Below are 288358 nucleotides of genomic sequence, written 5' to 3'. Positions count from 1 at the left end.
GACCTGCAGATTAAAGAGACAGCCTCAGAATCTGGAGGGACATTTTTAAGTGGCTCTGCAAAGGTACAGCTTTATCATCAGGTTAATGAGGAAATCCTGCTGATGGCAGCTTTTCACTAGGAATGAGACAGCAGGAAAATAAGTATTTTGTCATTTAAAAGACATGTTTGACAGCAGCAAAGCACACAAATGTCTCCCCTGACTTCTTACAGGTCCATGACTGGTAGGAAATAGTTATTGCAAATACTTCAAAAAATAATCACCATCTTTATTTTCTTTTTCCATTTTCAAAGACAGCCTCAAAAAATGGAGGGTTGAGTTCCTTCAGTAATTTATTCTGAATGTCAGTTCCTTTTCTAGAAACAGCCACTGATCCAATTAGCGGTATAACATTTGGCCTTTCTGTCCCATTTCTGCTCCTTCTTTATGAGCTGTTGATGTGTTTTGGTTGAATAATAATAATAATACTTTGCATTTACAGTTCTGACCACTTAAACAGCTATTGTTTTGCAGAGGGAGGCTTTCTGTTTCCCAAATCTAAAAAGTAATTCCACTTTTATGGCTGTAATCAGCAGCTCTGTAGGCTGCCCATGAATACTGACCTGGATTGCAGTGTCTTCATGGTGTGTTGATAATAAGTGATTTCTGCAGTGGAAATTGGTATATTAGACAACTTACCCAGATCACTTATAAGGCCGAGAGTGTCCTGTCACTTGTCCAGGGAGGTATACTTTTGGGCAAAGTACATAGCAATGACTCCACTGTGTGGCATGTCTTAGTCATTAACCCACCCATGTAGCCCTTCCTAATTGGAAAGCAACTCTTTTGCTGGAAGAAGGCAGCAGGTGCAGGTCAGCATGTATGTAGCTGAAGGAAGACAGGGAGGAGAAAATCATTCCCCACACTGCCACATAAACGAAAGGTCAGACCAAATTTCATTATTCCTCAGGATCACCTATGTGCAGAACTTTACATTTGTACTAGATCACCCCTCATCACTGAACTTCCCCCCTGAAACCTGAAATGGCTGTCTAGTGAATGTAACAACACTACTAAATATGGGTAAGGTTAAGCCCTCCTATTTCCCCCGACTCCCACGGATTGCTGCAGTCCCAACCTGGCGGTTGTTTGCCAAGGAAAAGTAAAGCACATTTAACTCCCGAAATAGGTTGACCCTAAAAACAGAAATAAAAGGGAATTCAGTGGCTGAAGAAAAGAACAACTCCATTGCTGTGTGTGTGATTTGTATCCCCTCCTGCTTTCTTTGCCTGTTGTGGCTGGAGAAACCTTCTGAATTTTCAGCAGGCCAAGATCAGATGTGATGGGGCTATTTTAATGTCATCAATAAAATGTGTAGACAGGCTCTTAAAGTATCAATGAAAATAGAAGCATTATTCAAAACTCACAAAATACAACATTACTTCTTGAAAGGTGGGAAATAGTGCTAGATGTTGTAAAAGGCCGCTGAGATTGATTTCTGTTTTCACATATTAATAATAAATTTACAAATGATTATAGAGCCAGTGGCTGACTTCCTGATGGTGTGTGCATGCTTCTAAGGAAAGCACACACACAGCGCTAGCTGCCCCACTTCCAAAGCATGGGCACTCTTGTACAGGAGCAGGGCAATTTTTGCTGTTCTCCCCTTACTCCAAAAGTGCTCTTTAACAGCAAAAACTCATCCCTGAGGGTCGTGTTTGGTTTGTTCTTTGTTCCATTGCGTTTTGACCCACAGAAACAAGAACATGCTTCTGTGGGTCAAAGAGCATTTTTGGAGCAAGGGGAGAGAGCAGCAAAAATGGTTAGGCTCTTTTGCAAGAACACCCACATTTTGGAATGGAGAGGCTCATGCCATGCACATACTTTTGATAGATATGCACAATTAGGATCTGGGCCAGGGTTATTTTCTTGACATCTGTTCCACACTTATGCTTTTGTCATGATCAGTTTCTTATTTTGATACTGACATTGCAAAGTGCAGTTTCTTTCTGCACCTCTCCAGTTCTACATTTCGTTGTTCCTTCTCTTATTTGTTCTGAGTTCACTTAAGAAACAATTGTTTTGTTATTATAAAAAGTCCCCCCCAAATTCAAAGTGTTTAATACACCAGCGCCAATAATAATAATTCTACAAAGAAGAACACAATGGCCAACATCCAGGCTAACACTGCGCTGGGACAACAGTGTTTTCTGCTGCATGAGGGGTGTGATCTTTGGCGACCCCACCCCTCTTCTTCTTGCAGATGCTTGTATCTCCCAACAAGTCATTCTAGTAAGAACTAATCTGTCTACTTTTTCCCCACTATCCCTACAACTGGACTAAATTTGATCCAGATCGGTTAGGCAGTTCAAACGTTAGCCCACTTGCATCTCAAACGTTCATGTGTCTGCCATCCTGAATTGGGGTGGATGACATCATCACAAACTATGCATTTGAGGTGTCCCTACAACTGTACCAAATTTGGTCCAAATCAATTCCCATTTGCACCTCAAACAGTCACATGTCTGCCATATTGATTTGGGTGGATGATATCACTGCAAACTATGCCCTTGAGCCATCCCTATGTGTCCCTATACCTGCCACAAAGTTGGTTCCAATTGGTTAGGCATTAGCCTAACAAGTTAGTCCAATTGCGGTCTACGTGTATCTGCCATCTTGAACTGAAGTGGATGACATCACCATAAAACATACCATTGAGATGGCCCTGTGTGGCATTCACTACAACTGTAGACTAGACTTGACTTGACTTGACACTACAACTGTACCAAATTTGGTTCAAATCGATTAGGCAGTCCACTAGTTAGACCTCTTGCGCCTCAAACATTCATGCATCTGCCATCTTGGATCAGGGTGAATGACATTATTATAAACTCTGCCACTGAGGCATTCCTATTTGTCCCTCACCACCACACTGCCTCAACCTTGATGGGCAAATAGTTGATAGAGGATAGGTAAGCTAAGAGAAAATAAATGATGGAAGAGACAGAGAGTGTATGTGTTTGCCTAAGAACTTCTTCAACCTACTCTGTATCTGAGGGAAGCAGATGATCAGATGGTGGCTTACACATTATTACTTTTGACATGACGAATGGAACATGAAACCATGTTCTTATATACAAGAATGGCATTTCAACTGTGAAGCTGACCCCAAGCCATGATGATATTTTTAATACAGGAAAAGGCCGTTAACTGTATAGATCCTAATGAACACGATGAGCACAAATATTATGTTCATCAGCATCCTTTCGGTAACATGGTTAATTTGTTACACCCAAATGGGCACAGACAGTGAACTCCTTTGTCTTCATTAGAAGAGGGGGCGGGGAATACAGAACTGCAGCATTAGTAATCTGCATTTCTCTGTTTGGCATGCAACCCTGCTATAAATACAGGGACATGAGTTGACTTGGTTTGCGTTCCTTCTGCCTTAATTACAAATGGATACAACCCTCACCTCAGCATACAGCTGCCAACATCATAAACACAGTTTACGTTGTCCACTCCCAAGAGTGACATCATTGTGTCCTACTTTATTTTATTTATTTATTTATTTATATTTATTGTAAACTGCCCAGAGATGAAAGTTTGGGGCGGTATACAAATCTGATAAACAAACAAACAAACAAATAATATAGATAGATAGATAGATAGATAGATAGATAGATAGATAGATAGATAGATAGAGCCCCAAACACATTTCTCTGGGCAGTTTACAATATATATAACTTCTGCACATTCTTTGTAATTGACACAGGGCCAAAGCACATTTGATATGGGAGAATCTATTATTGGATCTCCAAACATTTTCATTGTGACATAAAAGCAGCTGTAGGGGAGCTGCCTCCAAACTGGAGTGAAGTAGTGGTGGAAGAAAGGTTAAGTCTCCCCCTCCCCCACCCCACAGACCATCCTCCCAATCTACAGTTCATCCTCTGAAGCTGCTGCTTGCACCTCGGTGGAAAACATACAGGTACCTCAGCTATGGGTGTATCAGTTACAAATCCTACCTGCCTCCTTCCAAACTAAACAACCAACCCAGGTGTCTGAGTGAACCTTTAAATGCTAAATGTTTCTTCTTTATTAGGGCATGGTAAGAACTGCAGAGCATACTCTCAAGGTAGTTGGTTGCAAATTCTAGGGACTTATAAACAACTGTAGCACCAGAGCAGTCTATCAGCTGGTCTTAAAATGTCCCAGGGTGGTCACTTGTTGTTTTCTTAATAGGAGCTAATGTTTAGGAGATCTCTGGAAGACTAGCCATGTGTGTCTGAATCACCTTGGGAGAATGCAGGTCTCCTCTCTGAAAATCTGATGTGGGTGTAGTGGACCTGATGGGAACACCTGCCATTTGCCTCCACTATCCTTTATTTCTATATTTGTAAATCAAACAGATATTACAAACACACCATAATTATCCAGTGCTCTCTCTTCCAAAGGAAACAAAATGTAAGTAGTGAAACCCCTGGAATTTCTTGCTGCTTGGAGGAGTGTACAATAGTATTATTTCAAGTGTCCTTGAAATCAATGCATCCTACATAAGCTACAGAATAAATATTAAACATATTTTTAAAAAGTCTTCTTGAAGAGTGTTAAGGGGAATTCAGTTCTTGGTTTCTACAACAGATGTCAAAAAACAATGAAGCTCTGATGTATTTGAAGACTGAAAAGGTTGTTTACTAACAATATAAATAGGCATGCAGAGAGCATAATGGTTGTGACCTGGCTAAGAGAATGAATCAGGAAGTTCTCAGTTCAAATTACTTGAAATTATTTCAGTCATTGACCTCGGGGAAATGAGTTTGTGCGCATATGCTGGAAAGGGGCACAGTCAGAATTAGGACCATGGCATGTTGGATGGGGCTATTAATCCTTTCCCCGTGCACTGCAGTCCCAAAGAAAATGCCCTTTTGAAGCTGCTATTAGCCCAGGGCAGAAAGCTCCCACCCTGGGGCACTTTTGTTAAGACAGTCATACAAAGGGCAACTGTTAAATATTCCCTCTCCACACAGCATGGTCCTGACCTAACTAGCTACTATTTATCTTACACACACACATGCATGGCCAAACTCTGCATTCAATATAAAGTACTGTTTGATCCTGAAGGAAGCTTATTTCTCAGACTCTCACCCCATCTGCAATATCTGGAAAACAATGCTAGTCACAATGCTTGGGGTTCTTGTAAAGATTACTGAGATAATGTATGCGAAATACTTTTACCATTCTAGAGTCTCTGTCGTAAAACAGCCACTGAAACTATCTGCTGCAAGAAAAAGGTATGGCCGTTGTGAACATTTTTTTGAACACACCAGCATTTTTTTTTATTTTTTATTTTGCATAACAGTTTTACATAGGTCCCACTCAGACGTACGAGTTAACTGGAATTAAGCATGGCTGAGGTTTCAGTTTGTAACTCCAGATCATGCTGCAGATAACCTACAAACTCTGGCCCACGAAACTCCAGTTCCATGAAGTCCCAGCAAGCTCCGTGGCTCAAAATGTTACCACATCAGCAAAGTGACCGCAATTGGCCACAATCTCAAAGGGGATGTGCTCTTCACAGCAGTCCTGTCCCCCATCCCCTTTGTGTTCTCCCCCTTTGTTTACTGCAAGGCAGTAAATTCTTTTTCCTCTGCTTTTTCCTCATTTTCTCTTACTACTTTTCTCGATGCCTCTGTGCCTCCACGCTTGCTCACTCAGCCCTTCCCTTGGAGCTCAGACTGGGTGTGGGGAGAAGGGGGGTGACAGCACCAACAGGGGTGTAACTATAATAGGGCAAGGGGAGACAGTTGTCTGGGGACCCACTGCCTCAGGGGCCTCCCCAGAGGCAAGTCACATGACCGACTCCCCCAGCTCAGTTGTATTCATCCTCCAAAATTGATGTGAGTGTTAAGACCTGGAGCTACCAGAACAGCATGTCTTTCTCTAGTACCAATTGTGGACTTGCATCGTCCACAATTTACAAAAAATAAATTAAAAAAAAATAATTTAGGATGATGTGTGTGTGTGTGTGCGTGTGTGTATGCTTTTTGTTACCACTTAAGATTTCTTTACTTCATGAGCTGAGCTTCAGTGATGGGGGGCATTTTAAAATCTTGTCTCTGGGCCCACTCCAACCTTGCTACGCCCCTGAGCACCAACACTGCATGAAGTGCAGGAAGCACAAAGAGTGCTTCCTCTCATCCTCTGAGTGGTAGCAGCAGCAAGAGAGAGCGAGCACGCAACGGAACAGTCCAGGGCAGGGAGAGAGACTCCCCATCCATGCCTCCTTCCCTCCCCCTGCCCAGGTGAGAGAGCGGGAGCCCCACACTTCTAATTGAAAGAAACACAACGGATATAGAAAAATATGGTTTTACTTTACTAGGAAACAAAACACTTTAAAGCACCTTGCAGCAGGAATTCGTAGGTTTGTGTGTCTTTAAAATTTCATGGCACACATCATTGTTGCTAGGCAGAACAGGGAAGAGAGGGAAGGATGGGGGTGGGGTGAGACTGAATCTCTAAGAGGCAGCCAGTGAAAGCCTCTCTATGATTGCCATATGGAATAGGCACAAAACCACAGTTATGGCAAGTCAGCAGTCGGGCATAACGCTTTGGCGGCAAAACCTCAGTCATCAGTGGCAAACCTTAGGTGTAACCAAAAGTTACAACTGGACTTTGGTGAGGCAAACCGGAGGTAGCTTTGTATGCTTAACTGCAGTTTCATGCGGTTGGTCGTACATAATGAAGTTCCAACCTCTGCCCCAATTAACTGCAGTTATCCTGTACATCTGAACTGGCTCCCAGTTAAGTGCCTGTTGCAATACAGACACATTGTTGTGGAGGGGTGTGTGTGTGATTCTGCAAATTTTAAAATGTTTATGTAGTCTGGGTTTTTACAAAAACTTTGCAATGAAGTCATTAACAATCATCCTAACACTGGTTTGGATTAGATTTTTGCACTCATAAAGGAGAATATGACCTCCACAATTCATTTTGAGAGAGCCAGCATGGTGTAGTGGTTAGAGTTCTGGACTAGAACCAGGGAGACTCGGGTTCAAATCCCCATTCAGCCATGATACTAGCTGGGTGACTTTGGGCCAGTCACTTCTCTCTCAGCCTAACCTACTTCACAAGGTTGTTGTGAGGAGAAACTGAAGTATGTAGTATACCGCTCTGGATTCCTTGGAGGAAGAGTGGGATATAAAATGTAAAATAATAATAATAATAATTTTGGTTTGATTCAGTTTACTGACTTTTATGCCTAGTTTTCCACAGAATGCTGTACTTCCTGCCAAGACATGCAAACTTTCTGAATGATCTACTTTTGGAGAGAGGTTTCATCCCTGGCTTGCCTACTTACAAAGCAGGCTTAAATGCCTGCTCCTTTTTCTGGGGAATTACCACCTCATAACACAACATCTCTGACTCATATTGATCTATTCATGGAGGATTATGCATAGCTGTTGAAAGATAAGAGAAAATACGAAACAGGCAGCCCTAAGTGCTCATACCATCCAAAGCAGTTATTGAATAGCAATCTAAACATTCAGCCTGCTCCACTCAATAATCTAATATTTTCCTGTGTTAGCACCTACCCATAGAATAAAAATCATTAAGCCTATAATGATTGGGCACTGCTTTTTTGAACTTTTATTCTTGTTCCCTCATTGTCAGCGGATCAATAAGCCTTTTTTAAAAAACACGACGTGCATTTTATGGCTAACCAGTGCAATAACATCATACATGTTTGACAATTTTGTTAACCAATCCTGGATTTCATTATGAATTAATGACCAAAATTAGTCTTCAGTGACAGAAGTCCAATCTGTGCCCATTGCAAATGGCACTGAGGCTCACATCCCCCGATCCTTTTTTATTTTTTACTGCTAATAAGAAATCTAGCAGTAATAGAAGGCACACATCAATATTTCATGTTTTCATTTTTCTGTATTAATTGTTGCTATGAATTTATTAATAAGCTGAACAAGAATTTCCATAGCAACTGTAGCATCAGTTGGTAGAATTTACAAGCTACCGCAGCTACATGATAAAATACGATGTTCAGTGCAGCACCCGGGTGTTAAGTTTTTCCTCTCCCTTTCCAAAACATTTAATTTAAAAAACCTATCCTGTGCCCTAACAGCATCAGAGTGTTATGCATTTTCTTGCCCCTGCAAGCATCATAGTGGATCACAGAGTGAGTCGTAGTATGCTGACATCAAGACATGGGGAAAGTTAGTACACACTATGGAGAGAAAGAGAGAAAAGAACCCAACATAGGGTTGCCCTTTTTGGAAGCAGCTTCATGTTTATCAGAACACATAGCTTTGCTATATCTTATCATATATCATAACTGCTATATCTTAGCGCACAGAACTACAGAGTATTATTGTTAGTTACATTTCAATCCCACGATATAGGAAGGAGCTGAAAGGCATCATCTCACACTGTGTGGGAAGAAGCATTGGTAAACCCCTCCTGTATTTTACCAAAGAAAACCACAGGGCTCTGTGGTCGCCAGAAGTCGACACCGACTCGAGGGCACAACTTTACTTACAGAAGCTCAGTTGGAATGCATACAAGAAGGAGGAAAGGTACCACCAAGTTCAGGAGGACGCCAGCGTGGCTAACAAGGAGAGTCAGAGAAGCTATAAAAGGGAAGAAGACTTCCTTCAGAAAATGGAAGTCCTGCCCAAATGAAGAGAACAGAAAGGAACAAACTCTGGCACAAGAAATACAAGGAGATATTGAGGGATGCAAAAAGAGTTTGAGGAGCATATAGCTAGAAATGTTAAGGGGAGTAACAAAAACTTTAAAAATATCAGAAGCAGAAAACCTGCCAGGGAGGCGGTCAGACCATTAGATTATAAGGGTATGAAAGGGATTTTTAAGGAGGATAAGGAGATTCCAGAGAAGCTGAATGAGTTATTTCCATCTGTCTGGTGGCGGAGGATACTGACCATATACCCACTCCAGAACTGCACTGCTCAGGATTGGAGGCTGAAGAACTGGGCCAATTTGAGGTGACAAGAAAGGATGTTCTAAACTGTCTCGAAGAACTTAAAATTAACAAATCACCAGGGCCAGATGGCATCCACCCAAGGGTTCTGAAAGAAGTCAAATGTGAAATTGCTGATCTTGTGGCAAAAATATGTAACTTGTCCCTATAATCAAGCTCCGTACCAAAGGACTGGAAAGTAGCCAATGTAATTCCAATTTTGAAAAAGCATCCAGGATAAGGTTGCCATGTCACCTGGAATTCCAGGCAGTCCCCAAATTCTGGCTCCTCCCTCCAGCTGCTGAAATCACCCATATTTTGCCCTGATTTCAAATGTGCCGTCAGGTTTGCCCAGATTTTACTGGCTGAATGGAAAGCAGCCTGAGAAATCTCTGCCCAGGTGCTTCTGTGTGGCTTTCAGTACAGTAATCCCCTGAGGAATGCTGCCTTTGTTTTTTTTTATCATCAGGAGATCGTTTATCAGGCAGTTGAGAGGATGGATCACTGCCTACTTTCTAGGATGTGTATTGTCATATTTAAGGACTGGCTTCTTTAAGGATTCTGTGCATGCCTACTTAGAAGCAAGCACTGTTTTCAATCAGATCTTCTCTCAAATAAGTGTGTACGGAATTGCAGTCTTACTCTTAACTAAAAACCTGTGCATTTTTGTTTGTTTGTTCTATTGCTGCTGTTAATATGTCAAAGAGAATGGTCAGGAAAAATATTTTTCCCCAACTATTGTTGGTAGATATCCAGAGCAAATACAAGTCAACTGGAAAAAGCATCTGTTAATTTGCATGATATGTAAATTATTTGCAAGCCAATTTGAAAATGCAAATTGGGGTACCCAGATTTGGAGATCTAGAATATGGCAACCCTAGTCCAGGGGGGATCCGGCAAACTACAGGCTGGTTAGCTTAACTTCTGTGTCAGGTAAATTGATGGAGAGCATACTTAAGGACAAAATGGTTAAACATATAGTAGAAAAAGTCTTGATGAAGGAGAACCAGCAGGGCTTCTGCAAGGATAAATCTTCCCTCATTAACCTTTTGGAGTTCTTTGAGAGTGTACTTTGGATTTCCAAAAAGCTTTTGACAAAGTTCCCCATTAAAGGCTTTTGAGTAAACTTAGCTGTCATGGGATAAGAGGACAGGTTCATGTGTGGATTGGTAACTGGTTCAAGGACAGGAAAAAGAGGGTAGGAATAAATGGGCAGTTTTCACAATGGAGGGAAGTTAGAAGCAGGCCCCTGGATGTTCCTATCTAAGCTTCCCTATGTGGCTGCCTCCTGGGTGAGAACCCATGTTGCCCTCCCCTAGTTGTAAGTACTCTTCCTCAGACTTTTGAGAGTGAACATGAGAGGCAATGCTGCTTGTTAACTGTTTTGTTATTGTTACACACCAATAAATAGCATGTCGAGGACCCCACTTTCTGGTTCATTCAGGAGATTCCAAAGTTAGATGCCCAGCTTCACTTTCATCTACATAGTAAATATTGACTGACTGCTTGATTAAGTGCCATCAAGTTGATGTTGACTCTTAGCGACCACATAGATAGATTCTCTCCAGGATGATCCATCTTCAACTTAGCCTTTAAGGACTCTCAGTGGTGCATTCATTGCTGTCGTAATTGAGTCCATCCAACTTGCTGTTGGTCGTCCTCTTCTGCTCTTTCCTTCAACTTTCCCCAGCATTAAAGACTTCTCAAGAAAGCTGAATCTTCACATAATGTGTCCAAAGTATGATAGTTTGAGCCTGGTCATTTGTGCCTCAAGTGAAAATTCTGGATTGATCTGTTCTATGATCAATTTTTTTTTTGTCCTGGCTCTCCATGGTATCCTCAAAAGTCTTCTCCAGCACCAAAGTTCAAAAGCGTCAATGCTTTTTCTATCCTGCTTCTTCAAAGTCCAGATTTCGCATCCATAGAGTGCCACAGGTAAAACCATGGTCCGAACTATTCTAATCTTTGTAGTTGTAGACACGTCACGGCATCTACATATCCTTTCCAAGGCCTTCATTGCAACCCTACCAATGCTAGTCTGCAGTGTATTTCTTGACTGCTGCATCCATTACTGTTGATGGCTGATCCTAAAAGGAAGAAGCTATCCACCACTTCAGTGTCTTCATTGTCAATTCTGAGGCTGGTTGCTGTGCTCGTCATTAGTTTAGTCTTCTTTACATTTAGTTGTAGTCCCATTTTTTCACTGTGCTCCTTGACTTTCATTACTAGAGCTTGCAGATCATCTGCATTCTCAGCTATCAGAGCAGTGTCATCAGCATAAAGTCTTCCAGCAACAACGTTCTGGAAACTAAATCAAGGAATAGACTGGGATTCTTGTTTCAATCCCATTTTAACAAACTTTCTTCAAATCCAACCTCCCAGCACTGCTATGGAACTAATTGCTCTTGTAATTTGAACTTATAGACCTCTTCTTCTCCTGAATAGTAGAGGCAGAGTGACCCAGAGAAGTGCAACAAAAATGGATAACACTTCTGCTCATATCCTACAACCTAAATAAAGTCTTACCTTACGATGTTAGATTCCACCAACCATTATAATTTCTTTTGTAAATTGCAGGGTATACTCCAACAGTATTGGGGTTGTTTTGTATATTACCAGTTGCACAGAATCGAAAACTGAAACTGACTCACATCTGCTGTTCATCACCATTACCAACCCCGCCCCCCGCTGTGTACAGCTTAAGGGCAATACTTAATAAAGGGTTGCTCTTTTTTCTCTTTGCTGTGGTGTCACAATCAAGGCGAGGTCCCAGATGTGTTACCTGTATGACTTAGTTTGGAGTACATTTGACTCCTCCTGACCCACATCAGATTAGAAAAGAACAGCTTTTATTCAAAAAAGGGTGATATCACAGTTCAGGCTCTTGCACAATGTGCCCCACTTATCTAACTACTAATGATACTGAAATGAGCACATAACAACTCTGAATATAAAAATGATCAATAAATTCCAGTGACCATAAGGAGATGACGTGGCTGTTATAATTGTAGTCTACCACACAAAGCAAAATAAATTGCAAAGACAGAAGTTATAAAAGACTAAGCACTAAATGCTCACTTTACTAATAGTCTTTTAGTCATTTCCCATTCCTTTGCCTTTTCAAATTTTCTTTCTTTTCACCCTTCTGTTTAGTGTCCTAGGAACCGTAGTTCTGACAGCCAAACTACAGGCACATCTAGACAAAGCAAAACATGTGGTGGTGGGGGGAGGGAAGTGGGATCTGCCGTCAGGCTCTTTTCATATTCTTTTTCAATATTTCTGATAGGATGTTGTGAATGCACCATCATTGGTTGAAGGCTCGTGTTCATATGTCAATCACTTTAAATACTGTACATTAAGACACTATCACTGAGGGTGAGTTTAAAATATAGAAGTTAAATGATCTCTATATTTGTGCTGAACCAGTTAGATGTAATTAAATAGCTAAAATTAGATAAAATTAAGGGCACTGAAAGAATATGAAAACTGTGAGTTCAGGGCATCAAAAAAGGATTCCTTCATAGTTTGTTTTCTGTATAGTGTTTCGGATACTACATGGTTTCTACACAAATGGAAAAGATGTGCTGGAAACTGGATGGTATTAGCTCATCAACCAATGAATTGGGGCAAGATCCTCAAATCTCAGTGCTCAGAACAGTTTGTTTTTCTTCTATGCATTCTCCTTTTTTCAGCACTCTCCTCTCTGGCGTGAGATTGGGAAACAGATGTAGAATATGGGAAGTTTTCCAGGCTCGTCTCCACATGTGTGAGATGCTTTTAGCATTGGCAGTCAGCATCGTGATGTCCATAACAAGGATGTCAAGAGCATCAATGATGCACTTTGGATATGTCTGGTGTGTGGTCAAGTGAAGTCAGTTCTAAGTGGTGAATAATATCTACTTTCATCAATAAGAACAACAGGGCTGGCCATTTTTGCTCAACCCTTCCCGACTTGTCATTACCTGGAGGCAATTCTGAAAAAAGATCCTTGCGGAGAAATAGTGAGAATTTCAACTTCAGTCTTGGAAAGCAAAAAGTTGAAGATACAAGTGTTCTGAGATTTAAATGTTCTCATCCATCCCAAATTCCGGGATGGTTAGCAGCAGCTAGTGTCTCCAAGAAATAGGGGTGGTACAAATCAATCCAGCCTCCCAAGCAGTAGCAGCCAGTGTGTGGAGGCAAACTGAGCAGTGGGGGCAGGGCAGTCTCCACACAGGATATTGGGACTGGCAACATCATCACGTAAAGCATACTGGGTAGCAGCAGGAGGTAAGTTAGCCACCATTTAAAGATGTACTCCCTTACCCTCACTGTCCCCCTGGAGCAGTGCTCATAGACTCCTACAAGCCACTCCCATCAGTGGGGTTGGGAGTGTCAGTGGGCAGAGCCCACGGAACACATACAGTTTATACTGGTATACAGCTATTGCTTGCCGGAGCTTCAGTTCCCCTACAATCAAGCCATACCATCCATACATGATATCAAGTCACTGCAGACACCACAATACCAACCACAACTGTGCCACAATCAGAAAGCAAGAAATAACCCACATGCACACCAGACAAATGTATTGCCACAAACTGGATTCAAGGAATCTGAAACACCAAACCATTTCTTTCCACCGATTCTTGCTGTTCCAACACAACACTCTTTTTAAAGAAGACAAAGTAATCGTTCTCCCACTGATGTTCCAGTTAGCTCTCCCCTTTACTTAACAGGAAAGCAGGTTAGAGACTCACCGGTTGTCGAGTGATGATGGCCTGGTTCTTCAGAAGTGAATCAGGAACCAGTTCCTCTTGAGAGCAGGAGACAGGGAAGGGGATTTGGGGCTCAGACAATGGCTTGCTTCAAACCACTCAATGAGGCTATTCACATGATTGTAGAAAATCGGGCTAGCCTCTGCTAGCCCAATTTTCTACAATCATGAGAACCACCAGGCTCGGCTGCCAGCCCAGTGGTTCTTGAGAGAGTAACCCACTCAAGCAGGCCGCCCCTTAAACCGGGTTTGCAGAGCAAGCGCTCCACAAACCCATTTTTTTAAATTGTGAGTAGCTGTGGCGCACCTCCACACCATGGTTACTCATGAGTAGACCCCCAGCAGGAGGCTGAAAAGGAGCCTCCCGGCTCGGGGGTCTCCCCAGTATGCCCTACGTGCTCGCGCAGGGCATACTGGTGCTTCCGGGGGCCAGGTGGCCTCCGAACTCCCCAGCCCCCGCCGGCTTCATCACAGAGCCGGCAATCGTGTGGGCAGCCAATCTGGCCACCCAGGTCTCCCGCCCTGATCGTCTGCGAGGAGAGCGGGCTTAGCCCACTCTCCCCGCTGAGCTTCCCAAACTGGGTCTCAGTGAACATGAGACCCGGCTCAACATGTTCACAACACTGTTGAAAATTCCAGTAGCAATTCAGAGCTCTTAAAGAGATATTTATCCAATGAACTACACCAGCTTCTCATGATTTTGAAATTATCCCTTACTACAGAGTCCACAACTAGACAAGCTCAAACAGATAGCCTCTGAAGATCTGCAGAGTGCCAGTCTGATGGGAGTATGGGCAAAATATAAAAAATGGCTGGAGCATAAAACTCCACTATGGGTATCCCCGATTGAGGCTTTGGCACGTAAAGAGACAAATATGCAATCTGAATGGGGTACTTACAGGGATTTGTTATGTTTTCAAGAGAAGGGCTGTAAATTAAAAAATTTAAATGAAGTACAAACTTTGGTTAGTAATTGGTTTCAGTATCATCAGCTAAATGAAATTTATAAAAAGGATCTTAAGGTTGGGTTTGTGGATCAAATATCGAGATTTGAGAAGGAGCTGTGTGAAAATGATGAAAGATTAGTCTCTAAGATGTATAAGTTGTTGCTTTTGGAGGAGACAAGAGATGAAGTGGTTAAAACGACTATGATAAAATGGGCTCAAGATGTGGGTCATAATATAGATATGGCAGCTTGGGGAAAATTATGGATAACTGATTTAAAGTTTACTGCATGTTACACTTTAAAAGAAAATTATTATAAAATGATGTATAGGTGGTATCTGACACCGAAAAAATTAGCATTAATGTATAAAAATGTTTCAAACAAATGTTGGAAATGTGGACAATGTGAAGGAACTTTTTTCCATATGTGGTGGTCATGTGGGAAGGCAAAGGCTTTTGGGGATATGATATATAATGAGTTGAAGAAAATTTTTAAAATGACATTTCTTAAGAGGCCAGAATCATTCCTGCTGGGAATAACTGAAAGAGAGTTCTCCAGAATAAATTGAACATTTTTTATGTATGCAACCACGGCAGCTAGGATAGTATATGTGCAGAAATGGAAAGACACTAAAATGCCCTCAAAAGAAGACTGGTTGATAAAAATTTTGGAATATGCTGAGATGGCAAAGCTTACAGCACTTATAAGAGATGAAAATTTGGAATGTTTTAAAGAAGATTGGGAACCATTTTTGCTTTACTTAAAGAACTATTTTTCTAATATGGACTTTTCAGTAGGGTTTGAAATATAGTAATAACAGCAGGTTGGGTTGGGTAAAATCGAGTAGTAGTGTGGAGTATGTATGTTTGAATTATTATAGCAATGGTTTATATGTACAGTTACCGCAGATAGGTAAGCGGGAAGTCAATATTTACTTATGTGTAGAATTAAATAAACAAATGTAATTTGAATAAAAAGCCAATAAAAATTTAAAATGCAAAAAAAAAAAAAAAAAAAAAAGGGAAGAAGATCTGCAGAGTCCCATCCTGAAAACAACAAAAACTAATTGGGTTTGGAGCTCAGAGTCTGCCTTGCCACATAACAACCCAAACCAGTGCAACTTAACTTGGGTGGAATCCATCACCACATAGTCAGGTTATGTTCGGCACTCGTACAAAGAGTGCAGAGTGCACACAGGTACAGCTTTTCACACATTATGTTGAATACATAATGTACAGCAGTACACTTCTTTTCTGTACCATACATCTGAGGGGGCCTGTACACGTTAAAATGAACACAGATACAGTCATTCACACAAAGACACAAGGGTACAGGCATCTATATACACATGCAACATAATGTCTGAATAATGCTATTGTAAGCATAACTAGTAACACACAACTTAAAGCATAAGTGTTTGCAAGCAAGCAATGCAGGGACAGGAGATGCATGGTGAAGGCAATTTGAAATTGCAATCTCTTTTTGAGCAACTCTACCTTGCCTTCAACTCTCAGAGTATTCAAGTACAGCCTCCCCTTGTCTCCCTAAGAGCAAACGTACAATCTCAAACTTTGAAGCTTCATAGTTGTATAGTAATGTGCACTGATTTAGGAGCGGGTCTGATTGAACTGATTGGGATTCACTTCTGAATAAACAGGCATGCTGCAGCATACAAGCTTTTATCTGATCATATCTCATCATATCCCTACTGCCTGCCCTTCAGCACTAGCCCCACCCATTTCATTTTCAGTTCATTTCTCCCCAACCCCCTTCTGTTTGAATTCATTTAATTTATTTCCTTCCATTCATTTCTCTCAACCCTAGCCAAATGCATTTCATTTCTCGTCCTCCATTTTATCTCCCAATTTATTTCCTTTATTCCCCACTCCTTCCCATTCACTTTCCCCTTCCCCAGATGTATTTCTCTTGGTACCCATCATTTCCACATCTTTGCAATATTTGTTAGACATTATCACATTGTTTAAGTTAAATACCTCCTAAAATGCTTCTCCTGTGTTAAAATCAGTTCAAAGTTAATGAAGCCTAGCAGATGTCAGTGTACTCACTACTCTCTAACACACCTCGTTCCCCCACCAGGAACTTATTTAAAGAAAGAAAGAAAGAAAGAAAGGTAACTACTCCTGCCTATCATGTTCTAGTCCTATAGCCTCAGTTTCAACCAACCAATCACTGAAAGCCTCTCAAGTGACTCAACACTTGAATGCGCATAACCTTCCTATTTGGAGCACACACACACACCTCCCTCCCCCCCCCTCAACTAAGGACTGATGCCCTAAGCAACCATTCTGGTAAGGAAGCTCACCAGGGAATTGTTTGCTGCTGGGACCTCCCTGTCCAGCCAGCAGGAGGAAGAGAAGAGAAGACAAACACTCAGGTTCTTCAGTTGAAGGCATTTGCAGGAATGCTCATAAGCAGCTACATGCAAAAGGGTTTTTTTTGCCTTTTCCAGGTAGATAAGTGCAGGACTATATTTAAAGGCTGACTTAGGTAAAGACAGTAGGAATCCTTTTGAAAATTATTCTGAGACTTATGTGAAATGAGCCACTCAAGATTAATGAGCAGTCACCACTGGATAGTTTCAGGGCTGCTGTTAAACCTCTCATATGATTAGAGCACTTAACTGGATATGCAAACAGCATGTGCCAGAGATTGCAGAGAGTCCAGCACAGGTTTCTGAACCTAGGCCAGTAACTGAATTACAGAGGTGGTGCTGGTAGTAGCAGGTAAAGGTAAAATGTGCTGTCAAGTCGATTTTGGCTCCTGGCACCCACAGAGCCCTGTGGTTGCTTTTGGTAGAATACTGGAGGAGTTTACCATTGCTGCCTCCTGCTCAGTATGAGATGATGCCTTTCAGCATCTTCCTATATCGCTGCTGCCCGATATAGTCCCAGCGGGGATTCAAACCGGCAACCTTCTGCTTGTTATTTATTTATTTATTTATTTATTTGATTTATATACCGCCCTTCCAAAAAGGCTCAGGATGGTTTACAATTAAAACAAGCCACTAAAACAATGAAAAGCTAAAACAAATTAAAAACAATATAACAACAATTAACAACTTAAAAACATTTTAAAACAGCAATTAAACAGTTACAGTAATTAAAAGCCCCAAAATCGGGTTAGTCAAGCATTTCCCCAGTGCACCACTTAAGGTGACCAGTAGTAGTAGTAGGGAAACCCTTAATGAAATCTGCAAGCCCCGACTCTTCCCAGTATGCCCTCCAATGTACCCTTCTAAAAACTGTAGCGGTGGGGGGAGGTGCACAAAAGGAAGGGGGCAGGCCTCTTGCCCCCCATCATTCAAACACTGACTAGTGTTTCAAATTCTTTGTCTTGCTTCATCAGCAAACCATCTCTCTGCTTTTCTAACAACTTTATATATATACAAAGCAAATTGGTTTAGCTCTCTCAATTTGTGGCCTCTCCTCTCCAAAGCCAGGCAGGAAGTGGGTGTTGCCCTTAACTTGTTCCTGGTTGTTCCCAGAAAATATAACTAGCGTGACTCCTTTGGTTCTTTTAAGATTGTTACATCCCTTCTCTTAAAAAACACAAGGTGTTCTAGTAAGAACTACTGTATACAAAACAATCCAAAAGAGGGGAGCAGTATGGTGAAGTACAATCAGAAAGGACAGAATATCCCAATACTTCTGTATGAACATATAATATTTAAAATTATAATATGAACATATAGAATATGAGTATAAAATTACAATATGAACAAATTACAATATGAACATATGAACAATATGAGTCATCTCATGAAATTGAGTACCAGGAAATTTAGGACCAGCAAACGGAAGTACTTTTTCACACAATGCATAAGCAACTTGTGGAATTCTCTGCCACGATATGTGGTGACAGCCAACAACCTGGATGGCTTTAAGAGGGGTTTGGATAACTTCATGGAGGAGAGATCTATCATTGGCTACTAGTTGGTGGGCTAAAGGCCACCTCCAGCCTCAAAGGTGTTGGAAGTGAAGGACTTTGCGCTGTCTCTTGTCTCAGTGACAGTGGAGGACAGACTAGTGAGTCAGAGGGCTAGAGGGTCAAGACATTGGTCATCCCTTCTCTACTGCTCTGACACTATCCCTTTGGAATGTAGATTGCTACTCTTAGGGACTAACTTCCTTCCTTCCTGCTTTGCACTTCCTCTCTCCTTCTTCTCTTCCCTTCCTTCTGCCTTGCAACATGCAAGCTCCTCTCCCCTGCACCATGTGTGCAGAGAGGCAGGCTGCAACCAGCTAGACAGATAGTTTAGAGATCATAACTTTCCTATCCAGAATGGAGTTCTCTAATAAATACAATTTATATTGATTTGAAACTATGAACTGGCTCCAAGTCACTTTACTCTCAGCATACACGCATGCCTAACTAAATTCTGCTGTGTTGTGCCTCTGTGCACTTTGCTATAATGAAAAAGGGTTTCTCCTACCAAAGAGAATTCCCAACAAAAGGCAGGATGCCTGTGAGTACCAGTTGCAGGGGAGTAACAGCAGGAGAGAGGGCACGCCCTCAACTCCTGCCTGTGGCTTCCAGCGGCATCTGGTGGGCCACTGTGTGAAACAGGATGCTGGACTAGATGGGCCTGATCCAGCAGGGCTGTTCTTATGTTAGTATATAAAGTTACTTGAAACTGTATATTATACTTCAATATTTATATATCAAACAATCTTACAGAAAGGAACTTGATGCACACAAAATAGTAATCAGTCTAAATACCATAGTTAGATAGCATGGTTGAGGAGTATTTATCAAGCCCAACATGACTAGATATATCCTAATGGCTGAAGTCAAGACAGAACAGCTGTGTATACTGATGACTGGAAGACAGAAAGTGCTATTGTTCTGTTTTGTAATCTTCAATTCTAGTCTAATTTCTTTTCTTTAATAATAAATGGACTTTTCTTCTCTCCTTGTAACACACTCGGGTCTAAATAAAAAAAGTTATTTGTCAAAAACAATCATGATCACCTACATGAAACTGAACGTTGTAATGAATATTAAGTTCAATATAATCTGTTGTCAGTAGTCTTCTTTAATTTCCAAGGTAAAACAACTATTCTGCCTACTCATTCTCCTTATGATACCGATTTATCAAGCTTAGGTGTGTTGGGTTTGACATGCATAGAGGCCTAAACCAGGCCGCGGCCAGCCCGGGCTGTCTTTTGGGAGGCTGATAGAGGGCTTGGAGGAGCCACCACACCCTGCTGCAGCTTCTCCAACACCTCCCCTAAAGGTACGGAGGCTGCTTTCTTTAGCCACTCCCCAATCTGTGCCACCTTTATCATTAGGATTAGGGATGCCCTTTACTCAAGGATTTCCCTTTACAAGTTGACCCGAGCCGACCCGTGAGCTGGTTCAGACTCGGCCCGGCACACATACACACCCTTTGAAGGGGCCAGTCTGGTTCAAACTTGGACCTTCCGAACCAGGCCAGCTCAGTGTTGAGCCCGCTCTCACACCCTGCTGTGAACCCTGGCTCTAACAGCCTCACGCTTGTGAGTAGAAGTGTTTCGTTCTCCAGCTCATAACTTGTATAGTCTTAAATTTAAGCCTTGGGGTGGAGCGTTGCAGCCATCTAGTAATGCGAGATATGGGTCTGCTCCTGCCTAATGATGATACTGTAGTCTTATCATCTATAACCACAATCACTAGCCTGTATTTTTTATTTGGCTTCGGATTCTGAATTTAAAGCTTGCATTTTCCAACTGGCTTTAAAGTAGTGTGGTTATACATTGTTAACAGCTGGCTAGTCTCCTCCTATAACATGCTGGGGTTCACAAGATGTATGGGGATAAAGTTGCATGTGGCACCATAATCTAACTAGAATCATATAGTTTTATCTCCTACAAGAATGGAATAAAAAGCAAGGTGTTGTGTGGCAACCTACATTATTATGTAAAACTTTGTTATTTGGGGGGAAATTGTTAAAATAGCTTTAAAGGGGGATTAGGGAAATTAATGGAGGATACCTATCAACAGCTATTGGCCATGATAGCTAAATGGAACCTCCAGATTCAGTGGCAGTATACCTCTGAATACCAGTTGCTGGGGAGCAATGGCAGAAGAGGACTATTGCCTTCATGCCCTGGTTCCCAGACTGGCCAGTACTTGAAACAAGATGCTGGATTAGACAGACTCTGTGTCTGATCCAGCTGTTCTTATGAATGATTGCCATTCATCTGGAATTAGTCCTCCTGAGTATTTATAGTCCTCCTCTCTTCTAGCCTCTCATGCTTCCAGAACCTCCATCATGCTATGGTGTATGATAGGGATGTGCACAAACTGGTTCGGAGGCCCTGTTATGGACCTCTGAACCGGTTCGAAGGACCGGCAGTTCAGCTGGTTCAACGGCAGGGGGTTACCTTTAAGGAGCAGAGAGGGTGCTCTCCCCCAGTGTTGCGGTCCCCTCTACTCCCGCGCTATGTTTAAAAACAGTCCCGCGGAACGGCAAGGAGGTATGCTGCCCTCACCCCATGGAACCATTTTTAAACACAGCGCTGGTGGGGGAAACGCAGCAGGGGAGTAAGAGAGCACCCTCCCTGTTCCTTAAAGGTCACCACCACCACCCCACTGTTGAACTGGCCACCACCAGTTCTGTGCACATCCCAAATGTATGACTCTACAAGCATTATTCTTACATTTCTGCTGGAAACCTTCATGGAGTTTTTACAGCACCTCAGTGACTGGCTAAGTGGTAGAGATTTTAATGGTAGCAGAATAAACTTGTCAAACAGAAAAGAGGAAACCAAATCATTCTAGAAGTCAACAAGCTGAAAATTTAGCCTTTCCCTGGTGTCTTTGGCTACTGGGGTGGTGGTGATGGAATGAGCTACTAAATCAAATGCATCATAAACTAATTAGCAAAGTGTATTACAACCCAAATGACGACTAATGACCTGCAGTGGATTGCCAAGGTCTTTAAATCAATTCATTTCAATCAGTGTCTTGATATGATTAAAACTGAAAAAGGACCAGAGCAATACAGGCTTAAAGCATGAAAGGGAAGTTTCACAGTATAGTTAGCATCCCAGAACAAACATTTTAGTATCAGTGTTCTTGACATGTTGGAAATCAATCTTTATTTGAGGTTGCAATATGATTTAAATTAAATGTTCAGAGAATAATAGCAGAAACATAATATTAACTTCTTGTGAGCTAAAACTGAACAAGAGGGGACCCTCTTAGCAGGGCCTTTCAGAGGTTTCCAACCTCAGCTAGAAAGGATATATTTTGAGTGTTGGGGGGGGGGATTTGAATGAATGGAGATGATTATTTCACAGTCAAGAGCATCAGCTGCGCCTATAAGCTTTTACATTTCTTAATTTCTATGAAACTTCTAAAAGGCTTCATAAAATGGCAAAATCAGTTTTTAAACTCTTTTTTGTCAGAGACAGTAAATGTCATAGAGATAATGAATGAATGCCACAAAACTGTGGAATGTCCTTGAAAAATTGTGTCTCATTTGATGGATGGCCCAATGAGAAAATGGATGTGTGTAGGTTGCACACAAGTTGTCAGTGTGGCTCGTATATGTCTGCATGACTTGATAGAGCTGCTGCTGCTGCTTCTTCTTCTTCTTAGTGGTTGCTGGTGCCTTTGTGGGTGGAAATGAAACAGAGGATGGGAACTAATGCAATGCAGTCTCCATTCCTTGCTCACCCAACAGTCAGCATTGCTGTCTTGCACATTGTTGGGATGTGCACGAACCGGTCTGGAGGCCACTGTAGAGACCTCCGAACCGGTTCGAATGTGGCGCTGGCTCGAAAGTTCGATACGGGGGGGGGGTGGAAGGGTGGGGGATGGTGCACTCCCTTCCCCCCGCTGCACTTCCTCTGCCAACACTCTTTTTTTGCAAAGTTTTTGGGGCGGCAGCATACCTCCCTGCCGCCCCTGCCCCCGTTCCTGGCTGGAAGCGGCCATAAGTACCGTCTGCGTGTGTGCCTGGCACACATTATGTGCAATGTGAATGCACCAGGTGTGAGATGCACATGTGTGAGTGCGCCGGCCTCATGCGCAGACAATACTTCCGGCCAGGAATGGGGGCAGGGGCAGCACGGAGGTATGCTGCCTCCCCAAAAACTTTACCAAAAAATGAGGGCTGGTGGGGGGAGTGTGGTGTTGGAGGGGGGTAAGTGCACCCTCCACCACCCTTAAAGAATCACCACCCCCAGCATCAAACCACACCTCTGCAGTTCCGTGCACACCACTATTGCACATCTGTTACCATGAGAAGCTCATTGTTGACACTTCAGAGATGGGGCAGCATCCAGATTAAGTTAGTCAGGACTATATCCCATTGAAATTAATAGGACTTGAATCAGTCATGATCAGCTAGTCTGAATGCTGCCCAGAGACTGTTGGGTAGTTGGCAAAGGGCAGTGGAATAAGTATCAAATAGCAAGAGTGTGAGATGGGAGCACCCAGTGCAAATCTCAGTTCAGCCATGAACTGAAAGTCATTCATACGACTTGTGAGTGGGAGGGGGGAAGAGAGCAGGATTGCACCTACCTTCCCCCCAGATGATCCTTGTTGTCTTCTTAGCAGCACCACTCGCAAGCCCACATCAGCTACACTTCCGGGAGAAGTGTGGAGATCTGGAGGCCAGGGAAATGCAGCCTCCCCCCCCCGAAATCCCACAATGCACTGTGAAAGGAGTGTGGTGCATTGGGGGATTGCCCCCCCCAATCTGGGCGCTCTAGGCGCCCAGCTCTGTGGCTGCTCCAGCTGCAAGAAGCCTGAGCAGACACATAATTGGGTACCAGGGTAGAAGGGCGCGCTTGTGCCCATCTGCCTCAGCAATAGCCTGAGTAAAAAAAAACCCAGGCTACCCAGCACAGCAGCACCGTGATTGGGCCCAGTCCTGGCACTCCATATGAGTAGCCCTACCCGGGTAGGGCTGTGCAAGCCAAGAAGGGCTGCTCATGTGAGCAGCCTAATTATTTGGCTTAGAAAAACTGCTATTATCTCAGACTCAGCCCTATATCTGCAATATGGAGACAATATGAACATATGATGTCGCCTTATACTGAGTCAGATGATGGGTCCATCTAACCCAGAACTGTCCACTGACTGGCAGCAGGTCTCTAAGTTCCCAGGGAGAGAATTCTTGCCTGTTCTGTTTGCATGCAGCCTTTTAACTAGGGATCATAAGACTGGCCTACCTTTACAGGCCTGTGGCAAGGATAACTGCGCTAATATAGATGTAATGGCTCTAGATGTAGACTGCCTAGAGCCATTTGGGGATGGGCAGTATAAAAATGTAATAAATGCATGATATAGGTGAAATACTTTGAATTCTTGAAATGCAGATAGGAAGTTCAGGGGCACAGTCTGGATTGAGACTGCAGCAGGGAATAGCAGCCCCTTTAGAAAAGTTTAGTTTGGTGGACGTAAAGATGAGACACGGGAGTCCTAAGCACAGTGAATGTCTAGTAGTTTGACCCTTGTATAAGGCCTTTTTCAGCTCTACGACCTGTGATCCTTTAACTGGAGTTGCCAGGGATTGAACCTGACATCTCCTACATGCATAGCAGTCATTATGTTTAATCCAGACAAATTTCAGTTTAAGCTGGATACAAGGGGCCACAGAGTAAATTTCATTATTAGAGCCATTGTGGTGTAGTGGTCAGAGTGTTGAACTAGGATACGGGAGACCTCAGTTCAAATCCCCTTTCAGCCATTAAAGTCACTGAGTGTCTCTGGGCCAGTCACTTATCTCTCAACCTAACCTACCTCACAGGGTTGTAGTGGGGATAAACATAACCATGTACACCGCTCTGGGCTCCTTGGAAGAAGAGTGGGATATAAATGTAATAAATAAACATATCATGTGTTTCAATGTATCCCATCATGTTTCTATGAGCCATGAAACAGCTGGACCATTTACTAGAGGGGAACAACCCAGCTGTGCTCCATTGGTTGAACTTCCAGTGGCTGAAGGTAATTTGTGGGAAACACCTGCTGAATTAAAAACAGTATACAATCTTAAGAACAAGTTCTCAGTAAAATATCAATTAAAATGGCATCACTCCCTCCCTCTGTCTCATGCAACTTGGCTCATATCTGTTGAGAATTCTCTCTGGTAGGAGAAACCCTTTTTCATTATAGCAGAGTGCACAGAGGCACAACACAGTGGAATTTATTTAGGCATGCATGTATGCTGAGAGTAAAGTAACTTGGAGCCAGTTCATAGTTTCAAATCAATATAAGTAGAATTTATTAGAGAACTCCATTCTAGATAGGAAAGTGAAGAGATAGGCTCTCTAATCTATCTGTCTAGCTGGATGCAGATGGATTCCGCATCTCTGCACACATGGTGCAGGGAGAGAGGAGCTTGCATGTTGCAAGGCAAAAGGAAGGGAAGAAGAAGAAAAAGGAAGTATGAAGTGGCTGGAAGGAAGGAAGGAAGGAAGTCCCTGAGAGTAGCAATCTACATATCAAAGGGATAGTGTCAGAGCAGTAGAGAAGGGATGACCAGTATCTTGACCTCTCTAGCCCTCTGACTCACTAGTCTGCCCTCCTCTGTCATTGAGACATGAGACAGCGCAAAGTCCTTCACTTCCAACAATATCCTGAAAGCAAGAGGCAGCGTGAAGATGAGTTCTCCAGAATCTGCCCTTGCCAGCATGCAGTCCAAGGGAAGCAGCAGTTCTCCGGGGGTTCTATATGATCTCCAAGCTGGATGTCCATGTAAACAGTTGGGGCATCCACACATGTGGACAAAATCCCTATGCAGATGGCCTGAAGGGAAAGGGGCCACCGACTCAGCCTGAATGTGTGCACTTTGCTAGATAACCTCTCCTTGTTCAAGGAAAAAGGATGGATTTTTGGTAGATGTCAGGCAAGAGAAGGAAGGCTACTTTAAAGCCTTGTTTGGGTACATAATTAAATTCCTGATGCCACTTTAAACAGTAGTTGGGCATATTTATTAGGGACAGTTTTAAAAAAATGGGAACAAACTCGCTGCTGTGAATGCAAAATTAGTGCAAAGGAAAGCTGTAATCACAGAGGGATGGATGCTGTAGGTGTTTATCACTGTAGCTCTTGTTATGGCAGTTAATTAATAATGACTTGGAATCTTTCACTGGCTCTTATCCAGCACTATATGCAAAGAAAGCATACTACGTGCCGTTAATACGATAAGAGTGGGGTGCCTTTGCAACTTTAAGATTGTTTTTTAAGCCTGCAGTTAAAATAAAACCTGCAGTCTTCGTAAAATAATCTTTATTTTAACTTTAGAAAGTTGGCATCTCATTCTGGAGAGAGAGAGAGAGAGAGAGAGAGAGAGAGAGAGAGAGAGAGAGAGAGAGTTCACAATCTATTCACAGTGTGAGTTAATGTTTTTTAAAGGTGATTAGACAGAGAGAATAGGTCTGTCAGGGGCTATTAGCCAGGAGAGCCAAATGGAACATCCATGATTAGAGGCAGTATACCTCTGAATGCCAGACCCTAGGGACATACAATGGGGAAAGCTTGTTGTTGCCTTCATCCACTGCTTTTAGGCTTCCTGGATGCATGTTCTAGACCACGGTTTCTTAAACTTAGGTCTCCAGATTTGTTGGACTATGACTCCCATCACCTCCATCCACAAAGGCCATGGCTGGGGATGTTAGGAGTTGTAGTCCAACATCTGGGGACCCAAAGTTAAGAAAACCTGGTCTAGATGAACTTTTGGTGTATTCAAATCAGGCCCTGTCTAGACCATTGGCACGTGAGGAGATATGGCAAGGTGCCATCCCCTCGCCTTGTGCTGTACAAGGACTGTGCAGCAATCTCCCCTTTCAATTTGTGGCCATTTCCCTTTCCCCATCAATCCTGCAATGTGGACCCAATTTTCCACCACCTGCAGTGATTACTTGTCCCTGATTCCATCTGCATGCACAGTGATCTCTCCTTACCTGGCAGTACGCTGGCACGCTGGTGGTGCCACTGTGCCATCACTGCTCCTCTTCCTTCTCACCTTTCACTCCCTGACTTCTCAAAAGGACTGGAGATCGGAGGGGAAGGAAGTGTGCAGCAGTAGAATCTTGAGCCTACCACACTCTGCTCCTCCACACCCCCTTCCATGACATTCTCCACTTTTCAAATGGCAAGGAGCAGGATACCGGCAGGAAGTGGAGTGGTGGGATCATGGACAGGCAAACAATGGCGGGGGGACATTCACCACCTCCCATCTGCTAGCTGAGTCAGTCACCTCCCCAGATGTCATTCGTGGGCTGGTCCTGGTCCCTGTAGGGCTCTTTTTATTAAGTAGGCTTACGAGATCACCCGGCATTGTGTGTGTGTCCCCGTCCATGTGTGTGTCCACCCCCTATAAACTTCACAACCCCTGGACCAATGTGAACCAAATCATGTACAGTTGTAGGGACACATAGGGACACCTCAACAGCGAAGTTTGTGATGATGTCATCCATCCCAATCAAAGATGGCGGATGCATAAACTTTGAAGATGCGAGTGGGCTAACTTGTGAACCGCATAATCAATCTGAACCAAATTTGCTACAGCTCTAGGGACACATAGGGATGCCCTAGTGGCATGGAGTGTGATGATCTCAGCCACTCCAATTCAAGATGGTGGCCGTGTGAACGTCTGAGGCCCAAGTGGGCTAATTTGTGGATTCCCTAATCCATTTGAACCCAATTAGTACAACTGCAGTGAGTGACACACAGGGACACCTCAACAGCGAAGTTTATGATGATGCCATCCACCTCAATCCCAAATGGCAGATGCTTGAACATTTGAGGTGCAAAAGGTCAAACTTGTGGACCTTGATTTGAACCAAATTTAGTCCAATTGTAGAGAAAGTGAAAGGAAAATAGGCTGATTAGTTCTTACTAAACCAACTTGTATTCTTTTATCATTTGGCTCAGGCCAAGGGAAACATTTCTACTTAAAAAAATTTCTACTACTACTTAAGAACTTTCTACTTAAGAAATTTCAAGACAATCTTACATGAGCTTAGTGATGATGAGAAGTGATGCACTATCACCATGACTTATGAACCCACACTGGTAGAAATAGTTATTTTGTAAAAGACTGCACACAAGGTGTATCCTGACATTCTAAGAAGAAATATTGGAAATTCTCAACTTTATTTCTCACATTTATTCCCAGCTCCAGAGAGTTCAGAGCAACTCGCACGGGATTCATTTTATCCTCACAATAACCCTATGGGATCATTTGGAACCAGGTAAATTGACATGCCCAAGGCTACACTCAGTGAACTTCATAGCTGAGCAGGATCTGAACTTAGCTAGGCTCTCCCACTTCAAAACCCAACAGGCTAGCCATTGCATCACACTGGTTCTCAATGTGCAGTGCTTCCTCTGGCACAATTCTAGCATAGCTGGTTTAAAGTTGCAGTCTGGCCCACCGTGATGCTGACATGTTCAGAGAAAAGCTTGCCCTTGTTTAACATGCCCTGTCTTGTGTGCAACTTGTTCTGCTGCTTAGGCCGAGAAAGGCAAGCTCCTGTGTTCTGTGTTGGGGGCTGTCGACTGCTGGTTTGCAAAAAAGTTACCTCCTGCTGACTGAGTCGCTTTGCTCAGTCTGGCAGATCTGTGATTGTAGATGTGACCATAGCTGTCATTAGAAGATGGCTTCAACAAGAAGAAAATGGCAGCATTTCAAAGTGAAGAATGGGAGGATGGCAGGCCTCAGTATAGCTCTCTTCAGTGAGACCTTGTACTATAAATTCATGGAGTGAAGAAAGTTGATAACAGGGGCGTAGCTAGAGGAGAGGGGGCCCGTGTTTGCCCCTCTCCCTGGAGGCCCCTCAGAGTGAGGGAGATAATGAAGAAAATAGGCAGGGGTGGAGCGGGGGGGGGGCTTCAGGAGGTGGGGGGCTGGGTTCTTTGAACCCATCTCCTCAATCATAGCTGCAACCCTGGTTGAAGACATATGTTCTACCTTAATGCAAATAGAACAGGCTTGAGAAAGAGTATATACAAACAACAAGCTTTGAGAGAGGCTATAAATGATGAGTGGATATTTGGCCTGTCTCTGGTCTTATTATGCCAGGAGGCTTAATGAGATACTAATAGTTTGTACAGGAATCAATAATATAGGATCAAATGAATTTCCTTTTGGATATAGACCTTGACCTCAAATAATAATATAGATAAATTTGACACACACACCACACACTTTTGGTCTACATCTAGTGGGGTCCACAGAGTTGTGTGCTTTGAAGGAGTCCAGAATATCACTTGGGTTTGTCCACCACGTTTTCAGGAAATCGGCATTTGGATGAGGACACAAAAGTACATCATAAAATAAGCTATTTTAAACACTAGGAAGCATAGAAATTAAAAACTGAAGGCAGGTGGCTCTCTTTAGTGGAAAACTCTGCACTGTGAGTTAAGATAGTACAAGGAATAAACCAGGGGTTTACAACCTTGGGTCCCCATGTGCTGTTGGACTACAACTCCCATTGTGCCTGGGGATGATGGCTATTATAGTCCCAACAGCATCTGGAGTATTTCCAGAAAGCAGGCTTTACTGCGAGGCTTTACTGCAAATCTGAATTTCACACACACACACACACACACACACACACCACAAAAAGTGTGGTGTAGTGGTTAGAGTGCTGGACAAGGACCGGGGAGACCCGAGTTCAAATCCCCATTCAGCCATGATACTAGCTGGGTGACTCTGGGCCAGTCACTTCTCTGTCAGCCTAACCTACTTCACAGGGTTGTTGTGAGGAGAAACTCAAGTATGTAGTACACCACTCTGGGCTCCTTGGAGGAAGAGCAGGATATAAATGTAATAATAATAATAATAATAATAATAATAATAATAATAATAATTTAACCCTGGACATAAATTGGGCTATGCTCTAACGCACAATGAAAACCCTGAATTGTGTCTAGAGTGCTCCCCATAGCTCTGAGGGACTTTGGGATAAATCTGGCCAATATTTGAATGCACACCCTCCATTCCAGTGGAGATGTGAGCTAAAAGCCCCATCTGGAAATGCTCCTGGAGACCCAAGAATAGGAACTCCAGCTTCTCTGCAGCCTTCTTCCACCTGTGTACTACTGCACAGCATGTGGAACAATATCTCGGCTGCATACAGGGGCGTATCTAGGGGTAGGGCTGGCAGGGCACGTGCCCCGGGCGCCACTTGAAGGGGGGCACCATTTTGTAAAATTAATTTTTTTAAAAAATGGCTGCCAAAAACAAAATGGCCACTGTGCATGCTCAAATGGCCTCTGTGAGGCTCTAGGTCATGCCAGGCTTTGCAGAGGCCATTTGAGCATGCACGGTGACCATTTTGTTTTCAGTGGGCTTCTTAAAAAAAAAAAGATTTTAAAAAACGGCCACTGCACATGCTCAAATGGTCCCTGTGAGGCCCTAGAGGCCAGCGGGGTGAGGGGGAATCTTTGCAAAAAAAAAACCCAGCCTTTAGGAAGCCCCCCAAAGGGGCTATGGGTAAAAATAATAATAATAAAAATATAATATAAGACACTGTACACATATTCAGATTGGCACTATGTACAGAGAATCAGGGCTTGTGAATACTGAGCTGACGCTTAAGAGCTAGGATTGTATTCATTTGCTCTTACTTTGCTTCTTGTGATAAGTGAGTTAAATGTGATGTCTTGCTAATATGGCTATTAATGGTGAGTTTGTCTTTGAATCAGTGTGAAACCCTTAATATTAAGGCCCACTGGGAGTTTCTTGCTCTCTTTCTCTCATTTTAACTGTCTTTCTGAAAGACTAGAATATATTCCAAGCAGTGACACAGTTTACTCTGCATATTCTTTAATTATTTACAGAGTATCTGGGAAAAGTCAAATTCTCCATTGATTTTTAAAACTTATGTAATGGTGATGCTACAATGCATAGTAGAGAATTAGACAGGCACTTCTGTTTAGTTTTCCAAGTACATCTCCACATAGTATTTGGGTATTTCATGAACTCCCAGCATACTGAAATGTGTAGTTTCCCAGCATTTTTTGGTCTGGCTAAGTCCACTGCTAAATAGTTTTTGAAATATTAAAAGATTAACGAGCCTGACTTGTATTTTTCAGCTGATATTATGGTAAAGTTATCTGAAAGATGGGTGTCAGATGCTTGGACAGGGGGCGCAATTTCATTGTTTGCCCTAGGCGCTATTTTCCCTTGATACGCCTCTGGCTGCATATGTTTGTATTTCCCATACAAAACACACACTCTCTCTTAATTCTGTGGAGATTTCCACTCCCCTTATTACCTCATGTATACGACACGGGAAGAACAATCTTTGATTTGACTGATTGATCGATTAAATGCCGTCAAGTCGGTGTCAATTCTTAGCAACCACATAGATACAGTGTAGATTCTCTCCAGGATCAGCTGTCTTCAGCTTGGCCTGTAAGGTCTCTCAATGTTGCATTCATTGTTGTCGTAATTGGATCCATCCACCTTGCTGCTGGTCATTCTCTTCTTCTTTCCATTTCCACTTCCACTAGCATTATAGACTTCTCAAGGGAGCTGGATTTTCGCATAATCTGTCCAAGGTATGATAGTTTGGGCCTAGTCATTTGTTCCTCCAGTGAAAATTCTGGATTGATTTGTTCTATGGTCCATATGTTTATTTTCCTGGCTATCCATGGTATTCTCAAAAGTCTTCTCGAGCACCAAAGTTGAAATGCATCAATATCTTTTCTATCTTGCTTCTTCAAAGTCCAGCTTTTGCATCTATAGAGTGTCACAGGAAAAACCATTGACTGAACGATTCTAATCTTTGTAGGTACAGACACGTCACGGCATCTACATATCCTTTCCAAGGCCTTCATTGCAACCCTACCAAGTGCTAGTCTGCAGCATATTTCTTGACTGCTGGATCCTTTACGGTTGATGGTCGATCCTAAAAGGCAGAAGACCACTTCTTCTTGAAGTCTTCTTATTGAAGACCACTTCAATGTCTTCATTATCAATTCTGAGGCTGGTTCCTGTACCTGTTGTCATTAGTTTAGTCTTCTTTACATTTAGTTGTAGTCCAATTTTTTCACTGTACTCCTTGACTTTCATTACTAGAGCTTGCAAATCATCTGCATTCTCAGCTATCAGAGTGGTGTCATCAGCATAGTGCAAGGTATTGATGTTTCTTCCTCCAACTTTAAAAGCACTCTTATCATCTTCCAATCCAGCTTCTCTCAGTATATGTTCAGCATATTAAGTTGAATAAAGAAGGAGAAAGTATACAGCTTTGCCTTACTGCTTTGATGATCTGAAACCAGTCTGTTTCACCATGTTCTGTCTGGACTGTGGCTTCCTGCCCTGTGTATAGGTTTCTCATGAGAACAATGAGATGTTCTGGGATGCCCATTTCCTAAGGACATTCCACAACTTGACATGGTTGACACAATCAAAGGCTTTTCTGTAGTCAATAAGGTGCATATTGACTTCTTTCTGGTATTCTTTGGCTTTCTCAGTTATCCAGCATACATCAGCAATGACATCTCTTCTTCCTCGGCCTTTTCTGAAACCAGCTTGAACATCCGGCATTTCCCTTTCCACATAGGGCTTTAATCCGTGTTGGATTATTCTGAGCATTCTTTTGCTAGCACATGAAATTAAGGATATTGTGCGATGGTTTGCGCAATCTGTTAGGTCTCCTTTCTTTCGTATGGGTATGTAGACTGACCTCTTCCAATCTGTTGGCCACTGTGTTGTTCTCCACATTTGCTGGCATAGTTTGGTTAGAGCCTTGACTGACTGTTCTTCTGTTGCCTGCCATATTTCTGTAGCTATTCCATCAATTCCTGTAGCCTTCCGACTTGATAATGACTGGAGTGCTGATCTAACTTCATTTTCCTGTACTAGGGGTTCATGCAAGTAGGGGATATCTTCTAAAGTATCTTGGCTGTTGACATCCCTACTGTACAGATTTTCAGTATACTCCTTCCATCTCTGTTTGATCTTCTCTGAATCAGTTACTATCTGTCCTTTGGCATCCCTTAACATACCAATTCAAGGTTGGAACCTCCATCTGAGTTCAGAGATCTTTTGGAAAACTTGCCTTGTTTTTCCATGTCTGTTTCCATCCTCAAGGTCTTTACAGATGTCATTGTAATACTGCTCCTTGCCTCTTCTAACAGCTTTCTGAAATTCTCTATTAAGTTCCTTCCTTAGGTCTTTATCTTTCTTGATTTTGGCTTATCTCCTCTTCTGGGCAATTTCCACCATTTGTTCTGACATCCATTTGCTTTCTTCTTTTTCTTGGTCTATGGCAATCTCTTTTCACATTCGTCCTTAACAACTTATTTGATTTCATTCCACAGTTCCTCTGGTTCCCTATCAATGAGGTTCAGAACTTCAAAGCGGTTCCTGATGTTTTCCTTTAAAATGGTGGATATATTCTCAAGATCATATTGTAGGGATGTGTGTTTTGTTTCAGATACAAAACGTTTTGTGCACAAAACAGTCCATTTCAGCTGTTTTGTAGCCAAAACAAAACACCCAATTCTCAAAACAGAAAATTTTGTGGCCAAAATGTCCCTGTTTTGGATACAAAACGTTTTGTTGTTTTGGCTGTTTTGGAACTCCATTTTGCAATCGCAAAAAGTCTTTCTCCTTCAGTCTCCATTTTGAATTTTGACATCTGTTTGAATTTCCAGCCCTTCCAGCCTGCAGATTGGCAAGCAAAAGCATGGGCTGATCTGCTGGCAATTGCCTCCTTATTCCTTTTAAGCAAATTTAAGGGTAAATTTTACCCTCATTGGCCAGTGTGCGTTTCATTGTTGTTGTTTCACACTGTTGTGTGTAGATCAATTGCAATTCAGGCGGGGAGGATATGGATGTGCATGACCTTTGGAAATCTGCCTGATTTTTTCCAAAGCTCTGCTGTTGTTGATGTGTGATGTTGATGTTATTTGGGGTGGATTGGGGGCAGAAAAGGGGCTTTAGGGGCAGAAGAGTGGTTCAGGTGGTAGTGCCCCAATGGGTGCCTGCTGCCACCCAGATGCCAAAGAAATTGAGGAAAGGGCTGATTTTTAAAGAATTTCTGAAGTTGACATGACTTTGGGGCAGATTCGGGGCAGAAAGGGGGCCTGAGGGGCAAAACAGTGGGTGGGGTGGCAGTGCCCCAAGGGGTGCCTGCCACAACCCAAATTCCAAAGGAATAGGGCAAAGGGCTGATTTCTTAGGAATTGTTGAGGTTTACGGTTCTTTAAGGTTCCCCCCCCCAGGGAATAGTGGAGGTTTCAGCAGACCCATAACTCCACCTGGGGGGCACTGGAGTGGTCAGGAGTGAGTGGTGGTGTAGTGCACATATGGTACCAACCACCTCCATGGGTTGCTAACCCATGGGGTGCTGGGTTCTGTTGTTTCTGAGGTGTTCTGAGTGTAGATTCTCTGGCAGCATATGCGATTTTCAACGGCAAACCATGAATCCACTCTCATGTGCAGAGAATCTGAATTTACACGCAAAACATCTCAGAAACAATAGAACCCAGTACCCCATGGGTGCACTTATGGGGCAGGAATTATGGAGGTCCATCGTTCCCTATGGGGAAGAACTTTACAGATGCGCAAACTCCATTACATCTTTAAAAATCAGCCCTCTGCCCAATTCCTTTGAAATAATTCTGGCAGCTTCCTTGCCCCCACTGGGCACTACCACCCACCCTACTCTGCTCTGGGCCACCCCTTTCCCCCCAACATGAAGCTATACTTTTGCTGAAACCTCCATTCTTCCCTATGGGAAAAATCCTATACTTCAAAAATTCACCAAAAACCAGCCCTTTGCCCAATTCCTCTGAAATTCGGGTGGTAGTTTCCACCCATTGGGCACTACCACCCCCACCCACTAGTTTTCCCCTGGGGCCATTTTTTAAATTCCAAAACATTTCGGATTCGGATTTTGCAATTTCGAACAAAGAACAAAATTGGGGTGTTTCGGATTGGCTGATTTCGAACAAAGAACAAAATGGGGGTGTTTCGGATTCGTGCCAAAATCAAAACAGAAAACAAAACAAAACACACAACCCTATCATATTGTGGAAGCTGGATAGCTTTGTTTTTCCGCTTTAGCTTGACTTTGAGTTTGCACATGAGCATTTTGTGATCTGTTCCACAATCGGCCCCCAGCCACGTCTTTGCTGTTATAACTGAGCTCTTCCACCTCCTTACACCAATAATGTAATCCATTTGATTTCTCTGTACTCTATCTGGTGATGTCCATGTGTACAGGCACCACTTTGGTTGTATGAAGAATGTGTTATCAATGAAGAGATCATTGGCTTGGCAGAAACTAATGAGTCGTTCTCCTGCTTCATTTCTGTTTCCTAGGCCATACAGTCTGACTGTGTTTTCCTCTTTACCATTTCCAACTTTGGCATTCCAGTCTCCAACCACCAGCAGCACTTCTTGCTTGCAGACTGAACTTGGGCATAAAACTAATCAATATCCTCTTCTTCTGCATCAGTCGTTGGGGCATAGACTTGAAGAACAGTCATCTCAAAGGGTTGTTCACAAAATCTAATTGATATTAGTTGGTCACTGATTGCATTGTACCCAAGTACTGTCATTGCTGTATCCTTCCTGACTATGAAAGCAACACCATTCCTTCTTTATTTCTCGTGTTCTGAGTAGTAAACAGTATGATTTTTTGACTGAAAGTATCCTATTCCAATCCACTTTAATTCACTGATGCCCAAGATGTCAATCTATAGTCAATTCATTTCATCTTTCTCTGTGTCGAGCTTTCCCATATTCATGCTTCTTACGTTCCATGTTCCCATTATAATTCTGTCTTTGTGGCTTTGGATTTTCTTTTCCCACATAGCAAGATCAGCCACTAGACGTTGGAAAGGCTTTAATCTAACCATGTCATTAAACACCATTGGTACTCAGCTCTTCTCAGAGATCCTTAGCTCTTCCTCAGTAGCATGTTGAGTACCATCTGACCTGAGGGGCCCATCATCCAGCACTACATCAACAATCGTTCTATTTTGTCTATCCATGTGATTTTTTTTTGTAAAATACAGGAGTGGTTTACCATTGCCTTCTCCTGCACAGTATGAAATGATGCCTTTGTTGTCACTGATGTGATCGTTCTCATCCAGCACCTTCCTGTTTCGCTGCTGCCCAATGTATGTGCCTGCATGCTATAGCTGGGCATCTGGGATGACCTTCGCACTTTGGGTGACCCTGCTGGGATTATACCTCCCAGCATACTTTGCTCATCCCTCCCAGGATCACCCCCCAACCACCACCACAATGAGGCAGCATAGCAGGACTTGGGGAGGGGCTTTGATTTGAACTGCCCTCTTAATGGTCAAATCAAAGGCATTCCCAAGTTCAGTAAACAGTGGGAGAGGGAAATGTCTGTATCACTGCTTCTGTTTTGCTCTGTTCCTTTTAACGTGATGGAGTTAATGCAAGCTAGCCCATACTGTATGGCTTACCAGGCTACAACAGGCTGCATCACTCCATACTTGAACTTCTAGGAGAGTGAAAGCTTTGTGTGCTATTGCCACCAAAAGCAGTGAGGAGCAGTGATGGTATGGAACAGAGTGGGGAAAAAATAGATGAAGAAAAGTGGGAACTGAGAAGTCAGGTTACAGAGGGAACTGTGGGGTGGAGAAAGAAAAAGAGGGCTAAGAGGCAACGTGAAGGAAGGGAGGGGTAGCTGATCGAGAGGGCTGTAGAGTGACCTGTGGTGGGAAACAGAAAAAGAGGGTTAACAGATTCAGACCTGGAGATGCAGACCTATGACAGCACAGAGAGTTAAAAGAAGAGAGTGCATGCACTATACGTGCATGCAGAGAGAGAAAACAGAGAGAGAAAAGGAAAACAGTGAATTCAACTTCTAACAAAAATACTTCTTTGTAGTTAGGATAGGGATGCAGTCTCCTTGAGTTATTAAAAATGTAGAAGTAATGCAAATGTAAGTCCCTTTTTGCCTGTGAAACTTGAGAGATGATACATCTCATGATGAAAGAATTGGAAAATGGGATTGTAAAGTGGAGCCAGTGACATTTTTTGGGATTTCCTTCTGCACACCATATGCATTTCTTCAATTACTACTTTATGGTAGATGTTTGTGGAGCTCTATGTGAAGAGGGTCACAGTTGGTCCCTGAGCTCAGATGAAAATTGAAACCTCTATTTTTCTGGCTATACTTCTGTGTGTCTGTCACACCAATGCTGGGCTGTGCCAGCAAAATGATGGCTGTGTCAAAATTTCTATTATAAACCTTTATTGTTAGAGGTTTATAACTTGGCAGCAGAAACTACCTGAGTTCTCACACAGTAAATTTTACTTGTGTGCTAAAAAAAAAAAAAAAAAAGCTATGCTTCTGGGTATAGAGAATGACATTGTGGTTTCTTAATTTAACAGTGGAGGGCAGATGAAATTTTTTGAGAGAAGGAGAGTGTGGGGGAGAGAATGTGACCATATCCAACTTGCGGGAGGATACTTTTAATTAGTTGAAGAAATCACAATCCTCCTTGTTTTAAAAAATATATATTTTTTTAAAAAGTCAATTTTTCAAAATGCAGTCACTGAGTCAAAATAGTTGCAGTGTTTTTGCTATTGACTCATGGCAGTAATTCTCCAAAACTGTATTCTGAGATACTTCTACCACTGTTGAAAGGGCCAATTATACATTCAGCGGTGCTTGTTCTGCAGAGGAACACTATCCACACATTTCTGGATGCAACATCCTACCTGCATTGGTATATGTGAGTGGAGATGGATGTGAGAAAGAACATAAGAAGAAAAGCCCTGCTGAATTAGATCGTAAGCAGGGGCATGCAGTTTCTAACCATAGATAGCCAGATGTCTTTGGGAAGTCTATACCTGGGCATCCTTGTTACAATCCTCCTCTGTTCTGGGGCATAGAGAAGTTGGTGGAGGCCCTGGGACAACTGCCTACTATCTTTGGGGCACCCCCTACCATGTACCTGCACAGGCCTCTTGTGCCCGTATCAGAAGCATTCCAGGCCACAGCAGCTGGTGAACAAAGTGCTAGTTTCTTGGGTGCTTCTTTCTTCTCGCTTGCTCAAAGCGAGGGAGAGAAAGGAAACACACAGCTGGCCAGTGCTTGGTTTGCCAGCTGGGAGAGGGCAAAGGGGCTGCACGTCCGTCTCTCCCAGCCTGTGAGCGCTCTGTTCGCTGGCTGTCTGCAGTGGAGGGTAAGGGGGTGCCCTAGCGGCCCAGGGCCATTTCTCCTTCCTTGTCCATTGATGGCTGTGCCACTGCCCCTGTTGCTAGTTACGCCCCTGGGATATTCTGAGATGTGGTGCTCCTAAGCATAGTAGTTCTGTTTAGCTCTTATGGCCAAATTAATTGCAGCTGATAGTCCTAGCCTCCCTGAATGTGTCTCATCTCCTTTTATAGCCATCTAAACCAGTGGCTGGAGATGTGTGCATCGGAAAACCTCTTACTTTGTGCAGCTCATCCTTCCTGAAATACATCATCTATCTTGTGGGTTGCCTCTTGGCTTTTAAATATATATATATATATTTAAAAAATATTTTTAAATCCCCTGTTTTAAGGATTGTTCTATTTTTCAAGTTGGCAGCCTCATATGTGTTCAGTATGGTTTTTACAGTCAAGGCAAAAATGGTTTTTACAGTCAAGGCAAAACACATATTGGTTATATATTTGATTTCTGCAGCATATTGTCAGTCAGTTTATTATGGTCATAAGACCCAAAAAACAGCATAAAAAATAAAAAAACAACATAAGAAACAATGTGATGTACCATTAAATACCAACAAAACCACCATTTAATTTTGATTTCTGCAGCATATATGTCAGTCAGTCAGGTTTTTAAATATCTCAACTGCCTTAACTCTATATGATCAGTTACGTAACGTTGGACTGCTGACGGCCCATGATTTTACCAGCACTTAACTCTGCTGAGATATATTCCTGAATATCTTACTTCAACACATAGTCATGATCCATTCCTGCAAGGTAGATGAAGCTTTGCTATCCATATTTGCATGTTAAAGCTTTGCCATAGATAGAAGCTGAATGTTTTCACAAACAGCTGAGAATTAAGCCATTTCATGCACCAGTACACCCACGAAGTACACAAATGCAAAGTTTGTATTGGCACTTCTCAGTTAAGCGCACATAATGGTGACTTGCTAGAATTTAAATATAGGGTCCAATATTTGATATGATCACTACTACAGGGACAAATTTATGTATTCACATCCCTTGTAGTTCTCCCAAATGATTGCAGAACTCTTAGCTTTTGAACATCTCTAAAGCACTCAAAATGTCTAACTCTGCTTTGGGAACAAGTGCAGACTGGTGGAAAAATTGCGATGGCACCAGTGGGTGATGTAGAAGGTGTCTGATTACTGCCGGGCGGCGGGGAGGGGGGAGAGTGACTTGCAGCATATTCAGACTGCCTATCTATTCTAAACCAATTTGAGTCTGGCATTTATGCCCCTAATTAAACTGGCAAGCTCCTCTCTCAACTGGCATAATGCCATGTTAGCAGATGGGTAGGTTGGAAGCTGGGCCAGGACCATGCCTTGGTTAAGGACAGAATTTCCAACCCCGACAGCTGGAATTTAGCAAGGCTGAGACTTAAGGAAATGCTGCATTCTGTTCCAGTCTTGATGGATTCTGAATGTGAAAAACATAGAAAGAAGGAAGGATATCTAAAATTGTTGGGCAGACAGACTGCCCCACTCTTCTGATAAGTGGGGCAAAATCTGATTTCTCCAATCATTTTAGATTTCTGCAAATTCCAGATTTCACGATAGATTAGACAGATCGTGATGCAATTTGTTTATTTATTTGCTGGATCCAGCCAGTACTACCATTGGGTAGCAAGCACCATCCCTTCATGTCATGTTATGCTTTTTTAATATAGTTTTGTTAATTGTCTTCAGTGGCTGTATCTCACCTCCAGCTATACTACTTCAGTGGTGGGGCACTAACCCAGGAGCCGGCACCAAATTAAACCATGCACCAGACTTTCTCACCTACTCCTCTTTTCTACCAGTTTCTGAAATAGCTTCATCTGCAGCCATACACATCTCTGGATTGGAGCCTGTATCTTCAAGTGACTTTGAAACACATATTGCTTTCACTGTTTCCTGGGCCCTGATCCATCTGTATGCATACATAGCAGCTCTGGTCAGATTACATGATATCCCACTTCATGGGCTTTTCCAGCAGTTCTTGTCTCCTTTCAATAAGGACAACTTGGGAGAGAGAATTGATAGGAAATGGGTCTTCAGAGCTAGCAAGGTGATTTTAAAAATCACTTAGTGCTTGCAAACTGCAAGCATCTTTAGCTGAGCAGCTGTTTGAAATGCTCCTTATACTCATGAAACCTGGCACAGGTATAATGACTGCTAATGACCATGTCAGTTCTAGTCTTCCCATATTGCAAGTTACATCTTCTATATATTTAATTCTCTAAGGCATACCTGTGACATGTGTGTGCATACATGTGTGGCAGCTCTCGTGAGAGTTCGGAGAACTGCCGGATAGCCACAGGTATGGGCGGGAGGGAAGAATATGGCGGCTGTGGTAGTGGCCAGCTGGTGAAGAAAATGGCAGCCGGCCAGCCAGCCAGAAAGCAACGGGGCAGGGAAGAAGAAGCAGGGCGTCCAGCCAGAAAGCGGGGGGAGGCAGTCGGCTGACGGGGGAGGGGGAGAAGAAGCTGGCCGGCCACACACCAGCCAGAAAGCGGTGCGGGGGTATGTGGAGAAGCGGGCAGGGTTGAGAAGAAGCCGGCCGGCCTGTCAGCCAGAAAAATGGGGGGACAGTTGGCTGGGTGGGGAGAGAAGAAGCAGGCCGGCCAGCCCACCAGCCAGAAAGTGGCAGGGGGAGAAGCAGGTGGGGGGAGAAGAAGTGGGCTGGCCAGAATGTGGCTGGGGAGAGAAGAAGTGGGCCAGCCGGCCAGAAAGCTGCGGGAGGGGGGAGCTGGTGGTGGGCAGGTGGGTGGACTGGCTGGAGGTGCAGATGTTCTGTGCCTGGCCCAGCTAGTGTGTGTGTGTGTGTGTGTGTGTGTGTGTGTGTGTGTGTGTGTGTGTATAGAGAGAGAGAGAGCGCTAGTAGCCCCCATTTAATTTGTAGTATGAAACATATTGTTCCCTCACTCATGTGGTCAAAATCAAGTTATCTATAATCATGCTTATTTTTGATTCTTCAAGTTAGACTTCATGATTGCCATGATCAAAATGTAGATTCTTTAATGACCGCTTCATTGCTGAACTAATTTAGACATTTTTAAAAGACTAGCTATTTTCAGAAGAAAGCCTCTTCTCTTGAAAGTGGGTGGTTTCCAGTTCTTTTATAGGTGAGACAAAGGATGTGCGTAACATACCCATTACCAGCCATCCTGGTGAGAACTAAATGAAATTACTACTCTGAGGCGCACATATCAGATTGCACAAATTGCCTTAGGTCTGGTGAATCTTAAACAGATGGGCAGCTGTGTGTTATCCTTTGCCTACACTTAGCCTTTAAAGCAAATCCTCGGGGTAGAAACTGAACAGACGGCAAAGAGTGACATTTTAGTGTCAAGAAGAACACCCTCTTTGGAGACAAACATTGGCAAATATTAAAGAGCCATTGCTGGATTCCAAATTGAATTCATTAACAAGCGTGAACTCAAAACAGTTCATCGGAAGGTGAAGGGTGTAGCTCTAATAGAAATGTAGGATAAAATAATGATTGTCATAACCACTCTTGATTATAACAATACATTTGAATGGAAGGCGACTCATATGAAGTCAGTACAAAAAGTGGTATTACTAATTTGGCCTGTTGGCAATAGGCCAAACTAGTAATGTCACTTTGCATACTAGTTTCACATATATTGGTGTGTCAGGTGGAGGTAGGAGCAAGAATACAATTCATCATTATTTTGTTAAGCTTTAAGAATAGAGCTGTAATGAACAGGTCATACCAGAAATGTCTGAACACAGGTTTTAAATATATTGACCAAAGAATAATTATAATGATAATTTAATCTGAGGATCTGCTCTGAGTAGGGCCATAGTTTAGCAGAACGCATGGCTGATATTCTGCATGGGAAGTAAATACAGTGCATGTATATTAATATGTTTATGATTGATTTCATGTTAGCCACCTTCTCTTGTCCTCTGGTCATACCTTTTCAATGGCCAAAACAATATTTGTGGTCTCTTCAAAGAGTTCCTGGTTCCTCCTCTGGTGCAAACGCTATTTTCACAACCCTTAGCAAGTTAGGTCCCTTTTCTTGCACAATTTTTTTTGCCCACATCCTATTTCCATGCACCCATTGTTATTAGGGATGTGCAAAACGTTTTGGGCACAGAATGATCTGTGCCCGAAACAACGAATTTCGGGTGATTCGGGGCTGAACCGAATCACCCACGAAAAGATCCGAGAAATTTCGGGCACAAAAATGAGATTTTCAATGACACACCATGAATCCACTCTAATTTGCTATCATAGAATCTAAACCTTAAAGGCATGAACTTCAACAATTAACCAAAAATCAGCCCTCTGCCCAAATCCTTTGAAAAAATTCAAGTAGCTTCCTTGCCCCTACCCAGCACTACCATGAACCCCACACTGCTCTAGGCCACCCCTTTCCCCCGACATGAAGCGATACACCCCCCATTCTACCTAATGGGGGGAAACCTTAAAAACGCGTAAACTTCAGAAATTCACCAAAAATCAGCCCTCTGCCCAATCACTCTGCAATTGGGGTAGTAGCCTCCACCCATTAGGCACTACCACCCCACCCCACTCTTTTGGCCCAGATCCCACGTTATGTCCCCTATCTGCCCCAAAGACACGAAAACTTCAAAAAATCACCAAAAATCAGCCCTTTGCCCAATCCCCCTGAAATTTGGGTGGTAGCCTCCACACACCCCATTCTTTTGGCCCCAGGACCCATTTTTCTTACCCGAATCGATTTGGATTCAGATTTAATCCAAATCTGAACAGATTCGGGGGTGATTCGGGTAAGCCAAATTCGGGCACAGAACAGAACAGGGGTGTTTCGGTTCGGGTCTGAACCGAAACACCGAAAATACTGAATTGCACACCCCTAATTGTTATGCACTCATTTCCATCCTAATCTAGGTTAGATTAAATTAGACTATTTGCAAATAGAATGTAACTTCCCTCTTTGAACAAGCAGTTCTCATTTGTAGAATGCATGAGCCTCTAGCACTTTAAGGTTCACTCAATTTATGTATTACAATATGGTGTTCAAGAATTACCAGTGCTATGTGAAAACTGAACATAACAGAGCTTTTTGTCCAGGCAGTTCACAATCCCCTAGAGATGGTCCAGGGATGAGAAAGCGGCTGGTGGAGAGTATCAGGGGTCCCCGGAGAGGGGCAGACACAAGGAACAAGCAGCCTGGGACAGAGGAGGCACAAGGTGATGCTCAATCCCCACCCTGTCCCTGCTCTGAGGCCGGTCCCGATAAGCCTAGCCAGGCTGGGTAAAGTGGGCAGGGACGTGTCGCTGGACAAAAATATACCAAGGGAAGGAAATAAAGGGCAATGTTGCAGATTTTTTAAAAAAAACTTGTGTTATTATGTATAATATTGTGGTAGCTCAGAAGGCACATTGCTGCAAACTATGGATGTCCCATTATCCAATTTTGGAGTATAATACAATATTATCTATCCTTGAAAGGCTCTGTAAAACAGAACCCTTAAGCGGGGGGGAAGCCAAAGCGGGGGGATAGTATGTTTTTAAGGAGCTTTGAAATGAAAACAGTGAAGAATCACGGTCAAGATAAGTGGGAAAAGCATATGGAGAAGCTACAGGAAAAGGATGGAGATGAGAAACAGAGCAAAAAAGCTGAGGTCTAACATGACGACAATAGGGGGAAGAGCGAAGAGCACAAGATGGAATGTAACTAGAGATCAAAGATGACAAGTACTAAGGGGCCAAGACTTTAAAAGTAAGAAACAATAGTTTGAACTGGATATGAAAGATAATACGGAACCAGTGGAGTGGGGTGTAAAGAGGCGTGATATGATCAAAGCACCATGCTAGATGGATAACGTGGGCAGCTGAAGTCTGAACAGTAATGAAAGGTTTAACATGGGAGAGTGGAAGACCAGAAAACACATTACAGTAATTCAAAAGAGAAACAATTTAATTCTAAGCCCGTATCTTAGCAGTGGGAACAAAAATGGGATGGATTTCTGCAGTGGTAAAAACATTTTATAAGGAAGAGAAAAGTAAATAAATGATACTGGTGCCATGAATCTGACCAGAGAAACTGAGAACTAACTCTCAATATCAGCATTAAGACAAATATACAAAGAGAGGTTTAGGAGTAAAGCAATACTTTTGGATTTGTCTGTATAAGTTTAGGATGTCACTGTTGGTCATACAAGTAAAAAAGGCCAAGTTACAAATCAGGAGTAATAAGGAGCAAAAATATAGCTGGGTGTTGCCAGTCTTGAAATCATAATGGAGACCAGAAGAACAGCCAGGTTTGCCAAGAAATAAACAGTAAAACCAGGGCCAAGAATAGAATTCTAAGGAATGTCCAGCGAGGGCTGGAGTGGGGGTGGGAGGAATTAACAGAAAGACTTGGCATCCATGGCAGCTTTCAAACCTCTCTACAAAGCTATGGGCTGCTGCTATGGCAACCCATGTCAAAACATGCATGCAAAAGAATGTGTGAAAGGTAGCACAAGTATCTGTTTTCCACGAAAGATGGATACAAAGATGGGCACAAAAAGAATGGTAAACAAATCTTAAGTAGAAATAGATGTGCATCTAACCAATCCTACATTTGTGCATATTTGAAGTCCTTGTCAAATCACTAGTCTATTGGGAAGGCAGCAAAAGGCTAACAAGCCAACACCTTCATCCCAGGGTGATTGGTAGCAAACCCCTTTGTCATGGCTGTTCTTTCAACATTTCTCTTTTGCTTCTGTGTTGGCAGATGGGGAGGGGAATGAAGAAGCCCCAAGAGGCCAAATTTGTCTCAGGACAGCTGCTGACCTCCACATAAGTTGGCCAAGTTGCATCTTCAAATAATGTCTGAAATAATCTAATATTACAGCTGGAAAATCCATCTTATTTCCTAAAACATATGAGAAATGACAATATTAGAAAGAGCCACCATGCAACAGCTTTAGAGAAAGGTGGAAGTGGGTAACTTCTCTTATACCCCTTGATGAAGAACTGACTAATTCAAAACATGTTGGATTTATTTCTGTAGGAGAAGAATGACAGTTCAACTCCCATTAGCAGAGCAAAGACAGTTTGGGGGAAATTCAGCCAAGCAAGAGGTCCGGAGACTTTTCTTTAAGTTTGAAGAATAACAAGGATTTATTTAGAAGTTACAAGAAGATATGTGAAAAAGCCTGCAGCTTAAGGCTGAGAGGGGAGAGAGACTAAACAAACAGCCATCTCTGGAGAGACCAAATGGAGACTAACACTGGAAGAACAAAGAGGGGAAGAGTCCAGCACTTTTATCCATGACCCTAAAAAAAACACCCCGTGGTCACTCTGACATTGCTGCTGAGAGTGGATGCTGCCAAGGTCCTAGCTCCAACAGTTTCCTAGGGATTTGCTTCCTTGGGAGGAATGAAGCAGCAGTGGCAGATGAGCATAAAGGAGCCCTGCAAATCACACACACACACATGACAAATGTTTTGTTAGCCAGTTTATCTTAAGGGTTATCTTATTCATATGAGAGAGAGAGAGAGAGAGAGAGAGAGAGAGAGAGAGAGAGAGAGAGAGAGAGAGAGAGAGAGATCATTATCTGCCAAAATACATGTAAGACTGGGTAAGAAGATAAGAACATAAGAACAGCCCTGCTGGATCAGGTCCAAGGCCCATCTAGTCCAGCATCCTGTTTCACACAGTGGCCCACCAGATGCCTCTGGGGAGCCCATAGGCAAGAGGTATGTGCATGCTCTCTAACTTGTTGTTGTTCCCATGCAACTGATATTGAGAGGCATCATGCTTCTGAGGCTGGAGGGGCCTATAGCCACCAGACTAGTAGCTATTGATAGACCTGGCCTCCATAAATTTGTTTAATCCCCTTTTAAAGTCATACAAGCTAGTGGCCATCACCACATCCCTTGACAGAGAATTCCATTGATTAATTATACACTGTGTGAAAACGTAATTCCTCTTGTTGGCCCTAAATTTTCCTACCTTCATTTTCATGCGATACCCTTGGTTCTAGTGTTGTGGGTGGGGTGGGGGGATTGCTCTCTGCCCACTCTCTCTACTCCATGCATAATTTTATACAACTTTATCATGTATTCCCATAGTTGCCTCTTTTCAAAACTAAAGAGCCCCAGATGCTATAGCCCAGCCACATAAGGAAGGTTCTCCAGGCCCCTGATCATCTTGGTTGCCCTCTTCTGCACCTTTTACAGTTCTACAATGTCCTCCTTAAGATATGGTGACCAGTACTGAACACAGTACTCCAAGTGTGGCTGCACCAAAGCTTTATATAAGGGCATATAATATTAGCATTTCTATTTTCAATCCCCTTTCTAATGATCCCTAGCATGGAATTGGTTTTTTTGTTTTTTTACCACTGGCATGCACTGAGTTGACAGTTTCAATGAACAGTCCACCATGATCCCAAGATCTCTCTCCTGGTCAGTCACCGACAGCTCAGATCCCATCAGCATATATGTGAAGTTGGGTTTTTTTGCCCCAGTATGCATCACTTTACACTTGCTTATATTCAGCCACATTTGCCATTTTGTCACCCACTCACCCACTTTGGAGAGATCCTTTTGGAGCTCCTCACATTCCAAATCTGTTGTAGATTTCACTACCCTAAATAGTTTAGTGTCATCTGCAAATTTGGCCACTTTACTGGTTACCCTGACTTCTAGATCATTTCTGAACAAGTTAAAGAGCACTGGTCTCAGTAAAGATCCTTGGGGTACCCCACTTCTTACTTCCCTCCATTGTTAAACTCTCTATTTATTCCTTTGGTGATGAACTTTGTCAAAAGCTTTTTGTAAGTCCAAGTATACTATGTCAACCAGATCAGGTATATCCACATGCCTGTTGACACTCTCAAAGAACTCCAAAAGGTTAGTTAAGTAAGACTTGCCCTTCCAGAAGCCATGCTGGTTCTCCTTCAGCAAGGCCTGTTCTTCTACATGTTTAACAATTTTGTCCTTAAGTATGTTTTCCATCAATCTACCCGGCACCAAAGTTAAACTAACCAGCCTGTAATTTCTTGGATCTCCCCCTATCCATTTATGAAAATCGGAGTTACATTGGCTACTTTCCATTCCTCTGGTTCAGAGCCTGGTTGTAGGGACAAGTTACACATTTTTGCTAGGAGACCAACAATTTCACATTTGAGTTCCTTCAGAACTCTTGGGTGGATTTTTAGGTTTTTAGGACAGTTTAGAGCATCCTCCCTCATCACCTCAAATTGGCCAAGTTCTTCAGTCTCTAAACCTAAGAAGTTCAGTTCCAGAGGGGGTATATTGTCAGTATCCTCTACTGTGAAGACAGATGCAAAGAATTCATTCAGCTTCTTTGGAATCTCCTTATCTACCTTAATAATCCCTTTCACGCCCTTATCATCCAAAGGTACAACCACCTCCTTGGAAGGTTTTTTTTGCTTCTGATATATTTAAATAAGTTTTTGCTATCCCCCTTGACACTTCTAGCTTTATGCTCCTCAAACTTTCTTTTTGCATCCTTTATTGTCTCCCTGAATTTATTTTGCCAGAATTATGTTCATTCCTGTTCTCTTCATTTGGGCAGGACTTCCATTTTCTGAAGGAAGTATTCTTCCCTTTTTTAGCTTCCCTGGCTCTACTTGTTAGCCACGCTGGCATCTTCCTAAACTTGGTGGTATATTTCCTCCTTCTTGGTATACATTCCAACTGAGCTTCTAGTATTGTGGTTTTGAATAGGTCCCATGCTTTCTGGAGTGATTTGACCCTCCTGACTTTCCCTTTCAGCTTCCTTTGTGCCAGTCCCCTCATTTTTGAGAAGTTTCCAATGCATCTGTGTTGGATTTCCATAACAATTCTCCACTCACATATAAGCTGGATTGGATCACACTATGGTCACTGTTCCCCAATGGTTCTACAACTTTGACATCTCGCACCAACTCCTGGGTACCACTCAGGATTAAGACCAAGGTTGTCTTCTCTCTGGCTGGTTTCATGACTAACTGTTCTAAGGCACAATCATTTAGCATGTCTAGAAATTTGGCCTTTCTTTCATTACCTGAATGTCAATTTACTCTGTCTATGTGTGGGTAGTCACCCATTATTCTCTCTCTCTCTCTCTCTCTCTCTCTCTCTCTCTCTCTCTCTCTCTCTCTCTCTCTCTCTGATTTGCTTCTCCAACTCCAGGTCACTCTCAGCATTTTGATCCGGCGAGAAATAGCATGTCCCTAATAACACTTTTCCTTTCAGTAACACAATCAAAAATTAATTTTAATCTCTCCAAACAGTCCAAGTTAGTAATCTAGATCAGCATAGGTTGGGCTACAAATAAGGATAATTTCTTCATAAGGTATACATTTATCCTTCTCCCATCAGCAACAGTGGAAAACATAGCTAGACAAATTACCTGTGTGCAGATGCTTAATTCTGACAATCATTGCTTCCTTAATCCTCTAGACAAATCTAGTTAACTGCAACACTGAGGATAAGAAGCAACACCTGAGTTGGGTTTTGATTCTGATTTACTGCCAGGAACAGAGGTGTCAGCTGTTCACAAAGTTTTCCATCTGTTGCCTTTGATCAAAGAAAGATGACTGTAAGGGAAATCTAAATTGAATGAAGATGCTGTGTAGCTCAAGGCTTCATTCTGACATCAAGGAACTTAGTGAGCATACTCTAATTAGTAGGGATGTTACCTTTTTCTCCTGGCAGCACTCTTGTATCTTTAAGGATAGCACAATAGCTGATGTCTCCCCCATCAGTGCGTATTCATATTAGGAAAAGCTGCACCAGTTGAATTATTTAGTCACACAGCCATTAAAGGACTGTCTTCTCCCATATGAACCTGCCTGATCTTTAAGATCTGTTTTGAAGGCCCTCATCTAGCTGCCCCTGCCTCCAGAGGTTAAGTGTGGCGCAACCAAAGAGAAGATCTTTTTCAGTGGTGGCTGGTAACTTGTTTATGGTACAAATCTCCAAGCCACGTTCACAAGGCAACACTATCAGTGTTCTGCAGGAGTTTGGGTGACCTTTAATTTTTAACACTTTTAATTGAGTACTGTTTATCCCAGCTACTTTTATCAGGTTTTATTGTTTCAATCATTCTGTTCTCTCTTTTTTTTAATTGTTTCTGTTGATTGTGAATTGCTTTAAAGGTTTTTTTAAAACAGAAAAGTAGAATTATAAACATTCTAGTGTATAGGTAAGTGCATAGATAACAAAGGCATAGGAACCCTGTGAGAAAAAATTATGGTGGCCGTCCCTCAGATTTGGATTTGCTAGCTGGATATGATCTACAAAGCGATAGGTGTATAGGGGAGATAACTGTGCATGCAGCTGGAGGCTTGTTTGAGGTTTGTCACACTGTAATTCCCTCTACTAAAATGAACGAATCTGCTTTTTAAACTGGAATAGTGGCTTGGCTCTTTGGCAGTGGGGATTTCTGCAGCAGAAATAGTAGGGAATTGTTGGCCGCATGCCTGGTTCTTGACTGCTTGCAGTGCTTTGGATTGTAGCTTGCAGTGACTCTATAAACTCATTAATCATGTTGCCCTAGAAAGCCATTGTTTGCCATTTAGCACCCCAATACTAAACAATGTTTACTTGGAAACCAGTCCTTTTGATTGATTTCAATGGAACTTACTTCCAAACAAGTGCACTTTGGATTGCAGCTTAAGGGTGTGCAATGTGGAAGGTGAAGGGGGTGTCGTTCACTTAACAAAAGCTGAATTGACCACAGCATTGTGCAAATGTCAGGAGGGTCTGGCTAGTCCATTTTCCTTTACGTTTTACTAAAAGAGGCCCAAGGTGTTACGAACAAAAAGAGCTTAAGAAAGACTCAAGAGAAAACATCCTTCCCACTAGTCAAGTGAGCAACCCACTTTTATTTGCGTTAACATGACCCAGTTTACAAAAGAGTGCCTCATGTTCTTTTCTTATTTCTGTTCAGAGTGATTGCATGTAGAAAGCCTGTTTGGGCATGTTCTATCAAGTGTGAGGTTGCATAGCTACCAGAAACGGATCAGTAGTACATTATCAAACAGTATTAGCCCAAGACAACAGTCCATGTGTAGGATTGGAACATCCCATTATGCACTCAGGTATCAAGATGATGTGCACCATTTCTAGTTAGCAGAGGCGGCCGTTGAAAAGAGAATGAGGACTGGAGAAATCTGGACTGTCTGATTAAGTGACTTCAGGCCCATAAGAAAAAGGAACTGTTGTCAACATATGGAGAACTGCAATTGCAAATAACCATTTATACCATTTCCAGTTATTTTCTGCTGCTCAGTATATATACTCTTTTAAAACCTTTTATTCTTTCCTTACAGATGAAAAATAGAAAGGAAAAGGACACAGGACTATCCTCAATAATATCATTGGTGCTATCTCTGGCTTAACATTGCCACTCCCATGAATATCCCCGGGAATATATTATCTGGACCCTTTGCTTTAATTTCCCTGGAGACTCACCCTTCTGAAATGTCTCTGTGGCTGGTTGCATTGTTTTCAGTGCCCCATTTGCTAACTGTTTCTAGCTAGCTACCGACCCATCAGGTTAGAAGGCTGTCAATCGATTAAAAGTGTCATACAACTAATGGTTTTGTTTTTAACTAACAAACCAACCGAAGTTAAACATAAGTTGATATACACAACCATTTCCAGGGTTTTAAGTGAGGATCATTGCTTATTTCTGAAAATGGGAAGTGAGAGTAAGGACACAATTAGCGCCACTAGGACAACAAACAGCTTCAGAAGTGGTGTCAAGGGAAAGTTTAGCCAGATGGATGAGCAGATGCTGAATGCAAAAGTCAGAACAAGAGGATCTAACTAAAATCCTTGGGAAACAGGAAATGAAGGCAAATTAGAAGGCCTGCAACACCAGGCTGCAGAAAAGCACTTCAGAAATAAGTGAAGATATTGGCCGATATCCTCACTAACACAGCATGTGCACTACATGAGATATGTCCATGCTGCCAATGGGTTCAGCTAATTCAGCAGCAGTGATCGCATCAGAGAGGTAGATTTCACTTATCTCCCCTTCCCCCAGAAGTACTCTGTGCCACCCAAACATGCAGCCATCAGGGACAAATTTTTCTGGTGACATTCTCCTGCAAGCAGCTCTGGCAGAGCTGTCCCGGGTTGTGAGGAGTTTGGTTTCTGCTCCTTCTCCTTCCAATCAGTCCCCAGAGTTGCTCTGCTGTGATGCCTTTAATGGGTTCTTTGCGAATAAGATCTCCTGTATTCGGGCCAACTTGGACTCCACTATTTCTGCAAGGTCTATGGAGGAGGTGTCCAGCAATCCTTCTTGCAGTATTAGATTGGATCAGTTTCAATCTGTGACTCCTGAGGATGTGGACAAGCTGCTTGGGGCGGTGCGGCCTACCACCTGCTCTCTGGATCCTTGCCCGACTTGGCTGCTTCTGTCTAGCAGGGAGATTGTTGGAGGTGGCCTAGTTAATATCATAAATGCATCGCTGAGGGAGGGTAGAGTGCCCCCCTGCCTGAAGGAGGCAATTGTTAGACCACCTGAAGAGACCTTCTCTGGATCCCTTAGCGATGGATAGTTACAGGCCAATCTCCAATCTCTCTTGGTTGGGCAAGGTGATTGAGAGGGTGGTGGCTAACCAGCTCCAGGCAGTCTTGGAGGAAACTGATTATCTAGACCGATTTCAAACTGGCTTTAGGGCTGGCTATGGGATTGAGACAGCTTGGTCGGCCTGATGGATGACCTTTACCGGGGAATTGACAGAGGGAGTGTGACTCTGCTGGTTCTTCTGGATCTCTCGGTGGCATGCGATACCATCGACCATGGTATCCTTCTGAATTGCCTGGGGGAGTTGGGGATGGGGTCACTGCCTTGCAGTGGTTCCATTCCTATCTCTCGGGTAGATTCCAGATGGTGGAGCTTGGTGACAGTTGCTCCTCAAAACAGGAGCTGTTATATGGAATCCTTCAGGGTTCCATTCTGTCACCAATGCTTTTTAACATCTACATGAAACCGCTGGGTGAGGTCATCAGGAGGTTTGGTGCTGGATGTTATCAGTATGCTGATGACACCCAAATCTACTTCTCCTTTTCATCTTCAGGAAATGGCACTCATTCTCTAAATGCCTGCCTACAGGCAGTAATGGGCTGGATGAAGGAGAACAAATTGAAGCTGAATCCAAGCAAGATGGAGGTGCTCCTTGTGGGGGCTCGGAATCTGAGGGGTGTGTTAGATCTTCCTGTGCTGGATGAGGTTACACTCCCCCAGAAGGAGCAGGTGTGCAGCTTGGGAGTACTCCTGGACCCAGGCCTCACCCTGGTATCTCAGGTGGAGGCCATGGCCAGGAGTGCTTTCCATCAGCTTCGGCTGATTCGACAGCTGCGCCCATTCCTTGAAGAGGATGACCTCAAAACAGTGGTGCATTAGCTGGTAACCTCCTGGCTTGACTATTGCAATGCGTTCTACATGGGGCTGCCTTTGTACGTAGTCCGTAAACTTCAGTTAGTTCAGAATGCGGCTGCCAGACTGGTCTCTGGCAACCCGGAGAGATCATATTTTTCCTGTTTCGAAACAGTTACACTGGCTGCCGATATGTTTCCAGACAAAATATAAAGTGCTAGTTATTACCTTTAAAGCCCTGAACAGCTTGGGTCCGAGATATCTTAGAAAGCGCCTTCTTCTACGTGATCCCCACTTCATGTTATGGTCATCTGAGGCGGTCCGTCTCCAGTTACCACTGGTTCGTTTGGTGGTGACTCAGAGGTGGGCCTTCTCTGTAGCTGCTCCTGGGCTGTGGAATGCACTCCCAGCAGAAATTCGCAATCTTAGGAACATAGAAGCATAGGAAACTGCCATATACGACCATTGGTCTATCTAGCTCAGTATCATCTTCACAGACTGGCAGCGGCTTCGCCAAGGTTGCAGACAGGAATCTCTCTCATCCCTATCTTGGAGAAGCCAGGGAGGGAACTTGAAACCTTCTGCTCTTCCCAGAGCGGCTTCATCCCCTGACGGGAATATCTTGCAGTGCTCACACATCAAGTCTCCCATTCATATGCAACTGGGTCAGACCCTGCTTAGCTATGGGGACAAGTCATGCTTGCTACCGCAAGACCAGCTCAGCTCGCCTCTCCTCTCCTCTTAATTGCTTACTGACCTTCAAGATAGCCCTTAAAACCCATCTGTTTGGCCTGGTGTTTCAGGGTTTTTAATTAGTTTTAATTGTTTTAATGCTAACCTGGTTTTCAGGGTTTTAATTGTTCTGATAGTTTAGTTGTTTTTTTAAGATGTTTTAATTGTTAATTGGTGTTCATATTTATATTTCTGTTTTAATTGTTGTTGGTTTTAAAGGTTTCTGTTTTAATTGTAAACTGCCCTGAGCCATTTCGGAAGGGCACTATAAAAATCAAATAAATAAAAATAATAATAAATAAATAAGCACCAGTGCTGCACAAGTTGGGAACTCTTGAGCTGTACCAGTACTTCTTCCTGCAGCATGAGTGCTTTGTATGTCAGGATGTTGGCCATTCAATTCTTGCATGTTTCCAGAACTGTGTTTTTATACTTTTCAGAATCTTCTCCCAGGATGCTTATTCACGCCCCTCTGTTTTACCTAAAACTGCTATCCTGTATTGTTCTGAGCCGGTATATGACCACTATATTCTACAAGGTATAAAACAACTGTTTTCTTTCTTGAGTCATTTCAAAGGATTGTTTTTCCCATTTCAGTGCCAGAATATACTGCATACTGCCCCCCTTCCCTTGAATCAGAATTTTGAGCCATCAGTTACCTGTTTCAGTTTGTGACTTCTGAGGACGTGGACGAGCTGCTCGAAGCAGTGAGGCCTACCACTTGTTCTCTTGACCCTTGTCCAACATGGCTTGTTCTGTCTAGCAGGGAGGCTGTTGTAGGAGGCCTGGTAGAAATCATAAATGCTTCTCTGAGGGAGGGCAGGATGCCTCCTTTGTCTTAAGGAGGAAATTATTAGACCCCTTCTTAAGAAGCCTGCATTAGATCCCTCAGAGTTGAGCGACTATAGGCCTGTTTCCAACCTCCCATGGCTGGGCAAGGTAGCTGAGAAGGTGGTGGCCTCTCAGCTCCAGGCGGTCTTGGAGGAAACTGATTATCTAGACCCATTTCAAACTGGTTTTCGGGCAGGCTATGGGGTGGAGACTGCCTTGGTCGGCCTGATGGATGATCTCCAATTGGCAATTGATAGAGGAATTGTGACTCTGTTGGTCCTCTTGGATCTCTCAGCAGCTTTCGATACTATCGACCATAGTATCCTTCTGGAATGTCTGAGGGTGTTGGGGTGGGGGGCACTATTTTACAGTGGCTCCACTCCTACCTCTCGGACAGATTCCAGATGGTGTCGATTGGAGACTGTTGCTCTTTGAAATCTGAGCTTAAGTATGGTGTCCCTCAAGGCTCCATACTTTCTCCATGCTTTTTAACGTCTCCATGAAACCGCTGGGAGAGATCATCAGGAGATTTGGAGCTCGGTGTTATCAGTATGCTGATGACATCCAAATCTACTTCTCCATGTCAACTTCAACTTCTTCAGGAGATGGCATAACTTCCCTAAATGGTTGCCTGGAAGCAGTAATGGGCTGGATGAGGGAGAATAAACTGAAACTGAATCCAGATAAGACGGAGGTACTTATTGTGAAAGGTCAGAACTCTAGAGAAGATTTTGATCTGCCTGTTCTAGATGGGGTCACACTTCCTCAAAAGGAACAGGTTTGCAGTCTGGGAGTACTTCTGGATCCACACTTCTCCCTGGTTTCTCAGGTTGAAGCGGTGGCCAGGGGTGCTTTTTCAGCTTCGGCTGATACGCCAGCTGCATCCATTTGTTGAGATGAATGACCTCAAAACAGTGGTACATATGTTGGTAACCTCCAGACTTGACTTCTGCAATGCTCTCTATGTGGGGCTGCCTTTGTACATAGTCCGGAAGCTTCAGTTGGTACAGAATGTGGCAGCCAGGTTGGTCTCTGGGTCATCTCGGAGAGACCACATCACTCCTTTATTGATGGAGTTACACTGGCTGCCAATAGGTTTCCGGGCAAAATACAAAGTGCTTGTCATAACTTATAAAGCCCTAAATGGCTTAGGCCCTGGGTATCTAAGAGAACATCTTCTTCATTATGATCCCCACCACCCATTGAGGTCGTCCAGAGAGGTCCGTCTCCAGCTGCCGCCAGCTCGGCTGGTGGCCACACGGGGACAGGCTTTCTCGGTTGCTGCCCCGAGACTGTGGAATGTGCTCCCTACTGAGATACGATCCTCCCCATCTCTGACAATTTTTAGAAAGCATTTGAAAACCCAGCTCTTCATCTGAGCTTTTTCTGTTCTTTAAAAATTTAAGGTTTTAATTCGTGGTTGATTTTAAATTGTTTTGTTTTAAGTTTTTGTATATATTTTAACTTGTTTTATACTATCGTTAACCGCCCAGAGATGAAAGTTTGGGGCGGTGTACAAATGGAATGGAATGGAATGGAATGGAATGAATGAATGAATGAATGAATGAATGAATGAATAAATAAATAAATAAAGCAACTTTTGCATACTTATGATACATGTGAACATTAATTTCTACTGTTAAATAACTCTAAATTTTGTGATGCTGGCTTTAAAAAATAATTTAGTGCACTTATGCACCATCTAGGATATAATGACAAGGCAGTACACAGAGAGCACTGGAGTAAGTACAATGCTTTGTGTTGAATCCAGTGAAATCTATGTGAATGAATCAATTGAATGAAGAAATCTATGTAAATATAGCGCCTGAATCAAGAGAAATATGCATTTTGATTGTTTAAAGGCTGATAAATACAAACAGCCATTCTCAAGGCCCGATCTGCCAATAAAACCTAATTCAGATGCACATTTTAAATTATTTGACTAATATTTTAGAACGGCTGTACAGCTTGTCATATCTCTACTTATTGTAATGTAATGTGCGCCATAAAGTCGATTCCGACTCCTGGCTCCCACAGAGCCCTGTGGTTGTCTTTGATAGAATACAGGAGGTGTTTACCATTGGCTCCTCCCACGCAGTTTGAGATAATGCATTTCAGTATCTTCCTATATCGCTGCTGCCCAATATAGGTGTTTCCCATGGTCTGGGAAACATACCCATGGGGAAACATACCCATGGGGATTCGAACCAGCAATCTTCTCCTTGTTAGTCAAGCATTTCCCTTTTGTGCCACTTAAGGTGACCTACTTATTGTACCTACGGCATATAGTTGCACAACATAGATATTTGGGGGATAGATGGGTCATGGTTGGTTCAACTGTTTTTAGCATTGGTTCCCAACATTGTTCCCAACTTTTCCAGGGTGAGGAAATACAGAGGGAAGCGGCAGCAATATGCCATGCTCTCTCTATTACTGTTTCATTGCTTATTTCTCACAGGCTGTGGCTAATGGGAAATTGGTTGCACAACTGCTAAGAGAATCAAGCTGCTTCTTGATTACTCACTGAGCTTCCCGTTTCTGAGGTGAGGCGAGAACTGAGCTAAAAAAGCTGCGTCTCTATAGTTCACCCAGCTGAGACTTCAGCCAGAATCTTCTCTGTGACCTGCCATATGAGGTCAGGAAGCAATGAATATCAGCCCCTCTCTAGAAGAACATTACATTCTGAATGGTATAACATTCCACTTTCTGCATTTGTGGTATTAGATGTACATGTTTCTAATAAAGACCTATATATCCAGCAATAGATGTGACTGAGGTCATGGCAAGTGAGAGATTTGAGGTTAATGAAGCATAGGTTTCTGCTTATCACAGTTAAATAAATATACAGGAGGCTGTCAATTATCATGGGTTCTGCAGTCACAGTTTCAGTTGTTCATAGTTCAGCTATATATACCTGGTTTCAATTATGGTGGAAGTGAATTTTGGCCATTCATGGTTCCTGAGCACGTGTTTCACACTTCCGAGGCATTTCCAGTGGTATTTCCAGATTGGGGGCACTTTGGGAGCCACTTTGGGACATGTGTTTGTAGAATTTGGAGGATTTTGCGTGGTGATGCAAATGTCCTCTTTCCATGGTCACTCTGATGGGGGGGTGTTAGAGGAGCCTGCTGCCGCCTCTGATGTCTCTGCCACTGCCACTGCCACAACCACCACTACCCCCCAGCACCTTAATTTTAAAAGTAAATACGTCCCCCCACCACATACACACCCCATTTACTGTACAGAATGCCCTTTACTTGTAAAGTAGAATCCTCACTGGATTCCCCTTTACAAATATACCCGCTGAGACTGCCAGTGTGTGTGTGTGTGTGTGTGTGTGTGTGTGTGTGTGTGTGTGTGTGTGTTGGGGAGAGATTGTCTAACACTAGATGACTTAGGACACAAGGAGTCAAAGCAGAAATAAATTGAAATAAAGGTTTTCGTGCATAACTTGGAGAAAAGCCAGGGCTGTTCATCTTCCTAAATCTTATGAAGTTTTCTATCTATGGTTCCTTACATTCTTCTCAAACAGGGATTGTTCATACTGCATACTCACCCTGCCATTATACTGGTCCATTTTTGGTTATGGGGTTGCAGAGGATGTGGGCATCCCACTTTCTCCTTTCTATTCAAGTGCACAGGTAGAGAAGGAGCAGGTATGTGTGCATGTGTGCTGGAGACCCTATTTAAATAAATAAATAAGTGTGTGTGTGTGTATATACTCTTGTATATTGTGTGTGACTTAAAAAAAAATTGTCATAGGTCTTGCGCAAGGCTGCCATGTGTCGCTATAGCCACCTACAAGGGGTTTTTAAAAACAGAGATCAATGGAACATTGCGGTAGGGGGGTCATAATTTCGAAATGACAAACCATGGAGCTCTGAAACCAGACACAGTTGTAGTACAGGGTAGTGGGACTCTGTGTAGTAAATTTGAAACAGATTTTTTAGACAGGGAAGGTGCTTCCCTTTTTGTTTGTTTCCCCATTGATATTGCACAAGACTGCAGCCAGCTGTCAGATGGCTTGTGCAAGATCGATGGGGAAATTAAAAAACAACAAAAAAGTGAAGCAAAGCATCCTCCCTGTCTAAATTTTTTTTAAAGTTAAAATTCATCTGATTGACCCGTTGGCTTCAAATTTAATACAGAGTCCCACTATCCTATTATACAACTGTGCCTAGTTTCAGAGCTCCATGTCTTGCCCATCACAACTTATGATTTGTTTCTAATTTTCTAAATAGCTGGCTATAGAGACATGTGGCAGCCTTGCACAAAATGCATGGCAATTTTTAAAAAAATGAGCCAGGCATTTCAGGAAAGAAGCATTTTAAACATTAAAAGGAAAATAAAATTAGAAATTAATGCACAGAAGGTGACTCCAGGGAACAGAAAATAAGTCTGCCCAGAGTGCTATCATGACACTTGGCAAACCCACACCTCCATCTCATCTTGATCCACTTTATCCACATCAGAATCATACTCTGCAGAATGATGTAGCATCCCAGGAAGACATTTTAGAACGTGCAACTATTTTTGGACGCAGGTACTCATAGTTATGCTCCATTTGTAAAGATAAAACCTGAATAATTCTGCTTGCTATATGGACAACAGTACCACTCATTACTGAATTCAGGTTAAATCATATGAACACACCCCAAGCCTCAGTGTGCAAAAGCAGTGTAAAAGCCTTGTTAAATAAGAAAAAGCTCCAGGTGTTGTAGCCTTGCCTCATAAGGAAGGTGCTCCAGGCCCCTGATCATTGTGGTTGCCCCCTTCTCTTTTGAGATATGGTGATCAGAACTGTACACAGTACTCCAAATGTAACCACACCATAGATTTGTATCAGGGCAGTTTTATTTCCAATCCCTTTCCTGGTTATTCCAAGCATGGGATTTGCCTTTTTCACAGCTGCTGCATATTGAGTTGACACTTTCAATGAACTGTCTACCACAACCTCAGGATCCCTCTCCTGGTCAGTCACTGATAGCTCAGACCAGCGGCGTAATGATGGGGGGGCAGGCAGGGCATGTGCCCTGGGCGCCACTTGGTAGGGGGCACCAAAAAGTGCCCCCGCCGATCCCCTTCCTTTCCCGAAGCGACCGAGCAGCCAACTTTAACTTTAGGCAAGCACTAGCAGCTGCGACCACGTGGCGCCTCTCTCCCCCCCAGCGAGTGCTAGCCTGGGCACCTGGCCTGCCTAGAGATGAGTCTATGCCCCCGCTCACACCACCAAATAAAATTATCTTCTTATCTGATCTGAGGCAGGAGCGGAGCCGGCGCCCCCCCAGCGAGGGCTCCAGCTGCCCGGCGCCCTCACTGACCTCCTTGTGGCACTCCTCCCCAGTTCCTACCAACCCCCCACTTGCGCATGCACGAGGTTACCTGCTCTCGTCGCCTTGCACACTCGTGCATTTGTCTGAGGCGACGAGAGAGCAAGAGCGTCTGTGTTGCTGCTTGCTGCTTGGCTGCTGGGGCTCCCGCAAGGACCTCAAGGAAGGAAGAAGGGCCCAAGAAACCAGCAAGCAACAACAACATCAACATCATCTCCAAGGACAAGGTGTGTGTGTGGGTTTTTTTTAAAAATTTTTATTATAATAATAGTTTTATTTTTATTAAAAATCTCCAGGCCAAGCGGTGTGGCGGGCTTTGAACTGGCTAGGTGGGTGGTGGCGTGGCCGGGGAGTGGGGGACGGCAGTGGGTGGCCTCCGACTCCTACTACAGAAGAGGTGGCAGCAGTGGCATGGCCCATGCTGGGCAGGTTGTTGGGCTGGGCGGCAGGCTGCGGTGGCGGCTCATCTCAATCCGCGCCATCCTGCAGGAGGCAGAGAGAGTGGCCGGATTCCCTCCTCCTGACCCCCTCCCCTCTGGTTGCCCTTTCCCTGCGCCGTGCGGCAGTGCCGCACGCCCAAGCTCGCCACCACTACCTGCTGGCCAGGCCAGCGGCCTGGGTGGGAGTCGTGTCTGTGCCCTGGGATGGCTGGTGGGAGTGAGCACCAAGGTCGACAATCGACCACTGGGCTGCGGCAGGCAGCACCGGCGGCGGATGGCCGAGAAGTTACAGAGCGACGCCGAGGCCTGCCATCCGGCCGGTGTCGCTTCCCAACTGCGAGGCGTGCCTGCGCTGTTCAATCTATTAACTGCGCGTGCGCAGGCACGCCTCGCAGTTGGGAAGCGACGCTGGGCTGGACGGCAGGCCTCGGCATCGCTCTGTAACTTCTTGGCCATCTGCCGCCAGTGCCGCCTGCCGCAGCCCAGTGTGGCTAAAGGATAGGGGGGCTATGATTGACGCGACCTTGGTGCTCACTCCCACCAGCCATCCCAGGGCACAGACACGACTCCGTATGCATTGTTTTGCTCAAACATCGGCATTAGCTGAACAGAATTCTCTAAAAAGCAACATCCATGGCCTCAAGGGACTATAATTGGAGCTGTTTTGTTGAAGGTTGAGCCCAATCTTTTTCAGATATAGATATTTCAGCTAATAGCCCAATATGACCAAAAAAGCTAGTTTTTAAGGAGCTATTCTGAATAAACATGTCTGCAGTTGTGGCTTTTCCAGTGATTCAGCTATAATTGAATACATGCCCAATAACTATTTTCTTAGCACTATTATCCCACATAGAGACCAGTCCATGTTTTATAAATTGTGATTGGAGGCCTGTGGGGGAGGGAACAGTCTTGTTGCAAAATGTGGTGAGGGGAAGCCTGCTGCTTTTGCTTGTGTGTGCAGTTGCACGTGTACATGTGGGGGGGGCGCAATTTCAATGCTTGCCCTGGGCGCCGTTTTCCCTAGTTATGCCTCTGGCTCAGACCTCATAATCATATATGGGAAGTTGGGTACTGGCCAATATACAGTGCTGTACTCCTCTCTTATTTCTAGTGGGGGGGTTGGTGTGTGTGTGTGTGTGTGTGTGTGTGTGTGTGTGTGTGTGTGCGCATAATTTTTAGTACTAGTTGTATGTACCAAGGAACCTAACCCCATCATTCCTGTAGGCATGAGTTTTCATTTATTGCGGCTTCTGCATTCATAGTGGTATTGTGGAGCCCAACCCCCACAATAATCGTAAAACTCATGTAATAAGTGCTTTTGCACCAATGTTTGGTTGTTGTTGTTGGTGTTTTTCCCCCTCCCTTTCATACTGCCTAGTTATTTGAGTCTGAAATTGTGTTACATGGTGAAAGACAACAAATTTGTTTCAGTAGCCAAAACAACAACAACAAAACAACCACCAAAAAACCCTCACCTATTTTTTTTTTGCAAAGATTACAGCAAGCAATTGCCAGTTTTGCCATATCTCCACTTACAGTAGCTGTTGTAACTAATTAGATGAAGGTTTTAAAATTGACAGAAAGCTAATGCCAAAAATTGCATTAATTATTTCAAACATATGCAAGGCACAAAAGAATTCCTCTTCTCCCCTTCAATCAACAGCCAAGCCCATAGGGGAGGGGAAAAAATTCCACCAAAGAACAGGTTAAGGAATTTGAGAGGAAGAAAACTTAACATTAACATTGCTCATTAGAACTACTGAAGGGAAGTAACTTTTTATTAAGCTACAATAAATCATCTAACACACTGGCCGAGAGCCAGTGATTGGCTATAAATGTATCATACATGAGTGCAAGTAATAAGTGACAGATTGCAAAGATTTATGCTCTGCAAATATTCTTGAAGCATTTTCAAACAATTATATACTGAAAGTAGAAAATGGGTGTGCCTGGACAAGATTTAAAACAAAGTAAGAAAATATTGCTAGACATATTACTCTCTGAGGTAACTCTCCAGACAGAGTACATGGGAAGAGGCCATAGTTCAATGCAGAGCATATGCTTTACACACAGAATGTCCCAGGTTCAATCCCTGGTATCTAAGGATAAGGCTGGGAGAGATTCCTATCTGGAACCCTGGAGAAACTACTGTCAGTCTCTGTGCAGACAATACTGGACCAATGGTCTGACTCATAAGGTGGCCTCATTATGTTCTACACTTCATCTCCTAGAATATATAATCACCTCCTTTGTATTATTTGTTCTTCTTTGAGCCTTCTCCATAGTGATTTCAGAATCATGCAATTATGTGGCATGAAAGGAAATATGGAGAGTCCATCTTTAAGGAGACTTTACCACACACACACACAGAGGTGCAGCTAGGTAATTCTGGAGCCTGGACCTATTGGGTTACTGGGTACCCACTTGCAAAATAAGCATCCTCTCCCTGCCGCCTCCCCTACTAGTCCCATGGTTTCACCCAGTTTGCCATTGGTGTCCAAGTTCCAGAGGTTTTTGTAATTTTCTGCCATGTAACAAGCCACTTATAGGACTTCTTTGAGTTAAAAATATTTTTTTTAAAAAATAGTAAAACACAACAGATTGACTAATCCACTTCAAATAGGAGTGGCCTCCAACCCTGCCCTACATCTGTGCCTGATATAAAAGCCCTGGGACAAGCCATTCCATAAATATAAAAGCGGGGCGGGAGGGGGGGAGAACAAACAAACAAAAAGGCAATCACATACTTTCCATTACGAAGCCAGAGGAGGAGGAAGTAGGCATTCATCAGTAAACAGGGCAGGAGGTGTGCACAGTGCTGGCCACTCTGCCTCCAGACTGCCTTATTGTTTGTCCCCTTCAGTGCTGCATGGCTCGGGTAGGCTGCTTGAACATGCCCGCAGCCTGACGCCATGTGTATGTGTGCAACACGGAGAGCTGCTTGCCTGGCCCGCCCCACCCAGCTCTGCCAGGCCTGGGGGAGATTGGGCATGTGGTAAACAGCCACAGAGGCAGGCAGGCACAGCCCATACTATGTCGGCTGTACCCCCCCCACACACCATGTGGGAGAGAGACTGGTGCGGGCTGGCGGGGGACCCGGACACAGGTCTTGCGGACTCAGCCACCAGGCAGTGGAGGGGCCACCATGGCACCACACGAGGGCTCTGGGGGGACATTTTGGAGCCTGCCCACCCCCCTGGCAGAGGACCAGACCTCAGACTGGATCTCCAGTCCAAAGAGCACCACTACATACGTACATGGAAGTAAATCCTATCAAACAGGGCTTTTCAAGTAAATATGGTTAGGACCAGGTGCCAAGCAAGTAAATATTCAGGATGGGGTGCAACAATGCTATGTACATGCTGCAGGTGTGATGAATCAACCTAGGACCTTGTGCTAGTACAGTGTGTGTTGATGCTGTGACAGACACCATCTCCAAGTGTGGCACAGAAGCATCATACGAAGTCATTGTAGGCAGGTGGGATTACTTCTGAGGAAGGTGAACTGGAGAGGAGAAATTCGTCTTCGCAAGTTCTTCCCACACAGAAAAAAATGCCAGGAGGGCATTGTAAAGAATGCTGCAAGTTACACGTGTTATAGAAGAGTAAATAAAATCACTCTATATATGACTTTATGCAGAACACCATGCATAAACGGGAACCTTTTCCTTCTCCTCCTTGCAATGGCTTGCTGTACTGAGGGCTCTGTGTACAAGAGGACAATGTACATGGCATGCTTTGCTAGATTTATACTATGTCACCCATGCTATATATTCCTGCACCCTGATCACTACTTAGCAGGGTGCAGACATATATAGCATGGGTGGACATAGTGTCAATCTAGCAAAGCATGCCATGCATATTGTTGTCTTGTATATTCCTTCATTCTTTGGGAAAGGAGGCCTCTGGCACCATATAGCTAAGAGAACAACTGTTCGAGATGATCTATTTTTAAATCCAACATTGCTATTAAAAGATTGTTTTCCTCTCAACAAACCAATCACTCAACAACCTTTTGAATGGATTGGAGACTATATTTTAGGGCTAGGAAAGGAGGAAACAGTCCTTTGTCTCAAGACTAGAGGTTAAATAGCTCTGTGTTGTGACCTACGGATGAACATGACAGTAGTACTGGATTTCTCTATCCAAACTTATCACAATAGTGGAGGTTTAAATATGAATGCAAAACAGGCTCACAAAGCTCTCCTTGAGCCACCTGAGCAGTTGCTGGCCTGTTGAAAATATGTTCTTGAATACTGAATGCATTCCTTGTGAAATACAGAAGCAAGAATGGTGTTGCATAGTGGCCAAGAGGGTGAACCTGGAGCCAGAAAGTCCCCCATTAAAATCTCATCACAGCCACAAGTTCACTGGGAGACTTTAGGAAACCTTCAATCCTTGGACTGGATGGGGGTGCGGGTGGGGGCTATACTGCATACACAGCATGCATGGTTCTTCATTGCAAGGCCCACGACCCAGCGGCAGCTCCCATTGGCCCTAAGCGCATGTTCGGGATGAACATTCCTGCTGCACTCACCTCCACACAGTGCTGCATTTTTATCAGCAACAGGGGGGCCCTTAAGAGAAATGGTGTCTTCTTAAGCCCCAGCAGCTTCTTGGAAGGTACTTGCTGAGTGCTGAGAATTCTAGTCTTTCCCTGCGCTTTCCCCATAGAGATCTGTGGGGAAAACCAGTGCTACATGCATGCCTTCCAAGATGGTCTCCTCCCAAGATATGGGAGGACAGCTGATCTTGTGGTAGTAAGCATGAATTGTCCCCTTTGCTAAGCAGAGTCTGCCCTGGTTAGCATTTGAATGGAAAACTACATGTGTCAGCACTATTCCCTTAGGGGATAGGGATATTCCCTTAGGGGATGGAGCTGCTCTGAGAAGAGCACCTGCATGCTTGCATGAGGAAGGTTCCAAGTTCCCTCCCTGAAATCTCCAAGATAGTGCCAAGAGAGATTCCTGCCTGTAACCTTGGAGAAGCCACTGCCAGTCTGTGTAGACAATACTGAGCTAGATGGACCGCTGGTCTGACTCAGTATATGGCAGCTTCCTATGTTCCTATAGTCCTGGGGCTTAATTGGGCTCTATTTCTCTTAAAGCCCCCAGCCCCACCCAGGAAAGAAGAACACTGTTCAGAGGTGTGTGTGATGGGAACAGTCACAAAAGTAGAACCCACTTGAAAAACAGAGGCCAATATCCAGGGCAGCCCTCCGCATGACCCTTAGGTACATATGTATACAAGTGGCCTTTGGGAAGGAGGGGAGAGACATCACTCTCCCTCCTCACCCAATCAGCTGCACAAAGAAGCCTTCAGCACAGGAATGCTGAAGGCGTCTTGTAGATCTAAAGCCCACCTTTCATCACTGGAGGGCTGTGTTGGATGTCAGGCAGAAAAGATCAATGATACAGAGCATAAAATGGAGCCCACATTCATCTACCCACATAGGGACCCACCCGTGCAATATTTGCCTGTTGAAAAATGGGTGGATGTGTATGGGAGTAGGGCAAAGATAACCACACTACTACTATCTATATACCACTTTTCAACAACAGTGCTCAAAGGAGTTGACATAGAAAAAATAAACAACTAAGATGGTTCCTTGTCATTAAAAGGCTCACAGTCTAAAGGGGAAATGTAAGGTAGACACCAGCAAAAACCACTGAAGAGGTGCTGTACTGGGGCTGGGTTGGGACAGTTGCTCACCACCTGCTAAATATAAGAGAATCCACCACGTTAACACAATCCAGAGACTTGCTTCTTCATCTTGCCATGATGACTAAGTCCTTCTCCAAGTGTTTTGCCAGGCTAGTGTTGCTAGATATAAGGAAAAGAGCAAACAGGATCACTGGTCCTCCTGGTGCTAAGCACCAGCCTAGATTCCTTAGCTTCCCTAAGAGAGCAAAAGGGGCTGGAACACAGATGTTCTTTTATCTTCACTAAGGAAGACATTGATGTGTACCAGAATGTGGATCCTGCCTTCTTCCCTTTTTTCCTTAAACAAACTGGATGTTGATGATAGCTTCCCAACTGTTTAGCAGAGAGCTGTAATTCAAAGGCCAAATCATTGTGATAGCAGTGGGGGGGAAATCCATCCCAATCTGCCAAGTGATCACTGCTGCCTGTGGGGATGAACAAAAATGTTTATCCACCTAATAAATCTTTCTATAAACTGGGGCATTCCCAGAGCACAGCAACAGAGTGATGGCAATTTGACCTGCCAAGAGGCTCACAGCAGCAACAGGCTGTAAAATATGAAGTGCTGGTATGTTACAGACCCCCTTGGCTTTCCTACTCATAAGAAGAAATGCAGCGGCTTCTTGATCTCCTCAGCTAAGTTGGAAGATGCCTGCTTGGATTAATAAAAGATGAAACATTCAGACTAAGCCCACCACAAATATTCTGCGACTAACCTGTCAGACAACTTTGTTGTGACTATATTCTGCCTCCTGCCGACTTTTTAATATGTATGCTTGAGAGTCTTCTCCCTGAATGTGTTAGAAGTGTTGAGCCATCCAAACAAACAATAACATGAACCAAAGAAATATCCTGCCTTCAAGTCAGCTAGGAAGAGCAGAAGAAACAAGGCTGCGACTGTGGATAGGGACGAGGAAGGGCCGTTTTTACAGGGCTTAAGTGCATTAGTAGAAAATAACATGCGACTTGAAACATCTGGGAAGCTGAATGTTGTGTTCTTCTGGAGGACAAAGACAAGTTCTTGCAAATTAGAGCTACTGTGAACAAAACAGAGCTAGAGGTCAAGAGAACTGGGGAAATCTGAGAGGTAGCAATAACACAAGGATTTGCGATATAATACTGTGAAGTCAGTCCTTAGTTGAAGTAAACACTAAAATACAACCCAAACCAAGATCTGCTCCAAGGATCCTTACCTCTCAAGTAGCAGAGAATATAATATTAATTTCAGCCTGGATTTAGGTTGATTAATGCATTGCGAATATCTGTCCTCACCTTCTGACTATGTCCTTGACTCCATGTTACAGAATCCTTTGCAAAAGGATTGTATACAGTGCAAAAACGTATACAATTATTAATTCATAATGTTGTCCTTTAAACCTTGACAACACATTCATTGTAAGACAAAGGTGTTACTAATATTCTCTTAAAAATGGAGTTGCTTTCTTATCTAAATTCTTTTTAAGTAAGTAAAATAACAAAAAATAATACAGCATAATCTAGATGCAATCAAAATGTCAGACTTTTACATGTCAAACAGATGCATAACCTGTGTTGTTGCTGCTTTAAACTGTTGGCCAGTGAAATTTCTATGAATGTGAGAAAATAAGCATTTTACAGCATTCTTGCTTATAATCTTCCCAATAAAGTAAAATAAAAATAAAAATAGTGAGAGAAATATTCCAGTCAGAGATTAACAGCATTTGAATTGTCAAGGACAACGCTACTGTCCAGGAAGTGGCCCAGGCAATGGAAGAGCATTTTACCATGCAAAAGGTGCCCCTCATATATGGTCAGGCTCTGTGGCTGTTATCATGGAAAAGTAAAGACTTCACAGTTATGGTAGATATACATAGCTAGGGAGAATATGTAAGCAAAGTACAACATACAAATACTCATATTTATCTATTATATATGTGTTGCATAGAAAATGAAACAAAGTGTTGTCACATCCAAGGGTAGACTCTGTTTTGTACACCAAAAAAGCATCCGTTCTCTCCTTGCAAATGGAAGTGTGATCACACTTTTCACAATGCCTTGATTTTGAAATTTCATAGCCCAGCCATGTGCCATCCATGGGTAAAATAAATGTCCTTGGTTAGCACTCTCTGGTTACCCCTGCTAACTGGGCAAAGAGGCACCTTTTACCGTGGTGATTCTCTTTATTTAGCAGGGGGAGAGTAACTGGCCCTATCCACCCCCAGCACAGTACTTCCAGTGACTGTTGCTGGTGTGTGTCTTATGTTTCTTTTTAGAATGTGAGCCCTTTGGGGACAGGGAGCCATCTTATTTGTTATTTCTCTTTGTAAACCGCCCTAAGCCATTTTTGGAAGGGCGGTATAGAAATCGAATAATAATAATAATAATAATAATAATTATTATTATTATTATTATTATTATTACTTTATTTTACATTTTTAAAAAATGCTACAACTTGAGGGGAAAGAACAGGCAAGGAGTAATATTTCCTTCCAGCAACAGCCCCTCACAAGGTCCTGCCCCAGGGAGACCCGTAACCAAGGTGGCTTCTCAGGAAACATGGGTGCATGTTTCCATGTGCATAGCTCCTGTGCATGTGCAGAAAGACCCCGTCATATATGATGCTACTGCCTTCTCATTTAGACTATTGGTCCATCAGCTCAGTGTTATGCAAACTGACTGGTAACAGCACTTCAGGGTTTCCCAGCCCTGCCTGGAGATTTCAGGAATTAAACCTGGGACCTTCTGCATGCAAAGCACATGCTCTACTACCCACAGAAATTTGTATCCCACCCTTGAACAATACAAATAGAAGAAATAGCGCCAAACCAGCTTTTGGGTTTTCTGCAACATTATTTTTCACCCTTTGCTTTCAGTCAATTATATAAGAAATAAATAAAACAGGTCCTAGAGGACTTCATCAATTCACTATAAACTGTTGATAGAGATATGCTTGACTAACAAGCTGAAGGTTGCCATTTCAAATCCCCGCTGGTACTATATCGGGCAGCAGTGATATAGGAAGATGCTGAAAGGCCATCATCTCATACTGCACAGGAGGAGGCAATGGTAAACCCCTCTACCAAAGAAAAACACAGGGCTCAGTGGGCGCCAGGAGTCAAAATCGACTCGATGGCACACTTTACCTTTAGATACTAGCAAGTTAACTAGCAAGAGTTCATAAACTGTTACAGTTACCCACGAGCTGTTAAACAAACACCACAAAATTCGTTGAACACACAAAGTACTTTCAACGAATTACAGTGCTCCGATACAGAGTTTCATAGAAAAGTAATAATCATTGTTTGCAATCATTTTTACATGGAATATTGACACACATTAGCAAGCAACAAGAGCAACCATGGTGTAATGCTTGTTTGTGGGGAACTTTTATTGCTGATTTAAATCTTTTCCAGAGTCCCTGGATAGCTACACTTAGTACTCACTGGAAATGATTGTTTCTCTCACTGGAAATTTCTGTGGCAACACAGTGGCCCAATACTTAGATGTGGTCATAGTTCTAAGAGGAAGCACTGCCAAGCCAAAGATACCTTGGCAGCTGTTTGTAGAGACCATAATTTTGCTTCATCTGTGTCCTGTTTATTGTAGGACTTCAAGGCTCGAAGAATAAAGAGGAAATTCCATGCATGCTTTTATGTTACCAGAAACATCTGCTCATTTACCTAATGATATACAAAATTATTTCAAGTGTACTGTGACTGAGTTTATACAAGCAAATTGAGAATTCCAGCATAAACCTATCACTCACATATGCAGGTGTGAGAGATGATTCTCTGCACTTTTATTTATCTTTGGCCAAGCTTTTCTTTCAGAGTTTCCATTCTCTGGAGTCTCCTTGGCAACAAAGTTGTGTCCTAACTCTTCAGGGTTCTCATTTGTCCAATTAAATCCTGCTCACTTCTCTTTTTCTTCTTCACGTGCACTGTGAAGTACACCAGGGCTGCAAGGAGGCAAGCTGCACCAATGCTTTTGGGGAGAGCACCAGTGGGGGGGGGAGAGGGGGGCAGGTTAGGGCACCCTCCCTGCCCCTTAAAGGACCCCCACCTCCAAACCAGCTCAAATGCCGGCCTTTTGAACTGGTTCAGCACTCCAGAAAACTTCATGCACATCCCTAATAGGAACATAGGAAACTGCCTTACACTGTGTCAGACCATTGGTCCATCTAGCTAGTGTCTACACCAGACCTGCTCAACTTCAGCCCTCCTGTTGATATTGGCCTACAACTCCCATGATCCCTGGCAATTGGCCATGGAGGCTGGGGATTATGGAAGTTGTAGCCCAGAAACAACTGGAGGGCAAAAGTTGAGCAACTCTGGTCTACACTGACTGGCAGCAGCTTTCCAAGGTTCCAGGCAGGAATCTTTCCCAGCCCTATCTGGAGATGCCAGAGATCAAATCGGACCTTCTGTATGCAAAACAGATGCTCTACCATTGAGCTCCAGCCCCAGCTCCTCGCTGATTTGCATGTACCTTCTGATTTGAATGTGAAACTGTTCCAAGAGCAGACCATCATTGCAAAGGTCATAGAACAACATTGTTTCAGACTGCAGTTGGAGGCTGGTGGAGTTTTCAGACTGAATATTAAATTAAAACAAAATCTCCCTGCTTATGGGGAAATAGACAATGGGACAGGGTTCTAGCCTACGTTTCTCCCTGCTGTATTCCACATGCAGGGGAGGAAATTTTGTTTCCTCCCTGTTTTCCTCCCTGAAATCCCTGTTTTCCACATGCAGGGGAGGAACTTTTGTACATAGGGGAACTAGACATTATATACCATGTGATTTATCCATATGTGTAGATCAGCTCTCAGTCACACGTGCATGCGTGTGCACAAGCACACACACACACATGCAAACAGTGTCATAGGAATAGGTGACCAGTACATGGATTTCTAGGCAGAAATTCCACTTCTGAAGAATGCTTAGGGTAAAAACTATAACCCGGCTTGCAGCTTTGGTGTTCTGCTGTGAACTGGGAAAGGGCATACCAGATAGGGAGACTGGGAGGGAAGGCTGCTTGGATGGTGGATGGGTGGGTTCCACTGAGAATGCTTAACTGAAATTGAGGTATTCAGCAAAATGTTAATATTAGTAACTGCTACTTACAGGAAAGTGGGACTGCATATAGATTTGGGTTTTGTTGCGATTGTCCTTGTAATCTGGTCTGAGTCTTTGAGAAAGGAAGGGATTAAAACAAAACAAAACAAAACAGTGCAGTCATGTGCATGATGATGCCTGTTCATAACTAGCTCATGATAGCAGGGAAGCAGCATGCACTGCAGTTTCCAGAGGCCACTGAGCGCCCAGATGGCCATGCATAGAGATTCTCATTCAGTTCCCCCATTCAGCCAAAAGGGGCACCCAAAATGTTCTAAAAAGAGAGATTCTTCACCCTTGCATCCCAGGTAGGAAATGTAGGAGCAAATGGTACTGCAATAGATTTCTGCCACTTTATGTAATGCTTCATGAGAAAAGAAACAAAAATTAAAACAGATCAGAAATCTAAAGAAGCCTAATCTTAAGCAGTTCATTCAATTTTCTGCTTAAACCCACTGGTGCATGTACATTATTTGAGCTAATCCAAAACTAGTAATAACTATCAAAGCATCATGAGACCCAAATCCCTGCATGGAACTTCAAAAAAGAACCCATGTGATTGTTTTCAAAAGGATGTTTTACATATTTTGTTGTAAACCGCCCAGAGATGTAAGTTCTGTGTGGTATAAAAATACGTTAAATAAATAAATAAATAAATAAATATCATTTTGATTTTTTTAGCTAAATCTACATCCTGATTGCTCTAATTTTCTTATAATTGCTCTTTTCCTTTTCCTTTTCCTTTTTTTTTTTTTTTGTGCCCAGGGCACAAGCTTGTGGGGAGAAGGAAGGACAGGTACACTGGTCCGAGGCCTGAGAGTCCATCAGGAAAGGCCTGACCCAGACTGCAAGCCCATTATCATGAGAAATAATGGAGACAAGATTGTAGTAGATTATGTCTGAGGATGTTTTTGCAAGCTTATTTCCCTGTATCTACATGGCATACCTAGAGCAGATCTGTTCCTTGTTCACACTGGCTGACATGCTACACAGCCTTATTAGGTCAGGGTTCAATGTGTGAGGCTTGCTTCATGACTGCAGCGCAGATGGAAGGTGAGGGGCATGTGATTTTTGCTTCTCTCCCCTCCCTGGAAAATCCCTTTTTGCAACCACCAATATATCCATGAAGTCAGCACTCACAGATATGTGAGTGGAATGTGCTGGATGTGGAAAGGGCTTTTGCAGAGAGAGAAGAGAAGTGAAAATTGCTTTCTCCCCTCTGCTTGGGCTGCAACTGTGATGCAGATCTTATGTGCTGTTAGCTAAGTCATTCCTTGCAAGGACAGAGTTCTTGTTCTGCCCTCATAAGGCTGTGCAGCATGTCAGCCATTGCCCTAAATGGAATTACTTTGCTTAGCCTACTGCAAAAACAAACTACAAAAGACACCTACAAGGCGTACTGTGCAGCAGACTGGCCATGCAGAAAGAGCAGACAATCAACCAAACATAGTGTCACTTCCCATATGATGATTTCCTAAACTCGGGAACAGTGGGAAAGTTCAGAGAAGTATGTGCCCATAATGAAAGAAGAATGCCTGGAGCCCAAAGGATGAAATGCTGGTTTTACTGCAAGCTCAAAACTTCTGCACTTTTTATGGTCAAACCTTCAGATTTAATGGAGATGGGTCAATATGTGGCAACCTGGCCTCTCAGATTTTTGTTCTTTTAATATTACAGAAAACAAACAAAGGTTTAATTAGCATTAAAATGGGAAGGTCAAACTTAAATTGAGAGTTATATTAATTACAGTATCAACAGTCCAGGAATTATTTTCGCTATGCCACTAGGCTGCCAGGGTTAAAACTAGATACAGCCCCTAGGCACACAGCGGATGTGCAAGACGCACTCTCAGGTCATTGTGAGAGAGGTCTGGGCTACTTGATTTTGCAGAGCCAATAAAACCAGACACATTTTGGCCACTATCAAGTTCACCTAAACATCTGAGATGGGCAGTGGGCTGCATGACCCTTAGGGACATAGTTTCAGACGGCACAGAGCACTTCCGAAGGAAAGAGCGTCCCAAAGCAGTCTCTGCATATGCAGGCGCAGCAGCAGCGAGGAAGCCTTTGCTGTGTGGACACAGCTCCCATTGCATCCTCCTAGCATTGCTCTGGATGCCAACCAGTGTGGTTAACTATTGTTAAATCTGGAAAGGGACCAGAAAGCAATTACTCTTCCTACCGGACTAACAAGAAAGATCACCACAAATGTTATTTTCCTTCCAACTGGGAGGAAATCTAGCCCTGTCTTTGGGCCCACCTACTCAAGTACTAGTGCAATTAGCTTGAGGTATATTATTTCTCACTGGTACCAGCTACAGTATGTGTAGCAATGAGGTGGATTAAAAGCTGCCCTCTCTGTTGTCAGAGAAACAATCTACTGTTAAATTTTTAATTCTTTAATTTAAAGTGGTGTATTCTGAGCAGGGAAATCTATTAAAATTGTATGAGGGGGGGAAATTCCAACAAAGTGGGGCCTCTACTTATGGCAAAATTGATGGATGCTGTAATTACTTTAGGTTACAAAGGGGGAAAAATGCAGCTTTCATGTTAGACTGTTGTTATTAATGTTTCTGCACATAAGCCATGATTAGACTTGCTTAAGTCATTTATTCCTCCCCAAGTATATCTGTAATAAAAAGTGCTGGTTGGAATAATAATTTACCTTGTGTATTGCAATTTTTATGTAAAAAGCTAGAATTATTGCCATGAAAATGGCTGCTGCATGAAGACAAATTCACAGTTATATAAATGGTAATTTGTGTCATATAATTTAGTAAGTTGAACCCTGATTTAGCATGTTCAGACTGATGCGGAGGTTGAAAGGAGAGGTGTCAAATGGATTTTACAGAGTGACTTGCTTTGAAACCTGCTGGAAAAAGAGACGCTTAAGGCAGATCTTTGGATATCTCCTGTTACGTCTTCTAAGAATTTTGTAGTAAAAATAAAAACTAGTCACAACTATTTTGTAAAAAAAAGTCTGTTCTTGATCTCACCATAAAAATAGAATAGTGACTTATATGGAAACAATGCAGGCAGCACAAAGGTAGGCATGTCTGCTCAGAACTAAGTCCCTACTGAGTTCGGTGGGAGTTACTCCCAGGTAAGTGTGAATAGAATTGCACCCTAAAGGTTTATGTTCATTTGGAACATAATTTGTAGGTGGTTTTTTAAAAGAAAAAAGAAAGAAAAACCCTATTTTGGGATTTGATGTGATGACAGGCTAAAGAAACTGAAAAAAGGTAAAGGAAGTCACAATTTCACAAGAGAGCCTCTGGGTTCACTACTGCACCCCATCTGTTATTACCCCAGGGCTGCTGAAGTATTATCTTGCCCTGAGAGAAGGAGAGAGAGCAGCTGGCACCCTGCCCACTGCCCAGTACCCCATGCAGTTGATCCAACGGAAGTTGCCCCTCCCTCCCCAAGCCAGCACTGGCTCAGGGGCTTATGCCTCTTGAGGCAATGCCGGGAAGCTGCTGGCTCTGTCCCTTGATGCTGGCCCAGTTCTCTGACATGGGCACCAGCCACAGGAGGCAGGGCCACCCCCAGCTCCCTCACCCACGCTGCCCTTACATTCTGGGCATGCCAGAGTTTAAAACTATAGACCAGCAACAGTGATGAAGATGAAGGCCTCTCCGCTGGTTCACGAGCTGGATTGCTTCTCTCTTACTCTCTTCTCCTTCCACCAACAGGCTTGTGAGCCGTGCTTTGCTCCTGAAAGGGAGCAGACAAAAGTGCACAAGTCTGTTGGTGGAAGGTATGGGGAGAAGAGAGCAAGAAAGAAAGCTAGCTAGCTAGTGAATGACAGCAATTGGCTGAGATTGCTACTCCATGCTAGAAGCTCTGGTCTCGCCCCCAATCCAGCCTTGCCAGAACCTGAGGGGTATACTCGTGGGTCAAATGGGCCGTAACCCAGAATTTGGCTTTTTAAAAAGCCAAACTGGCCCAGTCACGTGAACTGCTGAGCTGCAGTTTAAAACCCTGGCAGACCCAGAAGGCAAAGCACCTGGGAGGGGAGAGGGGAGGGGAGGGGAGGGTGGCTCCAAAGAGGCAAGCAAGGCTCAGATCTGCACCAAGGCTAGGTCAGTGCCCGAGGTGGTGGGAGGGCGGGGCAGAAAAGGGAGGAGTTTGAGTGGTGAGAAGCTGGGGGCACCAACAGGCAGCAAGGGTAGGCAAGCCGATGAGGCAACACCCACATAGATGGATTCTCTCCAGATTATCTGTCTTCAACTTGGCCTTTAAGGTCTCTCAGTGGTGCATTCATTGCTACAAGCCCCTAGTGGGTAACATGCTAATCAGATGCCCATATCCCAGCATCACATGATATTTGTTATAGATGAATGTTATTCACATAAGGATGTAGACGCTCAGTTGATCTAATTGCATTATAGCTCCCTAAGAGGGAGTTGCTCATGTTTAAGCCTGGCACAGAATTTAAACCTAACATTAGACATATTGCATCACATAATATGGTCACTCTGCTAGGCCAGAGTGTTACATTCTGTTACAAATTATATGAGTGGTAAATAACAGTAAAGAAAGGACTAGGAGGGAGATCATCTTAACGAACCCAATATATATGCATAGGCAACTTAGGTAAAGCTAATTGTTCCCTGAACAATGTCAGTTTTCTTACAGGATGAAGATAAATACACTTCTCTCTTTCCTACCATCATTTTGGTCCAACCCAGATCACCAGATTCCATCAGAATAATTTTATAGCCCATTGGACAAGGACGAATCCACAAGGCACTCAAAATGCAGCCATCTGAAACAGGTCTTCCTCATTCTTTCTACATCTTCTTCTGCCACTTAGTGGGAACATACCTTGGGTGTCAGAAGTTGATTGCTCTCAATATCCAGACATAAATCCATGGCTGTGCATCTGTTAAAAACAAAAATGGTATTTTTAGCACTTTCCACCAATTAACAAATTAATTCCACCAATTAACCTGTTATTTTTGAGCAGCACTGAATAGTATGAGACACAATACTTATATGCAAGGCTCACTTTTCCTTATGAGATAAGGGGAGTTGGGGACAAAACCTTTGGCCTAGTTCTCATGATGTGGTAAGCCATTTGACTGGATTCTACTGCTTAAGAGGGGCTGACATGGCTTAATCTTCTTCAATGCAAAAACATTCCTTGCATATAGAAAACTAGATATCAAAGAGCTTTGGGTTGTTTTGGTGTGTGTGTGTGTGTGTGTGTGTGTGTGTGTGTGTGTGTGTGTGAATGATACAGATTAACTACCTCCTTGGCATCACGTCAGCAGGTTAGGCATTCCAGCAGCAACATTCATTTGAAGGAGGAAGGAAAACCTTGACTTTTTGCTCCAAGAGTTGTGTGTCAGGAATTAAAGCCTTTGGTGTGTCAGGAATTAAAGCCTTTGTCCCTGAGCTAGCTCACATGAGGGAAAAGAAATGCTGAGTCATCCATGGTGAGCTGCCTGGCTGGGCTTCTTATAAAACAAACTGTGTGTTTCCGGGAAAATTTAAAATGCTGCCACCAAGCACCCTAAAACTTGCAGAGAACTGGACCAGTGGATTGGGTGCTGTAATCCAAGGTCCCTCTGTAACTGGGTATTGAGCAAATTTGAAGGAGACAATTATTAGACCACTTCTTAAGAAGCCTTCTCTAGATCCCTCAGTGATGGACAGTTATAGGCCGGTCTCCAATCTCCCATGGTTGGGTAAGGTGATTGAGAGAGGGGTGGCTAACCAGCTCCAGGCAGTTATGGAGGAAACCGATTATCTATACTCATTTCAAACTGGCTTTAGAGCGGGCTATGGGGTTGAGTCTGCCTTGGTCAGCCTGATGGATGACCTTTACCGGGGAATCGACAGAGGAAGTGTGACTCTGCTGGTTCTTTTGGATCTCTTGGTGGCATTCGATACCATCGACCATGGTATCGTTCTGGATCGCCTGGGGGAATTGGGGATAGGGGGCACTGCTTTGCAGTGGTTCCGCTCCTATCTCTCAGACAGATTCCAGATGGCGGAGCTTGGTGACAGTTCCTCTTTCAATCAGGAGCTATTATATGGAGTCCCTCAGGACTCCATTTTGTCACCAATGCTTTATAATATTTACATGAAAGCGCTGGGTGAGGTCATCATGAGATTTGGTGCAGGGTGTTATCAGTATGCTGATGACACCCAAATCTATTTTTCCTTATCATCATCATCTTCTTCATCATCAGGAAATGGCATTCACTCCCTAAATGCCTGCCTATGGGCAGTAATGGGCTAGATGAGGGATAACAAATTGAAGCTGAATCCAAGCAATATGGAGGTGCTCATTGTGGGGGATAGGAATTTAAGGGATGAGTTAGATCTTCCTGTGCTGGATGGGGTTACACTCCCTCAGAAGGAACAGGTACGCAGCTTGGGAGTGCTCTTGGATCCAGGCCTCACCATGGTATCTCAGGTGGAGGCTATGGCCAGGAGCGCTTTCTATCAGCTTCGGCTGATTCAACAGCTGCGTCCATTCCTTGAAGAGAACAATCTCAAAACAGTGGTGCATCAGCTGGTAACCCCCAGGCTTGACTACTGCAATGTGCTCTACGTGGGGCTGCCTTGGTACATAGTTAGGAAACTTCAGTTAGTCCAAAATGCGGCAGCCAGATTGGACTCTGGGGTAACCCGGAGAGACCATATTATGCCTGTCTTAAAACAGCTGCACTGGCTGCCAATATGTTTCCGGGCGAAATACAAAGTGCTGGTTATTACCTTTAAAGCCCTGAACGGCTTGGGTCCAGGTTACCTTAGAGAGCGCCTTCTTTGGTATGATCCCCATCGCTTGTTGAGGTCATCTGGAGAGGTCCGTCTCCAGTACGTCTGGTGGCAACTCGGAACCGGGCCTTTTCTGCAGCTGCTCCTGGTCTATGGAATGCACTCCCGGCAGATATCCGCAGTTTAGGCTCGCTGTCGGCCTTTAAGAGAGCCCTAAAGACCTATTTATTTGGCCTGGCCTTCCAAGGCTTGTAAAGTGTTGTTGTTTTTAAAAGTATTTTAATTGGTTTTAAATTGTTTTAGTCATTTTTGAATTGTTTTTATATTGTTTTAGCATTGTTTTAATTGTGGGTTTTATGTCTTTTTAAAAGTTATTGTACACCACCCAGAGCCTCTGTATGGGGCAGTTTATAAATGTTTTATATATATATATATATATATATATATATATATATATATATATACACACACACACACACACACACACACACACACACACACACACACTGTACACACACACACACACACATACATACACAAACATCTGCTGTGCCTTGCTTACAGGGAAGAATAAAACCAATTGTTCTCCCAGGCCTGCTGCCTGTACATGAAGTTAAATTGTTAATTTGGCCATGCTCTCATTGACATGTGTTTGCACCAGAGAAAAGCCCCTACTTCCTCCTGTTTGGTCAATAACTACCCTTGGAGCCTTGAAAAAGGTAAAGAACAAAGAAAAAAAAACTTTTATTCAAAAGGCCAAAATAGGTTGTCTTAAGCTTCAGTTTTAGGTTGCATTTAGGCCTCCGTAACTGTTTACAGAGTCTTTTGCAGTGCCCTAGGTGGGTTGAGCATAGGCTAATGTTTCTTATTTTAATTATGTTGAGGGTAAACAATAATTGAACAGTATCAGGAATATGCAAAGTACATACACAAAGAAATATACATCCTTAATGCACAGTGATGGTGCCAGACTCCAGCCTGAATGCTGAGGGGCACAGTGAGGGAGAGACCCAGCTACATCCAGGACCAGAGGATGATGTCCCCATCCCAGAGCATATGTGGCATTGCTGTACTGTGAGTATATCCCTAAAACTCACAGTGAGGGGTGCAAAACACAGACACAACTTATAGTGCCTAAGAGTGAGAGCCAGCGTGGTGTAATGGTTAGAGTGCTGGACTAGGACCGGGGAGACCCGAGTTCAAATCCCCATTCAGCCATGATACTTACTGGGTGACTCTAGGCCAGACACTTCTCTCTCAGCGCAACCTACTTCACAAGGTTGTTGTAAGGAGAAACTTAAGTATGTAGTACACCGCTCTGGGCTCCTTGGAGAAAGAGCGGGATATAAATGTAATTAATCATCATCATCATCATCATCATCCCCCAGTGAGGTACTACCTTGGGTCCCAGTGAGGCACTACCTTGGCCCCCAGTGAGGCACTACCTTGGCGTTGTTGTGGGGCTTGTGTGCTCTGAGGAAGGTGAGAGCTATGCCAGAGGCCCAGTCATACTGGACAGGTCTCACCAGAGGAGCCAGACAAAGAGTGCCTCTCCCATCAACAATATGGTGAGACGTAAATTTAATAAATCTATAACGGATCGGTCGTCGCCTGGGTCAACAAGGACCGCGCCAGGTGCTGGAGTCCTTGGACATCTGGTGGCAAGTGGGCAACAGGACTCAGGATCTTCAGTTGAGCAACCAGGGCTGGAGACTGCAAGGTTACTGGAAGAAACGTCGCTTAACCGGAAAAAATATACAAAAAATGCCAACAAGGAAATAATGACCTGCTATTACAAGTCTAGTCCAACTAGAAGAGGTTATTTTAAAAGAATGTACCAAATTTGGAAAGAGAAGCATCCAGATACAGAAATAACAGAACAAAGGCTAGCAGACCAGAGAAGATTCATAATAAGAAATAAAGTATTCACAGGAGTTGAGCTGGAAGAACTGCAAAGAGCAACACCGGCTCAAGATATGGAAGAAGAATTACCACCAACTGAAGAAGTTTCTCAGGCGCAGGTGTAGCTGGTGTTGGAAATAGAGGATGCCACTGTTGCTGAACTGTTTCAAAATCAAAACCAGGCAATGCCTTCATCTCAAAAACTCGAATGCCATTTAACAGAAAAGCAACAAGAACTAAAGCAAAAAATAACTGAGCACATGAACCAAACAACCACCAGTGTTTGACTTCTAGCTCTAAAAATAGTTGCCAAAAACCAACTTGCTCAGTCATTAAAAGATGTCAATGCTGCACTTGCAGAAATAACAACCAATCATTTGCAAGAAACAAACCAACTAATGTACAGTGCAGCAACAATAACAACACAAGAGCTCGGATATAAGATCAGTGGACCTGTCAAAAAAGAAAGTAGTACATCACCTAAATGGAAGATTAGATTAGAAAATAAAATCACCAGGCTTAGATCAGATGCTAGTAAATTGAAAGCTATGGAAGACAAGAAGCTGAAGAATGAAAACACCAAACAGTATCTGATCCAAAAATACCACCTAGATTCAAGGAAAATTAGAGAAGTCCTGGAAATAATAAAGCAGCAAATAACAGCAGTGTCAAAGAAGATTAGCAGATACGAAGCCAGAATCATACAACACAGGCAGAATCTCCAATTCCAGTCGAATCAGAGACGTTTCTACCAAATCATAGAAGGAGAAATTGCAAGAAACCTAGAAACACCAAATAAAGAAGAAACAGTGCAATTCTGGGGGAAATTATGGGACAACCCAATAGATTATAATAAAAAAGCAGGCTGGATGAAAGAGGTCGAAAAATGTAACCAACAAATGCAAGATCTAATAATAACACCAGAATTAATAAGTGAAAGAGCAAAGAAAATTAAAAATTGGACTGCACCAGGTGACGATGAACTGCATGGTTTTTGGCTTAAACACATAACAAGCCTTCATAAACAACTATCAAAACAGTTCAATCACATTTTGCAAGGAGGTGATATTGAACAATGACTAACAACTGGGAAAACGCATCTCATAATGAAAGATCCAGCAAAAGGTGCACTTCCAAGTAATTATAGACCGATTAACAGCAGATGAAGTAATGCAACAGATTAACTAACAAACAGCTTCCAGTTGAACAGAAAGGAAATTGCCTGAACACCAGAGGCACAAAAGACCAGCTGCTGATTGACAAAATGATTTTAGAAAACTGCAAGAGAAGAAAACAAATCTAAGTGTTGCATGGATTGACTACAAGAAAGTCTTCGACTCATTGCCTCACACATGGATACTAAAATGTTTAGAAACAACTGGTGTCAGCAAAAACATTCAGATATTTATTTAAAAAGCAATGAGCATGTGGAGTAGACAGTTAACAATCAATGGCAAGACACTTGGATGGGTTAGCATTAGAAGAGGTATTTTCCAAGGGGACTCACTATCCCCTCTGTTGTTTGTAATCGCCATGACTCCACTTTCACAAATACTAAACAAAACAGGCCTCAGATACCAAACATCAAGTAAAATCAACCATCTGCTGTACATGGACGATCTGAAGTTGTATGGAAAGCCCCAGTCAGAAATCGAATCACTGCTAAACACTGTCCGTATATTCAGTAGCGATATAGCAATGGCGTTTGGACTAGACAAGTGTGCTGCATTAATAATGAAGAGAGGGAAAATAAGAAAAACAGAAGGAATAGAACTGCCCAATGGAAGCAAGATCAAGAACCTGGAAGAGAAAGAACCTTACAAATACTTGGGCATACTCCAGGCTGATAACATTGCACACACTGAAGTTAAAAGAAAAATTGGAAGTGAATACATCAGGAGAGTTCAAAAAATCCTCAAGTCCAAACTCAATGACGGGAACACCATACAAGCCATAAACACCTGGGCTATGCCTGTTATCAGATACAGTGCAGGTATAATAGACTGGACCCAGCCAGAGCTAGAGACACTAGATCGTAAGACCAGGAAAATAATGACCATCAATCATGCTCTGCACCCCCGCAGTGATGTCGATAGGCTATACCTCCCTCGCAGCTCAGGTGGAAGAGGAATGCTGCAAGTCCATCAAACAGTCGAGGAGGAGAAAAGAGGCCTTGAAGAATATATCAAGGACAGTGAAGAAGATGCACTTCAAATGGTCAATAACGAGAAACTATTCAACACTAATGAAACAAAGCAGGCCTATAAGAAAGAACAATTCAAGAACCGAGCAGAACAATGGAAAAATAAGCCCCTGCATGGTCAGTATTTGCACAATATAAGTGGAAAATCAGACATCACCAAGACCTGGCAATGGCTTAAGAAAGGCAACTTGAAGAAGAAACAGAGGGTTTAATACTGGCTGCACAAGAACAGGCACTAAGAACAAATGCAATAAGAGCAAAAGTCGAAAAATCCACAACAAACAGCAAGTGCCACCTTTGTAAAGAAGCAGATGAAACCGTGGACTACCTAATCAGCTGTTGTAAAAAGATCGCACAGACTGACTACAAACCAAGGGATGACATGGTAGCAGGGATGATACACTGGAACATCTGCAAAAAATACAAGCCACCTGAAGCCAGAAAATGCTGGGACCATAAAACTGAAAAAGTTGTAGAAAACGAAGTTGCAAAAATATTATGGGACTTCTGACTACAAACAGACAAACATCTGCCACACAATGCACCAGATATAACAGTAGCCGAGAAGAAAGAAAAACAAGTTAAAATAATCGACATAGCAATACCAGGGGATAGCAGAATAGAAGAAAAAGAAATAGAGAAAATCACAAAATACAAAGATCTACAAATTGAAATTGAAAGGCTGTGGCAGAAGAAGACTAAAATAATCCCAGTGGTAATTGGCACCCTAGGTGCAATTCCAAAACAACTTGAAGAGCACCTCAACACCATAGAGGCCACAGAAATCACCATCAGCCAATTACAAAAAGCAACTTTACTGGGAACAGCCTATATTCTGCAATGATATCTATCATAACAGCAACAACGTTGATAAGAAAATTCAGCCATCCCAGGTCCTTGGGAAGAACTAGATGTCTGAATAAAACAAACCAGTCAATAACACCTGTCTGACTGTGTAAATTATTATTATTATTAATAATAATAATAATAATAATAATAATAATAGTAATAATTGCACATCTTAAATGTGGTGCATGCCCACACAAATGGACACATGATAGAGAAAACCAAGAAGAGTTAGGAAAAACTTTTACTAGACTGGATTTGGCCAGGATGTGACTGAGTATGTGAAGTTATGTGATGTTTGCCAGTGGGTGGGGAAGAGCTGGGAAAAGGGGCAGACACCTGTACAATCCTTGTCTGGCCTAGGCACACCATTTCACAGAGTGGCAAGAGATATCCTGGGGCCTATCCAACCCAAGACCCCTCAGGGAAAACAATACATACTGACTCTAGTGGACTGTGCCACTAGGTGGCCAGAGACAGTTGCCCTTTGCTAGAGAGATGCAAAGACTGTAAGTCAGGCTCTACTGGGCATTTTTGCCAGAATTGGTTGGCTGGGGGAAGTCCTGACTGATGCTGGTGCCAAGTTCATACATGGGGTGAGGAAGAAGCATTGGCGCACCCATGGGGTGGAGCATCTCATCCCGGGGACTGGCCATGATCCAGAAGTTCATTAAGGGACATTCCAAGGACTGAGACTTGGGGCTGCCACAGCTGTTGGATGCCTACAGAGCTGGCTGCACCCGAGACTAGGATATTCTCCCTTTCAGCTAGTCCATGGAAGAGATGTCAGAGGGACTTTGGGACTGATGCGATATCAGTGGGAGGGGAAGAAAGCTCCCCAGGAAGAAAATGTATTGGACTTTGGGGGCAAGCTCTAAGACACACTGACAGAGAACCTATCCCTTGCACAGCACAATCTGTTGCAGGCCCAAACGGAGCAAAAGGCCTGGCATGACCTACATGCCAGGGAGCGGATCTTTGATCCAGGGGAACAGGTGCCGGTCCTCAGACCAATTGGGACCAACAAACCCAATGAGGAGATGTGGGGGAGGGAGTGTCAAACTGCTTTAGAGGCAGCCCTCAGTTAAAAAAACAAAAAACAAAAAAACACAACCATCCTCCAAACCCCAGACTTTAAAATAACTGTCTCTCTGACCACTGATGCTTCTGAGAGGGGCACTGAGGCAGGGATGATGCTATTGGGTCCAGACCAGGCCCCTCAAAAGGGTGTGATCCTTAACAAGAAGTGGTCAGAGGGGGAGAACCTCTGGCTACAGGGGGCTCAACACAAGAAGAAGAAGAGGAACATCATGACAGGTGCCTTGTTACAGGCACACTTTGAAGTCTCCACTGGAACCTAAGGAACGCTTGGGGAAGGTGGAGGCAACAGGACAAGAGACTCCAATTGTTATTTTGAAAATGTTGTGGCTGATTACTGTTTTGTATTTAGATAGTAAGTTAGGAAATTAAGCTTTGTGTTTCTATCCCTTTTGCGACAGGAGCTGTCAATTCCACTTTCCAGCTGCCTGTCTCAATTTAAGGAGGTAGGAGTAGTGACCATCCTCCCCTCCCTCTAAAGAGTTAACAGGGAGTGGCTGGTGAACTCTGGTGAACTCCAGGGCAGCCAATCAGTACACCAGGTGGTTGGGGCCTGGAGATCTGTAGCTGAGAATTCTGGGAACAAGAAGGGTGGTCTGGACTGATGAAGCATGTGCGGAAAGGCTTAGTGAGGGGCATGGAGCTTTTGCTCCCGGCAGGAGCCAGCATGGAGGCTTCTCTCATGGAATAACTCTGTAGATCCTTGAAAGACAGGATTGCAAGAAGCTCGACTCTCATCAGGTATTGGGTGAATTCAAGGAAAAGGAAATTCAGCATAGGGAACAGTTTGTTTAGTCAGACTGTACATTAGGGGTGCATATTTCTTTGTATGCGTGCCTTGCATTTGCCTGTTCCTTGCAACTAAGTAACTAAGATTTTACTGTATGCCACCCCAGCATCATTTGGGGTGCTACTGAAGTATTTTTGTAATGAACTAAGTATTATTAAGTTTATCTAGCCAAGCAAAGGTATCAGATGGAACCAGTCTGTAGTAATTAAAAAGGACGCTGTATCCATTTAAACATTTTTAAATGCCTACTAAGTATTTTTGAGTGTATAACTAAAGCTAAAAGCCTCAGACGGAAGCAATTACTATTGTCTATAGTAATTGAATACAACTGTGGGTTTTTTTTGTTCTTTTTTTTTACAAGCCTGTCAGAGTTGGTTTTTAACTCAGGGAAAAGTGGGACATAAAAGGGGATTTCTCTGGTGCAAGCGCATCCTCAGCAGCTATCAGTTTTTCAGCACACTGTGTAGGCATACACGTGAAAGGTTTCGTATTTGTCCAATAGCAAAATTAAGAGAGTTCTCCCTGTGATATTCCACCCCATATCTCAGGGGAGTTCAGGCTCTGCCAATAAGGGGGTGGTGGCGGCAGCATTTTAAATCTACTGGAAATAGAGATTAGTTCTATTCCCAGCCAGGCAGCTCACCAGGAATGACTCGTCATTTCTTTTCCTTCACGTGACCTAGCTCTGAGACAAAGGCTGTTACACGGTGCAAGATGTAGATACACACATATTTTTTAATGGCAAGGGGGGAAAGAATCTAGGTTATTTGGAAAATGGCCATTTTTTTAAAAAAGGCTTTCCAGGTGCACCATTATTCCAAAGTGAAAAAAATTGTTAGTATAAATTATAGGGGGGGGGGGGGATTGCAAGGGTCAGAGAACATGAACCCTATTTTAAACCAATTTATGTTGCTTTTTGTATATGAATATAGTCAGCGAGAGATCTATAGTGATTGAATGATTGATTAAGTGCCGTAAAGTCAGTGTCGACTCTTAGCAACCACATAGACAGATTCTCTCCAAGATTATCTGTCTGTCTTCAACTTGGGCTTTAAGTTCTCTCAGCGGTGCATCTACAGTATTAGGAATAAAAGTAAGCTTGTCAGGGTTTAAGGGACTGTAATTAACATGTAAGGTGTGACTCAGGAGATTGTCCTCATGGAATGGCACTAGTTTCTGTGATCTTGGAAGCAGGTCCTGAGCTTCCATAATCATGGGAAGTGGTTGCCAATTGCAAGAAATAATGTATTATTATGATTTATTCATAGATCTCACTTGTTTGTTACAAAATACCCAATGCAGCTTACCAAAAGTTTAAAAAATGCAATTAAGATCATGCAAATTAGAATTAAAAATACCTAAGACACTAACATTGCAGCACAAAAGGAAGAAAAACTGCAATCCAAAAAATTCACAGAATAGCATATCACTCAAGATTTCAAAACATCATTTAAAAAGAAAGGTTTTTAATATATACCTAAAAAAAACAGGAAGCATATAACCCTCCACATCCACATTACTCTTGAATCTTTGAGCACATGCTGATGAATCACTGGGACAACTTGCCTGAAAGAGAAATATAACAGTTTTAACCAATTGTCTTGGTGCATTTGTGCGTAAGCCATGCTTAGCTGTATGTCGCTACAAAATAACATCTGTCTACAAAGTATTACTTGCAGATTTGATAGAAGCTGGTGGAGGTGGCAATGTGCACAGATGGAATCTAACAGACAGATTGGAGAAGGAATTTAGAAAGAGGGGACTAATGGAAACATGCAGACCCAGATAATGGTGTAGTACAAGGATTCCTAATTTTAACCTACAGATGCCCCCCCCCAATCCCTGATTCTCAAGTATTACTTAAGGACCCCTATCCCATTTATATAATATATTTTCATACGGCTCGAGTAAGAATTAAAGGGGGAAAGTACTCAAGATCAATATTTTCAATAAATTTATTCTGATTCACCAGGAAACAAATTAAATTCAGTGCAGTGAAGATTTTCCACAGACCATTTGGAACTACATACCCCATGGACCACCCCAGAACCCCAAGTTCAGAAACCCTGCTCTAGCAGATTCCTGCACTGAGAAGGGGGTTGGACTAGAAGACCCCCAAGACCCCCTTCAACTTTAAAGTGTTATGATTCTAATACACTGATGGGAATGTAATAATCCAACTGTATGTGATGATTTCATCTGAGCACTTAAAGGATAGATCGTGCAGACATGAAAGGAATGTTAAGACACGGAAGTGGTAACATGTTAATGGTTAGATTAATTATTCCTAACTGATTTTTCAAGGTTAAATGAAACCATACAGGACTTAGACATAATCCTTTCCAAATACTTAAAGCCATGTTAATCTCTTTACAAGTAATTCTTGATCTGCTTTCCCTAACTATGACTTTCATTAGGACACTTTTAAAATCAAACATTTATTTCCTAGATGACACCCAGACCAATTAAGTTATCAATCATTTTATGCATACAAATTATGTATTCTTGTCCCTTCTCCAATAATCCCGTTATTTCTGCCCTAATTTCCTCGTAAATCCTTCACTCTGTATTTCACCAGCAAGTTCAAACACATCTCACAATTTCATTTGCTTCTTATTCCATCATAACATTCCGCCCCTCCACCCAAACCTCCGTTTTCTAGTTTTAAATTGCAGCTACTAACTGCTGTGCCAACTTTAATTAATTCCAAAGTCACATTTTGCAAGACAGAAATTGATTGATTCCAAACTCGCATTTTGCAAGACAGAAAGGTTTTACCTGTTTTAACCTCAGATTTTCTGTGGTAGATTTTTTAAACACAGTAGCCTGGATCCAAATAACAGTTAGAAAGGTAAACAGCCACTAGCACCGTTCTTAAAAAATATTGCACAAGAGATAATGTACAAGCTATTGCACATATGAAAAAAAACCACCCAACATTGTTGCATTTAGTTTTACTTTTTCTTGTGCAGTATTTTCTAGTGTAAGCCATAAAACAGCTTTTCTTTCTGGAAGACACTTTTGAATCCAATCCCACATACATTCAGACAAAAGCACACTGAGTTTTTCTTCTTGTTTTTGGTAGGGAGGTCATAACAAGTGGTTGCTTGCCAGAAACTCTTCAAGTGTTCTGCTTTAGCACCATTCTGTTTCAAAGTGCATAGGAAACGTCTTAATTGGAATTATTAGGAAGTTAATTATTTGTTTGGAGCACCACATTGTCGTATTGATGACACCATACTCTTCTCCTAAATCCCATCATGGTTTTATCTGATTCAGACTCCGCAGTGTTTATTAGGTGTCTTCTTAACCTTTTATTTGCAGGCCTCAAGGGTGAGTAGAAAACCAGTGACAGCTGATTAAGCTCCAGTCCTGCTATGTTTGTCTATGCCATATTTCCCTTGAACTCCTGGTTGTGAGGGTTGCAAAGCCTCAAAAGCTCTGCCTTCTGCAACCGTCATCTGCTGCCAAGTTCTTTCTGAGGGCCATTTTCTTCAGGGCTACTTGCATCAGCCTGGTGCAGCATTTACAACCACCACCAGCAGCAACCAGAAACTGGATTATTCTGTCGATAGGTTAAAAAACAACAATAATAGATATCGAGGTCTTTCACTTTGCGAGACCTTGACCTGAAATGTGGCATAAGAAGAAATAAATAAGAGCGTCACATCCGTGACACTTTTTTCAGATTAGGATCTTGAAAACATAAGATATAAATTTCCTTGCCAAATCAAAGACAGATTTGGTCAGCCTTTTAGAGTTCATGTGCTGGGTCAGGCAGAGCTGCATGGATAAGCTGGTTGTATAGGGAATGGAGTTAGATTTGTTAGGCTTTAGGGGACATGTAGGCACAGGCTGAACCTTTAGAAAAAGAGGTTTATTTTAAACTACTATCGGGGCGTAGCAAGGTTGTAGTGGGCCGAGAGACAAGATGCTTCCCCCCCCCATTAAGTTCAGCTCATGAAGTAAATAAATCTTAAATGAGGCTGAATAGTGGTAACAAAAAGCATAGTTTTAGATAGATAGATAGATAGATAGATAGATAGATAGATAGATAGATAGATATCCTATGTGCCACAATAGAACATCATCCTAAATTATTTTGTAAAAGGTTTTGTAAATTGTGGACGATGCAAGTCATTTAATGGTACTAGAGAAAGACATGCTGTTCTGGTAGCTCCAGGTCTTAACGCTCACAGCAGTTTTGGAGGATGAATACAACTGAAGGAAGCCCGGCTGGGTGCGTGGCTGGGGGAGTCAGTCATGTGGCTTGCCTCTGGGGGGGGGGCCCAAGGCAGTGGGCTTCCAGACAACTGTCTCCCCTTGCCCTATTATAGTTACACCCCTGACTACTATGGAACCGGATTGCTTTCACGGAACATCAATAATGTTGAAGAGCAGATTGACTTTTTGGGAAAGCTGATAAAGGCTGGGTAGCCCCAAGTTTGGAACAACTCATTCCTTAGGGCTGGTGTTGCATAATTCATGCCCACAAACCAGGGATACCCTATGAGCACCCAGAAACAAGATAGTGGCTTTGTAAGATCACACAATGGCTGCATTCGCACGTAATACAGAACTGCGGGTCCAATGGACCTGTAGTTCTGCACCCCTCCCCCCACTCTCCTGTCTGAATTCAGACATTCAGGAGAGCTCCCTCTCTGCAGTCCCACAGTATCAAATGGCTCTCAAATCAAATTGAATTTAAAAATTTGATTTGAATATGAATTGAATTGCCCTTTTAGGGTGTGATTCAATTCAAATTGGAATCACTTGAATCACCGAGATTCTAGTTGAATTGATTTGAATTTGAAGCAATTTGCACTTCCCCTCAAGTTGGTCCAAAAGCATGTGCACACATCTGTATTATGAACCTAAAGCAATCTATAGTCTAAATTGCAAGTGGCAGAAAGTCAGTTCGCAGTGCATGGTACTAATGTGAAATCTATCTATCTATCTATCTATCTATCTGATTGATTTAAATAAAATTTAATTAAAAATTTAATTTGCTTTTAAAAAAAAGTCTATATAGCCCCTTGCTTCCAAATATTATATATTTCTTCTGAAGCCAATACTCTTATGAAAAGGGAAGGACTGCAAAAAAAGCCAAAGTTATATTTAAACAGGGGGAAACTTGGAAAAGACCCGGTGTTCTGTTTAAATACTGGAGGGGATCTATACCATCTTTCGTATGGTGTCCCTCAGGGGTCCATATTGTCTCCGATGTTGTTCAACATCTATGTGAAACCGCTAGGAGAGATCATCAGGAGATTTGGTGCAGGGTGTGATCAATATGCGGATGACACCCAAATCTATTTCTCCATTTCAACATCATCGGGAGAAGGTATAACCTCCCTAAATGCTTGCTTGGAGACAGTAATGGGCTAGATAAGGGATAACAAACTGAGGCTGAATCCAGATTAGATGGAGGTACTTATTGTGCAGGGTCGGAACTCAGGAGAGATTTTTGATCTGCTGGTTCTGGGTGGGATCATGCTCCCCCGGAATGAACAGGTACGGTCTGGGGGTGCTTCTGGATCCAAACCTCTCCCTGGTGTCCCAGGTTGAAGCAGTGGCCAGAGGCACTTATCAGCTTCGGCTGATATGCCAGTTGCATCAATTTCTTGAAATGAATGACCTCAAAATGGTGGTACATACGCTGGTAACCTTTAGGTTGGATTACTGCAATGTGCTCTAGATGGGGCTGCCTTTGTACGTAGTCTGGAAACTGCAGTTGGTCCAGAATGCAGCGGCCAAGTTGGTCTCTGGGTCATCTAAGAGAGACCCTATTACTCCTGTGTTGAAAGAACTACACTGGCTGCCTGTTTCCAGGCAAAATATAAGGTGCTGGTTATTACCTTTAAAGCCCTAAACAGCTTAGGCCCTGGGTATTTAAGAGAGCATCTTCTTCAACATGAGCCCCACTGCCTGTTAAGATCATCTGGAGAGGGTTGGCTGCGGTTGCCACCAACTTGTTTGGTGGCTACTAGGGAACGGGCCTTCTCCGTTGCTGCCCCTGGACTTTAGAATGCACTGCCTGTTGAAATAAGAGCCTCCCCATCTCTGGCAACTTTTAAAAAGGCACAGAAGACACATTTATTCACCCATAAATTAGATTTATGGTTTTAATTTTTAATGTTGGTTTTAAATGATTTTAATGTTAATGATTTTAATTGTTTAATTGATTTAATGTTTTAAATTATTTAATTGTAAACTGCCCAGGGATGCAAGTTTTGGGCGGTATAAAAATATGCTAAATAAAGTAAATCAATAAATCTATGGGCACTGTGAAATGTACAGGGAAAGTATTGTGAGGAGTGTCTTCAAGTGCATGATGAGAATGACAGCCACAGAGGAGGATATGGAAAGTAAGGATGTGTGAAATGTTTTGGGTACAGAATGATCTGTACCCAAATCTGCCTGTTTCTGGCAATTTGTGCACACAACAAATCGCCCATCTGCAAGTCCCAAAAGATTCGGCTCCAAAACAAATCACCTGAATTTCGGAGCTGAAGGTTTTGTTGTTTCGGACCTCCATTTTGTGGTGATCTCTGTATAGTCTCCATTTTGTGTTTGATGTCTATTTGAATTTCCCGCCCTTCCAAGCTTCAGATCAGTGAATGAAAGGATGGGCTGATCTGCTGACAATTCCCTCCTGGTTCCAGATTGGCTCTTTTGGATCTTGCCACTCCTGACTGACCCTACATTGGCCAGGGGAAGGGTCGAAGAAGGGGCAAGGGTGGGGGGAGTTCAAGGAGGGATTTTCAATTAGATTGAAAGAGGCAGCAGCCACCATTCTGCCTTTCTCCAGGGAGGAAGAGAAAGGGAGAATAGATGCTTTCAGGCAGCAAGCCAGCCTGAAATGAGACCGAAGAGCTCGCTCGGGCTCTAAGGAGCTCGGGGCCACGCCCCCTTTGCATGTGGCCATGCCCCTTTGTGATGACACACGCTAGGGGGCATGGCTTCAAGCACCTTAGAGCCCGAGCGAGTGCTTCGGTCTCATTTCACGCAGGCTTACTGCCTGAAAGCATCTATTTTCCCTTTCTCTCCCTCTCTGGAGGAAGAGAAAGGGGAATAGAGGCTTTCAGGCAGCAAATGCTGCTTGAAAATAATCGGCAAGTGCTACTGGGGGGCTCCTAGTAGCCCATGCATGGCAGGGGGGTCGTTCTGGCCAGAACTGGCTGGAAGTAACGCCCAAGGGGTGCACGCGCAGCTTAGGTTCAGAGGCATCAAGATTCCTCGCTTCTCCCACCTTCAGCATGGAAAGTGAGCTGTTTTCTTTTACTGTAAAGCAGACCATTTGGGGGAAGCAGAGAGAGGTAAACATAATATAGATTATTTCCTTCTTCCCACTGCTCTGCTTTCTAGCCATGGCGATGGATGTTTGATGTGAGAAGGATGGGGGTGGCAACGGGGTGGGGGGGGGAGGAAGAAAGGGGATTGTAATAAAGAAAAACTTAAATGAAGTTGTGAGATGAGGGGCAGGGATGGATCTGGGTGGGAGATCCGCTTCTTTTTCTTGCTTTTGAAGCTGCAGCATATTTACTCTGAAGTAGGTCCCAGTCACTTCAAGGGGACTTGAACTTGATTCCTGTGTGCGTGTGTTTACTCAGAAGAAAACCCAACTATGGTCTGTGGGGCTAACTCCCAGGTAAGTGTGTGTGAAGTTGGAACCTCCTCAGCTCCAGTAAAAATGCATCTGATTGCAAGCAAAAGAGGCAGGAATTCTTCTGCTGCCTCCCTGCTGAACTGGTATCTTTAAGCACCCTGACCCTATTCTTGAATGCTAGACAAGAGGAAGTAAAATTGATTCTGAATATGAGTTCTTCTCTCAAGTGTGGGGGAAAAATAGAGCCAGACACGCTCCATGGTTTCTTGTTTTCTTTGGGATCTTACTCTGCTGAAACCCGATCCATGTGTGATACCTTGAGGAAAGAAGTCCTCATGTTCTAGTTGAAAGAACATCATTTCCCTCTCCTTTAACATTCAGGAATGGGGTGTTGGCAGTACTGGAATGAGTTGGAGGGGGCTGGGGGTGAGTGGTCACTCTAGTTTTTTTTTTCATTTCTGTGCGGAATGAGTTTTGTTCTGGGAGGCAGTATCAAGGCACTGTGTGCGCAGGATGCATTCAGAATCAGCGCCTTCCCCCTCACGTCCCCTGCCTTCATTATGCTGTCGCATGCTAGAGACGGGAGTGGGATGGCAGAGAGAAGCCAAACCAGGCATTCAGGTGTGCAATTCTTTCATGTCTTTATGCCTTTGAAGGGTTGCAGATAGAACTGCTAGGCTTTTGGGTGGGAACTAGATCATGTCTATGCTCTGCATAGCATTAGCATAGCACTTATCTGAAAGATGTGTGTCAGATGTTTGGACAGGGGCGCAATTTCAGTGCTTGCCCTAGGCGTTTTCCCCCCTAGATACGCCCCTGATGAAAGGGATTATTAAGGAGGATAAGGAGATTTCAGAGAAGCTTCACGGCAGAGGATACTGAGCATATACCTGTGCCTGAACTGAGCTTTTCAGGGTTGGAGGCTGAAGAACTGGGTCATTTGATGAGATATGATATTCTAAACTTCCTTGAGAAATTAAAAATTAAATCACCATGGCCAGATGGCACTCACCCAAGAGTCCTTTAAAAATGCAAATGAGAAATTGCTGATCTCCTAACAAAAATATGTAACTTGTCCCTACAATCAGGTTCTGTACCAGAGGTCTGGAAAGTAGCTAATATAATTCTGATTTTCAAAAAGGGCTCCAGAGGGGATCTTGGAAATTACAGGCTGGTTAAGCTTAAATTCTGTGCCTGGTAAACTGATGGAAAACATTATCAAGGACAAAATTGTTAAACATATAGAAAAACTGGCTTTGCTGAAGGAGAACCAGCATGGCTTGCCTCACTAACTTTTGGAGTTCTTTGAGAGTGTCAGTGGGCACGTGGATAAAGGTGATCTGGTAATAAGGGTGTGCAAAGGCAACGGTTTGGGCCGTGGTCCACATTTGACCAGTCTGCTGACTGGCAAACTGGTTCAGTCCAGTTTGGCTGAATTGCAAACCAGTCCGGTAGTTCAAGGCAGCACCAGGGAGTGGGGCAGCAAGCGACACCTTTAAAAGTAAAGCCACAGGTCCTTACCCGCATGACTGCTGCTCTAGGCTCCCCGCAGCAGTGGCATGGCTCCATCACTCACCTGGCCTCCGCAGCCCGTACACATCCCGATCCAGTTGATATAGTATACTTGGACTTCCACAAAGCTTTTGACAAAGTTCCCCATAGACTCTTGAGTAAACTAAGTAGTCATGGGATAGGGGAACAGGTTCAGTTGTGGATTGGTAACTGGTTGAAGGAAAGGAAACAGAGGGTAGGAACAAATGGACAGTTTTTACAATTGAGGTATGTAGGAAGAGGGGTCCCCCAGGGATCTGTACTGGGACCAGTGCTCTTTAACTTATTCATAAATTATCTAGAAGTTGGGGTAAGTAGTGAAGTGGCCAAATTTGCAGATGACACTAAACTAATTGTGGTAGTGAAATCCAAAATAGATTGTGAGGAGCTCCAAAAAGATCTCTCCAGATTGGGCAACACAATGGGAAATGCGGTTCAACGTTGGCAAGTGTAAAGTGATACATATTGGGGCAAAAAACCAAAACAAAACACTTCAACTTCACATATACAATGATGGGGTCTGCACTCAGTGACTGGCCAAGAGAGAGATCTTGGGTTCATGGTGGACAGCTCCTTGAAAGTGTGTGCAGCAGCTGTGGAAAAGGCAAATTCCATGCTAGGGATAATTAGGAAGCGGATTGAAAATAGAAGTGCTAATATTAAGAACATAAGAACAGCTCTGCTAGATCAGGCCCAAGGCCCATCTAGTCCAGCATCCTGTTTCTCACAGTGGCCCACCAGATGCTGCTGGAAGCCACAAGCAGGATTTGAGGGCGTGCCCTCTCTCCTGCCATTTCTCCCCTGCAACTGGTTCTCAGAGCCATCCTGCCTTTTGAGACTGGAGGTGGCCCACAGCCCTCCGACTAGTAGCCATTGATGGACCTCTCCTCCATGAAGTTATCCAAACCCCTCTTAAAGCCATCCAGGTTGTTGGCTGTCACTACGTCCTGTGGCAGAGAGTTCCACAAGTGGATCACGCGTTGTGTGAAAAAGTACTTCCGTTTGTTGGTCCTAGACCTCCTGGCAATCAATTTCATGGAGTAACCCCTGGTTCTAGTGTTATGTGAGAGGGAAAAGAATTTCTCTCTCTCCAAATTCTCCAAACCATGCATGATTTTGTAGTCCTTTATCAGGTCTCCCTGCAGTCATCTTTTTTCTAAGCTAAAGAGCCCCAGGTGTTGTAGTCTTGGCTCATAAGAAAGGTGCTCTAGGCCTTATATTATATAATATTATAATGCCATAATATAATATAATATAATATAATATAATATAATATAATATAATATAATATAATAATACCCTTATGCAAATCTCTCATTTGGCCACATTTAGAGTACAGCATTCATAAGAAGGACATTGTAGAACTGGAAAAGGTACAGAAGAGGGCAAACAAAATGACCAGGGGCCTGGAGCACCTTTGTTATGAGGCAAGGCTATAGTATCTGGGGCTTTTTAGTATGGAATAGAGACCACTATGGGGAGACGTGATATAAAATTATGCATGGAGTAGAGAAAGTGGACAGAGAGCAAATTTTCTCCCTCTCTCACAACACGAGAACCAGGGATCATCCCATGAAACTGATGGCCAGGAAATTTAGGACCAAAAAACGGAAGTATTTTTCCACACAGTGCATAATGTATCTATGGAATTATCTGCCACGGGATGTGGTGATTGCCACTAGCTTGGACAGGTCTATCCGTGCTACTAGTTTGGTGGCTATAGGCCACCTCCAGCCTCATAGGCAAGATTCTGCTGAATACCAGTTGCAGGGGAGCAACAGCAGGAAAGAGGGCGTGTCCTCACCTCTTTCCTGTGGGGTTCCCAGGAACATCTGGTGGGTCACTGTGGGAAACGGGATGCTGGAATAGGTAGGACTACAGCTCCAACCTATAGTTATCATGGTGAGTTAAGAACCCCAGGGAGAAGGGATTATACATATTTATTTGAGAGAGGAAGGGTACTAGTTTCGTTGAAGAAGGCAGTATTTAAAAATGTTTACAGAATTCATCCCAAGATTGTGAGGTTCTGCATTACTGGAGCAACACTGATAGTGTGGGAATCTGTACTTCTAATGTTTTATTTCTGAAATTCCCCTGATATATACACATGCGCACACTATCTGGCTTCAGAAAGAATCCATTGGGAACAGATCTAAATGTCCAAAGAGTAGCTCCACCTCAAACCCTCTGAACAGATTTCCTGTCATTAGCATTAATATAACCATGGAATAAAGGTCTGTGACTCCTACATAAAGAACAGAATTCCATTCCTTTGCAACAATAAAATCAAGATTAATTTCTTCTGAAATACTTACACAGTATAGACATTGTCTAATCCCAGCAGATCCTTAAAAGCTGTTTTCATGAAATGGAGAATCCTATTTGTACTCTATTAAAGAAAGCTCTCAAATGAGTTTTGTGGCATCATGAAGTTAGTTACAAATAATGGTTTTTGCTCTTTTATTTTTATTATGTATAGATGTACATGCCTCCATTGTAGGTCACAATAATTAGGTTTTTCCTCCCATTTGTTCTTTACAAAATGGACAATGCTGCCTCTATACATGTGCAACTCTAAATAAGCCCTGAGTAAGTTTTAAAGCACATTAAAATATCTGTAATTATTTTTGCAGCCAAGGATCAGTTAATAGGATAGCATTACACTTTTATGGAAAACACAAAGTTTAAAAAAGTAAGATTCCTTTTGCTTTTATAACTAGGCATAAGCACTGTATGTTACATTATATACAGTTACAATCCATGTAATTAGAAAATGTGAAAAGAAGCAGATTTCTTTTTTCAATAGCTATAGCTTTCTTTTCTTTTAAATTAATTGCAAGTGATTCACTCTACATCAGTATAATCAGGTGCAGAAGACCTGAGAGACTTCAGGTTGTCTGCGGTATATATCTTGTAAACATTCAAATTTAAGGTAATATGTGGAAGATGAACATGATATGATCAAATATATAAAGTGCAGTTTGTGGGATGAAAAAAGGAATGGATCCAATGTCACAAAACTGGAATAGAAAACTAAAAAACAACTAAACTAAAACCCCAAACACACACCCAGACAAGAAACTTGCTTAAGAATAAGCTTGTCTGCCTGCTGACAGTACAATCAAACTAACTTGGAAATAGTCATGGGAGGCTGTAACAAATTGCCTGAGAACATGCGCAAGGAAGAACTTCGCTTGAAGAGTGGATCCAAACAGGATGAGAAATTTGTATCTTTACAGTAGCAAACTGTTTCTATATTCCATGCCAGAAAATGGAGCCGGGATTAGACAGAAGAGCTGTTAAAAGGCTGCAGTCAGCAGTACCGTATCTCTTTTCAACAGCCAGTGTTTCTGATGGACATTTTCCAGGGATGCAAAACAATCCGTTATATTTTTTGCGGACAGCGTGGAAGACAAGGCTATGAGTTCGTTCTTCAACAAATAGGAACTCGAGTCCAAGCAATTAACCAGTGCCATGGCTGCTGTAGTCAAATACACCTTTCTTGAAGAACGATGAGAACTCACAGATCACGTGTTTCGACAGACTCATGTCCTCTTTATTTATGTGCAGTGGGGATGATGGAGAGTTGAGCATTGCACCAAAGAAACTTCTGAGGTATTTCTGTGGAGGAAAATAAAGCCAGGATCACAATCACTATGAACAAACTACTTTGCTTTCAGAAGCACTTAAAGAGAGGAAGCATTTAGGTAGGCACCTGAGGGCAAGTGGATAGTATTTTTGAATTAGTTTCCAGTAGGGTTGTGCTTTTTTTTTCTGTTTTGTTTTTGACCCGAATCCAAAATACCCCCATTTTGTTCTTTGTTCGAAACCAGCCAATCCGAAACACCCCAATTTTGTTCTTTGTTTGAAATTGCAAAATCCGAATCCGAAACGTTTTGGATTTTACAAAATGGCCCCAGGGAAAAACTAGTGGGTGCAGGTGGTAGTGCCCAATGGGTGGAAACTACCATCCAAATTTCAGAGGAATTGGACAAAGGGCTCGGTTTTGGTGAATTTTTGAAGTACAGGATTTTTCACTTAGGGAATAATTGAGGTTTTAGCAAAAGTATAGCTTCATGTTGGGGGGAAAGGGGTGGCCCAGAGCAGAGTAGGGTAGGTGGTAGTGCCTAGTGGGGGCAAGGAAGCTGCCAGAATTATTTCAAAGGAATTGGGCAGAAGGCTGATTTTTAAAGATGTAATGGAGTTTGCGTGTCTGTAAAGTTCTTCCCCATAGGGAATGATGGACCTCCATAATTCCTGCCCCATAACTGCACTTGGGGGGCACCAGGGTGGCCCAGAGCGAGTGGTGGTGTAGACCACATAGGGTGCCAACTACCCCCATGGGTTGCTAACCCATGGGGTACTGGGTTCTGTTGTTTCTGAGATGTTTTGAGTGTAGATTCAGATTCTCTGGTAGCATATGAGAGTGGATTCATGGTTTGTCATTGAAAATCTCATATGCTACCAGAGAATACACTCAGAACACCTCAGAAACAACAAAACCCAGCACCTCATGGGTTAGCAACCCATGGGGGCGGTTGGCACCCTATGTGCACTATACCACCACTCACTTCCGGCCACCCCAGTGCCCCCCAGGTGGAGTTATGGGTCTGCTGAAACCTCCATTATTCCTGGGGGGGGGAACCTTAAAGAAGCGTAAACTTCAACAATTCCTAAGAAATCAGCCCTTTGCCCTATTCCTTTGGAATCTGGGTTGTGGCAGACACCCCTTGGGGCACTGCCACCCAACCCACTGTTTTGCCCCTCAGGCCCCCTTTCTGCCCCAAATCTGCTCCAAAGACATTTCAACTTCAGAAATTCTTTAAAAATCAGCCCTTTTCCCTATTCCTTTGGAAACTGGGTGGCAGCAGGCACCCATTGGGGCACTACCACCTGAACCATTCTTCTGCCCCTAAAGCCCCCTTTCTGACCCCAATCCACCCCAAATAACATCAACATCACACATCAACAACAGCAGAGCTTTGGAAAAAAACAGGCAGATTTCCAAAGGTCATGCACATCCATATCCCCCCCATCCGAAATGCAACTGATCTACACACAACAGTGTGAAACAACAACAATGAAATGCACACTGTCCCACTGGCCAGTGAGGGTAAGTGCACACTGCTCCACTAGCCAATGAGGGTAACATTTACCCCTAAATTTGCTTAAAAGGAATAAGGAGGCAATTGCCAGAAGATCAGCCCATGCTTTCGCTTGCCAATCTGCGGGCTGGAAGGGCTGGAAATTCAAACAGATGTCAAAACTCAAAATGGAGACTGAAGGAGAAAGACTTTTTGTGATTGCAAAATGGAGTTCCAAAACAGCCAAAACAACAAAACATTTTGTATCCGAAACAGGGACGTTTTGTTTTGGCTACAAAATTTTCTGTTTTGAGCATTGGGTGTTTTGTTTTGGCTACAAAACAGCTGAAATGGCCTGTTTTGTTCATAAAACGTTTTGTATCCGAAACGAAACGCACAATCCTAGTTTCCAGTAACGTTATATATGTAAACAGTATTTACATACTGTTATCTAATTTTTTTTAAAAAAAATCTGTGTTACATTATGCTTTCACATGTACAGGAGACCCTTGTTTCCTGCAGATTCTCCCTTTGTGGATTCACAGGAGATAGGGGTAAATTTATGCAAAGCATACTTAAGGACATAATGGTTAAATATATAGAACAGGCCTTGCTGAAGGAGAACCAGCATGGCTTCTGCAACGGCAAGTCTTGCCACACTAAACTTTTGGAGTTCTTTGAGAGTGTTGACAGGCATGTGGATAAAGGTGACCCTGTTGTACAGGCGAGCACGAACTGCAGCCGGAATTCAGACTGGGTCACAGTTCGGTGAACTGGTTCCGTTCCGTTTGGCTGAACCATGATTTTTCACCTATTCATGGGCCCCCTGCCTGCATACCAATTCAGTTATCGCAGGGGTAGTTCTACTTATTTGTGGTTTTCTATCTCATGATAACTGATTTTCCAGCCAATCATACCAGCTGGGAAGCAGGGAGGATAATCATTAAATAGCCACTCTTCCTGCCACCTGGCCGGTGAGCGGGGAGGTTTAAATAGGGTTGTAATTGACTGGGTGTCTTCCTTACTGCATCTTTAAGCCCTCTCTCTGCCACCCATGCCACTACTTAAGTCTCACCACTTGCACAAGGGTACTTTAAGTGGCGCGAGTGCCTGGGTGCCTTCCTCGCTGCCTCTCTCAGCCATTTACTGCCTCTTTAAGCAATTAAGTGGACAACCTCTCTGCTACCCATCTGGCATTCGGGGAGTCTTAAAGAGGTGGCACGAATGGCTAGGACACTCTTTGAGTGTCCCAGCCACTTCCACTACCTGAGTGTTGAACCTAATCCCATTTTCTGGATTAGGTTAAGGAGCATAGGAAGCTGCCATATACCAAGTGAGACCATTGGTCCATCTAGCTCAGTATTGTCTACCCAGACTGTCAGTGGCTTCTCCATGGTTGAAGGCAGGAAACTCTCTCAGCCCTATCTTGGAGATGCTAGGGAAGGAACTTGGAACCAAGATGCTCTTCCCAGAGTGGCTCCACCCCCTGAAGAGAATACCTTACAGTGCTCACACTTCTAGTCTCCCTTTTGTATGCAACCAGGGAGGACCCTGCTTAGCTAAGGGGACAAGTCATGCTTTCTACCACAAGACCAGCTCTCCTCCATGAGGTGGTTAGGCACTTAAATATTGCTGATTCACCATTCGCGGGGGTTACCCAGAACAGAACCCCTATGAAAAAGAAGGCCTTCTGCACTTCATGTTAGAAGATGATTCAATGTGCTTGTGTTATATTATTGTTTTGTCTAGCACTAGTTGTGTTATTTTATTGCTTTGTCCTGTATTCTACATTGTAAGGCCCTGGGGCCACTGGTGGCCCCCATTAACCCTAAGTGCACCCACCTGACCAATTGTTTATTGGGCCTGTGTGAAGCTTTGGCTGAAGTTGAATACTTTGCACAACCCCCCTGCACAATGTGGGATTGTAGAGTGGCATGGAGCTCCTTTGACGGAAAATGAGTTCTCACAATTAAGGGTGTTTTCTTTTTTTGGACGAAGTGTCCCCCTTTGGAAAATAGTGAAGATCACCGTTCTAAGTCAAGGTTTCTTTTGTAGTTGTACATGTAAACATAACTTTAATCTAAACGTAACTTTAAACTTCAAATAGTAAAACATTAAAACAAATCATTGGAAATGTAGGAACCATAAAAACTGAACTATCAACTGTCTCATAGGGTTGCAAACTAGAGAAGCCAGGAGAAGCTGTGCGATTTAGCTCCATGAGGCGAAGGACCTGTTTTTCTTAAACTATAGTTTCCATACCACATTCTTTTGAAATGGAAGGGAATTTCAGATGAAGTTTGTGATATAGGTCAGTGGTTCAAAAGGGGGGAAGGGAGTCATACATTCTATATACAATAATTTTGTATGAGCCTAAGTTGCTCTCTCAATATCACTATTAGCTAGCTCCTTTACCAGACAAATCAGGGCTAAACTAGAAGTGACATGAAGGATCTGTTATTAGGATCTGCCACATTTTTATATATAAAAAACTCAGCTACCGGAGAACTAAATCAGATCAAGACTCATAGGATAGCTGTGCATTCCCCCTGCCCCTTCACAAACAGCAGCTTTGCAGTTATAATTTTAAACAAGAAAACGATGGAGTGGGAAAGGATGGATTCCCCCTCTCCCACCAGAAACAATTCACCTACCTCCCAGTGACTTCTATTATTATTTTTAACACAACACCATGTCTAGTTTGGTCCTAAGACAATTTCCTCTGTCACCCCATTTAGTGCTTCAAACATTATCAAGTTTATCAGCACTTTGGAAACTTCAGTGAAAACTCATTAACAGATGTTTCATGACTACAGCAAGTACACAATCTAGACCTGCTCTACCTGAATTTGGCTAACTATATTTGCAAAAATGTCAGAAATCTCTTTCTCTTTTGCAATGGATTTTAATTTTGCATTAAAATGTAAGGAAATTTGGTTTGCCAAAGCCATCAGAGTAAGTATTATACATCTGCCTCATTATCATCACTATATTATAGGCTATTTTGGGTGCTGCAGGAGGCCATACAATTTTCATGCATCCATTTTAGGTTAATGGGGAACTTCCACATCTCCCCTGGACAGATGCACCCCAGATATTGGGTTAGCTCACATATCTTACCTTGCACAAACCAGAACTATAGATAAGCAATAACTTCAGAGATAACCTGAACTGTAGATAAGCAATTCCCTTGTGCATCCTCTTTGTGTTGCTTCTTGTAGTGTCTGAAATTGTCTCTGAAAATTTACTGTAAACTATATGCCAAGCTAGACAAAAGGTTAACACACATCACCATCGTGTGTGACCCCCCATTAAAATAGCAGTTGTTGCAGTGGCACATTCAGGGACAAATAGATGGGGCATACATCATGCTGCGCATACATTATGCTGCGCGTGCTCGCCAGCGGCGGAGACAAGCGCACGCCGCGAAGGGTGCATGTGCGCCGCCAGCTCTTTGTAGTTTAAGGCTTACAGAGAAAAACGATGGGGGCAGGGGCAGCAGGGAGGAACTCTGCTGCCCCAAGAAAGTTTTTAGAAGCACCAGTGCCAGAGGGGAAAAAGTACTACTGCCCCCCCTTAAAGAGACACTCCCCCCAGTTCCGGACCACGCTTCTGTGGTTCCGTGCACATCCCTAATGGGAGTAAAGGGGTTAAAGCCCCCCCCAACGTTCTCTCTAATTTTTTTTCAGATGTGTGCAGAATGAGTTTTGTTCTGGGCAGCAGTATCAAGGCAGTGTGTGCGCATGTGCATTCAGAGTGGGGCCTTCCTTATTCAATCTGAGTAGCATCTAAAATTAACTGAGCAGACATAAAAAAAACTTGTGAGCGTGCGCATGTGCACTTGCCTTAGAGGGAACATGGCTCCCACTGAGGTCCTGATCCAGATTCCTCCCCTATGGCTATTTTAAATGGGGGGAAACATGCAAACATGAGGCAATGGTATGTTTAAATTTTTGCCTAATGAAGAGTAGTAACATGCAATGGAATCCTTAGCTCTATATAAGTAACACTAACCAAATCTTTGGGAAATTATATTAATCTACAGAAGTCAATCTTAGAAGACATCTCTATCTATCTATCTATCTATCTAATTTGTACACCGCCCCAAACCTACGTCTCTGGGCAGTTAACAACAGCATAAAATGAGTTAAAAACATATACAAAAAAACTTAACAATTTAAAAATAAACCAGAGATTAAAACCTAAATTTTTTTTTTTAGGAAGCTAAGAAAGCTTGGGCAAAAAGATGGGTTTTCAGGTGTTTTTTGAAAATTGCCAGAGATGGGGAGGATCATATCTCAGCAGGGAGTGCATTCCACAATCTCGGGGCAGCGACCGAGAAGGCCCGTCTCTGTGCAGCCATCAAACGAGTTGATGGTAACTGGAGACGGACCTCCTCAGATGACCTCAATGGGCAGTGGGGCTCGTAGTGAAGAAGACACTCTCTTAAATACCCAGGGCCTAAGCTGTTTAGGGCTTTGTAAGTTATAACTAGCAGTTTGTGTAAAGGAGTAACGTGGTCTCTCCGAGATGACCCAGAGACCAACCTGGCTGCCGCATTCTGAACCAACTGAAGTTTCCGGACTACATACAAAGGCAGCCCCACGTAGAGTGCATTACAGAAGTCAAGTCTGGAGGTTACCAACATATGTACCACTGTTTTGAGGTCATTGATCTCGAGAAACAGGCACAGCTGGCATATCAGCCGGAACTGATAGAAAGCACCCCTGGCCACCGCCTCAACCTGAGAAACCAGGGAGAGGTGTGAATCCAGAAGTACTCCCAGTATGCGAACCTGTTCCTTTTGAGCAAGTGTGACCCCATCTAGAACAGGTAGATCAAAATCAAAATCATCTCTAGAGTTCTGACCACGCACAATAAGTACCTCCGTCTTATCTGGATTCAGCTTCAGTTTATTCTCCCTCGTCCAGCCCATTACTGCTTCCAGGCAGGCATTTAGGGAGGATATGCCAGCTCCTGAAGAAGTTGACATGGAGAAGTAGATCTGGGTGTCATCAGCGTACTGGTAACACCCAGCTCCAAATCCCCTGATGATCTCTCCCAGCGGTTTCATGTAGATGTTAAAAAGCATTGGAGAAAGTACAGAGCCTTGAGGGACAGCATACTAAAGCTCAGATTTCAAAGAGCAACGATCTCCAATTGACACCATCTGGAATCTATCTGAGAGATAGGAGTGGAACCACTGTAAAATAGTGCCTCCCACCCCTAACCCCCTCAGACGTTCCAGAAGGATAATATGGTCGATAGTATCAAAAGCCGCCGAGAGATCCAAAAGGACCAACAGAGTCACACTTCCTCTGTCGATTTCCAATTGGAGATCATCCATCAGGCCGACCAAGGCAGTCTCCACCCCATAGCCCACCCAAAAACCAGTTTGAAATGGGTCTCGGTTACAAACTGCCATGGCATGAGGGTATGTGACACAAAACCATACAGGCTCCCTGTGTAAAGATTTGGTAAAAACATTACGATGCTCGAGTAGGATTAATGAGAGCACATGAAATGTCCAAATGCAACACTGCAATAAGATATGAGGGATGACATCTGATGGAGAATGAATCAAAAGAAAAGATGAAATGTAAGCAGCTACAAGGGGAATCTTATCTACAGTAAAGGGATCAAGGCCTGCTCCATTACAGACTGGTTTATGATAACAGCCTTGCTGTATCCCCATGACATTGCACACTGTAATCATGGACTCAGGGGGAAAATAATCTATTTAGTACAATATCCTTTGAAAAATGTACAAGTTCAAAGAGCTACATGTGGCATCAAATTTATTTTGAGAAGCATTGCTCCAATAGGATACATCAATTTTAGAGTATGGAATTTCTCCACATAGAGATAACTGGTTTGTCTAGTTAATGCTCAAATTTCAAACATTAATTATGCTAACGCAGTAGAATGGTCGATTACAACCAAAAAGAAGCTAGCACATTACATGTCTTGGTAAAACTGGTTTATTTTTTGCTGAGGTCTCCCACAGGTTGCACTGACACTCAAACCACCTTTAAAAAACAAACAAAAAACTGCATGTGGTAATTCCTTTAAGATGAATGTCAACAGACAAGAAGGTAATTTAAATCAGGGAATATATGTTTGATCAGCATTAAGCATAATGAGTTCCCAAAACAACAGTTCCCTTGCATGAATACACACAAAAAACAAGAGGGCACTGGTAAAGTCACCGCTATAGGCAAAGGCGGGATTTGCAGTCCAGAGCACTTGCAGACCATGCAATAAGCACAGAGGGCAAAGGACTCTTCACTGAAGACTATTTTTGCAGTATCATAAAAGCTATTTTGGATAGGCTTGTGCTTACACCAACCCTGCCCCCTCCCACATGAAGGGTTGGTGCAGACAACAAAGCTGGATTTGATCTCACTTTATTTGAGTGGGTCATGCTGCATTCATTCATGAACATACAAGTTAGTCATGACTAATTTGTGTCCCATTAATTTCAGTGGGATTTAGGCTGGATGCTCCCCACTGATTTCACAATGGGAGAGAGTATGTGCATCTTTCCCATTGAAACAATTGCTTAAAAACTGATCAGCTTTGGGTGCCACTTGCATTCTCTCCAGCAGGCACAATTTTCTTCACAACATGGATGCGATCCATCCATAGTGGCACTAGTGCTAGTGAGTTAACACACACCATTTTCTCAGCTCTGTCCTCAGTTCTAGCTCCCTGCACCCACCAAAAACTGTTTCCAAGGGTCAAGAGACCCTCAGCAGTGGGCTGGGATGTGTAATCCTTTGCATAGGATTACCAAATGCTAAGGAAGACGGAACCCCTATAATGAACTAATCACATTGAAGAAAGAACGTGGAAGAAGCAGCTTGTAATGCAGGAGTACAGTTAACCCCCACCTCCATCTTTCTCTCATTCTACGGAAAACATGGATTAAAGAAAGAAAGCTGTGGTGCAACCCCCTTACAGTCACGTCACAACCTATTTGTGGGTCATGACCCATAAATTGGACCAATGTCTACGAAAATCAAGTCAGTGCGCAGGCTGTGAAAAAGGCAAATTCCATGATAGGGATCATTAGGAAGGGGATTGAAAATAAAGCTGCTAATATTATAATGCCCTTATACAAATCTGTGGTGCAGCCACATCTGGAGTACTGCGTACCACTTTGGTCACCGTAAGGACATTGCAGAACTGGGAAAGGTGCAGAAGAGGGCAACCAAGATGATCTGGGGCCTAGAACACTTTCCTTATGAGACAAGGCTATAGCCTCTGGAACTTTTTAGTTTGGAAAAGAGGTGACGAAGGGAGACGTGATCGGGGTGTATAAAGTTATGCTCAGAGTGGAGAGGATGGACAGAGAGAAATTTTTCTCCCTCTCTCACAACACTAGAACCAGAGGTAATCCCATGAAACTGAAGATCGGAAAATTTAGGACTGACAAAAGGAAGTACTTTATTACACAGCGCATAATTAACTTATGGAATTCTGTGCCACTGGAAGTGGTGATGGTCACCAGCTTGGATGGCTTTAATAGGGGCTTAGACAAATTCATGGAGGACAGGTCTATCAATGGCTACTAGTCTGGTGGCTATAAGCCACCTCCAACCTCAGAGGCAAGATGCTGCTAAATACCAGTTGCAGGGAAGCAATGGCAGGAGAAAGGGCAAGCCCTCACCACCTGCCTGTGAGCTTCTTAAAGGCATTTGGTGGGCCACTGTATGAAACAGGATGCTGGTCTAGATGCACTTCAAGCCTGATCCAGCAGGGCTGTTGTTATGTTCTTATGTAAGATAAGTTTATAACATTGGCATTCTAAATGTTTACATATTGACTTGTAAGGCTGGTCTTTAGCTATATGCCACTTTTATTTATTTTTAATATATCAGTGGGTTGGATGCTAGCAGAAGGAAAATAGGGTCTAGCATCATTTTGCAAATACTTCTGCAAGAGTTCACACAGTTCTACGATGGATAGATTCGAGATCCATTTTCATTATACTTGTGCAAGAGGCTTCACAAGTTTTTGTGCAAAGTGAAAGACATCATTGGATTTAGTTTCACCTTTCTCATGCAATGTTCTAGTACAAGGTGTAAACTAACCCTTCCAGGTGTGGAAGGCACTTTTGGATCCAAACCAATGGAATGTATAGAGATTTTATGAGTTTTGTGAATAATGAAGTTAGGCATATCTAGAACTGGACTTTCTTCAATACATTGGACATGCACCTTCAGCTTTGCTGTTTTTCCTTAATGGTGCAACACTGTCTTTTTGTTTTGCTGCATTTTTTTTTAAAAAAAGCATCCTACAGACACACAACTATGAGAATTTTTTTATAGTCTTGCAAAGACATTTTATTACTCAGTGTCACATAATACATTTTAAAAAGAGGATTCCCTTCAAACTTCATTCAAGGCTCAAGTTGCTCCACAATTGCAGAGCTTTGACTCAAAATAGGAAAAGGTGATGGTACTGCCCTTTTAGTTAGTCCTACATTGTTATGCCCTTTAGACAGGCCAACTGGTTCAATACAGCAACAGTTATGCCTGGTTTAATGTCAAAGCATTATCCTTCCATTTCAAATAACCCTGAGAGAAAGAAAGGAAGTGTGTGGAAGCCTGCTAAAACTTGGATCTGCTTCTTTATTGACTGGGCTGAGCAATTTTGGTCAAGATTTAGTCTGATCAAGAGCGAATTGCTAGTCATTTTAAAAATGTATCCAAAACTATCATTTTAATAGGGTTCTCCTCTATAACACTGGCCTAGTAAGACTGCACTATATCAAAAGGGAGATGCCATTTTAATGTTTTTTGCACTATCCCACATTGAGGGTTTCATAGGATTTTATGCTTCGTAACATAAATCTTAGTTTAATTTAAAGTTATTAAAATTATTAGACCGAGAATTGCTTTTTGAAGATTTAGAAAGGAGCCCTAATTGCTCTTCCAGTTGTGACATATTAGCAAGGAACACAGCTCACTGACACTGTTCTCATAACCTATTCTGAATGGTGACAGTCTTCAAACCCAATGGTGGAGCTTAACTAATACACTTTCTTTTCTAATGACATTGCAGCCATTCAGAGCCAAAGAGATTGCTCAGTGCAGTGACTCCAAAAGCCATTATCGGTGGCCTTGTTCTACCCATTGCACCATTAATGCAATGCACCAGTCCAACATAGAACTTACTGTTTCAAGTAGACAAACGGCCAATAGACAGGTCCCAGGCCAGCTCTTAAAGTATTCAGGGGGCTTGCTTTGGTTAGCTTCCCTCTTTGCATTCTGAAGGCAATAAGGGGAAGCAGGCAAAACAAAAAACAAAACCTCCAAAAACACTTTGTCTTTACATCAGCTTTCCTCTCTTCACATCTCAGTCCTGCTTCTCTTTGAGCAGAACCTCATATCTTAGACTTCTGCTAACTAACAAAATGATACTTTTCCAATTCATATCTGTGATCACATTGTTGCATCTTTAAAACCTTTGGGAGCTGTAGAAAGTTATATGAAAACACACAATCTAAGTAGTCTGGAAAACAAGATGGACAGATAAATGATCAACACTTTGCTTAGATGTAACAGTTACATGAAATACAAGTCCAGTAAAATTTCAAACCTATTACATTACATTTGAGACATGCACGGTTGGGAATGGCAGTGGTTAGGAAAAGCTCCCCCCATCCGCAACATAAAGAAGCTCTGTAGCTTTAGCTTCACTGAAATCAGTTTCAAAGTCAAAAGAATTTCTCTATCTTCAAAAAAATGACAATTTTCAGACCTTTAAAGGTAGTTAATATATCACCACTGAGCAGATTTCAACAGTCTCAAAGTAAAGTTTTAACTACAGATGCAGGAACGAGCTCATCCAGAAGCTGGCTTGCCATTGAACCGGCCCAGTTCGAAGGCTTGCCCTCAAGGTAGATCAGACCCGGTTTGGCTCGAGGTTGAGCCAAACTGGCCCACGGCCGGTTTGGGTTTCTGCCTCAGAGGCAGACTTTCCGCCTCTGAGGCTTTGGGAGGGTGCGGCTGTGGATGCAGAGGGGTCTCCAGTGGTTCCCACTCCTGCTGCAATCCTCCCCACGGTCTCCCATGGGCTGTTCTGGCCCATTTTGGGGTCGTTCTGGCTCTCTCTGAGCTCGACGCAGCCATTTTGGAGACCACTATGCTTGTATGTAGGCCATTTTTGTGGCCGGACCTGGCCACGCAAATGGCCCATGTGCACACATGGTGGCCACCAAAATGGCCACCGTAAACTCAGAAAGAGTCAGAACAGCCCGTGGGAGACCAGGGGGAGGGGAAACAGCCAGCCCCCCCCCGCCCTGCGGCCACAGCAGCACCCCCCAAGGCCTCAGAGGTGTTAAGTCCACCAAACAAAACAAAAAGTCTCTGGCACCCCCGAACAGGGCCCAAATTTGAGCTGAGCTAGGCCCCTTGTTTGGGGTGCCAGAACCGAACATGCCTGCTTCAGTTCGAGCCCAGTTCAGATTCGAACTGAATGAGGCAAACTGGTTTTGTGCACACCTCTAGTTATAACCTTCTATCTTTTGACTGATTGCTAAGCGATATGAGATCATCTGACCACATACAATGTAATTCTTATAATTCCGTATTATGGGAAACATGGGGCTGCTACTAAAAACAGCAGCCCTGTGTTGACTTCTCCCATGCCGTAGCATGGACTACATACAGCTCCTGTCCTGATGCCATTATACTGCATTTTCCTCCCCTACATAAGAGCATCTAAAACCTGGGAATACAGAGCTGACCAGAGGGACAGGAGATAACTGAAGATGATGGAAACTGAGAAGCCAAATACAGGACCTGACAGGGCAAGGCAAAAGACAAAATGAGAGCTGAGGTCTTGAAGGAGGAAGCAGCAGAAAGTGTGGGGGAAAGAAAAAATGTTTTGGCGTGAGCCCTTCGAGTGAGCTTTCAGGACCACAGACATAGTCACCTTGTACAACCTGTGTCTTCAGCAGAAGGTCCTAACCATAAAGATGACTGAGCAGCAGACAGGACGGCTTCACACACCTAAAGCTCCGTGACTTCTAAGGGAATTGACTAACTATATTAAATAGGGATATGTCCCTAATCTAAAGTTATTACCACCATCCTTACTGGCAATATTCCTTTTTGCATCTATTCCATTTTTAGGTTTTTTTTAACCTATAAATAGTATATGAAATTGTTATTGGCTTAAAAGACATTCCTTTTAAATACATTTTAATTATAATTTTGGTTTACCTTACATGTTGATCTACTGGTTGGCTCTACCCCTCACCAAAAGCTTAATCCAGCAACAAAAAGGGGAGGGGGAGGCAAAAAAAGAAAGCTATTAGGTAAAGGATCACTGGTAGCAGTGCGGGGTGGTGGAGGTGGAAAACAGAGTAAAAATGATAAAAGCCCAACCTGCCAAAGTAGAGGAGAGCTGGTCTTGTGGTAGCAAGCATGACTTGTCCCCTTAGCTAAGCAGGGTCCGCCCTGGTTGCATGAGAGGGAGACTACATGTGTGAGCACTGTAAGATATTCCCCGCAGGGGATGGAGCCACTGCTCTGGGAAGAGCACCTAGGTTCCAAGTTCCCTCCTTGGCATCTCCAAGATAGGGCTGAGGGAGATTCCTGCCTGCAACCTTGGAGAAGCCGCTGCCAGTCTGTGAAGACAGTACTGAGCTAGATAGACCAATGGTCTGACTCAGTATATGGCAGCTTCCTATGTTCCTACATTTTAAGTGTGTCAAGCTAACCAAATATCATCATGTTCTAAAGCCCCAACCTCTTCCCCAGGGTATCTACATGTCACTACTGTGCATGTAATACCGGGCAGCCAGTGTCGTACAGCTTGAGTGTTGGGACTAGCCAGGGAGACCAGAGTTCAAACCCTCTTTCAGCCAAGAAATTCACTGGGTAATTCTTGGCCAGTCACTTATCTCTCAGCCAAATCTACCTCACAGGGCTGTTTTAAGGAGAAACATAACCATGTACAGGTGAAACTCGAAAAAATTAGAATATCGTGCAAAAGTCCATTAATTTCAGTAATGCAAATTAAAAGGTGAAACTGATATATGAGACAGACGCATTACATGCAAAGCAAGATAAGTCAAGCCTTAATTTGTTATAATTGTGATGATCATGGCGTACAGCTCATGAAAACCCCAAATCCACAATCTCAGAAAATTAGAATATTACATGGAACCAAGAAGACAAGGATTGAAGAATAGAACAATATCGGACCTCTGAAAAGTATAAGCATGCATATGTATTCAGTACTTGGTTTGGGCCCCTTTTGCAGCAATTACTGCCTCAATGCGGCGTGGCATGGATGCTATCAGCCTGTGGCACTGATGAGGTATTATGGAAGACCAGGATGCTTCATTAGCGGCCTTCAGCTCTTCTGCATTGTTTGGTCTCATGTCTCTCATCCTTCTCTTGGCAGTGCCCCATAGATTCTCTATGGGGTCAGGTCAGGCGAGTTTGCTGGCCAGTCAAGCACAGTATACTGTATACTTTTCAGAGGTCCGATATTGGTTCCATGTAATATTCTAATTTTCTGGGATTGTGGATTTGGGGTTTTCATGAGCTGTACGCCATGATCATCACAATTATAACAAATTAAGGCTTGACTTATCTCGCTTTGCATGTAATGTGTCTGTCTCATATATCAGTTTCACCTTTTAATTTGCATTACTGAAATTAATGGACTTTTGCACGATATTCTAATTTTCCGAGTTTCACCAGTATTTCACTCTAGGCTCCTCAGAGGAACAATGGGATATAAAAGGGGGAGGGGGGGAAATGGGTGTGCTCTCACTTCAATTGCCTGTGTTGGAAGATCTCAACAATCAAAGAGTATATATAGCCTGTCACCAGATGAGATCATGAACTGGTATGGTTTAACTCCTATATCCGCACACTCCTCTAAGATTGCAGAGTTTGTCTTTTTAACTGGTTAGTCCTTCAGCTCTTGCCTGAATGGGTTAAAAAACCTTTTCTGCCAACCAATGGCTGGAGTTTTTCAGTCCTAAATGAAGCCTTAAATGGGTGGTGATTTTTGCCCATGGCCAAATTGATCAAGCTGGTGTGTGGATTCCACCACCAGCTTCCTGCTTCTTTTTTTTTGTGTGTGTCTCCCTCCCTCCCTCTCCAAGACACTTTGTGTCTTGCAATTTAAAAGTGGCTCAACATAAATACTTTCTTGGGGAGGGGGCATGTTTTGTGGGACCCTATTTGGAAATCGCCTAGCCAGAGAATAAACGCTAATACTTAAGATACCTTGTACTTTTTTACTTTTTAAATTGCTTTTGTCATGCTTAGAGGTTTCTTCTTCTTTACTTCTAATGCTATGTAAACTCTGATTTTCTTTACATAAATTCAGTGTTTTTTAAAAATATATATATTTTAAATTACAATCCTGTGCCTTAGGTCCATTCTCACTCTGCCTAGCCATGCTTGCTTTGGCTATTTGCTGCTTCGGTATTCAGCTTCCAAAAATATAGAAGTTATTTTCTAACAGCCATATTTGGGGTCTGGAAAGACACAGAGCTGTATGTAGCACACAAGAGGTTAATATAGGTTTGGGGCTCAGTGAGACCTCAGCAAGGAACTGGAAGGTTATAACAGGAGCTTAAGAAATAACTCAGCAATCCCAAATTTTAATGGTTAAATCTATTTATAAGTCTGCAAAGAGAGAATTCATGGGCTTCAATCAATGTATTAAAAATCCATACACTGATCTTAGAACATAAGAATTTGAGGTTGGTGTTAAGAGGCACTGTCTTAACAGTGATTCTTCACTTTCCTGCAGAGTTGGTTCCATAAGGTGGTGCTGAGGGATTCTTGCTTGACACCTTGGCCATCAGCATATAATATCCCCCAGGATTCCATTCCATCCCCCAAGCTTTTTAACATCTACATGAAGCTGGTAATAATTCCAGGGGCTTGAAATCCATCCAGCTACAATATCTGTCCCTTCCTCAGCTGGAGATGTGATAGACATCCTAAACTGGCGTTTAAAGGCTGTAGGGGATGGATGAGGGTGAACAAACTGAATTAAATCCGGGAAAGATGGAGATGTTCCTGGTCAAGAAAGCTGCTGATTCCATTTTTGTTTATTCAACCAGTTTTAGATGAGATTGCACTCTCCTGCACTCTCATTGCAATTAGACGCCCAGGTGCTGCCGTAACTTGAGGGATCTTTTTCCAGCTTTGGCTGGTGTGCCAGCTGTGCCCATTTCCGTCTCAGTGAGATCTGGCCTGGCCAAGGTTGTCCATACCCTCGTCACATGCCAACTGGATTAGTGTGATGCAATACTTATAATTTAAACTAGAGGCGACAACTCTACATGGGGTTGTTCTTGAAGAAATTTCAATTGGCCCAGAATGTAGAGGTGAGGTCTTGACAAACACAAGGCCCTCAGGACATACTACACCAGTTCTTTTACAGCTGCACTGGTTACCTGTTTGTTTTCTAGCTCAATTCAAGATACCACTGTTGAATGTTAAATCTCTAAATGGTTTGGGACCAAGGTCTCTGAAGCACCACTTCCTCTCAGGAATCTGCCTGAGAACATCTCAAGATCCATCTTGTCCAATACACTACATACAACGTTGTGGAGGAACAGCAATCTATTCCTCCTAACCTTTTTACCGCTGCCACCAAGTGGACTTTAGGTATGGCTGGGTCCACTACAACAGCTCCTCACCTTTATCAAGAATCACAAAACAAACAAACAAAAACCTCAGTAGTGTGGAAAGGCTTACAGGTGTAGGGTTAAGACAAATCAACAAGCTTCTATTTTTTTTTTTAATAGCAAGAAAGTTTACTTTTAGAAAAAAACTGGTTCAATTACAACATTATTTTGCAGCAAAAAATACAAATTAAAAACAGTTATTAACAGAGCAGGTGAGGGAAAAATAAAAAATGGGAAAAACGCAATCAATACGTGACTCTATACTGGTCCCTACTCAGAGTCCTCTGTGCTTTCTTTTCAGCGTCTGGCTTGCTGAGTAGTGTCTTGTTCTAACTACAGCACAAGTCTGGGGCTCAATCCAGCCTGCCTCTTCCTTTTCTTCTAGTGATTTCAGCTAGGCTTCTCTTCTTGCTGGCTGCTTACTCTCTGCTTTCATGGACTCACTCTAACAGACTTCCAGACTCTCTTCCTTCTGCAACCTCCAGCTCTTGCGCTCTCTCCAGCAGACTTGACTGACTTCCAGGATTTTGCCTTTTCTAAACCCTCTCAATATATACAGTTTCTCTGGCCCAACAGGCTTTTTTAGCCATACAAACAAAAATTTCCTCCATTTAAAACAAAAATACACAACCTCTTTCCCTCCAAAAAATCAACTGTCAAACTATGGAAAAACAAGTTTGAACTTGATCCTGCCAGCCTTCTCCATGCACAGGGATTTGCAACTACAAAATCCTATATACAATAATGCAGTTTTGCATTACGTATTTGCAAAACACACAATTAAGCCAGGCCCAGAAATCACGAGCTAGAAACATACAAAGTCCTCAAAAGGTCGAGCAGGTCTTCCCAGCATGCTTTGCACTGCCAGTAGATTAGAAAGCCTCATTATATTAGCAGCTGCCCTCTGACTGGCCACAGAGAAGCAGGAGGTGGAACCAGTCCTGCTGAAGCAGATCATAGAGTGTGTTTTGCAAGTGGCACATCCATGGCCGTCAACCCCTGTACCCACAGCTCTCTATTGTTTCCAGGCCTGCTGGTCCTGGTAGCTGTATAGAAAAGATAAGGCATCCAGAACAGCAAGATAGGAAAACTCAATTCTCCTATCTTCGTTAGGAGTAGGTATAAATCCTGAGCTACCCTACTTTGAGCAACCTGAGTTGTAGAGATTTACATGACAATGCAAACCAAGGTCCCTGATGTTGATGGTTGTGTGAAAAGGCCTACTGGCTCTGAATATGGCCATTTTCACTTGACTTCCCTCCCTTGTGAAAGCTGTTTGACTGAGCTTGATCTCTGTTTCCCACTTTCAAACATTTACTGCTGCAGAAACCTGATCCTCTCATTCCATAACTGCTATACTGTCTTAGGAAAAGAGACTTGTCAGAAAGGTTTGGAATTTTGGTTTATATAATGTAATGCCTACCTGCTGTAGCAGGTTAAGAGCTAGTATTTAGTTTGTGTTGAATTTGACAATATGACCTATATGTAGGGAGCCTGTGATCTGAAAACAAACTCATCATGAACTAATTTGGAAAGCTTTGGTAATTCAGTCTCTTAACGGCACATAGAAAAACAATGAACTCTTTGCTTGGTTTGTATTCCTGCCAATAAAACTAGGTTCACAAATGTTTCAGTGTTTCAGCAGGAGCTTTCCCAGACAGCCGGCTTTACCGCAGATTTTCTACGAGGCTTTACTGCGAGTTCAAAGTTGTCCCCCAAAACCGCAAGAAGTGGATTTTTAAAATTGGGAAATCAATCAAGCTACACTCTAATATGGGATGAAACATCCAAATTGTGTGTGAAGTGCTCCCTGATAGCTTGCAGGACAGGTGTAAATTTGGCTGATATGTGAATGCACACCTCCATTTTGGAGGAGATGTAAACTAAAAGCCGGGTGTGAAAAACTTCAAGGTGTTATAGGAAATTGCCCTGAATTAGGCTGAAACCATCTTTTGTAGCTGCACAGCTATGGGTTCACTGCTCTAAAACCAAGACAATCAAAATGTAACAATATTACCTGCTTTGTCTATTGTATTGGTTGTGAAATCATCTAACCTATTATAGAGAATTTTCCAGTGTACCTCTGTTGGCATAAGCACGTTACAGTGAACTGCTATTGAGCAGCATCAATCAGATTAACTATCTGAGCCAGTCAAGTTCAACCTGCAATAATTAACTGCAATGATGCTTCCTACTGCACCTTAATAAATGAAATTCATTAAGAATCCATAGGACTTAATATTCCTTGTAACAGCTACACATTAAAGCTTATGTTCTTTGCTGTCAATGAAGAAACACTGTTTAGACTGTCGGTGGGGGGGACCCTGTGATTTACCATTTCTGTAGCTCTGTGAATCTGCTTTTTTGGACGTATAAGGCCATATTAAAACAGATCAAAACAGGCCTGGCTAGTGAAGGAAATCCATCTTTTCTCCTGAGCACTAGTTAAAACAAGTCCTGTCAAAATCTATTCACAGACAACAAAGGAATTGAATTTACTCCGCATCTCTGAGTCAACAGTGACAGGATGTCATTTGCCAGAGCGGCCTTGGCAAACAGCTACCCCAAGTGCTTGACATGCATCGCCCTCAACTTCCTTTGGTGAAATAAAAAATTGAGGGATGATTGATAAGCATGCTTCGGAAAAGGACAAGACCAAAGTACATCTCGCGGCCTTGCTTGAATGCTCCCTTTATTGATACACTTGGGCTCTGCATATTGTTAAGAATCACGGTTTGAAAACTGCACAGGTATACACCCAGCCAATGAAATGATTTGAGTGCAGAAGACAATGAAGATTCTCTCCTGATCTAGCAGGAGTGGAGATTGAATTAGGCTAAACAGGCAAACAATTAAAGAAACAAACCAAGAATCCTACATTAGGTATTTCTTACTCCTTTCCTGTTAAAATGAAAAGCAATCTGTGACCACGTGGAAATTCCAGGCACACGATTAATATGCCTCCTTTAAAAGTTAACAAATACACAATTAGTAAATTGCAGTAGTATTTTATCTTGCATCTTAATCTCCTAGAAATCCTACTAGAAGAGAAAAACTTAAAGAAGAGATCCTAACATAGGTCACCATTTAAACTGGAGGCACCGTTAATAAGAAGCTGCCTTAAAGCAATTCTTGTGAAGCTCCAGTACAGCATCTCAAAACAATTTTCTTAATAATTCTTTTTGAACTGACATCCAACTAGTAGCTTTGACAGCTCTTCCTAATTGAGCAAAAAAGCATAAACTCCCACCAGAAAAGTCTAAATGTTTCCCTTGCTAGTGTTTGATAGAGGGTTTCTGTGTCCCTCCCCCTATTGAACTAGCTCTGTTTTTGTTCATTTGGGGACAAAACAAAGCAGGAGTGCAAGTGAAGCAGATGAGCAATTACAAAACAACATCTTTCCCATTGATTGTATTTGCATAAGAAACCGTTTGTTCCTACAAATGCCATACGTTCTCAATTTTAAAAAATAAAATAAAATTTTTTTGTAACCCAACCTTCAAGAGCTATAGGGAAAGCATATGCAAAACAGCTAAATAATTAAATAATTAAATAATTCAAATGTAGACACTTTATTTTTCAGTAAAATGTTTGGTTCTCCAATTTGCTTTAGTAAACTTTAGTTATTTCAATGGCATGCCAGAGGATTGGATTTTGGACACTAGTTGGCATTCGTAATAACAAAGCATGGGTGCAAGTGCTGCTACGGTAGCACTGATACTCCCTGGGGATGGGGGGATTTTGATGACCTCCTCTTCCCCCAGAAGTGTATGTGCCACCCGGAATATGTCAAGTACTGTGTGACCCTCAGGGACACATTCTGATATGACACAGAGCACCACTGAGGGAAGGGGAGGCAATAGAACCCCCATCACCCCCTCACCACCCCCCACCCCACATGCGATCCCCAATGCTGCGTTAGACAAAACCATCAGCAACACCTGTGCTTTTCACATAGTTCTAACACTTTTGTTAGTCTGGATGCCAGACAGTAATTTTACTCATTTGTGTAAGCAAACGACATTATATCATATTTAATACCACCAACTGTAAGTTATCAATACGTTACTATTTATATTTATAACTACACTCTTTAATCTGATAAAATTAGTAGCATATGCCCCTTCAGAGGCTTAAACAATTTTGCTTGACATACTGTAACATTTCTGCACTTGTTTATTCCTTTATCATGATGTGCAGATAACAAATGGAAGCCAGTATAAATATTTAGTAACCCAAGAGTGTCAAGAGTCAGGATTTTGCTAACTTTATTTTTACACTCAAAGTTACATACAGAACGAAGAACTAATGCCATGAGCTGACTTTTTAGCAGTCACCTCATAATCCGCACGTAAGAATCAACCCATTTTGGGTTTGTCAAGTGAGTGGTAGCAGAGCAAATGCTAACATGTTGAATATACCTTATGGCAAGAAAATAGTTGTGTGAATCAGCCTCATGTGTAACAGGACAAAAGGAACAGGAAAGGGGGGGAATCAATAAAGCAAAAAAAGAAAGAAAGAAAGAAAGAAAGAAAGAAAGAAAGAAAGAAAGAAAGAAAGAAAGAAAGAAAGAAAGAAAAGAAAAGAAAAGAAAAGAAAAGAGAAAGAAAGAAAGAAAGAAAAATGGGGGGGGGAGCAAATCGCAAGACACTAACAATATCTGATGATATTTCTGTTAATGAATAACCCAGGAAATTATATGCGGTACACCACTGCATTGGAAATTCACATGCAACAAAGAACAAAACCAAAAACAACTTGTGGTGTCATAAGGGACATGTTCAAAGACTCCAATTCACTGAAAGCAAATAGACATAATTGTCACAAATAATTTAAGTCACATTGATTTTGGTGGGACAAGCCAGACATTTTATGGGCTGGGGCCAAAATCTCTAACTGTCTTTGTATATAGAACATTTAGCTAGAAGGAAACAGATGCATTTAAATTTTAATTTAGTGCCTACTAAACAAACATTTAAACATTAATATCAACTACTTTCTACATCGATACTTTTTTATTCAAAACTAAAATAAACTTTCCAAATGTAATATCCATAAGAAAAAGATTGATATCAAAGTATCCCCATTTCCATACATTTCTGGTATTTAAATACAAATATATAATCACTATAAAAACAAGAAAAAGCAAAAAGAGAAAGTAAATAAAGCACAGAAAAAGAGATAATCAGGCTGAGTTAAATATTCTATTAAGATCAATGTACTGTTTCCCATTGACCGTTAATATCCTGGTCAGATACTTAATTCCTTTGAGAAAGTGTTTTACAATGTCTAGCTAGAACATTAAGTTTTTCATCTTATGTACATGTGATGTCTCACACATTTGTCCATTAACTTCAATAGCACTTTCATTTCTCAAATCTGTGCTGATCTAGTGCCTGATGATGGGCTCCTCGGGTCAGATGGCACTCAATATGCTACTGAGGAAGAGCTGAGGATCTCTCAAAGTACCAATGGTGTTTATGATGCGGTTAGATTAAAGCCTTTTGGACATCTAGCAGCTGATGTTGCCATGTGGTGGGGGCGGGATCTGAAGTTGCAAAGACAGAATTACAGTGGGGACATGGAACCTAAGAAGCATGACTATGGGAAAGCTCAACACAGTGAAAGATGAAATGAATCGACTACAGATTGACATCTTGGGCATCAGCAAATTAAAATGGACTGGAATAAGACACTTTCAGTCAGAAAATCATACCATTTACTATTCAGAACATGAAAAACAAAGAAGGAACTGTGTTGCTTTCATAGTCAGGAAGGATATAGCAATGACAGTACTTGGGTACAATGTGGTCAGTGACCAACTAACATCAAATAGATTTTGTGTACAACCTTTTAACATGGCAGTATTTAAAGTCTATGCCCCGACAACTGATGCAGAAGAAGAGGAAGTTGATGAGTTTTATGCTCCAGTCTGAAATTGAGAGAACATGCAGTCTGCAAACACAGTTGCAAGTTCAGTCTGCAAGCAAGATGTGCTGCTGATGGTTGGAGACTGGAATGCCAAAGTTGGAAATGGTAAGGAGGAAAACACAGTCAGACTGTATGGTCTAGGAAACAGAAATGAAGCAGGACAACAACTTATTAGTTTCTGCCAAGCCAATGATCTCTTCATTATTAACACATTCTTTAAACAACCAAAGCGACACCTATACACGTGGACATCACCAGATGGAGTACAGAGAAATCAAATTGAATACATTATTGGTGCAAGGAGGTGGACGAGCTCAGTTATAACAGCAAAGACGTGGCTGGGGGCCGATTGTGGTACAGATCACGAACTGCTCATGCGCAAGTTCCAAGTCAAGCTAAAGTGGAAAAACAAAACTACCCAGCTTCCATGATATGATCTTGAGAATATACCCACCATTTTCAAGGAGAACATCAGGAACTGCTTTGAAGTTCTGAACCTCACTGATAGGGAAGCAGAGGAACTATGGGATGAAATCAAAGAAGTTGTTAAGGAAGAATGTGAAAAGAGACTGCCAAAAACCAAGAAACAAAAGAAAGCAAAATGGATGTCAGAATAGATGGTGGAAATTGCCAAGAAGAGCAGAGAAGTCAAAGTCAAGAAAGATAAAGACCTCAGGAAGACTAGGGAATTTCAGAAAGCTGTTAGAAGAGATAAGGAGCAGTACTACGATGACATCTGTGAAGACTTTGAGGATGGAAATAGACACAGAAAAACATTAAAGGATCCAGCAGTCAAGAAATATGCTGCAGACTAGCACTTGGTAGGGTTGCAATGAAGGCCTTGGAAAGGATATTTAGATGCCGTGGCGTGTGTAGACCTACAAAGTATAGACATAAGTATACCTACAGAGATGTTAGTTTTCGGCGGTATAAAAATATGTTAAATAAAAAAAAAAATAAGGATTAGAATCGTTTGGACAATGGTTTTTCCTGGGACACTCAATGGATGCAAAAGCTGGACTTGGAAGCAGCAAAGTATTGATGCTTTTGAACTTTGGTGCTGGAGAAGACTTTTGAGGATACCATGGACAGCCAGGAAAACAAACAAATGGATCATACAACAAATCAATCCAGAATTTTCACTTGAGGCACAAATGACTAGGTTCAAACTATCATACTTTGGACAGATTATAAGAAGACCCATCTCCCTTGAGAAGTCCATCATACTGGGAAATATTGAAGGAAAGAGAAGAAGAGGACGACCAGCAGCAAAGTGGATGGACTCGATTACAACAGCAACGAATGCACCACTGAGAGCCCTTAAAGACCAAGTTGAAGACAGGTCATCCTGGAGAGAACCTATCTATGTGGTCGTTAAGAGCTGACACCGACTTGATGGCACTGAATCAATCAATCCAGCAAGGCACCCTCAGTTAGCCCCTTTAGCCTGGAATATGCAGGGTGTGCAGATGAAAAATTACTGTTTGGTGCCACTGTCTTCTTTGTGTTCTACATGTCAGATGAGAATGGAAGCCAGCCCTTTGTTGGTCTTGGGGTCCCAGCAGATATCTGACCTTGTTGCCCTCTGGAGCAGCCATGGGGAGGAGGAGGGCAAAACTTTATTCATCTGTCTCCTTTAAAGTTGGCAAAGTTGCCTAGTAAACTGATCAACTGGCTCACAAGCGTTTAAGCATGCTTGAAACATTTCCTCCAGGAAATACAAAATATACAGAAGAACAAACTGATGAGCAGCTATGTTTGGAATACTTCTATGGTTAAGGTTGGACACAGGGAGTGCTGCACCAGTGAAACATCACACTTCCTGGTGTTATGCTGGCAATACAGAGAGATCCAGGATAGGCAGTGGGTGCCAACAGCAAAATCATCAGCCACCACTGCCAAGTGTTACATAGTTCAGAATCTTCTATTGACACAGCTCTTCTTATGCAGTTCTACCACGGTGCAGACTGTCAGCCAATCACTCCAGAAATGTTTGCGGTGCCTGCCTAATGATGGTTGAGGTTCCACTGTTGATTTGTGAAAGGAAGGTGCATTCAGGTGTCATAAAACTCCATGTAAATGTTAAAACATCTTCATACTTAGCAGGTAATTTTCTACTCTGCAAAAGTAATTTTAATATTTGGCATCCTTTCCTTTTTTTCTTTTAAATATATACACTCTGCCAAGGTTTTTAAAACAGACAAATAATGACAGCATTTCCCTATTTATAGTTATCAAAAGGCATGAATGGATAAACAACATTAACTGCTATTCATTAACTTTAATCAACAAAATTCTTGGCTGTGTCAGTCAAGACAGATTTAATCAAGCAAGGCTGGCTCTAAAGTTAAATTACAGTACTTAAGCTGCTGAACAATTAATTTAGAGTTTTACCATGCAACAGGGCCCTCATCGGCCACTAAATTAACAGATGACAACCTGAGCCTGAGATTCAGGCCTAGCCCCCAATGAGGTGGTAAATCCATGGCTGAGCTGAACTACTACTTCAGACAGCAGATGGGGCTCATGTCAGCATCAAAGCTAGGCTGGACCCCCCACTCCCCTGCCCATAAGTATGTACAGAGAATAGTTCTGAATGGTAGAATCACACAGAGAATAGCAGCAGGAGAACCTGTTCCATTTTTTGACAGGAAATGTCTTTACTCATTGCAGAGTCTTAATGTTTTTTGGTTTTTTTAATTATTTGATTTGGATTTCCAAATGGAAATCTTCAGCCCACATCGTATGGCTGAGATGATAGTTTTCAAAAGGCACATTGAGTGTGGTGGTCCTTCCCAGAATGAAAATGGAAGAGAAGGTGCCCTTTGGTATGTGCACAGTGGGAAAATTCTGACAACCCATGAGGCAAGATGGAGAGTAATCCCTATATCTGTAGGAATTCTAGACGCTTCTAAGCTGGGGATGGTGAATGTAGGACTGTATACAAGACTGCAGAATGCCTCCAACAGAACTGTCTAGGAAAAAATCTTGTTTTAATGATTTCTGAATACACATGCGTCCTTCAACTCAGACAATAAGCCACAATTAAGACTGGTTCATAAGGATTCTCTTTGTGTGGTGATAGTGATTAGTGCCCAGGTTTCTGAGGAGACTGTTGCATGGAAATGCTTATCAGTAACATATGCATTACCTGGATGCAGTGATTGTTCCCAGTGTAGCAGAAATGCATCAGAAAGTAGCCCCATGCACAGAAACCTGTTTCCTCGCATTAATTTTGTTTGCCAGACAGAATTTGCCCCTTTGCAAACTACCAGGAGAATCTGAATGACACTGCTCTGCAGTGTTGCCTTCACAGGACATGTGGAAAGTTTATTTGAGCAAAGCAATAAACATTTAATGACAGTGATGTCATTTTCCTGCTTCCCAGCTGAATATGGATATCAAGTCCAAGTTAAAAGTTCAACAGTAGATCTTTTTCATCCCCCAGAAGCTTTGTTCCTTGATCACAGAACAGTGATCAAAACTCATAGCCAGCCACCTGGTGCTAATGTCCTTTTTGCACTATCCCTCTAGGTGACAACTAGCGACAGTGCCTCAGCTGCTGCCTGCTGGTTCAACAAAGAAATTTTGTACTGGCCTGTTGACCTCAGAATGGTGTGATAGTCTGCTTATGGAATAAAATGACTTAATGCATGAACTGAAGGCTCTGAATGAACTGCTAGAAACAAATTCTGTCCATTTGGTTGGTTTCAAGATATGGGAAAGGATGTTTCAAATCCAGCTGGACACCCTCTGTCTAAGATGAATGCCTTTGTCACAATATGCTGTCTCTTGCTCAGAAACAAAGCCTTAATAATATCAAAACAAGCAACCACCTATCAGTATTGAGGACAGAAGAATCAGAAACTCATCTGGATTCCAAAAAACAATACAGGAAGCCCTCCAATAATACAGGGATTATGTTCTGGGAAAGCTCTGTAAACAGTGAATTTGTGATATTGGAGTGCTTATCCTAATCCCCAAAATGGGGTAAGGCTCCACACTCAGGCAGCACGAGTGACTGGGACACTTATAGAGTGTCCCAGACACTTATAGAGTGTCCCAGACACTTATAGAGTGTCCCTCTTAAAGCTTCCCTATGTACCAGCTGGGAAGCAGGGAGAGTGGTCATTTAAACTTGAAACCTCCCTGACCATCAGCTGACGGGCAGGGAGGTTTAAAGTTCAAATGGCCACTCTCCCCACTTCCAAGTGGGGATACTTAAAGAGGCAGTACAAGTGGCTGGGTGCCTCTCCCACTGCCTCTACAAACACCCCTTGCTTTCCGGCTGGGAAGTGGGGAGGCTTTAAGAGGCAGTGCAAGTAGTCAGGTGCCTTTACTGCTACCGCTTTAAGCACTGCCATGCGCCAGCTGGAAAGCAGGGGGAGTGGTGATTTAATGGCCACTCTTCCCGCTTCCTAGCTGGCATGCAGGGAGGCTTAAAGAGGCAGCACAAGAGGCACCCAGCCACTTCAACCACCTCTTTAAGCCCCTCTCTTCACTAGCTGGAAAGTGGGAGCGTGACCACTTACATTTTAAACCTCTATGCCCATCAGTTTAAATGGCCACTCTCCCTGCTTACCAGCAGGTGTGTGGGAAGGCTTGAAGAGGCAGTGGGAGTGGCTGGGACAATTTAGTTATGCAAGGGGGTAGGCCCGCAAATAACAGAAACTACCCCACGCGATAACTAAATTGGTATACAGGCAGGTGGCCCACGAATAAGTGAAACCATGGGAAATGAATCCACAAATAGAGGGCTACCTGTACATCTAATATTCATTAAATGCTAATTAAGCATTTCTTTCTAACACACAAATGTTGATATGTATGTAACATTAAATTGTCTACATTTAGTTTCATATCTACAATATGATCTTGCAAATAGGTTTTCAGAGGATGGCATGCTCATCTGAATGCTTCTTCCTTCTGTACTGAAGCACAACTGTGGAGAGTACATGTACGAGAGAAGAGGGAGCTTGACAACAGGCATGCGCCAGGAAAGAGAAAAAAGACACCATGTCCCCGTAACAGAGAACGTAGCTAAGGGGGATCACTAACCTTATTAGACTCTCAGATGGTCAACCAGCATGCCAAGTTCTCGTGCTGTCTCCCTTATTGCTGGTCCCACTTTCTCAGCACCCTAAGCTAGTGTTACATAACCACTGCAACACCAATGAATACCAAGCTGGTGCAGCCAATTCAGTAGTGGCTGCAAGGAACAACAAAGGCACATCTTCCTCCTAGGAAGGGAGTGGCTGACAGAGATCAAGTTTCTCTGTCACAGGAATAGCTTGTCTTTGGTGTGCTCTCCTCCATAATTAACAAAAGGGAGATAGACTGCAACGCAGTTGATTGAACGCAGAGAGAGAGAGGGAAAGCGAGAGAGAGCCTGAGCCTGCATTTGCAATGCAGCCAGAGTGGGCTGCTGCATGTCTTTACCTGGGGAAGGACACCAGTGTTCTCTGACTGCTGTCTCTGCAATCAATGAAAGTGTACCAAAGCAGCACTGTGCATTCTGACTTTTCCCTTTCATGAGATGTTGAGCCAGAGGTTCTCCCCCCGCACGCACACACACACACACACACACACACACATCCCTTTTCTGTTTGTGCAATCTTAAACTATTAGGGAGGTGCAATATTACTTCAACCATATGAACCATGTGAGACTTTTCCATACAAATGGCACCCTCATCAGAGTGCCAATCAGATTTGAAGGAAAGACAGATGTGATTGATACTGTCTATATGGTTGCAATATTTACACATATTCCCCAGTGCATCAAGCTATGGGGAAGTAGCTCCCACACCACTGGATGCATGTTTGAAGGGAGCCCACACTGGGAGCAGCCACTGCATGTCACTGTGTTTCCTTTCATCACCATCTCTTTATGAGGAAACATTTGGGGCTACTATACGAGCCCCTGGTGGCGCAGTGGTAAAACTGTCGCCCTGTAACCAGAACGTTACAAGTTCGATCCTGACCAGGGGCTCAAGGTTGACTCAGCCTTCCATCCTTCCGAGGTCGGTAAAATGAGTACCCAGAATGTTGGGGGCAATATGCTAAAAATCATTGTAAACCGCTTAGAGAGCTTCGGCTATAGAGCGGTATATAAATGTAAGTGCTACTGCTATTGCTATATCTGTATTCACAGTTCACATATATGTACTGGGATTTTGCCACACTGTCTGAAAGGAGGTGAGCTGGTCTTGTGGTAACAGGCATGACTTATCCCCTTAGCTAAGCAGGGTCTGCCCTGGTTGCATTTGAATGGGAGACCACATGCGTGGGCCCTGCAAGATATTCCCCTCAGGGGATGGAGCCGCTCTGGGAAGAGCATCTAGGTTCCAAGTTCCCTCCTTGGCAAGATAGGGCTGAGAGAGATTCCTGCTACAACCTTGGAGAAGCCGCTGCCAATCTGTGTAGACAATACTGAGCTAGATAGACCAATGGTCTGACTCAGTATAGCCAGCGTGGTGTCATGGCTAGAGTACCAGACTAGGACCGGAGAGACCCGAGTTCAAATCCCCATTCAGCCATGTTACTTGCTGGGTGACTCTGGGCCAGTCACTTCTCTCTCAGCCTAACCTACTTCACAGAGTTGTTGTGAGGAGAAACCTAAGTATGTAGTACACTGCTCTGGGCTCCTTGGAGGAAGAGCGGGATATAAGATGTAAAAAATTAAATAATTAAATAAATAAATAAAATATATGGCAGCTTCCTATGTTCCTGTGTAAGGCAACTTTTGGTCACCACTACAGTAAATGTGTAATTGTATGATATACTGTAATACTTGAAACAATTTATTCACTCTTCTGATTAAACCTCAGAAGTGGTTGAAGTGGCCTCTGTAAGGCAAAGCTTACCTTTAGGGAAGGAAGCCATAGCTCAGTGAAAGAGCACACGATTTTGCATGAAGAAGGTTTGAGGTTCTGGCATCTTCAGTTAAAATTATTTCAGATAACAGGACATTTACCAGAGCTCTTGGAGACCCACTGCCAGTCTGAATATACAGTAGTGGGCTAGATGGATCAATTGGTCTGATTCAGTATAGGGCACCTTCATATGAATTTACAGGAACCAACTTCTTTAAAATCTTGCCAATCCATCTGTTCCACAGGCTTATTTCAAGTACAACCCCCTTTGTCCCCCCTAAGGAACATATTTCCTTTCCATTCCAGAGAAGCTTCCTTAGACGTCTGGAAAAATATTTTTTTTATCTATATGCCTCATTAGTTTATGATCCGCTGCCATCTTCTGTGTTAAATAAAGCCTCAGCAATTGCACATTTACCAATAGGCTATTTAATTTCTACCACATGGAAATCATTCCCATTGGTCAAGCAGACAGAACTGTGTAAATACAGTCATGTTTTAAAATTCTGTTACCTCTAAACGAGTCCGACGCTCTGCAATGACTCGTTCATCCTTGTTTCCAAAGAGCTTCTTTGGAGGGAATTCTAAAGTAGCCAGCTGCAAGACAAAAAAAAATAAAAAAAATGAGTCCAACAAAAAATGATTTGTGAAAGCCATGAAACAGAGGAGAGACATGTACAAGCTGTTCTTATAGCATTAATGACAACATTAGCCTTCTTTTATTTTAATATAATCCCTGTGGACAAGATACTAAGCATACACTAGCCACAGTATATGGCTATGGCTTTACAACAGTGTTGCAAAGAAGCACTGGTGCAGCTAGCACTGGGGGGCCTCCCTCCAGCATGCAGCCCTCCCTCCAGGGGCATGTAGCCCCCCCCGCCTGGTGAGGCATGCTCACATATGCGTGCCACCCTCACCCCCTACTGACCCACTCTCGTGCACACCTTCTGCCTGCTTCCTGCCCCGCGGTTTGCCAGCTCTTCCTGCTTCGGCAAGCAGTGATAGTGGTGGGTGGGTGGAAGCAGAGGAAACAGGAGGCAGACGCACAAGGAAGCAGTCAAGCAGGAGGCACACGCAAGTGGCAACGACATCCAGAGTGAGGCACCAGTGGCAGGGATAGTCAGACTGCATGGCTGGAGAGTTGGAGAGAAGTGGGGGATGAGAGGAGAGAGGGGGCTCCCAGGGGCAGAAGGGCCTGTTTTCTTCGGACACCCTCAAACACCAGTAGCTCCACCTCTGCAAAGCAGGTACAGCCATGACATAAGCAAAAGCAACTATTTAATTTCTTTGCCCTGCTAACGGAGCCATCTTATTTATTTATTATTTCTCTACGTTAACCACTTTGGAAACTTTTGTTGAAAAGTGGTATATAAATATTTGTTGTTGTTCTTATTCCTTAGCTAATAGTCACTGAAGAAATGTAATTGGGAAGGGAGGGGGCAAACACAGGATGACGATGAGCTTCCTTAGGGCCAAACTAGAGGCTATATGAGAGTGCCATGATGAGCGTTCCTTCAAAAAACCAAACTGCAGGCCCTGCCAGCTGATCAGGGCTGTGCCATGGGGAGGTGGCTAGTCCTTTCCCTCCAGACCAATTCCCCAATCCTCATACGCTGCTGTTGGCATGAATAAGACAAGTTGTTCTGGTAAGAATTAATCAGCCTACTTTCCTTTCACTGTCTCTACAACTGGACTAAATTGGTTCAAACTGAGGTTCACAAGTTAGATCTCTTGCACCTCAAATGTTCACGCATCCACCATCTTGGATCAGGGTGGTTGGCATTATTACAAACTAGACCATTAAGGTGTCCCTGTGTGTCACTCACTACAACTACATCAAATTTGGTTCGAATGGATTAGACAGTCCTCAAGTTAGTGCACTTGCACCTCAAAAGTTCACACATCCACCATCTTGGATCAAGGTGGATGACATCATCACAAACTACACCATTGGGACATCTCTATGTGTCCATAGAACTGTAGCACATTTGGTTCATATCAGTTAAAACTGTCCACAAGTTAGTGCACTTGAGCCTCAAAAGTTTACATGTCCGCCATCTTGCATTGCGTTGGATGACATCATCACAAACTTCGCCATTGACGTGTCCCTACAACTGTACCTGATTTGGTTCATATATTGGTCCAGGCATTGCAAAGTTGATGGGGAGTTGATGGACAGACACACACACACACACAAACACACACACACACACAATGCCAGGTGATCTCATAAGCCAGTAGGTAAGTAGGCTAAAAATGCACAGGCACCTGCAAGAGTCGCTGTCTGTTGTCCCCTCTGAGGTGAACAGCAGTTTCACTAAGCCATTGACACTGGGGAACTGGTGCAGAGGCAAAGGTTTAGCTATCCACTCCACCACTGTTCTGTGGCCACAATCCAAAGGGTGGGTGTAGGGGACTGAAAAAGGGACTTGAAAAGATATGGAGAGCTCCAGTCACAGAACTCCTACATAACATCTAGAATGGCCCCAAGATAGGTAGTCCCAGCTGATGAAGGGTGCTAAGGATTAAAACTGGCATCTTGAGTTGAGCTTTGAAGCACACTGGCAGCTAGTGCAGATGATGCAAGGCAAGTGGAATATGTTCATGCCTCCCAATAATTCACTAGTGCGAAATAATAATTTTTGATTGTCCCTGTTCTATTTCCTTGTAGTGCTGGTCATAGACTGTAATAAACCTTGAACTGAACTGATTGTCCCAAATTTAAGAAGGGTCAGGTCATTCATTTTCAATTTAGAGCCAAGTATATTTTAGTCTTCACAATTCATACTTCCCAATAATTCATTCATGCCTCCCAATAATTGGCTAGTGCAAAATAATAATTTTGCACCAGCTGAAACTTCTGGGTCATGGATCAGTGCAGCAACATCCCCTCTGTCCAAGGGGAAAAGCCTACACAATAAGTGCAATTTGTAAAAAGCTTTCCATCAGCTGCAGCCACCTAATTGTCCCAAATTTAAGTGTCAGGTCATTCATTTTCAATTTAGAGCCATGTTTTAGTGTCTAAGATATAGCTTTGAAAAACCTCAAAGTATAAGGATGAGTAATGTCTGATCTTTCATTAGATTTCTGTACATTAGCCCTTCAAATAGGGCTAATATACAGAATAGAGAAAAATATTAGTCACTTTACATTCACAGACCCAGATTTCCTCAATTTTTTAAGGGGCGTGACTGACTTTTGAACCACTGTCCTGGTTTTCTGTGTCTGAGCTGAGAAAAATCAGAAGTGGTCTGATTCTGAAGATAGTGAGAAGCCACGACTTACTTTTGAGCTCATAATGAAAGAAAAATATGTCCTAGTTTAAGTTTTTGAAGTTTAAACAAAGTAACTCAAGCCTCACCTTCTAGAGAAGTACTGAAACTCCTAGAGTAAAGGAACTAGACAAAAAACTGTTCTTAAGTAGGAAGTAGCACTATATATTTGGAAATTTGACAACTCTCTTATCTTTCTTGCCTTGGAAGGTTTCGCCAGTAACTTATTTGAGGATAAAATAGCCTTTGCCTATATTTTTATACAGCTTTCAAGAGGCATGGCAAGAAAGACAAAACTTGGCGAATGATAGCAAACATTTAATATACAAAAAGCCAGCTGAAACAAGGTAAAACTGCTTTCAAACTCTATATACTGGCTGTAAAAAACCTGAAAGTCGACTCGAGTCATACTTCTGACAGATGCAAGTAAGTTAATTAAGGGTATTTCCCCCGAATTGCCCCCCTCCCTAAATAAACTATGCTTTCATAAGAACAGCCTTGTTGGATCAGGCCCAAGGTGTTACAGACCAGGCCCGATTGGTATACCAAATATGCTCATTAGCTAGTATACAAAATCAGGTCTGGCTTCAAGTTCTTTTATATGGTGACCCATGTTGGATCTGGGCGCAAGGAAGAAAGGAGATGCAAACCACTCCTGAAAGAGTTCAGTGGGCTTTATTGAGTATATAAGACTAGCAACATAATCTAGCAAAGCAGAAAGCAGAACACTCTATTAATATTAGCAACAGTATTTAAATGGAACATTCTAGCCATCACCAATATTCCACCCAGTGTTCCTAACTAAATATGTGTTTGCACTTAAATCTTCCTAGAGCCTAGTACAGTTCAGATACAGGCGGAAAAGGGGGGGGGAGGAAGGAAGGCTCAGGGCTGGCATAGTTTTGGGGTGATTAGTGGAGGGAAAAGGGGGAGGAGAGGGGAGCAGGGAAAGAGGAAGGGATGAGTGGATCCCAAGCAGCATATTTACCAGGAACCGAGGCTGGAGAGAGAAGAATCACTTCAGCTGAAGCAGTGAGGCGCTGGCGGAGACAGGAGTTGTGCAGTTGCTTCAGGTCATAGCTGAGAGCTCCATGGCTGGGGAGCCTTGACTTCTCACTGTGCAGTGAGAGTCATAGCCTCTGAGCACGGGCAGAGTTCCTGCTTAGCCCCACAGCTGGGCAGCAAACTCTGGGATCTTGTGAGCAGCTTTGCTGTAGGCAAGGATTGCTGAACTCTCTGTCTCAAAAAAGCCCCATTCTTTATAGTGTATTTTCTCTTTGATCTATACAAATCTCATCTTTTCCTGGATTCCCCAGAAGGGGTGACAAAGCTGTTACTTTCAGGACAATGTCTTTTAATTACTCAGGATATTGGTCAGTTCAGAGAATTCTGGATCTCATCTTCTGAAATCTGTGCACTCAGGAAGGTGGGGGGGGGGAAGCAAGTGTTAGTGGAAAGACTAAATCTACAGGTGTTCTCCCAGGATGGAATTTCTATAGACAGCAACTGAGTAATCCCCCTTGGGGCATGGCAGAGCCAATCATTGATAATGATTAGCATAGATTTCTTCCACAGACATTATCTGATAGTGAGTTACATTTTAGCATATTGATTAGCTCAAGCCCAGCCTTTGTGTTATCTTAAGTATCCAGTTCACAATGCAATGCTGTTCCTCCTGCTCCCAGAGCAGTTGACCTGGGTGCCAGAGTTCAGGCATCCTTTCATTTCTTGATATAAAATGAGGTCAGACACAGGCCTCCATTTCTGAGTTGGTACCTCTGGTTCTGATATGTTATAGACCGTTCATAACAAAGGTTCATCCAGGCCAGCATCCTGTTTCACACAGTGGTCCACCAGATGCCTCTGGGAAGCCCACTGGCAATTGCTGAAGGCATGCCCTTTCTCCTACTGGTACTCCCATGCTGCTAGGGGGAGTGCAGACACAGCAGGAAGATGTCTGGAGCAGCGGTAACGTGGGTAAGGACCTGCAGCTTTACTTTTAAAAGTGCTACTCACTGCCCACCCTGGCGCCACCTCAGATTGCCGGACTGGTCCAGTTCATCCAAATGGAACCGAACAAGTTCGCTGGACCGAACTTGTCCAAATTTGGACCATGACCCAAACTACCCTCCGTGCACACCCCTACAACAGGATCACCTTTTGTCCACATGCCTGTTGACACTCTCAAACAACTCCAAAAGGTTAGTGAGGCAAGACTTGCTGTCGCACAAGCCATGCTGGTTCTCCTTCAGCAAGGCCTGTTCTTCTACATGTTTAAACATTTTGACCTTAAGTATGCTTTCCATCAAATTACCAGGCAGAGAAGTTAAGCTAACCTGCCTGTAGTTTCCCAGATATCCCCTGGATCCCTTTTTGAAAATCAGAGTTGGAATGGAATGGAATATTTATTATCGTCATCAACCAGACAGAAATATCACACAATAAGTAATAACCTACAGCAATTGTGATTTTAGCTGTACTTTCTTACAGAACACAGTTCAGAATAGAACAATATGTAATAGGGATGTGCATGAACCAAACTCCCTTTTACGGGCCTTCGAATTGGTTCAACCTTGGCTGGCTCGAAGGTTCAGCAGTGGGGGAGGGGAATGTCCTCCTTAAAGGGTGGGGAAGGATGCTCTCACCCAGCCCCCGCTGCTAGGGATGTGCATGGAACCATGGGGTGGCGGTTCGAAGGCAGCAGGGATGCCACTTTAAGAACGGGGGAGGGTACACTTACCCCTTCCACCGCTTCCCCCCCGCTGGCGTCCTTTGTTGAGAAAGCTGATTGGGGCAGCAGCATACCTCCCTGCGGCCCTGTTTGCCAAATATGGCCGGAAGTCCCCAACACACCTGCGTATGTTGCCGGCACATACAGGTACATTGCAGACTTCCAGCCATATCCAGCCAACAGAGCGGCAGGGAAGTATGCTGCCGCCCCAATCAGCTCTCTTAACAAAGGATGCCGGTAGGGGGAAAGTGGTGGGAGGGATAAGTGCACCCTCCCCCGCCTTTAAGTGGGGCCCCTGCAGCCTTTGACCTGGCTGAACCACCAGTTCTTCAAACCAGTTCGGAGGCCCATAAAGGGCCTCTGAACCAATTCCGTGCACATCCCTACCCAGTTTCCCCCACTGGTGCATGATTTCTGAAAAGCCCTTTGGGGCAGCAGCATACCCCCCCGGCTGTCCCATTGCTATGTTGACCGGATATACCCGGAAGTACTGAATGCACCTGTGTGCATTGCGCACAAATAATGTTCGTGCATGTCGGGTGCATGCACGTGGTGTGTACGTACACAGTATATGCAAGCACACTCAGTACTTCCGGGTATATCTGGTAAACGTAGCAATGTGGCGGCAGGGGGGTACACTGCTGCCCCGACGGGCTTTTTGGAAATCAAACGGGGGGGGTGCATCCTCTCCTGCCCTTAAAGGAATCCCCCCCCACAGCTGAACCGGCCCCCGCGGGTTCCATGCACATCCCTAATATGCAATACAATTGACACTCATGATTTTAACAATTCCTTCTTATACAACTTGCAATATAACAATATTTTGCCACCCGACAGAAACATTTTACTGTCAGACAAAAGAAGAGCCACATAAAAGGCCAATGGCCTACCTCAGAATTTAAAGAAGATAGATAACAAAAGTGCCCACCAAATATCCCTAAAAAACAAACAGTGGAGCAGCATATTTGAGTTCCTTCAGAACTCTTGAGTGGACGCCATCTGGCCCCGGAGATTTTATTAATTTTTATGTTTTCCAGACAATTTAGAACATCCTTTCTTGTCGCCTAAAACTAGCCCAGTTCATCAGCCTCCAAGCCTGAGAAGCTCAGTTCCAGAGTGGGTATATGGTCAGTATCCTCTGCCATTAAGACAGATGCAAAGGACTCATTCAGCTTCTCTGCAATCTCCTTATCCTCTTTAAAAACCCCATTCATGCCATCATCATCTAAGGGTCCAACTGCCTCCCTGGCAGGATTTCTGCTTCTGATATATTTAAAGAAATTTTTGTTATTCCCCTTGACACTTCTAGCTATATGCTCCTCAAGCTCTCTTTTTGGATCCCTTATTGTCTCCTTGCATTTCTTTTGCCAGAGTTTATGTTCCTTCCTCTTCTCTTCATTTGGGCAGGACTTCCATTATCCAAATGAAGTCTTCTTCCCCTTTCTGGCTTCCCTGACTCTACAGAAGGCCTGCACAATCAGTGCCGGCGCGTCCATTAAGGCGAACTAGGCAGTTGCCTAGGGCGCCAAAATGGAGGGGGCGCCGCGCTGGCCAGCCTGCCGCCCCCCCACCCCCCACCGCCGCGAGCAGATTTGGGTAAAAACTACCGCTACCACTGCCGCCGCCCACCAGCCCTCCCTCCCTCCCTCCCAGCCGCACGCCCGCCCGAGTCCTCACCCGATGATCTTGTAAACAAAGAGAGGAGCTACCCAACAGAGCTCCTCTCTCTTTGAAGTCCTGCAAGTTACTGAGGCTTTGCGCGCGTGCATGTGCGCTCCACAAAGGACGGCGATCGCCGGAGGCCCGGTCTACCTCTTCCTAAATAGAAGTTATGGAGAAAGGCTCTAGCCAAGCATTCTTCCTGATGCCCTAGTTTTCTACATGCAAGGATTAAAAAAAACCGTGGCTCCTTCAGAAGAACACCAGATTTTATGGCCTGATCCTCTGAACTGTTGTAGTGACATGGAAGCTGGGTGCTATAATTCCCATTGATCCATCAATCAGTTTATTGCATTATTTTTATAGCCAAACCTGCTCTCATAATGGATATAGATACGGTGCAGTAGGTCAAATGAATGCTTGTGCACTGCCTTATAGAAAGTGTTCAGGAGTGTGGGTTCAACTGGCAGGGGACAGAGCTGGCCTGCTGTGCTTTGAGCAGGCTCAGAATACTGCTTTCATTTTCAGTGGTGTAAATATCTTGTATTTATGAAGTGCTGCACTAAGTCAACCCTATCTTTCCCCCAAAACAAACTAAAGATAAAAAATGCTAAGAATCCTCACTGAGGCTCTCTGAGCTTTAATACTGCGAACTACCAATGAGGGTTCATATGACTGAATGCTTTCCCATAATCAAATAAAAATCTCTGCACTGAGAAAACTAGAATTTAGGGAGAAGAGTTCCAGCCTGACATTCTTCTTGATGTCACAGTTTTTTAAAAAATATTGAACAGGAAAGCCTTAAATCAGGCGTGCCCCCAGCTTCAGTCCAAAATGGTACAGGTTTCCCATCTTAAAAAGTGAAAACTAGGCCTGAGCTGCTCCCGGCTGTTTCCTCCATTTTTTCTTTCTGAGTTATGCAGACCCATTAATTCAGCTTTTTATTGTTCTAAAACAGCAAATGTTCACTAACACTAGTGAGTGGACACTGGCATTGTTAAAATCGTTGCTATTCATAACCTATCTCCATTCATGTGTGGCAGTCTAGGTCCGAACTCTCTCAGAATCTTGCACTTACTCTTCCTTCTCAGCCCAGTCAATTTTGTCAGGTCAAAGAGGGTGAAATGTGCTTTCAGTTGCCTAAAAGGCTAAAATTGCCTAGCAACTACATTATTCCCTTTTCATTGACCTGACAGAACGGCTAGGCTGAAAATAAAGCAGACAGATGTGCATCCAGAAAAAGAGGTAGCTGGATCCTGCCTGCAGGTAGCTTCTTAGGGTATCTGTGCCACAAAAAAGGCTGACTCTCTCTTCCAGCCCCATTATAGGATACGGAGTATTTTCCCTCTTTCCTTTTCCAGACAACAGACTTACCAATTCTTTTATTAATAATGTGCAATTATTAATCACCTTATGGACAATAGGACCATTTCTTAAACAAAATAAGACAGTATGGCTCATTTCAGCCATTAGACTACACATTGACTAGAATCCTACCCAGTTTCACTCAGACATTTATTTAAGAGAAGTCCAGACAGTAGGGTTTATTACATTATTCTAACATCATTCAGTCTGCCCATTGCTATTAAGGAAACAAATTAAATTCATCAGGAAAAAAAAAAGTTTATCTGAGTTAGGGGGCATCTTTCATTCCCAAAAGCAATTTTGGGACCTAGCTGGATATAGTAGTAAACAGTGGTAGTATCAGCTATGATGGGTAACATAATATGATAAATTACTTCACCTTTTTACTCATTGTAAGTAGTATGGTAGCATTTATATGCAGAATGCTAATAAAATGTGAATGCAGTGCAATTTAGAAGTTCATGCAAACCTTTTATAGTGCTATAAACACTATGTAGCCTTAACTGGATTTTAAATTGCTTACAAAAAAGGCAGGACTAGTAAAGCCACAAGCTACTTACAAATATAAATTTACCACAGAACTAAGTTTATTCCCTAAAGCCATAAGTTCATGTCCTAAAGCCATACCAGTTCCATCCAGAACCCAGCTAAGGGAAAAGTACAGTTATTGTACAAATAATCACTGCCAAAGCACCAAGCAAGTGTGCTCATTGCCCCTACTCCATTTTTACTTCTGTTCAGGACACATTCAGTTACATCCACTGGATCTGAAGATGTCCTGTGGCCCAATCACTGCTGCACATTATCTGCATTCAAGTCTTTGTAACAACCAAACTTAGGTAAGGAATGCCCTAGAATCCAAATTTTGTTAACTAAGAATTAACAAATTGTCAAGGCCAGATGGCATTAACTCAAGAGTTCTGAAAGAATGCCAATGTGAAATTGCAGATCTAGCAAAAATACCGTAGGTAATGTCCCTACAATCAGGCTCTTTAACAGAGGACTGGAAAGTAGCTAATGTAACCCCAATTTTCAATAAGGGATTGTGGGGTGGGGGAAATCCAGGAAGTTACAGCCTGGTTAGCTTACCTTTTGTTTCGGATAAATTGATAGAAAGCATTCTTAGGGACAAAAATGTGAAACATATAGAACAGGCATTGCTGAAGGAAAACTAGCATGGCTTCTGCAAGGGCAGGTCTTGCCTCGCTTACCTTTTGGAGTTCTTTGAGAGTATCAACAGGAATGTGGATATAGGTTGTCCAACTGATGTAGTATACTTGGACTTCCAAAAAGCTTTTGACAAAGTTCTCCATCAAAGGTTCTTTAGCAGTCATGGGATAAGTGGACAGGTTCATGTGGGGATTCATGTGTTCACATATTGAAAGTGAAGGACAGAAACAGAGGGTAGGAATAAATGGAGAGTTTTCACAATGGAGGGAAGTAAGAAGTGGGGTCCCCTAAGGATCTGTACTGGGACCAGTGCTCTTTAATTTGATCATAGATGATCTAGAAGTTCCGGTAAGCAGAGAAGTGGCCAAATTTGCCGACAACACTAAACTATTTAGGGTAGTGAAATCCAAAACCAATTGTGAGGAGCTCCAAAAAGATCTCTCCAAACTGGGCAAGTGGGCGACAAAATGGAAAATGTGGTTCAGTGTAAGCAAGTGTGAAGTGATGCATATTGGGGCAAACATGCCCCCCCCACTTCACATATACGATGATGGGATCTGAACTGTCAGTGACTGACCAGGAGAGAGATCTTGGGGTCATGGTGGACAGCTCATTGAAAGTGTTGACTCAGTGTGCGGCAGCTGTGAAAAAGGCCAATTCCATGCTAGGGATCATTAGAATGGGGACTGAAAATAAAAATGCTAATATTATAATCCCTTTATAAAAATCTATGATGTGGCCATATCTGGAGTACTGTGTACAATTTTGGTCACCGTATAGTAAGAAGGATGTTTTAGAACTGGGAAAGGTGCAGAAAAGGGCAACCAAGATGATTAGGGGCCTGGAGCACCTTCCATATGAGGCAAAGCTACAGCATCTGGGGCTCTTTACTTTGGAAAACAAAGTTAGTCATGTTGACTAAGGGGAGACATGATCGAGGTGTATAAAATTATGCATGGAGTAGAGAGAGTGGATATAGAGAGATTTTTCTCCCTCTATCACAACACTAGAACCAGGGGTCATCCCATGAAATCGAAGGCCATGAATTTTAGGACAAACAAAAGTACGTACTTTTTCACACTGCACAGAATTAATCGATGCAATTATCTGCCATGGGATGTGGTGATGGTCACTAGCTTGGATGGTTTTAAAAGGGGCTTAGACAAATTCATGGACAGGTCTATCAATGGTTACTAGTCTGGTGGCTATAGGCAGCAAGATGCCTCTATATACCTATTGCAGGGGAGCAACAGCAATAGAGGGGGCATGCCCTCACCTCTTGCCCGTGGACTTCTCAGAGGCATCTGGTGGGCCACTGTGTGAAACAGGATGTTGGACTGGATGGGCCTCGGGTCCAATCCAGCAGGGCTGTTCTTATGTACAAATCCAAGTGTAGTCCAGGGTTCCCATCGCTTGGTTCCACTGCTCTCCAGAGCTCATATAGTGTGTGCACAAATGTGTGAGAGTAATCATTTTCTTTATGAAAATTTTAAAAAGGAAAATAAGAGTCTTTCTTTGATGATGACAGAAACAGGAATTTAATCACCTAGCATTTAAGTATTAATTGAGACATTTTATGAAAGTGATGCTTTGAAATGTTATTGTTTTGATACTTTTTCTTGTTGTGCCCAGGAGAAAGATGGGTGTTTAGGTGATAAGGTGGGCACTTAAGTGCCATTGGTTTCATCAGACAGATGCACTTTCTCTGAATTATACCCCATTAAATTCCATATAAACAAAGGTGGGATTGCAAACTATTGTTTGAAATTTTTTGAATCAAATTGCTATTTACAGTGTCAACTGAATATGGGATACTGAATGTTTACCTGCATTGGTCAAATATAAGTTTACACTTTCAGGTACAGTTGAACTGCAATTATTGTATTCTCATTTATCCATAAGAAACAAAATAGTCAACGAATGCAAAGTAAAATGTAAACCTTCTTCTACATAGGAATATACTCCTTTAAAGTGTGATCTCGTATCTTGATAAATTTGGACAGAACATTCTAAACAATAGATATATGAAAGATATGAGCCCCCACCCCACTGCCAATGCTTCATAAAGGGCCAATATCAGCTCCTTTGCCAGTTTATATAGAACACTTGAGTGTGGCATATCAAAAGGAGCCACATAAGAGCTGTAACATACTAGGATTAGATGCTTCATGAGGAGTTGCACTTGCAAGAGATAAGCTACTTCCTTTACTTGTCACAGCTGAAGAAAAGAGCAAAAACCCCAGATACTTTCCTTAAAGGAACAATTCAGAAGATATCATAAAGCTAAGAGCATATAATGCCATGCTCTTTATCTGCCTTTCCCCCCTAAATTGGTAATGACAACAGCATTCCACATACTGTATCACTAGATTCAGATTAGTGTGGTAATTTTGCATTCCATTAGCTGCCCTGAAATTGATAGGGTGGCTCACTCCAAGTTCTAAGTGAAACAAAAATCTCCATAAACAGCATTAACAATCCCCTCCAAAGATGATTTTCCAGCTGCACAGAAGCTCAGCTAAATAACATCTGGCAGCATTTATGAAACATTCTCGTCTTCCGAGACCAAACAGTGCTGTAAATTTCAGCCACCCTTGCCTCTGAGAAATGCTAATAATGAAAATTCATCAAAGGACAGCAATAATTCTTAGTGTTGATGAGATAGATGTTTCTGACTTCCAAAAATTAATAGCAGGTCCCAGGGCCTTAAAGAACAGCTGTCACATAGAAATATACCTGCAAGCAAATAAGCAGCCCTCCTCCAGGTTTAATTTGTTGTGAACAAAAAGCAACACAACAAGTCAGACAGAAGCGGGTAGGCGAGAGGGGGAGAGGAATACATCTATATTACTCACAATATTTTTAAATATTTAATTTTATAACATCTATATTGTTTATTTTTATCTTAATATAGACAAAGATTTTTATCCTTCATAACATTCATTCAACTCTTCTGTAGAGCTAAGAAGAGTTTTTGCCCTCACAACGGTTTCTGAAAGACTGTTCCATAATTCAACATTTCTGGTAGCATTTGTTCTCATATTCCCATCTGCTTTAACCTAACTTTTGTATTATGAGAGACTGCCCTCTTAGTTCCTGATTTTTAAAAGATATACAAGGCAAAATTTTAAGCTCTAATTATTATTATTCCAGTCTCACAACTAATTCTAGCTAGACTTCCTGCTACATATTTCAACTTCTTTGAATATGAAGTGATTCAGTATTTCCGATATGGCCCCGTGTGAATATACCATTTTTGCAGCTACATTTGTGCGACTGCAAAACAAGTCTGCTAACATACCTTCATTAATAGAACTAAAAAGGAGCACAGAATTAAAATGGTGCTTAATAGAACTAAAAGCCTGCTCAGAACTGAATTCCCCTTCAGGGTTGTTTTCATTTGCACAAGCTTCTTGAATTGTTTCTCCACAAACTACTACAGAACTCTCAGCATATAGATGCTATACAGCGGCCAACGAACAAAACGCTCACTGGCTAGGAGCATGAGGCACACCCCTCTTTCCCCCCAGCCAGTGTTTCACTGAAATGCTGGCTGTGCTAGGGGGAAAATGCCTTGCCAGTCAGCATTTCAATGACTGGGGAGAATGGGAGAGGGTCTGAATGGTCATCTGACATCATACGCGGGGATGGGGCACATCAGCCCCAGCAGAGCGTCCCAAGTCAGTGTTCATGGAATCACTGACTGGGAGCTCCTTGCCTTGCCTTCTCAAGAAGGGCTGATGGGCCCATCCTCAGCCCTGGCCCTGCCCCCTTGCAGCTGATGTCAGATGCAGGGGATGTGGCTTGGGGCATGTGCAACTGTGAAGCCAAGGGGTTGGGGGATCTGCTGCTGTGGCCAAGCTCCCTATGCCATCCATACACACACACACACACACACACACACACACACACACACACACACACACACACACACACACAGAGGGACCAAGCTTCCTATGCCCTATATATGCTGCTATATTTACTCACTTTCACCACCTGCTCCTGGTTGACATTTCTCTTCTTGTTCTAGCTTTTTCTATGCCACTTATTTGCTTACTTACATTTATATTCCCCTCTTCCTCCAAGGAGCCCAGAGCGGTGTACTATATACTTAAGTTTCTCCTCACAACCACCCTGTGAAGTAGGTTAGGCTGAGAGAGAAGTGACTGGCCCAGAGTCACCCAGCAAGTCTCATGGCTGAATGGGGATCTGAACTTGGGTCTCCCAGGTTCTAGTCCAGCACTCTAACCACTACACCATGCTAGTTCACAAATGCCTCCAATATCCATCTGCCATTCATTTCTGTTCTAACTCATCTTATCCAAGCACAGATTTATCCTTCATGCCTGTTTTCATTTTTTAAAGTGGACAGAATTATAACCAGAGGGTTTTACCTTAAACTAACTATATGCATATGAAGAAAGGCATATTTCAGGTTGAACAATCTACATTTTTTCAAATAAGTATTTGCAATTATGTGGAAGACTGATTTGCTGGTGAGGTGACAGCCTCAGGCAGCATTATGGGCATCACACCCTTCCTCCCTCTAGCCTGGAGTCATTGCCTCACCTGCCTTGCTACTCACTGTTCTTTGCCACTGTCACCCATTGCCATTTCCCAACCAGCCACTGCACTGCTATGTGGCTGGAGAGAGTGAGTGAGTGAATAACCCATCCAACTCTGAAGTGCTTTGTTAGACAGCACCTGCACCCTGCAGGTGCTAGCATGCCCCCTCCAAGTTGATCTGGCCTCCAACAGGCCACGGTTGCACCTGGACGTGCTGACCTTAGAGGCCATTGTCAGCATCATGGTGCAGGTGCCAGTCATCTCCATTTCCCAGCCACCTATTGATGTGCTAGGTAACTGGATGGGTTTTCTCTCTTGCTCTCTCCAAGCATGGTACTTGCCAGTTGGAAAATGGTGATAGGTGGCCGCAGCAAAGAGTGGTGACAACTCTGGACAGCGCATGTGCTCAACTCCGCCAGTATGGGTGCTTGAGCCAGTCCCAAATCTGTGCCAATCTTATATCACATCTGCAGTATCCTCCTATTCACAAAAACTATCTGTCTCAAGAGCCCCCCCCCCAACTTTCTTTCAGAAATTGTGACCATCTCAACATATACTCAATAAATGGTGTTAAAATTCAAAGCATACTCTGTCATCTTTCTTTGAAAGCAGAAGAGTTAGTTATTTTATTTTTCCACCATGCAATAGAAAGTATTCTTCCTTGTCTTTGTCTGCAGTGTTCCCTCTAACAGGGATTCCCAGATGTTGTTGACTACAACTCTCATAATCCCCAGCCAAAGGCCATTGCAGCTGGGGATCCTGGGAGCTGTAGTGAACAACATCTGGGAATCCTTGTTAGATGGAACTCTGTTTGGCTATAAATTATACACTAACTGATGCCATTTTTGCCTGTTAAATGTTCAGAACTGACAGTTCTAAGCTTGTGGCATTCCTTTATTGTATCAAGCCTTGACTACTGCATTTACAGGAAGAAATGTGTCCTTTGTTGCCATGAACAGCTTGTGTGCCGAGACAGCAACACTGAGCCAGGCTTTGGCTGCTGCTCTTCTCCTCGAGAAGATGATGGGTGAGCTCCAGACCACGCTGACCACTGAGGAAGCAATTGCCTTGGCAGGTCAGCTGAGTCATAATTATGTGTGAGAGAGCAACTTGTGCCAATGGTGCTACTGCAGCGCAGGCACTGTGGCTGGCAGTGGATTCTGCATCAGTTATTCTTTTTTGGCCATCTTTGAACTGTGTGTTTGGAAAAATGTGTTGTTCTGTGTTGGAGGGACTATGTGTGCTTCTGTTCTGCAGTGTTGTTTTCAAGACAGGGCTGCAAAATGTGTGCCATTTTATCCATAGGAAACAATGGGGAACTTGAATCACCCCATTCAATGCAGGCGCGCACGCACACCACTGCCATGGCCGATGATGAGATATGGACTGGTGCCCTGACCCACGTCAAGCTGTCAGCTGGGGTCCAGCACCAATCTGAGGTCATGATGTTATCCAGACACAGGTAAGCACTGCCTTCCTTCCTACCTTGAGCTGCGGTTTGGTCTGTTTGTGAGATGGTGTTGTGTGTATGAGAGATTGTGCCAATGCTACTGCAGCACAGGCACTGTGGCTGACAGTGGATTCTGGGACAGTGATTCTTTTTTGGTCATCTTTGGACTGTGAGTGTGGCAACTTGTGGTGTTCTGTTCTGTGTTGGGAGGGACTATGTCTGAGTCTGTTTTGCTTTGGGGTTTTTTTGTTTTTTGTTTTTTTTGCAAGGCAGGGTTGCAAATGTGTGCACTCTACTTGTTTCAGTCATAGGAAACAACAGGGGACTCCTAGGGACACCAAAGTGATGGTACAGCATGATGTATCTACAAAGAAATGGGCAAGAAATGGGCACACTATAGGATCATATGGGTTTTTTTGGGGGGGGGGGAGTTTAGATTTTTAAAAAACTGCTTACTTGCCAGTTTTCTGTATGGGTTGGGTGGTAGGCAGCACCCACCAGGCCGTACCACCCAACCCACTTTGGTGTCCCTGGGACATACCTATGGGGAGCAATGGGTTGATTAGAGTTCCTCATTGTTCCCTATGGTGCATTGCAAATTTCCTATGAGTTTCCTATTCAGTTTATCAAACCAGCCAGCCATCGAATGAATTGATTCTTTTTGTGTGTGGCTCCTAGATCTAAATAAAATTAGTCAAGATTAAAGCATTACTATTGGTAGACGAAGTTCAGGCAGCCAAAGGAGAGGGCTATATAGTTTGTTATACTGGGGGTTCATTCATTTTAAAATTACTACCTATACATGTTTCAGATAAATTGTTATATTTGTCTTGAGCCAAAAAAGGTAAGAAGTCTAAATACATACATTTTGCTCACATTAATTGTGGATGAGAACTGATGTGCAAATCTTTTTTTTAAAAGAGCTATTATAACATTTCATTATCAAATGAAACATTACTTAAAAGTGTTTTTATAAACACTAATATTTAACACTACAACCATGACAGTTCCAAACCCTATGCTTGCATTCTGAGAATTTTCTGAAGTGCTTACACCTCAGGACTGTATGCTTTTCTAGGCTTGATTTCTGCCCTTAGGGGAATGTGCATATCCTTTGGAAATGAAGGAAATTCTCTTTCACACACACCCAGTAGAAGGCAATGAAATAAAAACACAACTCCATCATACTTAAAATGTGCCCGGCAGGCTTATTTTTAAAGAGTTACATCAAAAGCATATGAAGCTTGGATCTCTTCTTCAATGAAAACACCTAACACAAATGGGTTTTCATAAAGTACTAATTTCCTATATAATGCCGCCTAATGTTCACCCTTTTCATTTTCCCACACTGCTTAGAGAGCAAAATAACCTTGGTGATTTGCATAGGATTTATTAAATACATTTATCCTGGTTCAGAGACCCACAATAAAGAGTGCTGATGCAGACACAATGCTATCAACTTCAAAGGCTGCGCTCAGAATTTTGCAATGTTTATAACTATTGTGTAACAACTTAAAATGGTAAAAGGGCAAGGGAAATTCATGCATAAAGGGGCAGAGTTGCACAGGCACACAATCTTGCAGCCTGGAATTTTACCAATCACTCCTCCTATACTTCCTTAAATTCATCTCAATGAAACTGTTCCCACGAGCAGCAAAAATTGGGCTTGGAGAGCCTAGCCCGATTGTTGCTGCTCGTGTAAACCACCGGGCTCGCAGGCAAGCCCACCTTGGCTTACAAGCGGCTAGCCCGTTTAGGTAGCCCACCTCTTAAACCGGGTTTGTGGAGTGAGCGCTCCACAAACCTGGTTTTCAAAATCGCGAGTAGCTGCAGTGCAGCTCTGCGCCATGGCTACTCATGAATAGACCTCGGACCAGGAGACTGAAAAGCAGCCTCCCAGCTCAGGGGTCTCTCCAGCATGCCATGCATGCTTGTGCAGGGCATGCTGGAGCTTTCAGGGGCCACACGGCCCCCGAACTCCCCGGCTCCGTGACGGAGCCGGCAGTCAGGTGGGCAGCCACTGCAGCCGCCCAGAGCAGACTGTTGCTCGTGTGCAGGGAGAGTGGGCTTAGCCCGCTCTCCCTGCAAACCCCCTAGTGACTCTTCTCACTTATTGTGAGAAGAGCCTCAATGTGTCTTATATTTAGAGACTTCCTGATTTCCAAGTGCTGAAAAACATATGAGAGTTGGAAGGATTTGTTACAAATAGCCTCCCCTCCATTTGGAACTTAGCATTCACCAAGTGCCAATCTGTGGCAGAAACACAAGCTTCCATTTTAGGTCTATGAAAGCGTCTGTGTAGTAAGCTTGGGAAAAGCAGAGCCCACATCAGAGGTTCCTGAATCCTAAATGAAGCTAGATTTCCATTTGGAGTAAACAGGTGGCTGAGGAGAGAAGGAAGACCAATCAACCACACACTAAAATGCAATCAGAGAAAGCTTCCAGACTGTTAATTACATTTGGCAGATTAGGGCCATTTTTGTGCTGGCATCTCCACCTGAAAAGTGAACCTTGCCTATGCATTTCCCCCCACTCCCCCAATAAACTTCAACCTCAAATTCTCTTCAAAACCACACCACCACCTCTTTTCCTGCCTTTGTAACCTGTGCACTTTACCCAGGAAACCCCTGAACAGAAACCTATAGTCTTTGCTTGGAGACTTATGCGTTTGCATGAACGTGTGGGAATCCAGACGAGGGATCGTGGTGGCAAATCACTGTACTCCTTTACTGCTTGAAGCTCTGCTCCGGTGATTGCTCATGTTTATATTCAGCCTCCTTATCCCTCTCAAAGGCTCATGTGAGACAAGAAGCTGCGTCCTCTCCCCCGAGTGAAATTACTGAAACCTAAGCTGAATCACTGCCCTGGGCGTCCTTGGGTGGGTCCCCCTGCACAGGGCACTTTCCAGACTTGCTCCTCAAAAGCAGCAAAATGCTTCCATTCAGGCAAATCACATTTGAAACCTAAACAGCAGGGGGAGCAGTCTTGCGGAAACGAACAACCTGCACAAACAGCAACCTTTTTACACTGGATACATGGCATCATAGCATTATATTGCAGCAATTAAATTCAAAACAAGGCATCGGAAATGTGAACGGCACCCTGCGGTCAGCATAGGCACTGCGGTGTCACAACACAGGAAGAGTGGAAGCACACTTCCGAGATCCACCATGACCCTGTTGCAGGGTGTAATCTGGAAAGCGCCAAGGAGTGCCCTGGAGATCCCTCTGTTAAAATAAGTCATCTGCTGAACTATATCCATTTGCTGAACTATTTGCAGCCCTTCAGTATCATTACCATACTCATTCAGGCTGTCATTTCTAGACATAAAAAACTATATATCACCAGCAGATTAGACACATCATTGTATTCTTAAAATAGCCTGGATAAAATAGATGTGTACAAAAAAACTCATATAAAAATATGGTGATCTCTTCCTTGCATAATCTGATTTAACTGGAAGTTTTCAGATGTCAAATTCAAAATATTATTGAAATATTTTTCAATAAAATATTTGGCTGCTTATACACAGACGAAGGGGGCAAAATCCATCTACACACATCTGCAGGACAGCTATAAAGTAATCTCTGAAGTTCTTGAGGGAAACTTCAACGAGTCAAAGTATCCTTAACATGCACAGCAAGTGGACATTTTTATAACAACTACTGCTGGTACTGACAATTTCCTTAAGCCCATCACTTCAAAAATATGACTATTTGTCTCACAAACACAGGAGTCCACTGGGAAGCAGAGGCCATTAACTTCAGGAATAAAAACACAGGAGTCCAAGAAAAATATGACCATTACTTAATCTGCTGCCATTACTGTAAAAGGGCTAGTTTAAAAAGTCATTGACAATGCAGCTAGTGCAATGATATTTTCTTAAAGGTTATAAAATACAGTCTTTATTGCCTGATAAAGAATATATTTACCAGCAACTATGAATTCAATCTACAATAGAAGTGTGACAGCTCAATTGCCTAGGCTCAAATAGGGATACTCCATGATTACATAGTAATACAACCCAAACTACCTGGCTGAATTGAAGTGGGGTCATACAGCAGTCAGGCTCGCTATAAACACTCTTGCTTCACTGCTTCTTCTCACATATCTAGCCTAATGAGACAGTCAGAAATTTTACAAGTTGTGTGATGTCGTGGCAAAGTTTTGGGTTGGATGTGAGAAATTCAGGTTCAAATCTATACTAACTTAGGAAGCTTACTACTTCACAGGGTAGTTATGAGGCGATAAGGCTTCCCAGGCCAATGTAGAAAGGGTGGAGTATAGAAGTACAACCACAACCTAATTAAAAAACAAAACAAGCATTCTCAGTTTTCACACACTGTAGTGGATCAGGTTTTGCTTGGATCAGTGAGACTTGAATTCAGATCCCAACTTAAGCCTTATATAGGCATTATTTAAAATGTTGGTGAACATGCTTATAAGTGCTGAGAGCGTGTTTGGAAGTCTCACCCTGGTGTGTAACATGTGATGGTGGGTGCTTCTGTGATCGGCAGCCTGGGGCAAGTGGCAGGTGTGATCAGCAGAGGTGCCCCACAATCACGATTATGGTGTTTGTCTCTTCAGAAGAGCAGTGCCATATCTGTGAGCGGTGTGATGATGTGTGTGTGTGTGAGTGCATATGAGAGAGAGAGAGAGAGAGAGAGAGAGAGAGAGAGAGAGAGAGAGAGAGAGAGAGAGAGAGATATGCAGTGGGTAGACACTTCCAGACCCTCTTTCAGCACTTGCAAGCATGTTTGACAACATTTTGCACAATGAGATCATTCACACGATCAAAAACTGTGTTCTAACTGGGTGTGGGAGCTGTGTGTGCTCCCAGTTTTTGGTTGTGTGGAAGCAAGGTAAGAGGAAAACCTGGGCAGAAATGATTGTGTATAAGCAAGGTAGGAGGAAAAGCTACCCAGCTTTTCCTCCTAGGTTGCTTCCATACAATCATTTCTACCCAGGTTTTCCTCCTAGCTTGCTTCCACACAACCAAAAACTAGGAGCACACACAGCTCCCACACCCAGTTAGAACACAGTTTTTGCTTGTTTGAATGACCTCAATGTCTGTATAAGACTTTAATCATGAAGTTAACGAAGATCAGGTTCGAATCTATACTAACTTAGGAAGCTTACTACTTCACAGGGTAGTTATGAGGTGTTACATAAGTTATGAGGAGTTATGTACTTTATGTAAAACTTACATGGTAATTTCACTACCCTAAATAGTTTAGTGTCATCTGCAAATCTGGTCACTTCTCTGCTTACCAGAACTTCTAGATCATCTATGAACAAATTAAAGAGCACTGGTCCCAGTACAGATCCCAATTCTTACTTCCCTCCATTGTGAAAACTGTCCCTTTCTTCCTACAGTCTGTTTCTTGTCCTTCAACCACTTACAAATCCACACATGTACCTGTCCCCTTATTCCATTTACTCAAGAGCCTTTAGTGAGGAACTTTGTCAAAATCGTTTTAAAAGTCAAATTATACTATGTCAACCAGGCCACCTGTAGACACTCTCAAAGAAATCCAAAAGGTTAGTGAGGCAACACTTGCCCTTGCAGAAGCCATGCTGGTTCTTCTTCAGCAAAGCCCGTTCTTCTATGTGTTTAACAATTTTGTCCTTAAGTATGCTTTCCATCAATTTGCCTGGCACCAAAGTTAAGCTAACCGGCTTGTAATTTCCTGGATCCCTTTTTAAAAATCAGCTAAATCATTAGCTGCTTTCCAGTCCACTTGTACAGAGCCTGACTGTAGGGACAAGTTACCTATTTTTGCTAGAAGATTAGCAATTTTACATATGAGTTCCTTCACAACGCTTGGGTAGATGCCATCTGGCCCTAGTGATTTGTTAAGTTTTAGTTTCTCAAGACAGTTTAGAACATCCTCTCTCAACACCTCAAATTGGCTCAGTTCTTCAGCCTCCAAGCCTGAGAACGCCAGTTCTGGAGAGAGTATATGGTCAGTGTCCTCCGCCATGAAGACAGATGCAAAGAACTCATTCAGCTTCCTTGCAATCTCCTTATCCTTCTTAATAATCCTTTTCACACCCTCATCATCTAAGGGTCCAGCTGCCTCTCTGGCAGGTTTTCTGCTTCTGATAGATTTAAAGAAGTTTTTGTTATTCCCCTTGACACTTCTAGCTATGTGCAGTAAAAAAAATATTTTACTGTAAAGAAAGACAGAAGGACTAATGATGCTTTTAGCATCACATAGATTTTGACCCTTATTAACAGTAGGGCTTTTTTTAGTTGGACAATATTCTGCACAGTATAAGAACTGAGTAACTGGAGCTGCATCAGAGGAAGATTCTGCATTGAGGCTCAGCCCAGCATGTTGCAGAGCAGGAAAATGCTCTGGGGTGGGGTGGGGGGAGAAGTGGGAGTGATCTGAGCTGCTTCTCCTCCCTCCAAAAGGACTTTTTGACTTCAGGAATACATGAAAGGCTGTTAGAGCTGCAGGAAACAGTTCTAAGGAGGCAGCTAGGTTGGGTGTGACAGGAAACAGGAAGCAAGGTCAGGAAGGGGGTGGGGCTTTAAACTAGGGACTTTAAAGGTGGGGCTTTAAAGTAGGCTTTAAGCCCTGTCAGCTCTGCACTAGGGTATTTAAAGACAAGGCAGCTGATGAGGAGGAGCTGTTTCTGAGTATGGGAGCCAGGAGTTCTCCAGGAGAGGGAACTGGCTGAATGCAACAAGCCAGGAGGACGACTCAGGTGACAAGCTAACCTCCTCCCCTGGCTGTTCCTGAGGCTGACATTTTTCAGGGTGCTCCAGTCATTCTGGGTTTCAAGAAGCACTAGGAGCCCACCTCATCCCTTGGGAGTCTGACAGAGTTCTCACCACCCCTCAAAAGACATCGGAGTGCCTTATTATAGAACTGTTTATTACCATTTCTTGTGCTTAGGGATTCAGTTCCTGTTCACTGAAAAAACCTCTCTGAACCAGTTTTGGGTTCATGTTTATTTACATTTGATTTTGACTCTTCAGTTAAATCACAGTTTGCCATGATACCTGAACCAGGAAACTGTGGTTTAAGTACTCTCTAGAAACCAGGACTGCAAATCAGGTGGTGTCTCAAATCAGTGTGTATCCTTAAGATCAAACAAGCTAAAAACAAACTTCATTTCTTCCACAATTTTTTTCCCATTTCAATTTATGGCCCACTTACCTCAAGTGTTGATTTTACACAGTTGGTCCTGACCTAGTAACACAATGGATAAAAGTGGTACTTCACAACACAATCCCAACTCTAAAGAAGCTACTCTCGTATTGTTAGGGAATTCAAATTGTATTGTGAAGTGCCATTTTTATTTATCATGCTACTAGGTCAGAAAATGATGCATTTCTAAACTGCCCAGTAGACATCTACTGATTTGGTTGACATAGGACAACCAAAAAGCTTCTGCCAAAATTCCCCACCAAAGGCTCTTGAGTAAACTTAGCAGTCATGGGACAAGGGGACAGGTTCATGTGTGGATGGGTAACTGGTTGAAGGACAGAAAAGGGTAGGAATAAATGGGCAGTTTTCGCAATGGCAGGAAGTAAGAAGTGGGGTCCCCCAGGGATCTATACTAGGACCAGTGCTCTTTAACTTGTTCTTAAATGATATAGATGTTGTGGTTAAGCAGTGAAGTGGCCAAATTTGCAGATGACACTTAAAAGGATCTCTCCAAACTGGGTAGTGGGCAACAAAATGGTAAATGTGGTTCAGTGTAAACAAGTGTAAAGTAATGCAAATAGGGGCAACCCTCCCCCCCCCCACACTACTTCACATATATACTGATGGGATCTGAGCTGTCAGTGATTGACCAGGAGAGAGACCTTGAGGTCGTGGTGGACAGCTCATGTCAACTCAGTGTGCAGCAGCTGTGAAAATAGGCAGATTCCATGCTAGGGATCATTAGGAAGGGGATTTAAAATAAGAATTGTACGATTATAATGCCCTTATACAAATCTATGGTGTGGCCACATTTGGAGTACTGTGTACAGTTCTGGTACCATAACTTAAGGAGGACACTGTAGAACTGGAAAAGGTGTAGAAGAGGGCAACTAAGATGATCACCTCCTTCATGAGGCAAGGCTACAGCATCTGGGACTTTTTAGTTTGGAAGATAGGCAACTAAAGGGTGATACAATTATGCATGAACTGGAGACAGTGGACAACTATGCATGGATTACAGAGAGTGGACAGAGAGAAAGTTTTCCCCCTCTCTCACAACACTAGAACTAGGGGTCATCCCATGAAACTGAAGGCCAAGAAATTCAGAACCAAAAAAAGGAAGTACTTTGTCAAACAGCACAAAATCTATGGAATTATCTGCCATGGGGTGTGTGAGGGCCACTAGCTTGGACGGATTTAAAAGGAGTTTGGACAAATTCATGGAGGACAGGTCTATCAATGGCTACTTGTCTGGTGGCTATAGACCACCTCCAGCCCCAGAGGCAAGATGCATCTAAACACCAGTTGCAGGTGAGCAACAACAAGAGAGAGAGGGCAATGCTCTTGCCTGTGGGCTTCTGAGAGGCATCTGGTGGGCCACTTTGGGAAACAGGATGCTTGACTAGACAGGCCTTGGGCCCGATCCAGCAGCGCTGTTCTTATTTTATGTTCTTATCTAGACATGGTTTAATACAAAATGCATAATTACTATACAGTATGTTTATTGCTAACACTTACAACTTTTCAATGAGAGCCATATTAGTCTTGAAATGTGTATGTTCCACATTTTGATCAGAGCATTCATATGGCTCTCAATATCAACTTATTTATCTTGCAGATGACACTAGTGATATGATACTTTATCTGATTTATATGCAGGGCTCAACAAAATGATCTACTGTAAATGTTAAAAGTGTAATAAGATAGCAGCCGTTCAATTTCAAAATATTAGAATTTTACCACCTTAATAAATCAATATTCTTCTTTTGATAACATGGTGGCAGAAACATGAAATACAGCCTCAAATTAAAATAATGAGGCAGTAGTCCAGAACGGAACAACTAATGAGCTATAAAGTTCACCTCTATGGGACACTGCATATATTAAGGAAGTATACTTTTTTATTTATAATAAATATAAACTTAGTCAGACGATTCACTGTGAAAATTCTACTAAAATAATATGATGATTGCACATAATCTTGGTTGAGTTTTTTTGTTTTCTGTTTTGCTGAAATGGCATCAGGAAGAACATCAACACAATGTCTTCAAAATGAAGCGTATTGCAATTGTGTTTAATTATAAATGCTATCAACAAGGGATTAAAAATGTTATCTGCATGATTCAGAATGCATTTAATCCTAAGAAGGTCTCTTCTTCATGCCATAGAACTAACCCCAAACCAACAGAATTCATAGGATTGGTGTTTATGGAACATTAACCACTCATCTTCTTAAATAACAGGAGTATTATTTCAAATTCCACAAAAATCCTCATATTCATTATGTTTGCCTCACATTAATAATCATTTGTTATTTTTCACAACAGCATATTTCTCTGTCGGCTTGCTTCTCCTTCACTTACTCTATTGACATGTTTCAAGAGGAGAGAAAGGCAATATTGGTTAGCTTCCAAGGCTGGAGACAAATCTGACATGGAAAAGATTGTGAACAGTTTTTTGTTTTTAAACTTGTTGAAGGGAGAAGGGGACAAACTGAGAGGTATATTTATTGAATGAACAAGCCATTCCTGGATTGAAAGGGCTTTTTATGGCAAAGTAAATCTCTTTTCAGTGTAATGAGAATTTTTAGGATATAAAACAGATACCAAGTACCAGAAAACTAAGTATGAACATGCTTAAACTTCTGATCAGAAAATGGCTCTTTCACTACACGATAGTAATGAGAACTAAGGTTCCATTGTGTTATCTATGGCAAAGAAAGAGCAATGTCTTTAAATATAAATTAGAATTCATTAAGACAACACTAGAATAAAAAACATTATTCATTAAAGTGATACCTAGCCAACTATTTATTCATTGTTTATAATGTATGCAAATATCAATAATCAACTAATATGTACAGGAGAACCTCATTAATTGCGGATGCAACATCTGCAGTTTCGTGTATCCACGGTTGGGTAATTGCCACCCGACCTCGGTATACGTGAAAGAAAGTAGGGGGGAGGGTTAATTTTCATGAATCTGCAGGTCGGGGGTAGGCTACCATTTTGTGAAAGGGAGCCATTTTCTGGCTTGTTTCTGTAAAAGAAAAAAGCTACAATTTTACACCAAAAAACCCCACATGGCAACATTGCTGGACAGCTGGGGACAAACTGAGCATAATAGGTCAATTCTCCCTGCGATTTTAGGACAATTTAACCAATTTTCGACACTTAAAAAAACCTTTGATACTCAGTATTTGCAGTTTCCTTATCCGCGGTAATTGCAGAGAATGGAACCGCCACAAATACTGAGGTTCTCCTGTATGTATATACTTATAGTGATAGCTAGAGGGGGAATAGAACCTTGTAGAGAAGAAAATATGCATGTAACATTTTAACTTTGGACTTCTAGAAGAAATGGCTAAACTCTAAAGTGTAGAGCTGAATTACTAAATCAATACCAGGAGAGGACGGCAAGTCTGCAGCATTGCACATCTGCTCTTGAATGAGCTGGACTGGCACCTTATCCCACAACAGCAACTATGAATGCCAACAAACATGTGGAAAGGGGTTGGAACAGAAGGCTGGGTGACGATACCAATATATTTTTATGCCCAGACATGCTGAAGGTGTAAACAGATGTCACTCAAGATATCCATGATCTGGATCTGCCACTGGTTTTTTTTTGTTTTGTTTAGAGTAGTCACTAGGAGCGGTGTCATAGTGATGTGGGTAGCAACACGCGGCTAGATTTTTTGGCATCTTGCACTGCCAGCCTCTGTCCCTCATCAGTGTCGGCAAATAGCCAGTACACAAGGGGCCAGGACCAGAGGAGCCAGCTGTCCCACTCTTGTGCTTATCCTCTGCCCTCATGTGTGAGCCAATTAAGTCGCAACTTGGGGCATGCCACTTGGCAGTGATGCAATTAACCTGCATGTGAAGGCGGAGGGTGAGAGGCAGGCAGACAGGTGTGTGCAGGGTGAACATTCGCGATGGTCAGGCGGCCCTCTGGCCCTGGCCCCATGTGTGCTGGCTGTTTGTCAGAGCTGATGAGGGAGGGAGCGAGGCCAGCAACTTTGTCCCTGTTCCCATTGAGTGGCCTGTGTACACTAAACACAATCAAGCAATGACAGTTCCACCCCGACTAGGAGAAACTGCATCAAGACCTTATTGTTGATTTAAAAACAAAACAAAACACCCCTTCCCTCTTGTGTTATTTTTCTGATTAAAATTGTTTCCCCAAAGTTTCTATTTGCCCTGCAAGAGAAAACACACAGTTGCTGCTTTCACATGCTGTGAAGGAATGACTCCTTCCCATTAGGTTTTAGGTTTTGTTTAATTTGTTCTGTATCCCCTTCCAGGCATTGCAGGGGTTAAAAGGTAGCAACCTCTTACAGTCAAGTCTGACATAAAAGTTGTCCGCTGCAGGGTTTTGGAGGGAAAGTTACAAAGTGTTGTGATTGGTTGTTTCAAGGCAGAGACGGAAGGTTGCCAGAGGGAAATAACTTGCTGACTGGTTAAATGTATCCCTTTGGAATTGGATAAAAGGGAGGGTTGAAAAGCCAGGTGGAGAAGGGTTGTGGGCAAAGAGTTCTGTGTGTGAGAGAGCATGCTGCTGAGCGTGGTGTGAAGGCTGGGACACCAGCTGAGTAGGGTCGGGCTGAAACTGCTAGGGGAGGTAGCAGTAAGCGAACTGGTCCTACTGGAACCTGCTAGGCCTTGGGAGAGAAGGCTAGGAAGCTTGTTTTTTATTCTTTTTCCCCCTTAATTTTTTTTTAAACTTTGTACTCTTGCCAACTGAACTTTTCAACATTTGGTCCTGTAGAATTTTTTTAGTTTTTGCAACCTTTTATTCTAGGTAAACCTGTTCTTGTTTTTATACTATTTTACTAGCATCTCTGTCTGTTATTTTGGTCCCACCTTATGCCTACCTGCCTATTTTATTCCCTACACTACTGACTTTTGATATTGTTTTTGAAAGACAGAAGGTTCAGTGACTGAGAGTGGAACACAAGCTAAAGATCTTATTTTGGTGGCAGTGGATGGTTAGTCTGAGGGCCAGCTTCACCCAAGCCCTCAGACATGCCATCTTCATGTCCAGAAGAACTAATTGCTCTCAAAGTATGGGAAATTTTTCTTTTTTTGTGGAGCTCACTTTGCTTAATTTTTAAATTGTAAGGTTTTATAGTGGAATTGTAACATTTTCTGAAGCTGTGAGCTGCTTTCAGGACTCTCATCAAAAGCATATGAATCCATAAATAGTAAGTTTGATTGTATTAGGGTCTAGGTACAACCAATAATTACCTGAACATTTAAATCATTTTTAAAATCTTTTATTGTTTAAAAAGTTATGTTGTTTTAGAATATAAAGTGCCTAAAGATGCGAGTTGGGGCTGTATATAAATGCATAAAATACATTTTAAAAACTGGGCTAGTCTGGGTCTCTCATCTGAAACTATGTGTAAAGCAGCATTATTTATCTACTACTTTTCAACAAAAAAGAATTGTGAAAGCAATTTACATAGCAACAGGAATGATGATTACCTCTTCCATCAAGTCTCACAATCTAAGGAGAAACACCAGTGACATCAGCATCCACCACTGAGAGAAATGCTATACTGGTTGAACAGGGAGAGTTTCACTCTCTCTGCTAAATATAAGAGAACTGCCACTTTAGAAAGTGCTTCTTTGCTCGCTTAGTCCACTTTGGGACTGGTGGAATATCACAGTCTCCACCTGGATTTCTGTCAACCAGACTTGAGTACCCAAACCCAAATAACAAGACACGCATAGTTGGAAGAAACTAGGGCCGCTTTATTGAATAAATACAAAACCTGCAACGAGGAATTAAACTAAAGTGTGGGTATCCCCTATGTGGGTCAATCTCATAGGAGGTATGCCCACAGGAGGACGAACGACTGGGCTTTGATTCAGCTTGATACCAGACCGAACCTCTTCTCAACCATGAGGTTACCCCTGACAAGGGGATGCATGCCAGCCCACCTCAACTCAGTGTCATGAGGCACAGAGCAGCATTTGCTGGCATGCATCCAAGTGGGAGCAGTTCCAGCCCGAGAGTCATGAGAACACCAAGCCTTCTTCTGTATTCCCACTCACCATAACGGCCCTCAAGCCCAACACCAATGCAATTAACCTACCCCAACCAGCACTCATCTGCAAAGTGACCCGACAAACCCCGTGTCAACCTCAACAAAATCAGTGAGAAGTACCGTATTTTACGGACTATAAGACGCTACAGACTATAGGACGCACCTTAATTTTAATCCAGTTTTTCAGGGTTTTAACATATTAAACTGTTATCAACTGTACCGAAAAGTCCTGCTACCGGTAGCGCCAGGAAAGGACTCTCAGCCTTGCTTCAGTTTGTTCTCCTTTCTTCTTGCCTCAGATAAGTCCTCTTTCAATTGCTGCTACTCCACTCCTTGTTTTCTCTTCAACCTGCTTCTGACTCTATTAAAAAACAACAACACCTCTTTCGTTTCCCAGCTCTCCGCTCCTCACCAGTATGCACATACCAGATGAGGGAGCTCTGCTTTCTTAATTCTTTTCACTTTCTTCACTCCTGCTAGCTCCAGGAAAGGACTTTCAGCCTTGCTTCAGTTTGTTCTCCTCGCCTCAGATAAGTCCTCTTTCAATTGTTGGTACTCCACTCCTAGTTTTCTCTTCAACCTGCTTCTGACTCTATTTAAAAAAACAAACACCACCCTCTTTCGTTTTCCAGCGCTCCGCTTCTCATCAGTATGCACATACCAGAGGAGGGAGCGGCTACCACTTCGGCTTTCTTAATTCTTTACACTTTTTTCAGCTGAATATGCTTGCAGAAAGTAAAACAGAAAGCTGAAAACAATGGTGTTGCTGGTGGTGATGTAATTGCACGATCGGGGAGTTCACAGGCCTAGCGGCGGAGGGTGAGCTGGAGCGGCAGTCCCCAGGCTGCACAGAGTTAATAGCATCATTTAGCATTGTTTGCTGGGGGATACCCCCCCCCTCGGGCAGGCTTGCGAGTAAAAGACGCGCCTGAATTTTGGTGGCTATTTTTCGAGTGAAAAAATGCGTCTTATAGTCCGTAAAATACGGTAGGCAAAAAAGGGCCACAACCACAGCCAATCAGCAGCTACCCATTCCTACTTGTCCCCCGAAGGCGACTGGAATATCCCTCACTGAGTTAAGGGACAGGCTGGCGGGTGCCTTTCAGCAGAGCAACAGAGAGGAAAGTGACAGAGCAGGCTGCTTATGCAGGCACTCCTAAATTCTGATTGGTCCACCAGCAACACATGCTGGGGGACGAAAATGGTGGCCTGCATGTCCATCTCTCGCGCTGAGCCCACAACTCCGCCCCCCGCTCGCCCAATATCACTGCTAATGCGGCGAAAAGGGCGGGGAACGGGTTTTCTATGAAGACATGTTAAGTATTTGAGAAAATCTGTCTTCAGGGTAAGCAAACACTGTTCAAAGATGCATCACTTGAAAAAATGCAACCATATGAAAAACAGGTTGGTTTGTACTGATACAAATGTATGCTTCATAAAAGTTTTCAACAATTTTAACAGAATGCAAAGGAAATTGATTCTCAAATATTAAAATATAAATAAGGGGTGGGGAAAATGAGAGCTTGTGAATAAAACAAGTAAAGAAAGAGCCTCAAAGGAAAATTACTATGAATTACCAATTTAAATCTAAGGCAGCAATAATACCCTAATACCGCGAAATTATTGTAATTACATTAATGAAGAAAGTGTCAAAGAAAGGCTAAGAAAACCTCCAAGCAACTACTTTTGCTCTTAATGGATTAGACATCTATTTCGAAAAAACGACTGGCTTCCTTGAGTACTGCAATCATCATATGGAAAATGTAGCTGCATCCCAGAAAAAGGCAGCCTTTTCCCTGTGACATTCCCATACTGATAGTGGAAAACCTACCATAAAGTTGGCATCACCTGAACTGATCCTCTACGACTGCATTCATATAGCTAAATTACAAGCTACATTAAACCTGGCCTAGAACAGGAAGTGTGTGGGGGGCTGGTGGTAGCATTGTCAAAGTCAAAGTCCTTGCTTACACAGGGAGCTTCTGCTTCATTACAATGATCCTACCCCCCACTCTTCTGAAAGACACCTCCAGCTCTGGAAAGGCTTCCCGGGAGCCGGTTGAGCAAATAGACTTCTGCTCTCAAAACTCTGGATCCATTATAAACATCAAAAAATCCATATAAACTGTGGTGGTGTTCACAATGAACCAGACATACGGTGTCTTGAAAAGCATAGCCCAGCAAATCCCTTTAAAGCTTCCTCCCACAAAAAGGGAGACTACGATGACACAGCAAGGGCTATTTATTATAGAAGTTCCATAATTACGTATTCCAGAAAAGCAAATGGAAAATCCTTTCTGCAATTAATAGCAAAGATTAATAAAACTGCAGCTAAAAATTAACTAGCAACTCACCTCTGGATATTTTAATTTTAATGTTTGATGCATTTCCCGAAATCGACTATACCGCCTGAATACCGTCCACGTCTCATCCAGGACTGTTATCTGTTATTCAGAGGGGGAAATGTTAAGAAGAATGAAGCATACAGGTTTCAGATGGTCACCTTTATAAGACTTCCTACAATTTGTATGTTTCTCCAATTAAACTACAGGAAATAATCACCGAAAGAATGACAAATTCTGAATTACAAGCTAGATTTGGGAACAGAATAACCTTGCATATTTAGTACATGGGGAAAGTGCAGATTTAAACTCCTTCAAAATGTAGCTGCAGGATCATAGAAGCTACTTCTCCACTGTACTAACTAACCCACATGGCTTTGAGATGTATGTGAATGACCTAACTTTCTGGGCAGTGCTGACTTGTGGTCTTTTCCACTTGAATGGCATCTAGCAATAGCAATAGCACGTACATTTATATACCGCTCTATAGCTGGAAGCTCTCTAAGCGGTTTACAATGATTTAGCATATTGCCCCCCAACATTCTGGGTACTCATTTTACCGACCTCGGAAGGATGGAAGGCTGAGTCAACCTTGAGCCCCTGGTCAGGATCGAACTTGCAACCTTCTGGTTACAGGGCAGCAGTTTTACCACTGCGCCACCAGGGGCTCATAATCAGGAGGAAGGATGTCAATCAAGCAGGAAAGGACCCATGTACATGGTTGAGCCATTCAGAAACAACAGCCTGGACTCCCATACCACTATAGCTACATATGGAGACAAACACAGCTTAATTTCCAACAAAACCGTGAACACTAATAGGCATTTTGCCACCAACTTTATTGAGAATGGTGTTGGTATAACTTTCTAGATATATTGTGGTGCAGTTACATACTTCTTCGCACATCCTCTTGAAATGGATGATGTACATACCAGTTTTAGTAGGTGCAGTACATGGGAACTAAATGTATTCACCGATAATGGATTTCCAGAAACCTAGAACCACACCAAGTGCTCACATGGCTAAAATGACAATAGGGAGCATCTTCTAACAGTAACATCAGTGACAGAACTAAGGGTTTTAATATTGTTTTTCTCAAGCTTTATGAGATCAAACCCTCCTCCAAGCATACCAGATCTTGTACCACCTAAACTAGCCATTTATTTGGATATCTTCATCCAGCAATTAGACTCTCTGTGTCTACACACACACACACACCCCTGTGCTGCTTCACTTCCTGGCTCATATGTGTCACCCTTTTCCCCACTCATGGCTTCCATCTTGATTTAACTGGAGTTGCAAACACATTTCTCTCTTTCAGTGATTCCAATAGGATCAAGGGCTATATTCTGGGAACCCTGAATCTTGACTGATCATAAAGTTTGTATCATCAAGAAATGCAAAGGCATTTTGTACTCCACATTGGTGGCCCCCCATGCCCTAGAGAGGTCATCAGATTCAGAGTTTAAGAGCAGAGATTTAATGAGTGTGCACATGGGGGAAAAGAAAGATTGAGAAAAGTAAACCAGAATTCTTTATATAGTAAGAAACCTCATCCGCCCCCCTTCTTTTTTTTAAAAAAGGCAAGGCCCTTCAAGAAGAAAATACAATTTGCAACTTAACACTATTGTAACTAATCGCACAAATGAAAAATGGCAAAGCATATTTTATATATTAAAAAGCCACACATCTTACCTTTATTTCATATTCATAGTGCTCATCCTTTCCTTGCCCACAAAGGACATAGCGTGGAATACTAATTTTAATTGGATTCTTTAGGTCATCTGGCTTTGCTTTAACAGAGCGACAGATCATTCGCTATTAAGTGAATATCAAACAGGAAGAATTAAAACTTCAATCACTACATGAACAATATCATATGAAGCCAGAATATGTCTCCTAATAGAAAAGAGAAAATAATAATAAAGGTGTGTGTTTTTAAAAAGAAGCAGCAGCAGTAGTATTTACTTGCAAGCAAAGGATTACCATCTTATGAATAGTCTAGTGTTTCTTTCAGAAATGTAGCAGGGAAAGCATCACTACAAAGTGTTGCTTACTCTTTTTTTGTACAAGGGGGAAAACATGCAATCAAAACTTTATACTTCAGTTAAGGTCACGTAACAAGCACATGGTCACAAGCCTTTATGACCAGAAATAAAAATCTTTATTGCCTAATAGTCACTGGGCAAAGCTTGAATGAAGCTGGGGAATTTCAAAAGGATTTGCGTCTTTAAACATGGCAGTATGTTGTAACCCCTGCTAACCTGGCAAAGAGCCACCTTTTAACATGGTGATTCTCTTTATTTAGCAGGGGGAGAGTAACTGGCCCTATCCACCCCCAGCACAGTATCTCCAGTGGGTGTTGCTGGTGTCTGTCTTATGTTTCTTTTTAGATTGTGAGCCCTTTGGGGACAGGGATCCATCTTATTTATGTATTATTTCTCTATGTAAACTGCCCTGAGCCATTTTTGGAGGGGCGGTATAGAAATCGAATGAATGAATGATGTTGTGCTATAATTTCATTAGCTTGTTGATGACACCTCAGCATTCTTAGAAAGCAACCTATTGGATATTAGAGAAAATGAGGTGGAAAGCATTTCACCACAAAGAGGTGGGGTGGGGAAGGGAGAGACAGACAGTGATTTTGCCTTCTCGTTTAGTGCGTTGTTTAGCTCACTTGGTTGAAATAGTGTACATTCCGATTCACACTATTACTTAAAACAAAAACCCAAACAGGCATGCACCTCTAGAATGGACACCATTTTGTCTTCTCTTCTCTGCTTTTGATGTGTTATGACCAGGGGCATAAGTGGGCCTTCAGGCAAAATATGAAGATGGGCCCCTCCCCACTCCCCTGCTACTGCATAAAGTAGCATACTACATACTCCCCTGCACCCTACATAAAGGTGCAAAGGAAAGAGCAGAGCATCAGTGTGTGTGTGTGTGTGTGTGTGTCCCCCCCCGCCTCTGGAGTTTAGGGACATTTGTAGCTCCTCATCCCTGTTCTGTTGTAGCTTTGCCCACATGGAGATGTGGGTTAGTATGTGCAATAGTTCTGCCTTAAAATATTGAAGTAATTTGCAGGCCAGTAGGATTTCAAAACTCTGAAATCAGAAGCATGAGTGGCACTTTTGAGACTAAAAACAAGAGAAAACTTCTAAAACTTTTCTAAAATCAGAGAAAAACTTTGTCTTGGCAAATCCTACAAACTGTAACTAAGAATGAACACTATGGATGTGTAAATACATCAGTTTTTCCAGGTCTTTTGTGCATCATACATGGTCTGCTCATGTGACAAATAAAACATCAGAAGCATGCACCAAACTGCAAATCAGGCTCTATAAATTTCTAGTTTGGAGTTCATCTTATTTACAAAAGCTTATCAATAGACTGGAGTCTTGAGAATACCCTCTGAAGTTGCAATGTTCATATCAATTGCCAATAGACGTGGGGTGTGAGTACATAGGGCCTGGCTCCAAATTAGCACCAACATTTACATTAAAAGCTTTTGTTTGGAATTCAGAGGCATGTCCAGAAGAAATACATATTCATGCTCTACTTTTAAGAGAAGCATCCATCATTAATGTCTTGCCAAAATTCAATGGATGTCATATTTACAGCTGTAGAACAAGTAAAACAGCTGTAAAGTTGCAGTAGCACAAGGGTAAAAATCTATTGTGAAAGTGAATCCTCTAATCATGTGAAGTCCAAAAAGACAGTCCTGAATTGAATCTTCACAGGGAGTGTGGCCATGCACTATTCCATTAGTTGTGTCATTAGCCTTATTCCTGGCCGGACACATTTCCAGCGCAAGATGCACTTAAGCACTGCAGCTGCATCAAAGGATGTAATTTAAGCAATACAGTCAAATATACAGTCAACTCTAAAGCACTGATCATAAACATGGGGGTTATGAACATTATTTTTCCTTGCTCTCCATGAATTAGGTACTTGATAGCCCTGGGGCAGTTGCCCTAGAAAGATATGAAAGGGGTTACTTATGTGCCAAGTGGATATTCTGCAGCAACAGCTCAGTGATAAGACTAATTAAATACATAATGAGCAGACTTCACAAGCCACACACACTCAGCCCCAGTTCCCAATCTGTGATATGGAAGGAAGGGAACAGCTTGGGCTGGGGCACTGACTCTGCTGTTTTTTGCCTCTGCCCCACCTTTCTCCAGGTGTGTGTCATCTCTGGGCTGCTGCTGCGGCTGCTATACAGGGCAGGCTGGCCCAAGGGCGCAAGTCTCTTGGCACGAGCCGAAGGGTGAGACCACAAGGGCTCTCATCCTTGTGGCTCTCAGCTGTGGGGTAAGCTGCCTGGGGCCCAGAAGACCTTCCTCATTTTCCATCAAGAAGCCAGTATGAGAGCTTGAATGAGAGCATTCGAGTCCTGGGCCTCGTTTTTATCAAACAAAGGAGCTGTGGTTGGTCAGGTTGAGGGGATGTGTCTGGGAGAGCAGAAAAGTGGGGATGGAGGGGCGGCAGCAATATCACAGGTAGTGGGCAGAGGGAGGTATGGCGGTGGGAGATGGGCAGGCCGTTACAGGGGGAAACAGTCCAGGCAATTGAAGTCTGCTTCTTTTTCCAGCTCTTCTCCCAACCCTCTGACCCCAGGGAGCTCTGAGAACACTCCGTCGAGGATTAGGGTGCTGCTGCTGAATGCCAGGTCACTTAACGCTAAAACATCTCTAATCCATGATTTGGTTGTGGATGAGCATGCTGACTAGTATGTGTGATGGAGACCTGGTTGGATGAGCTGGGTGGAGTTGGTCTTTCTCAGCTCTGTCCTTCAGGTTTCCTGATCATGCAGCAGCCCCGCATGGAGGGTCGGGGAGAGGCGTTGCAGTCATCTATCGAGAGACCTTTCCCATTTCCAGGTGCCTGGTCAGGTAATCTCAGAATTTTGAGTGTTTGTCCTTGAGAGTGGGCCTCCAAGATAGGCTGGGGAGTCTGTTGGTGTACAACCACCCCACTGCACTTCAGTCTCCCTACCTGAGTTGGCAGGGGTGGTCTTGGAGGTGGCCTTGGGTTCTCCCAAGCTTATTGTTTTGGAGGATTTCAATGTCCACGCTAAGGCCCCCCTAGTAGGTGCGGCTCAGGATTTCATGGCCTCCATGCAACCATGGGCCTGTCTCAGTTGGTAACGGGCCCTACCCACATGGCAGGACATACTCTGGATCTGGTTTTTGCCAATTGGGGAATAAATGATCTTGAGATGGAAGAGTTTGAGATAACTCCCTTGTCATGGACAGATCATTATCTGGTGGGGTTTAGTTTGACTGCTCCGTCTGCCCTCTGCAGGAGTGGTGGACCAATTAGGATGGTCCGCCCCCGGAAGCTTATGGATTTGCTTGGATTCCAGATGGCCCTCAGGGAGTTTCCAGTGTCCAGAGCTGGTGACCCTGTTGAGGCCCTGGTTGATCTGTGGAATGAAAAGACGGCCTGGGCTGCTGACACAGTTGCTTCTAAACACCCTCTCCGGCTTGGTGGAGCCCGTTCGGCTCCTTGGTTTTCCTTGGAGCTTAGGGCGATGAAACAACTCGGGCGACGGCTGGAACAACACTGGAGAAAAAGCTGTGATGAATCCGACCGAACATGGGCTACAGCCCATTTTAGGGACTACTCCGTGGTGGTGGGGGCAGTAAAGAAATGCTTTTTCTCCACTTCCACTGCATCTGCTCAGTGTGGACCAGCAGAGCTGTTTCGTGTAGCAAAGACATTGCTGCACACATCCCCCCAGGTAATGCGGGAGGAATAATCTACTACCCGTTGTGATCAGTTTGCGTGCCACTTTGCAGATAAAGACGCGCGCACCCGTGCCGATTTGGACTCCAGAGTTTTGGCAGTTCCGGCAGATGTGCCTCTGGTACCGTCTGGTCCTATTGTGTTGGATTCTTTTCAGTTGGTGCAGGCTGAGGATGTGGACAAGATCCTGGGCAGTGTGTGGGCACCACTATGCTCTCTTAGCCCTTGCCCTTCATGGCTAATAAAAACTGCCAGAGAGGGTACAGGCAGATGGTTGGAAGTGATAATTAATGCTTCATTAAGGGAAGGCAGAATGCCATTGTGCCTCAAGGAGACAATGGTAAAAAATCCCTCCCTTGATCCCTCCAACCCGGACAACTATACACCAGTCTCTAACCTTCCCTTTTTGGGCAAGGTGAAAGTGCGTGTGGTGGCATCCCAGCTGCAGAGGGTCTTAGATAATATGGATTATATGGACCCCTTTCAATCTGGCTTCTGCCCCGGATGGGACTGAGACTGCCTTGGTCGCTCTATGGATGACCTATGCCGGGAACCAGATGGGGGAGTGTGTCCCTGTTGGTTCTGCTGGACCTTTCGGCGGCTTTTGATATGATCGACCATGGTATCCTTCTGGGCCGCCTCTTGAGTACAGGAATCGGAGACACTGTGTTGTAGTGGTTCCGGTCCTTTATTGGGGGGGAGGGTCCAGAAGGTGGTGCTAGGTGACTGCTGCTTGGCTCCATGGCCATTGGCCTGTGGGGTACCGCAGGGTTTGGTCTTGTCCTCCATGCTGTTTAACATCTACGTGAAACCGTTGGGAGAGGTCATCCGGGGACTTGGACTGAGTTGTCAGCAATATGCAGATGACACTCAGCTCTATCTCTCCTTGTCACCTGAGGCGGTGGATGTCCTGAATCGGAGGCTGGAGGCCGTGATGGGTTAGATGTGAGCTAATAAAATGAAATTGAATCTGGACAAGACGGAGATAATGTTGGTCAGTAGGAGAGCCAATAGGGATGAGGAGATTTTACTGGTTCTGGATGGGGTTGCACTCCCCTTGAAGGAGCAAGTACGCAGCTTGTGGGTATTGCTGGACCCAGCTCTGCTTTTGGAAGCTCAGGTAGAGGTGGTGGCCAGGGGTGCCTTTGCACGGCTTCGGCTAGTGCACCAGCTGCGTCCCTTTCTCGAGAAGACAGATCTGGCCACAGTTACCCATGCCTTAGTCACATCACGGCTGGATTACTGTAACACACTCTACGTGGGGCTGCCCTTGAAGAATATCCGGAAACTGCAGCTAGTGCAAAATGCAGCAGCTAGGGTTTTATCTGAAGCTGCCCGATGGGAGAACATCACACCCATTTTAAAAGAGCTGCACTGGCTACCAGTTTGTTTCCAGGTCCAATTCAAGGTGCTGGTTTTGACCTTTAAAGCCCTTAATGGTTTGGGTCTGGGATACCTGAGGGACCGCCTGCTCCCAAGGGTTGTTGCCCACTTAACGAGGTCATCTGAGGGGGCTCTGCTCCAGGCGTCGACAATGAGGGAGGTTCGATTGTCAAGCACGCGGGACAGAGCCTTCTCTGTTGCTGCCCCCAGACTCTGGAATGCTCTCCCGGTGGTTATTCGCTCCTCAGTTTCCATCACAGCTTTTAGAAAGTATGCAAAATCCTGGCTTTTTACCCAGGCTTTTATATGATTGTCTCTGCTGCTGCTCTTTGTACTTTTGTATTGTTTTTATGCTTGTGTTTTAAATGTTTTAATCAGATTTGTTTTATATTTTTAGCTTAATATTTTAATTGTGTCATTTTTACAACCTTGTTTTTAAATTCTGCTGTATACCACCTTGGGATTGTTTTAATGAAAGGTGATATATAAATTTAACAATAAATAAATAATAAATAAATAAGGAGATATCAGCACTGGCATACCTTAATAAGGATTACTGAGATAATGTATATTAAGTGTTTTCAGGACTTAAGAAAGCACTACATATTATGAATGTGTGAATTTGTAACTCTGCTTTGATTCAAGGGGCACCTCAAAGCTTCGGGGTTCCCAATTAGGTTTGGGGCTTTGACCTAGATTGAAGTGACACTGAAGCTCTTCCCCCGCCCCACTACTCTCTCGATATTGACTGAGCATGGGCAGGAGCCAGGCTGGCTCTGTATTTTTCTGAGTGTAATAAGCCAAGAAAGTCTTCCACAGTGTCATTTTAAAAAAGAAAAGCTTCTTCCCCTAGGATCTTGGGAATTCCCATTTTCCTGGGAATTGTAGTATTTCTGCAGCCATTGCTCCAGCCCCAGAAAAAGGCTAGAATTCCCAGGACATGTGACTTTCCCAGGACCCCAAGAAATGCATTTTTTTAAGCCACACAGAAAAAAATTGAAATAGATCCAGCCTTGCTTTTTGCACCTGCCCAGGAAGTACCTATAGGGGTCAGGGGAGGGTGATGTGGTGGGCTGGGACTGAAGTGGCCAACTTGTTTGGGAAAGATTTGCCTGGTGTGACTGTTTGCTTTTATTCAGACTGAACCAGTGGCATAGCCGTTTGGAACCAAATAGAAGCTTTGGTGGTCAAATGAGGCCGAATCTCTTCCAAAGTGAATCAGATACCAAAGCTCCACACAGCCCTACTATATGATAATAATAATAATAATAATAATAATAATAATAATGAAAAGGCAAGTAGATTGATCAAAAAACATCACAAGAACATTCCAGGCACAAGTGTAGTGAATTGAGACTTAGCCAGCAAAGCTATACTGTTTGGCAGTGATACAATTATGGTCCCACTTCAAAATAACAAGAAATGTAGAAGGATATGTGGTTTATGAGCTGGTATAGTATAGTTGGAAAGACACACAGTTATAAATCAGGGAGTTTCCAGTTCCAGTTCTCACCTCAGCCCTTAACTCACAAGTAGTTTTAGACAAGCTGTTATTTCAGTTGCATATCAGCAATATGGGGATAGTAATACTATTTTACAGAGTTGTTGTAAGAATTAACACAATATGATGTCCATGATTGTAATCTAAATGTGCTATATAAATGCTAAATATTACTAGTACTACTACTATTATTCATTGCAGGTCATAAGGGATTTCATTCTTGAGGAGCATGATTCTGCTTAAAGAAAATATTGGTTTAGTGTATTCTGCAGAACACTGGAATGTGCAAATGGTGGCTTTGCTCTTGACACAGATTGGGTCTATTTATTCTTTCTGGAGCTGTTCCCTATCCTGCTGCACATTATGATGGGGGTGGGGGTGGCAGTGGGAAAGCAGACAAAATGCAACATGGAGGGAAACTGTGCAAGTCTTCTGTAGTAACCAGAACTGATGTGAAAACAAGCTGAAATCCAAAATTCTGGTGCTAAGAAAGCTGATGAACACGTGTGCAATTTCACCATATTCTATGTGAAGGGTGCATCGGGAAGAAAAACCCTCCTTTTTAAAAATGAGGTCTTTGGTTTCTGTCATTTGGTTGTTCCCAAACCTACTGGTTTCAAGAGAAGGGTGCAAGAGATTTCACAATAGTGGGGGATCAGATGAAACTTCTGAGGTTTGGTTCACGATCAAGCTGCCAAGCCAGTTCGGCATCGAACTGTTTGTGCGCACCCCTAGAGCAATATGCCTGGTCGACTCCTAGACTGCACTTCTGGACCAAACATTTTTGTTTTCTGGAATATTTGAAAGTCTAAAGTGCATTACTTGATTAGTAATCCAGTCAAACACAGTAGCAATGCAATCATTGATAATAGGACTAGTTTAGATTTGAAGAACAAATCTTAGATTGGCAGCAGCTGCAAATTGTAATTTTATTTTGATTGATTTTTTAAAAAAATCACTTATTCTGAGGGAATAAATATTTCACTAGACGCTTTTTCACATGTCCAGATTTCTATTTCCTTAGGGGAGGGTAGATAGCAAAAAAAGAATTCGAATTTTTCCACCCCCACCCCAGGCTTTCACATCTGTAGTCCAAATCCTTTTGGAACATTCCCTATAGTTTTCTTACAAAACATTATAGGTAACATGTTAGTCTGGAGGAAAGTAATGTTTGAGGAAGAAAACAAATTATTGTGAACAACTAGCAAGATACACTGGGGAAAAAATCACAAACCATTCAAGTGAGAAACATGAGCATATTTTGAGTAGTGTTTTTAATTCCCTCTATTTAAACAAAAGTTACAAAATCATTTCTTCTCCCAAGGATTTTGTATTGTGCTATAATAGGCAGTTTCCCACCACCAGTAAAACTGATTCAACATATTCTCTCTCAGGCTGCTATCTATAATATACATTTTGATATTACACCAACACACACAAATACATTACTTTTTCTCACAAGAAGATTGATCTCCATATACACAGCAAAATGTTTGAAAAGTAGATCATGTGAACCGCCCCTGGCCCCCCCCCCCCACTATTATCCACCTCAGGATTCACTATTGCTATATTAAGAAAGCAAATGGTTTTTTGGCAGTTGCAAATAACATGCCAAACAGCCTATAGAACAAGTGAGAAAAACATCCTAGCAATAGGAACTGAGGGTCATGTATCAGTGAATGGGAAAGGAACAAGAATTTTATTCAAAAGTAATAAATGGAGGGCGAGGTGAAAATCATTGCATTATAATTAAATCCACAGACAAGCTGCTGCTTTCAAATTAAGTCTTTCCTAAACAAGGAGAGAAAAAAAGCAAATATTCAACTGGCACGTTTGGTCTTTGTTGTTAGATGAGTATCAATTCCCTTCCCCACACCAGTTTAACTTACATCTACCAGTGGCTGCTATCAAAACAGTGGTGTGTCAGTTGGTAACCTCCAGGCTTGACTATTGCAATGCGCTCTATGGGGGCTGCCTTTGTATGTAGTTTAGAAACTCCAGTTAGTTCAAAATGTGGCAGCCAGACTGGTCTCTGGGGTAACCAGAAGAAACCATATTGTGCCTGTTTTAAAATAGTTGCACTGGCTGCCAATATGTTTCTGGGCAAAATACAAAGTGCTTGCTATTACCTTTAAAGCCCTGAATGGTATTCTACCAAAGACAACCAAAGGGCTCTGTGGTCGCCAGGAGTCAACACTGACTTGATGGCACACTTTACCTTTACCTTAGAGAGCGCCTTCTTCTGCATGATTCCTACAACACGTTAGTTAAGGGTTCATTGTTGGCCTTCAGGAGAGCCCTTAAAAACTATCTGTTTGGCCTGGCCTTCCAAGGTTTTTAAACTGTTTTAAATGTTTTAATTGTTAATGGTTTTAAACTGTCTTTAAATTGTTTAGTAATGATTGTTTTTAAAGGACTGATTCGTGGATTTTATTTTTGCTGCTGTGCACTACCCAGAGTCATTTGGATGGGGTGGTATATAAATGTAATAAATAAATAAAATAAAATTAGAACCTGAATCTTAAGTCATACCTTCTAATAGAATATTCTAAATTTGAACTACCTACCCTGTGTACCCAGGTCTCTGCTCCTAAATTTTTTTGTTCTTAAATAGTTGTACATGTGACACAAAATGTAGTATACATTCTACCAAGCTAGTAGTAGAGAGCTTGAGAGCCTCTTCTACTTCCTATCCTAATAAAGAACACCACTTAAAATCAATGCTTGACACTTACTCTCAGGAACAATTCTCAATACAATTGAGAATTGTATACAATAAAGAAACCATAAGTTGAAATTTTTGCATTACAATTTTTCTTCGAATGCAACCCAACCTGCTAAGACCCAATATACTTTCCACATAGAGACAAAACTACAAGAAGTTTGGTTTCTTTCTTTGGCTGAGTGCTAGATTTTAAAGCAGCATTCCGTAGACTTACTATTCTACTTGAAATTTAAAGAGCATCTAGATTTACTGTCCCATCAAATGCAACATTAGCTTAATGGCATCTTCATTTGAACTGAATGTCAATTTCCAGATATATGTCATAGCATTTGGCTTGACACGACAAAAGGATGAGACAGAGCTGAGTTGGATATTAGTCACTCTTTGAGAACAGCAAGGCAAGCTACTGACTGCATCACAGCCAACTTTAATAGCTTTAGAAAACACAAGCTCAATCTCTGTTAGATTCCCTTTCTCTGGAACAGCCACACACCTGAGTTCACTCAAACACTTCAACTGAATTCTTTCATGCTTTGATTGTTCAGCTAAGAAATGCAAAGATCCAGGAGTGGGGCAAAATACACTATCTTCTTGTACAAGACCTATGTGACTACTAGTAAGGACTAGTGATCTGATTTCACCCTCTAGTTTCACTGTTGTATAGAATAGTATTTGAATCTCTCCTAAAGGGGGTTTGCTGGTTTCCATGTTTTCATGGAGCAAGTAAACTAGATCAGCTAAATTGGCCTCGAAATTGCACGACAGCCGCACACCACTTTCAAAAACTACATCAGTGACTGCTGAAGTCCAGTCAAGTGAAAGTAGCAACAAATCGCCTTTCAAGAGCGGGTGATTTAAGCAAACATAATCTGATGATGGTGTCACAGTGCTGAGTATGTCATAGCATATTTTTTGTGTGAAATATTGGTTAAAGGTAAATATTTTCATTACACTGTCTTCACTAGAACACAGAAGTCTGATGCTCTGTCCAGCATAACCAATTTGGATTTCTCTTAAAGTAGTGACAGGTAGAACATGAAAAATTTCCAGAGAATTCTGACTGCTCTCTAGCTGATTGGCTGATAGAACAAGGGCATACATAACAGAACTAAATAAAAGTAAGCATGCAGGCTCTGGTCTAGGATTTTTCCAGGTTCCCACAGCAATCCAGTACACTCCTTTCAACTCTGCAGGCTTGGCACAAATTTCTGGAAAGTTACAGGTCACATATTGCAGCAGTTCATCTACAGGACATAGCTGCAGTTTGAGAAGTCCATTGGAAAAGCACACAAAATTCTGCTTGAGCACAAGGCTAGTTTTCACTGTTTCATTACTGCAACAGTTGCTAGAGCCCTCATAGTGATTAGCTGTACAGATATCAATTGAAATTTTGGAGGTCAAGAATTTCATGGGATCTTCTTTTTGCATAAGGCTTCTTGGGCTGATGTTTGCATCAAAAGTCCTGATTTCATCCATTAAATGAGGGCCATTCTCCTTCATATCTAAATGCAAATTTAACATTTTTTTAATAAACGGCCTTTTAATAAATGAAGTCATGTGTGTGAACTTCTCATTTTTGTCACAGAGATTGACTAGATCTTGGATCTGTTTAGAGAACCAACTTCTTTTAAAGACTTGACGGCTGATATCACTGTATATACCGGATAACTTGCTGAGCAGATGTCTTTGGCCATAATTTTGTTCTGTTCCTACATCTGCTTCTGGGGGATGTCTTTGGATAGCATGCTTAGACTTTTCATTGAGCTGCTGGTTTAGAATCTGCTGCTCACACGCTTGGGGAAATTGGTTGTTCTGCTGTCCATGAGAAAAGGAATAAAAACCAGCCTCACGTTTATCAGAGACTAAAAGCTCTGAGGACTGTGTATGGAGTACATGGAAGGAACCTGATTCCATTTCTGAGCTACTGAGTTCCACAGAAGCAACGTGTAAGCTTGTGTTTCCAGAATGATGGAGTGCTGCTTTTATAGCCGATGAATGAATCATACCATCTTTGTCACAAATTTGAGAAGAAGAATCTGTGACATATGTAGAGCAAGTTCTCTTCCTATTAATGGGCCTAGGTTGACTCAAGTCACATTCATGACTGCACAGCCAGCCGACAGATTCCTGTTCTAATTGTCTCCCTTTATTTGTAGGTCCTTGCATCATGCAGAACTGCAGGATTCTTCCCCAATTAGGATTAAGTGTGTCTATGCTTTTCACTTGCTTACTGATGCCTGCTATTCTTGTATCTTCACCAATCAGGTTATAGCATTGGCTGTCATCATTAGGTGGAGCAAGAAAGCCATAACTCGGCAACCAAGACTGTCTTTTCTGTTTAAAATGTCAAAAACAAAACCCAGAGGTGGCTTTGTTTGCTTAACAGAAAAACTGCTGATGTAATTTTTTAAAGTAGATTTAGTTGTGTTGTGCAATTCTCCATTAAATAGTAGCAAAACTGAATTCGATTGAATGGGATCAGTTTTGATTGAAGAAAAGCAGCTATAAATTTTTTTGCCACCATCTTGCATTTAGAACAGTATCCATTTCATAAGTTCTGGAGGACCAATCCTTATCCCAGAGGCCATGATAATACCTCTCTTGATTTTACAAAGTAGGAGTGGAACCTATACTCCCTATATGCCCCGAAGAGGCAAAAATGTTTAAGAACCAGAATTCGTTGAAAAACATTTTTAAAAAATCTACTTAGAACAGAACAATGAAGATGTATCTGCAAAGAAGTTTGCTATGACAAGCAGGAATTGGAAACTCTGGCACTGTGCCAAGTTATTTTGAAAACCTTAATTTACCCATACTATTTGGCTATAAACATGTATTCCTCTCACACCACTGACATGACAGGAATTGAGTCATGCTTCATTGTATTTGGGTTGTAAGCAATTAATTACTCCTGATCATAAACTTTGTTTCTGTCATGACTTTGAAAGGGATACTGTTGCAGCATAAAAACATGAAACCAAGTTTGATCACCACCACCATCACAATCAGTTATAGAAACCCAAAGCTTTACAAGAGCAGAAACTTTAATTTAAAACCTTTTCCCATTGGCCATTAATCTTGCTGGAATACAGAGTTCTAATTATGCTGCAAAATGTTAAGAAATTTAATTACAGAGCATGCTATAATTTAAGATTAGCCCTTCTTCAAGCTGACAAGCTATAACCTACCTCATACTTCAACTTGCGCTGAACAGTACCATTATGAAACTTCTCATTATCCTAGAAAGCAAAGACAAGACATAGTTCAAAACATCTGCAACTCAAATTCTTGCTCAATTTACTACTTTTTCATGCTTGATGGAAGCAAGTAAGAGTAGATTTGTATGGGGAAGGAAGTAAAGGCAAAAAATGCAATAAATTATATTTTGTTTTTTAATGCAGCCATCAACTCATGAAGAGCATCAGGGAAATATCACTTTGTGGAGACACTCCCCCCCCAAAAAAAATTGATCATAAACTCATGTTTTGGACCTTGCCATTATATTTGCTCACCTTTATAAATTCTGTAGATTGCAACAAACTATTATTGTTCTCTCCAGAAATATAGTGAATATTTTGAAGACGTCTTTGAACTTCTTCTTCAATAAAGGCATTTATTCTAGAAATTTTAAAAATGGAAAAGAAAAAAACCAGACAGAAGAATTATTCAAATATTGACATACAGACCCTCCATGTGCACAGCATACAGCCATACAAAAGGATGCAAGAGGGCCAGCAAAGCACTGACACCTGGGTATACTGGAACACGGAAATTAAGAATGACATTTCCATTGACTAGATACAGTACACAATAGCTTTTGGTGGTCAGGGATATCATAGCATGAGACTAACAACAGTAATGGATTTATGGTTTTCATATATTTTCACATGTTCAGAGCCTTTGGGATAGGGGCAGGTTTCAAAGTAAGTATTTTCACTGAAATCACAAAAGGAATTGCTTGCCTTGCTCTTAAGTTTGCTACGGTTACTAATTGTAGGAAAGAGAAGAATTAGTGACAGTCAATGCCCCCATTAATTTCAAACATATGGCTGCAGCCATAGGCTTCAATTCTCCATTAAAAATCAATGGGGTTTTTATTATTGCCTTCAAAAGCAACAGGATTGCTTCAATAGCTTGCAGCATATAATTCTAGTTTCCACTGTGAAATTTGCTTATTTATAATAGGAGATAGTATTATCTTATAGTTGCTAGAGAGAGCAGAATTTTGGTTAAAAGCAATGGAAGGAAGACTGAAATTATGTGTGTATGGTGATGATGTTGTTTAAAATATAACCCCCAAGGACATTTGCAGGGAGGTTAGGGAAAGAAGAAAAGAGATTTGGCTCTGTGTATGCTATTGGGTAATACTTCATATTCCCTTGATTACATGGCATTAAGTAGATTTCGTAGACATTGGAAAGTATGATCATAAAATGCTATAAACCCTCTGGGCCCTAATCTTAAAAACTCATGAGCTACTCCAAGTAAAATCAAAGGAGGGCCATAGTCTTATTTGGGAAATATTTCAAACTCTTCAGAGCAAACAAATGTGCCATTCTCCTTCAATTACAAGAGTATTGTTTTGGCAATTTAATTAAAGACATCCATCTAAAAATACTTCAGTAGAAAATGGGGTCACAGAATTTTCTCTTTTTGTCATTTAACTTGGATAACACAAGAATACATACCTGTCGTCAACCAGTGGAATAAAGTGAGCCTGAGATTTTGTAGCATTAGAAGGTGAACCACTATGAGATACCTTCTCTTCTATGGATCCAAGGCACCCTTTCTCAACTCCATCGTATATCTTCTGCTTTAGCTGCTGTATTTGCAAGTCCAATCTGTCAGCAATTTTCAATGCATATTATTTAAGTGTGTCAGTTCATAGGAAGGTTACTCAAGTTCTGCTGTCATAAGCTTGCCCAAATCAAGCCCCTAAAGAGAGACTCTACATAAACTAGCAGCGTGTCTCTGGGCTAGTCACTTCTCTCTCAGCCTAACCTACTTCACAGGGTTGTTGTGAGGAGAAACCTAAGTAATACACCGCTCTGGGCTCCTTGGAGGAAGAGCGGGATAGAAACAAAGAAACAAAGAAACAAACAATGAAAGTAGGGGACAGTTTTATAGTCCAGGCCAGCAAAGGTGTGGAACATATAGCCACATGTTGAGATGGACTGGGCGAAGATCTCCTAAGTAATTGCTCATTTCACTTTAAACAGACCCATATTCTATAGTACTTTCAACTGACTGTCAAGTTCCCTTGTTTTCTAGTGCATTTTGTAGATCCAAGTCTAGAGTCAATAAAGCCAAAGGAAAAAATCAGGATATTCTCCCATAATTTTTATTTCTTTAGCTACACATATGTATTAACAAAAAGAATGTTGCAACTACTTAAACAGCAAAGCACCCATTTGTCAACAGGAAACTACATTAGGATGTAAATATATTAGTTAAACAAATGAACACCAGTAATTTTCACTGCAAATATCTTAGTCAGCTCATTAAAGTTAGATTGATTCATGAGTCTTGGACCATTAGCACCACTTGAGTAACCTCGCTTTATTTTAGAGTGCCAGCAGTTATTTCAACAACTCAGCCTCAAGTGAAACTGGTACAAATCAAAAGATGCTACTAGATTCAAAGGCATGCAGACAACAATTTTAAAAATATATTTCAAGTATTGTTGAAGAAATACAGAAGTTTTCCTATATATTTGAAGTTCATTATTTGTTGGTGCCTCTTTAAATACCTAGTATAAAACTAGTATGCAAAAACTTCAAGGCAGGGGGTTTTTTTTTGGAATACTAAGGCTCACTATTTTCAAATTTCAAGTAGTCTCACATTTCCTGACGGTCTGAACAGAAATCACTCCAGATGGTGTACAAACATTACTGAACATCTAAGATTTGCACTTGAAAAGTATTAAACAAAGAATTTAAACCAGAACAGAGTTCCAAAAGTTTGCTTCCTCAGCTCCACCTAGCTTTTGCGTGATCTGTGGACATGTTTGCTTATTATAGGAGTAAATTTACTCTGATCCAGACAAGAATGCTCAATCTTGGATGGAAAGAGATGATGTCAATTATATATTCTGAAGGGTAGGTGGGTCTACAGATTTTGCTGGCTCACGCTGCTAAAACCATTCCTCATTCAAACGTATGACACTTTCCCTCACTCCAAAACTGACAAAAACTTTTTAGCAAGAAATGTTGGTCTATCAATTAGCCAAACAAAATTGTATGATGGTTCAGTCACATCTTCTAAGTTTAAAAGAGAAGAGCTGAAAAACTGAGTTGTCATGCAATTTGTTTGGTTGGTGGGTAAAGTAAAGGTAAAGTGTGCCATCAAGTCGGTGTCGACATGTGGCGACCATGGAGCCCTGTGGCTTTCTTTGGTAGAATACAGAAGGAGTTTACCATTGCCATCTCCCATGCAGTATGAGATGATGCCTTTCAGCATCTTCCTATATCGCTGCTGCCTGATATAGGTGTTTACCAGCGGGGATTCGAACCGGCAACCTCTGGCTTGCTAGGCAAGTAATTTCCCTGCTCTGCCATTAGGTGGCTCCAGAGAGATAATTAGTAAGCAACTGCAATTATGCAGAACAATCAAAGAGAATACTGATGGTATGAGGATTTCCCTCCCTTTCCTCCTGCTTTACCAACAACAAACTATTCATAGAGAAAGCATAACATGCTGCTGCTGTGGTACTTAAGTATTTTTAGAGACTGTTGCATCTCCTCCCCTCAGAAAGAGCCCATCTATTTGGCTGAAAAGAAGGGAATGTTTGATGCAGTTTGAAGTATCCTGCTCTACTTTTCACTTTGGATGTCCTCTGATGAATGTGGAAATGACTGGGGAATTCCAGGTCATGTGTACTCTACAAAACCAACTCGGATGCAGGCCAAAAAATGTAAAACTGAAAACATGACAAAGACCCAGATCCAGGCTGAGCCTGTTGGGACTGATATGAGGGAAGCAGGACATTAGTATTCTCCTGTGAGCAGTTTTCAAAGAGTAAGTGATGATGCATATTTTGAGATTAATAAAATATATTAGTTTATGCATGTCATAAGGACTGAAACCCCAAAGTTCTCTTGGATTGCAGCTATAGAGTCATAGAAATAAACCAGTATGCTTCTTTGAAACAGCTGTTAACACCATTTGTACAACTCATGTTTGTTCCACCATTTGCAGATCATCAATAATTCAAAGATCATTTATAAAGAGAACATTTAATTTAAAGATTAAATAATATCTCTTTATATTAAGTGTGTGTGTGTGCATGGGCACATTAATAATAAAAACAATTTTCTTCTTACCGTTCTCGGTCTTGTTCTAAGGCTTTTTGTTCTGCCTCTAGAGTAGCTTGTAGGCCTGCCTGTTCACAGGAACTGCTGTTCAAATTTGCAAGTTTCTGTTTCTGCTCTTCAATTTCTAGATCTATGGTGGAACGGCGCTGCAAAGCGGAGTGCCGCCTTTCCAACTTAGCTACCGCTTGTTCCAGTGCCTCTCGCTGCTGTTTTTGTCTTGATTCAAGAATTTCTTTTTCCTTTTTCCGGACCTTTTCTTCTTGACGAGCTACATTGGCAGTGAATTCAAATGTTTCTTGAAGCTGCTGGAGTTGGCTGGCACTGTCCCTGTACTGTACAAGCTGTTCTTCTTTTTCTTCCATTTCTTTCTCAACTTCATAAAGAGTATTGTCTAAGCTTTGCAGGCCTCTGTCAAGTACCTCAGAAGCTCTTTGCTTTTCTTCCAATAAAGCTGGCAAATGATTATTCAACAGGTATTGAAGTTGCCGTTCTTTATGCTGCAGTCTGTATTCACTCGATTTTATTTTGTTACATTCTTCAACACCTAGGGCAACATCAGAGGTGTTCTCATCATTTCTCTCAAGATTCAAATACTGTGTGTGCCTTAAACGATCCAGATGTTCATGCTCATCAGCTACTTCCTTTTCTAGATGATCCCTTTGTTGAACCAACTCTCTCTCTAAACTAATTAGCTGTTCTACCTGTTTCTTCTTGAAATCTATGAAATTTTGCTGTGCCTTTTCTAACTCTTCACCGTTTTCATCACCTTCAGACTTGGCTTCTTTGAGTCGCAAGAGAGACTCTTTGATGTCTTCAAGGTCCTTCTTCTCTTCTTCAACCCGTTGCATGTCTCCCCTTTTGAGCAACTGTATCATGACCTGTTTGTCTCTAAGCTGCTCTTCTAAATGTGCTACCAGCATTACTTGATCTCTCTCCTGTTCATCCAACCTCTTTTTCTCCAATTCTAGCTTGATATACTGTTCCTCTTTTTCCTTTTTAAGCTTTTCCAGTGCTCGGAAAATCTGCATTTTCTCTGCCTTTTCATTTTCACTGAGCTCTTGTAACCGCTGCATTTCTTCTTTAACTCTATCAAAAATTTCTTCTTGCTGTTTCTTTTTTTGAAGTTCTATTTCTTGCTGTTCGCGTAGTCTCTCTTCTTCAAATTTTTCCTTTTCTGCCAGCAAGTCCTTCATCCTGCTTTCTATATGAAAACATCTCTTTTTAAGATTCTCCTCTTGTTTTTGAATTTGCAGCTGAACTATTTCAGTTTCCTTGCGCTGTGACTCCACCTCTTGTTGCATCCTTTCAATTTCAGCTTTGTCTGATTTTTGTTTTTCCTCCATTTCTTCTATCAGCTTTCTAAGAGTTAAATAAAGAATTTTTTTTCAAATATTCTCCCTCTAAGATATTACAAACTTGCCTCTTTTTCATTCTATTTCCTTACACAGGGAGAGATGTATGACTATTATGGAACTTTTGAAAGAGGAAGCCCTGGATCATAATTATAACTATGCACAAGAAAATGGTTTAATTTTAAAATGAACATGTGATATATTTTTAAAATAATTTACTAAGAATATATAGTGAATAAAGTACAATACTATATACAGTACAAACACATGCTTAAAAATATTCAAGTTAAATATTTAAACATTTAAAAAACGGTAAAGATTTGGTTGTTAAATATGTAAGGTACGGTACATAAAACTAAAGAAGGGATTTGCACTTTGTTCTTATGTTGATTTCCCTAATTTTCCTTTGTGTCCTATTTATTGAATTTATGTATTGCTTTAACTTTTTAAAAAGTCCAAAGCAGTGTAAAAAGTTAGATATAGTACAACATAATTAAAATAATTGTGAAAATGTACAATTAAAAAAATAAAGATCATGTTTTGTAGTGAAAGTTCAGACATAGTTGTGCCTGGAGGCATGTTAGTTTTAGTCTTTTTCAAGACAGCAACCTGTTCATGTAGTCTTAAGGTTAAGTAAAAATAATTTTGAACATAAATGCAGTACCATGACAAAAATTAAGACTAGGGATGTGCACGAAATGATCATTCGAAAGGTGTAATGGGGAACCTTTAAGAGCAAGGAGAGCAGGTCTGAACCCGCTCCTCCGCCGCTTGCTACAGCAGGAAGCTGCAGCATTGCACTCCCCAGCACCCCTTGCATGGTGCCACACACATGCGCGGTGGCCATTTGCATGGTCAGCAGGGGTGCTGCTGCAGAAGGAATGCTGGGGAGCGCGACACCTCTTGCTGCAGCAAGTGGTGGTGAAGCAGGTACAGAACTGGTCTCCTCGTTCTTAAAGGTTCCCCACCATACCTTTCGAATCATCAGCTCGTGCACATCTCTAAATTAGACTTGTGAAAAGAAAAGGTCTTTAATCTTGAGACAACAAAATCTTTCTCAAATGAAATATTCCTTTTAATTTTCCACCATTCTCTCAAAGGTTTAATTTGTCATTTTAACAAAATATATGTTCAAAGGAAATAATATAGCCCTTTCCATCTACCATATACACATCAGCACACCTTACCTTTTACTTTCTAGTTTTTCTAGTTCTTCTCGTTGCTGTCTCTCAAACTCTAATCTATTGGTTTTTGAAAAAAGAAAAAGTAAATTTTTTTACAAAAATAATTGTGAATTATAATTGATGCATTATAAAATTGAAAATGCTCGATAAATTAACAAAATGTGTCTAATTTATAACCACAAGATAACAACATTAAACAAAACAGATGAATAATTAGCACTGCTATTACAAGTTAGGTACATGCAGGTATAGCAATAAAAGAAATCGAGTTTCTCTACCTTAGACAGATTGGTCCTTTTATAGGGAAAAGACTGCCAGAGGAGGTAGAGAGAAACAAAGTCATCAGTTAAGAAAGTAGTTTATAGAAATAAGATTTTAGGGGAAAGCAGCAACAAATGATTGAATCCTATTTACAGAGAACAACAAATACGAATACAGATGTACAGAGGCTTGACTTAAAAAGGGACCCTAACCAGTGTTCCCTCTAACAGGGATTCCCAGATGTTGTTGACTAAAACTCCCATAACCCCGAAGCAAAAGCCATTGCAGCTGGGGATTCAGGGAGTTATAGTCAACAACATATGGGAACCCATGTTAGAGGGAACACTGACCCTAACATGAGAGAAAGGCATCTCCATTCACTCAAGCATGAATATTCTTGCTGACTACCTCCCTCCAGCTGCAGATCCCTACACCACACTAGATAATGTTCCAAAGAGTTCCCCAATCCTCAGGAGTGGGGCTGCACAGAGGGCTGCAATGGGAGGAGGGAGCAACAATTCCACTTGTACGTGTTAGAATCCAACCAATATTTTATCAGAAGTTCAGCACATATAGGGTGGAGTCCCACATTGAAAAGAAGGTGCAACAGGATATTCCTTCAGCTGGAAGCTTACTATAAGCAGTTAGAAGCAGGCTAACCCTCCAATCCCTGCTCTCAATTTTCCTGTGTTTCTCTTTTCAATTGGCACCATATCTCAACTGTTCTATGCCCCCAAGATTCGGCAAGGACCATTACCCATGAACGGAATGGAACCTCCAAATCGTCTGAATACTAGTTGCTGAGAGGCCAAGGAAGGTTGTTGCCTTCATGGTCTGCTTCTGGGCCAACCAAAACAACATCTGGTTGGCCAAGATCAGAAATAGGACACCGCACTAGGTAGACACTTGGTCAGACCCAGCAAGTCTCTTCTTATGTTGCCTATGATGAGAGGCTATTGTGTGTGTAGCCCTTCACCATCCCGCTTTGTACACTTTTCCCCCCTCTTCATTCTCCCTGTTTCACAAGATATTGTAGTTTTACCTACATGTGGAAGCAAAGTTGGAGTCTACTGGCTACTTTGTTACCACCCAGAATAATGCAATATGAAGAGATTCAAGGCAAGCCAATATGGGAACACTTGAATGGGCAGACATCCAGATACAAATCTACTCTATTAGTTGGAAGTCCAAAACATACCAAACAGACAAAAGCAAAATGCAGGAGTAGCTGTGTTAATCTGCAGTAGAGAGGTGATAAAAAGTCGACAGCAGAAACTAACTAGTTTATTATGGCACATGCCTCCTTAAGTAGCTTCCCTTCTTAGGACTCCACTTAATTTATCTACGCAGCCATCCCTGATACTGAGCAGAGGAACTATCACCTTCAGTACTGCTGATGAACCACTGGGAAGGCAAGGGATGCAATGTCTAGCATCAGTCTTGCCCCAGTGCCACACACCCGCCAAAGAACGGACTACACTGTCAGGGCTGACAGCTTGAGTGGGGAGATGTCAACACAGGGTCATGGGATTTCTATAGCCAGTACAGACAGACAGACTAAATTCAGGATGACAGCTAGGAAACCTGGCAAAAGTTATGAAGGCTTTTGCTTTACATGACTTAATTTAATTATTTGATCTAGTGCGCACAAGTAATTAAACACTATTTTGCTTCTAAACACTTTCCATTTCTTATCTGTGCATTTCTGAATAATAATAATCTGCAGTCCCATATTTTCTCTTTCATTTGCCTTTCAGTTCTTTACTTTTGCATCCTTTTCTTGGTATGAAACTGAAGTGTTATTCATAAACATTCCTGCTAGTAAGATTGCATTTAAACTTTCTCAAAATCTTTGAAAATAAGGGATGCACTTGTTACATGTTGGGTCAGATCTATACATTTCTAAAACTCCCAGAAGTGAAACTAGATCTGAGTACCTCCAGTTTCTTTCAAGTCAATAAGCAGCATTTCCACTCATGTGATAACTATAAACACATACATGCAGAACTCATCTGGAAAAACTGCACTTTTCAAATGTTAACATTAAAGACAGACAATTAAGCTATTGATATCAGTTGGACTGCTAAATGGAATGTACTCACCCTGGATTATACAGCATGACTGCCGAGAGGTTTTCACAAGACTTTGAAAGATCAGACATTGATAAACTGAAGGAAGAAAGCAGTCCACTCTAACAAGACAGCAGAAGATTCAATAATTATTTACTACCAATGTTAAATATGTTTGCATTAACTATCAGGGGTGTGCACAAACCGTGGTTTGAGCAAGGGTTCAGTGTGGGGAGCAGGAGCTTTAAGGGAGAGGAGAGCAGGTCCTTACCTGCTCTTCACCACCCCATGCAGCTTCTTGCTGGGGCAGTGCTCAGCCCAAATACCCCTGCATGGTGCCAGCTCACACACAGCATCTGCGCATGCATGGAGGAGGGCTGTGGGCCACCTCCAGCCTCAAAGGCAGGATGCCTCTGAGTACCAGTTGCAGGGGAGTAACAGCAGGAAAGAGGGCACGCCCTCAGCTCCTGCCTGTGGCTTCCAGCGGCATCTGGTGGGCCACTGTGCGAAACAGAATGCTGGACTAGATGGGCCTTGGGCCTGATTCAGCAGGACTGTTCCTATGGGCGCAATCTGCGCGGTTAGCATGGTGTTGCTGGCCAAGCAAACAGTGCCCACAAATGTGCAGATGCCACATGTGTGCTGGCGAAGCATGGGGGTACTTGGGCCAAGCGCCACCCCAGCAGGAAGCTACATGGGGCGGTGGAGAGTAGGTAAGGACCTGCTCTCCTCTTTAATGCTCCCGCTCCCTGCACCGAACTGGTGCTTGAACCGCGGTTAGTGCACATCCCTACTAACTACTCAAGTGTTTCCCACCCAATATGCATTAATCTCATAATGTAAATGAGATTACATCTGTCTTGTGGCAAAATGTTCACTAGTCAAATATTTCCCAAGCACTTAACTAAACTTACCTTTCTTTTTTCTCTCAGTTTTGCTGCTTCCTTAGGATGATTGAAACGAAACATATTTGTTCTTCCAAGTAATATAACGGCACCTAGTTGTTGTTTTTTTAAAAAGGCATAGGTTAAATGAGCACATAAAAACACTAAAAGTCTTTTTTTTAAAGACTAATGTAGGAATGGAGCTGTCACAATTTTAAATGTAATATACTACCTTTAGATTCTTCCTCACTACTACTTTAAAATGCCTTTAACAGAAAATGGGTAAAAGGTCTTGCTGAGGTGTTTAAGAGCAAGTGAAAACAACCTATTGCCAGTAAAAGTCCTTCTGCACTTTTCTTATATGTGCCCTCAAGGACCTTTTGAAGTAATCCAAGTAGAATAGTTGACAAACCATTTCAGTCTCCATAAACATCATCTGGCAAATTATGATCTCCTTTCTGAAAGCTGTCAGTTATTTCCAGCTGATTGATACACACACACTTTCACATATTTTCTCTCTCAAAAGACAATGCCAATAGAAGCAGATTGGGGTGAGTGGGTGGAATTCCTCACAAATTGGAACTGTCTCTATGCTGAATCCTTTTTAGATTATATAATAAGGGTTCTTCTCACAACTGGCAGCCTTACCTGGGTAGAGCCAGTCATGAGAAGTGCTGGGACTGGTCTCAATCCTGGTGCTCTCTGACTGGGCAGCCTGGATTTTTTAACCCAGGTTTATAGTAGGATAGCCACCTAATGGCACAACGTGAAAATGACTTGACTAGCAAGCCAGAGGTTGCCGGTTCCAATCCCCACTGGTATGTTTCCCAGACAATGGGAAACACCTATATCAGGCAGCAGTGATATAGGAAGATGCTGAAAGGCATCATCTCATCCTGCGTGGGAGATGGCAATGGTAAACCCCTCCTGTATTCTACCAAAGACAACCACAGGGCTCTGTGGACGCCAGGAGTCAACACCAACTCAATGGCACATTTTATAGGGTGATAGGAGGGCACAAGTGCAAACTTCTACCCCACTCCCTGTTAGTGTGAACTCTTGGGCTGTCACAAAGCTGGGCAACAAGAGCTCCTGGCAGCACGGGAATGCCCCAAGGCCCCACACTGCTGGCATGATGCATTGTGGGATGCAGGATGAATTCCTCCTCTGGTTCCTGGCTCTGCCACTCACTGTGGCATTGTTCATGTGCCGTGCACGTGTGGGGAGGCAGGTAGGAGCCTGCCTGCCTCTCTACCAGCCCTCCTCAGTGCAGTTGTGAGAACCCAAAAACATACTGGTAGCCAGTGCAGTTTTTTTAACACTGGAGTTATGTGGTCCCCTCATGTTGTCCCAGAGACCAATTTGGCTGCTGTGTTATGTACCAATTGTAGTTTCCAGACTACGTACAAAGGCCGCCCCAAATAGAGTGCATTACAGTAGTCAAGCCTGGAGATTACCAGCATATGTACCACTGTTTTAAGGTCATTCATCTCTAGGAATGGACATAGCTGACGTATCAGCTGAAGCTGATAAAAAGCAATCCTGGCCACTGCCTCAACCTGAGAAACCAGGGAGAGCTTTGGGTCCAGGAGCACTCCCAAGCTACGTACCTGATCTTTCAGTTCAGTGTAACCCCATCCAGAACAGGCAGCTCTAAACCATCTCTCAGGTCCCGACCCCCCACAGTCAGTACCTCTGTCTTATTTGGATTCAACTTCAGTTTGTTATCCCTCACCCAACCCTTTCCTGCCTCCAAGCAGGCATTTAGGGAAGATATGCCATTTTCCTGATGAGGTCAACATGGAGAAATAGATCTTGGTGTCATCAGCATATAGATATTACCCTGCACCAAACCTCCTGATGATCACTCCCAGTGGTTTCCTGTAGATGTTAAAGAGAATTGGAGACAGTATGGAGCCTTGAGGAACTCCACCCTTTAGTTCTTGCTTAGCAGAACAACCATCTCCAAGCGACACCATCTGGAATCTACCAGAGAAGTAGGAGTGGAACCACTGTAAAACAGTGCCACCCAATTCCACCTCCCTCAGGAGGTCCAGAAGAATACCATGTTGATGGTATCGAAAGCCACAGAGAGATCCAAAAGGATCAGGAGAGTTACACTCCCCCTGTCGATAACCATTTGGAGATCATCCACCAGACTGACCAAGGCAGTCTCAGCCCCATAGCCTACACTGGAATCCTATGGGATCCAATAATCTCCTCAGGCGTGGACCAATTTAACAGGTCCTTCACCCCTGCAGAGGTGGGTTGAGGCAGTAAGTTCTACCTTATCCAGATGGTGATCCATCCATGACAGTGGGGAGATAACGGGAGTCCCCCCGCCCCATGGAACACCACCCTGATCAGAACAAAAGACCAAATCGAGCGTGTGACCATGTGATCACGTGTCAGTCCAGAGACCAATTGGGATAGGCCCACAGTTGTCATGGCCACTATGAACTCTTGAGCCTCTCTTGACAACCTGGTCCCAAAATGAACATTGAAGTGTCCTGCCAAAAACAACCTGGGCCACTCCAGTGCCAACTCAGCAACCAAGGCAGTCAGCTCAATTAAGGACTCCACTCGGCAGCATGGTGATTAGTACACCAGCAGAAGTCCCAATTTATCCCTTGTCCCTAGACTAAGGTACACATATTTGATATAGGCCAAATGCCTATATGACAGGGATCTTGGTAAGGGAGATGGTATTCTTATAGACCTCAGCTACCCCACCTCTCCGCCCACATCTTCTCACATGCTCCACCATGGAATAACTCTCTGGGAGAAGCTGGGACCAAATCAGAGCACTAGCCTCTCCTAACCAGGTCTCTGTGACACGTACCAAGTCAGCTCCTTCATCCATGATTCATTAGAGGCCCAAGTGGCCTCTGTGGCTTGGAGTACCTTTTATCAGCTTCAGCTGATATGCCAGCTGTGACCTTATTTGGACAGAGATAGTTAGACCCATGCTTTGGTAACCTCTTGCTTAGATTACTGCAATGCGTTGTATGTGACGCTACCTTTTGAAAATGGTCCAGAAACTGCAGTGGGTCCAAAGCAGGACTGCAATATTAGTAATCGGGGCTGGGCATTTTGATCATATCATGCCAGTGCTTCATCAGCTGCACTAACTCCATCTGTTTCCGGGCCCAATTCAAAGTGCTTGGGACAAGGTTAACTGAGAGAGTGCCTTGCCCATATGTTCTGAAGGACCTTAAGATCTTCTTGGGAGGCCCTGCTCCAAGTACCCCTGCCACACGAGTTGAGGTGGGTGGTTAGTAGGGAGAGGGGCCTTTCCGGTGCTGGCACCCCGGCAGTTTTGGAGCCTGGACCAAAAGCCCTTTAGAGGCCCCCCGCCAAGTTAAACATCATCTCTCACACACATACAGTGACACAGTTTTTTAGCACATGGGTTCTTGAAGGCACAGACAGCAACAGAACTCACAAGAATGTAATATAAAACAGGTCTATTTATGCAAATATGCATTAGCAGAAACATTTCAACTCACAATTTAACTCACAATATTCCCATCCCACTTATTTCTTTCCCCACTCTGTCTCTAAAGCAGAAGTCACGCTAGGACCCCCAGCACAGCCTGGCTGCCTGGAGCAGCGACCTCACCACCCAGGACAGACTAAAGAGGATTGGGGGGGCGGGCAGGGGGTGTGGAGGCACCCCAGGGCACCCCATTTAAGGAATAGTTGAAGAAACAGTGAGGCTTGCCTGGCATCATCGCTTTGTTCTTTTAGACACCAGGTGAAGACCCTTCTGTTCATTCAGGCTTATTAAAATTGGTTTTTTAAAAACAGTTTACAAATATTTTGTATTTTGTCTTGTTTTATGTGTGTTTGTTGGATATTTTTTTTATTGCTGTGGTGTTGTGAGATGTTCAGAGGAGACTTTGTTATGGGGCTGCTAACAAAACTGATGATGATTTATCAAAGGAGGGCAAATGTCCCTATTCAACCCCCAAAAACCAATGTATAGCAGAATATGGAATGAACTGCAAAAACAATGGGCAGATCCATCAATCAATACTATGACAAAACTCTACAACAAATAAACAATTTAGTAATAGAAGCAAATAGTATTATAATATAAACAATGATATGTAAACCACTCTTAATACCAAATAGTCACAAAATGGTTAATACATGTACAAAATGTCTATACAAAAATGAGTGATAAAACCCAAGTGTCCATACAATTACGGTACCCCAGTGTATAATGGTCTTCATAGATATATCAGTATGTCTACTATTCAACCCTTATAAAGCATTCCTTTAGTGACTGTTGCTGGTATCTTCCGTGTGTCTTTTTTGAGCTGTGAGCCCCTTCAGGACTAGGCATCATCTTATTCTTTTTCTTATATAAACTATTTTAAGAACTTTGTTGCAGGAGAGGATGATGATGATGATGATGATGATGATGATAACTACAACAACCACCAATCTTCCATATAAATATAGATATAAATATAAATATATTAAATATAGATATAAATATATTAAATATAAATATACATGTAAATGTAAATATATTAAATATAAATATATTAAATATAAATAAATTTGAGGAGGCTCAAAACAGGCTTTTCACACCATTGTATTTTCCCACTTTGAGACCCTGTGCTTTAGAAGAAAACATTACAGCCCAAGGACTTAAATGCAGACAGATGGCAGCTATATGTACACCAAATCACACTTCACAAGCTGAAAAGTGTTAATGCTAGCCTTTAATATGCATGTTTTAGCACTGATTCTTAAATAGTGTTTAATTACAGTCTAGAATCACAGCACCTTTAAATATCTGCTTTCAGGTATTTCTGATTAGCTGTTTATGTGCTTAACTGTGTCCTTTCATTTGAAATTACTGTTCATTTGAAATGTGTTAATAGTTTAAGACTCTTCTAGGATATTTGTGGGAAGTACACCTTGTAATTAATTACCACTTCTTTGTCCAAATTAACTGCACATATTTGTGAGTTAGTGTTAATGTGTCTCTTTGATTCAGGCATCACTGAATGCAAGGTTTTCACTTTACTGTTTTTCAGCAGTGTCTAAACCAGATTTTAGCCTTAGTTCTACTTATTCAGTAAAATAGTGCCCAAACTGAATTGGATCAGGAGTTAATCCAAATGCTACCCCTTAAAATGGAAAATTAAACTTGTAGACTGTAATCTTAAAGATACTAGGCAGTAAGTCCCATTGAACTCGATGGGATTTGATTCTGAGTAAACATAGCTAGGTTTGGGTTTTTTGAATTTAATAAATGTGGAACTACATTGTTCTCTATCCTTGTTTGCAGGCAAGCCTGCAAACCAGAATGGTTTGAATATGAAGGCAAACTATGGTTAAGTGAGGGAACTGGATCACCCAAGGGGAAGGGGGAGTGTAAACATAGAGCATACATGTGTGCACCAGACCACTGTGTTTGCTCTTTGAATAATAAAGTAACACTATTTACACTTCGCTGTTTTCTCTAAGAGAAAATCAAATTCCAAACCCCCTTTGTCCTTCCCAGCAGACCTTGATTAGAAGGGAATTCTTCCCTTTTTGTGTGTTATCTGTGAAGGAGATTTCATTGTCTACATCTGTACATTCAGAGGCAGAGGGAGACCAGCGGCGGACAGGGTTCAGCCTGCCACCACAGCCCCCTAGCCCCCCTGCATCTGACGTGAACATGTGACCCCAGATGCAGGGCGCATAGTTAAGTCATGCCTCCTGCATCTCAGACACAGGGGGCGTAGCTTAGCTCGCAAACGGGGCCGCATGGCCGTTTTTGCGAGCTGTCCAGCCAGCGCCGCATTTACAGCATGGCTGGAGTGGATCTCCCTGCCTTTTAAAGGCAGGGAGATTCGCTCCCAGCGATGCTGCGAAAGTAGCGCAGGTTTTGCTCGCCAACGGGGCTGTGCAGAGTAGTCGGGAGCAACTCTCCTTGCTTTTAAAAGACAGGGAGAGCTGCTCTGGCCACTCTGCATCAGATACAGGGGAGTGGCTGGGGCACCAGATGCTAGAGCATGGCTGGGGCACGAGGTGCGGCCCCTGAAGCATGGCGGCCCGGGTTCCTCGAACCTGTTGGTGCAATGGTGGCTCCGCCCGTGTGTACATTGGTGCAGTCTTTTGTCTCAAGCCATTAAGTCTTTAGAATTTACTTTCATATTATTTGTTGAAGTAAATACTACAGCCAAGATCTGTTCCTGAAAAGATATATGGGCTTCAATCACAAAGTCACGCTGAAGTCTGAGATTCCCTGTATGCTTGGGGAAGCATGTGTGTGGATCTTTATGGGGCTGGAATATAAATGTGTCATTTAGAATTGCTTTTTGCCATTGCTCCCGAACAGTTGAGTGGGTGTACTTAAATCATTTGTGGAGTTTTTAAAAAGAAAAATAGTCAATTTTAACTTTCAGGCTGGCACCAGGGATATGAGAGAGAGATACTTTGGAAAGTAATGAACATAAGAAAGAGTTAAAAAGAAAAAGCATTTTACAGTGTTAGCTGGCAGAATCATAACCAGCTGGGACCCCCTTCAGTATACTTTCATAAAAAGTATACCGATTGAAAGAAAGGCCAACCTGCTGCATCGCATAAATTACAGCAATAGTATTGAAATGGCTCTGCAGCATAAAGTTTTATGAACAGTAAATCTTCTTTAAGATTAGACTGCGATAAAGTGAAATAGACAATGTTAGCATAATTTTAAATTGAAAGAAAACACTGGATTCTGCCTTTCCAAGGGATGATTTGGCATAGTCTGTAGAGTATATTTGTTTTACAACCTTTATTCCATTTTAATTTCTATAACAAAGTGGGCAAATAACCATCAAAAATAAAACTTGGGATGGACGTATTTGAAGAAAATAGTTCTAGGCCATGTTCTAGTTCTAGTTATGTTCTAGTTCTAGCCAATAGTTCTAGGCCCTGGTGGCGCAGTGGTAAAAACTGCCGCCCTGTAACCAGAAGGTTACAAGTTCGATCCTGACCAGGGGCTCAAGGTTGACTCAGCCTTCCATCCTTCCGAGGTCAGTAAAATGAGTACCCAGAATGTTGGGGGCAATATGCTAAATCACTGTAAACCGCTTAGAGAGCTCCGGCTATAGAGCAGTATATAAATGTAAGTGCTATTGCTAAGTGCTATGTTGCACTGAGAGTTTTTGATGACTGGCATTTACCTTATCCATAAACAATAATGTAGTGTCAAAAGGAATTGCTATTCTATTCCAGTTAGAAATAGGGATGTGCACCAACCAGTTCAGAGGCCCATTTATGGACTTTGGAACCGATTTGAAAGTCTGGTGTTTAGGCCAGTTCGAAGGGGCAGAATAGCTTTAAGGACTGGGGAGGGTGCTTTTACTACCCCGCAACCCCTAGCCACATTTCCCTCGCAGGTGCTGTGTAAAAAAAAAAAAATCCTGTGGGGGCTGCCTGCCCTGGTGCACTTCAGACATGTGACGTGCATGCACGCATGTACGTGTACATCTGATAGGGTACAACACAGAGCACATTTAAAGAGCTATGCTCTGGCAGTGCAGGCGGCAAAGAAGCAGTTGTTTTCTGCCCGGATTGCTTCCGCAAATTCATGTCCAACTGAATTGTCTAGGGTTGTGAGGGGTTTAGTATGTACCCCCTCCCCCTTGAATTTAAACTTGGAACCATCAGTTGCTCGCTGTGACATTTTTAATGACTGTTTCGTGGATAAAATTTCTCATATCTGGGCCGAGTTGGATTCCACAGTTACTGCAGAGTCTACTGTGGAGGTGTCCAGCAATTCCTCTAATGATCAGATTGGATCATTTTCAGTTTGTGACTCCTGAGGAAGTGGACAAACTGCTTTAGACTTTGTGCCCTACAACCTGTTCTCTTGACCCTTGTCCAACTTGACTTATCTCATCTGATGTTATGCTCTCCCCTGGCCTGGGTGCCTCCTTCCATGCCTTCCTCTCAGGGCACACATATGCTGGTAACCTCCAGGCTTGAGTACTGTAATGCTCTCTACGTGGAGCTGCCTTTATACGTAGTCCGGAAACTACAATTGGTATAGAATGTGGCAGCCAGATTGGTCTCTGGGACAACATGAGGGGACCACATAACACCGGTGTGAAAAGAACTGCACTGGCTACCGATATGTTTTCAGATGAAATATAAAGTGCAGGTTATTACTTATAAAGCCCTTAAAGGTTTGGGTCCAGGCTATTTAAGAGAGCGCCTCCTTTGTCATGAACCCTCCACCTGTTATGATCTTCCAGAGAGGTCCAGTTACGGTTGCCACCAGCCCGTTTGGTGGTGACCCAGGACCAGGCTTTCTTTGTGGCTGCCCCAGGGCTTTGGAATCTGCTCCCTGCTGAAATAAGAGCATCTTCTCCTCTGTTTGTTTTCAGGAAGACTCTAAGACTCTTCTGTTTTTGCAGGCTTTTAATTAGAATGGATTTTTTTTATAATTTTAACAATTTGTTTTATTAACTGTTTTATGCTATCTTTATTGTGTCATGTATTTTAATTTGTTTTGACTTTTAAATGTGTTAAATTTTTGTGGCTGTCTTGGAATATCCTCCCTGCTGAAATTCGAGTGTATCCTTCTCTGTTTGTTTTCATGAAGACCTTCAAGACTCTCCTGTTCTTGCAAGCTTTTAATTAGAATTAATTTTAATAATATGTTTTATATTGTTTTTACTGTTTTGTGTATTTTAATCTGTGATTTTTAATATTAAAATTTGTACACTGCCTAGAGATGTACATATCAGGTGGTATAAAAATATGATAGATAGATAGATAGATAGATAGATAGATAGATAGATAGATAGATAGATAGATAGATAGATAGATAAAAGTGCTGGATAACTGTGCACCCCAGACTGTAAGCCTGGTCTTTTAGGGATATAAGAGAGTCACCCCTTTAGTTGTACTGATTCTCATTTCAGGCCTGCAGGTAGTTAGATTCAAAGGAAATTTAGCAAGAAGGATAATAAAGACCTGAGGTACGCTTGAGAGAAATATGAAGGCAAACATGTAAACAATATAAGCAGATCGTATTGGGTATCAGAGCTCAAACAACAAAGGAATTAAACAGCCCGCTTAGGCATATCCATAGAATAATGGCTTGGTGCAGAAATCGAGGGAAGAATTTTCTTCCCCACAGAGGAAATAGCAATAGCAATAGCAATAGCAATAGCAATAGCAATAGCACTTACATTTATATACCGCTCTATAGCTGGAGCTCTCTAAGCGGTTTACAATGATTTAGCATATTGCCCCCAACATTCTGGGTACTCATTTTACCGACCTCGGAAGGATGGAAGGCTGAGTCAACCTTGAGCCCCTGGTCAGGATCGAACTTGTAACCTTCGGGTTACAGGGCGGCAGTTTTACCGCTGGGCCACCAGGGGCTCTTTAATGCCTGTGAGTCAAAGAATTCAATAATCTATGGCCACACCACTGTGTCTCAGAATGATGGGAGTTGTAATCTAACAACCTCTGGAGACACAAGGCTGGAAACTCCTGTCTAGCACCTTCTTCTCTTCATTGTAAGGTTCAAAAGCCACAAAGCGGGCTTTATGTTGGAAGAAGGATGGCAAAAGAAAAGTGTAGTCCCAGAGAGAAGAGATGGTCTTGTGGTAGCAAGCATGACTTGTCCCCTTAGCTAAGCAGGGTCTGCCCTGGTTGCATATGAATGGGAGACTAGCAGTATGAGCAATGTAAGATATTCCCCTCAGGGGACGGAGCCGCTCTGGGAAGAGCATCTAGGTTCCAAGCTCCCTCCCTGGCATCTCCAAGATAGGGCTGAAAGAGATTCCTGCCTGCAACCTTTGAGAAGCTGCTGCCAGTCTGTGAAGACAATACTGAGCTAGATAGACCAATGGTCGGACTCAGTATATGGCAGCTTCCTATGTTCTTCAAACGAGAGTGAAAATGGAACTGAACAGTCAATCAACACTTGCAGTGACAGTTTTAGTGCAAATATTCTGTCTCATTTCTTCAGGCCATACAGTCTGTACTGCTCCCAGCTCCTTCTAGGCTGGCATTTTTTTATTTTTTTATTTTGCTGGGGATGGGGCTGTAGCTCAGTGGCTCAGCATCTGCTTTGCATGCAAAAGGTCCTAGGTTCAATCTCTAGCATATCCAGGTAGGGCTGGGAAAGATTCCTGCCTGGAACCTTGGAGAACCGCTGCCATTCAGTGTAGACCATACTAAACTAGGTGGACCAATGGTCCAACTTGTAATAAGGCAGCTTCCTATGTTGGTACAAAAACATAGGAGTGAGATGACTTTTTAACAAAAGTTCTACTCATTTTTGGAGTGGAGATGGAGGTCACAAACCAATTTATCCACACCTAACATATCTCAAATGTTTTTCATATACACATACACAGGGGATAATAAACATGTTACACTTGGCTTCTGATGATTTTAGACTACATCAATATTGCAATAAATAAATATTTAACAGAGAAGTTTGATAAAGTACATAGAGCAGAGAAAGAACAGAAGGTGGAATTTATTTCTTTTAGTACACTAGGTTTCAGTGTAATTGTGAAAGGAAAGGAAGTTAAAACCCTTTTCCCCCTAGACAAATACCTTGGTTGAGTTGTGTGGCCTCTGTGATCTGAATTCCATTTACAGAACACTGTGCTCCACTAAGCGGTATTAAATTAACTGTTCCATTGAAATGTTCAAAGATGCAGTGTTCACTTTCCAAATCAAGGCCGTGAAGTACTATAATACAGAGAAACAGATGCATTCACTTTAATAACCAATATGACCAGCACTTGAATATTTCTCCTATGATCCTTATTCTAGAGTTTAAATAGTTGACTCTTGTCCTGGTAAATGTGAAAAGAGCTTTTAGATGCTTTCATATCTTCTTCTAGTACTCTACGTGTTAAGTATACCTGCCTGCAGACAAACAAACAGGGTAGGTTCAGATAACCATATAAATAATGGTTTATCCCTTGGGTTCAAATCCTGGTTTAATCCTGGTTTCTTAAACACAGTTAAAGCAGAGCTCTGGATTTGGACAAAGCACGATTACAACATCATGACTAAGCAAGAGAGCCGAGAAGGCAAGGGAATACGGGAGGAGGGAGTGTGCAGGTTTGGGTGCATTCAGGACTGAATCTCCTATGATTTATTTGGTCATCTGAATCCACCTATAGAGAAAGTGCTCTTTATAATAGAGAGCGTAACAACAGCAAGTAAAGTAAGTGATCTCATTAGATCAATTATCTGCAGAGTCATCTGACCTAGATTAAAATCACAGGAATTTTAAAATGCATGCATTTTTCTCTAATAACAGTTCATGCATAAAAATAAGTAAGTATCAGTGGACACTGAGGAACATTTTTCATGTAACCTCATATGTGGAGTGAAAGCTTTGTTTTAATATTTGTAAAACATGCAGTGCTCAAGTTGTAATGAATGCATTGTTCTGGAGAAAAGCTACACCAGCTTCAGAGTGTGTTCGATAATCTTGCCCTGTATGTACTCTCTGAAATAAACACTTTTATTATCTATCCATCTCTAGGGACGAGTGCAGCCAAAATCCTGCCATGCTCTAAGCTGGAAGTAGCCACAAGCAGCTTCAAACCCTGCTTTTAAATTCTAGTTAGACCTGATTAAAATTAACCACAGTCTATGTTTTCCCCAGGAACTGAAATTAAAGGTGGGGTGTTTGCATTTTGAAGAGTTACAGACTGAGATGTCCCATCTGGATGTGGGCTCAAGCTATGTGTCACCATAACAACATTGTTCATATGGTCCCACCACAGCAAAATTGTTCATATGGTCATCTCATTCAAAGTGAGAGGTCTCAACTCTCAGTCCATAGCTCCCTGAAATTCAAGAGACACCCCCAAATTGACAATTGCAGTCATTTTACTAGATTTAACTTATATTTTAATATCATACGAACTGAAGTTAGCTACATCTATGTGTAGATGCATCTCATGGTTTCTTGTGGTAAGATTGCACAGTGCTCTTAATTCTCAAATGTAGTGCATTCATCTTCAGTAGCTTCTCATGCATCTGGGAGTTCTAGTCTTTATTTATTTAATCTCTACATTTATATACTGTCTTTCTACCAATGCATTCCTTTAAAATAATGGCTTACAATTTAACAGGCACAAAACAAAAGAGAGAAAAAGGGCTGGGAGGGAAGAGGAAAACAAGCCAGTATCTGTGCAATTCATGGTCATTCCATGAGATACTGCTTTCAGTCACTAGAAAAACAACGTCATAATTTAAATGTATATTAAATTTTTCAATTCAAAATGTCCAGCCAAGAACAATGTTTTCTTCTTCTTCCCCCAACTCCAGTATTATCTGTGTCTAACAAGTTAATCACTGGGGACAGTATTCAGATAATTTGGAGAGTGGAGCCTAGGGAATTCCCTGACCACAGTTAATACCAGTGTAGACATAATGACTAAACATAGTGAAGAGTGGGAAGGGAATTCACAAAACAGAGGGGAAAGTGCACGACCTGCTCCAAATCCCTTAACACTGTGGTGAAGATATTTGCAGTGTTATGTATATAAAACATATCTTAAAGTTCATACACTGTTTAAGATGGCTAGAACTATTCAATCTGCAAGCAACTTTCTGCAGTGGACCCTCTGCCTCCTTGCACACTGTGCTTTAACGCGCAGGGATGGTACCAGTCTAGAAATACTGAAGCTCATAATTCATAAGCCCCAATGTTTATAGTTCATTGACTCCCAAGAGCATACTATTAACTTTTAAAAGAAGCATGGGGAATGCCTCTCAGTCTTCAGAAGATATAAGAGTCAGCTTCTTAAAGGGAGGGAGGGAGGGAGAGAGAGAGAATGAGCAGTGCAGCCTTTTTTCTTTTTTTACCAATATCTTGTTCGGTCATAGCATCTTCTCTGCCAACATGTGTCTGACCTTCCTGCAGAGGAGAAGTGAGTTATTACTGTATGAATACAGAATTAAACCAAATCAATAACATTTGTCATCATAAAAGAATGTAGAATGAAATGGCTTTAAAATATCTAATGATTTAAGGACTTTTATCAAAGCAACTTTATTTTAAATTATTATAATTCCATGATTCTATGCTTACTGAGTTCTTATGAGTTCTGTGCTTACTGAGAAAAAGTACCTTGAAAGCATCCAAGCAACATCAATTTATGGCTAAAGCAAAATGAATGAAAAACCAATAGACTCCGCAAGAATGTCATTCATCTATCATTGACCCTCAAGACAGATCTAGGCAGTAGCTGACAGATACTTTAATACTAAACAAATTAGAATATCTAACTAGCTGCTGTCACTGTATTGCAGAGAAGTAATGGATGCTTAGCTTATTTAGACAGCAAATTAACACTACAATTAAAGTTGTCCACTTAGGAACTGGAAGGCAGATAAATATTGAATTACCTTCAAGTGATACAAGATGATACCCGTACTCAGAAGATCATCATCAATGCCTATTAGGTGAGGAAGCTCCGAATCTAACACAACACCAATTCCTTCTTTCCTCAGAGCTAAGGTTTGTTCCTACAAAAACAAGAACAAGTCAAATCTCACATACCTAATTTATTTCTGCTTGTAAAGTGTGATGTTGTATTATTCTTAGGGTAGTTCTTCCTTTGAGCATCTCATTTGTTTTAACTAAAAGTGAAATTATCAAGATGGAAAGAGGAAGGGGATGGGGAAGTTCTTATTTGCACCACAGGAGAATGAGAAGTGCTCATGCAAGTGTCTGAATGACATTTGAGCGTAACACAAAAACTTGCTATTGACTGTGGACATTCCATTACTGGAAATCTCAGAGATTGTGTTCAAAAAACAGGACAGCTATTTCTAAACAAAAATATCTGAATGCCAACGTTTAATTCATTTATCTAAAGACAAGGAAAAGGATCTGCCCCACCACCTTGGTTCGTAGTAACCGATACATCCATCCTCCTCTAATGTATTTTTTTATAGCTATATCCCACTTTTCCTCCAAGGATTTAGTACAGCATACATGACTCCCCAGCACTACATTTTATCTTCATAACAACTGAGACAGGTAGGATTGGTTAAGAGAGAGTGAGTGGCCTACCCCCAAGATCACTAGTATGCTTCAAGAGCTGAGTAGTTAAAGGGCTCCCTGGTCCTATTCCAAAACTCTGATCACTAAACCATATATACTTTTTGAACTATGGAGCTCCATAACATGCTATGGTAATGAGTTCCAAGGGCTGAAAGTTGTATAAAAGAGTAATATTACATTCTCCTTGCTTGTACCTACTGTGTGCATGTTTCTAAGACAAATAACCAACTACAGCCTATGAGCTGCCATGGAAAGACAGACTTTTCAGAGAAAGGAAGAGGCAGGAGAGCACTCTTTATCTTATATAAGAATCCTGCTGGATCAGGCTAAATGACGAAATAAGTCCAGTATCCTGCTTGCTGCACCGTACAATAACACTGGGAAGCCCACAAGCAGGGCTTGATGGCAATAAACCTCTTTTACTGTTATTCCTCAGAAACTATTGTTCTAAAGCAGCAGAATGGATCAACAGTATGATTAGTGTTCACATATAAGATTACTGAAAACTGAAGACTAGAAGCTTTACAGGTTAGTGGAAATTCAACAATTACTGGCATTCTTTAGACAATACAGTACACAAAATATTAAATGATGTTGCAGTCATCATCACAGGCCATATTTTCCTAAATGAAACACATAACAATGAAGGACAGGGTCCTTTCAGTGGTGGCTCTCGGCACCTGGAACTCCCAAAGAGGGGTATCAATGGCCTCTTCCCTTTCCCCTTTTTGTCTAAAAACCTATTTGAGAAGCTTTTTGACAGAGAGTCATGGCCATCTAAGATAAGCTCCATTGCAACATTTTTCAGACTGATTTTTTAAAACTGACTTATGATTTGCAGGTTTTATTTTATTGTTGTTGTTAGGATTTTTACTGTTCAGTCTATAAAAGCAGACTTGGGCACTTTTTGTGGCAAGATGGGATGTAATTATTTCATTTTATGTAATACTTAAGCAAAGTTATTTTACTTAACAGAGTGAAATTCATGGTAAAGCATGGATTTCTGAATCATACTATGTGCTATGAAGCACTATGGAAATATGTCCAAAATTCCTGGCTTGGGTCTCTACTCATTACTTGGACCTGGGGATTCGATCTATGGTGAGAGCAGAGTTGGGCATTAGCTGAGTTGCTCATTGCAACCCAGAGTGAAGGGAATACACAGGGCAGTAGGGGTCTACGCCCAGTCTTACCCCACTTAGAATCCCAGAAGACAAATATTATATAATAAACTCTTTCTCTGACACAAATTATACCAATTCCAATATTAAAAACTTCACTTAAGGAAACAGCAGAAGCAGCAAGTTAACTGGCTAATTCCTTCATTTTTAAATGTTTAGGAGGCCGGAAACTATTCTTAGCAATTTGGAGCACAATTTGTACAACCAAGTCAGATGCTTAAGATAAATTTCAGTTAAAAGATAAATTTTCTTTTACCCTATCCTGAAGGCCCCAGTCAAGATCCAGCTTTTTAAAAAGAAAACCTTTCACTGGGTCCAATGTTCAGCACAAAAATTGATCTTTTGGAGGAGACAAAAAAAATATGAAAATGCACTACTATGTCAAAAGGCTAGCGGGGTGGGTTGGAGGAATACCACTATGCACCACCTTCTCTAAAGAAGCAACTTTTAATTGCTTCAACCACCCAGAGACACAAGTTTTGGGCGGTATAGAAATATGTTAAATAAAATAAAAATAAATAAGTAATTTAAAATAATCATCATGCTGCTGTTTGTATGCTGCTGAAAGGGGACTCTGTTCCAGAGAAGGCAAAATATTTTTCAAAACGCCTCCCCCACTTACCCAACTGAGCAACAACATACAGTACTTCTAAAATACCATATTATTTGGCTTTTACTCCAACTCCATGAAACTGCAGTCCTTGAGATGAAATTCCCAAGTCCAGAAGGAATGAGTTAAGCTGATACTATCTATCTATCACATGCTTACTAATGGTGCTCATGTGCAAACCAAAAAAAGCATGTGTGCAGTGCCAGCAACCCTACCTCTGGATGATATAATTGCCAGACCATTTTTACTGAACCTCACCCCCAACAAGTGCTCCGTGCGACCTGGAAGTAGGTCCCTAATACTGGGTTTTAGGGCGCACTTGCGGGGGGGAGGTTTCCAGCAAAAACTGGACCCACCCCATGAAAACACACCCATCAGAAGTAAGGTAACTAGTGCTGAGCTCATACCTTTTTGGGCTACATGTGCACACCATTAGGACGACAGCAATTTAACTATCTATGTGGTAGCTAAGAGTCGACACCAACTTGACGGCACTTAATCAATCAATCTTTTAATAACAACGAGTTAGCAAATTAAAATGAAGTTGCTCAAATAACTAAATATACCATCCTCTGATGATACAAATCAGGTAAGGCACCAGCTCTTTCCTCAGAGTCCTCCTCCTTCCCCCACTCCCTGATTACACTGCAAAGTGGGTTATAAATCTCAAATGCAGCTTAGGAGTGTTATAATTGAGGAGAACATCCTCTCTAGAATGATGAACATGTTTAGGCAGGTGAGCATTGTTTCTTTCCCAAGCAAGCTGTCTCTTTTCTCTCTCCCCAATTTCTAGGCCACCTTTCAAGCCAAACTGGGCCAAGGAGTTGGCTTAGAAAAGCATTAATAAAAAATTAAAGCCACAGAAAAACTTAATTCTTCTTATGTCTGTAGTTTTTATAATGTTAAAATGCAGCAGAAAAGGCATCGGGAGACATAAACAGACAATATTGCAGTAAGAACAAGGTGTATATCAACATAAAATAATAATGGAATAAGAACAAGGTGAAAATCAACACAACACAACACCTTGATCTTTTCTCCAAGTACCTTCCAAAAAGTGGAATAGGAAGCACTCAGGCCTTAAGCTGAACACACTGTACTACCTGGAAACACTATAGGAACGTCAAAGCAAAAGAACCAGCCTAACTTCAAATAGGTAGATTGCTTTTCCAAGGAAATCTGCCCAGGTTTGGGGAAAATAGAACTGAAAACAACATTCTCCAGCAGGTTTCACACATGATTAGTTTAAAGAAGTTAAACAAAGCAAGATGGTTGAGTTAATTTGAATGATTTAAGCAAAAGCAATAGCAGGCCACACAAGAAACCAGTTTATTTTGTGCTATAAAATGTTAGTTACCTCTAATTTGGCTGTTTGGTTTTATGGCTGCCTGGCATTGTGCAGCTAATACAGAGAGATTTACAAGTTAACAGATTATAAAGAGAAACTAGCCGAGCACGTAGGATTATGAATGCTCTTAGAACACTTTAGTATGTTCACTATAATTGTCAGCAATGTTTTGTTTTCTGATAATTTAACAGAGGATTTTATATGTTTACAGCCACAGATAAAAAATAAAATGTAATACATTGCTCTTAAGAATTATTTATCTATTGCTTTTCAACAAAAAGGTTCTCAAAGTGGTTTAACAAAATGAGTAAGAAAAGCCCACTTTACAGTGTAATCAGGGAGTGGGGGAAGGAGGAGGAGGACTCTGTGAGGAAAGAGCTGACGCCTTACCTGATTTGTATCATCAGAGGATGGTATATTTAGTTATTTGAGCAACTTCATTTTAATTTGCTAACTCGTTGTTATTAAAAGATTGATTGATTAAGTGCCATCAAGTTGGTGTGGGGGAAAAAGAAAATGATTTTCCCCCCATATCCCCAAAAGACTGACAGTTTAAAACGCAACTGTTGCTCTCCCCCTGATAAATATAAGACAGCCACCACATTAACACACAAAACACAAATCTTAGAAATGTAACTGAACATAATAAGCTCAAATTAGCTCATGGCACAAAGCAGCAACGGGCAGATATCTTTACATACTGTGGAACACTGTTGTAAATATATTTGTTACAATCAGAATGATCATACTGTAGAAGTTCAAACATCAGGGCATATAGTGAAGTTGTGCTGATTTGGGGTGGTAATTCTATGATATAAGGAAGCTCAGGTAAGCAATGACCAGGAAATGTTATACTGTGTATATATTTTGATATATATTTGACCATGATGGAGATAATGGGCGGGGGCGGGGCGGGGGGGGAGACAGACTAACCGGCCAGCCAGCCAGCCTTTATATAAAGCTGTTCCTCTGAATTATCTTCCTAATCATTACTACAGAAAAAATGACCCCTTAATTTTTGGAAATTCCTCACTTCTGTCTCTGTTCAGATACACAAAGGGCACCGACATTGTAGCACAATAAAAGGAAGTGGGAGTAACATCTCTGAATCTACCATTTCTGAAGTGTTTAGAGTTAGTTCCACAAAAAATATTTTAAACAAACTTTTAAACCATCTTTTACATTAATCCTGGGTAGAGATCAGAATGTATAGCATATTTTCAGGTAGTTGATGAAGTCATTATCAACTAATACTTCCTCCTTGAAATAAATTGGCTCATTTCCACCAGATCATACTGCAGTGACATTATGTTTAACTTGTGAGTTATTGGAAGCTTAATACAAAATTAGAATGACCATCAAAAGGTCAAAACACAGCAAAAGAAAAAAATGTGTTGGTCTCAAGTAAAAAGATCAAGTGTTTTTACAAAGACAGATGAAATGGCCTTTAAAAACCTATCAGTTTGATTTTGTGTACCCATACCATAAAATAATTGGTGCACTTGCTCTCTCAAATGTCATAGGTAATTGGCTATGGTCAGATAGCTATGGTCAGATAGCTATAGATTGGCTATGGTCAGATAGCTATAGATTTTGCTGATGTCTTTTGTATTTCGACAAGTATGCAAATTGTGCTTTTCATTTTGAAGCTGTTTATTAAGACAATCACATTCTCCAAACTCGCTAAGCTCCATTACTGATGCAGTATAATTAAGTTATAAAGTAGCCCCCTCCCTCAGCATTATTGGGTCCACTATATTCATAACTGACTGGGGAAATGTACATGACATACTTAACACAGTACAGGATGAGGGGGGAAACCAGAAGCTTATCTTTCTGTCTATGAGATAAATAGAAATTATACATTCTCTAAATAGCTTCAGTCTTGTAACCAAAACACTTGCATTTGCAAGAACAAATGAGTAAGAATTCATGAAAGCAACTGTCAAGTGAATATACTCCGTGTCTTTGCTAATAAAAAGTCTACTGGGGTTGCCAATTGCCCATTATTTTACTGCTCTTGTAAAACTGTATTCAGACAGGTAACCACTATTAGGGGTCTGAAAAGTCAATAAAGTGCAAACCTAATAAAGATTTTTGTGGTTGATCACACTTCACCAAACTTTGCCCTGGATTCATTTCCTGCCCTCACCTAGAAGGACATTATTTCTTAAATAAGACAAGTCTTGAGCCTCAAAAGACACTAAAATCAACAATATTTTGTATCGTAAAGGAAATGTGCTTTATAATATAAATCAAGACTGCAATCTTAAGCGCACATTACCTCTGCCATTGCAACATAGGGCTGTTTCATACATTACAAAGCAGCTTACAGAGGGCCATGTGTGAGCACCCCTTAAGATATTCCCCCTAGGGGATGGGGCCACTCTTGGAAGAGCATTTGCATGCTTGCATGCAGAAGGTTCCAGATTCCCTCCCTGACACCTCCAAGAAAGGGCTGAGAGAGATTGCTGCCTGTAGCCCTGGAGAAGCCACTGCCAGTCTGTGTAGACAATACTGAGCTAAATGCACCAATGGTCTGACTTAGTATAAGGCAGCTTCCTATGTCCCTAAATCTGGATTTCCTAAATCTCTCTGACAAGAGTATCCATATGATACACATCTTTTCAAGTATGTATTGGTCCTATTCACACTTTAAGTGTTTATACTTAAAAACATCTTGGATACACACTTAAAAATGTGACATATGCAGCACACTCTACTTTCTTGCACTAAGCGTAATATGTTAAAATGCCATAATAACATCAAGTGAACATTAAGCTGTCCCTTGGTTAGGAGCCAAAATTATAAAGATGTCCTACATCAGCCAAGAGATGAGAACAGTCAGTAAAGTTCTCTGTCCATTAAAAAAAGAATTCTTCAAAGATAGCATTTAAGGCTAGGCAGACCTGTTCATATGTTCAAAGGACTGATTAGGAACTGAAAGGCTTCTGTTTCAACTTGGGTTATACCTGTTAACAATGCTATGCTCACTACTACGGTTTTGCAGCGGTTGACAACATTAACATTATTACAAGCAGAAAACAGCCTGACAAAAGGGGTGTCTAAAATCTTTCAGGATTACAGCACTATCACCTCTGGAATCACGTTCATGGTCAGTTATGTCAGGATAAGAATATGGAATTTAGAGTTTCAAAAACCAAGTGTTGTCAACTGAGTATTCTGAGCCAAGGAAGGTGTAATGACAATGCTTCCTTGCTTTTTTCTTAGAGAAGGTGGACAAGGAGCTCGGGCAGATGGACATATGGATGAACCAGGCAGCTGCCTAGAGTGCCAAGCTTTAAGGGGTGTCAGATTAGATGCTGATACATTTTCCTGCCTTGTTGTTATGAAATCCAGCCAGATTTCGAGTGGGTGGCAAGCTTTCAAAATGAAAACTCTAGGCAAGAGCTGTTTGAAAAAGTGAGCAGTGGGGCGGGATGGGGCAGGCAGCAGGGGGAGTGAAGGACCATTTGCATCTGCAGCACATGCCTGCAAACCACTGAAGGAGGCATGGGCAGGCAAGTAGAATGGAGTGCCCTCCAGAAGACACAGCCAGCCACACCAAGGCGGGGACTTTTATGTTGACATGTTTGCTAGGCAAAAACTTACTTATTCCATGCCAAATGGGAGACACACTGGTAGTTTCCAGCTCACATATAATAAAGAAACTGCATGGTGGAAAGCTTTCTTGCTCCTCCTCCCAACTGTACCCAGGCTGGCAAGCAGGTGTCAAACATGAAGGGCTACTGTTCATACTTCCTAGCAGAGATACGAGCTTAAATCAAAGGAAGGGAGGCATTGTTGGGTGGGGGGGCGGGATGTTTAACATGAGGAACATGCACAATGCTGTTGTGGATTATAACAACTCAAAATAAGACACCCGTTCCCCACAACTGTCCCTCAACAAAGTGAAGAAACAGGGGAGATGACCCCAGCCTGCCCTGAAGAACCAAGTTCAGCAGCTTGGTCTTGGGAAATCTTCCATGCAATTCTTCTAAAGCAAAGTGGCTTGAAGATTCAGTCAAATATTCCTTTGAGCCGGCGCTCTTGATCTTCTTCCTGTTCACTGCCTTAAACCAAGACTCACTCACTGGGTATGAATTCTGATTCACTAAGACTCACAAGCTAGTTCCTCACCTAGTTGCTGGGAGAATACGCCTTAGACCTCTCTTTTTTCTACACTGTATACTGAATTGGGGAATCCCCGTTCATGAACCAGTCTGTTCATGTATAAAGCCTGATGGGAATAGCCATTTCTCTTTTGGAGTTTTTTCCACAAAGAGCAGGAGTAGGTCTGAGGCACCACCAGTCCAGGTGCTGAATAACGCAACAGATCAAACAGCAACTCTTCATTCCTAGCTTGCTATTCTGGATGGAACTTTCTCCAATTTGTATCAATTTCACGGCGCTTATGAATCCATTCCTATTCACCAAATTTGGAGTCAAATGTGCCTTTTTGAAGAGACCTTAATTTCAGGGTAAAATGTGGGCCCAATTCTTGAATTGCCACTCTTTTTTCATTTTTGAATATGTACCTATGGAATCTGAAAAAGATATAGTCACGCTGATTGTGAAATGTAGCCACTTGCCTACCAAGAAACTGAGGATCATGCAGGAAGAGAGAAGCAAACATGCGACCAATGGAGTGTTCGTGTTATAAAGTTGTTCTGGATTGTTTCAGGCTAACAGTTATAAACTGTCTGAAAAAATTGAAAACTGGCAAATCGCCAGGGCATCCATCCAAGAGTCCTTAAAAATTCAAATGTGAAATTGCTGACCTCCTTGCAAAAATATATAAGAACACAAGAACAGCCCTTCTGGATAAGGCCCATGGCCCATCTAGTCCAGCATCCTGTTTCACACAGTGGCCCACCAGATGCCACTGGGAGCCTACAGGCAGGAGTTGAACCACTTGCCAACACTGAACTATGCATTTGCCATTCTGTCGCCCACTCACCCAAGTTGGAGAGATCTTTTTGGAGCTCCTCACAATCTGTTTTGGATTTCACTACCCAAAAGGGTTTGGTATCATCTGAAAATTTGGCTACCTCGCTGCTTACCCCAACTGCTAGATCAATCAGGTTCTGTACTGGAGGACAGGAAAGTAGCCAATGTAACACCATTTTCAAAAAGGGATCCAGGGACGATTTGGGAAGTTACAGGCCGGTTAGCTTAATGTCTGTTCCAGGAAAGTTGATAGAAAGCATTCTCAAGGATAAAATTGTAAAGCACATAGAAGAGCAGGCCCTGCTGAGGGAGAACCAGTATGGCCTCTGCAAAGGTAAGTCTTGCCTCACAAATCTTTTGGCGTTCTTTGAGAGTGTTAACAGGTGTGTGGATAAAGGTGACCCCATTGACATAGTATATCTGGACTTCCAAAAAGCTTTTGGCAAAGTTCCTCATCAAAGACTCTTGAGAAAACTTAGCAGTCATGGGATAAGGGGACAAGTACATGTGTGGATTGCTAACTGGTTGAAAGACAGAAAACAGAGGGTAGGTATAAATGGAGAGTTTTCACAATGGAGGGAAGAAAGAAGTGGGGTCCCCCAGGGATCTTTACTGTGACCAGTGCTTTTTAATTTATTCATAAATGATCTAGAAGACCAGGAGAGGGATCTTGGGGTCATGGTGGACAGCTCGTTGAAAGCATCAACTCAATGTGCGGCAGCTGTGAAAAAGGCCAATTCCATGTTGGGGTCATTAGGAAGATGATTGATAATAAAACTGCAATATTATAATGCCCTTATACAAAACTATGGTGCGGCCACACTTGGAGTACTGTGTATAATTCTGGTCACCACATCTAAAAAAGGACATTGTAGAACTGGAAAAGGTGCAGAAGAGGGCAGCCAAGATGATCAGGGGCCTAGAACACCTTCCTTATGAGGCAAGGATATCAACACCGGGGGCTGTTTAGTTTAGAAAAAAAGACAACTGCGGGGAGACATAATAGAGGTCTATAAAATCATGCATGGTGTGGAGAAAGTGGACATGGAGAAATTTTTCTCCCTCTCATGTAACTCTAAAACCAGGGGTCATCCCATGAAATTGATTGCCAAGAAATTTAGGACCAACAAACGGAAATACTTTTTCACACAATGCATAATCAACTTGTGGAATTCTCTGCCACAAGATGTGGTGACAGCCCACAACCTGGATGGCTTTAAGAGGGGTTTGGATAACTTCATGGAGGAGAGGTCTATCAACGTCTACTAGTCGGAGGACTATAGGCCACCTCCAGCCTCAGAGGCAGGATGCCTCTGAATACCAGTTGCTGGGGAGTAACACCAGGACAGAGGGCATGCCCTCAGCTCCTACCTATAGGTTCCCAATGGCATCTGGTGGGCTGCTGTGTGAAACAGGATGCTGGACTAGATGGGCCTTGGGACTGATAGAGTAGGGCTGTTTTTATGTTCTTAATGTGGTGGGGAGGCCAAAATCATAATTTGCCCAGGGCACCAAAAACTCTTAGGCTGGCCTGCAAGGAGCATTACAGATATGCACACTATACTGGAATCATTGTATTATAGCCATAGAAAGAGAATGAACAATAAGAATGTAGGAGAAGAGCACCCAGGCACGCAGTAACAGTCTAAATCCTAGTGGAGAAGTACAGAGGAAGAATTAAGACTCAAAGACTGAAAATCAATATATGCATGTAAGAGGTCTTGGAATTCACTAAGTACCTACTTGGATCAGCTTTTCATTCATAAAACTGCAATATTCCTGATTACCCCACAGCCATTGTGATGACAGCTGAGCTATGCAATGCAAAGCACACACAGCATAAATACTATATAGATTATTACTGAAAGCTTGCCTGGTAATTAAGAATTGGCTTGATCTTAAATGCCTTCAGCCAGGCTACTTAATATAACATATTGAGAAACTGAAGAAAAATTCAATAGCATCTGGGTAGGACTGATAAAATAATTAAATACCAAAACCTGTTGTGAGGAAGTTGTTTTGACATATTTGATATTCTTGAAGTGATAAGATGCCAATTAATTAGGGAGAAATCGAACTCAGTGGCCCTTGCCACCTCAATGTTTTTGTTTTAGTTATTCTGCTAACAGTTATCTGGGCTGCACTATTATGCTGTACAGGCTAGCTGTCACCTTACTTGTGAACCACAGCATATACAGTCATCAATGTTGTCGTCAATATCTACAAAGGCAATTGAAGGGGCTCTGTTCTGGCACTTATTCTACTGCTTGCTCAAAAAGTAGTGGAGGAAAAAATCAGATATTTAAAAGTTTCCTCTAAAATCTAGAAATGTTCAATATGAAAAGTGCCAGCCAACATATCCAAGTCAGCACTAGAAATCTCTTCTGTCAGATCAGAGTGAATACTATTGTTATTCTTCGTGTTAGTATTCCTACCCTTCCTCCACTGAGCTCAAGGTGGAGTTCGAGCACTTCTCCCTCATAATCTCCCTGTGAAGTGCATGAGACTGAAAAGACATAAGGCATATTATAATACAAAACATAATGAAAAACAAACACCATATAAGATTAAAATAAACAATGTAAATAAAATATTAAAAGGAGCAGTCTAAAAACAACTAAGAGTTCAATGATCTAATAAAATTACAACCCCAAATCAGACGAACACAAAAAGTCTTCAACCACCATTTAAAAAACAACAAGTGAAAGAGCCCTACATGATGCTGCCATTGGAAAGACCCAGTCTGATACCTGCCACACTTATTCCAGTTTCAGGAAAGTCAGTTTTCCTCTGCCTGGCCCAAGGTTACCTAGTGTGCTTCGTGACTGAGTGGAGATTTGAACTCTGCTCTCTCCAACCCAAATCCAACACTGTACCCCACATCAGTTCTCCCTCTGGTCTCTGGACAATTCGCCAGTTGTCACTCCAACTACTGATTGCTCTTTGCTTCTTAAAAGGATAGAAGACCATGAAAGCATTATGCTGCTTATTAAAATAAAATGCAAACATAAGTCAAACATGCATATAAATGCAATTTTTCCCATCCCTTGGTGCTTCAGGTCATACTATCCTCATCAATCAAGCAAGCTCATTCAAGATTGAGCAGCAAGCTAAATTAGAGGGGAAAAAAGAACACACACAGCACTATTTTGAAGGGCTTACTGTAAATATACAAGTGGTGCCAAGACAGCCCACACCAACATCAACAGGCCTCCAAAATGAATGACCATTAAAAGAGGTAGATGCAGCTCTGTCCAAATGAGCAACTACTGGCACAGTGATGTTAAAATAATGTACAGTTAATTATGCCATTCCTTCCACAGGGCAGGGGTGGGGGGAAGAATTACAGACCTATTTCAGATCTTAAAATGTCCTTTTACTCCTTCCATTATTTATTACTCTGCTCTCTCATGAGTTGTTTGCTGTTAACAAACATCAGCATTTGTATGCTAGCATACAGAAGAAGTTATCATCCCACACTCATGAATGCTAGCATAATTAATGTTCCACCTCTGTTTCCCATTATGAATAGTTTAATACAAATAGTTTTGCAGAAAAAAGTCTTAATTTAAGGATGTGGACTAAATAAATAAGTGTCTTTTAAAAAAGATAATCTGCATTTGCACAGGCAAAGCTTTCATTAATTTCATTAGCAATTTTTCCCCTGTATAAACACTGCTTACTCCCAACAACTGGAAATCTGCAACAAGGGGAGAATCAGAGCAGGGAATTTTATAAGTAATGGCAACTAAGCTGGAGGACACTCATTTTCCAAATGCACACTTGCCTTTTCTCAAGGGTTTTTTTGGGGTGGGTGGGTGGGTTTTTTCTTAATACTTTGTCAAAGTGTATTCATCTGCACTGCAAGAGAAAGGCTTTCAGTGCTAATATACTGGAAGATGAAATGACCTATAATCTAAGAAATCAGAACAGTGGCAAAGGATGAAGAAAAATGTGAACATTTAATTTGTTTCAGTGGGGGGGGAAGTTTGTTAGAATGAGACATGTAAAATGTTTAAGTGAGATCAAATGTAGGGCTGCAAGTTTTGATTGGGAAAGACAAATGGCAACTTGTTCGGGATACTCTTTAAGGGCACTTCTGTTTATTTTTGAGGTGATTTTGTTTCTGTTGCGTTAATGCAATAGGGAATGGAAAAGAAAATATTGAAGATGTGATTTCTTCCCATGAATACAATATCTGAAGGAGGCACATGTATTAGGATTCTTCTGATGATATGCACATTTATTTAAAATTTGTCAGCTCTACAAAGAAAGGTTGGGCTGTCAGGGACTCCCAGATGCACCTGGTTCATAACTGCGTCAAGCAGGATGCTGGATGGGTCCTTTGGCCTGATCCAGCACGGCTTTCCTTATGTTCTTATGAATATAGGCACATGACTGCAATATGTAGCAAGCTTATATCCATGCTTAGGGCACCAGAATTGTTTTTCACACTCCCATAAGAAAAAACACACTAACGTGGGGTAGGGGAAAATAAAATTCATCTAAGTCTAAATAACAAACATATACGCCCCCTGCTAACTTGGCAAAGAGGCACCTTTTAATGTGGTGATTCTCTTTATTTAGCAGGGGGAGAGTAACTGACCCTATCCACCCCCAGCACAGTACCTCCAGTGACTGTTGCTGGTGTCTATCTTGTGTTACTTTTTAGACTGTGAGCCCTTTGGGGACAGGGATCCATCTTATTTATTTATTATTTCTCTGTGTAAACTGCCCTGAGCCACTTTTTGGAAGGGCGGTATAGAAATCGAATGAATGAATGAATATAAGCCAAACTCGGAGATCTTTAAAAACATCAATCTGACCAGCCACAACTGCTTTAAATGAAGAAAAAGACTTCTGGAAATCCAATCAAGGACCTCTTATGTCATATTTAATATGACCCTAGCATACTTGGCAGAAGACCTGGCTGCAGTGTCACCCATAATATGAAACAAATGCTACTGAGCCTTCTAAAATGAAGGTTGTACTTGGAAAAATAAGAAACCCAATACTTCAAAAGTGAATTATGAGGACAAGCAGAAGTCAAGCAGCAGGTAACACGGCTGTTCCACAGGTTAAAAAGGCCACCAAGAGCACCAACAGTCTTCCCCGACCCCCGCAATATACTTCTGAAATCGATCTGTATCCATGAACCTCTACAAATAAACAAACCTTATTGATCCCTCATACCAACACATGCATTGAAGAATGGGAATCTGTGCAGTCAGAAGACAGTAATGTAACCACAACAATGACATTATTTCCACACAAACAACTGGACCATCTGTTCCCTGGTCAGTCACAGGCCTATCTTTCATGCACGCAAGGCAGGCATTGTCTGTTTTCCGATTTTTGAGATCAGTTCCTCCTTTTCAATGCACAGATAGGAAGACTTCCTCTTGCTATGCCTGCTTCTTGTTTGCTACCCGAAATTCCTAGCGAGGCAGGCAGTGGGTCTTCCACTGGCAATTTTCAAGTCAGTCTTCTCTTCCTCCTCAAACATAGCTTAACACAGAGAAAGAAGCAAGTTTACTACTAATATGAGTAGGAGGCATGGAAGCACCCGTTTCCAAAATAAAATAGATACAGTCAGTGTATATCACAGGTGGCTGGGACACTTACAGCTGCTGTTATTTAGGTGGACTGGCAGGGGGCAGGACAGAAACAAAACTGAGATTCTGGCTTTGTGTTTTGCCATCTTTCTTCCTCAACAACTGATTGTCTTGAAGTCAATGCTAAGTAAAGTATCCTGAACACAATTTTTTTTAAACAACTGAGAGCATTGGACACAGGAATGGCCATAACTGAGCTTTGATTTTCTGAACAAATCATGTAATTCCAGTGATTATGATAATATAAGGCTGGGGTTGGCAACCTTTGGCACTCCAGCTGTTGAATCACAACGTCTACCATGCCGAGCCACAATGGCCTTTGGCTATTGGGCTGAGGATGATGGGAGATATAGTTCAACAACAGCTGGAGTGCCAAAGATTGCCTATCCCTGACATAGACCAACAAAAGAGCCCTAACCACATGATTGATTAATGGCAGACAGAGCTTCTAAGTATGGGGCTCTTCTATACCTGCATGCACACAAGCTCGATTCACATGAAGGTGAACAATATTAGGTCTATATCTAGTGGATTTGGTGCAAAGTCTCCAGCAACTTTGGTGCTGGAGAAGACTTTTGGGGATACCATGGACAGCCAGGAACACAAACAAATGGATCATAGAACAGATCAATCCAGAATTTTCACTCAAGGCACAATAGACCAGGCTCAAACTATCATACTTCGGACAAATTATGTGAAGACCCAGCTCCCTTGAGGAATCCATAATTCTGGGAAAAGTTAAAGGAAAGAGAAGAAGAGAACAGCCAGCAGCAAGGTGGATGGACTTGATTACGACAGCAATGAATGCACCACCGAGAGACCTTAAAGACAGATCGTCCTGGAGAGAATCTATCTGTGTGGTCACTAAGAGTTAACACCGATTTGACAGCACTTAATTAAATCAATCTAGAGGATTATTCTGGAGTTGCCTCTGAATGGCTTGTGGACATTTTATGTAGTAGAGTATATCATGAAGCTTTCCTCCAAAAGAAGGCGATGGTTTTGGTTTTGTTTTCTTGAAATTATGTTGAGATATTCCACAGCTTTCCTTAAAACTGTGTGCCTCACAAACAGAAACAGGAGGAAGATATCTCACATGATCTCTGTGATGGACAGAGAGACTCTAGTATAAAAGCATACAGTGGGCCCAACTTGAACAAATACAATTCTGCTACTTTGCTACTTAACTTTACTCTCAATGAAAGCAGAAACAGAATTAATGTACATTAAACAGTAGTAGTACAATTGTCAAAGAGAGGCCAGCAGAGTCATCAACAGGCTGGAACAGTCTAGAAACAAAAATAACCGTTTTGGTATAGATTTCAGATTTAGTCCAACTTCCCAGAATCCAGTTGAAGCAGGGCTTCCTTTAAATTTATGTCACTGGCATTAAGTGCAGTTCACCCAAAATAATGGGTGGATTTGTATTGTGTCCCTCAGAGCTCCATCTTCTCTCCAATGCTTTTTAACATCTAAATGAAACCACTGAGAGAGATCATCAGGGGATTTTGTGCAAGGTTTTATCAGTACACTGATGGCACCCAAATCTATTTCTCCATGTCAGCTTCATCAGGCAATGGCACAACTTCTTTAAATGCCTGCTTCGAGGCAGTAATAGACTAGGTGAGGCATAAGCAACAGACTGAATACAAACAAGACGGAATTGCTCATTGTAGGAAGCCACTGTTCAGGAAAATGGATAGATTTGCCTGTTCTGGATGGGATTATTTGTAATTAATTTATTTATTTCTTAAAACATTTTTATACTGCCTAAAACTTACGTCTCTGGGTGGTTTACAACAAAACCCACAGGATTACACCCACGGATTACACTCCCACAGAAGGAACAGGTCTACAGTTTGGGAGACCTAGCCTCTCTCTGATATCTCAGGTGGAGGTGGTGGGAGGAGTGCTTTCTATCAGCTTCTGCTGATTCGCCAACTGCACCCTTTCCTGGAAGTGAGTGAGCTTGCACATGCTGGTAACCTCCAGGCTTAACTACTGCAATACTCTACATGGGGCTGCCTTTGTATGTAGTATAGAAACTGCAATTGCTGCAGAATGCTGCTGCCAGATTGGTTTCTTGGATGTCCTGAAGAGACCATATCACCCCGGTTTTAAAAGAACTACACTGGCTACCAATACATTTCTAGGCAAATACAAAGTGCTGGTTATTACCTATAAAACCCTTAATGGCTTGGGCCCAGGGTATTTAAGGGAATGCCTTTTTCATTATGAACCCCGCCACCTATTAAGATCTTCAGGAGAGGTTCATCTGAAGGTGCCGCCAGTTTGTCTGGTAACAATGCAAAAGGTGAACCTTCTCTGTAGTTGCCCCAGAGCTGTGGAACACACATCCTGCTGAGATTAGACCTGCTCCAACCCTGTTTTTTTAAGGAAACAAGTAAAGACACGTCTCTTCAGCTATGCTTTTTCGCTACTTGGTACAGGTATCTTAATTTGACATTTTTATATATTTTAATTGTTTAAATTTCTTGGTTTGTTTTACAAATATGCTAGTTAAATAAACAGATAGACAGATGGTGGGAAAGAGAATATGATAGGCAAGGGATCCAGCTGTTCAGCTGGTTTTTGGCTAGATAAATATCTGTATCTAGCAGCAATTATTAGGAATGCTAGCATGAATCCTAATTACAAGAAATCTCAAAAATATGGGGAAATCTCATCAAGCTGGTTTATTGTTTTACAAACTGAAAAGCTGTCAGAATTGTAGCAAATGGATCTAATGTTTATTAACATTGCAAATCCTGGAGTTTGGAATGGGGCAATGAAAACTAATAAATATCTTCTTGTGCAATAGCAATAGCAATATCTGCTTGTAGCAAAGAACCACAATGGTTAGCATGTTCTTTAGCCAAAATTATATTAATTGGTTACAATCTGCCCCCTTAACAATGCTCTTCCATTCTCCAAATTGCAGTATAAGTACACCTAGAGAGCACAGGAAACCAGAACATTCCAGTCCTTTTTACTTTAATATATCCAAGTCGTATCTACAAATAAAGCAAATTTCTCTATCTGCAGTGACATCTAGTGATGAGAAAAATAAAGCACAGAAACAAGTTTTGGAAAGCTAGATAACATGATACTTTCCCTCATGGCTAAAGTGATACAACTAAACTCATAAACTCCTTTGATGGCTTCTTAAAATTTACATGCTCTCCTCTACAACTTCTAAGAACTGCAAATAGAAGTATAAAGAGAAAATAGAGAACTTAACAAAATATTAATATAGGACAAGAAATTCATTATTGCTGTTGAAGCTGTGTCTCTGGTAACTGTGTAAGGACTAAAAAGCCAACACAGCAGGGACAAGAAGAGTGAGTTGAGAGATACTGACAGATGCTTCTAAGCCCAGTAAAGTAGGGATATGTGAATCGATTCAATTTGAATCTGGCCGATTTGAACCCGAATCAAATCACCCCTAAAACGTGTAACTTGAATCGACTCTGCTAGATTCAAATTTGAATAGATTCAGCAACAGTTTAGGGACATTTTGGCACCTTTAAAAAAACCATTCAGACACCCTGATTGGTCAAAAAGTGCCAAAATAGGTCAAATCAATTCAAATTTGAATCAGCCCTCTTTTGGACCAATTCAATTTGAATCTGAAATGGCCTGAAACAGGCCAATTCAAATTTGAATTGATTAAACAGTTTTGATTTGAGTTGATTCTGACAATTTGATTTGTGCACATCCGTAGAGCAAAATGCATGGTACAGAAGCCAAAATAAGGGATGCAAAGAGAGAGTTTGAGAAGCACATAGCTAGAAGTGACAAGAGGAATAACAAAAACTTCTTTAAATATATCAGAAGTAGAAAACCTGCCAGGGAGGCAGCTGGACCCTTAGATGATGAGGGTGTGAAAGTGAGTATTAATGAGGATAAGGAGATTGCAGAGAAGCTGAATGAGTTCTTTGCATCTGTCTTCACGGCGGAGGATACTAACCATATTACCCTCTCTAGAATTGAGCTTTTCAGGTCAGTGAACTGACTGAGGAACTGGGCCAATTTGAGGTGACAAGGGAAGATGTTCTAAACTGTCTTGAAAAACTAAAAATTAATAAATTGCCAGGGCCAGATGGTATCCACCCAAGAGTTCCAAAGGAACCCAAATGTGAAATTGCCGATCTCCTAGCAAAAATATATAACTCTGTCTCTACAATCAGGCTCTGTACCAGAGAACTGGAAAGTAGCCAATGTGACTCCGATTTTCAAAAAGGGATCTAGGGAGGATCCAGGAAATTACAGGCTGGTCAGCTTAACTTCAGTGCTGGGTAAAGTGATGGAAAGCATACTTAAGGACAACATAGAACAAAAGGCCTTGTTGAAGGAGAACCAGCATGGCTTCTGCAAGGGCAAGTCTTGCCTCACTAACCTTTTGGAGTTCTTTGAGAGTGTCAACAGGCATGTGGATAAAGGTGATCTGGTTGACATAGTATACTTGGACTTCCAAAAAGTTTTTGATAAAGTTCCCCACCAAAGGCTCTGGAGTAAACTTAGAAGTCATGGAATAAGGGGACAGGTTCATGTGTAGATTGGTAACTGGTTGAAGGACAGGAAACAGAGAGTAGAAATAAACTGACAGTTTTCACAATGGAGGTAGGTAGGTAGGAAGTGGAATCCCCCAGGGATCAGTGCTGAGACCAGTGCTCTTTAACTTGTTGCTCTATAACTATAAGTTGGGATGAGCAGCGAAGTAGCCAAATTTGCATATGGCACTAAACTATTTAGAGCAGTAAAATCCACAACGGATTGTGAGGAGCTCCAAAAAGATCTCTCCATACTGGGAGACTGGGCGACAAAATGGCAAATGCAGTTCAATGTAAGCAAGTGTAAAGTAATGCACATTGGGGCAAAAACACCAACTTCACATATACACTGATGGGATCTGAGCTGTCGGTGACTAATCAGGAGAGAGATCTTGGTAGCGGGGTTGAACAGCTCATTGAAAGTGTTGTCTCAGTCCATGGCAGCTTTAGAAAAGGCTAATTCCATGCTAGGAATCATTAGGGATTGAAAATAAAAATGCTAATATTATAATGCCCTTATACAAATCTATGGTGCGGCCACACTTGGAGTACTGTGTACAGCTTTGGTCACCATATCTTAAGAAGGATATTGTAGAACTGGAAAAGGTGCAGAAGAGGGCAACCAAAATGATCAGGGGCCTGGAGCACCTTCCTTATGAGGCTAGGCTACAGCATCTGGGGCTCTTTACCCTGGAAAAGAGGTGACTAAGGGGAGACATTTCTCTGTGATCGGACAGAGAAATTTTTCTCCCTCGCTCACAACACCAGAACCAGGGATCACCCCATGAAACTGAAGGTCAGGAAATTTAGGACCGACAAAGAGGAAGTACTTTTTCCACACAGCGTATAATTAATCTATGGAATTCTTTGCCATGGGATGTGGTGATGGCCACCAGCTTGGATGGCTTTAAAAGGGGCTTAGACAGATTCATGGTGGACAGGTCTATCAGTGGCTACTAGTCTGGTGGCTTTGGGCCTTCTCCAGCCTCATAGGCACAATGCCTCTCAGTACCAGTTGCAGGTGAGCAACAGCAGAAGAGAGAGCATGCACATGCCTCTTGCCTGTGGGCTCCCCAGCGGCATCTGTTGGGCCACTGTGTGAAACAGGACGCTGGACTAGATAGGCCTTGTGCCTGATCCAGCAGGGCTGTTCTTATGTCGTTATGCTGCGAAAGCTGCAGCTAAGGGACAATTCAGGCTGAAGCTGCATTCCTCTCAGGAAAGCCTCAGGAACGAGAAGCAATGTCTAGTGCTGTTTTCCAGTTCCCCTCCAAACACCCAGCCTCCTGTTAAAAACCTAGCTAGGTAGACCTGGAGCTTCCCTCAGCTGTGGGGATACTTTAAAAACCCCAGGTGCAAATAAAAGGAATGTACTGGGATAAAATAAAAGGGATGGGATGAAGATGGGATGTTGGTGTCCTACTTCCCCGCCACACTCCAAGTGACAAGGAATTTTCAGATTTCATTAAGTGGTTAGTTCATATTGTATACATCAATCCTTAGGTATTATAATTAGATATTAGTAATTTTAAAAAACCATCCCATGTAGCAAGTATCAGAGATGGAAAGCTTAGTTCTTCTTTAGGAAGCTTATGGACCAAGATAATAGATTACAATGACAAAAAGCAACTGAGTATTTAGGAATCTGAGGCGTTAACATTCCTATTGGAGGAAACATGCACTAATACTATAATTTAGCTAATGAGAAGCTGCTTCAGTACAAAAGAAACGTATTATATATGCAACTATGCACACAGAAATATATGTACTTGCACATCTTCATATATCCTGCTCCTGAATTATTAAGAACCTATCACTATCTTTCTTTAATTATATAAAATATCAGGCACATATGTAAATTGTCTAACTGGAGCAACACAAATAAACTGCATTCATTTCTGTTTTTAAAAAGTCTATTTGGCACACAAAAGAATAAAAAGTAATGTCAATATTCAGGACTTACACACCCAGGAATTATACAACTTGAAAATGAAATGCTGTGTTTCAATGGGCTGTCATTAACTGAATTCAGAATTAGTATGCAAAGAGTAGCAGTAGAGAATTCAGCTATTGGCTGCTGCCAACAACCTGGCAGCTTTGAACTTTATTATAATTCAGAAGAGAAGCCTTCATTACTGCCAATGAGGCATGGTCTTTTATTAAGAGCTAGATACAAGACCATGTTTTGACTGTTTTTCTGACACTCTGGGATCACACTACAGTGTCATCTGCTAGCTCCGCAACAAGTACAGAAAGCAAGTCACCAAATCCTTGCCCAGCTCACTTTTGCAAGATTTGAGAGGTAATGCATTTTGTGCCTGTCGTGAAGCAAGCTGGTGACTGCTTCAGGACAAATGCAGCCAGATCCATGTGCAGAGTAACCAACACAACAGCATGCCAGAGTGTTGGCCTTTTGAATCTGCCCTCTGTTTCAGTAGAAAGAAAGAGACAGTTGGGCTTATTCACATATTGAGAGGCAGTTACCCTTTTAGACATCTAACAGTTTGGTAAAGTAGAATGCGAGAAGACTTTGCCCAGCATTAAATCGTTGACCTAATGACAATAAAACCCTAGGCAAGCACAAGGCATATTTGTGCAAAGGATGCATTTTGATGGGAGAGCAGCTAGACAAAGGTTTGGAGATGAGGAGGAGGAAGGCTTTAAAGTTTAAATCCTGGCTTTATAGTCCATCTTGTTGGCATAGTTATTGCTGGTATTGTTAAGGCACAAAGAGAGGTAGCATGCTGGTGGGAGGACAAGCAAGCATGCAGAACTTCCTAAGGTAAAGACGGGAGGGTGGAGGACTACGACACAGATGGCTAAGCATACTAAATCAGCAAAGAATAGAGCAAGGATAAGAAGAGGAAATTAGATCAACTAGTGGGGGAAGGAGACGGATCGGGGAAGGTGACCAAGAGAGTGAGAAAGCAGATTATGCAAGGGGGTAGGGGTGGGGGGTCTGAACTCTGAAAGGAACCATCATCAAACTCTGCAAGTTCAGTGTAACGAAAATGAGGTGAATGTTTAGGTGGGATTGTAATAGGGCAGCACACATCACATTTGGTAGCAAGAACACCCCACAATAAAGGTACTAGCAGGAAAATAAGATAAAGTGCAAAAGAAAGTGCTAAAGAGAAACAGTAACGCTGACCATGGAGGCCTGGGGGGGGGATGACAAAGTGCTCCTAGGCATTGAAAATAATCATCATTTGTTTTAAAAGATCTGAATTTTCTCTGAAATGATTCCATATAGTTTGACTGCGTGCTGTTATAGTATTTATTTTGTTTGTTACTAATAATGGTCAGCATCCTAACTAACGAAATGCCAGTGCTTCATGCATGCTGATACTGCTGCTGCTTTCCAGACTAAGGCAACGCATGCCTTCACTCAAGGGGGGATTTTTGCTTATTTCTTCTGACCCTGGAAGCACTCCCTGGAACTCAGTCCTCGGGGACCTACTTTCAGGTCACAGGAAGTGCTTGAGAGTGGGGAAGGCTGCAGAAAATAGCCCCTCCTGTGAGACCAGCTGAACACTGCTAGTCTGCAGTTAAGAAGTGCCAGAGCTCTTCACTGAGAGCTGGCGCTTTGTTAGTCAGGATTTTGGCCAATGTTGTTAATATATCCTGCCAAAAAAGCCCCATATAAATGTTTAAGTTGACCTTTGAGAGAAAGCTTGATTGTTAAAAACTTGGCCAACTAACCTGAACCCTTTATTGGCCTTTATTGGCCTGGCGTTCCAGGGTTTTTAAATAGTTGTAATTGGTTATAATGTTGTAGCCTGGTTTTCAGAGTTTTAAAAAATTGTTCTGTTGGCTTAATTGCTGTTTTATGATGTTTTAATTGTTTCTAGTGGGGCCGGGCGCAGAGCATCTGCGCCTCTAGTTGGGCCAGTCTGTCCCACCACCGCCTCCCGCCTCCTCCTGGCCGGCATGGCTTCACTCACCCACCACCCGCCCACCTCCTTGCCACCACCATTATTTCTCCCCACCGCTGCCGCTTGTCCAACCACCTCCTCCTCCTCCTGGTCGGCGGAGCTTCGCCCGCTGTCTGCCTACCTCCTGGCTGCCACCATTATTGCCTTCCCGACTGCAGGTGTGCCAGGCAGGAACTAACAACGGCCTCCCTGCTATCCAACTGTTTTCCACAGCACCCTCGTGCCAGCCTCAAGCTCCTTGGCACGTTTCGAGGCGGCGACAAGCCACCCTCCCCTTCCGCCGAATTCCCTGGTGCTTTATGTATCAGCCCACCACAAACACGGCGGGCAGTAACAACAGCCTCCCTTCCGCTCCTCCGCATCGCCTTCATGCAGCCAACAAACTCCTTCTTGACGGCGGGTGTGGCAGGCAGGCACTAACAACGGCCTCCCTGCCACCCAACTGCTTTCTGCAATGCCCTCAAGCTCCTTGGCATGTTTTGAGGTGGCCTCAAGCTCCCTAGCACATTTGGAGGCGGCAAACTGCCACCTGCCCCCTTCTTCCGAATTCCCTGGCACTTTATGTTGCTGCCTTTCACAAACTCCATCCCCAGTCCCCAAATTCCCTGCTTCATGACCCCAGCCGGCAAACTCCATCCCCAGTCCCCAAAGTCCCTGCATCATGACCCCAGCCGGCAAACTCCCTGGCTTTCTGAAGCAGCCGTCCACACTCCTCTCCGGCTGCTGCCTTCTCGCTTTCCGAACTCTCACGTGCTGTCAGCCAATTGCCTCCGCCACTCTGTCAGCCAGACGCCTCCTTTCTGCCACATCTCCACGCATGGCCCGTCTTAGATAAATAAGTATATAGACAGATAGATTGTTTTACGCTGTTTTATAATTTCTGTTTTGACTGTTAACTGATTTTAAAGGTTTTGTTTTAGTTGTAAACCGCCCTGAACCATTTTGGAAGGGCAGAATAAAACTTGAAGAAATAAATAAACAATAACAGCTCCCTGTTTCTGAAGACTACAACCTCACTGGAAACAGTCTGTTTTCTTGGACATACGTGTGTGTGCGCGCGCATGCACGTGCGTGCACACACACACGTCTTTCTCTTTGTAAATCAGTGTGTCACCCAGCAGCAGGGAGTATTCCAGATCTACCCCCACTGCCACCTGGTTATCCTAATAGTTAACTTACATTAATTCAGTTTGGAGCACATGTTATCCTCCTTTCTGTGAGCTAGTTCAGACATCACAAGGAACCACAATAAAAGCCTGTTCCCCCATGACATCCCCGAACCTCAGGAGTGCATACTTCCCTCTTCGCTACTTGTGCAAGCATCTACTTCTGATTTAAGTCAGAATAAACCAAGACTGCTCGTGACAATTACACTGAACAATCTTGTGTTTGTTTGTTTTTTAAATAACCTACTTAACCGAAATAAACCATAATCTGTAACTCACTTCAAAACAGTTTATTTCAACTAAGTATATTGGAATAAACCAAGATTGGTTGGTCCAGATTTCATGGAAAATCTTGGTTTATTCTGGCTTAAAGCAGGAGATGCTCATGTGGGCAGGAGAAGGGGGAGCATGTGCTCCTGAGCTTCAGAGACACTGCATGGGACCAGTCTTTAACCACAGCATGTTATCAGAACCAGCCCTGTGAGGTGATGTAAGGTACTCAATAACTCAGTGATTAAATTATGCTTAGTTTAGTTTCTGATCAAGCAGAACTTAAAATTATAATCTCTGAATGACTGGTAGAAGCTTGGCCCAAGGACAGAAACTGGCTCATGTTCAAAAGTGGATTTGTCCTCTTTCTCTCAGAGGGAGGGGTTCTGAGAGGCACATTTCTTGGCCTCTCACTTTCCCTCCAAGACCCAGGAGTGGATGTGTTTCAACTCATTCTGGGCTCTTCATCTGTCTCTCTTCTGAGAGGGCATGTTCTTGTCTCCATCACTGAGAATGGCATAGACTATACTGGGGCAAAGTAAGTTCATGGGACCCTATCTAGCAATCACCTCTCAAAACAGTGAAGGAAAATGCCAAAGAAATTATGTTTCCTATATTGGTGTCTTTTTGGCATTTTTTGAAGTTTCTTCTTTTTTGCTTTCAGTGCAATGTAAACTCCGGTTGTTTTAAATAAAACCAATCTTACTTTTTTTTTAAAAAAGCCTTCTGTGCCTTGGGTCTTTTCACACTCAGCCCATACATGCTGCTGCTTTGGTTATGTGTTGCCTGATAGCAATAGCACTTACATTTATATACCGCTCTATAGCCGGAGCTCTCTAAGCGGTTTACAATGATTTTAGCATATTGCCCCCAACATTCTGGGTACTCAATTTTACCGACCTCGGAAGGATGGAAGGCTGAGTCAACCTGAAGCCCCTGGTAAGGATCGAACTTGTAACCTTCTGGTTACAGGGCGGCAGTTTTTACCACTGCGCCACCATATTTGACTTCCCAAAATTACTGGGATTCCTTTGGTTCTTTTGTGTGGGTACATACAGGCATCTCCAGGACTGCAGGTTCAAATAATTGAGATGTTGGCAGCTGAATGAAGTGGCTATATGATGGTCCAGAGAAGAAGTCAATGTGGACAAGTGTGAGCACATTTCTTCAAAAACTTGATAGTAAAAATAGCAGTAATAGCATAGCTTTTCTACTTGCGTGCTTAAGAATGCATACCATTCTTAAGTGCTATGAAAGAGAATGTTCCAGAGATTCTATGTTGTTAGTGAGGCCTGAAATCTTCAATCATTCAGCACTGCAGAGCTGTTCAGTATTGAAGGCCAAAACCCTCTCTGACCAATGTGCAGTGGAATGAATGATGACATCATGGGAAGATACAACCCATCAGGCTGAAGAATTTGGCCATCCCCAATTCAACCAAACAAAGTATAAGAGGAAAAGAAACACAAGCTTGAGCAGTTGAAGCAGGGGCGTAGCAAGGTTGGAGTGGGCCCAGAGACAAGATTTTTAAATGGGCCCCTCGCTGATATACACAAACACACTTCACAATATATAGTGCACTCACACTCACATCCCCATTACGAATACGGTGAATATCTAGTTCACATTGAATCTAGTTTTTTTTTTTATCTCTGCTACTGCTGATCTCCAAGAGACTCAACATAATTCATAGGGGGTGCAACACAGGTGCATGGGGAGTCATGTGACATGCCTCTGGGGGCCCCCTCAAGGCAGTGGGGCCCCAAGACGACTGTCTCCCTTTGCCTAATGGTAGTTACGCCCCTGAGTTGAAGGAAGTGAAGAAACAATACAGCAGCTGACATCTAGTGCAGTGTTGGAAGGGTGGAGCAGGAGCTGGGCCCTTATAGAGAAGCTGCTTTGGAGCTTGCACAGTGATGTGCAGTGTGCGAACAGCACAGCCTGCATACAGGAAGGGGATCTTCACTGCTCTCCCCTCCCTCCAAAAGTACTTTGTGGCTTCTAGAAATATCACCCTGAAGTTCAGCCACCATCTTTGGCATTTTGCTACTGGGGTGGGGGCTGAAAAGACTGGTGGTCCTCAGCAAATTATGACCTAACATTTTTCAGAAATTTGTTGATCAATTTGAAACAAATTTTATACTCAAACTAAACTAGTTTTAATTGTCACCTTCACTGGAATCAAATCATTACAACATTAAGATCAAGCTATTAAACAAATATAACAATGTGTTACCTTTTTCTTGTCTTGGAGATCATTATGAAGTAGTTAATATCCTACTATCCAAGGAACTGTGGTTCAGAACATCCCCTTATTAAGAGGCAGCCAAGGAAGCATTTTATGCAAATCAATACAGGTGGGCTTGAAGATTCGTTATCCGCAGTTTCACATATCTGCAGTCGGGAAAATGACACCCAACCTCGGCATATGTGGGGGGGGGGGGGGCGGGACATGCTGACCTCACGTATTGGGGGTGGCTAGAAATGACCATGGAGGTCATTTCCAGACACCATTTTGTGAATCGGAGCAACAAAACTCCAATTTTTTTGTGAGCGGAGCAGAGACAGGTAAGGAACTACCATCGTGAAAATTGGCAAATTTTTGTCCGGAAATGGCCGACTGGGAACTAACCCCCATGATCCCATAGGACTCAATGATCCGATATTTGTGGTTTCCATTTCCATTCATGGAATGGAACCCCCATGAATATCTAGGTCCACCTGTACTCAGCCTGACTTAGAAACAGTCTTAATGTTACAATAAGTACAATGCAGGCTTCATACAGCATGACTTTGTGATGAATACACTTATGACCTTCATGCTCCCCTCCCCTAATAGGCAAGAGGAGTGTTTGTTATAGCGAATACATGAGAAAAATATCAACAAATTGAGTTTTCACATGATAGTTGTAACCATCATGGGACATATGTGAGGGCAAGCCCATTCAGTGCTTGACAAACAGTTTAAGGCAAGGTTCTTTAGAACCATAGTTATCTAAGTCTCAAAACATTAAAAGCAAGAAGCTACCCTCTTGACTCCCCAACAGGTTAATCTTTGGCATTAATAGAAATCTTATGAGAGCTTCACAGTTTAATAAGACACCTGAAAACACAAGAGCCTTTAAAAAAATCACAATTCACGGTGGCATTTAAGGAGACAGTATAGAGCATATGGGGTCAGCACAGTTAACATCTACTTGGATATCAAAGCTAAGCAGCTTTTCACACAATTCTAAACAGCAAGCACACAAATTATGGCAGAAAAGCACAAGTAGGTAGACAGATCTCTCTTTGTGAGTTTAATACTAAATCATGAAGGTCAGGCTGTAATAATACAGAACTGCAGTTTTGCCAAATAAGAGGATTGCAAAAAGAATTGCAGAAGAATAAAAGCCCAAAGGTCACACTCATCTTTTATCATCCTGGTCGCTGATGTTTTAAAATATTATGACAAAAAGAGCCAGATGATTGGGAAGAGACAGAAAAAATCCTATTTCTAGTGTCAAGTAAAGGGAAGGTGATTTTATCTTTCAAAGTTAAACAACAGCCCAATCCATATGCAAAACCAGACATCTTATTTCAATTGTATGCTGTATTTAAGGGCGAATTGTTACTTGTTTATTTTGGTAAGAATGACGTTATCAAAATATTTCTTACTTAAGGCCTATGTGTCTCTAAGTCAGTGCTAAATTTAGGCACAAGCTAAGTAAGCTACAGCTTAGGGCCTCATATCATGAATAGTCTCTGAACACAAAACAACAACTAAATTTCAATTTTTACATAATGTATTTTCATTTCTAGGTATTTCTAATGTAAACAGGCTTACTGCAAGATAACTGTTTTTGTTAGATTATTAGTTTGTTATTGCATCTTTGCCAAGCAAAAACAAAGCTTTATTATTTCCATTTTTGTTGTCCTTTTTGTTAGAATACTATTTTTTGTAATGCAATGAGGTCTTTTAAGCTTGACACAGCTTAGGACCTCAGCATAACTGAGCCCTGCTCTAAGTACTGAAAACCTTAACTGTGGCTTGGATCCCAACTACCATTCTTCTCCAGCCATAAACAGAAGAAAAGTTTGCATTCACATAAGAGGCTTATCGGGGAATAAAACAATCCTTACAAGATGGCAGCTCTCCTTTCATTCACAAAAGGAGCCTCCACAAGTGGTTATTTGGGATCTAAGCCAACATTTTGTAAATGTAACCCTAACTACAAAGGGAGTCGGCAGTTGTCGCAAATGTAACCCTAACTATGCAGGGAGTCGGCAGTTGCTCTCAAATGGATTCAGCTAGCCAACACTGCTCACTGGAGGCAACAACTTTAACCAACAGAAAAGATGCGTGCTTGAAAAAGCAGCATATAACTCAGGGGCGTATCGAGACCCCTGGGGGCCAGGGGACAAAATCTTATTGGGGGCCTCCCCATTGTTGGCGAAGCACGTGTGTCCCCAGCTCCCTAAACCACACCCCCTGCCTCTGACATCAGACGCAAGGGGTGGGGCTACAAAATCTCGCCGCCCCTGCCCCACCACTGCTATTTGTGTTGGCCTAGGGCTGGGGGCAGGGGCCTGAGCCAAGTGGCAGCAGCAGCCATTTTGGCCAGCCGGCTTCTCCACCGGCCTCTCCGGCTAAACTGTGCGGCTGCTGCTTCTGTCCCACTGCTGCTATTTGTGTTGGCCTTGGGGATGAGCCAAGAGGTGACAGGCTTTCTGGCTGGCCGGCCGGCCTCTCCGCCCAAACCGCATGCCTGCGCAGTTCGGATATGGAGTCGCAGGCCTGTGATGTCACAGGCATGCAACGTCCATATCCAAACTGCACAGGTGCACAGTTCAGGCAGAGAGGCCAGCCAGCCGGCAAGAACACCCACCACCCAGCTCACCACCCTACCCCCCAGGCCAAGACAAATAGTGGCCGTGGGGCAGGGGTGGCAGCCGCACAGTTCGGTCGGAGAGGCCAGCAGAGAAGCTGGCCTGCCTCAGCCACCGCCGCTTGGCCAGAGGCAGGGGTGAGCTGCTTAGAGGCACCCTGACCCTCTGGGACCAGGGATATTTGTCCGTTTATCCAATAGGTGCTACACCCATGATACAGCTATTATCATGGCCTTGGGCTGTATTTTAAAAACATATTAGCCTGAAAATAAGAAAAAAAATTGAACAATGCCTTATTGCTAAATAGACATGAGAAAGGGTAGTAAAAATAATACTTTAAGTTCTCTCTTTAATTCCAGAAAAAATAGATCAGAAAAATACCTCCCCATTTTAGAGGCCTGAAATAAGCACAATATTTCCCAGAAATATCACTGATCCATGTGGATGTACACAAGTTTTGTTCAGTCTAAGATTTCCAGTGTGTTTCACATTCACAGGAGAAACTCTGTGTGTGTGTGTGTGTGTGTGTGTGTGTGTGTGTGTGTGTGTGTGTGCACACACGTGCCTGTGGAAAGTGGGGGGAGGTTTTGTACATGCTGGTTGTGTTCTTGTATGGCAGTGGGAAGCTTGAAATGAATAGCAATAGCAATAGCAATAGCACTTACATTTATATACCGCTCTATAGCTGGAAGCTCTCTAAGCGGTTTACAATGATTTAGCATCTTGCCCCCAACATTCTGGGTACTCATTTTACCGACCTCAGAAGGATGGAAGGCTGAGTCAACCTTGAGCCCCTGGTCAGGATCAAACTTGTAACCTTCTGGTTACAGGGCGGCAGTTTTACCACTGCGCCACCAGGGGCTCTGGTGGCGGAATAAATCATATTTATTTATAGAATCCTTTGCTTTTCCTTCTTAATATTTAGGGTGTTGATGTTGGATCCCTCCCATCCCAAGCTAGTTATGGGGCATATCACAAGAACTACTTAAGGATATACACTGTTAGGAGCAGCTACGTGTGCCTATTGTACTCATTCTGCAAAGTAAGAAACAGGGCCAGTGCGTTGCCTTCCTCAAGATGGGCATAGCCAGGAGAGCAAATGTACAGAAAGAGAATACGGAATTCTAACTGCAAATACACTGGGGGCCAATGTAAGCTTTGGAAAAACCAGCATTCCCCACTGTTTTATGTTGCAGAAGCAGTATATTTTATAGCACACACTTAAAGTTTCCTTCTTCCCAAGACAAAGAATTTCAGCATGCAGTAGTAGTAAAGCAGAACAGATAAATTAGCTGATGCTTCCATTTCCCCTAAAGCAAGCATGTACAGATGCCAGTTAAAATGTGAAACATAAGCTAGATTCACATGATTGGCACATCAAAATGGGGGATGGGGAACCAAACAAAAGGGAGCATTTTTTTTTAAGCGAAGTTATTATTTTTAGTAAACACCATACTACAATTATAAACCCCTTTCAATGTAAAAACTGCACCAGAGTTTTGAATAATATGAATATTCTAACTCCCAATTCAATTTCTGGACAGAAATTAAACAAATCAGTTCATTCTGTCATGCCATCTGCCATGCAGTTTTCAGCTCAACATTGCATCCCAGACTGTGTGTACTTTGTTTTGAAATATAAAGCCATTATATTATTGGCAAATCAGGTAGTACCAAATATACTAACACCGAGCTGCTTACTTTTTATTATGATGGAGTGGGGGGGGGGATGAGATGGCGAAATCAATGGCCCACGTGTTATGCACGCTTAGAACGGCAGAGCAAGAAGGTTGCAAGACCCTCAGTGATATATCCCTGGCAATGACATTTGCGGGGAGGGGAGAGAAGCAAAAATTGCATCCTCATCTTCCTCTCCGCACACCGCAAGGCAAGCCTTGAGTGCTACTAACTAAGCAAAGAGGCACCTTTAAAAGTGGGGATTCTCTTATATTTAGTAGCAGGAGAGCAACTGTTCTTCTCCAACCACAGCATGCCATTCCTGCAATGGTTGTTGCTGGTGTCTACCTTATGTTTCATTTTAGGCTGTGAGCCCTTTTGGGACATGGAATCATCTTATTATCTGTGTACTTGTTTTTTTCCCCTACGTGAACTGCTTTGAGCACTTTTGTTGAAAAGCAGTATATAAATATTCACAGTAATAGCAGTAACTAGTTTACTGGCTCCTTGCAAGGGTGGAGCTCTTGCTCTACTCTCCCAAACCTGCGTAATGTGTGGAGCAATATGTCCCAAATATGAATAAGGACCATACATTCAGTGAATCCCTTTAGGAAAACCTCAGAAGAGCCCCAGTAGCAGTTGCAGCTACCATCTCACAATGCAACTTAGGGCTGGGTAGAAAAGAGCTGTCATGAAGTACACTCCCTATCAAACCTCGTAGATTTCCCCAATTCACTTTCAGAATTGTAACTATGGCATGCAGAAAGAATGTTTGATCTCTCCGCCCATCTTGCAATTCCTTCCTTTGTTTTCCTAACTGAGGCTAAAGGATATAGAACAAGGTGGTAATGCGATGCATGACCAATAGTTTTTGTTTTAATTGGACAGGAGTGCAGGAGTTCACAGGGCTTCTGCTAATTTGGCGGTTTCATGGTAAAATAGAACCAGCACAACTGATAAGCCTGCCATCAAATGGATTAACAAAAACATTTCTCCTAATACAAGTACAAACTACTACTACAGTATTTTGCTACTGTAATATAGAGCATATAGTATGCTTTGCTATTATAAGGCAATAATAAGGCTCTCAACCTTACAAGGTGCTTCTATGCCTCTGATTAGAGGCACATCCAAATAACCATTAGCAATAGCAATAGCACTTACATTTATATGCCGCTTTATAGCCGAAGCTCTCTAAGCGGTTTACAATGATTTAGCATATTGCCCCCAACATTCTGGGTACTCATTTTACTGACCTCGAAAGGATGGAAGGCTGAGTCAACCTTGAGCCCCTGGTCAGGATCGAACTTGTAACCTTCTGGTTACAGGGCGGCAGTTATATTTTCAAATGAAGGACAGGTAATGCTTCTTTGCCCCTGTAGCCTTTGCATCAAGCATGGCCTAGCCTAATTAATTCTGCATAATACCACTTCTATTCCATCTTAAATTATTATAAACTGCAGACTTGAGCTCTCCATCATGCTCACCATCTGTTACTCTCCCCCTCACATTACTTTATTTTGCTTAACATCCAGCCTTATGAACTTGAAAGATTGCTCACCTCTCTGTGACTTTTCAGTTGATCCCAATAAAGTGTTGTTGTTTTTTTTAATGGGCCAATACTACTAACTCCAGCTTTATACACTAATAATACTGAACCCCGACCATCTTGGAACCATTAAGGGTTTAGTGCAGCATTTACATTCACAGGCAAACACTGTCAGAACATTATACCCCTCCTAATCACATTAAATGATTCTTGAATAAATATTGGATTGCTCTAAAATAAATGCCCCCAAATTTTCCTATGCCTGTAGGAGAATAAGCACAGTGAGCAGGTACATTCCTTATTTCCCATGTTATCTCCTGGGGAAGGAAAATTATTATATGTTTAAAAGCCTCTTCCCAATCATGACCTTCCCTCTGTATCTTTGGAATGTCAGAGCACCAGAGATCAAGGGCTATCAATGTACTGGTGGGAGAAATGTCTTTAATCTCCTCAGAGTATTTCATGATGCCTCAGATGTGCCTATTCATAGTTCAATCTTTTTACTACATTGCAAAAGTTAGCATTCCTTTAAAAAAGCATGCTGATGGAACCAGAATAGATTAAATTCCATAAATAAGCATTACTGAAAGATTTACGTATTGTTTAAAGAAAAAGGTGTGGGATACACACAATGCATGAAGATCTCAAATCTGATGATTTGCTACCCTGAGAACTAGTGGTTTTGCTTGGTTTTTAAATTCCTCACATAATATAGGACTACTAAATCACATTTTCTCTTAGGATCCTAATTTAATCGCTCACAGAAACAACAATTTAACAACGGCCTTGAGCTTTTGCTTCTGAAGGAATACTAAAAAAACCAAGATTTTTGTATTATGCCTCTTGTAATACCACATCAGGCATTCTGAAACTGAAGATCCTTACTTTTAGAATATTTTGAGTTTCATTCCACTTGTTGGTCCACTCTTTGGTAAGCTCTTGCACCTACAAAAGAAACAAAAATATTATTCACAAATAAAATCCCAGTTTATAAAATGGTCACACATATTCTGCCTATCCAGGGTTGATAAAAATCCAATATTTTTTTAAATAATAAAATTGGATTTTTTAAATTTGAATTGGACTGTTTAAATTAATATTGGATTTTAATTTTTTTAACAATTCATTAAAAAAGAACCTAGTCAAATATTTCATCATGAATGTTAATCATAACTTCTAATTATATTCTATGAACATGTTAACAGCAGTTTATGGGTATGAGAGACAACAAAACTGATCAATCCTATTCTGCAGGTGGTGTACATGCAGCACACACAAAGCATCAAGCCCTTGGTGCCCCACACCCACTGTCTCTAAAAGTGAGACTCATTCACACATTATGTTCAACACTCATACAATGTATGCACAGTGTGCACAGGTACAGTCATTAACAGGTTATGCTGAATGCAGGTACAGTACACTTCCTATCTACACCATGAATTTGAAGGGCCTGTATCCAGGTTCACTTTTTAAATGAACACAGGTATAGTCATTTCCATAAACATGTGTACAAATGTACAGATAGCTGCACGCTCATACAGCAACGAAATGAAGGCACAACTGCCCATATGAAACAGCATTCTGAGAAGTGTGTACCTATTTACAGTGTGTAAAGGTAAAGTTGTGCCATTGAGTCGGTGTCGACTCCTGGTGACCACAGAGTCCTGTGATCGTCTTTGGTACAATACAAGAGGGTTTTACTATTGCAATCTCCCACACAGTATGAGATGATGCCTTTCAGCATTTTCCTATATCACTGCTGCCCGATACGAGTGTTTCTGAATTGAGGTTATACTGAGGTGGGAAACATAGCAGGGATTTGAACAAGCAACCTCTTGCTCCCTATGCAAGTTACTTCCCCACTGTGCCATTAGGTAGCTTATTTATAGTGTGTTCCTACCTCTGAATATGTTTTGAAGTTATATTAGACAAGAATGTGCTTTTACAAGAAAATGATTACACAGAATCTTCATCACTGGTGATTTAAATCATAAAAATTGAGTCCTTCTGTGAAGCACTTTAAATCATGATTTAAAACAGATTTGATTTAAATAAAATCAACCCTGTGCCTGTCCTTCAAGGAATTTAAGTTAGTTTATGAGAGATTCTTATTTTCTTTTTATGCTTTAATTCCAGTTCTCCTATGATAGATAGATAGATAGATAGATAGATAGATAGATAGATAGGATTTCTATCTAGAGAACATATATTAATTAAACAATGCATTCAATTAAAAGAAAAACGTTCCAATTTTTTTCCAGTTAAACATGGTGAGTAAAGGCTTTAATGTGTGAAACTAATTAATTACTGCATTAAATTAGAGACACTATCATAAAGTATGGTTAGCATTTCCAGTAATTATGCTTGCAGTAATTATCTTGGATCATAATCATACAACATACTAAATGAGGTTAACAAAGATAATACAGATAATGCTCTATATACTACTTGTACAGAAAACAAATTCTGAACAGGGCAAGAAAAGATTACTGTCACATCATGAATAATATATTCTAATTAACACCTATTCTTGTTTCTGGTCTGAACAATGTTCACAATAATAACTGAATATAAGCTTATTATTGTTCAAGAAAGTGTGCAAAACTATATTTGTATATATATTTTTTTTAAGACAAGTCAACTATTTATTCTGAACTAATTTTTTGAGATGATATATATATATATGCATAGTTCTAACTTTCGGTGAATGCCATCACAATTTGGGTGTTAGAGAGTCAGCATAGTGTAATGGTTAAAGTGCTGGACTAGGACCGGGGAGACCCGAGTTCAAATCCCCATCAGCCATGAAACTAGCTGGGTGACTCTGGGCCAGTCACTTCTCTCTCAGCCTAACCTATTTCACAGGGTAGTTGTGAGGAGAAACTTAAGTACGTAGTATACCGCTCTGGGCATCTTGGAGGAAGAGCAGGATATAAATGTAAAAATCATCATCATCATCATCATCCCCCAGTGAGGCACTACCTTGGCGTGGTTGTGGGGCTTGTGTGCTCTGAGGAAGGTGAGAGCTATGCCAGAGGTCCAACCATACTGGACAGGTCTCACCAGAGGAGCCAGACAAAGAGTGCCTCTCCCATCAACAATATGGTGAGACGTAACTTTAATAAATCTATACCGGATCGGTCATCGCCAAGGTCAACAAGGACCGCGCCAGGTGCTATAGTCCCTGGACATCTGGTGGCAATTGGGCAACAGGACTCAGGATCTTCAGCTGAGCAACCAGGGCTGAAGACAGCAAACTTACCGGAAGAAACATTGCTTAACCGGAAAAAATATACCAAAAATGCCAACAAGGAAATAATGATCTGCTATTTCAAGTTTAGTCCAACTAGAAGAGGTTATTTAAGAATGTACCAAATTTGGAAAGAAAAGCATCCAGACACAGAAATAACAGAACAAAGGCTAGCAGACCAGAGAAGATACAAAATAAGAAATAACACCAGAGGCACAAAAGACCAGATGCTGATTGACAAAATGATTTTAGAAAATTGCAAAAGAAGAAAAACAAATCTAAGTGTTGCATGGATTGACTACAAGAAAGCCTTTGATTCATTGCCTCACACATGGATACTAAAATGTTTAGAAACAACTGGTGTCAGCAAAAACATTCAGATATTAATTTAAAAAGCAATGAGCATGTGGAGTACACAGTTAACAATCAATGGCGAGACACTTGGACAGGTTAGCATTAGAAGAGGCATTTTCCAAGGGGACTCACTATCCCCTCTGTTGTTTGTAATCGCTATGACCTCACTTTCACAAATACTAAACAAAACAGGCCTCGGATACCAAACATCTAAAACATCCAGTAAAATCAACCATCTGCTGTACATGGACGATCTGAAGTTGTATGGAAAGTCCCAGTCAGAAATTCAATCATTGCTAAGCACTGTCGGTATATTCAGTAGCGATATAGCAATGGAGTTTGGACTAGACAAGTGTGCTGCATTAATAATGAACAGAGGGAAAATAAGAAAAACAGAAGGAATAGAACCGCCCAATGGAAGCAAGATCAAGAACCTGGAAGAAAAAGAACATTACAAATACTTGGCATACGCCAGGCTGATAACATTGCACACACTGAAGTTAAAAGAAAAACTGGAAGTGAATACATCAGGAGAGTTAGAAAAATCCTCAAGTCCAAACTCAATGGTGGGAACACCATACAAGCCATAAACACCTGGGCTATACCTGTTATCAGATACACTGCAGGAATAATAGACTGGACCCAGGCAGAGCTAGGGACGCTGGATCGTAAGACCAGGAAAATCATGACCATCAATCATGCTCTGCACCCCCGCAGTGATGTAGATAGGCTATACCTCCCTCGCAGCTCAGGTGGAAGAGGAATGCTGCAAGTCCATCAAACAGTAGAGGACGAGAAAATAGGCCTTGAAGAATATATCAAGGACAGTGAAGAAGATGCACTTCAAATGGTCAATAACGAAAACTATTCAACACCAATGAAACAAAGGAGGCCTACAAGAAAGAACAAGTCAAGAACCGAGCAGAAAAATGGAGAAATAAGCCGCTGCATGGTCAATATTTGCACAATATAAGTGGAAAATCAGACATCACCAAGACCTGGCAATGGCTTAAGAATGGCAACTTGAAGAAAGAAACAGAGGGTTTAATACTGGCTGCGCAAGAACAGGCACTAAGAACAAATGCAATAAGAGCAAAAGTAGAAAAGTCAACCACAAACAGCAAGTGCCGCCTTTGTAAAGAAGCAGATGAAACAGTGGACCACCTAATCAGCTGTTGTAAAAAGATCGCACAGACTGACTACAAACAAAGGCATGACAAGGCAGCAGGGATGATACACTGGAATATCTACATAAAATACAAGCTACCTGTAGCCAAAAATTGGTGGGACCATCAAATTGAAAAAGTGGTTGAAAATGAAGATGTAAAAATATTATGGGACTTCTGACTACAAACAGACAAACATCTGCCACACAATACACCAGATATCACTGTAGTCGAGAAGAAAGAAAAACAAGTCAAAATAATCGACATAGCAATACCAGGGGATAGCAGAATAGAAGAAAAAGAAATAGAAAAAATCACAAAATACAAAGATCTACAAATTGAAATTGAAAGGCTGTGGCAGAAAAAGACCAAAATAATCCCAGTGGTAATTGGCGCCCTAGGTGCAGTTCAAAAAGACCTTGAAGAGCAGCTCAACACCATAGGGGCCACAGAAATCACCATCAGCCAATTACAAAAAGCAGCTTTACTGGGAACAGCCTATATTCTGCGACAATATCTATAACAACTGACAATAAAATTCTGGCATCCCAGGTCCTTGGGAAGGACTCGATGTCTGGATAAAACAAACAAGTCAATAACACCTGTCTGACTGTGTAAACAAGAAATAATGTGTTGGAATGGAGGCGGAGACTTGAAAAGAAGAAGGAATGGGTTAATATAAGAAATAAATAGATATGCTCAGCTGACATACTTATCTCTTGTTATAAAATTTGGCCATGTAAGGCGATTCACACCTTAGAGAGGCAAATCTGGCTATGCTACTCAACAGGTAGCTGTAGCCAATCACAGCAATGAGTTTACACGTCCTTTCTTAACATGTTTGTTGCAACAAGCTTTTTCATTTTAAGGTGTCCACTTAAAAGCATCTTATACCTAAAACCATAATGTGAGAAATGGGCTATAGCCTTGAGTATAAGAATGCCGGTCAAGCACAGGAAACAGGTTTTGTTTTTTTTGTAGACTAGGTTGCCTTGGACCTGGAACAAAAAGATTTGAATCTAACAGGGGCTTCCCAACCTGGACCCTAAAGAGGTCTTGGAGAAGGTCTTTAGTGGTGAAAAGCTCAACAGCATGTTTATGCTACATACAACTTACTCTTGCTTCATTCTGCTGAAGTTTTTCTTCCATACTTAGAGCAGTTGGAGAATCCAGAAGTGCTATCTAAATTAAGCAGATTTAAAACAAAACAAAAACATGATTATATCGCAAAACATAAGTTACCTTTACTGCATTTTTAGACCACTGTCCTGAAAGCAGTTTTATAGTGATAGATCCTGGTGGCTTCTGTGCTAGTTACTAAGTTGAAGATCAGGACTGTTGGATAATTTAAGACACACACAGTGAAGTTTTAAACAAAATATTGTCCTCCATTCCTTTATGTGATAAGCAGGATCATCAGTTGCAACTTGTTTCACATCTTCCAAAATGTGTCTCACATTTGATAGACACCGCTACACAAGTCAAGTTTTTCCAGCTCTCCATCCCTTCTGGAAACTTTCACGTAAATGAAGCAGCTTTTTAAACATACCTTCTAATAATAAATGTGATTGTGCCAGTTCCTATCAGTGAAATACAACCACCAAAAAAATAAATAAAAGTAGTGGTTTCCACATAATCAGGTCACTCCCTAGGTATGCAGAAGTACGCAAGTTCATCAATTAAAAGAAAAGAGAAGGAACACTCCTGTTAGAATAGTTCTCCAACAAGAGTTCCCTATAATAATGAAATTGGTTGGTTGCGTGCTCTGTGATGGCTGAAAATCCTTAAAAGCTGGTGATCTAGTAGGTCATTTGGTACGTTCCGTAATTTCCATACCAGCAATATCAGCAGTCATGGCCCCACAAGTGAATGCATTATCTAATTCTAGTACTCCTGTGCTAGTGATGGCTTGCACTTCCATTTGAGGCACCAGTTGCAACACAGTGGATTTGGTAGGGATGTGCAAATTGATTCAGGTACAAATCAATTTGTACCCAAATCTAGCTGATTCGGGTGATTTGGAGACAAAACAAATCACCCCTGTGATCCACTGGCTAGATTCGGAGACAAATTGAATTGCCCCTGATTAGATATGAATCAGTTCAAGATTCGGATCTCTCCTATTAATTTCCCCAGATTCCCAGCTTGCTTGCTTGCTTTCTTTTTTTAAAGTGAAGCTCTAGCCCTTGTAGAAGTGGAGTTATGGAGCAAAATGTGTGGTCACTATTTGTCAAGTGTTTGGATTCTTTGGTGTATAATAACTTTCCCTCAATGAATCCCTATGAGGATTTATTACACACCTTAATGTCTTCTATTCATTTTGACTGTCTTTTCGACAGTGCCAACTGTCAACTGCCATGTGCCAACGACAACCCACTCCCACCCACAAGGCAGTGGGGTACTACTCAGTTTATGTTCTAGGACTTTTTTCAAGTGTTTAGGTTCTTTGGTGTCTAATAACATTTCCTCTAAATGAATCCCTATGATGATTCATTATACACCAAAGAGTCTAAACACCTCAGAAATTCCTAATATTGAAACTGAGTGCCCAGTGGCTTGTGGATTGTGGGGTAGTTGGAACATGGGATGCCACTAATTCCCCACCCCCTCCTGCAAAGCAGTGGGGTCAAAATGAACAGAAGAAATGAAGGTGTATAATTAATAATAATAATAATTCGATTGCTATACCGCCCTTCCAAAAATGGCTCAGGGAGGTTTACATAGAGAAATAATAAATAAATAAATAAGATGGATCCTTGTCCCCAAAGGGCTCACAATCTAAAAGAAACATCAGATAGACACCAGCAACAGTCACTGGAAGTACTGTGCTGGGGGTGGATAGGGCCAGTTACTCTCCCCCTGCTAAATAAAGAGAACCACCACAGTAAAAGGTGCCTCTTTGCCAAGTTAGCACCAAAGAGTCTAAAAACTTCAAAAATACCTAAAAAATAAACTGAGTACCCTGTGTGGGGGCGGCGGGGGGGAGGGTATAGTTTGCACATGGCAGTTGACAGTTGGCACTGCCCAGTGACAGTCAAAATGAACAGAAGAAATGAAGGTGTGCAATGAATACTCATAGGAATTCATTATGAGGAAAAGTTATTATATACCAAAGAATCCAAAAACTTGAAAAAATGACTGCACATTTTGCTCCATAACTCCACTTCTACAAGGGCTAAGATTTTATTATTATTGATGAGCCCCTGGTGGCGCAGTGGTAAAACTGCCGCCCTGTAACCGGAAGGTTACAAGTTCGATCCTGACCAGGGGCTCAAGGTTGACTCAGCCTTCCATCCTTCCGAGGTCGGTAAAATGAGTACCCAGAATGTTGGGGGCAATATGCTAAAATCATTGTAAACCGCTTAGAGAGCTCTGGCTATAGAGCGGTATATAAATGTAAGTGCTATTGCTATTGCTATTATTATTATTATTTAGAAAGCTGGGGATCCTTTTTAGGGTTAGGATATGGCAACTTCGAATCCCCATTGTTTCCTATGGTGGAAATTTTCAAAATCAGTAAAAACTAAAAAAAAATCATTAAAAATCAACCAATTGCCCCACTGCCATGAAATTTGAAGGTAGGTGCACCCATGGGGACCTACCTGCCAACCAAATTTGGTGCCCCTAAGACCTTGTTAAGTGGTCCGAATTGGTCTAAATCCAAATCAAAGCAAAGCAAATACAAATCGAATCTGGGATTATTTGGAGCAGGTAGATTTGGATACAAAACAAATCAGGGGTGATTTGTTTTGGGCACAAATCGAATCAAAAAAATCGATTTGTGCACATCCCTAGGATTCTGTGCAATTCCTTTGCATGCAGAGAACTGAGAGTGAAGATTTATCCCTGATATGATTGGGACAGGGTTGAGGACAACCAGCAAAAGCCCCAGCTTTAAAGGATTTCCAGATTTCACAGAGCTGTCCACTGTATATCAATCTGGAGAAGTATTTGTTAGTGCTTCTGCAATGTGCAACAGCTTCTCCCTGCACTGAAGCAAAACTGATGGCTGCAAATGCTTATACCCAGGAGGACAAGGTCTGTACCCTTTTGCATTAATAGTGCAACCCCTTAGCCCAGGACCTTTCCCTACACAGTAAAGCACTAAACTAGTGCCTTTACTTGTAATGCGTTTGCATCAACACTTCATAGTAGAAGATGTAATAGTACAAAGAATTAACTAGCGTGACACTGCAGTAGGTTACCCACTACCCAAAGGCAAATGGTGTCCGGAAAATGCCTGCTCTAGATTGACTTACTGTATGCAAATCAATATGATATTAAAGCAAGCCATCTCCTTAAGACAGAGAAACAGATGGCGTTGCTCAAACAAAGTACTCATGTCACAAGTACAAGCTAACCTGATTCCCCTGAGCAAGCAGGGTTTTCAGTCGAGCTATTTCAGCTCGAAGCTCACGAATTAGCTTGACGTTTGGATCCTCATTAATGGTAGGCTTGTTGATTATGTTTTTAGCTCGGTTTGCATAGCGAAGGGTGCTTAAGGTTTCTCCATAATTAACATCAGCAGGTGAAATAGCTGAGAAAAATGCAGAAATAGGTTATACAGATACTCCATTTCTTTACAAGTCCCAGATCAGAAGGGAAGTGGTATATTTTACTGCTATGATGGCAACCTTTCCACAACTATTTTGTTATTAATTTGGTTGCCATTTCTATGCAACCACAGAGGCAAAGCATAGCATACGTAAAGGCAAGCATAGCATACTTCACCATACAGACCATTACAAGCTCTTATGAAAAGAAAAAGGTGTGGTAGCCTTACAATTCTATAATGTCACAACCCAGACACTACTTAAAACAAGACTCCTCGCAATATATTGACATTGGTATTTTGCTTTCTGTCCTGCTTCCAACAATGAAGGAGGTTCACTTTCTGGTGTCTGACACAAATAATGCCTAGGATAGGTAACAGGCAGATTTCAGAGACGCCGCTTAGCAGCTCTCAGCTGAAGAGTGCTACTCATCAGAAACAGACAGCAGTAAAAAGTGCAGCCAGCTTCATGCTGCATCCAGAGCAGGGCCAGGCACTTCACTCACTTAATTTGTCCCCCACTTACCCCCAGCTAGCAATGCACAGAGTACTTTTTCTGGGATGAGACATGGCTGGATTGGACCTGTCTATCTGTCTCTAACCTATGAAGGGACTGCCTGCTCCCAATGGTTTCTGCCTGCCTAACAAGGTCATCAGAGGGGCCTTTGCTCTGTGGTGCCGACACAGAGAGGCTTAAGTTGTCATGCACACAGGACAGGGCCTTCTCTGTTGTTGCCCCCAAGGGCTCTGGAATGCTTTCCCAGTGAATGTCCGCTCTTTGACATCTGTGGCTGCTTTTAAAGAACAATTGGACCTTTTTATTTGCTCAGGCTTTTACCCCTCCTGCTTCTGTTTGTCTTTTTAATGGTTGTTTTTGTTTTATGGTTTTTATTGTTTTGAACTGATTTTAAGGGAGTGATAACTGATTTTTATGGAGTGTTATTGTATTTTAACCTTTCTAAACTGCCTTGGGATGCCTTATGAAAGGCGGTATAAAAATTGAGTGAATGAATGAATGAATGAATGAATGAATGAATGAATGAATGAATGAATGAAATGAATTCAAAACAAGGCTACATGGCGAGCATCAGTCCTCTAAAAGCCCATGAGCTCATGACCTCCCTTGGGAAGCTATTCTTCATCAGGTACAGCCTCTGGCTTAGCAGCTGAGTGGGGCACTCTACAAAATAACCATCAGAAGGTGGGTGGGTGGGTGGTGGGGCCCCCGGGAAAAGTTTCAAATTATACTCCTGAGAAGATGGCTAAGGGTAGTAGAATCTCTCTTGCATCAGTCATCTTAACATTTGACTTGAATAGGTTTGCAGTATTCTTGATGTTGCCCAATATGAGTTATGAGCTGCTGTTCAACTGTTCTCTCTTGTTTATTGCCAGGTTGTTGTTATGCTTGTTGTTGGCCACTTTCAGCACCCTACTGGATGGAAAAGCAAAATATAAGCACGAACTGAAATGAAATGAGAGGATTTTATTTCATTTGTTAGTGCTTGTATCCTACGTTCCATTTACACAACAGAAGGAGCTGTGTGATGCATGGCACAATCCTCTACCCTCAAATGCCAAACTGTCAAAAGTAGCGTTTTAATAAAGTTGCAGACTGTTTCTTCATCCAGCATGTGCACTGACTCTCGCTCCCCAAAGCAGGCTATTCTTCTCTCTGCTCCCAAAGCAGGCTATTGTTAAAGTTTTGATGTGATGATAGCCCTTCCGCTTCATATTATCAAATCAATTGGATTTGTAGGATGTCTCTATTTAAAAGTAAAGCATTGTGAATAAAGATAACTTAAACACACTCACTTGCAATCATTATTGTTTTAGAGTTTCCTCCTAAGCTGTCTTTCAAGAGCCAAGTCAAAACAGAGTCCCTGTAAGGCACAAATACTTGTTTCTTCTTTGTAAGTGGGTTTGAGGCATCCTGAGATAAGTCGGCTGAAAAGGAGGGAAACAATGAGGCAACTTTATCGTTAGAGAGGCCCAGATAACAAGTATAATACAATCTCACTTAAATATGCAACAAATTAACACAACGTACCTAAGGCAGAAATTACATTTCCCAGAGTAACCAGGGATTTGTTAATATTTCCTCCTTCTTTCAGTCTGACGCCTGTAGCACCAGTGGCATCTGCTCTCTCACTGCCAGCAAGGTCTACCAAGTGTATTTTGCTAACAGTCTCACATGGCATTTCAGCATCAAACTTGGCCTAGAGGGAAGAAAGAACAAGAACAAGGTATAGAGCTATAAAACTCTAAAATTTATTCAGTCATATTGCTCTTGTTCTGATGGATGGGTGGACAGAGGAGATCTGATCTTGAGGCATCATGAACTGTCCCCTTAACTAAGTAGGGTCTGTCCTGGTTTGCATCTAAATGGGTGAACACTGTAAGATATTCCCCTTAGGGGATGGGGTCACTCTGGGAAGAGCATCTGCATGCTTGCATGCAGAAGGTTCCAAGTTCCCTCCCTGGCACCTCCAAGACAGGGCTTAAAAGAGATTCCTGCCTGAAGCCTTGGAGAGGCTGCTGCCAGTTTGTGTAGACAATACTGAGCTAGATGGACCAATAGTCTGATTCGGTATAAGGCAGCCTCCTATGTTCCTATTACAAAGACACAATTATTTCACAGTTATAATAGGCATATACTAGGAGTACAACTTTGAGTAACAATTCTATTCCAAACATTCAAGTTAACTTAAAAACAAAATCAGACAAGAGTGTCTTCATTTTTCAACATATTGCTATACTAGAGAAATTGGAGTGAAATAGCTTGAAGTCAAATAAATCTGTGCTTTCAACATGCATAATTAATTGTTCCATTTGAAGCCCTGGGGTGGGGGGGGGGAGTGGACGGGACTTTATGGTTTCTATTTAGAGGTCCCATGTATACTGTTTTATTCTAAATTTGCCAGCACAAGAAAGTGTTCCCTACTTCTGTCCTACTTTTAATCTCAGACATTATCAAAGTACTGATTTTGCTATAGTAATTGACCATAGTAGCTGATGAGTTCCATTTAGCCATACAACACATTGCCTTTCACCCTTTTCTAAGACATGTAGTCCTGCATGTTCACATGCTCATGTCCCATTAGTTTCAACAGAACTTAAAAGCACAAGACAGCAACCTAACAGCCTGGCTTGCACCACAGTGGTAGTTTCACTTTGTTCTGCTGCAGAGATTAAACTCATAATGAAAGTAATTCAGTAAATGATATTGCAGAGAAACGGGAAGTATTGAGGGGAAAGAAGAGAAACAAGGCATTTCTTCTAAATCAACTTTTCTTCTCTTCCCCCCACCCTAGAAGAAAAAATGACAGAGCGAGAGTTCAACAGCACAGAGTTCTGCAAATTGATTTCAGTGCCAGGGCTCAGGCCTGAAACATGCAAGCCATAAAGAAGAGAGTGCCTTTGAGAATGTGCAGAGTATATCTCAACGGAGTAATCACAATCATTCCACACACATCTGAGCTGAGGGACTGCAGTTAGCCATCTGTTCCATACATTAAACTTGGATGGGATTATTTTGGGGGGGGGGGGAGGAAGAGGAAAGAAAAAGTGTCACTCTGCCCATTTCCCCTGAACTCTCCCCTCTCTGTTCCCAGTGTTCAGTTTCAGGACCAAACTACACATGATACAAAATACTTATGATTATAACTCCTAGCATTTTTTAAAAGCAGGTTGAGAGGCTCCAAATTTGATTTAAATCACAACATTAAGGGAGGGGGCAAAATATTCAGCTGTGTGGCTAACAGCAGCTGTGGAGGGGGCTGTATTAACACTCTCCCCACTCCTACTCTGGTGCTCCAATCGCTTAAAAAAAGAATCAAAACATTGGGTGACCCAATACAGCTCTCCCATGTCTTGTGCAATTTAGCCCTCAGGTGAAGGAGAGAAACACACACCTCGCCTGACTCCCAGGCACTCTTGGATTAGAGACATAATATCCAAAAAGGCTTGTGCCAAAGCACCTCGTGTTCTAGAAACTAAGCACAGCACTAAGCCTACATTCCTTTGAATCTAGGAGGTGGTTCCTTTGAATCACATTTCAATCCTCTACTCAAATTCAGTGAGCTTCAGTTGAGATTTGAGACATTTCATTTCATAGTTCACTAATAGCTGCAACACTATTTTGTTTTTCCTTTCGAACCTGAGTGAAGTTGATTGTGAAAATGGCATGGGATCTACTGCTGACATCATTCATCCCAGTTGCGGCAGTGGTCCGGTTTATGTTTCCTGCATCCATAAGTTCTTCTACATCACTATAATTTTGTACCAGGTGTTTAGACAAGTCTGACAAAAATACAAACAAATTTGATTATTCAGTAAAATAAAATTTAGGAATGTACCTAAATGGCAAGCTTAAGAGGCCATATTGAACAGAAGACTGCTGAGCCTGTTAAATGTATAGAAAGACACCCTGAAGAAATTTGCACTCTTCCTACAGATGTTGTACTCTTGAGAGACTTTAACATACATTGTAATGGGATGGATTAAGACAATTACTTTCTAATTAGGGCTCTTCCATCACAAGTGTCTTTGATTTATAAGTCAGACCCATCATTAGTCTCAAATCAATTAGCAGGGCCATCAAACACCAGAAGAAATCTTTAAATTTTCATAGTGACAGAGCAAAAACTACACACAAATTAGCAGACCTGAATAGGGATCATAGACTTTTATAATTTCATTTACACTAGCCTTCAATTTATAACCAAGACAAATTTATTCAATTAAGCATACAACATGGGTATCCAATATATGGATGTGACAGACTGTTTAAGTCTCACCTTCAACGTAAGGGCCTTCTTTTGGATGTTCACGAATTCTTAAGTTATTTGTTTTTGAAGACTTGCGCCTCAGTAAGTCTCTGACACGTTCATTGTAAATCTCCAGGTAACTGGAACAAAAGATAATTAAATCAGAAGATGACTATTCAAGTTTAAAAACCAAAGTATGCAAATTAATCTATCCTACACAAGGACTATGTCCATGAAGGTACAGGTACATGGGACTTTAGCCACAAGTAAAAATGAGTCAAGGGGGTTATTCTCATGTATTAATAACATACAGATAAAAAGATAGCCTTAAGGCATAAGACCTCACAATAGATTTGTGAGAGTCAAGGTGGCCCAGTGGATGGAGAGTAAGATTTTGTTCTGGGAGAGTCCCATTTCTGTCATATGCTCATGGGGTGACCTGGCCAAATCACTCTCTCTCAGCTTACCTGTAAAATAGAAATGTTAACTGCCTACTTTGCATGCACACATTGTTGCAAGTGCAAATATCACAGAGACCATAGACTGTCATGCTGGCTTTAAAAAAAGGGGGGGGTATAACAACTTCTCTACTAAAACTATACTAATCACAATTTGCACTGATGTATTATTTTAAGGAATCATTACAGTGGGCTGTATCCCAGCTTGGACAAAAGAAGCTCATGCAATAGAGTTCCTCTGTTGCCCTTTTCCCCACCGCAGCCCCCCATACCCCTATAAAAATGTGTCCTGAAGGGCTGCAGGGGAGATGGGAATCGGCTGAAAGCAGACTGAGGCAACTTCAGCAGTTTCCCCTTCCTCCTGCAGCCTTTGCAAGCCCCATTTCCTTCAGCTAGACTTAACCAGCTGAGAGCTTGGATTTCCCCAACTAAATAGCACCCTGGTGGCGCAGTGGTAAAACTGCCGCCCTGTAACCAGAAGGTTACAAGTTCGATCCTGACCAGGGGCTCAAGGTTGACTCAGCCTTCCATCCTTCCGAGGTCGGTAAAATGAGTACCCAGAACGTTGGGGGCAATATGCTAAATCATTGTAAACTGCTTAGAGAGCTCCGGCTATAGAGCGGTATATAAATGTAAGTGCTATTGCTATTGCTATTGCTATTGCTAAATAGCAATGCTATCTCAACTGAGGTGAGGCCAAATTTCTATAAAATAAAATACATATTATTTGCTTAGACATTTTGGCCAACAAGAGACACAAGAGCTTACAATGTGTAGCCCCAGATTAAAACCTGCAAACCATCATTCCTCCTTTTGTGAAGCTCTTAAAACATATTCCCAGGTCCAGCAATAGAATGATCACTGGTTACAGTACATGAGTAGTGATTTCCAACATGCATTTGAATTTTTTTGTTAATTTAGAGCCGTACACAGAAAATTTGTCCAGCTACGTTCACTCCAAGAAAAAGGAAAAAATGCCAGCAGACTTGAGTAACTGTCAGTTTAGATATTCTATGAAATTTACAAGGATTTATGTCAATGATATTCACTATTTATCAAGAGGGGGCCACTTTAGCAAAAAGTCTCCAAAGCAAAAACCATTTTCTACCGTGCCGACTTCCACATAGTGCTGTACCTTCCTCAGTGTCAGGAGGTGGAGGTTAGGCAGCTTTAAGAGAAAGAGAGTTCTGCTGAGCTCCAATGTCATCTTGGAAGGTGTGCCTGGAGCGCTAGGAAGTGTAGTCCTTCCCAGTGTTTTTCCCTTAGGGCTGTATGGATAAAGCACTGAAAAGGACTACATTTCCCAGCACTCCACGCATGCTGTCCAAAATGGTGCTGGGGCATGAGAGAGCTTTGTTCCCCCTTAGAGGAGTCCCACTGGCACTTGGCAAAGCACAACACTGTGCAGTGGAAACCGTTGTCTCTGCACAGTGCCAAGGTTGAACAAACAATTAGTCAGGGAGCCAGACTTGGGGTCAATAGGAGTTGCCACTGACTCCCAGGCCTTGCAATGAAGAACACTGTCTTGTGTAGGCCGAGTGGAATGGCCCTTATGGGTAGCACCTAATAGGGGCAAAGCAGGTGGAGTCTCTTCAGAGTGCTACAAGAGAACATAATACAAAATTAGCTTTGGGATTCCACACGGAACAAACAGGTTTGAGAAGTGGTCATAACTAAATGATGGTGAAATACAGACAGAAGAACTTCGTTCTCATCTAATGAGCTGAGACAGCAAAAAAGGAAGGGATAGACAGAAGGGCAGGCAGATAACCTTGGCTGCATATAGGCACACACTTGCTATACAAACATACCTGACCTCTGTTCGAAAAGAGGCTTCATTCCATCTTGTTTTCTCATTTATTCGGTTGAATAGCCCTTCACAAATCCGAGGTATTAAACCAGCATCCCCCTACAACAGGAGCAATCATCAAAAATTCACTATCTATAATATAAAGCTGCTTGGGCCTCACACACTCTGATGTGAAACTCCCAGACCAAACCACAAAAGATAGAAACATGCCATTTTGGCAGGTAGCTTCTAGACCTCGCCCACATTATCAGAAAAAATCTAAACCCCTGGAAAAATACATTAATGTCATGGGGAAATCAGGAAAACTCTCCAATGGACAGCATGGGTCATGAGACCTCATAGAACAAGGAAAAGGCAAAAGTCATCATGACATAAGACATTAATATGCTTGTACACTGCATGCTGTTTTAATAGTATATTAGCTGACCTGGTGCAGAGCATCTGCGCCCCTAGTTCTCCCTGTCTCTTCCCGACCCAGCCCCATTTCATTCTCCCCCCCCAGCCCCATTTCTCCCCGGTGGCCAGCCAGCCTGGCCGCTGCTTCTCCTTCCCGCCGCTTTTCCCAGCAGGCCGGGCCATCCTTCATTTTGGCCAGCAGGCGGGCCAGAGATGAAGTGCACCGCCCACTCCGCCTGTTTTGCCTGCCTGCCTGCCCGGCAGCCACCTTCTTCCACCCAGCAGGCTGTGCCATCTTTTCTTTTAGCCGGCAGGCAGGCCAGAGAGGGAGTGTGCTGCCCTCTCTGCTGCCCACCCACCCACTGGCCACTTACTCTGCCTGGCAGTGGCCATTCACCACCATTCTTTCCCTCACCAGTCGGCCAGCTACTGCTGCTGCCACCATTTTCTTGCCGTACCTGTGGCTAGCTGGGCAGCTGCTTGTGAACTCTTGCAAGAACTGCCACACATGGGATTAGCCACTGGTACGTCTTAGAGAATTAAATATATAGATAGATATATAGATAATAATACAGCAGCTGCCACCTTAAAAAAAATCACTGCCAGAGTGATTTGAAAAATTCAAAGCCAGAAAATTTGGAGTCTCTAGTTCAGGCAGAAATAATTTTTAAAATATTTTAATTCAGCAAATACAAATTCCAATAGTCTGTTGGGGCTGTTTTTCCAACACTAACATTAAGCTTTAAATCTGTAATCCTAGACCTGCTTACTAAGCAGCAAATTTCATTGTGGAACTTACTTCTGAATAAAAATGTATAGGTCTGTGCATCTTTTTCTCCCCAAAGCCTGCATCTTTTGCTACAAAGTACATAATTTGGGAAATCCACAATGTCTGTATATGTGATTAGATATACCTGTGGAGTAACTGGACCCACAAAATCAATTTTGTAAATTCTTGCCTTTACCTGTGCTAAATAGAAAGACTCCTTGAAATTATTCCATCCAATATAGAACCATTGGGGAAATTAAAAGATTCCTTTTGACAGTTTATAATGGGGGTCTCAAACTCAATTTACTACAGGGCCAATGCCAGTCCTTAAATCCTCCTAGGAGTACCAAGAATGTCACTGCATCAGTGTTAAAAAAAACCCCAACAACTTAATTTTCATATAGATTCCAATTTCTTGGAAGGGGGAGTGGAACCATCACACAATTGTATAGAACTCCTCACAGACCGGAGAGTTTTTAGCAATTCGCTGGAATACTTCCATTCAGAGTCACCTAATGGCGCAGCAGGAAATGACTTGACTAGCAAGCCAGAGGTTGCTGGTTCGAACCCCTGCTGGTATCTTTCCCAGACTATGGGAAACACCTATATTGGGCAGCAGTGATATTGGAAGATGCTGAAAGGCATCATCTCATACTGCATGGGAGATGGCAATGGTAAACCCCTCCTGTATTCTACCAAAGACAACCACAGGGCTCTGTGGTCGTTGGGAGCCGACACCGACCCGATGGCACACTTTACCTTTACCTTACTTCCATTCAGTTGACTGGCAGAACTGGCAACATTTCTTTATTGACCCTGCTCCTGTCCTTTCAGCAGTAACAAATGAGACCAACATTAAGCCGCGATGAGGGTGGCTCCACTATTTTAGCACTGTGCCAAGAAAAAAATCCACCTATTGAATTTGTGTGTGTCAGGCTAGTGATAAAGGCCTGGGTCCTACAAGTAGCCGGGGAACTCAGGGGCAGTCCAACAGGGAGCAGAAAGATCCCACCATCTTCCCCACACCCCTCTCCTAGTCTCCTTGTCCTTCTCTGTCTGTCCTGGGTGCTCTTGCAGGTGAAACCAGATATCTGCTTCCTCGGGTTCTCAAGCGTTCTGTTCACCCCACTCATCATCAGCTGGGCTTTAAACCGTTCCCAGTAACCAGCATATATCTCATGAGAAGATGAGCCCCCAGGCCCCAATCCAAACAGGGCTCATCCTCCTGCAAGACCGCCCTGACACAGGAAGCCTGATCTACAGTCCTCCCTTCCAATACCCCAACATCATCCCTTGGATTCTCTTTGGATCTGCCTGCTCTGACTGGCAGCTCAGATTCTCCTGCTCTGAACCAGCCCCTCTGGCTTGCCAATGCAGTCCACATGCAGCCAATGCAGGCCACCTATAGGCCTGATTAAATTAATGTGGTCCAGACTGTGGAATTGTGTGGGCCACAGATGGCAAATGTTTCATAAGTTTGAGACTCCTGATTTAGAACATAGGAAAAGCAATACAATTATATCATTGATAAGAAAAACTTGCAAGAGGCACTTCCAAAACATCAAAACTGAAAAGCATGACATACAGTGTTTCCCATCATAGTGTAAGACTTCCCAGATCCAGTTTGTCCATATGCAAAAATACAAGCATTATAACCTTCAAAAGCAGATTTGAGGACATCAGTGCCAAGGTTCTTGAAGACCTGGGAAGGAAGAATGGAAAAAGTTTTTTAAAGGATTAAAAAGAAAGAAAACCTGGCAATATTTTTAATAGAAATTCAAATCTCAACTTTTAATTTGTTCTCATCCATAAAGTACCACAACTGCTATAGCACTATAGCGTACTAGAGGAAATAGCTTAGTAAAGTATTCACTACAGATGATGGCTAAAGCATAAAAAACCAAAAATTAATTATGTGGTGCTTCTGAGAGCCCAAACAAGTGCACACTAAGGAATCCACAGTAGCACACCATCTGCTCAAAGGTTTTCTTTTTTTTTAATTGCCCAATCCACTTGTTACTGTAACCAGAGTGCTTGGCTTTAGCCAGTGCACCTGGTCTAAAAAAAGAAGAAGAAAGTCAGAAGGAGGGGACTATAACCAAACAAATAAGTGTCTGGGATCTTCAGGAGGGAGAAGGAAAAAATGGTGCACAGCAGTTGAAAGGCCAATGGTTACTCAGGAGAAGAGGAAAGAATATAAGAAGAGGAAGAGAGAGAAGGACAAGAGAAGACAGAAAGAAATAAGGAGAAAACAGAACAGAGTGCAATGAGCATATGGGCTCCACCACAACGTGTCACCTTTTAGAAGCTATGAATCCTCATGACATCATTCATGTGTCCTTAGTCAAGTATTTTAAACTGACTGTAGAAAAACTTGGTTCTGATGTACATTTTCCTGACAATTCCCCTATTTCATCTTATTAATACCTCGTATGTTTTTTCTGATTTAATAACTTGGTTAGTAAATCTATTTATTATTTATGCTATTGTCTGTATTTAGTTATTGTATAGAAACCAGGGGAAATTATAAATGGGCAGGGCCTAGAAGAATTATTTCTTCTCCCTGCGGGGGGGGGGGAAACTCAGGACCCTTAATTAGGGGGAAATTCCTTAAGAAGGGCTACATTACATTTTTCACCATATTAGAACGTCAGCCTGTGTCGTGGATACAAATATTTCCAAAACACAAAAACAATGCAAAGCAACTGTGTCTAAAGAAAGTCCTTCACAATTTGTGACCCAACAGTCATGCATGATGCCTCATCAGTGACTCAATGAATTCTAATAGAGGGAGGGAGGGAGAGCACTAATTTAAGCATACCCAAATACTTGGGCCTACCCCACTAAAGTTTTAATTTATTTTCCCCTTTGAAAGTCAAAGTTATATTCCATATCACAAACAGCTTTTAAAACTCCCCTCCATTTCAGAAAACATCTGCCCTGTGGTATAGGATGCTGCTGTTTGAGAACAAGAGGTCCAAAGCTCCTCTCAGCATGCAAATCTTGGTGGGCAGATCCAGGGCCATGGTTCTGCAGTCACACTGGGACTCAAAAGTGTGTGTATACAGGGAGGGAGGTACCCAGAAGGGTCGTGTACCCAGGCCGGCCTACCTCCTCCTCCTCCTCCTCCATTGTCTCCCCCATTCCCGATGGCTGGCCCGGCCCACCATTGCTGCCATTGTCTCCCCATTCCCGTAGCTATCTCCCAGGTGGCTGCTCTCGCAAGAGCTGCCACACATGGGATTAGTGACGAATATGCCTACGAGAGAGAGAGAGAGAGAGAGAGAGAGAGAGAGAGAGAGAGAGAGAGAGACTCCTGCAGGGGTATACCCAAAAGAAGCTGATTCAAGGGGTCCTTCTGCAAGTGAAAGGGGCCCTTGTGCAACTCTCCTGCTTATGTAAAGAGCTTCCATGGACAGTGTGCCACTGCACCAACAGATTTCGATCCACCCATTGTTTCTATGCATTCCCAAAAGCAAAAACAAACAACTCTGAAGATCAAAGACTGGCCCTCTGAATGACCATAAGTAGGGAGAAATATTGGTTTCACTCAAGTTAGTTGGGAAATCTGAGAAAGAAATTAAAATACTACCAGAGTTCAGTAATTTAGCCAGGTTAGAAAAACAGTTTGCTTACCTGTAAGTTTTTATCTTTTGGTGATCTGGTATCATTGACAATGTGGGCTTTATGCCTGTGCAATAGTCCCCACAGAAGGATTTTAAGCTCCTCATAGCATTCTGAAGCTCCACCCTTCACACACTTGGCAACTTTGGCAGCAGGGCACCTCCTAGCTCAGTTCCTGAGTGGCTGCTGTGCAGAAATGGACTTCACAAAGTAATCAAGGTAAGTGCAGTGGGTAGAACCAGAAAGCAGGGAGGCTGGGTGGGTGTTGTGAATGATACAGGATCACCAAAAGTTTTTTAAAAATAAGATAAAGGTGATCAACCTGTTTATCTTAATGGTCATCTGGTATCCTTCACAACATGGGCAATTAGCGAGCTCTCTTAGTAAGGAGGTGAATAGAGGATGTCAGTTTACAAAACCAGTCTTGGCCGCAGAGTGGATGTCCAAGGTGTAATGCTTAACAAAGGGTAAGCTGGAAGACCAGGAAGCAGCTTTATGTATTTCAGAAAAGGCAATGTTGGACAAATGAGCAGTACAAATGAACATTTATCTGGCGTAATGGGCTTTGATAATGTCCAGTGGTGCAACACCTTGTTTGTCATAGCAGATGGAAATCAGCTGGACCAGCCATTCGGAAAGTCTTTGACAAAAGATGAGTTGGCTCTTATGAGGACCACTGAAGGTAACAAAGAGCCTATTAGACTCTCTAAAGAGTCCTTAGTCTTGTTCAAATAGAAGACAAGAGCTCTCCACATGTCTAGGAAATGGAGATAGAGCCCCAGGTTATTTTATTTTATTTATTTTATTTAGTTATTTATTTTTCATTCACATTTTATATCCCGCTCTTCCTCCAAGGAGCCCAGAGCGGTGTACTACATACTTGAGTTCTCCTCACAACAACCCTGTGAAGTAGGTTAGGCTGAGAGAGAAGTGATTGGCCCAGAGTCACCCAGCAAGTCTCATGGCTGAATGGGGATTTGAACTCAGGTCTTCCCAGTCCTAGTCCAGCACTCTAACCACTACACCACACTGGCTCTCCACTAACCACCTGGTTAGAGACAGGGCTCCTGAAAAATGTTGGACGGACAATGTCTTGGTAATGTGGAACTCCAAGATAACTTTTGGTAGGAAAGCGGGATCAGTGTACATAACTTTGTTGGGGGCGGGGGAGACACAGTAAATGGAATGTCAATTCGGAGGGCAGTGAGTGAGCTAAGGATAACAGTTCAAAGGGTGCTTCAGTAAGGGTAGAAAGAACCAAGGAGAGACTCCAGGGCTCACTGGAGGATAAGAGTTGTTAAGGCCTTTTAAAAATCTTTTGCAGTCAGGGTGGGAAAACAAGGTCTTAAGAGTCCTGTCCTGAATGTACTGCAGACAGGGCTGACCTATGAGCCTTGATAAGTTGGAGAGGCCAGTATGTTCCAAGGAGGTCAAATATAGGAGGACTTGGCGCACAGAGGCAGAAGTTGGTTCAAAGCCGCTAGGCTTTGCATAGCTTACTAATCTTTTCCATTTACAGTAGTTGCTTCTGGTTGAGGCTTTCCACTTGTGGAGCAAGATCTGGTCTAGAAGTTCAGCCTCTATGCAGTTATGTTCAACGTTTGGAGGCTGTGATGGAGCACCTGGCCCCCATTCTGCGAGAGAAAGTCGGGACGCTAGTGGAGGCAGCGATGGAGGTCCCGAGACAGCCATAGGAGGAGGAACAAATGCTGTCTCAGCCACCATGGCGTGAGTATTATGCACTAGGTCCTGTGTTGCAGGATTTTACTCAGAACACATGACAGGAGAGGGAAGGGCAGGAAGAGGAAGAGATGCATTGTCCAGGATCAGTTGAATCCCCATGTAAAAATATGCATCTTTTAGATCTAGCATGGCAAGCCACTGTTCCTCTGCTAGGAGTGGGAGAAGTTATTGAAGAGTGAGCATTCAAATTTTTTTTTCATGAGGATGAAGTTGTTGAGGGAACATAGATCTAGAATAGGTCAAAGACCACCGTCCTTTGGGGGTACTTGGAAGTATCTGGAGTAGAACCCTGCCCACTGGTGCTTCTGTGAAACCAGTTCTATTGCTCCTTTGGACAACAGTTCTTGAACTTCCATTAGGAAGGTAGGAGGAGTCTTATTCCCATGAAAGGGGGAGTTGTATGGAATTCTATTGCATAGCCAGTGCAAATGATACTTAATGCCCAGGCGTTGGGTGTGATAAGACCCCAAGCTTAAAGGAAGGGTGCACATCTTATGGGTGTAGAAGTCCCAAATGGCAGGGGGACTTCAAAGTCAAAGATGTTGTTTCGATTGGTCCTGGGTTTTGATCTTTTGTTGTCTACTTCTTTGAGAGAAAGAGCATTTCTGAGAATATTGGAAGAATTTTCTGGTATCCTTCCTGTCATAGAGGTTGTACAACTATGTACAGTTTGTCAGATCTCTTAAGCCTTTGAGTGTAGGACTGAGGAGTGGAGGAGGTGATGAAGAACCTAGCCATAAACCTGGACTTTTTCATGCGCTTCATAGTTTCATTCATCTTGTTCTGTGGTAATTAGTTTGGTGTGTGATGTTGCTATCCAGATCGATAACCAGGTTGATGGTCGTGACCTAAGTGAGGCCTCCGAAGTCGATGCCGTTGAAGTTGGAGAAGGTCAGAAACAGTCCAAGGTCAGAGAAAACTAGTAAAGCAAGCCATGAACTTTGAATTTCAGGAACCAAACACAAGGAGAAAAAACCAAGGTAACTATTCACAACAGAGGTCAAGAAGGAACTGAGTTGAGAAGTGCTCTGCCGCTGAAGATACCAAGCACGCTCTGTGTGTTAAGGGCAGAGCTTCAGAACACTATGAGGAGCTTAAAATCCATCATCGTGGACTACTGTGCAGGTATAAAGCTCATGTTGTGAAGGATACCAGATCATCATTAAGATCACATATTTCTATAACTTCCTTGGTATACATGTGTGACGAATCACAGACCTCCATCATCATGAAGTGAGAGCATCACTCCACAATGTCTAACAGACCCGCCCTTCACCAATTCCCTAATCTTATCTGACATAGGAGATAGGGACACTTTACATCTCACCTTCCGGAGGGGAGGAAATTGGAATACTCTTTGAACTATGGACAGGTGTGAGACCCACATTCACCTGGGCCCAACTCACCCCCTGTCATGGTTTTAAAGTTAGAGGGCAAAGGCCTGGCCAGTGTTCACCCTTTTCCATCTGCAAATGGGTGTTCCAGAAAAGAACCTGTAGATATTAATGCTCTCTCAGTCAAGGACCTGCCTACTGACAGACTAAGGTAAAAGTCAGTACTAGTCAGTTAATGCTTTTGTATTTTCTTTTGAATTTCAGTGTGCCTTTCTTTATCTCCAGTTTCAAAATATTTCCCTCCAATTCCTTATTCTGTGTGCTACCCTTGTTTCTTAATAAAGTTCATATACTTAGAAGCGGCTTCAGTCTGATTTAAAAGGCTCTGGAGAGTTATTTGCAAACCTTTTCCCCATATGCCTCGTAAGATCATTCACTACTGTCTAGTTGTTTTCAGAATAATATACTGTCTAGAACTGGGTTGTGTGGACTCTGGTTGTAAAGGACCTGTAAGTCCCAAGCAAGACAGTTCTAGGTTCTTGAAGCCATTCCTAATCCTGGTCAGTGGCGTTAGATCAGTCTTCAACTGGTGGCAGCCTAACTCGAAGGAGCAGTGTTGCTCCTAGATTGAGATCAGAGCAATCTCTCTACTGAGGGTAGATGCCATAAAAGCATAGAGTAACCCCTGTTTCATCACAATATGCATACCAATACCTAGCATATTCTTGTTACATGAAGTTCTCTGTGAACACTTACAGCTTGATTTTGTGCATATTCTCATCAAAGTCCTACTTTATTCAATGGGCCTCATTTCCAAATTAAACATGGATAGGATTTGAAAAATCACATTTGAAAATATAGCAATAGCACTTACATTTATATACCGCTTTATAGCCAGAGCTCTCTAAGCGGTTTACAATGATTTGCATATTGCCCCCAACATTCTGGGTACTCATTTTACCGACCTCGGAAGGATGGAAGGCTGAGTCAACCTTGAGCCCCTGGTCAGGATCGAACTTGTAACCTTCTGGTTACAGGGCGGCAGTTTTACCACTGCGCCACCAGGGGCTCTTTATGGGCTATATTTCATCAGATGGGCTCTTTATGGGCTATATTTCATCAGATAACCCAAGGAGGAAAGAAAAACTGAAGACTTTAAATTAGAAATCCAAGAAACATATCTGTGTTGCTTCTCAGTAGCTTCCTGAATGCTTGAGAGACCTTCTCATTACTGGCTTTGGGAAGTTTTAAGATTAGGTTCATTTGAATTGTTCAATATATCTTGTCAAACCCTAATTACCCAACAGGATCATAGGCAATCCATATATTTAAAATATTTATACACCACTTTTAGACACACACACACACACACACCACCACAAAAAAGCTCTCATAGCAGCTTACATAGGAAAAAGAATGAGAACATAGTTCCATGTCTCAAAAAGGCTCACCCCCTAAAAAGAAACACAAGATATGCAACAGCCATGGGAAGGGACTCTATGCTGTGTTGAACAGAAACAGTTGCTCTCACCGTTCTAAATATAAGAGAGCTGTCATTTTCAAAAGGTACCCCCTTTGCTCAGTTAGGAGGTATATATATATATAAATACCAATGCAAATTGGAGGTGAATGCAACCCGTCACCTGTTTATTCCAAATATTTTGGTTTAAACAAGGGTTACCTGAAATTTCTCCTATAAATGTACAAGATTCATGCACCCCAAATACAAAAAAGCTACATAATATATAGCTTACATAATATACTATATTATGGAAGCACTTATAGTGTTTATATAGTTATTTCTCTTTCAAACATCAGTGGCACCTCCAAATTGTACAGTTCAGTTGGAAAAAGCAGGAACACAGCATTATCTTTTAATTCTGAAAGGGAATCACAGGTATATATCTGCCTACCATTTCCTGAGATGTATAGTTTGTACTTTTAGCATCAGCTGAGAAGTAGGAGAAATCATATGTAAATGTTTTAGTCCGTTCTCGTCCCATGTCTCCACTTCCTCCCTCAGGAATCTACAGAAAAAGACCAAGTCAAGTACTGTATTTCATGCTGACAGACTAGGTGTACATTTTCAGCACCTCTGGGAAAATACAGGATTATTGACATAAGTTTGTTTATTTTCTTTAGCACAGCCAATTTTTTTTTTAAGCAAGAAGATGTATTTGACAATGCCTTCATTTAATTTTTTAACTCTTAAATATTTTTAATATTATTTATAACACAGAAGACAATACTACATAGATGGTATCTGGGGTATGTAAAAAGGCACCCCAGATTAGTTCCTATGGACTCTCTCAGATCCTTTATTTGTGCACTTTCCCCCTTTTCAACTCAAAAACTCCTGGAGGTATTAATTAAAGGGGCGGGGGCCCTGGACAAGCAGCATTTCATTCTCCTCGTAGGATATTCTCTAACCTAGCTAACTATTGTGAGAACAAAAAGTTGAAAATTAACTACAATAAAACTAAGGTAGTAGCTTTTGGCGATAGTAAAATCAGGCATAGATGGTCAATCAATTCACATGAAATTGAGCAAAGCTCTTCCTTTAAGTATTTGGGAATCAAGTTTAATAAAACTCTTACTTGGAAGAGCCATTTGGATGCCACTTTGATAGCAGCATGTCATTCCGTTGGGGCTATTTTGAAATTCTTTTCTAAAGATGAACTGCTTATTGCCCCAGCTCTAAAAATCTTTCAGGGACAGGTAATTCCCCAGATGCTTTATAGGGTTGAGATATGAAGTTGGAAAGAACAAATGATCACTCAGCTGGAAACTGTTCAAAACTCCTTTTTAAGGAAAATTCTGTGCCTCCCCCAGGGTACTCCTGTTGCTTACTTAAGAATGGAGATAGGCCTCCCCTCTCTATCAGTTAGAATACATCTTGCTTTGATACATTGTTTTAAGTTAGACAACTTCTTGGATCAGTCCTTAGCTAAATGTGGCCATAATTATGGTTTGGAAAAGAACTTATGGTCTGTGTTGTTGTCTCATATGATCTGGTTATTTTCTTTTCCTCCAATTGCAGAGTTACGGCTTTGGAGTAGGAAAAAAATAGAGTTTGGCTTTTTGTACAAGATGCTAGCAGGGAAGCTGCTACGGTTCAACTTTCTGGCTTTTCCTCTGAGTGGGGGCTTCAATTCCTGCACTTTCTTCCATGAAACAATAAATTTATAGCACTTTTTAAAGTTTTAAGAACTTTTTCAAAAAATCATTAAAAATCGATTAATTGACCGATTACCTTCAAATTCAATGCACTTAGTGCTCTCATCATGTATTACCACCATGTGAATTTTTAAAACCATTCCAAAGTTGTTGTTAAATTTTGTTTCCCATTGATCCCTAAGGGGGAAAATCTGATTTGTCAGAATTTCCAACTGAAAATCTAACACAATCCAACCATATGATATTTTTTAAAATATGAGAATTCCAATTCTGACAATTTCGATGTTGGATTATATCGTGTCAGATCCAATACCATGTTTTTTCTCGTGCACAGACCTAATATACAGTACCTTATTGTAAATAATTTTATAGATTGTAGCAACAACCTGGAGAAGGACAGGAATCCAGTTTCACCAACTGTCCTATTGTTACATAAAGTAAAATCCCATGCATGTCTACTCAGAGGTAAGCCCAGTTGTGTTTACTGGGGCTTACTCTCAGGAAAGTGTGTATAGACTTACAGCCTTGCTATACACAGTAGGGATATACACAGAACCGGGCAGGGGAGGCTCAAAGGTGGCGGGGTTCTGCTTTAAGGGCGGGGGAGGGTGCACTTACCCTTCCCTCTGCTTTCTCCCCCACCGGTGCTCTGTGCTTTAAAAGGTCCACCGGGGCGGCAGTGTATCTCCCTGCCGCCCCCTTTACCAGAAATAGGTGGAAGTATCGTTATGTGCCCGATGTGCACCCACGCGTCCACGACGTGCCCACACATGCATCTGGCATGCACAGGTACATCAGATACTTCCTCCTACTACTGGTAAAGAGGGCAACGGGGCGGCAGGGAGGTACACTGCCGCCCTGGTGGACTTTTAAAACACAGAGCGCCGGCGGGAGGAAAGCGGAGGGAGGGGTAAGTGCACCCTCCCCCACCCTTAAAGCAGAAACCCCCCGCCTTCAAACCGGTGGAACCGCCCGCTGTTCAAACCGCCCACCTCCAAACCAGTTCTGTGCACTTCCCTAACACACAGTGGCCACTATCCTGGCCTAGTCCAACTCAGAGTAGATCCATTGAAATAATGGTATTTAAATTTGTCTTGACCAAATGAACTACCATTATTTCAATGGGTCTACTCTGATTAAGACTAATTGGTCTGATCCTGACCAATTAGTTCAAGATTGGTGCTAAAAATCACTCTCTCCTCTTTTTGGTATGTAAAAAAAGGCCAAAAAAATCACCAGAAATAATGTTATATAGCTTGTGAAAATACCTTTCCAATCACACCTTGCACAACAAAATTGACCAAATCATTATGGAGATAATGAGGTTTAATACGTGTGTGTTGGTGGCCATCTTGATGATGTCATCACAGCCAAGTGTCATGCATGCAAGAATGGCACCATTGTAATTCTTCATCCAGAGAGGATTTCAAATCAAACAAAACCACCTGTACAAGTTTCTCACAAATGTTGCCACAAAATAGGTTTTTTGTACACTATGCTCCCAGACTAATAGTTAAAATCACAAAACTAATCTTAAATACAGTTAACCGCAGTGAAACAACAAGTTTAATATAGCGTGAAGAGAACAAATCAACCTAAAATGCATAAAGACACGAAAGTAACCTTTTCAGTCTTCCGGAACTGCTAGAAGAACATTCCAAGTACAGTACTATTTTCCAAACATAGCATCACATCACAGATTACATCCTGTAATCTTCAGGTTACCTTTTGCCTATTCTATGGTAAAAAGGCTTACATATGTGTGCCTCTAGCTGCAGACACTTGATGCCGTAGCTCAGTGGTAGAGCATCTGCTTTGCATGCAGAAGATCCCAGGTTCAATCCCTGGCATCTCCAGGTAGGGCTGGGAGAGACTCTTGCCTGAATCCTTGGACAACCACTGGCAATCAGAGTAGTAGACAATACTGAGCTAAATGGTCTGACTCAGTATAGGGCAGGTTCCAGCATTCCTGTGTTGTAGCACAGTTTGCCAGGAAGTGAATCCAAAGCAGATGAGACAAAATAAAGTAGGAAAAATATTACCTATATGATTGAAAACACTCACCTTTATATTTGTAATTGTTGTTTTATTTTTCTCCATTGAAATAATAAATTTAGAATCCAGATCCTTCTCCCTGAAAAATAAACGTACTAGATTAAGCACATGCGGGGGGGGGCTTCACACTATATTACAATAAACTCTAGTTTCATGTTTCATTCTGGACCTTTGCTACCATTTTCAATGAACTTACCTGAGCACCTGTTTCAAATTCCTGCCCCTTCTCTTTTATACTAGTACTAGTCATTAAGCCCGTTACATTAACGGGCGCTAGGAGGATGATTATCAGGCGCGCCGCCGTGGCCCACTTCTCCGGGCCGCTTGCTCCGCCGCCGTTGGCCCCCACCATGACGGCAGCCTGCAAGACCCCTCAGCTGCTGGTAGCAGGAGAGCCACTGACTCGCTCCCTTCCTCGCCTGCCTCTCCCTCACTCTTTCCCCTCCCTTCCCCTGCTGGCGGCGCTTCTCACGATAGCCGGGAAGGCCGGCACCCTCCCTGCCCGCCTCCCTTAGGCCGCCTACTGCTCTTGGTCCTCTCCTCCTCCTCCTGCCGCCGCCGCCACACTGCCTGCGCCTGGCGGCTCCAGCCTGCTTCTCCCGGCCCTGACTTCAACCCGCCCTCGCTCTCTCATTCTTCCCCTTCTCCCGCCCCGTGTGGCTGGCTGGCTCCCTAGGGTGTCCTGGAGTCCCATGGGACTCAACGCCGTCCGTTGCTGCGTACGCGCGCGCCACGCATGCGCAGAACACCTGCCAGAGACACGGACGCAGGACACAGACGCAGGTACCTTAGGGTTTTATTATATAGGATAACAGCATTAAAATGTCCAGGCACTTATTGCACATCTGAATAACTGCCACATCCCCTCAGGGTTATAGAATCTTTAAAGGGATCTTGGACGTCCTCTGGTTCAACCCACTAGTCAGTACATGGATCCCTGACAGGTGGCCACTCAGCCTGCTTGAAAACCTCTAGAAAAGGAGACACCACCACTGCATGAGACAGACTGCTCCAGTGCTGAAAAGCTGTTCCTAAAATTAGGAAATCCTTCCTAATGCCTAGCCTAAATCAGCTTCCTCATCACACAAATTTTCAAACATGGAATTTGTATGAACAGAGAAAGAAATTACTAAGTCTCCTTTTTAAAAGGAATATTATGTACTAAATAACACTAGTTTGCAGACAGGCAGACAGATAGACAGATAGACAAAGTGCCGTCAAGTCATTGTCGACTTTTAGCGACCACATAGATAGATTCTCTCCAGGATGATCTGTCTTCAACTTGGCCTTTAAGGTCTCCCAGTGGTGCATTCATTGCTGTCATAATAGAGTCCATCCACCTTGCTGCAGGTAGGCCTCCTCTTTCCTTCAACCTTTCCCAGAATTATGGACTTCTCAAGGGAGCCGGATCTTGACATAATGTGTCCGAAGTATGATAGTTTGAGCCTGGTTATTTGTGCCTCGAAATTACAGTTGCAAAATCTAATTGTTTTAAAAGAATTTCAATTTGCAGTAGCTACTACAGGAGAACCTCAGTATTTGCAGGGGTTCCATTCTCCGCCACTACCGTGGATATGGAAACCGCAAATACTGGGTTATTGGTGCAATGGGATCATGGGGGTTAGGTTCCAGGAGAGGAAAATAAGCCTCACTGGGAACACTTGGAATATTTCTGAGTAAACATGTATAGGTTGGTTCTATAGAGCAGTTTTAAAGAGGACAGAGGAAGAGGAAACTGACCCAAAGAGCAGCTGTCCATCTTTCTAGGATGCTGTTGCTGCAGGATATTACTACTACTGCTGCTGCTGCTATTTCTATACCACTCTTCAACCAAAGTTCTCAAAGCAGTTTACACAGAAAAATAAATAATACATAAGTAAGATGGGCCCCTGTCCCCAAAGGGCTCACGATGTAAAAAGAAACATAAGGCAGATACCAGCAACAGCCACTGAAAGGATGCTGTACTGGGGTTGGACAGGGCCAGTTCCTCTTCCCCCACTAAATATAAGACAATCACCACTTTAAAAAGGTGTCTCTTTGCTCAGTTAGCAGGCTTAGCACATTCCTACCTGTGGGTCAGGAAAAAAGGTCCCCGCAGCCTGGATACAGCCCCTGGGGTTTATGTTGTGCAAGCTTGCCCTAGCCAATGGGTGGTGGACTGCCTGCCTCAAAATTCCCTTTCCAATCATTTTGCCCCACCTTCCACACCCCTGCCCCCACTTCCTCTCACTCTCCATCCCTTTGGATCTCTGCCTCTATCCACTGCCTCGTTTGCACCCTTCACAGAGCTCTGCATCCTTCCCTTCTCTTTAGTCCTACCCAGCTGTAGCCTAGGTGTGTGCACGGAACCGTGGAGCTGCGGTCCAGCATTGGGTGGGTGGGGGTTCCTTTAAGGGCGGGGGAGGGTTTACTTACCCCTCCCGCCGCTTTCCCCCCTCCGGCACACGTATTCTCATTAGTAATCGGGGCGGCAGGATACCCCTTTCCCTGCTTGGCTGCAAAAGGCTTCAAGAAGCCTTTGGCACATGTGGCCTTTTGCCACACTTGAAGCCTTCTTGAAGCCTTTTGCAGCCAAGCAGGGAAAGGGGTATCCTGCCGCCCCGATTACTAACGAGAATATGCACGCCAGAAGGGGTAAGTAAACCCTCCCCCCCTTAAAGGAACCCCTCACCCCAATCCATCCAAACCCTGAACCGCCCGTGTCTGGAGGCCTGTAGAATGGCCTCCGGACCAGTCCAGGTACATCACTACTGTAGTCCATCCTTGTGGCCGTTTTTAGCAAGACACTCCGCAAATGGTGTAAATGTGTACAGAAACATGTCTTGAAGCAGGAGAATCCTGTGTAAATGAACGGTGTTGCTGTTCGCCCCAAAGCATGCACCTCCTGCTTCTACAAGTGTCACAGAGTCACTCGGCTGCACTTCCCAACTAGTTGTGCTGATTATTGCTCATCACTGTACATCAATGTACACTCTAGACCCTTTGGGGAACATCCAGACCTCTCATGCAGAGCATCACTACCGGCAAAAGTTTTTTTTCCTGTGAACAGTTGGAGATTCCACTTGTATAAATTGCTGCATGAGCACAACTCATTAGGAAGAAGAGATCTGGTCTTGCAGTAGCAAGCATGACTTGTCCCCTTAGCTAAGCAGGGTCTGCCCTGGTTGCATATGAATAGGAGACTACATATGTGAGCACTGTAAGATACTCCCCTTAGCGGATGGAGCCGCTCTGGGAAGCGCAGAAGGTTCCAAGTTCCCTCCCTGGCATCTCCAAGACAGGGCTGAGAGAGATTCCTGCCTGCAACCTTGGAAAAGCCACTGCCAGTCTGTGTAGACAAAACTGTGCTAGATAGACCAATGGTCTGATTCAGTATATGACAGCTTCCTATGTCCCTAACTATCCTTCTGCACACAGAAGGAGCTTCTCTGCAGAAGATCTGGATGCCGTCTTTTGTTTCCAGACAAGTTAAGAATGGCAATCTTTGTCCCTTTCTTTTATGTAACGGGTACGTGTAAATAGGTCTGATATTATGTAGGAACGGTTCAGTGACTACTGCTGTCACAAAGACATTGATGGTTCCCTAAAACCATCAAGGACACACAGCAGCATCTAGTGGAAAGGCTTTGGGGAAGCAACAAGTTGCAGGCTCCCCAAGCAGAGCCTATTACCTTCCCCATTTTCTAAAGCTTCTATGAAGTCCTTCAGCAATCTTGAAATAACTTTTCTAGACAGCCATCAGCCTTCATTTTTCTTCTTTGAATAATGGGAGCTAAAAGACTAGGCTGGCATGTCAACCTAGACACTTGATGGATTTACTGCATTCACAATGTCTGGTGGTGCTGCTGAAATGATATAAGGTTTGTTCTCAAATCTAGCCATAAGCCTCTTTCTATTGCCATTGCACACATTGTACTGAGTTCCATAATCACAGCAAAACAACTTCTTGGCTTATAACCAAGACAAACAATCAACAGTGTCAGGCAAATTCCTCAGGGATATTTCCTGGCTGCTCACCTGCTTATTACAATAGAATAATTCCTTAGAATGAAAGTGATCAGAAGCAACAAAGCTAAAACAAAACCAACTATAAATTATTTATTGGTTTTAAGAAAAGCTTCCACTACTACAGTACATTGCTAGCTGGGCTTTGAAAGACAGTCTTGACCTCATCCCTTTAGCTCAAGAATGAATCGAGAGAAGAAGATGGCTTCTCCAATTCCCACAGTGGAAAAACCAAAGGTGGGCAGAAGAAGGCAGACAATGCACCGATTAATAGGCAAGAAAATACGTGAACTAGTGAAGAACAACTGTTGCAAAAGGGGCAGAATTCAGAGTAAGCACCACTGAAATAAATGAGACAAGTTAGTCATGACTAACTTAATCTGGACCCTTCTTAATACTTCTGTCTCAAATATACAAAATGCAGGAAAAACCTGTAGGCTTGAGGTATATGTTTTTGTATATTTTACATTTCTGAGACAGTGTTGAATATAGATGTTACATTATCTTACTGTTTTGTTCCCCCCCCCGCCCCCACTGGTATTTGATACAGTTTGCGGTGGACTTTCTTGCCGATTTCTCTAATCCCATTGCCACAAATTCCAACTGTCAATGCAATCCCATCTACTTACACAGACAAGGAAGTTTAAATGTATTTATTTATTTAACATATTTTTATACCACCCAAAACTTCCGTCTCTGGGCGGTTTACAAGACAAAAACAAAAGTAAAACGTTAATTAAAAACAAAAAACAAGAATGAATAAAGGAAAGTCAAGAACAAATAAAGGAAAGTCAAGAATAAATAAAGTCAAACAGTCCTACAGCATTATGAATCAAGGAGACAGCCCTACCATTAGGCTATTAAGGCGGATGCTTAGTTTGGCGTTTTGCAGGAGGAAAGCTAAGGAGGAGAGATGGGCAAGCTGCCCAATAGGCCACATACAGTAGCTGGTGCAGCTCAAGGCTCAGGGAGATGCTGAGGGGAAGAGACCACAGACGAAATACACTGATAGTTACAACAGATATGGAAGTTGGTGAGGGGGAAGAGATTATGCCCCACACATATATGCCCCATTAAAGAATAATCATAACATAACAAGAAGCTCCTTAGCAGTAAGAGTAGAATGAAGCCAACAGCATCACGGTGGGCTTTGAACAAAACTTCTGATCCTTACACATGCTAACAACTTGGCTACCTGAAATGAAGATTCATCTTAGCCTGGCAACTGTTTGTAATTCAAGGAAGGGAGGAGTAGCAGACAGAGAACTCAGTATTGTACCTGTGAAGCCAGTTTAGCCAGTTGCCTTTATACCTAATCTGCAGTGTGCTTGAATATTTTACAATGGTTTATTCATTGCTACAGCTGCCTTGTAGTCAGAACCTTTGGACGATCTTCTGTTGAAGCAACGAGATGAACCAGATGGGCTCAGGCAACCTGCTACCGTAAACCAGGCCAGAACACCTCAAAAGTCACACCCTGAAATATGGTGCCTCTCAGACATTAAGTACAATAGTGGAGAGTGCCAAGCAGTCTGGCTACTGAAGGACAACATTCAGTCAGTCCCTACCAGCCTTAAGAACTCAAAGATATATAAGTATGGTGTCAGTGGTGGAAATACTAATAACTGCATTAACCACAGAAATAAATGGAGATTCCCAGTCTTTTAGAACTTCAGAAAGAGAGAGAAAATTCTGCACTTTAGTCTAGGCAGAGATGCATTACTGATCAAAGCTTGTTGCAGTTTCCCTTCCATTTCCACTGAGGTCTTTATATTAGATAAGCACATTGGCACAAGATGATGTAGTACCTACCAATGCCAGCACTTGCTTAGAACAGGCACAGAATAGAAAATCCTCAGTCCAGCAGCTTCACTATTTTTGAGGAAGTGTTATCAAAGTTAAATAAACTCCATATCAGAAATACTTCTCCTCAAGCAGTTTTTCCAAAAGGGAGCACAGCAATTTTTAATATTGCTAAGCCAGCAACAGCTCTGTTGTTAAACTGGCAGTTAACAGTCAGAGAAACCACATCAAGAAAAGTTTCAGGAACAGATCTTAAACTTGTTTCAATAGAAAAATCAAGTTTCTGCAGTGACCAAGGTCACTAAGTCTCAAGAAACCTATAAAAATTAAGAATTCATGACGGCCAAGCACTTGTGATTGATTGATTGATTAAGTGCCGTCAACTCTTAGCAACCACATAGATAGATTTTCTCCAGGATGATCTGTCTTCAGCTTAGCCTTTAAGGTCTCTCAGCGGTGCATTCATTGATGTCGTAATTGAGTCCATCTACCTTGCAGCTGGTCGTCCTCTTCTTCTCTTTCCTTCAACTTTTCCCAGCATTATAGATTTCTCAAGGGAGCTGGGTCTTTGCATAATGTGTCCAAAGTACGATAGTTTGAGCTTGGTCATTTGTGCCTCAAGTGAAAATTCTAGATTGATTTGTTCTATGTTCCATGTGTTTGTTTTCCTGGCTGTCCATGGTATCATCAAAAGTCTTCTCCAGCACCAAAGTTCAAAAGCATAAATGCCTTTTCTATCTTACTTCTTCAAAGACCAGCTTTTGCATCCATAGAGTGTCACGGGAAAAACCATTGTCGGAACGATTCTAATCTTTGTAGGTATAAACAAGTCACTGGATCTAAATAACCTTTCCAAGAACTTCATTGCAACCCTACCAAGTGCTAATCTCCAGCGTATTTCTTGACTGCTGGATCCTTTACTGTTGACAGTCGATCCTAAAAGGCAGAAGATATCCACCACTTCAATGTCTTCATTGTCGGTTCTGAGGCTGGTTGCTGTACCCATTGTCATTAGTTTAGTATTCTTGACATTTAGTCGTAGTTCCATTTTTTCACTGTGCTCCTTGACTTTCATTACTAGAGCTTGCAGATCATCCACATTCTCAGCTATCAGAGTGGTGTTATTAGTGTAGCGCAAGTTATTGATGTTTCGTGGCAACTTTATAGCAACGCTCATCATCTTCCAATCCAGCTTCTCTCAGTATATGTTCAGCATATAAGTTGAATAAAGAAAGAGAAAGTATACTGCCTTGTCTTACTCCTTTGCCGATCTGGAACCAGTCTGTTTCACCATGTTCTGTCCGGATGTTTTCCTTTAAAAGGGTGGGTACATTCTCAAAATCATATTGTGGAAGCTAGATAGCTTTGTTTTTCCGCTTTAACTTGACTTTGAGCTTGCACATGAGCATTTTATGATCTGTTCCACAATTGGCCCCTGGCCACATCTTTGCTGTTATACAGAGCTCTTCCACCTCCTTGCACCAATAATGTAATCCATTTGATTTCTGTGTACTCAATCTGGTGATGTCCATGTGTATAGGCACCACTTTGGTTGTTTGAAGAATGTGTTAGCAATGAAGAGATCACTGACTTGGCAGAAACTAGTAAGTTGTTCTCCTGCTTCGTTTCTGTTTCCAAGGCCATACAGTCTGTGTTTTCCTCCTTATTGCCAACTTTGCATTCCAGTCTCCAGCCAAAAGCATCACATCTTGCTTGCGTGTTCTGTCAATTTCAGACTGAACTTGAACATAAAACTCATCAACTTCCTCTTCTTCTGCATCAGTTGTCGGGGCATAGACTTGAAGAACTGTCATGTTAAAGGGTTGTCCACAAAATCTAATTGATATTAGTTGGTTGCTGACTGCATTGTACCCAAGTACTGTCATAGCTATATCCTTCCTGACTATGAAAGCAACACCATTCCTTCTTTGGTTTTCGTGTCCTGAGTAGTAAACAGTATGATTTTCTGACAGAAAGTGTCCCATTCCAGTTCATTTCAATTCACTGATGACCAAGATGTCAATCTGCAGTCGATTTATTTCATCTTTCACTGTGTTGAACTTTCCCATATTCATGCTTCTTACATTCTATGTTGACACTGTAATTCTGTCTTTGCAGCTTCGGATTTTCTTTTCCCTCACGGCAACATCAGCTGGTAGACATTCAAAAGGCTTTAGCCTAACCACATCATAAACACCATCAGTACTCTGAGAGATCCTCAGCTCTTCCTCAGTAGCATGTTGAGAACCATCCGACCTGAGGGGCCTTTCACCCGGCACTACATCAACAATCATTCTATTTTGTCTATCAATGTGGTTTTCTTGTTAAAATACAGGAGTGGTTTACCATTGCCTTCTCCCACGCAGTCTGAAGTGATGCCTTTGTCGTTGTCACTGAAGTGATCGTCTGCCTCCAGCACCTTCCTATATCACTGCTGCCCAATATAGGTGCCTGCTTGCTTTAGCTGGGCAGCTGGGATGACCTTCACACTTTGGGTAACCCTACTGGGAGTATACCTCCCAGCGTACTTCACTCATCCCTCCCAGGAACACAAACACACACCCCGCCACGATAAGGCAGCATAGTAGGATGGGGGGAGCACTTTTAGATATCACAAGATAAACCCAAAATAATTATCACTAGCTAAGCATAAAAGCTGTGGCATCAGAGAAGTATTTATTTATATATATATTTTAGCTCACCCCAAACGTATGTCTTTGGGCAGTTTACAACATAAAACAAATTAAAACAATAATTAAAAACATGTAAACAATTTAAAACCACAATTCTAGTTAAAAGCTTGGGTGAATAGATGTGTCTTTAAAGACTTTTTTCAAAGCTGTCAGAAATGGGGAGGCTCTTATTTCAGCAGGAAGCACATTCTAAAGTCTCAAGGCAGCAACAAAGAAGGCCCGTCCCTGTGTAGCCACCATATGAAATGGTGGCAACCATAGAAGAACCTCTCTGGATGACTTCAATGGATGATGGAGCTCATAGTGAAGGGGACATTCTCTTAAACACCCCAGGTCCAAACTATTTAGGGCTTTAGAGGTTATAACCAGCACCTTGTATCTTGCCTGGAAACTGATTGGCAGCCAGTGTAGTTCTTTTAATATAGGAATAATATGGTCTCTGAGATGACCCCGAGACCAACCTGGCTGCCACATTTTGCACCAATTGCAGTTTCTGGACTACATACAAAGGCAGCCCCATATAGAGCACACCGCAGTAGTCAAATCTGGAGGTTACTAGCACATGTGCTACTGTTCTGAGGTCATTTATTTCAAGAAACGGATACAGCTGGCATATCAGTTGAAGCTAATAGACAGCACCTCTGGCAACTGCCAGAGGCACCAAAGAGGTTTGGATACAGAAACACTCCCAGACCACATACCTGTCCCTTCCAGGGGAGTGTAACCCCTTCCAGAACTGGCAGATCAAAACTGTCTCCTGAGTTCTGACCCCGCACAATAAGCACCTCAGTCTCAGTTTGTTATTCCTCATCCAGCCCATTACCACCTCCAGGCAGGCATTTAGGGAGGTTATGCCATTCCCCGATGACTGTTACATGGAGAAATAGATTTGGGCATCATCAAAATACTGATAGCATCCTGTACCAGATCTCCTGATGATCTCTCCCAGCCCTTTTATGTAGTAGATGTTAGGGGACTGAGGGACAGGGTCTTTTTAAAAGGAGGAGCAAAAGTCTAAGTCCGTGACTAACTGAGCAAAAGAGGCACCTTTTAAAGTGGTGATTCTCTTTATTTAGTAGGGGGAGAGCAACTGGCCCTATCCATCCCCAGTACAGAATCCCTCCAATGGCAGTTGCTGGTGTCTTTCCTATGTTTCCTTGTTAAGACTGTTAGCCCTTTGGGGACACGGAGCCATCTTATTTATTTATTCATGCCACCTAATGGTGCAGCAGGAAAGTAACTTGCCTAGGAAGCACGAGGTCAGTGGTTCGAATCCCCGCCAGTATGTTTCCCAGACTATGGGAAACACCTATATCGGGCAGCAGCAATATAGGAAGACACAGAAACACATAATCTCATACTGTGTAGAAGGAGGCAATGGTAAACCCTTCCTATATTCTACCAAAGAAAAACACATAGATCTGTGATCGCCAGGAGTCGACACCAACCTGATGGCACAACCTTGCTTTAAACCACGTTGGGGACTTTTGTTGAAAAGCAGTATATAAATATTTGTTGTAGTAGTAGTATACTTGAGTTTAAAGTCTGGAAGCCAAAAAGGAGGCAAAGTCTCAAAACGAAGTTCAAAGTAGAAAATGTACTGGGGGTAATGCAATGTGTTCCAATGCATCTTGGTGTACTGCCTCTTCACGGGCAAAGAAATCTCTCTTCCATTTACCGTGGTAATGCTGCCTCCTTACTTGGCTCTCAGTTCCCTTAGTGCAGCCCCTTCTCTTTTTTTCCTTCTGTTTGTGAGTCAGCATTTACCAAGGAGCACGTGCTTTTAGAGGTCACAAGATCAGTCCCAAAGCAGCTTTATGGTCATTGAGAGGGAATGCAACTTGAGTTACCCTTGCATCTAATATTAGCCTAATTAGGCTTTCCTGTGCGCAGCTATGCCTTGACTATGTTCTGCTTCAACAATGGTTTTTTTGTTGTTGTTCCGTTCTTCTACAAGAACAGAAGAAACAGAGCAGTAGCTGTCAAAAATCACTGCGTTTTCAAGAACTTTTAAACATTTTCAAGATGTTTTAAATAAAGCCTGTAACACTGCATTCTTTATTTACAATGTTTTAAACCAAATATATTCCCCAGCAGGGGTCCCTTTGGGGTCTGAAGAGCAGAGTATAAATATTTTAATAAATGGATTAAGTTATTCTATTTATGGGCCATAAAGATCATGGTCTATCATGAGCCCTGTATATATATGTGCACATCATTCTATGCACATTAAGCATGTTTACAGGTTGCGGACCTCATTATCCATGGGGGTTCCATTCCCGCAGATTACCATGGGAAACAAAATAGTGGATAATGAGTCATTGAAGCTTATAGGACTGCAGGGGTCAGATTCCCAGACTTCAAAATAAAAATGCAGGAAAATCACCTAAAAAATGTTAAAATAGGCCAAATAAAGTGCCCTACTGTGTTCCACAGTTCTCCTGGCATCCAGCAATGCCCCCCCCCCCCAATAATCTAATCAATCAGCAGAAACTTCCATGGCACTGTATGTAATAAGTTACATAAACAAACCAACTTTGTGGTGTGTGTTTTTAAAATGCAAGCACAGCTAAATAGCATAATGAAAACACAGCCAAGTACACATAATCCAGCCTAGTTCCATTAACCATAGCATACTGTTCCAAGTTCTTCATTCAGTATTTTGTTCAGCAGTGTGCATTTCAGTAAGATTCTGCATCCAAACACATTTATGGTTCTAACAAAACTATCGTGCAACAAGAGAAAAGGATTGTAAATACAAGCAAACCTCACCATTCTCAGATCCAAAATCCAAGGTTTTGCATATCCGCAGACAGGTAATTGACACCCAGCCTTGGCATACATAAAATAAGAGGTTCATAAAATATTAATGTCATATGTCCACGGGTTCAGGGTGGCCGGAAATGACTTCCGAGGTCATTTCCATCCACCATTTAGAGGAAAAAAGCCGTTTTGTGGCACATTTGTTTAAAAAACAATAAAAACTGATTTTTTGCGAGAAAATGCTGGATTTAAGATGGGGGGAGGGGGCATTGCTGGACACCCTTGTGGAGACCCACATGGATACTTTTTTGCCCTTCCTTGGCCCTTTTTGCCTTGTACGGAGCCCCTAGAAACCTACGCCCACTCCCAAGTCCCATTGACTAGGTATCCACGGTTCTATTATCTGCATTTGTAGGAGATAACAGAACCCCCACAGATACCGGGATTCATCTGTACACACTAGCACTATTAACAGCAATGCTGAAATAAAGTTCAAAGTATCAGTTATTTGCACTGATATGCAGTTTATCATCAAGGGATTTTCTATCTTTAAATGCTTTGCTATGAGGTTGAGGGAGATAAACAAACACCACTTCACAATTTATATGAAAAATCAGCCATTTAAAATATTTGTCTGGATCTCAGAATGAGGAGTAGCAGCATACAATCCTGAATTACACTAGAAAATCCAGTTACTTCTTATGAGAATCCGAATTGCTCAGCTTTTACATTAAAAGGCAGGTATCTAAACCTCCTGCCTGCATAGAAATATTTCCACTAAATATATATAGAAGCATAATACTATGTTTTGGGGTATTCCTCAACTTCAGCAGCTGGTGAAACCTATTTCAAGCTACAAGAAACCAAGAGATACCAGGTGGAAACTTTTCAGTGGAAGATTTTCCAAAACAGAAAATTTTCCAAAGAAAAGTTTCCATTTCTAAAATTTCATTGGCTGACATCTAGACTAGCATTGCACATGTGCAACTGTGCAGGCATGACGCTCAGGGACATATTTTGGTGATGCAAAGTGGGCTTTAGAGGGAAGGGAAGATTGGGAAAAATCAGCCCCCCCAAGAGATAGTGCAGCAGTAGTCTGGAACATACACTGTTGCACACATGCAATGCAAGTCCAGATGTCCAGCATTGCTTCATAAAATTCACTAGTAACAATGAATGGAGACTAGAAGTGTGAACACTGTAAGATATTCCCCCCAGGGATGGAGCCGCTCTGGGAAGAGCAGATGGTTTCAAGTTCCCTCCCTGGCTTCTTCAAGATAGGGCTGAGAGAAATTCCAGCCTGCAACCTCGGAGAAGTCGCTGCCAGTCTGTGAAAACAATACTGACCTAGATAGACCAATGGTCTGACTCAGTATATGGCAGCTACCGATGTTCCTATGGATGCCAATGAAATATTTAGGCAAGTGCAACAATTTCAAAGTTGTAATTACTGTAATGTTTTTCAGGTGATTATCCCTAAGAAGTGTGTGAGAGGGCACATGTTTTTATTGACTGAGTATTCCAATAAAAAAGTCTTTCCACTCAAAGCTTTGAACTTGTTTCAGTGTAACGACTAAACAACATGAAGTGTTTTTATTTATTCCCAGCCCCACACATCAAATTTTTAAGTTCAACCACTTGGCTACTTGAAAAACCTTTGAGATACAATGTGGGAAATTAATATGGTGGTTTTATTGTTGTTGTACTGTAAAAATAAGACATACAACATAGGGATGTGCACGAACCTGTTCGGGGGCCCTTTCAAGGGCTTCCGAACAGGTTTGAACACTGTCCGATTCTAAGAGTTCGACAGCGGGGTGTGATAACTTTAAGGGCAGGGAGGGTGCACTTACCCCTCCCTCCGCTTTCCCCCCACCAGTGCTCACTGGAAAACTGGTCCGGCAGAGTGGCAGCGTACCTCCCTGCCACCCCGTCTGCTCTTTAGACCGGAAGCAGCTTGTGCATGTTGGCGTGAGCACAATGTGCACGCGCCCAACCGGTTTTCCAGCGAGTGCCAGTGAGGGGAAAGCAGAGGGAGGAGTAAGTGCACCCTTAAAGTAATCCCACCCCCGCCATCGAACCAGCCCCTGCCAGTTCCATGCACATCCCTAATACAACATGCCAGATCAGATCACAGTCTATTTAGGGCATCAGGAAAGAATTCTGTATAGAATTTTTGCATAGAAATTTTTAAAAGAAAACATGCAGATTTTGTGCAAATACAGAAATTTGCACAGTAATATGTCCAAATTCATTTCCCCCCCAGAAAACCCACATCTTTGCAAAGGACAGGAGAGCTGTAAGACCAGTCAAAACTGCCAGCCACTGGCAACTCAAACTTGTGCACATACTTTAAAAAACAAACCAGCCACCATATCTATACCTGGTCTCCATCAGAACACTAAATCATCTTACCCAGTCTGCTTCCACAGAATAATACAAATTTCTGAATGCATAACATTTCAGACTATTGCAAGTGGCAAGGAAGTCCAGATAATCTAAGGAGTCATCCTGCAAACAACTGTGGGACAGACATGCTCACATCAGATTCTCAATAATCCCTACGATAAGACTAAGAGCTACTGCCTGAGTCTGAACATCGTACTGGAAGCTTTCTGTAGATATCTTCAGTACCTCACAAGCTTGACTTCAATTAATTCTTTTCTTCTTCCCTGCACAGTGACTTTTTACTCCCGCACAGTGGGGTACCAGTACAGCACAGTGGCTAACTGATCTGTGAACCGGAGTCCCTGGTTCAAACTGCAGGCTTTGAACACGTTCTCTTTCAGCCTCAGCCCCTATCTGCAACAAGGGGACAATAATATTCATCTATCTTCCAGAAAGTGATGTAGCCATCATTGGACAAGGGGGACTGGGATGACAAATGTCGCTGGGCCACTGGGGTCAACCAGCCAGTGAACCAAGTGATTGCCGGCTGGGAGCACAAGGCACGGCCCGTCCCCCACTCCCAACCAGCACTTTGCTCACCAGTGGGTGGCTTTCTTTTTCTCCTTTGCTCTGAGTGAGGGAGAGAAAGAAAGCACCCAGCTGGCAAATGAAGTGCTGGCTGGGAGAGGGCGAGGGGCCGCATGTCCCTTTTTCCCAGAGCTGGCCATGCCCCCTGCATCTGCATCAGAAGCAGAAACATGGCCCTTCAGTCCTTCCCAGGGGGCACTTCATTCGCTGGTGGGGCGCTTCCTTTCTCTCCCTCGCTATTAGCAAGGGAGAGAAAGAAAGCACCCAGCTGGCAAACGAAGCACTGGCTAGGAGCGGGCAAGAGGGTGCGTGTCCCCCCTTCCCAGTGCCAGCCATGCCCCCTGCATCAACATGCATCTGATGCTGGGTGCAAGGGGAATGGCTGGCAAGCACGGGCAGCAGTGGCAGGGGGTTGGTGGCAGCCTGTCTCTGGGCCGCCAGCAAGTCCCCTACACTAGTGCTTATAGAGCAAATACAAGAAGATAGTACACATGAGATGTACACCATACATGTAATACATGCAATTACAAGAAGGTAGCATACATGAAATGCTCTGAACACTCAGAAATACTATATAAATCCTAAGTAGTATTATGCAAAGCTGCATTATCCAAAAAGAACACATTGCATAACCAATGGCACCTCGCTTTTGGCAAATCGGATTTCTATCGTGTGTTGAAAGCATGATGGCACTCCTTTGTAAGCATCTTGTGGATAATTCTAGTGCATCAGGTAACCTGGTGCACTGATTGTTACTTGTGATTCCAGTAATACCTTTTCCTTCCATTCTCCACTGACTTTTGTAGACACGGCACAATGGGATGTCCTGTACATGGGACTGCATTATCAGAAGGATGCGTTACAGGGCTGGTCTCACTATGCTTCTGGCAAGCAGGATTTGTGTTTTTATTTGTCACTTATTTCTTCCTTTGAGGAGCTCAGAATGACTCAACACATTTGGTCCCAGTCAGCAGTCTTCTAAGCAAGTGCTGAAGCTTATAGGATCAAACCTGCTTAGCCGCAACAGCACAACTTCATCTGCCTTCAGTTTGTGAAAAGCTTGGTAGTGCAGAATTAGTTGTGTTTTTAACCCCTCAGACAATCCAGTACCATACCAGGGGCAGGAAACCTTAATCCACATCCTTACTCCAACTTAGCAAGAGATTTTTACTCCTCTATTGCAAAAACAGCAAGACTTCTATAATGGCAGGGATCAAGTGCACAGATAAATTGCAAGGATTAACACCTGAGATCACCTATGCCCAAGGGAAGCTCTGTCAAAACTCCCTAACTGGCTTAACAGCTAACCAATCATTTACATGAAGTATGAGAGAGCAAAGGTAAAAACAAGTGACACAGAAGAAGAAATTCTGAGAAGCATGAGATGGAGAGAAACAACGCTCTTATCAATTTGAATCTAAAGTTAGCCAAGAGGAATGGAGGCTTGCAAATAAGCAGGAATGGGGCAGACCCTCATCCTGAACCACTCACCTAAACCTCAAGCCCACATTACTTCCGTCTCCTCCCAGAATACAGTGAGGGAGCTACAATCCTCCCTCTTCCTAGGAGAATTGGGAAGCCAGGAGCAGCTGCCATCAGCGGTCCCTCTAATTCTTTTCACCTCTGTGCAGAATGAGTTTTGTTCTGGGTGGCAGTATGAAGGCAGTGTGTGTACACCTGCATTCAGAATGGGGCCTTTCTGATTCAACCTGAGCGCAATCTAAAATTAACTGAGTGGACATCCAAAAACTAGTGAGCGCATTAATGTGCGCACACCTTAGAGGGGACAGTGGCTGCCATTAGTGCTGAGCTCCTTCTCCAGTGCAGAGCCGAGACGGCTCCCTTTCTCCTTCCCAGACTTCGGTCAAGTCTGGGAGGGAACAAGAGAAACTGGACCAGATGAAAGCCTCCATAACATCACTGTGGAGACTGAGCATGGGCTTGCATTTTGTCAGAAAGGGAGAGAGAGAGAAAGAAAACATAGCCAGCCCTGCCAATGTCTTCTTGCTGTCCTTAGGAAGAGAAACGAAGAAGGCAGCTCTCCTGCATTTGTCCAGCTGGGCAAGCACACCAGGGCTGGCAGGACTTGCATCCTCTTTTTGTCCCTCTTTCAGGCCAGCCAGCTGGCACATTGTGCTTAGAACTGAGCCCTGCCCAAGACACAGCTCCCTTCTGGGTAATCTGGCAGAGGTGGCTCCAATCTCAGGTCTTCTTTCACCAGATGGCACCTTTTCCTTCAGGCGCTGTCTTTTCTTCTGGCTGGCTCAGCTTAATTCTGTGGTCTTTTTTTCACACTGCAACCAAAACTTCCCACTAAACAAGGCCGAGAAGTAAGAAGAGCTCCATTCTAGAGGCAGCATTTGAGGCTGGTTTCCACCACTGCCCCCATAGCCCTTCACAGAAGAAAAGAGTCAGCAGCATGCAGACTTCATAATGTAGGGCTGGGGACTTTGTTCTAGATGGGGTATTAGACATTTTTCTCAGCTTAGAGGAAAGAAGAAGGAAGAGAACCAGTCCCACCCATTGTCTCCAGAACTGTGATATCAATTGGCTTAAACTGAAATCAGTCAGGGAGACTGCCTATCAGGCTATTTGTTTCCCCTTTTCTGTGAGTGAAGTGAAGTGGAATGGCGTGGGAACAAGAGCCCTCAATAGGCAGCTATATAGAGAGCTGGTTTGTTTGGTCTCCTGGAGGAAATTCTCATTCACCCCAGCTGAGCAGGGGATAACCTATATGCAAGTTTCCAGTAATTTCACTTGTAATTACAGCAGCAGTGAATGCACCACTGAGATACTTTAAAGGCCAAGTTGAAGACAGGTCATCCTGGAGAGAATCTATCTACGTGGTCACTAAGAGTTGACACCGACTTGACGGCACTTAATCAATCACAGACCATTATTTACTCTGTGGTAATCACCTCTAGCTTCATCATGGGAAGGCTACAATTGAGCATGAGATACACTCACCTTTAGTATCTGACCATACTATTAATGTTATGACACTCCTGGAACCAACTGATAGTGCAGAGTCATGGAGGTGTGAGAAAGCTCACTTCACTACATGCACTGGTCAACTGGCTCCCTCACAGAGTCTCCATCAGCCTGTAGAGTGTCAACAAGCAGCCACCATACGGCAGACTAGCAGTCATCAGTATTCAGTCTCTATGAAAGTTCAAGGTGAGCAAAGAAAAAGCATCATAAACTACTTTCACCGAGCTCACAGCCGTCATGCACTACTGAAGGGTTTGTTTGTTTGTTTTTGTTTGTTTGTTTGAGGACATATACTTTTGCTGTTTTGGCCATTGACCGTAAATAAAGTATCTATCTTTTGAAATAACAGTACACTCCCTGGAAGAGTAGAAAATAGTTTTACATCTGAAAACCACAAGTATGATTTATCAATGTGCTGTACAACTATACAGTGCTCAAGAAGTCTAATTTCTGGGATTAAAACCTGTGCAATGTCATCCTACACACAGTAAGTCCCACTGTATACAGTGTGATCTATTCCCATGTTGCAGCCTTGTTTATAGCGTGACCAGCTACAAAGAACTGCAGAGCTCCTGTGCCTTGATTACTTCTGTAGAAGAGAAAGCTATAACAGACGCACCTTTGTCATACAGAGCTGAATGAACAAATATGCGCGCACCTGATCAAGTTCGCTCTGCCACGCAACAGTGAGAGCGGCAGGAGCCCCGTCCTCCTTTGCACCTGTCCAGGTCACTGCCAGGTTTCACACTAGCGCAGTTGTTTTGATCTGCAGTGTGGAGCCAGGAATCGAGGGACTCTGCCAGCCAGAGAAGCAAAGTTGATGGGGTGCTTCAAGAACAAGGCACACACCCAGGAGTTGGCGTACGCTCGCCATTACAATAATAATAAAAATAATAATCCGGATACTGCGCTTCTGTTGGTACAGAGTCGGAGGGCGACCTGAGCGAGTGTTTCCAAAAGGGATGAGCACCCACAGACTTGCCAAGTAGGGACAGGGAAAGAGGAGGAGGAGGAAGGAAGGAGAAGAAGATGCCTGTAGTTGAGGAAGCGCGGGGGGGGGGGATCGGTACAGGTGTGTTCCGCCCCCCCCCCCGCCGCTTTCAGGCTGTCTCACCTGCGGTTTATGGGCCTGACTCGGACAGCCACTTTCACGGAAGCCATGGCGCATCACGCAGTGCCCCCCCCCCTCGCTCGGGGGCTCCCACTGGCTCAGGGAGGGCGAGCGAGAGAGCGCGAGGAAGGAGGGCGGGCGCTTTCCCCGAGCTGGGCGGGTCACGTCCCTAGGCTCCCTCCCATCTTCTCCTCCTGGGGGGGAGCTACGCCATGCCCTAGGATCCACCTCCTGGCGCTTGCTGCGATGGTGGTGTTGGCGGCGGCTCTGCTTGGGCTGGCCGCCCTACTCAACTCCTGCCCGCCCTGCTCAGTTCCCAACACTACTACTGTCTGCTGCTGCTCCACCAGCCCTACTAACAAACACTAGGCTCTAGTAAGGGTGCTGCGGAGGGACAAATTGCTGCCGAACGCGTAGCGCGCTCTTTGCCCAAGGAGGAGTACCTGTCATGACAGAGAGCGGTGTGTCGTGCTTGCAAAGACTCGTCCATCACAGGCTGGTGGCAGCTACGTAGCAAACCGTGCAAATGACGTGAGCGGTTACTAAACCTCCCTGTTATCAGCCACCACGGGGTGTCAGCAAATTTTGCTCGCGGTGTGCTCAGCGTCCGAGGCTGCGGCTGAGCGCATCCCTAGGTGGTAGCGAGGGTGGGAGCTCGGAGCCTTGTCCTCGGTTGATTGCTCACGCAAACCGGAGCCGACTCAGCCGGCTGTTTTGCTGACTTCGGTTTGATAGTTCAACCCCTGTTCTGTTTGATTCAACCCCTATTCTAGGGCAACAGTAGCATTAGCCCTATATGCCAAGCTTTGTCATGCCATCGTTTTTTTCTGGGGAAGGAAGAGAAGAGAGTGTTCTAGTGGCTCTTTGCATTCTTATAAAGATCACTTTCTCTGGAGAATACTAAGGAAAGCCTCCTCTCGTCCCCACAGTAATGGAGAGGGAGGCAAAATAGTTTTGTTACCCACATAATTGTGAGAGGAGAAGAGACTGGTAGGAGCAGGAGAAAGGGTTCTGGGATCAGTAGTCTTCTTGTTTCCTGCATTTACTTCAACCCCAAATCCAAACTGCTTTTCACGGATAAAGACAAAGAAGTAGCTAATCTATTTAAACTGTACGCTACTCTAAAATTTAAAGAGATTTATATTTCATTTGATAAATAGAGTGTGGCTGATTTTTTAGAATCAGAAACATCTGGCTTGTTTGGATTATAACTTTGAACTATGGCTCCTCAGAGTGTTCAGAATTCTAGGACGCATGGGTTTAGATAAAAGCCCATGTCCCTGCCTTTTATCAATGATCCTCATCTCAATAAAAACGAAAACAAGAACATAAGAATTATCTTGTTAGATGAGATCAAGGTCTGTAAAATTCCATTTTCTGCTGCCACAACTTTGAGTCAAATGTCACTGGAACCTCACAAACAGGACAGGACATGATAGCCATCCTGTTATTTTGTCCCCAGCATCTTGTACTCAGATGTGCTGCCCCTGGACATGGAGGTTCCATTTAGTTGCCATGGCTAAAAGCCTTTGATAGATCTATTTTCCATGAATGTGTTGAATACTTCTAAAAGGCTGTCTAAAGTAGTAGCTCTTGCCACATCTTAGGGCAGTGTTTCCCAACACTTTTCATTCTGAGGCACACTTACACACACACACACACACACACACACACACACACATAGGCACATTGTTCCAACCCATGCACATAACAGCAAAGCTTCCACATAATTTTTATGAATTTGTTATAGCTATGTTCCTCTTCTTCATTCTTAGTACATAATGTTTATTCAGTTCGCAGCTTTCTCTTGTGTCACTCCTGGAATTGGTTTACCCCATAAAGCACTAGGAAGGACTTGTCACTCCTGGTGTATAATGAAGCAAGCCATCTCCAGATGTGGGAAGCTTAAACTCACTCCCTTATGCACTGGGAAGGCTATGTTCTTCTTGGTGTATTATGGAACAAGTCAGCTTCAAACAGCAGGGAGTTTGAACTCCCTGCTTTTGGAGCTGTCTCAGGCAGTTATCCACAGTCAGTGTCCTACAGAATACTGTTGTATTCAGTCAGTGTCCTACAGAATACATGCCAGTGATCCTGTTGACACCCTCGTGGAAAACTGGAATAATGAGCTTACTAGGGTGATAGACTCCGTCTCTCCTAAGCGTCCCCTCTGACCTGCTTCTAAATTAGGTCGGTGGTATACAGAAGAACTGGGAACTGAAGCGGCTAGGTAGACAACTAGAGCACAAATGGAGAAGGACTCGGCTTGAATCTGACAGATTGCAGCACAGAGCACAATTGAAGACTTATGCTCTGGCAATACATGCGGCAAAGAATCAATTCTTTGCTGCACATACTGCATCCTCAGGTTCATGGAATTGTTGAGGGAGGTGAGGGGACTTATACAGGCCCCTTCTGATCCAGCTTTGGAGCCATCAGCCGCTGTGAAGCTTTTAATGAGTTTTTTTGTGTACAAAATCTCTCATATTCGAACAGACCTGGATTCCATTGTTGGTGCAGAGTCCTTTGTGGCGATATCCAGTAGCGCCTCTTGTGTGGTTAAATTGGATCAGTTTCAGTCTGTGACTCCTGAGGATGTGAACAAGGTGTTTTGAACTGTGCGTCCTACCACCTTTTTTCTTGACCCTTGTCTGACATGGTTTATATTATCAAACAGGGCAATTGATGGAGAGGGCCTGGTTGAGATCATAAATGCTTCTCTGAGAGAAGGTAGGATGCCTTCTTGTTTAAAGCAGGCAAGTATTAGACCTCTTTTAAAGAAGCCTGCACTTGATCCCTCAGTTAGGGAATTATAGGCCTGTCTCCAATCTCCTCTGGTTGGCCAGGTTGATTGAGAAGACTGCCTCTCAACTCCAGGTAGTCTTAGATGAAGCAAAGTGGATTTAGGGCAGGTTATGGGGTGGATACTGCCTTGGTCAGCATGATGGATGATCTCCAATACCACCCATACCTCTCAGGCAGATTTCCGAAGATGTTACTTGGAGACTGTTGCTCTATGAAGCGAGAACTTTTGTATGATGTCCCTCAGGTCTCCATTGTATATCCAATGCTTTTTAACATCTACATGAAACCACTGGGAGAGATAATAAGGGGATTTGGTGCAGGGTGTTATCAGTACACTGGTGACACTCAAATCTATTTCTCCATGTCAGCTTCATCAGGCAATGGCATAATATTGTAAACTGCTTTGGGTGCCTTTGTAAAAGCAGAAAGGCGGTATTTAAAAAGTAGTAAATAATAATAAATAACTTCCCTAAATGCCTGCCACAAGGCAGTAAAATGGACTGGATGAGGGATAACAAACAAATTGAATCCAAACAAGATGGAGGTGCTCATTGTAGGAAGCTGCAATCCAGGAAATGGAATAGATCTGCCTATTCTGATGGGGTTACATTCTCCCAGAAGGAACAGGTCTGCAGTTTGGGAGTACTTCTGGACCCATCCCTCTCTCTGATACCTCAGGTGGAGGTGGTTGCCAGGAGTGCTTTCTATCAGCTTCAACCGGTTCACTAACTGCACCCTTTCCTGGAAGTGAGACCTTGAGACAGTGGTGCACATGCTGGTAACATCCAGGCTTGACTACTGCAATGCACTCTACATGGGGCTGCCTTTGTACGTAGTCCAGAAACTGCAATTGGTACAGAATGCAGCATCCAGATTGGTCTCTGGAACAACCTGAAGGGACCACATAACACCAGTTTAAAAAGAACTATTCTGGTTTCCAGGCAAAATACAAAGTACTGGTTATTACCTATAAAACCCTTAACAGCTTTGGCCCAAAGTATTTAAGAGAACGCCTTCTTCATTATGAACCCCGCCTCTTATTAAGATCTTCACGGGAGGTTCGGCTTATGTGGTGACAATTCAAAGGCGAGTCTTCTCTGTAGTTGCCCCAGAGCTGTGAAACACACTTCCTGCTGAGATTAGAGCTGCTCATCCCTGTTGGCTTTTAGGAAGCAACTGAAGCAAGGCACATCTCTTCAGCCAAGCCTTTTAGCTATTTAGCAGTTTTTATGGTTTAGTTATTTTAATTTGAACTTTTATATGTTTTAACTGTTTTCTTGGGTTTTTTAAATTGCTGTAAACCACCTAGAGACTTATTGGGCAGTATACAAGTATGTTAAATAAATCAACTTCAGAGGATGTTCCAAATTTTCCTATTATGAAGCTGGGAGAATAATATCTCTCTCTCTCTCTCTCTCTCTCTCTCTCCCTTTTGGGACAGGGAATCATTTTATTTCTTTTCAGTGTGAACCACTTTGACAACTCTTTTATTGAAAATCAGTATAGAAATATTTATAGTAGTAGTAGTAATAATAATAATAATAATAAATAAATAAATAATATAGCCATGTATAATTTTATAAACCTCTGTCATGTTCTATCCTTAGTCTTAAAAACAAACAAACCCCACTAAGCAGCTTCAACTTCATTAGACTTTCCTTATAAGAAGGTGCTCCAAGGCTTTGATAATCTTAGGCTGGAATCCTATGCATACTTACTTGGAAATAAGTTCATTGAACAAAATGGGACTTACTTCTGAGTAAATATGCTTAGGACCCAGCTGTATGTCACTTCTCTGTGTCTTCCTGAGTTCTAGGCTATCCATTTCAGGTCGAAGTAACCAAAATATTGTGCAAAATATTCTGAATGTGGCTATACAACATAGGGCATTTATACTTACTGTTCTTCACTGTTTGGAGAAACAAAGCATGAGCCAACTTTGTGTGTTCTGTTCCTGCAGTGTCCAGCACTGTAAAAATAATATTTGGCGACTGGAATTCTTGCTGTCCACTCAGTCATCAAATATGAGTGACAGAGTGTAGCATTCTGGAGAGTGTAGCATTAGTGCATGCAAACTGCAGGCTTGCAGTTAAGAGAGCCATGAGCTCTTTCCTGGTGACAGTCACTTTAAAGTCAAGTGTGCTGTCAAGTCGGTGTTGATTCCTGGTGATCACAGAGCCCTGTGGTTGTCTTTGGTAGAATACAGGAGGGGTTTACCATTGCCATCTCCCGTGCATTTTAGCATCTTCCTATATCGCTGCTGCTCGATATAGGTGTTCCCCATAGTCTGGGGAACATACCAGCCGGGATTTGAACAGGCAGCCTCTGGCTTGCTAGTCATCATTTCTCAGCTGGGTCATTAGGTGGCCTTCCAGCTGGAAGATGGAAGTGGAGATTGCCTGCTTCTGCGTTTCTTATTGTATTGACCATAATTCTGGGAGTCAATGAGAAAACCTGCCTTTAAACAAATAATAATTCCATCATTTGTTACAGATGTCAAAATATATCATTAGCTATATTTTCATACTGGATAGTTTTATATTTTCCTGCATGATTGAAATATAAGCGATAAATTCATTGTCCAATAAAGCTATGCTTACCACAATAGCTAGGGGATATTAGAAAGGATTTACGAACTGGTGCATGCTATCAGAATCCACACACATGAAGCAGATGATACCTCCGGACAGGAATCTGAAGAATGTTGGTCTTGTGTTTGATCATAAAAGATGGAGGAGGGCAAGGGGGAGTTCTGCTGCATAGCCAGATATTTCCAAGAAAAAAGGCAGTGTTTAGTGTCTCTATCACATGATGGGAAAAGAGGAAATTATGTTGCAGAATGCAGTAGATGATGAATGAAGGTTAAAAAAAAGAAGGGAGGAGGAAAATGATAAATGTTCTAGGATGTAGGAGGCAGGGGTGGTGAAAGGTCTTGTTTTAGGGCCTTGGCGTTTAAAGGTTGAGGAAAGCCCTGGCAGTTCAACAGCTTAAATCAGATAAATGTTATGGATGTTGGGAGGGCATTCTTTGTTAGATTAATGATTTACTAATAGTCCAGAATGATGGGTTAATGTTCCATCAATATGAACTAATGATAGGAGATATTCAGATACTGGGAATCTCTCTCCTGCCTCTGGTATGTGATATCCATCAGAGTTTGGGTAGGTGTCACCCTACATCTAATGAAAGGGTCAGAGAAATACTTTAGAGCAAGTCTGCAGTTTGGAGAAGACCATTTTGGAACTAAAAGTGAAGCAACTTTTTCAGTGCTGTTCATTATTGGTGTATAATAACGAGGGGGTCTCCATTCAACCAGTATTCAGTAAATGCATGTTAAAATGGTTGTGTTGGGTGGGCGTAAAATGCTTCTCCCCCCCCCCCACCTGGTTTTGATATTTTCTTCTGAGCAGAGAGCCTAGTGGGTGTTAACATAAGGAACAGCCTGTGTGCAGGATTTTTACACCTGATGAATAAAGATGTCAAAGTTGATCCCTCAGCCTAGTTGACAGGGCTTCCTACAGTTGTCATGGATCACAGAAAGCACCATTCTGAGCAAGCAGCTTGAGCATGTTTTTCTCAATTTTCTCCCGACAGCAGAACTGCCATCTTTCTAAGAAGATTGATCTCTGGTTCATGAGAAATCAGCAAGACACTCTTATTCAGCAAAAGCTTTGAAGACCATGTCATCTTATCACAGTTGCAGATTAGTTCCTCTCCAAAGTTATCCTTTCCTTTGAACCTCCTGAACTCTTTGGGGAAGGAAACTGAAGATCAGTTCATCAGCTGACCTGTTCTCTCAGCATTATCATCTGTGGGCTGCATGTGGATGTTTACATCTCTTTTGATGTGTAGCACCGGGATGTTGATTCTTCATTTCTAACTCAGGTTCACTCTTGTTTGATCAGCAATCACTTATAGGCATTTTAAAAAATTATCTTTGCTTAGGATATTTTTGTTCTGTACCTACACTTTAGTTCTATCCCTTCTCACACTTCTAGCCAGTAGAATAATAGCAGAAAACAATATTTTTTCAGTCAGCTTTCCACTGAGGAGAACATTAATTACATTAAATACCAGTAGAGCCAGCATGTGCAGTGCATTGCCCTGTAAATAGTTCTACACAAGTGTTCTACATACTGTTGCAATGACTCTTCTTTTCCTATCAAGTGCAAGGTAATGGAGCATAAAGTGCAATTGCCTCTTTCTGGTGGAATAACCTGACAGATTTTAGAAGAACAAATAACCCCCTCTAAGAGTCTTGCTTATCATGCACAACTGTATCAAGAAAGCACTGATGGGTTTTTTTCTGAAAAATTATGAATTGAAAATTTTATTGGGGGGAAAGCCAATGTCCTAAATAGAGTGTGATCTCATCTGGCATGTTTATATGACATACATACACTCATCATACATACATGATGAGGCATCTAAAAATATGCCTCATTGTGTTTATTTCAACTGCTGTATACATACCTTAAAAGTTTTCTCAATGGTCACAGGTGGTACAAGCCATTTCCCCCACATTCTCACTGTAGTCCCTATCTCCTGCAAAAGCCATTTTTGAGACTCAGGGTACCCTCAGCAATAGTGTGGGACACAGCACAAGAGCATGTAGAGGGAGGAGTGAATACTCAGAAACAGAGAGTGGAAAAGTGTCTCTCGTGGGTATCCCCCTTCGCCTGCAGCCACTCGCTGTGCTACATTCCACACCATTGCTGAAGGTTCCCCAACTTTCAGCACTTTTTTTTAGGGAAATCAGGGAACTTCAGTAGAGAGAAGGAAGTGGGGGAAATGGCTTGTGCTGATATTTGTTGCACAAACATTGCTCTGAATGCTACCCAAAGCATGTTTCATTCCAACACTTTTTACTGTCCCAGCTTAACAAAGAAATGAGACACTGCTCTATGTAATTGCTGGAAGTAAAACCAAAGATCAGCATTTTAGTTTTGCTTTCACTTGCAATCCAAGATGGAACAACAGTTTTAGCTTTGGCTGGGCAAATCAAAACAAATGAGATGAATTCATAAATTGATGTTTGGTTTGGATTATTATGCATAGTTGTTTTATTTCACACCCTCTCCCAGTTTCCATATTAATAGGATATTGTGTGTGTGACAGACACCTTTTAGGTTAATCACTTGCGGGGGGGGGGGCATTTACAAAATTGAAACTTCTCCATTTGCCTGATATTGTATTGGTATCCATTATATATGTTGCATGGTTTCATAATTAAGTGGGAAATTTCCATGGGGAAAAACAGCAATCGAATATTCCCCAGTCCATGTCATTGCAACAAACAAACAAAATTAAAGTCCCATACTTTATATATTGGCATTATAGGACTTTGTCATGGCTCAGACCTCTGAGTCAGAAGAGTCAGAGGAGGAGTGGGAGGACTTGGTTGGGCGAGCAGGCTCAGAAGAACAGCAGGAGGACTTTGCTGTGAAAACGAACTCTGAAGCTGAGATGGAACGGCAGCAGGCAGGAGAATCTGGACAACTGGCTGAGATGAGGGCTGAGGAGACTGATCAGGAAGAAGCTGGAATTTCACCTCTGTTAAGAAGACATCTCAAGAGAAAGGCTCAGTGGGAGACACACAGGCGCAAAATCTTACAGGAGAGGAAATAGAAATGCTGAGTCAGGAAAGCCTGTTTGGTTGCCGGTTATCTCGAGCCCTATATCAAGCAGACGCTTCTCCTGAGACGATACTGTCAGCAATGTTGTTTTCCGCAGACAGTGTTCCTCGTACATTAATTGTTCAACCTTTCTTGTTTCAGCCTGTCCTTGTTCTGTTCCTTCCTTGCTCCTTTATTTCAGTTATTTATTTATTTTTTATCTATCTATCTATTTATTTATTTATTAAAACATTTTTATACCACCCAAAACTTACGTCCCTGGGCGGTTTACAACAGGATAAAAACAAAGGAAAACATTCGTTAAGACAAAAATGGGGAGGGGGAAACACACACTACAACAACTTAAAAATTTTAAAATTATATTTTAAAACAGCATTAAAACCATTAAAACAACATTAATTAAAAGCCTGGGTGAAGAGATGTGTTTTTAAAGACTTTTTAAAAGCTATCAGAGATGGGGAGGCTCTTATTTCACTAGGGAGCACATTCCAAAGCCTCGGGGCAGCAGCAGAGAAGGCCCGTCCCTGAGTGGCCACCAGACAAGCCGGTGTTATCATAGAGGGGGGTACCTAGTTTAGTTTTAAGGGACTTTATTTTGGCTTATACCACTTTATTTTTGAGAGTCTTTTTTTTTTGCTTTGGTTCGTGCAACTAAGCTGCTACTCTTATCTGTAGAATTTCCATCTTGACTCGCAGAAGTGGAACTGGAGGAATCGTAAATCCTGTCGGGTCAGTCGTGCCAACAGATTTATGACAGACTCTTCTGAAAATTGGACAATTCTAGTGAACCCCAGTGTTAATTCTTAGTACAGGTTACTTTTGGCCTGCCTGTTAGTAACTGTATTCCCTTGCACTCATCCCTAAGCAAACACAAAACAAAACATGCCTTCTAGTTTCTATGGCTCAATATGGCTCGCTTTATTTATTTATTTATTTATTTATTTATTCGATTTTTATACCGCCCTTCTGAAATGGCTCAGGGCGGCTTACAATTAAAACAGAAACATAAATATAAACACCAATTAACAATTAAAACATCTTAAAAACAATTAAACTATCAGAACAATTAAAACCCTGAAAACCAGGTTAGCATTAAAACAATGGAAACTAATTAAAAACCCTGAAAGGCCAGGCCAAAGAGATGGATTTTAAGGGGCTCTCTTGAAGGTCAGTAAGGAGTTAAGTGCGAATTTCTGCTGGGAGTGCATTCCACAGCCCGGGAGCAGCTACAGAGAAGGCCCGCCTCTGAGTCGCCACCAAACGAACCAATGGTAACTGGAGACGGACCTCCTCAGATGTCCTTAACATGTGGTGGGGTAACGTTTATTCCCTCACACCTCTTAATGTTGCATCTCTTTAAAAAAAAAAAAAAAAGCTGCTGTATACTAAATCCAGCTAGCCACTACGGTCTACTCTGATTGGCAACAGCTCTCTGAAGTCTCAGGCAGAAGTCTTTCCAAGACCCAAGATCCCTTAACTAGAGATTAACCTCTGCTAACTGAGCAACAGGGGTGTGCAAGGTTCGGAGTCCCCCCCGGTCCGGAGGGGGGGGACTGTGACTTTAAGCGGGGGGGTGGTAGTACTTACCCACCCCCGTCGCGCTTCCCCCTCCGGCGCTGTTCCTTCTTAAAATCTTCTTGGGGCGACAGAGCTCCGCTCTGCCGCCCCTGCCCCCGTCGTCGCTTGCAAGGCTTTTAGAAAGACGAGCGCTAGTGGCGCGCATGCGCTCTGCACAGCGCGCGCGCTCGTCTCTGACACTGTGGCGCGCGCACCGCAGCGTCAGGGACGAGCGCGCACGCTGCGCAGAGCGCATGCGCGCCACTAGCGCTCGTCTTTCTAAAAGCCTTGCAAGCGACGACGGGGGCAGGGGCAGCAGAGCGGAGCTCCGTCGCCCCAAGAAGATTTTAACAAGGAACAGCGCCGGAGGGGGAAGCGCGGCAGGGGTGGGTAAGTACTACCACCCCCCCGCTTAAAGTCACAGTCCCCCCCCTCCGGACCGGGGGGGGACTCCGAACCTCCAGACCGGTCCGGCGGTCTGGCCAATGAGGCCAGACCAAAACCGTGCACACTGCTACTGAGCAAAAAGGTACTTTTTCAAGTAATGATTCTCTTTTATTTAGGAAGCAACTGCCCTCCTCAGCTCCAGAACAGTTATGCTGAAACTCCTCCACTGGTTGTTGCTGATGTCTACCTTATGTTTCTTCTTGGATTATGAGTGCTTAAAGTTTTGGGACAGGAACTATATTTTATGTATGAATGGGTAGCTTTATTACGATCATAGGTCAGACATAAGCACAACAAATTATAAAACATTCAGATACGAAATCTATCATACCAACAAAAGTATATATGTTTTATGGGAAGATCTAAAGGGTAGAAAATCATTGTTGGCGGATCTTAACAGCGGCCGCACAAAATTTAGCAACCTTGTGTGTAACAGAAGATTTCCTATCTGCAAGAAGAAGTGTGGTGTAAAATTCATCATTTCAGCTGGGGTAATGTATATGTATCTATCAGTGTGAACCACTGAGAACTTTTGTTGAAAGGTGGTATGTAAGTAGGAGTCGGAATAGTAGAGGTGTAATACATTTGGAGGTGTAATACATGCAGATCATGGGTTTTGCCAGTGAATTGTGGCTCCTCTCCAGTAAGGAGTTGCCTCATGCTGGCGTCATTGGCCTATCTTGTACATGTATGCTCTTCTCTGCTGTGGCAGGTTTGTCAGTGTTGGATACAAGGAGGCACAGAACAGGGCCTCTCATGGGAGCACCTGATATCTGGCATGAGCATGGACACCAGTGGCTGATGATGCAAAGTTCCTCAGCCACTAGGTAGCTTGTGAGTGCAGTAGAATGCCATCAGTAGAGTGCCCCCTTTATGACTTGTTAATTCTTCTGCATAGAGTCACTCAGAGATGAATATCTACATAAATATCCATATGAATTCATCAGTGTAAGCTTGAAGTAAGGAGATGGGATACCATTACAGAATACTACACACACACACACACACACACACACACAAAAACTATGCTCTGAAGTGGTTTCCAGTTATCACACCATAAGAAGATTAACTCCAGCATTCATACTGCCAGTTTAGATGGGACTCTGGTAGAGCCAGGAATCTCTAATAACTTGTGGCAGCAGATAACATGATTCATTCTTCTCATATCTGTGTTTCAGCAATCTGTCCTCATCCCCCTGCCCCCGCTCCCCAATGGCCTTCTATAGTGCAAAAAAGTAAAGTTTCAGGAGAGGAGAGGAGAGCTGGTCTTGTGGTAGCAAGCATGACTTGTCCCCATAGCTAAGCAGGGTCTGCCCTGGTTGCATCTGAATGGGAGACTTGATGTGTGAGCACTGCTAGATATTCCTTCAGGGGATGAAGCTGCTCTGGGAAGAGCAGAAGGTTTCAAGTTCCCTCCCTGGCTTCTCCAAGATAGGGCTGAGAGAGATTCCTGCCTGCAGCCTTGGAGAAGCCGCTACCAGTCTGTGAAGACAATACTGAGCTAGATGGACCAATGGTCTGACTCAGTATATGGCAGTTTCCTATGTTCCTATGTGTTACAGCAGTGAAGTGAAGGGGGGAAATATTTTGACGGCACTACATTCCAGGTGGGGAGAGAGTTCTTCAACAAACAGACTGCTTCTCCCCGGCCCCAACCACATATGCAGTCCCATGTCAAGCACTATGCAGGTTTAAATTGACTCTTGCTTCAATCCTTTCTAATCAGGTGGTAAAACTGACATAGGCCAGAGTGCTCATTTGCATTTCAAATGTCTCTCTTCTGCATTATCTTCCAGATTAACTACTATCAAATGTGATAATGAATATCAAGTGATATTAAGATCCCAGGGTGTTTAAAAAACAAAACAACAACAACAAAAAAACCACCCAGGAAGAATCAACATTTCACTGTTCTGTAACTTTATGCAAGGATTTAAATACAGTATCTGTTTCCAAAAACAAACAACTTTTTCTCCCTCTAGTGGCCTGTTTGGTGCAGAAACTGTTCCAAGAATATGACAACATTGGTAAAACTAAAGGAGATTTATTGCAACATTAAGGAAATTTAACAGCACACTATTAGAGCAACCTTTAGCAAAATAAACATCTATACATAAACATACAACTTGATAAGCAACAGCAGTTTTCAAACTCTATACTGCAAAGAAGACTGGAGTACATGGAATAGATGTAGAAATACTTGAAGATCATGAACATCCTTGGTCAACATATCATTAAAGACAATGGATATTTTTCTACCAAAGGTTTAGATCCAGGCAAGGATTATTTCAGAGTAGATTATCATTGTAATTAGAAGAAATCCCATTTTTGCTTTAATTCCACAATAGAAGCCTGGGGCTTTTCAGAAGAGAAGTGCAGACTAGCTATAATTCTGTTAATGACTCCTTTCCAGCCACTTTTTAAAACAGATTCATCCATGAAGCTTTTCCCTTCTTAATATGCCACTAAAGCTTATAATGTGTGCAAATTTTTGCACCTTAGGCAGCTCTTTAGAAATGA

The 288358-nt window shown here is 42.4% G+C and overlaps 1 protein-coding gene across 9 annotated transcripts; it reads right to left on the bottom strand.

Moving 5' to 3' along the window:
- Positions 1 to 95499: 95499 nt before the first annotated feature.
- On the bottom strand, positions 95500 to 275898 carry KIF16B (kinesin family member 16B). Of its 9 annotated transcripts, none has more exons than XM_053284535.1 (28): positions 275837 to 275898; positions 257061 to 257130; positions 253733 to 253846; positions 246704 to 246820; positions 243955 to 244052; positions 241716 to 241825; positions 241076 to 241218; positions 238967 to 239135; positions 238732 to 238863; positions 236729 to 236904; positions 233484 to 233549; positions 228483 to 228542; positions 195214 to 195333; positions 194671 to 194722; positions 192394 to 192531; positions 181849 to 181931; positions 180968 to 181056; positions 178883 to 178915; positions 178608 to 178661; positions 176078 to 177427; positions 173444 to 173596; positions 172268 to 172373; positions 171944 to 171994; positions 159091 to 159213; positions 157408 to 157497; positions 126570 to 126758; positions 126136 to 126219; positions 95500 to 96677 (listed from the first exon to the last, which is right to left on the bottom strand). In XM_053284535.1, the coding sequence occupies exons 1-28, from the start codon at positions 275881 to 275883 to the stop codon at positions 96519 to 96521; spliced, it is 4176 nt and encodes a 1391-aa protein (XP_053140510.1). In that variant the 5' UTR covers positions 275884 to 275898; the 3' UTR covers positions 95500 to 96518. The 9 variants fall into 9 exon arrangements, 8 of the variants coding, with proteins under 8 accessions (XP_053140510.1, XP_053140509.1, XP_053140514.1 ...); XM_053284534.1 differs by lacking the exon at positions 275837 to 275898 and adding an exon at positions 275397 to 275765; XM_053284539.1 differs by lacking the exon at positions 275837 to 275898 and adding an exon at positions 275397 to 275524 and having other exon boundaries at positions 246775 to 246820.
- Between the last annotated feature and the right edge of the window lie 12460 nt (positions 275899 to 288358).

Source organism: Hemicordylus capensis, chromosome 1, assembly GCF_027244095.1.
Source record: "Hemicordylus capensis ecotype Gifberg chromosome 1, rHemCap1.1.pri, whole genome shotgun sequence".
NCBI lineage: Eukaryota > Metazoa > Chordata > Lepidosauria > Squamata > Cordylidae > Hemicordylus > Hemicordylus capensis.
The sequence above is the reverse complement of the archived record's forward strand: the minus strand, read 5'-3'. Positions and strand labels throughout refer to the sequence as shown.

Excerpts from the sequence above, each read along its gene's own strand:
- KIF16B (XM_053284535.1), bottom strand. The coding sequence starts at position 275,883 with ATGGACGAGTCTTTGCAAGCACGACACACCGCTCTCTGTCATGACAG. Across the intron at positions 241,219-241,715 it reads AGAAGGCCCTTACGTTGAAG|ACTTGTCTAAACACCTGGTA; the intron begins GTGAGACTTAAA and ends TATTTTTGTCAG. Across the intron at positions 173,597-176,077 it reads TTAGAACAAGACCGAGAACG|ATTGGACTTGCAAATACAGC; the intron begins GTAAGAAGAAAA and ends AATTGCTGACAG.